The sequence below is a fragment of the Dromiciops gliroides genome, chromosome 3 (genome assembly GCF_019393635.1).
Source record: "Dromiciops gliroides isolate mDroGli1 chromosome 3, mDroGli1.pri, whole genome shotgun sequence".
NCBI lineage: Eukaryota > Metazoa > Chordata > Mammalia > Microbiotheria > Microbiotheriidae > Dromiciops > Dromiciops gliroides.
Window position 1 is genome coordinate 491,893,827 of NC_057863.1, and position 288,358 is coordinate 492,182,184.

The window sequence follows — 288,358 nt, forward strand, 5'->3', positions numbered from 1 at the left end:
AATTGATAGAGTTGCTCTCTGGTGACTTCTGTTAACTCCTTTGACATAGCTAGTTTTTCAGCTCCCTCTTCAAATCAGCTTTCTTATACTCTCCACCCCCACCCTTACTTCTTGCTGATTGGCCACTGGGCAGAAGCTGTCTGATGCATTTAGAAAAGGATATGTCTATGTTCTCCTCTCCCCTGCTCCCAGCAGAAACCAAGTCAGGGATAAGAGGAGCCTTTGAGACACTGCTCTGCTATCCCACAAGCTTCTGGACCAAACCTCCCAAAGAACTAAATAGGTTTCCTCTAACCCAAGAGCTTTTTTTTTTTTTTCAGGCAATGGGGGTTAAGTGACTTGCCCAGGGTCACACAGCTAGTAGGTGTCAAGTGTCTGAGGCCGGATTTGAACTCAGGTACTCCTGAATCCAGGGCCGGCGCTTTAACCACTGTGCTATCTAGCTGCCCCGAGCTTTTTTTTTTTTTTTTTACCAACATTTGAGGTCTTTTTCATACACATCTCTCAGAGGAAGATCAAATCCATTGGACAGACTAACAAGAGAAAGATGAGAGAATCCATAAGTTTTAGAGCTGAAAGAGTCTTTAGTGGTGATCTAGGCCAACCCTCTCATTTTACAAATGAGAAAAACTGAAGCCCAGAGAGAAGATGTGATTTTCCTAAGATTACACAGCCCCTCCCAATTCCAGATTCATTTCCACTGTCACTATACTACAGCTATTGCCTTCTGAAAGAGAAAAGGAATACCAAAAATGTGTTGTAGTTTCAATCCAAAATATTCCCAGTGTTACCTAGTACTAAGCTTAAATGTGAGGCCCTGCAGAGCAAGAGAATTCAGATTGTGTTTTTTGCCCTTCATATACTGACAGAGTATGACCCATGTATAACCTGTATCACATTGCTTACCTTCTTTATGGAGGGTGGGAGGGGAAGGAAAAAGGGAGAGAATTTGGAAATCAAAATTTAAAAAAATGTTTAAAATTGCTTTTACATGTAATGCGGAGGAGGAATAAAATATTAAACTATCAAAACCACAAAAAAAAAATCTATGTGATCCTGCTGTCTTCTGTTGTGCTAGCAAGCTTTAGGATCAAGTCACTGGTACCCCATCTGAATGTTAAAATTGTTTTTAGATGTAATTGGGGGAAAAATAAAATATTAAATCATCAACACCCCCCCCACAACACACACATACATACAACATTTCTGTGACTGCTGTTTTCTGGAAGACTAGCAAGCTCCAGAATCAAGTCACTGGTACCCCACCTCCTACAGATTGCTGGCTATCCCCATTTCCTTATAGTCTAAATATATCACATTTACCTTGGCTTATGGAAGAGGGCACAAGCCTTCTTCCGGGACAACTCCTTGATAATAGTAACTATTCTTTTTAGGGGGTTTAAATAGTTGCTTTTAAACCACTAAGCACTATAGGAAAATGTGGGAGGATATGGTGATAAACAAAGGGCAGTTACTGAAGTAACTTGTGGATGTGGATCATTCCAATCAATATTGCTCTTCAACAGGGGTGGACTCTGAGTCTTTGCCAGCTCTTCTTTCTACTCTGTGGCTGACCCCTGCTTCTTCTAAATCCAGGGTTCTTAACCTGGGCTCTGGGAATTTGGCATATATATGTGTGTGTGTGTGTGTGTGTGTGTGTGTGTGTGTGTGTGTGTGTGTGTGTGTGTGCGCGCGTGCATGTGTGTGTGTGTGTGTGTGTGTGTATGTATTTCAAATACAATTCAAAAATTGAAATTCAATATAATAGGTTTTGTTTTTAACCCAACATATTATATTCCATCCATTTCAAACATTATTCTGAGGAACCTGTAGGCTTCACCAAAATGCTAAAGGAGTCCATGACACATCTCTTCTAAATCTTGTCTCAGAGTCCGCCAGCTAGATGCTATCTTAGGTTTTAGTTTCCAGTCATTGGTCTCATTTGGCAGAAATGAGCATCTCAACTTTTCTAGAATGCATTTTTTCAAACTCTAGCCCTGGATATGCATATGGAAACTCCTCAACATACTTCCCTTTTTATTCCCAACCACCAAATTCATCCCCATCTAAATAAGGTCTTCTCCCTTGGCAGGGCTGAGCATTGGGGGATAGATAGAACCTCAAATGAAGGATATTCTTCTTTCTCTGGCATCCCCAAAATTATCCCCTTTGAGCTATCCACTTTAATTTGGCATATTCATAAGAGTAATCATAGCTAACATTGAAATCATATTTTAATATTTATAAAGTACTCCATACCCATATGTCATTTGATCCTCACAATAGCTTTATGAAGTAGATTCTATTATGATGCTCATCTTACAGATTAAGAAACTGAGACAGGAAGAGATGTTAAGTCAATTGCCTATGGTCACAAAGTAGTATATGAAACAGGAGTCAAACTCAGGTTTCCATGACTCTAAATCTATCCCTCCATCCATTATGCCACCTGGTTTTCTCCATCTATCCAGCTTAACGATTTTCCTGAAGATATTAAGGCCCTAGTTTTGGACCTACTTCTTACCTTTGGATGTGCACTCTGTAGCAGTCTAGACAGCTTCAGCTGGTATTATTCTTGGTGTCAAGTAGCTTCCCAAATTTGTGGTCCTAAGTTTTTATTTACATTTTCTTCTTTGGGGAGGACATGAGTACTCCATATCTCCCTTGGGACCATTTCCTCTAAGCCACCATCTTTCCCTCCAATAGAATATAAGCCTCTTGAGGGCAAGCGTAATTGTGCTTTTATCTTTTTTTTTTTTTTTTGGTGAGGCAATTGGGGTTAAGTGACTTGCCCAGGGCCACACAGCTAGTAAGTGATAAGTGTCTGAGGTCAGATTTGAACTCAGGTCCTCCTGAATCCAGGGCCAGTGCTCTATCCACTGTGCCACCTAGCTGCCCCTGTGCTTTTATCTTTATATTCTTTTACCCCTGGTACAGTTGCTGGCACATTGTGAGCACTTAATGAATGCCTATTGAAAGACCTGCATAGTACAATTGGTTTCTGAGGTTTCTAAGGTCCCTTCTTTCTGGCTCTTATTTCTGAAGGCAGGAAAAAAAAATGACTCAGAATGTGGCTTCCTTGAGCTAATCTGTAGGAAAATAAGTAGTTTTCCCTGCAATTCCAAGACCAGTGGACCCTACAGGAAAGTATATCTGGTAATGGAGTTATCTAAAACTGGGAGTAAGGAGCTGGTGACTCTCTAGTGAGTCAGACAAGCTCATAGCTGATTTCCACAAGACTTCTTATACTCTAGACTCCACCATGGAATGAGGAACCAGAAAATAAAGAAGAAAAAAATTCTCTAGCTCAAGGCACAGCCCTGGGAATCTTTCCAGCCAATTATTCCATTTTCTGTGGGAAACATTTCCTGAAGGTGTAAATTGAAAATAAACATTTGCCCTAAATGGCAGCAATCTACAAGCAATGAAGGAGAGCATTTATAACTTGGAACATCCAAAAATTTCCTTTAAACTCCTGTTGGCACCTTTTAAGCATTTTAACAAAGTACCATCAAGAGACTAAAAAGTACATTTTGCTTCCATCAAGTCTTGTTACAATTGGTATATTACATCAGAGATAAACCACTTAATAATCTGAGTGGAACATTGCTACAGGTTCCTGAGTGTGTCTCTTGGTTAGAAAAAAACCATGATTTTGAGGGGTACAATGTATTCAGATTGCAGAAGCATTACTTCTCTGCAGACATCTCAGTGCAGGTTTGGAGTTGTTGTCTGACATCCATGGGGCTATGGTGCCTACTTAGAAAGTGATTTACTCAGAGAGATATGGAAATACTAGCACAGTTGACAGTCAATGGAAGAGGAGAACATCCCAATGTCCTGTGGGAGAAAATGCTAAAGAAAGGCAAATCTGTGGCTTTGGAACTCCATCCTATATTTAGAGTGAGATTGTGGTTTGGGTTTTCTTTCTGGCAATTCTAAAGGGTTTCATAGTCATGGACCACACACTATTGTGCACATCTCAATGGGTTTTCTCTTTTTATTTCAATCAGAGATCAGATGCCTAAGAAAAAAGGCTCAGGATGAAAGTTGAGGATCAAATAAGCAGCTAAGGAGACAGAGAAAGAACCCAGGGGCTTGGAGCTCTCTTTTCTTCTGCTCTCAGTTCAGTACCAGACCCCCTGGCCTAGTGCTTCTCCAGAGATGGAGAATTCTTCAGATAAACTCATCTCCCTTTCAGGACACACACACACACACACACACACACACACACATATACACACATGTATACACACACATCATACTTCTCCACTAGAATTTTGGGTTAACCTCCTCCCAACTAAGACCCTATTATCCACAGTCATATCCTCCCTTAATTTCATTTGAATGCAATTTCATATATCAACCAATTGATTAGTTTGGGGATATTGGTTCCTTGAGCTTCCTCTCCCAGAATACCTACCAAATGCCTATTGGTAGTAAGAACTGGCTGAGGATGAGTTGTATCTGGGCACTGAAGGGGAGGGACTATATGCATGCCCAAGGATGTCCCGCTAGCTATATTCCTAAACATAATATGTCCATTTTAAGATTACCCATTGTTTCATATTAACTCTTATCTGCAAGTTTTCTAATCATTCATTGGCTTCTCAGAGAGGTGGTAATACTAGAGTGATCATCATAGGAATAATTCTATGATAAGAAGGCCTTCCATATCTTGTCATTGAACTTTTCCCACCCATGCAGATGGAAAAAATGAGTTACAATTTATCCTTCTCCAAAACATGGCAATCTCTTAGGCCAATCTGAAAAAAAGAAATGTTTGCACTAAATAGAAATCCAATGTCTAGCTCCTTCTGTCCTTAAGAGCCCCTTATTGCCTATTCCTGATGGAGACCTTGGTCTTTCTGTCACTTTATTCATTCAAGCAACATTATAAAGAACTTGAAGAGTATAGTGTAGAGTGCTGGAGGAAATATACAATGCTACATGACAATAAGTTCATGAGAAAGGTGTTCTGAGGTCTTAGTGGGGAGGTCTTTACTAACAATGGGGGGAATCAGGGAGGGTTTCCTGGCAGAGGTGGCATCTGAGCTGGGCTTTGAAGGATGGATTAAAATCTAAGCAATAAACTAAGAAAGGAAGATATTTCAAGCAAAGGGAAAGTGTTCAGGAATATGTTTAGCTGGCAGGTATTTGTGTAATTTGGTTTTGAGCAGAGATACTTGGAGGGGGATAATATAGCATTGCAAAAGTAGGGCAGCATCACATTGAGGAAGTCTTAGTATGCCAGGAAAAGGAACTTGCTTGACTTAGAAGGTATAGGGAACCAAAGAAGTTTTTTTGAGCAAAGGTGTTGTGTGACCAGATCTACAGATAAAGATTTTATTTTCCAAAATGAAGGCTATGGGGGCGGCTAGGTGGTGCAGTGGATAAAGCACCGGCCCTGGATTCAGGAGTATCTGAGTTCAAATCCAGCCTCAGACACTTGACACTTAGTAGCTGTGTGGCCTGGGCAAGTCACTTAACTCCCATTGCCCTGCAAAAAACCAAAACAAAACAAAACAAAATGAAGGCTAGATTGGAGGGAGATAGAGTACAGGCAGGAGGGAGGGTCTGTTATGAGGCTCTTTTCCTGACAAGTAATGGGGATCTGTACCCTGATGATGGGAGTGAGCTTAGAAAGGAGGGAACAGGTGCAAGAGATATTCTAGAGGTCAAAAACATTAGGACTTGGTAACTGATTGGACATGAAATGTGGGGCAGAGGGAAGAGGCCAAGATAAGCTCCAAACTTTGAATAGCATGATACAGAAACTGGCTTTGGAGTCAGAGTATCATGCATCCTATCCCACCTTTGCTGCCTAGCACTTGTATGACCTTGGGTGAATCATTTAACTTCCCTTATCCATTAAATGAAGTGGCTAAACCAAATGGCCTCTGAGGACTCTCCCAGCTCCAGATCTAGATCTAGAAACAAGTGACACTGAGAGGTATAACAGACAGAAACCATGAAGTCAGAAGAAGAAAGAGGCTTAGAGAGAAAAATAATAAACCCAGTTTTGGACATGAAGCTTCATGGGTGTCAATGAGACATCCAAGTAGTCAGGTCCTATAGGTATCTGGGGATGTGGAACTAGAACTCCAAAGAGAGGTTAGAACTCTAGAAATATACGTTCGGGAGGCATCTATTGGGAAGTGGCTATTGAAACCACGTTGGCAAATGACACTGACAACAGATAAAGTATAGAAAGAGAAGAAAAGAGGGTCAAAAATAGACTCAGAGAGAGCAGCATTAAGGGGGCACAAAGAGAGTAAGGAGACAGAGATGGAGCTGTTAAGTACCATTATAAAACACCTCCTTCCCCCTGATCACAGCACAGTATTCTTTATGATGAGGAATCGGCATAACAGGAGAGTCCAGATGCTCACATATACATGTGTGCTTATGATCCCAACTGTAAATTCCATAGAATTCATGGCACACTTTGCTGAAAATCAGAGCACATAGTGTGCCAATGAATACCTTTTGAGAACTGCTTATTTAGAGAGTCAGGGAAGGGAGCTAAGAAAATGGAGTGTGTCTAAAGCCAAGGGAGGAAAGAATCCAATGATAAGGAGTGGTCAATAATGTCAAAAGAGAGAGGCAGATGAGGATTGGGGGGAAAAGGACACTGAATACAGTGGTTGGGCGATGATTGCTGAACACTGAACAAAGTTTCAGTAGTAAGGGAGAAAGGAGGGTTATGAGAGTGGAATTGTGAATTCAGAAGGGTTTAGAAAAGATTGGTCATGAGAGTTATCAGATATAATCAACTTCTTTGAGAAGTTTAGTAGCAAAATGGAGGGAAGAAATGGAACAATGTTTAAATAGGGTTGAAGAGTTAAAATAAATATTTTAAGTATGCTTCTATTTATTTTTAAAATATATTTTAATTCATTAAAATATGTAAAATATGTTTTATTTCATATATAAAACATTTTAACATTCATTTAAAAATTATTTTATTGTCAACTTATGGAATAAAACAAGCATTTCAATAATAGTATAATAAAAAGATGATTATATATGAAACTATTATGTACAACTTGCTATTCCTGTTAAACATATAATAGTTATGTAAATTTCTTTTTTTTTCTTCCCTCCCCTCCCCCACAAGCCACCCTAGAGATGGCTCCCATTAGACACAAATAGGTGTATATATATATGTGTGTGTGTGTGTTGTGTATGTAAAATTATTCTGTACATGCTTCTCTTTATAAGTTTTTTATCTGGATACAGATAGTTTCTTTCTTCATTTATTATTTTTTTGGGGTTTTTTTTGGGGGGGGGGTTGGTGAGGCAACTGGGTTAAGTGACTTGCCCAGGGTCACACAGCCAGTAAGTGTCAAGTATCTGAAGCCAGATTTGAACTCAGGTACTCCTGACTCCAGGGCCGGTGCTCTATCCACTGCGCCATCTAGCTGCCCCTCTTCATTTATTCTTTATTTTTAATTTGTGCATTTATAATAGTCACAATGACTTAGTTGCTCAAAGTCCTTCTTAAAACAATATTACTGGACAGCTAGATAGCTCAGTATTACTGTTACTTCTTATGATGTTCTCTTGGTTCTGCTAATTTTGCTCTTTATCATTTCATACAAATCTTTCCATGACTTTTAAGATCATTGAGTATTAACATTACCATTCATTTTTTAAAAATTTTGAGTTCCAGTCATTAAAGCATGTTTCTAAACAGAATTTTAAGGAGCTAGGTGATTTCCCCATAATCACACATTCAGAATATGGCAGAAGTGGGATTTGAACTCAGGTCTTCCTGATGCAGACAGATGTGAGCTTTCTATTCACTAAATACCCTGTTGCCTCTCTAAGCATCTTTCTAAAACTTTCTCTCAAATTGAAGAGAAAGTGCTACATCAGTTAAATCACAGGTCCATTTTTTTGAAAGTTTGTCAACAAATGAGTGGGAACCAGTGGAGAAGAAGAGGCTGAAGAAGTAGAAGAAAGAGGAAACAATTGTTGGAATAAGGTCATGGTGGGGAAATGTGAGGTAATAGGATCAAAAACATAAGGAGAGATTATCCTTGGGGGCAGCTAGGTGGCACAGTGGATAAAGCACTGGCCCTTGATTCAGGAGGAATTGAGTTCAAATCCAGCCTTAGACACTTGGCTAGCTATGTGACCCTGGGGAAGTCACTTAACCTTCATTGCCCCACCCAAAAAAAATCAGGAGAGATTATCCTTACTTAAGAGTAGAAATATTGCTTCTTCTGTGGTTAGAGAGAATGAAGACTAGAAAGGCCTTGGGTCAGCTAGGTAGCACAGTGGATAAAGCACCGGCACTGAATTCAGGAGGACCTGAGTTCAAATCTGACCTCAGACACTTGACACTTAGTAGTTGTGTGACCCTGGGCAAGGCACTTAACCCTCATTGCCCCACAAAAAAAGATAGGGCTGCTGGGAAGCTTTGAGGAAAGGTGGAGGAAAGGAGCTGAGGAAGCTGTGGCCAGTGTTGATTTCTGTCCCAGAATGAATGATCTAGAGCAGAGCTTCTTAAACTTTCTACTCATGACCCTTTTTTGCCCAAGAAATTTTTTTGTGAACCAAGGTATATAGATATATATAACCTTTTACTGTTGACAATTTTTTTGCTATTCCCACATTCAGTTATGAGACCCCACATAGGGTCATGACCCACAGTTTAAGAAGCTAGGATCTAGAGAGCTCAATGTGATCATCACAGGCACCATGTGAGATGGAGTTATGTGAAAGATCACAAAGAGTCAGCTTCTCCAGGTACCAATTTGGTACTGACTCCAGAGACCTTTCTTTGTTCATTTACTTCTCATGATTCTAAACCTTCTCTTCACTAAAAGTAGTAAATTCTCTTGTACCCTTCTGGACCATGAACTCTCTTATCTCCTTGAGTTAAAAAATCTGTTTTACCTCAATCCCTGATAACATGCTCCTTTTTCAGATGTTAGCACTGTCCCTCAGTGACCCTTCAAATGCCCACTCTCTTCTTATTTTCCCTGCCACCTGGAGATCCAAGGGTACATTTTCTAGGGTTTCATCACAAGGGAAAAGGGAATGCACAAATTAAAAAATGGTACACAAGGGCAAAGTCATCAGACATGTATAAAAAATAAATCTACTTAGTCCAAGAAGAGGAAAACTTTAAATATCACAAATTTTTCTTGATTTCTTTAAGTCCAAGATTTAACTCTTACAGAAAAGAATCTGAGACTCTAAAAGATTAAAAAAACCCAACTTAACCACAATTACCTAGTAAGTGGGATTTGAACCCTGGTCTAGAATGAGATACTCAAGTCAAGAATGGGATCTGTCCACTATGTGGAAATTCTCAGAATACAGATGAGAATGCTGTATTACTTTCCAGAAGATCCACACCTGGCCACATTGACTGAAACTTATTGGTTCATTCTACAATTTCAGGGTTATCCTTAGCCAAAGAGGAAGACCCTTGTGTTATAGGGATAGGGGATTTTTTTACTCTCTCTCTCTCCCATATATATATATATATATATATATATATATATATATACAAATCTCCAAGCCCAGTGCTCTATCCACTGAGCCACCTAGCTGCCTCCCTTATGTGTATATATATATACATATATATGTATGTGAATGCATATATGAATACATGCACATGAGTATATATATGCATATACAACTACTTAATCACTTGCTATCTAACTTCCTCTCCCTTTTTATCCCCTACTAAGGTACAAGAAAGGAAATACAAATGACTAAATCTTACAGCCTATGATTAGAAGATGAGAGTTGGAGAGAGAATGTCTTGCCCCAAAATCTGCTCCCACTCTCTTTCTGAGGAACAGAGACCCAAGATCTACAAAAAGCTGACAGATCTTTCCTCATCTCCAATTAAGACCACTTTCTCTGGCTAACAGCCTCTCCTGTAGTAAATAAAGTCTGTGGCTGAGCAGCTAAGTGCAGTTGCCAATGTCTGGACTGGTCCCTTCTTGAGACAAACAGCACTGTCACAATCCAGGAAGCTTGTGTTCCTGTCTCTTATCCCTGCTAATGACAAAGTAGAGTCTGGACAGAGGCCTATGGCCCCATCTACTCTTTTCAGATTCTCAATCAGGTGTTTCTGGGGCTTTTTGGCTCAGAATGCACACATGCCTTCTCCTGAGCCTGCCCAGCAGACCATTAAATGTAGAGCAAGAGGAAGGACAGGTTTGCATGAATATTAACAAGGGGGTTGGAGCAGCAGCTGGTTTTCTAGATGCCGTGTTTTATATTCCCCTCACCCTGGAAAGACTTGAGCCCCAGGCCTTAATAACTGAAGAAGCAGGGAAGGAAAAAAGTGGAAGGGTTTATAGAACTCACTTGTGGAAAAGGAGACATCTAACCTTCCCAGATATTCCCAGGCCCTCCCCTTGGAAGGATGGGACAGTTTCCCTTAATGTTTTACTGAAGAAGACTTCATCCCAAGACAAAACTTATGAAAAGAGCAGAATGGGAAAAGAGTGAGAGAATTTTGGAAATCTGTTATTAAGCATGGTGCTGGCTGCTGTCCAAAGAGAAATGCTGAAACCTGGTACTTGTTTTCAGGGAGCAGCTAAGTGAAGACAGACAGGTAGGCAAATTTACAATACATAGAAACAAAAGAATCCAAACACTAAGCCATTATATTCCTGAACTGTAGGCACTCATAGCACAAACAGACCATAGATGAACACATTTATATGTGTAAAGGAGTGGGGAGTGGGGAGAATTAAGATGTATAATTGGAGATGGGGAAAGCATTCCCAGGATCTCTATGCTCAGTCATCTGAAATGGTCTAGAGTTAAGGGTTGGTGGGATACACGTAGCCACAAGAGAAAACATAATGTAGCAGAAAGAACGAGAGACCTGGAGTCCAGAGACTAAGTTTAGATCCTGACCTCATCAGTTGTATGGCCCTGGGAAAGTCACTTAACCTAGGCAGGTAGGCAATACAGGGGTTAGAGTTCTGGGCACTTAGTCAAGTGGATCAGAGCACATATCCCACCTCATATATTTAACTAGATGTGACCCTAGGAAGTCACCTTAACCTCTGTCTACTTTAGTTTCCTTTTCTGTAAAATGGGAATAATAATAACAATAGCCCCTGCCTCCCAGGATTGCTGTGAGGATAAAATGAGATAATATTTATAAAGCTTTGCAAACCTTAAAATCCCATATAAAAATGCTAGCTATTATTAACCTTTCTTGACCACAGGGTCCTCATCTATATAATAAGGAAAATACTACTTGTGCTGACCCTCTCACAGGGTTGTTGTGAGGAAAACTTGCCCTAAACTTTAAAGGAAAATAAAAGTGTGTTATTATTTTATTCCTGTGCAATGGAACTACAAGCCCTGCACTTGAAAGGATGTCACCACAGCTCAGATGGTCATTAATGCAATAAAATGTAAGGGGCACCCCAAGACCTCCCATGAACTCTAGTCACTGAGCTCTCAGAACAAGATAGCCATTTACAATCTTTAAAAGCAAAGAACTCACTTAGCTTTTATCCTAGAAGTCTGAGTTGGGTTCCATTATCACAGCTTGTTTTCTCCTTAACATCACTTATGTCTCATCATGTCTGGTCTCTGACTGTCCTAAGCTTCCTCCAATTAATATTAGAAAAATAAAAGTCCTGCAGGTAAGGTGACAGCTTGTGTCATCTAGTATTATTGGACTTTCTTTATCCTAGGGTTTGAAAACAAATTTTCCAATGGGCTGGGGGTGGGGGGGTGCTAGGTGGCACAGTGGATAAAACACCTGCCCTGGATTTGGGAGGAGCTGAGTTCAAATCTGGCCTCATACCCTTGACACTCACTAGCTGTGTGACCTTGGGTAAGTCACTTAACCCCCATTTCCCTGCCAAAACAAAACAAAACAAACAATGGGCTAGGGACAGAGCCAGGCTGATAGGGTAGAGATGGTGGGTAATAGTCTTCTTGGAATAACTCTATATTGTCCTCTTTTTTCAATGTTGAGCATGTCACTAAAATTCCCTGGGCCCATATTCCCCTATTGGTTTAATTGGGGATATGGGATAAAATCCTCTTCAAAGATATTCCAGAGGAGCTGGGAAGGAGACCTCCTCCCTTGCCCCACAAATCCCTATAAGCCCTTTCAATTTTTTGGAAGGGTTGCTATCACATGGAATCTCCCTTTTGGTTGGGGTGGGGTGGAGTATAGAGGACAGATAGTCATTTGTAGGAAAATAAAATGATAGGCTTTTAGAGTTAGAAGATCATTTCATCTAATTCAGTCATTTTACAGAAAAAGAGTCTAAGTTCCAAAAAGGCCTTGTCTAAAGTCTTTGTCAAGGTCAGGAAAAAAGTAGAACTGGAGCCTAGAACTCATGATTCCCAGTACAGGGCTCTTTCTACTAGGTCATCCTACCTTAATCAAAAGAATCTAGTAACCCAATCTAGAAATATTAAGTGAGCCTTTAGGAGAGAACATAGAGGGGACAAGGCCTCATGAATTGGCCTGGGTAGGTAAAGTCAGTGGGTATAGAAAAAAATTAAAATAAACAATATAATTACACACTTAAGTCCTTATATCAAAGATATCACAAGTCTAATCCTTACCCCATGACTACATATTCCTATAAATTATAGGTTATTATATCCCTATAGTTATAGGTTATAGGTAACTATATCACTAGTAAGGGAATATGATCAGTGAAATAATCATGGTATAGTAGAGCTAATGATTGTTGGATTGGATTGAGGTCAAAAGACTCAGAAGACCCTGCTCTGCCACTCCCTAGCTATGTAACCTTCAATAAGTCATTTTTTATCTGATGCCCTGTCTGGTTTTAAGTCCATGGAACAAGATGCCCCTCCTGGGATAAGTTCCTCATCTCTAACTTCACCACCACACTGCTGACTTGATTGGCATCATCTCCCTCAACCTCCTCCTCCCTCCCATTAGATGGCTGGATAGTAGAGTACAAAACTCCTCCCAATGCCTTCCTTTATGGAGGGCAGAAACAGTTCTGAGCTCACTCCATTTTGCATCTGCTGCTCTTCTTGGTTTCAACTCCATGGAACTAGAAGACCCAGAGCCAGATACCCCTTTGGGTCTCCTCTACTTTCCTGCCTCCTATTGTGTGCCATTTCCCCCTTTAGAATGTAAGTTCCTTGAGAGCAGGGACTATCTTTCTTTTTATTAATTTTATTCCCAGTGCCTCATACATAGTAGGTGCTTAATTAATGTTTATTGGATTGGATTGGCCTCAGTTTCCTCTCCTCTAGAAAGAGATGGTTAGACTAGAAGGCCTCTGGGATTCCTGCTACCTACAGATCAATGATCCTATCTATGAGGGTGTTGAAAGAGTTGTTCTTTAAGGTATCTTCTTTTTTTTTCGGGGCAATGGGGGTTAAGTGACTTGCCCAGGGTCACACAGCTGGTAAGTGTCAAGTGTCTGAGGCCAGATTTGAACCCAGGTACTCCTGAATCCAGGGCCAGTGCTTTATCCACTACGCCACCTAGCTGCCCCTTTAAGGTATTTTCTAACTCCAGAATTTAATGATTCTTAAATGCAGTAGACTTAGTATCTGAAAGTAACTAAGTACCCTGAAAAACAGTTGGCCAGGACTGTTGGGTAATGAACTTAGTTAAATTTAAAAATGTCAAAATAAGTTGGATTTGTAAGAGGAGAGCAAAGTTCTTTAAGGACAATAATTATTTTAGACTCATCCCCTTGGTAAAATGGGGAAGACTTCCTCAGCTTTATTGGGGAGAAGCAAAGAAAGAGGTGGAGAAAGTTGTTAGGGCCAAAGGGGTTAGGAAAAATGGAGTAGGAATAAAATCTAACCTTACAATTTATGAAAGAAATGTCCATATAGTCCAATTTATGAAGTCAAGCCTGAGAATAATTTGATGACATTGTTGTAGACTGGGGAAGCAATAGCTTGCACAGAAACTTGGCAACTCTAAGAGATATTTCACTCTATACTCAGGATGCCTAAGGAAGCTTCACCTGACTGCTGGATTTCAGCTGCCATTGGCTGCCCATGCTACCATTTATTTATCTGCCAATGGAGGTGTAGGGTTATAAATCTGACAGGGATGCCTGTGAGTACTCCATCTCCTGACTGGCCACCATTACCCACAGCAGAAGGCAAGGCACAGCTTGTTTATTTGTAAACAATTCCTGCTCTTACAACTTTGAAAAATGAATCTCTGGGGTCCACCATTATATTTCCACCCTCTCTCCAGGTGACATGCATGATTTATGTCTTCTTCCCACTGGGGATTGTTGGGGAAGAGGGGGAGAGGAATAGCTGGAGACAACCACAGATGCTAGCACATACAAATGACAATTTGTTAGATTATTAGGAAGAGGAGAGGGGATGAAGTCCTATGAACATAGCCCTCTCCCTTGCCCTGCCTCCTATGACCCATTCCTATTTATGAGAATCATGACTCAATACCTTTATCCAGTGATCCCAAGGCATATAGAAGATATTTCTATATTTAATTCCATATCCTCCTTGTTGACCTGTCCTACATATTAATTAACTTCTAACTTACATTATATTTTATAATATTGGACAACAAGCTCATTAAGGGAAGACTGTCTTGGTTTTCATAACTGTGTAAGGCATAGTGTAATAAATGTTTAATAGATGTTTACTGAATTGAATCAAATTATACCAAAAAGCAGACAATTATCACCAGTCATCAAAGTATTCATTCTACCGATGGGAAGTTAGAATTAAAATAGACTATGAGTGAACCATAATCACATTGTGTGACAGTGATAAAACCAGGTCTCCACTCTACTGAATGACATTATCTGACAAGGAAGCATTGGCTAAAATAGTTTCTTACAACTCACCACCTTCATTCTTGCAGGCATGGCTCCTTCTTCCTGTTTCCATTAATGACACATCTTTGGCAGAATTATATTGTTCATGTCAATAGACAGGGTAGGGGGCTAACCTCATTATTTATTCAATTCATCTAATCTGTTTACTTAATGAATTAATTTTTTATTAATTTATCACTTTTATTTATTTAATAAATCATTTATTTATTTGATTTGAAAGAGTACCAAGTCACTTCTTGCCAAAATTAAAACATCCACCCAACTGATTGACTGTGGTGTTTGAATTTTCCGTCATTTACTTCTTTGGGTGAGGGAATATCCATATAAGGACCCTATTAAAAAGCAAATAGGTATGAAGTATAATACAATGGGGACAGCATGGGTTTTAGAGTCAAAATATCATAGTTCAAAGCATAGTGCTTCCAATGACCACTCCTGTGACCTTGGACAAATTATAATTTCCCTCTGTCTCAGTGCCTTCATCTATAAAATGTGGGGGTTGGACTACGTGATCTATGAAGTCCCTGCTGGCTCTAAGTCTATGATCCTATGATCTATTGCTCAGGAAAAGTAAATGAAGAAATGTCTCTTCCCTGCTTACATGAGTATAATTCTTCTAGAGTGTGTGGACTAAAACACAAAGAGGCGGACTTAGCGACAGGAAAACCTGTGATCAAATCCCACTCTGATACTTACTGGTTCTGTGACCCAAGCCACTTAAACTTTCAGAGTTCTAGACAACTCTCTAAGACTGTAATTTTCAGAGAGGGTGCCAATTTGTTTTGGTAGAGGGAGTCTGATCATCTGGGAGTTCCCTCTAACAATGAAATTACAGGACTAGTCCCTTCCCCTATGATGCTATGTGGCTGAGTGTGGTTATAAACCTGTAAACATATCCCTGTGAAGGGAATATAATCTAAGAAGCAATCATGATAGAGTAGAAGGAGCTAATAAATGTTGGATTGGATTGAGGTCAAAAGACTCAGAAGACCTATCTCTGTCACTCCCTAGGGATGTATGTAACCTTCAGCAAATAACTTTTCTGGGCTTCAGTTTCCCCATCTGTAAAATGAGAAGGCTGAATTTGATGACATCTGAGGTTACTTCCAGCTGCAGATTTATGATGCTATAAGGGAATTAAAATAGTTTATCCATAAGATGTTTTCCAGCACAAGAATTTTGTGATCCTGAAATATGGTAGTTGCAAGTGAAATCCAACAAAGGTAAACTGAGTCATATTTTCTCTGAGCAAAATAACATTTTATTTACAGGGATGCTACCTTCCAATGACCTGCCTCACTTTTTAGCCAAAAACCCTGAGATGAATATTTAACTCATTATTCTAAGTTTAGAACAAAGAACAAAGCTGGGTAGGTGACATCATGGGTTTGAGGACAACAAGGTTGGTTACATAGCTTAAGCAAGGGGGACAATATGATCGGTTCGAAGTTGGAAGTATGATGCTAGCAACAGCCTCCCTCCTTCCCTCCTGTGACTAAGAAAAGGTCATTGTCAACTTGCAAGGCAAAAAGGTAGTGGGCCAGACTGCTTTGGAGAGCAAACCAGACATCCTCAAAGGATCCCCTGGTGGTGTAAAGATACTAGACCAGACTCCTTCTGTTCACCTGAGTCTCTCAAGGAGAGCAGATTTCATTGAGGCAAAAATAGAACAATTATTATCAGGATAATTAGATGTCTAAACTTAACTCATTAGAGACCAGCTGAATTTCTGCACCAAGTTCAAAGAAAAAGAACCCTGGGGAAGCTAGGTGGCGCAGTGGATAAAGCACCGGCCCTGGATTCAGGAGGACCTGAGTTCAAATCCGGCCTCAGACACTTGACACTTACTACCTGTGTGACCCTGGGCAAGTCACTTAACCCCCATGGCCCCGCAAAAAAAAAAGAACCCCGACTTAAGCAGATACAGGACAAAATCTATTAACTATAAATAGGATCAATAAAAATGATACAGAACCAATTTAATCTTCTCAGTAGACTGATGACATCTGAAAGGAACTGGCTTCCAGGTGTGGGAAAGAGGAATAGGGAAAGAAATTGCCTATAATGAGAACTGTTCACCTAGGTAAAGTTCATCTAGGTAGAGAATGTTTGGGGTGGGGGGCGGTTGGTGATTGTCATCACTGTCATTGTCATCATTGCTGTTGTTTTTACCCAAGTGAGGTAAAATATTGATGCTATATGGCAGACAGAACAGATGCTGAGCAACCGAGAGAGAAGGCTCCATCAAGCCATTTATTCATCCACTTTACATTTATGCTGGTATGTATTTACATCTGTACTCCTGTCTACTACCAGAATCTAAAATTCTTGCACATAGGGATTTTTTTGCCCTTTTGTACTGTATCCTAGTACCTAGCACAATGCCTAGCACATAGTAGGCTCTTAATATATGTTTGTTGATTGATAGACTAGCTCTACACACTAAGCATCCTTTAATCAGTCTAAGATTGGGTTAGCTTTTAAGGCTGCTGACTTATAATGAGATTTCAGTTCACTAAAATGTGGAGATCTTTTTCATGTTAATTGCTTTCTAGACACCTTCCCCAATCTCGTAGTCATACAAATGCTGATTCTTGTCAATTCTACCTACCCAATATCTCTCCTATCTATTCCCTTCTCTCCATTCACATGGCCACTAACATCTCTCACCTATAGCATTACAATGACCTTCTAATTGGTCTCCCTGCTTCCGTTTTCTTCTTTCTCCAATCTATTTGCCACACAGCTGCCAAATAATCTTCCTAAAATATAGGTCTGACTCTTCTGCCATAAAACACTGGTATTTCACTTCCACCTCTCAGATAAAATATAATAAACTCCCAAGCTTGTCATTTAGAGGCCTGCACTATCTGACTCTTGTTTACCTTTATTATCTATCTAATACCACTCCTGGTCATTTATCTTCCAGATCAAGTCACCTGCTTATTGTTTTCAGATCTCAGAATCCCATTTCCCACCTTTGTGCCTTTGTCTAGTCTGTCCCTCAACCTCAGAATAAAATCTCTCCTTATTGCACCTCTTAAAATTATTAGCTTCCTTCAATGTTCAGTTCAATGGTGACCTCCTATGAGAATGTGATCCCTCAGTTGTAAGTGCGCTTGCTCTCATGCTCTCTCTCTCTCTCTGTCTCTCTGTCTCTCTCTGTCTCTCTCTGTCTCTCTGTCTCTCTCTCTGTCTCTCTCTCTGTCTCTCTCTCTCTCTGTCTCTCTCTGTCTCTCTGTCTCTCTCTCTGTCTCTCTCTCTGTCTCTCTCTCTCTCTCTCTCTCTCTCTCTCTCTCTCTCTCTCTCTCTCTCTCTCTCTCTCTCTCCCCTCCTTCCTCTACTAGAAGTAGTTTCTCATATTCACTGTTAAGATTTCATGGCTACCAAAGTGAGAGGAGAGAGAAATTCCTTCCACTGATTGACTTCTAGCAGAAGTGCAGGAATCACATTCTACAAAGCCCTTCCCTGCCTCAACCACTTTTACATAACTAGCTAGAAACCTTGCTTTTTCAGAGCCATAGTTTATAACCAAACATCAAGGAACCAATCAATTGGTTGATTGATTCCTTAATGGAATTAAATTGTTTCCTTCATATTTCTCAATGAATAATAGCACCCCACCCCCCACAAGATTTTGTACTTAATTTAGCACATTATTGTTTCATTTCTCTATAATTTTTTCCCTTCTGTAATTTCAGCTGTGTTTGGGGGAATCAATTGGTCAGGCACTAACCCTTCACACACATACACACTTTCTATTTGCTTATATCCTCCAATATAATGGGAACTCTTTAAGGGCTGGGCACTCTGTTTAATGTTTGTTTTTATATCTTCAGTTCCTACCATAGGGCCATGCACATAGTAGTTGTTTAATATATGCAGTTGAATTGCATAGCATTAAATTAAAATGTAATTAATTTTTATATTATCCCAAGGGCAAGGCTTTACTTATATTCTTTTATAATTTTATCTCATTAGATTCCACCCATCTTTTCTTGTCAGGATTTCCTAGTATTTTAACTGAATCATTCAATGTATCCCTTCCAGCTTCATGTTCCCCACAGACTTCATGCACAGGTCATCTCAGCTCTCAGCCAAGTCATCAATAAAAATATATATATTTTTTAATTAATTTATTTATTTTTAATCAATGAAAATATTGAACTGACTTCGGCCAAGAATAAAGTCCTTCAACACTCCAATCTTCAGTCATCTTTCTTTGGTTCTATTTAATGTATTACTTCTAAATCCAATTTCCTATAACCAATCTATACCTCTTTATCTTATCTCCTAGGGTATCAAGAGTGACTGTCAAATGCCTCGTTGAAATTCAGGTATTCTGTGTTGATCCCATTTCCCTGGTCTGTGATCTCATCAATTCAAAAGTTCCCTCCAAAGATGCAGAGCAGATCCTGTCATCCATACTTGCTCATCCCATGGAACCTTGTCTACTGTCTTCCAAAAGGTCACTCACTATAAAGCATCCATTCTGATACATGTTGAAATCTGGGCAAAAGTTTCTGCCTCACTATGCTTTGTGAGACATTTTTTCTTCATTTGGTCTTTCTTGGTGCTTTATTTATTTATTTTTAATTTTTTTTTTTGGTGGGACAATTGGGGTTAAGTGACTTGTCCAGGGTCACTCGTGTTAAGTGTCTGAGGCCAGATTTGAACTCAGGTTCTCCTGAATCCAGGGCCAGTGCTCTATCCACTGAACCACCTAGCTGCCCCTTCCCTCTGCTTTATGAAACATTCTTCAAGTATTTAGACTTTCTTGTTTGAGGGATAGGCCAAAATCCTTTGAATCATTACAGGTCTCTTCCAGGAGGCTCTGTGATGTTTTGGAGTTTCAAGCAATCAACCAAATGTTATCTGCAAACTGGGGCATTTAGAGGAATTCACCTCTCCTGGTTCACCAATGATTAGGGGTTATCTCTTAAAAATAAAGAAATCTGTGCTTCAGTATTCAGTAAACCAATTCATTTCAATAAACAATTGCTCAGTAATCTCAGTCTTATCTGACTCTTCATGAGCCTATTTGGGGCTTTCTTGGCAAAGATACTGGAGTGGTTAGCCACGTCCTTCTCCAAGTAGGTGCTTAATAAATGTTTATTGACTATTGACTAGCAAGTGCCTGAGGCCAGATTTAAGTTCATTTCTTTCTGACTCTAGGTCCAGGACTCTTATCCACTGTGCCTGCTAGCAGCCTCCCTGTTAATTAGACTGCCCCAGGTGTTTATTATCAGAGGATTATTGAGCAGGGCTATTTCTATTGTTACATCTTCCAATCTTGAATGATATCAATATCTAACTGGGCAACACCTTGTTATAAAAGAGCCTGCCATACTGTTTTGTTCTACTCAAATGCTTTTTCATTATCACCAAACAACAAGCACTATTGGATGTCAGATACCCTACATCATTCATTCAGTAGTGAGAAGGTAATGATGTGGTCCATTGTTGAATACCAAACCGAAATTATTTTTGTGACTGACTTTTTTTTTTGCAAACCTTTATCATTAGTACTATAATACACAATGATCAAATGTCCTGTGAAATTATATTTCTTGTAGTTTGGGGGACATACAATAAGACCCACTCAGCCAACTTCCTTCTTTGCCTCTCTAAAGAGTATCTGTGAGCCAGCCTTCCATCTTACCATTACTTCCTTCTTCTGTTTTTTAGAGCAAAATTGTCAAGATTTATATCATTCAGCTCCTCTAGCTGTGTGCCCATTCATTGGTCATCAGACCATGGCTAAATGGTCAAGGTTGATGAGGCCCAGACAACATTTCCTTATTCCCCTCTATTCAGTCCCATAGCTATGACACAGCTGGAGTAAGAGGGGTAAGACTAGCATGTAAGAACTATAAAGTGTTGAATAAGGAAATTGCATGGGACAAACTACAGTTTAGGCATCACTTCTGCAATGTGTTCTTTTTGACTCCACACTGACTTCCCAATTTTAGACAGATGTTCAGAATTCCAATTCTACTTGCCATGCCATTCTTTGGATTTAGCAAGCCAATGAAACCTGGCCACCATTAACTCTGATTTGTTATCATTGCTTGGAAAAAATCAACACTTTGAACTTTGGCTTCTTTTCTCAAGAAGAGTCTTTCCTCAGTCCCTGATGACTCTTCTTAATTATTGGTATTCCATTCCCCTGTCAGGGATTCAACACAGTGAGTCAAGATGTCCTAGGGCTCCAGGGTACTTGGGACTATGCAGAAAAGGGAGAAAATAAGAAATCACCAGGAGCTGGCCTGTCAGCCTCCCCAGGCACCCACCCAGAACTCTTGTAGAGTCTAATCCTGAGGACAGATGGGATGCAGAATGAGTTTGGAGAAGGACAAAGGCCCCCAGATGCCTCTGTATGTCACTGTATATCAAGGTTCATTGGGCACTGGGTTATGGGGCCATTCATCTCCGTGGCTCGTTCTCTGACTCCCTCCCTCCGTCTCCAATAATACTTAATGGACTTGACAATCTCTCCCGCCCCTGAGGAAGTTAAAAAGAAGCTGCCAGTTAAAACAAGCATGAAAATTAGGGATCAATCTTACAGGCACCAAGGAGCAGGTGATTGGGGGAGGGGGGGACAAATCCAGAGTGGGCTGAAACCACAAGCACCATAATTCTTCATATCTCCCAGGAGCTAAGTTGAGGAGTATCATCTCCTCTGTCTAGGAGGGTCCAACACACAGTGTTGAGATTATTGTCCCAAGAAGCAACAGTATAATGGCAGTGGTGGCAAGAAGAGCAGGACAATGCCCCAAGCCTCAAGGACAGAATCTTCAGATCTCGGTCCACATTATCCTCCAGCTTCTCCTCTTGGGGGCAGGAAGGATTCTTACCCTGTGTGTAATTTAAGATTCTAAATGTGGGTTCTAATCAGTTCCCCCAGTTTGGGGGAAACTGACTAAAAATCACTGATAAAACGAGTTTAGGTTTTTAAGGGTTTATTGGAAAATAGAAAGAAAAAGATTGAGAACAGAATTCTAACAGCCTGGTATTCCTATCTTTCCTCAAATTTCCTGTGAAGTCCTCTGCCCCCACCACCATCAAGTCAGGAAGCCAAAAAGCCCAGCGCTCTCTGCGCAGGCTCCCTTTCCTCCTTCCTGTCTCCTCCCAGACCATAGGAGGCTCCTCAAGTTGATTGGCTGGTAGCCTTGATAGACAGCACCCATGAGCAAACGTCATTTCCTGACGCCAAGGAAAAGCCACAATGCCTCTGAGGCATTTTCCTCATGATGGAGCTTTCCCACAGCAAGTCTCCAGTAGGTGGCGTCATTCCAATCATTAAAGTGTCCACCTGAGAAGCAGGTTGCAGGGAAGAAGCACAACTTCATCTTCCTCTCCCAAGTTAAGTGCACCCAGGAGGAAGAGAAGGTAGCCCCATTCCCCTGCCCTAAGCCTAGAGTTAGAGCCGAACAGAATAGTGTTCTGCTGTGCTCTCTTCCCTGAGACATCTTCATTTAAAAGAAGAGTTCACTCAGGATATATCAGTGTCTACCAGTGTAGACTGTTACAGTTACAGCCTATAACAGAAGATACATCTTAGAGACTGGCTTGAGGCTCAGAGAGGTTGATTGATTTACCCATGGTTGCAGAGCTAGCTAAGTGTGAGAAATGGGATTTGAACCCAAGTCTTCTGACTCCAAGTTCAGTTTACTGTCACACCATACCACGACTCTACTCAGAATGTACTTGAATTAAAGGCAGAGATCCTGAAGGAAAACATATGTCATTAGGTTGGAACGTTGTGGAATGTTCTCACAGAACACTTTAGAAACAGGAAAGGTGGGCTATCCACTCAGGATACATTGTCTTACACAGAAGCAGGGAGAGGATCCAGATGACGTCTGGAGATCCTTTATGATAGAAATGCCTTGCAGTCTCATGAGGGGTTTCTAGAGTTGAGGTTCCTTTGCTACCCTCTCTTTTATGGTCTAGGGGCAGGAGAAGCATATCTTAAGCTTTCTTATATATGGAAAGATCAGCTCATGCTCTAAGGAGTAGAAACTTTTCCTTGGACCCTCCTGCTGGGGTGGATTTCTTGAGCAGTGTCACACTTCCCTATACCCTAGTTCCTATTAACATTTAAGGAATTGTAGTGTGAGCAGAGGAATCAGCTTTAATTGTCCCGTGTTGGATGAGGAGGAAACCTAGAGCCAGGTGAAACAGAGAAGGAAATAAAATAAATGAGTTTCACTGATCACTATAGTTCCCAGGGTTCTTAAGAAAGGGGGTATCAGAAATATCCCCTCCCCTTCCCTGAGGAGGTACCCTTAGCTTTAGTGTAAGAGAGAAGTGGTTTAAGACTGCTTACCAAACTGAAATTCTACAGAGCTATTGTGTTAACCTTATTGTGAAAGCCTGTGAAATCTGGATCGTCTACCAGCGCCAAGTCAAAACTGAATTGCTTCCATTTGAATTGTCTTAGGAAGATTCTGAAGATCACCTGGCAGGGTAAGGTACTAGACAATGAGGTTCATTCTCAAACTAGACTGCCAAGCATTCAAACTTTACTGCAGAGAGCATAACTGATAGGCTGACCACATTGTTCAAAAGCCAAACATATGTTTGCCTAAAAGACTGTTTTACAGATAACCCATGCAAGGCAAGTGCTCACATGGTAGTAAGAAGAAATAATACAAATACAATCTCAAATTCACTCTGAAGAACTTTGGAATAAATTGTGTGACATGGGAGACACTGGCACAGGAACACCCAGAATGGCATGTCTTATCAAAAAAGGTGCTGTGAATTTGGAACTATATTCAAAGGGCTATCAAACCATGCATACCCTTTGATTCAGCAATACCACTCTTAGGTTTATATCCCAAAGACATCCCCCAAAAGAGAAAAAAACCTATTTGTACAAAAATATTTTTAGCAGCTCTTTTTGTGGTGCCTAAGAATTGGAAATCAAAGGAATGCCCATCTATTGGGGAATGGCTAAACAAGCTGTGGTATGTAATGTTGATGGAATATTATTGTGCTATAAGAAATGACAAGCAGGATGATTTCAGAAAGGCCTGGAAAGACTTGTATGAACTGATATATAGTGAAGTGTGCAGAACCAAGGGAACATTGTGCACAGTGACAGCAATATTGTTCACTGAAGAACTGTGAATGACTTAACTATTCTCAGCAATACAATGATGCAAGAGAATCCCAAAAGACTAATGATGAAGCATAGTATCCACTTCCAAAAAAAGAATTGATATTGATTGAACACATACTGAAGGGTGCTATTTTTTCACTTTTCTTTTTTTTCTTTTTTTTCAAGTTTTCTTATACAAAATGACTAATATGGTAATGTTTTGCATAATTGCATATGTATATTCTATATGTGATTGCTCAGGGGTGGGAAGGAGGGACAAAATTTGGAATTCAAAACTTTAAATAAAGATGTTTATTATTTTTTTTAAGAAAAAAGGTGCTATGCTCTATGAACAAAACAGAATCACAGTAGCTCAAAAGAAATGTGAGATGAGCAAATTTAGAAATATATCCAACCAAAGTGTTTATATGGACTATTTGTTCTTGTCCCTGTGGTAGAGTCTTCCAACTCAATTGGGCTGATCAGCCACAGTGGGACACTCTGTACTTTGAATGTAACATAGTGATGTCATTTTAATCCTCTTCAATAATGAAGGACAATCAACCAACCCTTAGTCTTGAATGGTTTCTTTTTATGAAATAAAGCAATCAGAAAGCATTTGTTAAATGCCTACATATTATATGCCAGACACTATGCTAACCCTATAGCTACAAAAATGAAAATTAAATAGTCCCTTCATTCAAGTGACTGGGTCAGATATTTCCTTTTTCCAGGGGCAAGACTCCTCTGTTATAGACTAATTCATCATGTAGGAATTACTTTTTAAATTTAATTTTAGTATTTTTTCTCATTAAAATACATTTATTTTTCCTTCCTCCCAATCTCCCTTCCCACTCCCACTGAACAATTTAAAAGAAAAAGAAAATCCTATTTTTAAAAAAAATGTCTAGTCAAGCAAAACAAATTCCCAAATTGACCATCCAAAAATGTATGTCTCATTCTGCATATTAAGTTCATTGCCTCTTGAGCAGGATGTGGGTGGCTTGCTTCATCTTAGGCCTTCTGGAATTATGATTCACAATTGCATTGTTCTAAGGTCTTTTCAAGTTATTTTTCTACATTGCATAAATTATTTACCTAGTTCTGCTAGCTTCACTCTGTATTAGTTCATAGAGGTCTTCCCAGTTTCTTCTGAAACAGCCCATTCCATCATTTTTGATGATGTTCCCTTACATTCACAGACCATGCTTTGTTTATCGATATAAATAATTTTGTGATAATTAGAACGTAAACTTCTTGAGTTCTGGGTCTGTTGCTTTTTCTTTGAATCCCTAGCTTTGGCATCCCACCTAGCACATAGTCAGCCTTAATCAATGCTTACTGATTATTGGTACCATGATTCACAAGGTGCCTGTTTAGCTCAAGAATGAGAATTCACAGAGTAGGCAAATCCACTTAGAAGCTTATCAGTGATTCCCAATTTATAAGCCATTGAGGTAGGAAGGAGGGAGAACTGTTATTGCAAGAGGTCCTTGAAGCCATATGACACAAAGCCTTCTCATGGGGTCTTTATTTAATTCCAAAGGATATAAATATATATGTGTATAAACACACACACATATTTATACATGTGTATATATTTATTATTTTCTTTTAAGTTTATTGATAATTTGTTTTTACATGGATGAATGAATGAAAAAGCATGTATTAAGACTTTTTTATGCAGCAAGCACTATGGTAAGAATTGTGAGAAATAATTTATTTGGACCCCTACTCTACTTCAATCAGTATTAATCAACTTGATATGGTTCCATTGGGGTAGTGATGATAAGTTCTATGTGTTAGGCCCCAGAGAAGCTAACTAGAAGCCTTCCACCCTTGTTTTTTCTTGTCATGGTGATGGAGCCCAGTGTGGCAGAGGTGACTCCATTACATGGAAAGTCCTCCGACTTATTTTTGTACCTCCCGACCATTCTCTCTTGTCTAACATGAGCAAATGATCTTCTCATGACCATCTAGCCAGTGGAGATACTACCTACTTTGGTCAACCTGTGACCCTGCTGACATCCCATTTTTGCTTATTTTAGCTTATGCATCCTATGTCAATCAATGGAATTCTGTACTTTGTATAGCTGCTTTAGAATGCCCAGGTAATAGATCTGATATCAAACCTTATTCAAGAAACAAGGTCCTGGAAGAAAGAGGTGCCTTAGATCATGAGGAAGATCTGAGATCCACCTCATTAGAGGAGACCACAGACCCTTAATAAAATGCCATTAGCTCAGTCTCTTTTATTACAGGTTAGGCAATTTTGATTGCCACAGCATTGATGATATAAATATCAAAGCAAAGATAGCCCTTATATTCAAGAAATCTATATTATAAAGGGGAAGAGAACACATAAAGGGGACTTGTAGAAGGGTGGGATTCTTTGGTAGGAAAAGTTGAGACATGACTGGGGCCAAAGAGTAGAGAGAGAATGACACCCTTCATCTAGTAACAATAGCAGAGTTAATTTGATCAAGGTTCATGGTTCCAGTTGGAGGGAGGTTGCTTTCCAGGGGGAAGGATTTGGAGGAGTTGAAGGGCTCTGTGTGAGAAAAGGTGTTTTGAAATGGATTTGATGGATTCCAAGGATGAGGACAAAGACATATTAGCACAGTGACATATTAGCCCAAAGCAATGAAAATAAGCAAGCTTTATTGCCCAGAATATTCAGAATTGGGTAGGGCTTCAAAGCCTTTGCCACTACTGGATAGGGGCACAGGGTGGAGTTGAGCTACTCCAAGGGGTTCAGTACTCACATTTAAAGCATCCCTTAACTGGGTTGCCACCTGGCTTAACTAGGACTTGGGTGCCTGCTAACCCCTGGATGATAATCACAGCCACCTTAAACTTTAAAGGGTCCAGACATGGCATAACCTCTTCCAGCACTATGATCAGCCAGGGGTCTCCTCAAAAGAGTGTCCTGTGGATAGGAACTCTGTATTTGACAAAAACTGCTGGGAAAACTGGAAGATAGGGTGGCAGAAACTAGGCATAGATCAACATCTTACACTGTATACTAAAATAAGGTCAAAACGAGTACATGATTTCAACATAAAGGGTGATACCATATGTAATTAGGAGAGGAAGGAATAGTTTATTTCTTATATCTATGGAGAAGAGAACAATTTATGACCAAACAAGAGATTAATAATATTAGGAAATGCAAAATGGATCATTTTGATTACATTAAATTAAAAAGGTTTTGTACAAACAAAAGCAATGCAGCCAAAATTAGAAGGGAAGCAGAAATCTGGGAAACAATTTTTACATCCAGTGTTTCTGATAAAGACCTTATTTCTAAAATATATAGGGAACTAAATAAAATTTATAAAAATGCAAGTCATTCCCCAATTGAGAAATAGTCAAAGGATATGAACAGGCAGTTTTCAGATGAAGAAATCAAAGCTATCTATTGCCAAATGAAAAAATACTCTAAGTCACTATTGAGTAGAGAAATGTCAATTAAAACAACTCTGAGGTACCACCTCACACCTATCAGATTAGCTAATATGGCAAAAAAAGAAAATAATAAATGTTGGAGAAGCTGTGAGAAAATTGGAACACTAATGGATTGTTGGTGGAGTTGTGAACTGATCCAACCATTCTGGAGAGCAATTTGGAACTATTCCCAAAGGGCCATGGAGCGGTGTATACCCTTTGACCCAGTAATATTACTACTATGTCTGTATCCCAAAGAAATCATAAAAAAAGGGAAAGGACCCACATATGCAAAAATATTTTTAGCAGCTCTCTTTGTGGTGGTAAAGAATTGGAAATCAAGAGAATGCCCATTAATTGGGGAATGGCTGAACAAGTTCTGGTATATGAATGTAATGAAATACTATTGTATTGTAGTGTAAGAAATGATGAGCAGGCAGATTTCAGAAAAACCTGGAAAGACTTTAGTGGACTGATACCAAATGAAGTGAGCAGAACCAGAACATTGTACAGCAACATCGTGTGATGGTCAACTCTGATAGAGTTAGCTCTTCTCGGCAATACAATGATCCAAGACAATTCCAAAGGACTCATGTTGGAAAATGTTCTCCACATCCAGAAAAAAAGAACTGTGAATTCTACATGCAGATTGAACCATAATGTTTCTACTTTTGTTTTGGTTTTTTTCTGTTTTGAGGGTTTTCCCTTTTGTTCTGATTTTTCTTTTACAACATGACTAATGCAAAAATATGTTTGATGTGATTATACATATATAACTTATATCAGTTTGCATTCTGTCTTGGGGAGGGGGAGGGAAAGGAGGGAGAGAGGATAATTTGGAAGAAAAAATCTTATGAAAACAAATGTTGAAAACTATCTTTACATGTAACTGAAAAATAATAAAATATTTTTATGATAAAGTTTTAAAAAAAGAATGCCCTGTGGCAAGGCAGCTGGACATGAGGAGGTGACTAGAGAATAGGAAGTATGGACTGGGGTTTATTGAATTAGTGATCTTAGAGAGGTAGTAACTAATGAGGGTGGGAGATTATATCAGAGCAGAGGTTTCTCCAAGACAGCAAGGCTAGTACAAGATAGCCAGAGAGTAGAGAATGACTTTCATTTCCTAATATATCCCTACTCCCTCCACCTAGTCCCCAACTCGGGGAGCCATCCTTTATAAAAAACAAATGAAAAAAAAAAGGAAGAAAAAAGCATAGCAGAAATAACATCCATCAAGTAAGGCTGTATATGCAGTGTTCCACATCCATAGTACCCTATCTCTGCAAAAAAAGAGAGGGAAGGATGTATTATTGTTTTTCAAATGGACATAGATGCTGTTGTGATTAATAAAACATGAATTCATTTGAAAAGGTTACTGGATTCATAGTAGCTCTTTGTCATCATGTATTAGAAAGATGTTGTAGATAAAGATCTGTCCCCAGTTCAGGAAGACTTGAAATTTGTGCTGAATCAGTGCAAGTGACCCCATTGTTTCTAGTCTTTCTTGTCTTCCCAGTGTGAATCAACCACTCCACCGGGAGAGGCATCAAACAGAGGTGATATGTTCTTTGATCCTATCCCTCTGTCCTTTGTGCTATCTGCTAGTCAGCACATAAGCCCCATCCCCCTCATCTCTAATCTCATTTCCCTGGAGAAGAAACTGGCAAACCACTCCAGTATCTTTGCCAAGAAAAGCCCAAATGGGGTTATGAAGAGTTGGAAATGACTGAAAAACGACTGAAAATAACTAAGCAGGACAACCAGGGCTTTGCTCTTGGAGGTCTAAGCTTAACAAGTACTGACCAAAGGCTTGCATAGAATCTGGGACAGGTTTTCTGCACCCCACTAGTTCACACTCTATAGAACCCTATGGTATCACTAGCCCTTGCATTCTTTCAACATGATAGAAACAACTGTGCTTAGTACTTAGGTAGCAAAACTAATTAGTTTTCACAGGAAGCTAGCAGCTTCCAATTCTCCCCTTTCCACCTACCTTTGCAGCTGCACACCCTAAATCTATTCTCTTTGTCCCACCCTGCTCCCTTCCCCTTCTAGGCATTTCAGATTTTCTGCTTTCCCACCAATAAGGAATTCCTCTGGGTTTTCTTCTGAACTATAACCTTTCTCCCAGGATCATGGATTTAGAACTGGAAGGGGCTTAGAGGCTATCTAGTTCAAAATCCTCATTTTTTGAGAAAGAAATGGAGGAACAGAGAAATTAGTGATTTGCCTATGGTCCCATAGGTAGCAAGGGACAGAGGTGGGTTTTAAAACTAAGGCTTCTGACTATAAACCCAGTGGTTTTTCCATTGTATCACTCTGATTCAGTCATATTGGTTTTGAAGAGTTGATTTGAGGACTCACTTCATGTTGCTTTACCCAGGTGGGTTTTGTGTGTCCCAAGGCTTAAAACTCACTAGTTTGGGCTCTGGTATCATGAGGAGAAGGCTAAGAGATGATTGAACAAGTCTGGAATACAGAATAGAATATAATGCTTGCTGATGATGATATCCTGTGTTTCCCCATTATTTCCACCAAAAGCAAAATAAGAAGAAAAACTTTACCCCATGAGAGATGCAGGCTGATAATTCTACTCTGAAATGGAGGGAGGTTTTGAAATCTTTTTAGGGATGGGATTCAGGGAAGAAGATATAACATTATTTTGTCTACTCTAGTCACACAATAAACTTAGTCCACAGACATGCAAGATGCTCCTATTTTCAATGGGAATGAAACCAACTCAGGCAAAACAAGACTTTGTGTGTTGAATTGATTTTTCAGTTGTGTCCAATTCTTCATGACCCTATTTGGCATTTTCTTGGCAAAGATACTGGAGTGATTTGCCACTTCCTTCCCCAATGAGGAACTGAGGCAAACAGGGTTAAGTGACTTGTCCAGGGTCACATAGCTAGTAAGTATCTGAGGGCAGATTTTAACTCCAGTCCTCCAGAGTCCAGGACCAGCACTCTATCCCCTGAACCATCTAGCTGTCCACAAGATTTTACCTGATGTCTTATCATGATAGTTAGCATTTTATATAACTGATTTAAGGTTTGCAAAGCACTTTAGAAATACTTCATTTGATCCTCACAGCAACAAGGGGAGGTGGGTGTCATTATTATTAATTAGCTAACTTTTATATAGTGCCTATTATGCACATTTTACAGATGAGGAAACTGAGGCAGCAGAGATTAAGTACCTTGCCCAGAGTCACACAGCTAGTAAGTGACTAAGCTCAGATTTGAACTCATATCTTACTAACTCTAGGTCAAGTGCTCTTTCTATTTAGCTGCCTACTCTATGCCAGAATTCTCCAACTTAAGGAAAACTTGCTCTCTTCTCCTTCTCCCATCTTCTAACCTCCCCTTCATTACATGTCACTGGTTCATCAGCTTCTTCCTCCCATCAAGGTAAGTGGTGCAGAATCATACATTCAGGGCCAATGAGGATAGAAATTAAATAAATGCATATATCTAAGGTTGGCACTAGGTCTAGAGGGTCCCTTTCATCCAACTGTGATCCAGTATTCCTTCAACCACCAGCTACCCATAGTAACCCAGTCTAAGTCACAAGAAGACTCTCTCTGAGGCTAGGTCAGGGTCACTGCCTGGGTAATATATGAGTTCACTATTCTGTGAGGGAATAAAAGAAGCAGGGGTGGTGGGTGGAGAACCATCCTGATGTGGCACAAACAGGCTAATTATTTCAGATTGCCTAGGAGGACTGTGGTTCAATCTGCCTACTCTCAAGAATAACATAGCAGGAGAAAGGATTTAGTGTTTCAGTCACATAAGCTTTCACATCACCAGGCCTGATTTTTCTCTCCCTAACCCCATCTCACCTTCAACACTCAACACCACTTGGCAAAAACCATTTTATCTCCATGGCAATGACTGCCTTGAAAGGTAGTGAGTTCTCCATCACTGGAAGTCTTCAACATATTCAACTAAATGAATATTTGCAAGAAATGTTGTAGAGAGGATTGCTGATGCACAGATTGAATTTATCACCTCCAAATTCCCCTCTGACACTGAGATTTGGTGATTCTGTCACTCAGTTAATTCAGTCTCTCCTTAGAATGACAATACATGGGATGTTTCCTCCTTGAAGAGCACTAGGGATGGAAAAGAAAAGCTTGAGTGATCACAGGGGGTGCACATGACAATTGTATGAATTATCCACTTGAGGGTCTCTTTGGAAGCAGGGGTGCTTTCAGACTTTCTCTATGGGGCTGCTGTTTCAGCCCAGCATTGTGGGGTCCAATCTGTCAGGCAGTCTCTCTCTCTCTCTCTCTCTCTCTCTCTCTCTCTCTCTCTCTCTCTCTCTCTCTCTCTCTCTCTCTCTCCTTCCCTCCCTCCTCCCTCTCTCCCTTTGTCTCCCTCCCCTCTCTGTTCTCGGTTTCTGTCTTTCTTTGTTTCTTTATCTCCCTATCTTTTCTTCCTCCTTTCCCCTCCCTCCCTCCCTCCTGCCTCTCTCCCTCCCTCTCTCCATCCCTCCCTCTCTCTCTCTCTCTCTCTCTCTCCTCTCTCCCCCCTTCCCTCCCTCCTCCCTCTCTCTCCCTTTGTCTCCCAATCCCTCTCTGTTCTCTGTTTCTGTCTTTCTCTGTTTTTTCTCTCCCTGTCTTTTCTTCCCTCCTTTCCCCCCTCCATCCTTCTCTCCCTCCCTCCCTCCTCTCTCTCCCCCCTGTCTTTCTCTCTGTTTCTCTCCCTTTATCTCACCCCTTCTCTCTGTCTTCCTCTATCTCTCCCTTCCTCCCTCCTTTTCCCTCCCTTTCTCTCACTTCCTTTCCCTCTCCTCCCCTCTCCCTCTTCTCTGTCTGTTTGTCTCTGTCTTTTTCTCATTGCTTTTCTCTTTTCTGTCTCCTTGCTCTTTCTTTCTGTGTCTCTCTTTCCCTTTCTCTGTCTATCTCTGTCTTTGTCTCTCCCTTTCTCTCTCTCTCTGACTCACACACACACACACACACACACACACACACACACACACACACACTGGCAGCAGTAGGAGCTGCTCTAAAGAGCCCATGAATATAGAGGAGTGTTTCAGCCTGCCAGCTGGCTCCTTTCAGGAATGGAGAAGCATTAAGTGAAAAATTCTCTGCACACTGAGAGCAACCCCCACCCCCACCCCCCAGGCTGTGAAAACCCACATGTTCCCCTAAGGCAGCCAAAATGGAGCATTAGGCGGCTCCCAGGCAGTACCGCTGAATAAGTACCTTCTATATCTGGGACCATAGGGAAAAAATTGCTTTAATAGGCTTACTGAAGCTCCAGTACTGATGAAGGTTAGGGCCAAGAGGATGACTGTCAGTCAAACCTTGAAGAACCCCCAGCCATATGAGCCCCATGCAGAAAGAGAAAGTCAGCGTTCCTGGATCCAAGACAGAGCTTGGTGCACGGCTTGCTTTGGGATCTTGTGAGGGTTGTTTTGAACTTCCTTGTGACTCAGTTTCCTCATCTGCAAAATGAGAGGTTTAGACCAGATGGCTCTAAACTTGTGATTCTGTATTTCTGTGATCCTAATGACTCTCGGAAGGTTATTGTGAGATTCAAAAGAAAGAAAAGTATGAACTTTCTACTTGAAATAACTAAAATGAGCTATGCCAATAGAAGTTATGATTAAGGATAAGATACAGGCCCTGTCCTTAGGTCATTGCCAGTCTAAATAGGTGAGGCAAAATATTTACACAGGGAAATTCAATTTAATTGAATTAAGCAAACATTTATTCAGTTTGACTGTGTCCAGAGCACTGTGTCAGGGGTAGGAAAAGACACAAAGTTTAAATAAGGAAAAGTCCTAGACCTCAGATAACTTATAGTCTAGCAAACTATATAAATATAATTCTAGCACAGATAATTAATCCTTGGGTATACACAACTGACTAGGGCAGCTAGATGGTGCAGTGTATAGAGTGCTGGGCCTGAAGTTAGGAAGACCTGAGTTCAAATATGAATTCAGACAACTTACTAGCTGTGTGACTTTAGTCAAGTCACTTAACCCTGTTTACCTCACTTTTCTCACCTGTAAAATGAGCTGGAGATGGAAATGAGAAACCACTCTTTGCTAAGAAAACTCCTAAAGGGGTCACAAAGGCCAAAATTTAAATATATAACAATATAGAACCAATTCCTAGCCCTCAGAAAACGTATAGTATAGCTGACTATATAAATATAATTATAGTACAAATAATTAATTCTTGGGTATACACAACCAATTCATATCTGCCTGTATCATAGTCTTTAATGAACATGCAGTTTCTCAAGTGATCCTAGAGGGAAATTTTTACTCTGGTCTTTCCATTAACCCCTACATCATGCCTCATTATCTTCAATGCAGATATATAATTTTTCTGCTTTAAAACCTGGCCTATTGTTTACCTAGTAGTTCAGACTCCTCTTTTGGGATTCAAGGCCACAATGTGATGTCATCCTCTTTCTAGCTTTATCTCTCATTTCCCTCTTCCACACACTCTCTGTTCCAGAAAGACTGGATTAGTCCCTTCTTTCCTCCCCACTCCCAACACTCCCTGAGCGTTCCAGACTCTGGGCTTTTACTCAAGCTGTTACCACTGCTTAGAATACCTTTTCTCCTCTGCAACTGATGAATTGATTAAGGCCCAACTTCCTCTTTTTCTCCTAGGCAACTCTGTGAAATAGAGCTCTGGGACTGGAGTCAGAAAGTTCAAATTTAGCTTCAGACACTCAACTATTTGCCTCTGTTTCTTCAACTGTAAAAAAGGGATAATGATACCATCTACCTCACAGGTTTGTTGTGAGGATCAAATGAGATAATATTTGTAAAACACTTAGTATAGTGTCTGGCACATAGTAGGTGATTAAAATGTATGTTTCCTTCTCCTTTCCTCCTTCCTTATTCTCCCCATTCAATAAAAACCTATTTCTTCAGACCTCCCATAACATTTTCCTATGTAATTCTTTAATCCAGTTATTATTTAAAATTACATTGGGGGGCAGTTAGGTGGTGCAGTGGATAAAGCACCGGCCCTGGATTCAGGAGGACCTGAGTTCAAATCAAGCTTTAGACACTTGACACTTACTAGCTGTGTGACCTTGGGAAAGTCACTTAATCCTCATTGCCCCACACAAAAAAAAAAGAAAAAAGAAAGGTGATAGATAAAATTACATGCAATACTTTTGTATAAATACTTGTTAGCACAGTGCCTGGCACATAAGTACTATATAAATGTTTATCATCATCATCATTATTATTAGATAATAAATGTAATGGCAGCTAGGTAGTGCAGTGGGTAGACTACTGGGCTTAGAATCAGAAAGACTTATCTTTATGAGTTCAAATCAGGCATCAGACACTCATTAACTGTGTGTGACCTTGGTCAAGTCACTTAATCTTGTTTGCCTCTGTTCTTCATCTAGAAAATGATCTGGAGAAGGAAATGACAAACTACTTTAGTATATCTGCCAAGAAAATACCAAATGGGGTCATGGAGAGTCCAATACAACTGAAAAACAATTCAACAATAATAATTATAAAGTACTTATTTGCATAGTGTCTGGCATGTAGTAAATGCTATAGAAATGTTATTATTGTCATTGTTATTCATTGACACTTTAGTCTATTTATTCCTGACTGGTTCAGTCCCAATAATAATAACAGCCAAAATAATAATAATGATCTGAGGGGCAGCTAGGTGACACAGTGGATAGAGCACCAGCCCTGGATTCAGGAGGACCTGAGTTCAAATCCAGGCAAGTCACTTAACCCTCACTGCCCCACAAAAAAAATCATAATCATAATAATCTTCTTCCTTAGTGCTATAAGATCTGGATCTGAATCCTGGCTATATCATTTACTATCTGTGACCTTGGGAAATTAATTAATTAACCCATCTGAATTTCATTGTCCTCATTTGAAAAATTAAAATAATAATAGCACTAGAATAACCTACCTCCTAAAGTTGGAAGGAAAGCTCTTTACAAGCTCTAAAGCTCCACATAGATAGAATGTAAACTCCCTGAAGGCAGGGAATGTCTCATTTTTGTCATATCTCTGAGCTTAGCACAATACCTGGAACAAAGTAGGTGCTTAATAAATGCTTATTGATTGATATGTAAATTTTAAGTTATTATTATTGCAATAAAGGTTTGCCCAGAGGATGTGCAGAGAATCTGAACTTGCTTCCACCTGCTCACAGGTTAAAGACTCAGTTCTGTGGGAATCTGTACTCTGAGATGAGGAAGTCTGATATATCCCACCCTGTGTGATTTGAAGATAAAAGACTTGCACTTTGAGATGACCAAGCCAACTCCCTTCAATTGAGACTCCATTGAGTCTGATGACTCAATAGATCTTTGAAAATAAAGTCACTATCTTTGGCTCTCTCTTTTCCTCCAGTTCTCCCATGGTGGTAGCTTCTTTCACTAGACTTCCTATGAGGGATAGAAGGAAAGGTAATTCATCCCATCCACTACTCAGCTGCGATAGGGCCTTGAACACATGGCAGTTAAATTTCACGTGCTGCCTAGACAAGCCTGATCCTGGGTTTTGACTTGTCTTCTGTATTTGTTATTTCTAGGTAAATGCCTATAAAAGCCCAGATGACTGAATCTGGGCTTGAAGTTGATTTTGTGAGTGTTAGAGGTTTGTAGGTCATGGATCAACCAGGTGGATCTGATTGTTGGCAAAGGAAGTGCCTGCATGGAAAAGGATACCATTGGGGGCAGCTAGGTGGCGCAGTGGGTAGAGCACTGGCCCTGGATTCAGGAGTACCTGAGTTCAAATCCAGCTTCAGACACTTGACACTTACTAGCTGTGTGACCTTGGGCAAGTCACTTAACCCTCATTGCCCAACCAAACCCCCCCCCCCCAAAAAAAGGATACCATTGGTAGGGGGAGAAGCTCAGCCCCTCCTTTGATTTGCCGGAAAACATAGACTTTGAGGGAGATATTACAGCTCCAAGGTGAAACGTAAAATCCCTGATCAGTGGTCCTAGAAACAGCTTCATGATAGCTTTAAGTATCAACTTTCTGGCAAAGCATAACAGTAGTTAGTATTGTTAGTTTTTACCATTCACTTCTATTTAATGTACTTGTGAATATTTTGTGTTCAACATTTTTTTTTTGTGCATGGGAAATAAATACCAGTCCCATAACCGATTCATATTGCACATTAAGCACATTTCTACTCTGTTTTTTTGGGGGGTTTTTTGTGTTTTTTGGTGAGAGATTTGACATGAGCCAACACCTAAACTACAAATATTTTACCTATAGATAATATTATAATATTATGAGCTGTGAGTAAGTATTGGGCACCAGGGTTTCTGTTGTTCAGTCATTTTCAGTCATGCCTGACTGTGACCCCTTTGGGGATTTTCTTGGCAAAGATACTAGAGTGGCTTGCCATTTCCTTCTCTACCACACTTTACATGAGGAACTGAGGCAAATTGGGTTAAATGACTTGCTCACAGTCACACCAAACTACTAAGTATCTGAGGCCAGATTTGAATTTGGGAAGATGAGTCTTCCTGATTTTAGGCTTGGCTGTCTATCTACTGCACCACCTCACTGCCCCAGGCATAAGGGTAGAGGACATAATGTTAGTATGAGTAAAGGGGACCTAACCTTTCTCATTAGAGGCCAAGCTTCCCCAAGACTAAACCTGATCTGACCACATGTGTGATTTTAGTGAGAGGTCTTCCTTAGTGGTAAAAGGAGAGAGATCGATGCCCTAGCTGCCTGGCTTAGCAATAATTATTTAATGTTAGAATGTTATTCTGGCAAAGCTAGGCAAGAGGAAATTGACAAACATCGTAATAGTGGGGTAGAAGAGTACAAATTAGGTTAGGTATCAGAAACAAAAATACAGAGATTAGGTTACAAAATGCATAATAATATATCATAAGTGCATTAGAGAGATACAAAATAAAAGTACTAGGTAAGTATGAGGGGGAAGGTCATTATTCAGAATAGGGAAGCTCATATTCTCCATATAATACTTCCTATGTAGTTGAATTGGAGTCAATCCCAACAGGATGGATCAAGTTTGGCCAATTTCATGTTCTGTTGTTTGAAAGAAAGGACATTTTCCTGACATACTGAGACATGGGGATTTCCAAAATAAGAATGACTTTTAGAAACCCCAAGCAGCCCAAATACTTCTAGACAGATGGAGGTGGTGATTGCGCCTAGAAGATCATAGAGTCACTTAGTGTTAGAGCCAGAAGGAAGCTTGGGAGTCATCTGGCCCAAATTCCCCATTTGGTAGACTAAATACCTAAAGCTTAAAAAGAGGAAGTGAATTACACAGCCCTCCTGACTCCCCATCCAGCCCCCAACCTTTGCACAATACTGACTCTGGACTCTGCCCATCTCTTGGCTCAGCTGCCCCAGCATCCCTTTGTAAGTGCTTAAAAATAAAAAAGGAAACCATTTGCAAAAGCTCATTTTCCCTCACTGGCAGATCAGCAGGAAGCTGAATCTTGTAAAATAAAATAAAATAAATACGCTGGAGGGCAGAGATATTTCAATAAAAACATGTTTGCCTTGTAACACCTTGTGCAATCCAAATGTTGCAAACACACTGGCAGGCATCTGTGAGGCAAACTTGGTCTCCTTGGTGCAGGAGGGAGGCTTTCCCAGCATCTGGCACTGTTTATAGATTGGCATGAAGCTGATGGGCAGGGGTATGAAAAGGGCTACCAGGCGGGGCAACCTGAAGCGAAATAGGGTATGAATGGGAAGTCTGTGGTTGAACCTTTCTCAGGACATTTGTCTTCCTGTCTCTGCTTGGCTGACACTTTACTGTCAGTATCATACTACCCCAAGGCTCTGGGCATTAGTGGCACCTGTGATATTCTGTCCAGCTCAATCTATGGCCAGGGGGTCCCAAAACGTGCCTGCAAGTTTGCTATGATATTTTTGCTTCACTGATCTTTTTCTTTCAGTTACTTTCCACAAATAGAGACAGTAAGGCTTAGAGAATAGATCCCTGGCCTTGCGTTTCAGGAATACCTGGGCTCAAATCCTTCCTCTGACACATATTAATGTCTCTGTTAACCTGGCTAAGTCACTAAACTTCTCAGTACTCTAGGCCAGGGATCCTTAAACTTTTTTTCACTTCCAACCACCCCTTTTTTTTGGTGAGGCAGTTGGGGTTAAGTGACTTGTCCAGGGTCACACAGCTACTAAGTGTTAAGTGTCTGAGGCTGGATTTGAACTCAGGTCCTCCTGAATCCAGGGCCGCTGCTCTATCTACCGCACCACCTAGCTGCCCACTTCCAACCCCTTTTTAACAGAGAATTTTTTTAAATTTAGTATTATATTTTTCCTCAATTACATGTAAAAACAATTTTAACATCCATTTTTAAAGCTTTGAGTTCTAAATTTTTTTCCTTCTTTCCTTCTCACCCCACCATTGAAAAGACAAGCAATTCAATATGTTATACACGTGTGTAGTCATGTAAAACATTTCCATATTATTTATGTTGTGAAAGAAAACATAGACCAAAAAACCTCAAGAAAAATAAAATTTAAAAATATGCTTCAATCTGTATTCAGATACCATCATTTCTTTCTCTGGCATAAGATGGCATTTTTCTTTTCTTTTCTTTTTTTCAATCTTAATACTATTTTTTCCAATTACATGTAAAGATAGTTTTCAACATTTGTTTTTGTAAGATTTTGAGGTCCAAATTTGTCTCCCTCTCTCTTTTCCCTCACCCCTCCCCAAGATAGCAACCAATTTGATATAAGTTATATATGTACAATCATGTTAAACATATTTCCACATTAGTCATGTTGTGAAAGAAGAATCAGAACAAAGGTGGGGAACCACAGGAAAGGCAAAAAACCCTCAAAAGTGAAAATAATATGCTTTGATCTGCATTCAGATTCCACTGTTCTTTTTCTGGATGTGGAGAGCATTTTCCATCACGAATCTTTTGAAATTGTCTTGGATCATTGGATTGCTGAGGAGAGCTAAGTCCCACAGTTGATCATCGCACAATATTGCTGTTACTGTGTACAATTTTTTCCTAGTTCTACTCACTTCACTCAGCATCAGTTCATCTAAGTCTTTCCAGGTTTTTCTGAAATCCACCTATTCATCATTTCTTATAGCATAATAGTATTCCATTACATTCATCTATCACAACTTGTTCAGTCATTCCCCTCAAAGGGGATGGGCATCCCCTCAATTTCCAATTCTTTGCCACCACAAAAAAGCTGCTAGAAATATTTTTGTACACCTGGGTCCTTTCTCCTTTTTTATGATTTATTTGGTATATAGACCTAATAGTGGTATTTCTGGGTCAAAGGGTACATACATATAACCCTTTGAACATATTTCCAAATTGCTCTGCAGAATGGTTGGATCATTTCACAACTCTACTAACAATGCATTTGTGTTCCAATTTTCCAGCATCTCCAATATTTATTAATCATTTTCCTTTTTTTGTCATATTAGCCAATCTGATAGGTATGAGGTGGTACCTCAGAGTAGTTTTAATTTGCATTTCTGTAATCAATAGTGATTTAGAACATTTTTATATGACTATAGAGAGTTTTAATTTCTTTATCTGAAAACTGTCTGTTCATAACCTTTGACCATTTCTCAATTAGGGAATTGCTTGAATTCTTATAAATTTGATTCAGTTTTCTATATATTTTAGAAATGAAGCTTTTGTCAAACACTGATTGTAAAAAATGTTTCTCAGCCTTTTGCTTTCCTTCTAATCTTGGTTGCATTGGTTTTGTTTGTACAAAACCTTTTAAATTTAATGTAATCAAAATGATCTATTTTGCATTTCATAATATTTTTTATTATTTGTTTGGTCATATATTCTTCCCTTCTCCATAGATCTGCTAGGCAAATAATTCCTTCCTCTCCTAATTTGGCTATGGCATCATCCTTTATATCTAAATCATATACCCATTGTGGCCTTATTTTAGTATATGATGTAAGATGTTGGTCTATGCCTAGTTTCTGCCATATTATTTTCCAGTTTTTCCAGCAGTTTTTGTCAAAAAGTGAGTTATTATCCCCAAAACAGAAGTCTTTGGGTTTATCAAACAGTAGATTGCTATAGTCATTTACTACTGTGTCTCTTTTGCCTAACCTATTCCACTAATTTTATTCCACCCTATTTCTTAGCTAGTACCAAATAGTTTTGATGACTGCCATTTTATAATATAGTTTTAGATCTGGTTTGGCTCCAGGTCATCTTCCTGTGCATTTTTTCCATTAATTCCCTTGATATTCTTGACCGTTTGTTCTTCCAGGTGAATTTTGTTATTATCTTTCTAGGTCTACAAAAAAAAATTTAGGTAGTTTGATTGGTGTAGCACTGAATAAATAAATTTAGGTAGAATTGTCATTCTTATTATATTAGCTCTGCCTATTCATGAGCAATTCCTATCTTTTCAGTTGTTTAGATCTGTTTTTATTTGTGTGAAAAGTATTTTGTAATTGTGTTCATATAGTTCTTGGGTTTCTCTTGGCAAGTAGGCTCCCAAATATTTTACATTATCTACAATTATTTTAAATGGAATTTCTCTTTCTATCTCTTGCTGCTGGACTTTGTTGGTTATGTATAGAAATGCTTATGATTTATATGTGTGTTTATTATAAATCCTGAAACTTTGCTAACATTGTTAATTGTTTCAAGTAGTTTTTTAGTTGATTCTCTAAATATTTGATCATATCATCTGCAAAGAATAATAGTTTTGTTTCTTCCTTGCTTATTCTAATTACTTCAATTTATTTTTCTTCTCTTACTGCTAAAGCTAACATTTCTAATACAATATTGAATAATAGAGATGATTATGGGCACACCTATTTCACCCCTGATCTTATTGGGAAAGCCTCTAACTTATCCCCATTACATATAATTCATCCTGATGGTTTTAGATAGTTGGTTTATCATTTTAACGAAAGCTCCATTTATTCCTATGCTCTTTAGTGTTTTTAATAGGAATGACTTATGTATTTTGTCAGGAGCTTTTTCTACATCTATTGAGATAATCATATGATGGAGCTTTCAAACTCATGACACAATCACTCCAAAAAACATCGAAATAATGCCATAGGACAATGCCTGGAGCAGCAAAACCCACAGAAGAATGTGCTGAAATCATCTTCTAACCCAGAACGGCTTGAAATATCAGAAGGAGGGAGCTGTTGTGCTGATCCAGGAGTGGAGCCCAACCCCACAGTCACCCTGATACACATCCAGTCCCAGGAAGGCCTCACCAGAGAAGGAGACCCCCCAGAGCCTCTGAATCAGCTGAAGCACCAGTGTCATCTGGAACTAAGCTTACAGTCTGGTGAGAGGGCTGAGCCCTTGGCAGGGGAGAGACTACAGGGGTATATGCTGGTGCTGAGGTAGAACTTGGGTTTTTCACTCCTTCTGGGAACCAGGAGGTAGGCTTGAGTAGCAGTGGCCCAGGTGAGGGAGGGGCACAGGCTCATCAGAGCTGGCAACCACAACACACAAAGCTGGTTGATTAGCAAGTTGGTCTGAGGTCATCTATGGACCAGGGAACAGGCCAGGTGAGTGAAGAACCTAATCCTCCTTAAATCATACCACCTGGGACTTCTGAAGCTTGGGACACTGCAGCCTGGAAACAGTGTCCCACTTTAAGGAACTAAAAGTCAAGTAAAAGAAAGGCAAGATGAGCAGACAGAGAATGGTGAGGACCATAGAAAGTTTCTTCAGTGACAAGGAAGATCAAGGTGCACCCTCAGAGGAAGATGTCAACATCAGGGCCCCTATATCTAAAGCTTCCAAGAAAAATATGAATTGGTCTAAGGCCATAGAGGCCCTCAAAAAGGACTTTGACGATAATGTTAGAGAGGTAGAGGAAAAACTGGAAAGAGAAATGACATGAGAAAAAATCAACAGCTTGAAAAGTCAAACTGGCCAAATGGAAAAGGAGGTACAAAAGCTCTCTGATGAAAATAATTGCCTAAGAATTAGGAATGAACAAATGGAAGCTAGTGACTTTATGAGAAACCAAGACACAATAAAGCAAATCCAAATGAGTAAAGAAAATAGAGGGCAATATGAAATATCTTCTGGGGAAAACTGCTGACCTGGAAAATAGGTCCAGGAGAGATAATTTGAAAATTATTGGTCTACCTGAAAACCATGATCAAGGAAAGATCTTAGACATCATCTTCCAAGAAATTGTCAGGGAAAATTGCCCTGATATTCTAGAAGCAGAAAGTAAAATAGAAATTGAAAGAATCCACTGATCACCTCCAGAAAGAGATCCCAAAAGGAAAACTCATAGGAATATTATAGCCAAATTCCAGAGCTCTCAGGTCAAAGAGAAAATATTGAAAGCTGCAAAAAGAAACAATACAAGTACTGTGGAGTCCCAGTCAGGATAGTACAAGATCTAACAGCTTCTACATTAAAGGACCAGAGGGCATAGAATATGATATTCCAGAGGGCAAAGGAATTGGGATTACAAAGAAGTATCACCTACCTAATAAAACTGATCATAATCTTTCAGAAGAAAGATTGGGACATTAATGAAAAAAAGGACTTTCAGATATTCATAATGAAAAGACCTGAACTGAATGGCAAATTTGACTTTCAAATAAAAGACCCTAGAGAACCGAGATAATCATATGATTTCAGTTAGTTTTGTTATTGATGTAGTCAATTATGTTGAGTTTTCCTAATATTGAACCATTCCTGATATGAATCCTATGTGGTCACAGTGTATTATCCTTGTGATAAATCATTGTAATTTATTTGCTAATATTTTATTTAAAAATTTCTGCATCAATATTCATTAGGGAAATTGGTTTATAATTTTCTTTCTCTGTTTTGGCTCTTCCTGGTTTAGGTGTCAGCAACATATTTGTGTCATGAATGGAATTTGGTAGAACTCCTTCTTTGCCTATTTTTCCAAATAGTTTATATAGTATTGGGACTAATTATTCTTTAAAATTTGGTAGAATTCACTTGTAAACTCATCTGGCCCTGGAGATTTTTTCTTAGGCTGTTTGTTGATGGCTTATTTAATTTCTTTGTCTAAAATGGGGCTATTCAAGTATTTTAATTCCTCTTCTATTAATCTGGGCAATTTATATTTTTATAACTATTCATCTATTTCCTTTAGATTATCAAATGTATTGGCATATAGTTGGGAAAAATAGCTCCCAATTATTGCTTTAATTTCCTTATCATTGGTGATGAATTTACCCTTTTCATTTTTGTTACTATTAATTTGGTTTTCTTTATTTTTTAAGATCAAGTTAACCTCAGGGCAACTAGGTGGCACAGTAGATAGAGCACCACCCCTGAACTCAGGAGGACTTGAGTTCAAATCCGGTCTCAGACCCTTGACACTTACTAGCTGTGTGACCCTGGGCAAGTCACTTAACCCCAATTGCCTCACAAAAAAAAATCCAATTAACCATTATTTTTTTCATAAAACCAGCTCTTAGGTTTTTTTTATTAATTTTAGAATTTTCTTACTTTCAATTTTATTAATCTCTCCTTTGATTTTAAGAATTTCTAATTTGGTATTTAATTTGGAGTTTTTAATTTATTCTCTATTTTTCTAGCTTTTTTAGTTGCATGCCCTATTCACTGATCTCCTCTTTCTCTATTTTGCTCCTATAGGCATTTAGATATATAATATTTCTGCTAAGAATTGCTTTGGCTGCATCCCATAAATTTTGGCATGTTGTCTCATTGTTATTCTTTTTAATGAAGTTATTGATTGTCCCTATGATTTGTTGCTTGACCCACTAATTCTTTAGAATGAGATTAATTTCCAATTAATTTTAGACCATCTTTCCATGGGATTTTATACACATAATTTTTATTGCATCCTATTTGAAAAAAATGAATTTACTAATTTTGTCTTCTGAATTTGACTGTGATGTTTTTGTGCCCTGGTCAATATTGTGCAGCTGTAATTTACCACTGAGAAAAAGGTATATTCCTTTCTATCCTCATTCAGTTTTCTACAGAGGTCTATCATATCTAACATTTAAAAAAACTCTATTAACCTCCTTAACTTTTTTATTGTTTATTTTGTGGCTAGATTGATCTTATTCTGAGAGGGGGATTCTGCGGTTCCCCACTAGTACCATTTTGCTATCTATTTCCTCTTGTAACTCCCTTAACTTCTCTATGAATTTGGATGCTATTCCACTTGATGCATATATGTTTAGTATCGATATTACTTTATTGTCTATGGAACCTTTTAGCAAGATGTAGTTTCCTTCCTTATCTTTTTTAATAAGATCTATTTTTGCTTTTGCTTTGTTTCAGATTAGGATTACTACCATGTTTTTTAAACTCCAGATGAAGCATAATATATTCTGCTCCATACTATTACTTTTACTTTTGTATATCTCTCTGCTTCATATGTGTTTCTTATAAACAATATATTGTAGGATTCTGGTTTTTAATCCACTCTGCTATCTGATTCTCTTTTATGGGAGAGTTCATCCCATTCCCATTCATAATTATGATTACTAACTGTATATTTGTCTCCATCCTATTTTTTCACCTGATTTATACTTTTCTCTCTCCTTTCACAATGTTCCTCCTCACTAGTGTTTTGCTTCTGACTACCACCTCCCTCAATCTGTCCTCTCTTTTCTTTCCCCTAACCCTCCTACTTCTTATCTCCCTTCTTTCAGAATGCCTCCCCCTTTTCCCCTTGCCCTTCTACTTCCCTATAGGGTAAGATAAATTTCTTTATCCAGATGAGTGTATATGTTATTTTCTCTCTGAGCCAAATCTGATGAGAGTAAGGTTCAAACAGTGCTCACCCCCTTCCTCCTTTACTATAATAGGTCTTTTGAGTCTCTTCATGTGATATAATTTACCCCATTATGCCTCCCCTTTTCACTTCTCCCAGCTTTTTTCCACCCTTTAATTTTTTATATCATCATATCAAAGTCAACTTGTACCCACATCCTCAGGAGCCTGATCACTGGCTTTCTGGTATGAGGCCTCAGGGCCTCATGACTTCCTCACTGTTCTGGGCTTGCTCTCTACACTGGGGTGGCCCTGCTTAGTCACACCTGTCTGTGGTGGTTCTCCAGATGGCAGTTTGCCTTTTTGAATTGGAGCTGAGGGCCTCACAAAAGGCCTGCTGTACCATGAGACTGTTGAGCCAGGACTGAGGGGCCTCAGCTGCTGATTTGTGCTGTGGCTAAGAGCCTCCTGCTGACTTGCCCAGACACCTTCTGTGCTGTGCTGTACTCCCCTTTTACCCAAGTAAAATATAATTTTCCTGAAGTTCTTCTAAGTTATCTTAAGCTGGAAAACTCTTTCTCTCCATCTTTTTCTTAAACTGGAAGTTTCCTTCTCTCCATCCGTAGCTCCAGAATCCATTTAGAGGCTTGATTTAATGTTGTTCCTGAGGGAAACTTGAAAGAGTTGGTTTTTCTCTGCCACCTTGGCTCTACCTCCAATAGCATTTTTCATCATAATTCCTTCAGAGTTCTCTTGGATCAATGTATTGCTGAGAATAGCTAAGTCATTCACAGCTGATCATCTTATAATATTGCTGTTAATTTTTGCACATTTCACTTTGTATCAGCTCATGTTAAGTCTTTCTGGATTTTTCTGAGAGCATCCTGCTCATCATTTCTTATAGCACAATAGTATTCCATCATAATCAGATACAATAATTTGTTCAACCATTCCCCAATTGATGGGCATCCCCTCAATTTCCAATTCTTTGCCACTGGAAAAGAGGTGCTATAAATATTTTTGTATGTGTAGGTCCTTTTCATTTTTGTTTTTAATCTCCTTTTAGATGCAGACATAGTAGTGGTATTGCTAGGTCAAGGAGTATGCATGGTTTTATAGTCCTTTGGGCATGGTTCCAAATTGCTCTGCAGAATGATTGTATCAGTTTACAACTCCATTAATATCTCATTTTTCCTACATCCCCTCCAATATTTGTCATTTTCCTCTTCTGTCTTATTATCCAATCTAATAGGTATGAGATAGAACCCCAGAATTGTTTTGATTTGCATCTCTTTGATCAATACTGAGTTAGAGTGTTTTTTCCATATGCCTATAGATAGCTTTGATTACTTCATTTGAAAACTGTTCATATCTTTGAATCATTTATCAATTGGGGAATGACAATCAGAAACTTGATTCAAATTTTTTTCTGTTGTTTGCTCTTTTTTTAAAAAAAAATGAGTCTTCTTATACAAAATGACTATTACAGCAATGTTTTACATAATTGCACATGTATAGCCTATATCTGATTGCTTACCATTTCAGGGTAGAGGATATGGAGGAAAAGGAGGGAAGGATAGAATTTGGAACTCAAAACTGTGAATAACAACGTTTAAAAATAGGAAAAAAATACAAAACAATATGGCAACATGGAAGAGGGCACAGTATAATTCCTATGGAGGATAGAACAAACTTTGATTTTCAGGACAAGAGATTCAGGTTAGATACAAGGGAAAACTGCTTTAACAGCAGGGTTTAGGAGTTGCCCCTTGCTTGCAGAATGATAGACAGAAGACCTGAAAAGCAAATGGAAATGCCCAACAGTCCTACGTGTCTTGATTTAGGACAAAATCAATGGCGTTCTAATCCTTTTGCTTATTGGAATTAAGGAAGCCTGAATCTTATAGGAATGGACAGCACCCCCAGGGCAGTTACTATTAAGCAGCCTCTCTTTTGAGTACATTAAGGTAAAGAATCTTGAGGCTAGTAGTGAGAACCTACAGTGAGTATCTGAAAGCTAGGGCCTGGGTTCTGAGGTCTAGAGCTGAATAAGTGATCCTCACCCTGCTTATTGAAGAATCACAGAACCAGAAACATAGATGTAATTTGAGGGGCACTGCCAGGCCCTATCTGACCAGAGATTATTTCTTTCCATTTTCCTGCCATGATGTTTTCCTCCCTTTTAAACTAACCAAAAATTCTTGGAATCTTCACTGGAATCATGGGAATGATGGTTCTGTATGAGACAACAATGCGACTCTGTTCTCACTGTTAACATACATACATGTTTCCATGAAGAGGAGTTATAGAGTTGGTTTGGGGTGAGTGAAGGAAGGAAATCTCCTCATCTCCCCACAGAGCAAGGTAGCTTATTACATTAACTAGTTGTACACCAGGAAAGCTTTCAGTCACTGGGCAGGACTGAAACAACAATAATGATTAAGCACCTACTGTGTGGCAGATATTTTGTTAGTAATTAAGGATAAAATTACAAAAATGAAGTGTTCCCTGGCTTCCAGAAACTTATATACTATTGAACAGATAAAACTTGTACACAAAGACAAATGCAAAGTGCTTTAAGAAAGATAACATTAGCTACTAGGTGAAGAGAAGGCTTCAGAGTACAGTTGATATCTGAGCTGGACTTTGAAGTCAGAGTCAACTAGAATTTATTAAGCACCTGTAACTGTCTTAGTCACTGTGCTAAACTCTGAGAACGCAAAGACTAGCCAAAGGGAGAAAAATCCCTGCCTTCAAGTACTCCACAGTCTAATAGGAAAGACAACATGCAAATGATGTATAAGAATATAAAATAGGACAAATTGGAGATAATTTCAAGAGGGAAGGCACTAAGATTAAGGAAGACTAAGAAAGGTTTCCTATAGATAGTTCAATCAACACACCCTCAATCAACATTTATTAAGCACTTAGTATGTGCCAGGCACTGTGTTGTGTTGGGGTGACTAAAAGAGGCAAAATACAGTTGCTGCCCTCAAGAAGCTTAGAATCTAAGAGGGGAGTCAACATGCAAACAAATATATACAGGGCACCTTATCTAAAATTTGAAGGAAACAGGCAAGTCAGGAGACAGAGAAGAGGAGGAAGAATATTCCAGGAATGAGGGATGGCCAGGGAAAATACTTAGAGTCAAAGAGGATGGAGAGATCATGTGAGAGAAACAGGAAGGAGGGGCAGTGCCACTTGATATCAGGGTACCTAGAGGAGAGGAAAGTGTAAGAAGATTGGAAGGTAGAAAGAGGCCTGGTTATGAAGGCCTTTAAAAGCCAAAAAGAGGATTTTACATTTGAAGGAAAATTAGGGTTCTGAAATAACAGCTGACATTTACATAGAATTTTAAGGTTTTTAAACCACTTTACATACATTGTCTCATTTGAGCCTCACAACAACTCTGTGGGAGGGATAGAAAGGTTAGGAAATAATCTTTATTATTATACCAATTTTGCAAATGAAAAAAACTAAATTTTAGGTCAGCTAAATGACTTGCCCATGGTCGCACAGTAAATGCTAAACGTGGAAACCTCTTGACTCAAAGTTCAGCACTCTCACACACTATACCACTCCACAAGGGGGTGCTCCTGGGCCTTCTGGTATAAAATAGATTGACTTTCTCACTTAGGCATGGCATTCATTTCCACAGTTTCACCTATCATCTCTACATGGAAGCCTCCCAAGCTCTAGACCCATATCTGTAATTACCCTACACGACAATTCAACTCAGATGTCTTGTTGTCACCTCAAATTTAACATGTCCAAAGTCAAACTTATGATCTTTCTTCCTAAATTGCTTCTGACTCAATTATTTTCTCAGTGGCTCCACCATTTACCTGGGCACTTGCCCACTTTCAATTAGAGCCAGGATTCTTTTTTTTTTTTTTTTTTTTTTTTTTGGTGATGCAATTGGGGTTAAGTGATTTGCCTAGGTTCCTACAGATAGTAAGTGTCAAGTGTCTGAGGCTGGATTTGAACTCAGGTCCTCCTGAATCCAGGGCCAGTACAGAGCCAGGATTCTTAACCTATTTTATATCATGGACCCCTTTGGCAATCTGGTGAACCTTTAGGACTGACTACTTCTCAAAATAATGTTTTTAAACATATAAAATACTCAGGATTACAAATTAAACCAATTATATTGCAATACAGCATATGTATGTATGTATGTATGTGGACCCTAGGTTAAGAACCTCTGACTTGAAAGTAGACATTCCCTAGATGCTGGCTAATGGAGGAGCTGTCCAGCTATAATTAATTCAAGGAGAGGCTGGAAGGTGGGGCCAGCCACATGTGTACAGGTATAAAAGACATATAAGCCCATAGGAAACTGAGGCAAAACTGTATGGCCTCACACACTGCCACCCAAGCATTGAATTCTTCATCTTAGCTCTCAGACAATTTCTCTGTTTGGTCCTTAAACCCTGGCATAACCTTGGCATTTATTCCTATTCCCTCTCAAGACACTGGCATCTGCCTTTCAATCCTTGTCTCAGCTCTCCATATCTTGGGTAAACAACTCCATATGTGCACAACTGAACCAATGCTTGTAGTCCTTTCCTTAATGGGAGGAAGCTTCTAGCCATCACCTATCTAAGGGCCTGCTCTGAAGAGGAAACCATAGCAATGGTATCCCAGATTTTTAGGACCTTAATAGTCATCTAGTCCAAGCCAATCTATGCCCTCCCAAAGAATCCAATCTACAAGATAACCAAGAAACGGTCATCCAGTCTTTTGTGAAGACTTCCAGCAATGAGGAGACAACTACCTCCACTTTTTCAGGTTTTTTTGGTGGGGGGGGTGTTTTCTTTGGGTTTTTTTGCAGGGCAATGAGGGTTAAGTGACTTTCCCAGGGTCACACAGCTAGTGTCAAGTGTCTGAGGTCGGATTTGAACTCACGTCTTCCCGAATCCAGGGTGGCGCTTTATCCACTGTGCCACCTAGCTGCCCACACAGTTCTAATTATAAAAACCTTTTACATTTTATCAAGCCTAAATTTGCTTCTTTTCAAATTCCATCCACTGATCTTAGCTCTGCCCTCTGGGACAAAATAGAAAGTATATAATCTTTCTTGTAGGTGACAGGTCATGAAGTATATGAAGATGAATGTCATGCCCACCTCCTGAGACAAGACAAGTCTTCTCTTTTATAGGTTAAACATGTTCCTTCAACTAATTTTCATGTTAACTGTTAGTTCTTTCCTCATTCTAGATGCTTTCCTCTACACACCCTCAGCGAGTAAGTGAATAAACATTAAGTGAGTATTATGTGCACAGTGCCTACTAATCACTAGGATGCAAACATGCAAAAGAAAAACATCCTTTGCCTTCAAGGAACTCCCAGTCAAAGGAAGAAAATAACACACAAAAGGAAGATTAAAGATTGGATAAGAAAGGGGCACAATGGTGTCCAATCCATGTGAGAAATGAGTCATTACAGTCTATAGTCAGTCTATGACTTTGTTGATGTGAGAATTCCATCCATTGATGAAGGTTGCTACACAACTATAACTTATAGCCTTGCCTGGAGAATTTCCTAGAGCTCAGAGAGGCTAATTACTTGCTCAAAATTACAGAACCAGTAAATGTGTAGGACACAATTCAAATCCAGGTCTTCTGATTACAAGTCCAATATTCTCATCACTGTACCAAACTAATTTTAGAACCATGATCAAAAACTTGGTTTTTCCTTTGTCTCTTTTCTCTTCTTTAATTTTCTCAATTTGTTAAAACTCAAAGGAACTATTTTACATTACCAGCAAAACCCAGCAGGAAAAGAGAGAATAAGAAATTCTATTCAAAGTATCTATAGACAGTATAAAATACTTGGAAATCTGCCTGCCAGCACACACAGAGAAACTATATGAACACAATTACAAAACATTTTTCACAAAGTAAAGAGATTTAAATAATTGGAGAAATATCAATTGTTCATATGTAGGCTGAGCCAATATAATAAAAATAACAATTCTACTTAAATTAACTTATTGTTTCAGTATCATGCCAATCAAACTACCCAAGAATTGTTTTATAGAGCTAGAAAAAATAATAACAAAATTCATATAGAAGAACAAAAGGTTAAGAATGTCAAGAGAATCAATGAGGGGGAAAAGTGAAGCAAGTCTAGCAGTACCAGATTTAAAACTATATCACAAAATGGTACTCATCAAAAAATTTCATATGGACTAAGAAATAAAGAGCTTGATAAGTGGACTAGGGTTTTTGTTTTTTGTTTCATTTTTGTTTTTTTACAAAATATACATTAGTGAATGACCATAGTAATCAAGTGTTTGATAAGCCCAAAGAGTCAAGTTTCTGAGGCAAGAACTCGCTATTTAACAAAATCTTCAGGGAAAACTGGAAAACAGCCTGGCAGAAATGAGGCATAGACCTACATCTCACATTATATACCAAGATCAAGTCAAAATATAATTTAGAATCAAAAGATTGTATCATAAACAAATTAGGAAAATGTGGGGGAAATGCTTGTCAGATGCAGGGATAAAGGAAGAGTTTATGACCAAATGACAGCTAGAGAGAATCATGGAAGGCAAACTGGATAATTTTGATTACATGAAATTAAATAGAGTTTGCACAAAAAAACCCAATGCAGTCAAAATTAGAAGGAAGATTAAGAAACTGGAGAAAAAAATTGTAGTAAGTTTCTCTGATAAGTCTCATTTCTCAAATATATAGGTAACTGAGCCAAATGGATAAAAAGAAGAGCCATATACCAGTTGCTAAATGGTCAAAGGATATGAACAAGCATTTTCAGAAGAAGAAATAAAAGCTATCGTCATATGAAAAAATCCTCTACATCACTAATAGAGAAATGTTGATTAAAACAACTCTGATGTATCACCTTACACCTATCAGATTGGCTAATATGACACAAAAGGAAAATGACAGATGCTGAAGGGGATGTGGAAAAATAGGTACACTAATAGTAGTGAACTGATTCAACCATTTTGGAGAACAATTTGGAACTATGCCCAAAGGGCTATAAAATTGTACATCCCCTCTGACACAGCAATACCACTATTAGGTCTATATCCCAAAGAAATCAAAAGAAAAGCAAAAGGATAAATATGTACAAAATATTTATAGCAGCTTTTTTTGTGGTGGCAAAGAATTGGAAACTGAAGGGGTGCCTATCAATTAGGAATAAGTTATAGTATAGGATTGTGATATGGAAAACTATTGTACTATAAAAATGGTGAAGGGGATGTCTTCAGAAAAACATGGGCAGACATATAAACTGATACAGAATAAAATGAACAGAACCAAAACAACATTGTACACAGTAACAGCAATATTGTAATGATAATCAACTGTGAGACTTAGCTACTCTGATCAATACAATAATCCAAAATAATTCCAAAAGACTCGTGATGAGAAAGGCTGTCTATTTCCAGATAAAGAACTAATGTACTCTGAGTATAGATTGCAGGATATTTTTTTCTCGTTCCGTATTTTTCTTGCTTTTTTGCTTATTTTTTGCAACATGGCTAATATGGAAATATATTTTGCAAGACTTCACATGTTTAATGGGAATCATATTGCCTGCCTTCTCAATGGGGAGGGGAGAGGCTGGAGGGAGAGAGAAAATTTGGATCACAAAATGTTTTAAAATGACAGTTAAAATTTTTTAAAAACATTTTTGAAAGAACATCACTTCCACCATTTCTCCTCCATCTGTCCTCTCTGATATATTCCCATTTAAACTATCCAAGTAAATAACTCCATTGCTACCAACCTATATAATTACCTCCTAACCAATCATTTGCCCCCCCCACTCTTGCCTTTCCTATCTATCCTTCATGTTGCTGTCAGATTTATCTTTCTTATGCATATGCCATTTCTCTTCTCAAAACCCTTCAATACTTTTAAAGTAAACTCCAAAGCTTCCTTATTACCTAGCAAATTTCATTCAAACTCTTTGGTCCTGAAAAACAAAGTCATCCATAACCTGAAAGTGCCCTTTCCATCCGTATCTCACAATCTTCCCCTATGTATTCACTTTGGTCCAGCCAAATGGAACAACTCTCTGTCTCTTATTCACATCTTCCTCTTGTGCACCTTCATACCTTTGCTCACATCACTGTATGTGCCTGTAATGCTCCCCCCAAAAAAAAAAAAATTTTCCAGAAACTATTCATCCTTTAAGGCCCAGCTCAAAAGACACCTTTATAGGAACCCTTCCCTCCTTTCACTTTGGACCTCACATAGAATGTGCTTGATTATATCTTTACCTTTCTGAAGAAGACAGTATGTTTCATTTTACAACAATTTTGTAAGTGTGATCTTCCTCACCAGACTGTGAGCTCTGAGAAGGTAAGAACTACAGTTAGGTCTGCTATAACACTTGCTTAAAAAAATCAAATTTGTTTCAACAAAATTGACATTTTAGAGAACATTTTGAGCAGTACACAAATTTGGAATTTGTTTATTCTTGAGTTCTTCCTGAGAAACAGTGAAAATTCAAAAAGAAATACAACCCACAACTCTGCAACATTTCGTAATAACTCACAAGCTGTAACCCTCTGACTCAAACTTCAAGAAGGGAAATTTTTGTCTTTGTTAGGGTAAAGTACCATATTTATTGTTTAGTATAGTAAAAGTTGTGGGCAGAGGAGGGCTGGTCTGGACCACCCTCAGCCTCTTTTGTCACAGTTTCCAGACACCTAAGCCCAGAGTATTGGCCTGCCCAACTTTGGCTTTGTCAACTGTGCCCCATGGGAACCACCAAATAGCTGTTGGAGGCCTCACACATAGCAACTGTTTAGTATAATATTAATGTATTTCTGAACAATTTAAGATGTATAAAAATATGCTGCTGTTTTTAATTAGGTTTCTTTTTTTTAAAATGTGTCACTGATGAAGTTTTTCAGCTTTGTGTCCTTAATGTCATTTTCCTCATAAGCCCTGTGGTTTTTATTGCATGATTTTACATAGCACAATGCCTTTTGGGAATGTATATATCAAGTTACAGTAGAATTTTACAATAGCAGTTCTTACATAACTTGTTTTCTCCCCCAATGTCAGCTACAATGGTCTACTGGCCATGGAACAGGTGCTTAATAAATGTTTGTTGAACTTTTGAAGCAGGGATCAGATGCTCTGATAGTCATGGCAGTCAAATGACAGTGTAATGAGTACTGTACCCTGGAGAAGAGGGGAGGCCCAGGGGGCTATGGAGGCTTCAAAACCTCAATCCAGATTCATAATAGAGAAAAGGTTCAATCAGTTCAATTGGCAACTCAATGAAAAGAGACATAAGGCCACAGGGCCACTTGCTCAAGGAAAGGAATACTCAGTGGGACTCTAGTCTCACCTTCTTAGACATGCTTCTCAGATGATAAAACCCACGTATAAAATACAATTGCATATAATTCCTTTATGGCAGGCTCTATCTCACCTGACTAGATTTATCTCTTTGCCCAAAGCATAAAACACAAGGCAAATAGAGCATAAATAAGGGCAAATAGCCCTCGGATATAACTGGGAAAGAGCCAGGATCATAAACACACACGCACACACAAAATCATGTGCTTCTTGTCATAATGGAAAGAGCTTATCTCTCTCTGTCCAAGACTCCCCAAAATGGCAACCCTGAAGCTATGAATGATCGTGGGAGGAAAAGATAGACTGAGCTCCCCTTTGTACAAGTTTTTCTGTCTGTGAGGAACTAAAGTCTGTCTAAATATCAATCACAAACTACTTGTAGGTGCAGCCCTATCCCAGGTACTGATAGAATTATAGAAGAAATTATAATCACCTTTCCTCACCTTTTCCCCATTCTCCATCCCCCCTTGCCCTGGCCACACATTCTAAATTACAGAGACAGGATATATACATGAAGAGTCTTAAAAATGATTAGGAAGCTACCCACAAGCCAATGAAAATTAAGAGACTACAATTTAGTATTACTGAAAGGACCAAGAAAGGAGCTATTGGTAGCTGTACAAGATCAGAATATTCCCCTATCCAAGACACCTGCCCAGTGACTGGTACATAGTCAATAGCCAATAGCCAATAAGTATTTGCTAACAGAACTTTTGGTATCAATAAATGATCTCAGAGACTGTTGTTTTTTCTAGTTCACATAATTTATTTCAGCTAGTACAATTTTAAAATTCACCAACACACCAAAAGTACAAAAGTAAACAGCATTATTAAGTTATCCACCCTAAGAAAAAAACAAAAACAAAAACAAAAAACATGTGATTGTCAAAACTAGATGTCAGTCTAAGTTTTAGAACAAAGAAAGAATGAGAAACTACTAAGAGAAAAAGCAATCACTCAAAATGACCACACACACAAAAAAGTGCAAAAGAAAGTCCATTTTCTCACATTGTCTTCTCTAAATTAATAGAAACATATCTTAACATAAACCATATTTGTAAAAAAAAAACAACTAGTCACTTTTCAAGTAATAGAAGATAACATTCCAAAGACATTTTCACAGCTTTTTTTTTGCTTTAAATGACATTTCAGCCAAATTAACACATTTGACCAAATATTTCCAAAACAGCCCAACAACATACAATGGAGTTTTTCATTCAGTATCTTAAGCACAAAAATAGGCTATGTTTACAGTAGTTAAGGCAATCAAATTTTAAACAAAAAAAAAGTGGGGGAGGGAGAAAAAAACAGGGATCATTTTCCATGCTACTCTGAAACACCTTATTTATAAGTGCAAGACAGGAAAACAAACACTCTGCAAAATGTGTTTGCCCTGTGTGTTGGTCATGAAAACCACACATTGGGCTGCTGCTTCAACTACTTAGACACACACATTCAGGTCACACACACACCTCCCTTTGTTAATCAAGTCTTCCCAGTCCTTTCAGTCTGGGAATTTTTTAGTCCAAAGAATCTTCATGGGAGGTTGTGATTAGGGAGGTACAGAGGAGAGGAGGATCTCATAGACTTTTATGAGATAGAAGAGATCTTAGCATCTAATCCAACAATTTTCATTTTACAAATAAAAGTACTGAGGTCCAGGGAGGTGAAAGTCACCAGAGAGTTGGTGGCAGAGCTGGAATTATTCGCAGAACTGAAATTATGCACAGATAAAGTATATTCATTGATCCTATGCTTGGGAAGTCTTTAGTGGCTACTTAATGTGTCCCAAGCAGCTCAGATTTCTCTTCCTGGCATTCAAAAGATCCTAGCGTTTTTGAATCAGTTGTGACACTTTGCTTTTTCAACTTTTTAAAAATATTATTCCTACCTATCCAATCTATGCCATAGACAAATTGGACATTTACTGACAAAATTTCAGGTTTGGAAGGGATCAGACATCTTGTCCCACCCCTATGCAAAAAAGAATTATCACCACCAATGGAGTGGTAAATCAGCCTCCACTGAAGGGGAACCTCTGACTTCTGGAGGCAGACCATAACACTTTTTGATGGTGCTAATTTTTAGGAAAAAAATATCTCTTTGCAGCTTTGCAACCATTGTTCGTAATTCAACTTTCTGGGGCAAAACAGAATATGTCTAATAACTTGAAGATAGTTATGCTTCTCTCAAGTCTTCTCTTCTGTAGGCTCAATATCCCGAGGTTCCTCCATTAATCCTTCTACGGCACAGACTCAGGGTCCTTCACTAGTCTGGTTGCCTTCCTCTAGATAATTTCCAAATCATCAATGACCTTTCTAAAATGTGTAGAAGAATTTAACACTGTACCTCAGATATGGCCTGACTAGGAAATAGTACAATTATATTATCTGCTTCCTACTGCTAAAGATTTCCTTTCTCAATGAAACCCAACATCACATTGGTTTTGCTAGTACTGTCTCATTGTTGTTGTTCGGTCATTTTCAGTTATGTCTGACTCTTTGTAACCTCACTTGGGGGCTTCTTGGCAAAGATATGGGAATAATTTGCCATTCCCTTCTCCAGATCATTTTACAGATGAGGAAACTGAGACAAACAGGTTAAGTGACCTGCCCAGGGTCACAGAGCTAGTAAGTGTCTGAGGCTAGATTTGAACTCAGGAAGATGACTATTATTGACTCTAGACCTGGTACTCTATCCACTGTGCCACCTAAATGCCCCTGATACTTTTGATTAATTTTGAGCTTCTAGGTTCCTATACCTTTCCTCTTGATCTTTTGCAAATGAACTATTGTGTGACATGTATCCCCAATCTTGTACTCATGAAGTCAATTTCTTGAACTCAGCCTATACCTTTATGTTTATCACTATTAAATATCATCCTATTGAATTTAGTGCAATCTTCCAGCCTGTCAAGACCATTATGGCTCCAGCCCCACGTATTATATAAACAATCTCTCCCAAATTGATCTCTTTTGCAAAGGTGATAATGATAGCATCTATAGCTTTATCCAAATCATTTATTTATTTATTTTAATGGTAAATAGAATAGGTCCAAATACATATCTCTGGAGCACTCTCCTGAAGGCCTTCTTCCAAGACAAGATCAAACAATTACTGGCTGTTCTTTGAGTTGGGCCACTCCAAATCATTCAGTTCATACTATCATATAGCATACATCATTCCTTCTTTTCCACAAGAATAGTCTAAGATATTTTATCAAATGCTTTGATATATCCCAGGAAATTCTATCTATCTTGGTCTACACTTTAAATAACAGTCTATAAATGAAATAGGGATAATCTGTTATGATTTATTCTTGATGGAGCCATGTTATCTCTGTGATTTCTTTTCTAGTTGTGCACTGACCAAATCTTAAACAATGTTTTAGAATGTTCTCAGAAAACAGTCAAGTTCATACTTCTACAACTTACGAATTCTACTATCTTCCTTTTTAAAACAAATTGGGACAACATATACTCTTCTACAAATCTGTTGTATCTCTTACATTCTCCAGACTCTTTGAAATATCTCCAATGGTAGCATAGCAATCACTTTGGATAATTCTTGTAGCAGCCAAGAAAGTTGTTTAACTGGACCAGACAATTTCAAATCATCAAGGGAAGGAAAGGGCTCTCCTACTACCTCCTTATTTATATAGGGGTCAACTCCTTATCAGCAATTTTTTTTCTGTTCTTTCCAGTCCAAAGGTCATTCTCCCTGAAATGGAAAATTGGACTGAAATTAATATCTCCTGATTCCAGACTAGCATCCATTTCATTTTCTGTGTTGTCTTCACACTCTACTCCACATCTCAGCAGCAGCATGAACCATTCTCTTTGGTTTTGCTTCAGCCTCAGAGGAAATGGAGGTCTTTCTCTTTGATCTCACTACCCCCCTCCTTTCCTGTGGAAAAGTGCTTCCTTAATCATTCTGTCTGTCTGTCTCTCTCACTCATGAAGTCAGCATCTTGAACTTAGTCTATTAAATATCATCTTATTGGATTCAGCCCAGTTTGAAGCTTTTGACATTATAAACTAACCCTTCAACTTTGATTTTTCTCTTCTTCCTTGGTTTATGTAACATCGCTCTCTTCCAGTTCCCCTACCATGTGTCTGAACAATACATTTTTAGTCTTATTCCCTAGATATCAGTCATCCTTAATCAAGTGTGTATGTCCCCCAGGGCTCTGTCTTGAGTCTTCTGGTCCTCATTCTTTACACATTATTGGTGATCTCACCAGTTCCCATTGCTTCAATTAACTCTATATCATCTCTATCATCACCAATAACTTTCTCTTTGATGTTCCTACTTCTAATCTATCCTCTTGAATCTACTCTTCAAACTACTGCCAAAACAATCCAACACCACTGGATTAATAATGATTCCAAAATTATTGTCCATATTTACAAATAAGAAAACTGAGGTGAAAGTCAGTTAAGTGAATTTACCAAGGTCACACAACTAGTCTCTGAGGCAGAATTTGAACTCAGGACTTTCTTACTCTAAGCCCAGCACTCTTTCCATTATGATAAATAGGTATGGAGAAGGGAGAAGGCACCACAATATCAACAACTAGGAGAATAAGGAAGGGTTTCCTGTAGAAGGTGTAGAATTTAGCAATAATAACAAAATATTTCAAAAATTCAGGTCTGATCATGTCACTTCCCTGCCCCCAAATTTTCAGTTGCTCTCTATTCCTCTAGAATAAAATAGAAGCTCCCTGCCACTTCAGCCAGTCTATAAATATTTATTAAGTACCTACTATGTGCCAAGCATGGTGCTAAGTGCTGGCATTCAAATACAATAAAAATAATGACAATTGCTGACCTTAAGGAACTTACAATCTAATGGGGAAAGATAATTCAAAAAAGGAAACTGAAAAGTGGGGGAGAAAGAGGAGAGCACTTACAAAGAAATTGAAAATAAGAAAAACTAGGGAAATAGGAGGAAAACTGTGCTGAGCCTCCCCTTTAAATAGAGGCCCAGGATTCCATAAAAGGAGCCAATCAGAGGGGGAGAGGATACTGATGAAATATAAATACCAGGCAGATTCAATCTTACTGCATAATGAGATTTCCAAGTGATGACTTTCCTGGGGAAGGGAGCTATGATGAGAAGTTCTAAAAAAATCCCAAAGTAGTATAGCTGGTGCCATTTTACTACATAATTCTTTCTTACTTTTCCAGATTAATGTTATGTTATTCTCCTTTGAGCACTCCTACTTTTAGCCAAACTGACCTACCTTCCCAGATTTTGATATGAAATTTTCCATCTATCTTCCTTCTTATAGGCTGTCCTTTATATTTGGAGTGCACTCCAAGTACATTCTTCACTACTGGTCATCTTTTAAGGGTTTTAGGGACTTCTGGATACCAACAGAGGTAAACAGCTTCTACCATCTATCTCCCCCACTATTTAGCAGCAAATGCTTTCTAAATGGGTCGTGTGTGTGTGTGTGTGTGTGTGTGTGTGTGTGTGTGTGTGTGTGTGTATGGCAAATCAGTCAATGCAACAGAGAAATTCACTGCATCCCCAACATGAATTTATCTGGAGCTACATTTATTAATGGATATAGTATTTATATTTGTCTATGGATAAACCAGACCATAGATAGTATGGATCATAAACTGAGCACAACTCCCGCCATTTTAGTGAACTGAGCAAAACTCCCTCCATCTTGTGTTTAATTAGAGGCCATTCTTTCCACCCTCTCTATCCCATAACCCCTCCACAAAAACATCTTGTGACACTATCTGTTCTGAGATACTTCAAAGGTTCTCTGATTCCAGAAACCAGCTTGATTACTTAGGTCAATAAATATCTTATCAATCAGCTCTTGCAACATTCCCTCTTAATTCCATTTTGTCTGAAGCCTTCCCTCTCGTTTATAGTTTAATATATAAGCCCCAGGTAAACTCACTTTGGGGAGTCTCTGCCTATGTGGATAGGGCTCCCTTGTGGACAAACTCAATAAACTCCAAGATAAGTTTTATACTTTGGGGGGCCTTGTTATTCCTGTGTCACCCACAATAATGAGTTTAAGAACATGGCTTTTGGTTCTCTCAGTGTTCCCCTTCAGAAGTGTTCTTATCTGGCTTACAGAATTCTCAGGAGCTTTGCCAGTTGGTGATCCATCATCCACTAGTACAACATGTAGATCCAGTTTTTAGGATAACAAAACAAAATGGCTTTATAATTTCCCCCTCAAAAACAGAAGAAAGAGTGTTAAATTTGGTATTAGAAGACCTGGGTCTGAATTTTTAAGCAAAATTTTTTATAATATCTATATTATCAAGCTATATGTGAATATATGTATTTTCTACCTAATATACATATTCTTATTCCACCTTTGAATTTTGTTGTTGTTATTCAGTAGTTTCAGTTGTGTCCAACTCTCCATGCCCCAATTTGGGGTTTTCTTGGCAGAGATATTATACTGGTTTGCCATTTCCTTCTCCAGCTCATTTTACAGTTGAGAAACAGAGCCAAGCAGGGTAAAGTGACTTGCCCAGGGTCATACAGCTAGTAAGTGATGAGGTCAGATTTGAATTCAGGAAGATGAGTCTTCCTGACTCCAGGTCTTGTGCTCTACCCACAGCACCACTTAGCTGCCCTGCCTTCGAATAGCAAGAAAAAAATCTTATAAAACATTGCTTCTTTATTGAAGGCTAGGATTTATTTTTCCCAACTATTTAGGCAACTTCAAGAGAAACAGTATCTCAGAAGGAAAGAGAACTTCAAGAAATAAGTACTCTAACAAAGGGGGTTTAGAAATACTTATGCCCTCACAAATAAATCTAGGCTTACGATAAGGGGACAACTTGGCATGTTACAATGTATAGCTATATATTGACTTAAAATGATATCTCAGTTCTATTCTGAGAAATAACTGATAAAAGTAATCTGATAAAAGCATCTGCTGCCTCTCTCCTATCTGTGCTAGACCATAGCTAAAGAAACAAAGGTTTCTTTAAAGCAGGTCAGAGAACTGGAGATCTAGGAAACAAAAGGGTTTATATTGTTTATTAAGATACAGCATTTTTTTCTTATTCTGAAAAAGGATTTTCCCATAGGCAGAAGGGCATATAGTGTTTGCATTACTTAATGAGAGAGAGGAGCCCCAAGGTATATAGAGAGAAGATAGGCAGCTGCTGCTATGGTAAGATCTTAAGTAAAGGGAGCCTATTAAGCAGCAAGGTGAATTAGATTACTTTCTTGATAGGCATGTGTCCCTTTGGCCCCTGGTTCTTTTAAGTTAATATCCAACTTTTGAGGCCTGTAGAAATAGTTTTTGGAAGTGTCATTTTTTTTTCACTTTAAAGAATTCAGCATTTTTCAGGTGGGTTAAGCATAAATTTAAAGGAGATAATAGAGAAAGCTATAAAATATACCCCACCCAAAATACTCCACCCCATTTAACTTCCTCTTAGGCTTAGCTCAGTTGTCACTTTCTGCAAGAAACCCTTCCTGATTCTCCTACTTGTTGATGTGTTGGTATATCATCATCATCATCAATCATCCAGCAATCATCACAACATTTATATGGTGCTTTAAGGTGTGCAATGTACCTTACATATATTATCTCATTTGATCTTCAGAATGTTGGTGCTTTTATTATACCCATTTTATAGATCAGGAAACTGAAGCTAAGGGAATTGAAGTGACTTTCCCAAGATCACACAGCCACTAAGTCTCTGAGGCAGGATTTGAATTCAGGACCTCCAAATTCCAAGCTCAGCACTCTGTCTCCCATGTCCCAGTAGAATATGTAAGCTCCTTGGGGGAAGGGACTGGGGGTTTTTGTATTTGTTTTTGTATCTCCAGCACCTAGCACTGTACCTTGTACCTAGTAGGTGAGTGGCAAATTTTATTGAATTAAATTGAGATGATCCTTGGGAGACTTCATTTGGGTGAGGATCTGGCTGAAACTCTCTTCCTAGAGAACACCTTCCATATCATCTACACTGATCCCTACACTTAGGTGTTTTAATCAGAGAATGAGATTACTACTGTATGTGTGTCTGTGACTTGTAGGTTCTCGAAGAAAACATACTTTATTCCCACCATTTGTCAATTGGTAATTAGGATGCATGAGGCCAATGCCATTCATTTTAGAGATTCATGTGCTTTGAAAAGACTTTTTTTAATGAAGGAAGTTGACAAGCCAGAGACTACCAAGAGGATGGTGAAGCAACTCAAGTTTGTACCATATGAGGACCACTGGGAGGAACCAGAGATGTTTAGCCTGAAGAAACACTCTCATACTTGATTGGAGTATAAACACAATATGTCTTTGAGTATTCAACGGCTGTCACTTTGGAGTGTTAGATTTGTTCTGTTTGTTCCCAAAGGATCCCAGAAGCAAAGAACTTGAGAGTTGGAAGGACTGTATAGTCTAACTGATGCAAAATAGAATCCCTGCTATAAAATATCTGACAGGTGATAATCAAGTTTCAGCTTGAAGACTTCCAAGAACGATAAGTGCACCACCTAGCTTTTTTCACTTTCGCACAGCTCTAATTAAAAGAAGTCTTTCCAGAAATTTTGTCTAACTTTACTCCCTTACAGCATCCACCCATTGCCGCTGGTTCTGCACTCACAGCCACACAGAACAAGCCCATTTCTTCCTCCATGTAACATTCCTTCCAATACTTGAACTCAGCTATCACATCCCCCACCAGTTAAACAGACTGGTCTCTTGATCAGTCAGAAAGTCAACAAGCATCTTGTTTGTGCTTACTATGTGCCAAGCAGAATGCCAAGTTTGGGGGATACAAAGAAAGGGGGAGGGAATAAGTCCCTGAGCTCAAGTGACTCACAATCTAATGGGAGAAACAATATTAAAAGAAACAATATGCTGGTGTGTTCCTTTACTTATGATTTCCACTATAAACATCATGTTTCTAGTGGAAATCATAAGTAAAGGAAGACACCAGCATTTAAGGGAAATAGGAAAGGCTTCTGGTAAAAAGTGGGATTCGAGCTGAGATTTGAAAGAAGCCAGGAAAGCCCAATTAATATACACCATTCCTTCAAATGATCTTCATATTTCATGAAATCAACCCTTCTTGTTGACCTCCTGTGGACCCTCTCCAGCTTCTCAATATCCTTAAACCAACATGCCTCTAACTAAACACAATACTCTAGATTAGGTCAGACTAGGGTAGAATACAGTGGGACTGTGATCCCTCTATTCATGGAAGCAATAGCTCTGTTAATACAGTCTAAGGTTGCATCTGGTCTTTTGTCTGCCACATCGCACTGATGATTTATTGAACTTGCAGTGCACTAAAACTCCAAGATCCTTTTTTGAACAACTGCTGTCTATTCATGCCGATTCCATCTTATATTTATATTATTATTTGATTTTTCATACCTAAGTGCAAAACTATACCTATTTAATTTAGCTTATAAGATTCAGCCCAATTCTCTAGACTGTCAAGATCTTTCTGGATCCTGTCATATGGTGTATTAACTGTCTACCATCTTTGTGTTATTTGTACATTTGATGAGCATCTATGCCTTTATCCAAGGCATTTATAGAAATAACAAACAGTTCAGAGCCAAGTACAGACCCTTAGGATACTCCATTGGAGACCTTTTGCAAGTTTGCAGTGAACTAGTCCAGCTATTCAACCAGTTCAGAATCTGATTTTATTACAGCATAATTTATATCTCTCCATCTTCTCAACTACAAGAATAACAGAAGATACTTTATTAAAAGCTTTCCTAAAATCTAGATAAACTCTATCCAAAGCGTTTCCTTCATCTGTTAGTTTAATAATCCCGACAAAATAGGAAATGAAGTTAGTTTGGCATAACCTGTTCTGGATGAAGTCTTAATGACTATTTGTAATAACCACTTCTCTTCCTAGATTAGAAGGAATATATGGAAGCTACAAAGAGGCAAATATTGTCTCCCTAATGATTGAAGATATCAAAAAGGGGATATCTTGCCTTAGTGAGTGGAGCTAGTCCTCATTGGACATCTTCAGGCAAAAAGTAAGACATCCATTTGTCTGGTAGTTTCAGAGGGAATTCTTTATTATCTGTGAGACTAGATAGTCACTATGGTACCTTCCAATTCAGAAATTCTGTGATATTGAAGAGAAAAAAAAATAAAAGTGCTGAAAGGGGCACAGAGCAATTTTATTTTGATATTGTTAAAAATTAGTATGTATTTCTTTAGAAAAAAACTGGGTAAGAAAAATAGATAACAGAAACTCAGTTTCTTATATGATCTAATTTCCCTAACCTTCTTCATATCTTGAAATGGTTGTTGATGATTTTTAAGTCCAAAAAAATAATTTAATAAAAGATTCAGTTGAATCTAAGAAGGATGTTAGGGATGGTTTAATGCAATCCTCTCGTTTTCCTGAGGAGGAAGCTGAGGCCTAAAAATGTAATATACCTAATCTCCACAGCTAATTACTGGGAATAATAACAGCTGGCATTTGCCTTATTGGATCTCCACAATAACCCTGGGGGGTCGATGCTACCACTATCCACATTTTACAGATGAAGAAACAGAAGCTAAGAGGTTAAGAGACTTATCCAAAGTCACACAGCTAGTTCTGGCAGAAGTGGGAATAGAGTTTGTTTTCTGTCACTCCACCCAATGATACTTCCATTACTCTTGACTCCGTTGTATCCATTACTCAAGCTTGCCTCTTATCATGAAGAGCATCACCTTCTTTTAGAGTCAAGGTGGTGGAAGAGTGAGGAGAAATGGGGGAAGGGCTTGATTAAATAGGTATGGAGACTGGTAACCTTTCTCTGTTAAGGTACAAGACCCTTTCAAACAGCAGAGGAAGGCTCCTTGATTGCCTATTGTAAATTAGGAACTGCTTTTCCACCGGGCTACCCTGCCTGCTGGTATGAAGAATCCACAGGAGGCTTTCAGGCACTCTGGATAATACGCTCAGGGTGAGGGTTCCTTGCTCAGAATCCCCTCTACAAAAGCAACCTGAGGATGAGCAGCCTAGGAGGGAGGCATTACTCACTGGCTGAGCCCAGCAGCTCTTGCCTCCCTTTTTCCTAGCTCCCCTGGCTTAGCCCCAGGGAATATGTACTTGGGAGAAGGAAGTGGGTGGCAGCAGCTTGTGAATACCAGCAGGAAGGCTGAGACAGTGGGGGCCAGGAGTACCCATCTCTCTCTGTGACAGCCCGGCTTCCTGTGACAGAGCGGGGGTGTTGTTGGCAAGGAATCCACCGGCAGCCACGAGCGAGGCAAGAGCAAACCACGGAAAGGGGGAGAGTGAGAAAGAGCGAGAGGAGATGACAGGAGCTTGGATCAGGGCTCTGGTAAGGGAAAGATGACACTGTGTTTGTGTTAAGAAAGCACAATGTTATGAAAGGAGGGACAGGGGAACCTGGGAGAAATTATAGCAGGTATAATTCAGCTGCTTCCCTCAGTCAGAAGAGCCCGCAGCCCTTCGGGGCATTAAGCTTCTTTGGGGAGCTCCCTTAGTGTACTGTTGTCTGGGGGAGTCTTAGCACACAGCTTGTGATCCATCTGGGAGCCAGGGGAAGGCAAGGCTGAAGAAGGGGAATCCAAAAGTAGTCAGGAAAAAATGCTTAGATGCCAGCACCAAAGAGCCCAGCTCCCTCCCTTCCTTTGGTGAAATAACCTCTGACATGAGGTCACTATACTCCTAGACTCACAGGACAGCAGTAAGGAATTCCAGAGATCATCCAGTCCAACTTTCACCAAGAACGTTAAGGATAGTCGGTGGTGAGGATACACCACCACTCTCTGACATATGCACCAATTTTTCTCCCTCTCTTTTCACTTCTTCCTCTCTTTCTCTTCCCCCACTCACACACTCCCTTTCCGTTTCCTCTCTCCTCCTCCAGTTCACCTTCCTTTCTGCCTGTATCTCCCATATACCTTCGGTCTTTCCACAAGAATGGAGATGCTCAGAACCAGGAGCTGTTAAATCCCAAATTAAACAGTTAGTGGCCAGCAGGTCAGTGAAGGGTTGACTACAAATAGTAGGAAGGGGTGTTCTCCCAAATTTGTCTACTGATAGACATGTTAATGAGGCAGCTTGGGATAGAAGAAAGAGAACTGGTTCTGGAATCAGAAACTGGGTCCAAATGTAGTCTCTGACCATTATGACCTGTATGACTTTGAGGGAATTCACTTAACTCCTCAGAGGAGTAGTAGGTAGAACACTGGATCTAGAATAAGGAAGCCTGGGGTTCAAATCCTGCCTCAGATACTTCTCGGCTGTATGGCCTCGAACAATTTCTCTGCACCTTAGTTCAGATGACCTTCAAGGTTCCTTCTAGTTCTTACTCTATGATCCTGTAATACAGAATATGCTTTTCTATCTGTGCACATATAAGAGGATATGTATGTACCTGTAAACATATGTATGCCTTTACTACTTCCTCTCACATGTATTTACCAATTTCCTGTCATTTCTAGAGTGCTTTCAATTTTATGACTATACTCTATGGAAGTTTCACTCTAGGTATTAAGTCACTAATTATCTCCTAATTACCTTTTATTTAATTAATTAATTTTTTTCAGGGCAATGAGGGTTAAGTGACTTGCCCAGGGTCATACAGCTAGTAAGTGTCAAGTGTCTGAGGCCAGATTTGAACTCAGGTAGTCCTGAATTCAGGGTAGGTGTTTTATCCACTGTGCCACCTAGCTGCCCCCTAATTACCTTTTAAATGCCAAGTCCAGTGATTTCCTCATGAAAGGTAGTATGTTACAAAGAGAAAAGCTATGGACAATCAGAAGAGACCTGGGTTTGAATCTCACTTCTGACACTTACCCTGGGCAAGTCATTTAATCTTTCTAATGCCCAGTTTCCTCATTCATAAAATGAAAATCTTTTCTCCCCCTATTCAAACTTTGAGTCCCAGCTCAAGCTTTACTTCCTTCATAACTAACCCAGTACCGGAAGAAAACAATACTTTCAATGGTGATGATCATGATGAAGTCATAAAAGTAGAAAGCATTCTATTGTCCATTTTGCCTAGAGCAGGCCAGAGTTTGCCAACCCTTGGAATAGAGTATAGAGGGTATGAAGGAGACTTGTTTTAAAAATAATGTCCATTTATTGAGAATTCACCAGCTCTAATGTCTGGAAACTTTAGGCAGCTTCCTCTTTTGCAACTCAGTCCTTTTTGAGTGGTCCCATGAAAGCTTTCTTCTGAAGGGGACTTATTTTTGAACTGGTTGTACCAATCCTTTGGCACTCATTTACTGCCTTAGATAGTTTTCTGTTTTTTCATAGGTATTTGCCTTATTAGCCTCATGGATATTAATAGAGCCAGATGAAGGTTTCTAGTGCACCAGGGTGGATGGTCCATGGAGCATCTATGAGAAGTATTGACACAAGTGGCTTTGATCTTCCCCAGTAGAGGGAGCACCATCAAACTCCCTAACTTGGTCAATAATTCACTGAAGACTAGAATGTGCCATAGAATTCTTCCTATACCAAAGTCCACAAGGCCAGGCACAGAGTTGATATTCAGTAAATGATTGTTTTTATTGACTTTTGCCTTTTCTCTGTCAAAGACCAAAAAGCCTTTAATTCAATTCAATTCAATTCAACAAACCTTAAATTTCTAAGGCATACAAGGCAGCTGCTAAGTACTAGTGGAGGGGGGCAGGAGGTGAACTTTTGAAAAAAGACTAAAAGGAATAAGTCTCTGATTTTCAACAATTTTATGAATCACTTGGATGAAGACAGTGGACACATACTTATATAATTTGTGAATGATGCATTGCTGGGAGGAAGAGCTAATTCATTGGTTGACAGAAATAGGATTCTAAAGTATATTGATATCCCAGAAGGAGAGACCAAAACTAATAAGATAAAATTCAGTAAGGATGAATGTAAAACCCTTCTTTGTGGTCCCAAAAATCAGATTAACAATAATGATTTAACAACAGTTCATGTAAAAACTAAAGAATTTTTATTGATTGCAAACTCAATGTGAATCAACAATGATATGACAGCCAAAAAAGCAAATGCCATCTTGGACTCCATTAAAAGAATAGTAGTATCCAAAATGAGGATGATTGTCCCACCCTACTCTGGTCAGAAGTCCCTCAGAAGGTTATGGTCAATTCTGGGCACCACATTTTAAGAGGGAAATTGGCAAATTTCTCCAGATGATACTGACCAGAATTAAGTGTCTGGATACCATGTTATAAAGAACAGTTCATGGGGCAGGAGGACCCCTAAAGATCCTTGGTTTTCCATTTTTACCAGACCTGGAGACAGGAAGACCTGATTTACAAATCTAGCCTCAGGCACTTCTTGCTCAGTGACCCTGAGCAAGTCTCTTAGACTTTTCTGCCTCAGTTTCTTCATCTGTAAAATGAACTGGAGAAAGAAATGCCAAACCACTTCAATATATTTGCCAAGAACACCCCAAATAGAGTCAGGAAGAGTTGGACACAACTGAAACAACAAAACTACAAAACAGTAAGTCAGTAAGAGCAAAGTTCAAGTCCTACAGCTGATATATTACTAGCCAAATGACCAAAGTCAAGTAATTTAACTTCTCAGGGGCTCAGACTTAGGCTTCAAGATTATAAATTATAGATGAGTTGCTACTCTGCATTGGCTGAGTTTTACATCTTGAGAGTTCCCTATAGTGATGAAATCTGGATCCAGAAAATCCTGCAAAGCATTATGGTAGGCATTTCAAACTCAGACTAGCCCATGACTCCCAAAATGACCTTTCTACATCCATCTCATCAACATTCTAATGCTGCTAATACCTCTAAGCAGAAATTCCATGGAAGGTCCCATGCTTATTTCCAATTCAGATGAACCCACACTACTTCTTCAATTTTAGTTCCTCCTTGTTCCTGTTTTTTAGCCCCCTACAAAGTGTTGTCTTCTCCCTACTATGTGTTGTCTCATTAATGTAAGCTCCTTGAGGGCAGAAGCTTCTTTTTTTTGCTTATGCTTTTATTCTCACTTCTTAGTTCTTAGTTCAGTGCCTGACACATAGTAGGCAGTTAATAAATACTTTATTTACCTATTGTAGAGGAAGAGGGTGAACATGAACACTGTGATTTTGGAGAAAATATCTTCTCTCCAGATAAAGTAACCTCAGAGGCCAAAGAAATTGAGCTAGGAAATTTGTACTTTTCTTCCCTCCTTGTTGACAGTAACAACACTAATGAGAATGATTCTATTTTAAAAGGAATCACTACCACCTTAGAGATTTTTTGCAAACACCAGGTCTTCTGGTGAGATTAACAATGGAGAAAAACTTTTCACACAAGAATAAACCTGACCTTTAGCAACTTTGATGACCCCAAGACCTTCACTCTTTTCTCATTTCTTTTCTGTGTTGGAATGCTGCTCATTGACAGTGTACTCTAAGTGAGCCTTAAAAACTTTAAAAACTCAATCTGTACCCTAAAAAGTTGAAGATGCTTGCTAGTAGCAAGCAGTCTTCCTTAGTACACTAATAAATTGCTTTTCCTTTCATTTTGGCTATTCAATTCATTTGACTTCTGGTTATGTGGACCAATTTGATGGGTGGGATTTTCCCATGGCACTATTTATCCATCCATCCATCCATTTATCATGTAGCAAAAAAGACTACTCTTGAAGAGCTTACAAAGTGCCTAATGCCAGGGTGTGTATATACACACCCTGGCATTAGGCACTTTGTATATATATATATATATATATATTTATATTTATATTTGTATTTATATATATTTATATATATATATATATAGAGACACACACACATATATGTGTATGTGTATATGTATATATGTTATGTCAGAAGTCCTGAGAAAACTACCTATGTTCTACAATATAAGATAGGAAATTCCCATAATCCCAATGGACTAAGAAAAGTTTCTAAGAATTCTCTCTGTCTCTCTGTCTCTCCCTCTCTGTCTCTCTCTGTTTCTCTCTCTTTCTGTCTGGCTCTTTGTTTCTCTCTGTTTCTCCCTCTTCCCTCTCCCTCTCTGTCTCTCTGTTCTCTCTCTGTCTCTGTCTCTGTCTCTCTTTCTCTGTCTCTGTCTTGCTCTGTCTCTCTCTGTCTCCCTCTCCATACCTCTCTGTGTTCTTCTCTCTATCTCTGTGTCTCCCTCTCTCTTTGTCTCTGTTTCTATCGACTATCCTCACCTCCACTGGGAAAATTCCTGTAAACATCTAAGAGAGGCCACTGGGCACATGCTTGATTGCTTCCTGGAAGAGAGCCACTGTCCCCCAAAAGGGACACATAGTAAAAAACAGAGGGGCAAATCTTTGCTTATTGCTTTATTTCCTATGCTGGTTGACTAAATGTCTTTTGAATAAAAGTGAATTATGGCTGGTCATTAAAATAAGCACTTCCAAAAAACAAAAAACAAACAAAAAGTAAGCACTTCAATAAGGGCTATAGTTTTGAGTGGGTGCTTACTCACAAAGCGCCTTGAAGGGGTCACTTTTTAGGATAGTCCCCCAAGCACTTCACATCTTTCAAGAAATCTTGTGTATTATTAATATATGAAGGAGCACCTTGGTAACACTTTATTCTAACAAATCAGAGACCTTTTCACAATTAACAAAGAATAAGCACAACAGTGTTTTGAACTCTACATATCTCTGAGTCTATTGTGTGACTAAAAAGAGTCATCTGTCAAATGATATCTTTGAAAGCCTGCCTGTTCCTTACTCATACCTCCATCAACAATGCTACCAATATGTGTATAGATTATTTATTATTTATGTGAAATTATTATCTGTAGAAAGGGTATTCATATGAGTTTGTAGTTATTAATAGTTTTTGTCTCATTTTTTGGTAATAACAAAATTTGTTGGGTTTTTTTTGCAAACCTTTTGTATACTCTCTTATTTTAGTAACCAATCTTTCGATAGGTCCCAAATTGCTTAGCCTCTAGAACAAATGTCTTCTGTAGGTACTTGGCTTTTTCTAAGCTATTCTTTTCATCTATGTTTCCTTTAGTGACCATTTTACTTCTTTTTAAAAAATGTGACCTGGCTTTCGCTTGGCTTGGCTTTGTGTATGCCCAGATCACTTAACGGGGAAGGGGAACAATTTCTATGGGAAGACATTGTGCATTATTTTACACATGAGTGGGATTAGCCTCTTTACCTGGGCAGCTGGAAAAGCCTACCTTTAAAAATGTCCATACTGGGGACATTTTCTCTCTTTCCTGAGATGTCCAGAGAACGTAAAGATTGAAGTTCACCAATAGCATGGGCACCGTGAACTGAGCCGGTGAGGAAGAAAGGGCCCTTTATCCCCACTCTCTCCTTTTATCCTGTAGTCCCAAGAAATGAGCTTGGGCTTGGGTGTTATTTCATTCTATTTCATTTGTCTTTCTCAGTTCTCAGCATAGGTGATGGAATCCTCATTGGAAATGGAGAATCCCTATTGGATCCAGAGCTGAAGCCAAGGTGCCCATGGAAACATGATGCCATGCTAAATATGCAATCAGCCAGCCCAGCATGGAAGTTCTGAGGACCCAGGAGGCTTGGGACTCAAACACCAAGGAGAGCTTGACACCAAGGTGTCAGAGGGGTGGGGGGAGGACTTTGAACTTGGAATTTATGACTGTGCTATACAGGAATTGAGCTAAACTGTGAACCTAATTCCTTCCCTTTCCTCAGAGTATGAAGTGGTAAAGCAGGGTTATTAGGTGCCTCGTGCTGGGAGAAATGTTTGTATTTCTATTCATGATTGAAGTAAATATGCCTCCATAAAAACTAATCTGTTAGGGGGCAGCTAGGTGGCACAGTGGATAAAGCACCGGCCTTGGATTCAGGAGTACCTGAGTCCAAATCCAGCCTCAGACACTTGAAACTTACTAGCTGTGTGACCCTGGGCAAGTCACTTGACCCCCATTGCCCCGCAAAACCAAACAAACAAACAAACAAAACTAATCTATTAAGTGGTTAAATGGAACTGAAGTGCAGGGGATTTCCTATATTTGGAGAAATGCTATTGGTAGCATCTGCAGTCAATGGTAGAGAATCCCCATCAAGAAAAATCCTGGGAGAAAAGTGAAATGTAATAAATGTGGCCTTCAGGCAGGGTGGGTCAAAGTAATCTCCGATCTGCATGTGCCTGTGTGTGTGGGGGGGTGGTAATTGGGTTTAAGTGACTTGCCTAGGGTCACACAGCTAGTGTCAAGTGTCTGAGGTCAAATTTGAACTCAGATCCTCCTGACTCCAGGGCTGGTTCTCTATCCACCTAGCTGCCCCCAAAGTAATCTTTACAAAGAAATATTTTATTACATAGCATACTACATAGCATATGTTTTAACAATTTAAAAATACAAAAGGCCTTCAGTTTAAATCCTATGCACCTAATATGTTTTGTTGTTGTTGTTGTGTTTCCTAATAAATAGTCCCCATTTGGACCCAATAACAGCAATATCAATAGCAATACTACCCCCATTAAGACTGTGAATTGAAATACTTTTTTTTTCTAATAAGATGATGCAATGTATTTTCAACATTCCTCTTTGGTAGTGGGGTTCAGTTTCTGAGTTTTAAATCAGAACTCTTCACAGTAATACATTATATTGAAATAAATGTGGTTTCTCATAGCATAACTATCCTTTGCTATTGTTTTTCCTTTTTTAATTAATCTATCCCTCCTGCTTCCCTCTTCACCAAGCAAGTCTGAAAAATAAAAATAAAGCCTTCAATATATAGCTACATTACCCAGAGAGTAGAGATTGCCTCTTTGGCCATATCCAGAAATGTCATCTCCTTTTCCTACATTTTAGTTCATTGATCAAGAGATGTGTCACAATACCACTTTTGGTTCTTTTTCCCAAATAAATCATAACAAGGGAAAAGAACCCACATGTACAAAAATATTTATAGCTGCTCTTTTTGCGGTGACAAGGAATTGGAAATTGAGGGGTTGCCCATCAATTGGGGAATGGCTGAACAAGTTGTGGTATATGAATGTAATGGAATTCTATTGTGCTGTAAGAAACGATGAGCAAGAAGAGTTCAGAGAAACCTGGAAGGACTTGCATGAACTGATGATGAGTGAGATGAGCAGAACCAGAAGAACATTATACACAGTATCATCAACATTATGTGATGATCAACTGTGATAGATTAGATTCTTCTCACCAATACAATGGTACAAGAAAGTTCCAAAGGACTTATGATGGAAAAGGCTCTCCAAATCCAGGAAAAAAAGAAAGAAAGAAAGAAAGAAAGAAAGAAAGAAAGAAAGAAAGAAAGAAAGAAAGAAAGAAAGAAAGAAAGAAAGAAAGAAAGAAAGAAAGAAAGAAGTGTGGAATATGGATGCTGATTGAACCATATTATTTCTTTTGTTTTTAGTGCTGTTGTTTTTCTTTTTTGAGTTTTTTCCTTTTTTGCTCTGATTCTTCTCTTATAACATGACTAATGCAAAAATATATTTAATGTTGTAACGATTGGAATGATGCCACCTGCTGGAGACTTACTGTAGGAAAGCTCTGCCATGAGGAGAAGGTGTCTGAGGGCAAGCCACATGGCTTTTCTTTGGCATCAGAAAGTGGCGTTTGCTTGTGGGAGGAAGAGGGGGGAGTCTGGTTCTCTTGCTCTTTTTCGCCAGGACTCTCATGGAGAGCAGAGTCGAAGAACTGTAGCTCCCTAAGATACATAGATGAATCTAGGCCTTTCTCTCTCTCTTCACCAAATTCTTATTCTTCTTAATTCTTCTTAATAAGTGCTTAAAAGTCTAAACTCTTGCTAAAGCTTATAATTTATTGGTGACCACTCATTAGATATTTTAGACAGTATAGCTAGAATTTTACCCCCTTACAATGTCATTATATATATATATATATATATATAACCTATATCAGATTACCTGCTGTCTCAGGGAGGGGGGGAGGGAGGGGAGGCAGGGAGAAAAATTTGAAATTGGAAATCTTATATAAACAAATGTTGAAAACTATCTCTACATGTAACTGGAAAATAATAAAATACTTTTATCAGGAATAAAAAGAGATGAGTCATGTATTTCAACTTCATTCTTTTGGACTTGTGATGTATCATTGTGTTGAACAGAGCCCTAAAATCTTTCAGAGATTCCATTTTTACTTCCTCATGGAGCTCATCAGGGACAATGATGTTAGAATGCAAACATGTTGGCTCCACTGTCATTCATGTAGAAAAGAGTTTGGAATTGGAGAAGTGGAAAAGATCTATTCTGATTTCTGTTTGTTGTATGTCTAATTTTATCTTTAAATGCCTTCCAGATGATCTGATTTAATTGAGTCTTTTTGGCTAAGCTTTCTATAAATATGTTATCCCTTTCACTGCTTCTCACTGTTTCATGGGATAATACTATTGATAAACTTCCACTGTCCTCCTTTGTTAAGATTTTACAAATGAGTTCATTTTTTTTTTTTACTCTGCATTGCACTTAACTTCCATAACTCTTTGGCAAAGAGATCAAGTGTTTCTTCTCTGAGCTAGTTTGTAGACCTTCCCCCACCCCCAGTCTCTATTACTGATTGTCTAACATTAGTTGAACTTCCTTAGAAAATGGTCATATGTCTATGTATTGTTGAATATTAAAATATATAGTTTCGACTGCCTGTCTCCTACAAACAGAATCAATAAACAGATCAGAGAAACTATAATATCTTATAATATCTCCTACAATTTGTTCCCATACCTGTCTTTATACAAAATATAACAGGGAACATGGTTAAGAACCAGAACAGATAATTTAATATCTCCTATGAGACAAACCAAATCAGAGACAGACAGAAAATAAAACAGTATCAATTTAATATTTTGTCCCAAGAAGAAATAACACCTGATGATGTGGAAACTCCCCCTTCTAAGAGAGAAGTTCAAAGACCCCTTCTTTTTAAGGGTTTTTAAGGTTTCTTGGCTCACAGGTTACAGAATAACTTCATTGGCATGATACAGATCAATCCGTTACAAATGTAAATCAGTTAAACAATACAAATAAGTTTAACAGCTCAATTTATAGCAAATGCTTTGGATAGATAAGTGGAAACAGGAGGGTATTATCAGAGACAAGGAAGTCTCTATTTTCTGGGGAAAGAATATAGTGAATGGGAACTTGAAAGGGGCATTTGAGTTTGTTTATTCTCTTGGGAAAAGTAAATCAGGACTGTCTGGTTCACTTTGAAGTCTTTGAGCAAAGGGCGTTTTGCTCCTATTAATCCAGGGTTCCATAAAAATACTTTTGGATAATAAGGTACCTCCATCAAATCCAGGTAATCCATATATTCATATTAAGAGTATATTCTTTCATTTCTTTCTAATTGTTTAGTATCTATAGCTTACTTAAGGAGGTAGGGTCAGTGTTACCTCAATTACGTGTTTTTTTATTATCGTTATTATACTTAACCACTCTTTTACACTTTTAGGTCAGCTTTACAATTTTTGATATTGATATCTATTTGGATGGTGATATTTTTGGGGTGGCGGGGCAATGAGGGTTAAGTTATTTGCCGAAGGTTACACAGCTAGTAAGTGTCAAGTGTCTGAGGCTAGATTTCAACTCAGGTCCTTCTGAATCCAGGGTTGGTGCTTTACACAATATATCTCCTAATTTTTAGTATTTCTCCTTATTTGATATCTATTGCAATCTTTGCTTTAATAAGTCAGTGGTCTGCCTTGTATAGAGACAACTGATTTAGAAATGATTCCCACATTAGTATCAGGTTTTTTTCCTGTCTATTACTTATTAACATCAACAACAACAATAATAATGTTGTTAACAAGTTAATTTTCAGGGCTGTTATTCGGTACTCATTATGTCTAGCATCTCCCCATTATTTCTTTGAAGAAACTCTGACACATAGTCAAAAGACTTCTATGTAATCTGTAAGGCTTTTGTCTCTTGTTTCTTACTTCTGAGCAATGTTTTACAACATTTTTTTTATCATCTTCCCCTATTCCCATTTTTACAACGAAGTGACCAAATATTAAAATATTTATTTATTTAACCTGGGGGATCTTTTTGAGTTATTCATAAAAATTTTCTAGCTTCTCATCCTTTGCAATAAATGTTGGCACAGAAACGGTATTCATCTTTACAGTGTTCTTTTTGCAAAAATTTATCACAAGCATTGAAGTATGAGATGACCAAATGTCCCATGAAATGATGTTTCTAGTTGCCTTTGGATGCATGATAAAGACTAATTCTGCCAAGTCCTCTATTTTGTGTCCAAGAAAAACCTGTAAGCCATCCTTCTATTTACCTACAACCCCTTTTTGTCTCAAATTTCCTTTATTGTGGTAATGTCAAGACTGCTATAGCAGAGTTCTTCCAGTGGTACATCTACTTGGTCAGTAGCAAGAACCTTACAGTTAAGTAGCAATATTTAAGATGATATTCATGGAGCATCTAAAAACTATGATTTTTTTAAAAATCATGTCTTGGCCTCCTTTTCTGCCATTGTTCTATATCACTGCAGGAGCAGTGGTCATTTTGCATTTTTCTTTATTACATGAGTTGCCATGGCCAAAGAGTTCATTACCAAGCGTCCAACCTACTGGTAGCAATATTCTTCACACTCCTCAGAAAGTCCATATCATCCATTATAGGTAACATATTCAACCTATTCAACATGGTAGAACCTTCTAGATCTAGTGCTCTGGTGACATAGCTTTAGGAAAACTCGAGTCACTTTCACAGGTATCTAGATAGGATTTAAGACTATACCTCTTCATTGTAGGCGTCAGAATTCTCTGACCTTAAAAACCAAAATTAAAAACCAAAATTAAAAACCAAATTCACCCCCTTCTCCTAAGAAAGTATTCTATGGAACTAAAGGAGAATGATAAGTTTAGGAATGCAAAAGAAGCTTGATGAACTCTATGAAATTCAGGTTGACCCCAATTTGAGTATATTCACTGGAGTTTTCAGACTTTCAATCAATTAGATTGGTGATTCAATTTACATAAATAGAGGTCTTTATTTGAACTAAAACAAAGCTTCAAAGGAACTGCAGTGAGTAGCAGTATCTTCTGAGAACCCCAAGGGATCAATTAGTCCCCCAAAAATCATTTATCTAAGCAGTTACTTAATGGATACTTGACTAGTACATGCTTAAATTCTAATGAGAGTTGAAAATGGAGTTCCTTGAACAAGGTTGTTTTCTTTTTAAAGAGACAGCACCTTTAACAATAGGTAAATGAATACATTATGGTTGGTGGTAAATTGATGATTTCTAGCTTTAAAAAAGCAATTCTATGTAACTGTTCAATTCAATTCAGCAATTATTTATTTAGCACCCACAAGGCACTATGCCAGGGACTTGGGATATAAGAAAATGCAAATAGTTCCTGCCTTCAAAGAGTTTACAGAGAAGCTAGGTGTCATAGTGGATAGAGTGTGGGGCCTGGGAGTAAGGAAGACTCATTTTCCTGAGTTTAAATCTGGTCTTAGACTCTTACTAGCCATGTGACTTTGGGCAAGTCACTTAACCCTGTTTGCCTTAATTCCTCACCTATAAAATGAACTAGAGAAGGAAATGGCTAACCACTATAGTATCTTTTACAGAAAAACCCCAAATGGGATCATGGAGAGTCAGACACAACTGAAAAATGACCAAACAATAAGAGGGGAACACCTGGTTTGCATGTAAATATGAAATAAATTCAAGAAAGACAAGTAATAATACATTCAAATAAAATTTATTTAATTTTAACTAATAAATATAAGAAATTAAAGAAAACACTAACAAGTGAGAGGAACAGTAAAGGCCTCCATGCACAATATGGCCCCAAAATGTGTTTTTTGTTTGTTTGATTTTTGTTTTGTTTTGTTTTAGCAACAAACATTTCTTTTATTTTCCAGTTACATGTAAGGGTAGTTTTCAACATTCATTTTCATAAGATTTAGAGTTCCAAATTTTTCTCCCTCCCTTCCTCCCTCCCTTTCCTCCCCCCTCCACAAGATTGCAATCAGGTTATATATGTACAATCCAGAAGTGTTCTTTTTTATCAGTTCTTTCTATAGGGGTGCATAGTAAGCTTCCTCATTAGTTTCTTGGGATTGTCTTGGATCATCTCACTGCTGAGAGTAAAGTTATTCACAATTGCTCATTGAACAATACTGCTGTCACTATGCATAATATCCTCCCAGCTCTGCTCACTTCCCTATACATCAATGTTCATTAGTCTTTCCAGGTTTTTCAGGTATCATCCTGTTTGTCATTCCCTGTAGCACAAGACCATTCCCTTCATATAGCATGGCTTTTTCCATCATTCCGCAACTGATGGACATTCCCTTGATTCTCAATTCTTAGCCTCCACCAAGAGTTGCTATAAATATTTTTTGTACAATTTTCCCCCCTTTTCTCTTTTTCATGATTACTATTGTTAACTGTTTCCCTTCCATCCTATTCCCTTCCCCATGATATTTATTCTATTATCCATCTTCTTTCATCCTATCACTCTTCAAAAGGGATTTGCTTCTGTCTGTCCCCTCCCCCACTCTGCCCTTCCTTCTTTAGCCCCTTTCTCTTTATCCCCTTCCCCTCCTATTTTCCTGCAGGCTTAGAGAGATTACTCCACCCAATTGAGTGTGTACATTATTCCCTCCTTGTGCCAATTCTAATGAGATTGAGGTCTTTGAGCCAATTCTGATGAGTATTAGGCTCATTTACTGCCCAGATTAAACAGATTACTCGACACAGTTGAGTGTGTCTGTTAGTCCCTCCTTGAGGCAGCTCTGATGAATTTAAGGAATTCATTTACTGCCCTGCTCCTCTCCCATCTCTTCCCCAACTCCATAAACCTTTGCCTGTTACTTTCATGTAGGATTTCACTTCTGCCCTTCCCCTTCCCCCAGTGAATTCCCTTCACCCCTCAATTTAACCCTAAAGATGTCATCACCTAGCTAAGTGACACAGTGGACAAATCATCACCCCTGGACCCAGGGGGGTCCCAGCCAAAACCCGGCCTCAGACACCAGACAGTTGCCCACTGTACAACCCCAGGTATGTCCCTCAGCTCCAATTTTTTATGGTTCTCTAGGGTCTTGTATTTGAAAGTCAGATTTGCCATTCAGTTCAGGTCTTTTCATCACAAATATCTGAAAGTCTTCTTTTTCATGAAAGTCCCATTTTTTCCACTGAAAGATAATGCTGAGTTTTGCTGGGTAGGTGATTCTTGGTTGTAATCCCATTTCCTTTGCCCTCTGGAATATCATATTCCATGCCCTCTGGTCCTTTAATGTAGAAGCTGCTAGATCTTGTGCTATCCTGACTGGGGCTCCACAGTACTTGAATTCTTTCTTTTTGGCAGCTTGCAATATTTTCTCCTTCACCTGAGAGCTCTGGAATTTGGCTATAATATTCCTAGGAGTTTTCCTTTTGGGATCTCTTTCTGGAGGTGATCAGTGGATTCTTTCAATTTCTATTTTGGCTTCTTCTAGAATTTCAGGGCAATTTTTCCTGAGAATATCTTGGAAGATGGTGTCTAAGCTCTTTCCTTGATCATGGTTTTCAGATAGACCAATAATTTTCAAATTTTCTCTCCTGGACCTATTTTCCAGGTCAGCAGTTTTTCCCAGAAGATATTTCACATTGCCCTCTATTTTTTATTCATTTGGATTTGCTTTATTGTGTCTTGGTTTCTCATAAAGTCACTGGCTTCCATTTGCCTAATTCTTAGGCAATTATTTTCATCAGAGAGCTTTTGTACCTCCTTTTCCATTTGGCCAGTTTGACTTTTCAAGCTGTTGACTTTTTTCTCATGTCTTTCCTGCATCAACCTCATTTCTCTTTCCATTTTTTCCTCTACCTCTCTAATTGTATCTTCAAAGTCCTTTTTGAGCACCTCTATGGTCTGAGACCAATTCGTATTTTTCTTGGAAGCTTTAGATATAGGGGCCCTGATGTTGACATCTTCTTCTGAGGGTGCCCCTTTGTCTTCCTTGTTACTGAAGAAACTTTCTATGGTTCTCACCTTTCTCTGTCAGCTCATCTTGCCTTTTTTTACTTGACTTTGTGTGTTGTGGTTGTTATCTCTGAGGAGCCTGTGCCCCTCCCCTACTTGGGCCACTGCTACTCAAGCCTACCTCCTGGTTCTCAGCAGGGGTGTAAAATCCAAGTTCTGCCTTAGCACCAGCATAGACCCCTGTAGTCTCCCCGCTGCCCAGGGCTCAGCCCACTCACCAGACTGTGAGCTTAGTTCCAGACAACACTGGCACTTCAGCTGATTTAGAGGCTCTGGGGGTCTGCTTTTCTGGTGAGGCCTTCCTGGGACTGGATCTGTGTCAGGGTGACTGTGGGGTTGGGCTCAACTCCTGTATCAGCACAGCAGCTCCCTCCTTCCAACCTTCCAAGCCGTTCTTGGTTAGAAGATGATTTCAGCACATTCTTCTGTGAGTTTTGCTGCTCCGGGCATTTTCCTATGGCGTTATTTGGATGTTTTTTGGAGTGATCATGTCATGAGTTCGGGAGCTCACTGCCTTTCCTCTGCCATCTTTGCTCATTAAGTTCAGTAAAGGCCTCCATGCACAATATGGCCCCAAAATGTGTCTTGAAGGTATCTACAGATTCTAAGAAGCAGAAAAGAGGATGGGGGTTAATTCTCAAACAATAGTGTTATGTATGAGGACCAGTTAGTAGTACAGTTTGACTGGAATAGGCAGTGCATAAATAATATTAACTAATATTTATGTAGCATTTTTACAAATAATATTTCATTTTCTCCTTATTCCTGGGAGGTTGGTGATGTTATTATTCCCATTTTCAGATGAGGAAATTGAGACAGATTATATGATTTCTCCAGGATGACACAGTAAGTGTCTGATGCTAGATTTGAACTCAAGTCTTCCTGATTTCAGGTCTAATCTGTATCCAACTAACTGATTAAAAAAGCAAAGTAATAACAGATAAGACAAAAAAAGATAGATGAGACAGATTCAGTAAAAATGTAAATGCCAGGTTGAAGATTTTGCATTTTTTCCTAGAAGGAATACTCACTGAAAACTATTGAGTAAGGACTTATTCTTCTAATGGTTGAGTGTTGCTAAATACCTGGAACAATGGTGACCTATTTTATTGTGGATGGTTTTTTATCCACAGGGCAATAATCATGTGGACTGAATGTCTCTATGACCCATTTTTGTGGCAGGGATTGCAAATACATATTCAAGTCTGTTCAATACATTCAAGGAATACTATTCCTTGTAGTAAATATTAGGTTTCCTTGTGATTTTTACTATGTTATAGAAACAAAAATGTTTTTCTCTGGTGACATCTCTGAAATTAAAATGAAAGTCAGAAGAAAAATGTGATCCTAAATACAATTTTTTGTTTTACATTTATCATTTCAGGACACATTGAATGCACAGAGCTATATCAAAATGTAAAATGAAATTAAAAAGTAGAGGAGAATACCCTAGGCCATGCTACATAACCACAAGCATTGACAAATATTGAGCCTAAAGGGGATACTTCAAAACAAAATAATCAAGCTTGGAGGAAGCCATTGTGTTAATGTGCCTTTTTGAAGTGCTCTATTAGGCTCAAAATTTATTATCAATAGTTCAGGAAAGGAAAAAAAAACACTTCTTAAGGATAGTAGATCAATTAACCACAAGGGATATTTATCAAAAGCCTATTCTATACAGAACACACAGGTGCTGGAAGAAAAAACTTAAGTTAAAAACAAGTCCCTGCCCTCATGAAACTTAAGAGTAGAGTGGGGTGATCTAACACAGAAATGGATTCAGAATAATGTGTTAGAGAGACACAACTAGAGTACAATTTGTTTTGATAATTATTATTCAATTTAATTATCTTTGATGTTATTTAGCATTTATCATGGCTAGAACCTCCATCTTTCTCCTCAAGGAAAGTATTGTTGACAATGTAACATAATATCCGTCTGCTGCACCACCTTTGGATGAAACAGAAGTAACAGGCTAGCAATATCAAGAAGCCAGGATTAAGAACAGGTAAGCAGTGCCGTGGGATATAAAAGGAGGGTGATCATTACTAGTTAAGAGGAATAAGGAAGGGCTTCATGAGGAAGCTGGAAAGACTCAGTCAGACTTCAGTGAAGAAAGATGACTATTCCAAATTGAAGGGACAACCTAAGCAAAGGCATGAAGATGGGAAAGGATAGAACTTAGATGTTCGATGCACGGCTGGGCAGTGATCCAGGGAAGCATCCTAGGGAGAGAGAAGGAACCTCTATAAGAGTAGAGGTTCACAGAGGCTATAGCATAAACAGTGGACACAGCTCAGTTAAAACCATCTCTGCAGATGGGCTAACAGATTGAAGGTAACTTATAGGCCCTAAACCCATTGGTAAGTTAGGGGGATGCCTACCCCAAGCAGGTAAAGACTTCCCCTGGTGGAATGGGAGGATGAGAACAATTTGCTCCAACATCCATGAAGGCAGTAGAATCAGGAGGTATGGAGCACTCAGAACTTGGTCAAACATCAAAGACACCAAGGTCATCCACAGCATCTTGGGGCCATCAACTTTTGTCCTGCCCTTGGACTTTGATGAGTTTGGAAGAGAGTGTGAGGCTGATGACTTTGTGCAACTCTGCCTCGCTTAAATCCAATTCATGAGCAAGATGAGCCATCACCCTGTGATGTCACTGGCCCTCTGAAAACAAAGAATGAATAACAGAGGCTTACATATGCACACACAAACATACATGGGGCAGCTGGTGAAACCACGAATAGAACAATGGGTCTTGGGTCAGGAAGACCTAAGGTCAAATCTGGCCTAAAGGTGCTAACTGTGTAACCCTGTGTAATTCATATAAGCTCTATTTGCCTCAGTTTCTTCAGCTACATGATAGCGATAACAATACCACCTACCTCCCAGGGTTCTTGTAAGAATCAAATAAGATAATGATTATAAAACACTTAGCATAGTACCTGGCACATAATAAGTGTTATATGCAAATATTAGATTTTATTTATGTAAAGATATGTGTCGGGGCAGCTAGGTGGTATAGTGGATAAAGTACTGGCCCTGAATTCAGGAGGACCTGAGTTCAAATCCGGCCTCAGATACTTGACACTTACTAGCTATGTGACCCTGGGCAAGTCACTTAACCCTCATTGCCAGACCAAAAAAAAAAAGTGTGTGTGTGTATGTGTATGTGTGTGTGTGTATTCTGTGGGGTAAATATCACCTAAATCAGGTTGAACTGATGTTGGGTCCTCTCCACTTAGGATCCTTGGTCTGAAATCCCTATTTAGCTACACCCCTTCCCCCACCCTGAAAAGAAGGGGTAGTTTCCTTAGCTTTCTCAGCCTTTGTGGTGCAGACTACCAATACTATTGATCAAGTCTTTGGGATTCAAGACATCTCCAGGATAAAGAGAAGTATTCAGGGCAGCTGTTTGCTTCTGCTTAGTGCCATCTAGATACAACTAACTTTTTATGTCCCTGTATCTTTAAATAAATCCCATTCAAGCAAAGTCACTTTGAGGAAACTTCAGTTTGTCTGGCCATGGGAATCTCTCGAACCCAGTAGTTCATACTAAGACTGCCTTTGAAGTTCATTCTAACTGGATACATGGTGCAGATTAAGAGCAAGGGATAAGAGATTGGCAGCTCAAGTGTCACAATGGCACCCATGAAATGTTAAGAGACTAAGAGAAGCTATGTAGAATGTCCAGCAGATCCTCTGTGGAGAAGACAAGAAGATGTAGGCGAGAACCTTTGCAGGATAGATGGAGTGTGATTTGGAGAGAGTACTCACGTTAATGTGGTCTTGGATTCTTCAAAGTATTAAAAGAATCTACTTGGATTAGAAAGCTGGGGGGCAGTAGTATGTTCCCTAGGAGTCTCTGTAGCAGTTTTGGGTAAGAAAGGAGTTGATTCTAGGTTCAGTTCTCCTGGCCTATAATACCTAGTTTCCTTCACTGGAGGCATCTCTTTCAGTACCCGTATCTGCATCAAAAAGTCTTCATTCAGATGGCAGACATGCTCTGTCTCTCAGCTTTTTCCTAAGTGAGTGTCCATCAGTTCTCTCCACCTGCTCATTAGAAAGTCCAATTAACTCTCCCAGGGGCAATAGGTGGTTGTGGTAGTCTTGATGGAGCCCCTTCCTTTTTGCAAAGAAGCAGGTTGCCCAGTATCTCATTTACTTTGAATGGATAAACTTTCCATTGGTCAACTAACTTTCCATTATGTTGAATGCCAAGGTTTCTCAATAGAACTCTGTCTGCTTGTTGAAAGTTGTGACATCATATTCAGGTATCATAATATCCTTGACTACAGCTGTAACTCGTTTATGGGCATCTCTCAGTTTCTCCTTCAATTGATAGATGTACTGAGTGTGAATAGTTGTGTCACCTCCTTCATTTGAAGTGAAACACAAATCAATAGGCACATAAGGGCTGCCAGCCCAGATGTAGCCACACAAATCTATAGTGCTCCTGATGGTCATATCATAACAATTCCTAGCTCTGATCTAGTCTGATCTATTGGTGAAGAATGAACCAGGACTGTTGGACCAGTCACTATGTTAAGTTATGATGTTACAGGGTACCTGAAGACACAGTTACACATGTATTTAAGTGACAATACCAAAGACTATCCATGTGAAATGCACCATAAATTGTAATTTCATATGTTTATTGCTTTACATATAAATTACTGCATGTTTGAGTATGATTGTTTCTTATTTTGATATTAGGTTCATTTTTATTATGTTTTGCATTATGTTCATGCTGTAGGAATATCTATTTGTTAATAGATTTGCATATACACAAATGTTTATAGATAAGCTGCATTTTACATAGGCCTATGGATAGTGTTATTATTGCAGCTTTACTTTAATAGTTATTAGCCAGCTTTACTTTACTAGTCAGTCATGCTTATTGCTCTTGCTTGATTGATTACTGCATACTATGGATATACATGTATTTTTGAAATGTGCTTGTATTATGTCTTGAATGTAATAGCCATGTCATCTCTGTAGTATCTTTCCAGGAAATGCTCTGTGCACATGTTTTGTTAATGTCCATTTGTTTATTTCAATTTCAAAGGTACTGAAGGTTGGTTACCTGGGATTATAGGAAAAGCATCATTGTTGTTTTAAAGTGCTGATCCTTGTGTTTATACTATTTAGTTATAGGTTTTGAACTTGCCTCAGCTGATTTTTGCAAGGGACCACAAAGAGTTTGGCCAAGGAGAAGAACATCACCTGAGTCCCAAAGCCCAGTGGTGTGGGACTCTCTCCTCATTGATGGAGATCAATGCCTCACACCCTCAAAAGGGGCTGTACAGAGTTGTCAAGAGTGGAAGAAAGAGAGCTCCAACCTCTTCAGTTTGTTGGGTTTCCTCAGTTTTCTCAGGTTCTGCAGTTTCTTTGGGCACTATATATAAGATTATATGGGGATGATCTTAGACTTTGACTTCTTCCATTGAGAAGATAGATGACGAATCCTGGCTTCCAGGTTTGAAGGAGAAGATGGACAATGCCAAACTCTGCTTCAAGTTGTCAATAGGAGAATAAGACACTAGGAAGAAGCAGACATGTGAGGAACTGGCAATGTCAGTCATGTTCCTATCCCCAGCTTCCTACACCAGATACTAAAGGGAATTTTTCCTTGGATGAGATGTGAGACTCTCTCTTGGTTGTGCTGTTTTCTTGCTGCCAGTGGGAGAACTCCTTCTCTCTGTATTTTCTTATCTTTATTCTCTTATGTGTTCTTTCTATTTTGCCATTGACTTGGATAAATGGGATTCTTTGCATTAAAAAATGTTGGGAGCCAAGAAGAGATGAAATGAAAACTTCCTGACTAAGGGCAGGTCCTAGGCCCTGAATCCTAGTAGGAATGACCCTGTACTCTGCCTATAGTGTCATTATCCCTTCCCTGCTGTCACTTCTGAATCCCAACAGAAGTAATTCTCTAGCAATTTCTAGAAGTCAGGACTAAAGACAAAGTAAGTAGCAGGTCACAGGTTCCCTAATAGGCAACCTATTGAGATGTTACTAGATAACTTTATCCCTCACCATTACCCGCCTTGGTTATTTGGCCTTAGAAAATTGGTGCAGTTTTGCTAGATTATACAGGGATGTTCTTAGACCCTGACTCTGTACCACGTTTCTTTGACATTCTTCACTGCAGTGTGCAATAAATCTCCCGTGTGTTTTATGTTACCCAGTTGGTTGCAACGTTACAAACATAAAATGTATAAACAGCCAAATTTGGTCCTCTCTCCAGAACCACCAGGCTTAAAAATAGCTTCAGGCTGAAACAGACCACACCACTCCACCCACCAATGTCATAAACAAATAACAGAGTGGCAACAAACTCACTAGGGAGAGATCTGAAGAAAGATTTTCAATAGTTAGGGAATTGCTAAAAAGTGTTCTGTCCTTGAAAGAATCTCAAATTTTCAGTGAGCTCTGAGACTAGTTCAGAATAAGGTTATACCTGCCCAATACTGGTTCCTCTACTTTGTCTTGACCCTGTGGTCATTCATTTACTCTATCTCAGGTCCTTCTGACCTTCCTGCTCTGTTCACCTTCAACTCTCATTAAATTTTAGCCCTTGCTTGTTCTGCTTCAAACAATCCAATTGTCTCATGCTGCTAGAAAAAAAATACAAAACCATGCTCACTGGGTCTACTATAGACTTAGGCTATCTAATCTTGACTGACCCCTCACAGCAATACTTGTATTCATTTTTAATTGACTCTTTACTACATTACCCACAATTTCTATTCTAAACTTTCTCTTTTCTCCTCAACTTTACCATCCCCTTCACATTCTCTTTACAGAGAAGATTAAGCAATTAACTCAATCAACCACATATATGTTCTCTGTTGAAACCTAAGATAAGTAAAGAGTTAGAGAGCACCTACCTGGCCCTTGAAGAGTTCATGTCATTAGTCTCAATAGAATTTTATCTCAGCATACTGAAAAAAAATGTAAGAATTAATTACTGATCCAGTATTAGTGTTATAATGAAAGACTGAAGAAAAAATGTTTCTGGTCTGGAGAAAGCAAATATTGTCATGATTTTCAAAATAAGAAAGTTGTATTTTCAAACTACAGGCTAGGAAGCTTAATTTTGATTCCTGCAAAAAAAAGTAGATCATATTATTAAAGGGATGGCAAGTGAACAGCTAGAAAAGGTGAGATCCCTAATATAGCTCCATCAAAAAGAGTTTATGCCAGACTAACATAATTTCCTTTGGGGGGGGGGTCTGAAGGTGCGGGGAGCAATTCTAGACTAATAGATCAGAAAAATGCTATTGATGCAATAGACCTTGGTTTTCTCAAAGCTTTTGACAGTCCCTAATGCCAATCTTGCAAATAAGATGGAAAGATAAGGGCAAGGTATTATTATGGTTAGGTAAATTCAGAACTAGTTTACTGTCCATGTCCAAAGAACAGTCATTAGTAGTTTCATGTCTACCTAGTAGGGGGTCTCTAGAAGAATACCAAAGGGTTATATGCTCAACTATGTACTATTTAATATTTTTTGTTAATGACTTGGATAAAAGCATACATGATATGCTTGTCAAATTTATAAATAGGAAAGTGGGTGGGATAGTTCGATCACTGGGTAAGTCAAAATTCAAATTCAAAAAGATCTTGGGTGAATAGCTAGAGTAGAATAAGATGAAATTGAATAGGGAAAATTGTAGTTTTAAACTCAAGTCCAAAAAATAAATTTCACTGGGTCAAATGGGAAGGGAGGAATATGTTTAGATAACAGTTTTTCTAAAAAGACCATGGTAGGGAATGGTTAGTGTCCACATGCCTAATATAAGGCTTGAATTAAGAGATGCATAGTGTCTAGGACTAGAGATTATGTTTAATCAATCTATCCTCATATGCCATAGCCTAAGTTCCTTTACTTCCTCATAATTCTACACTTTCAATAATTGGCACTGAGAAATTAATAAATACCTACCAGAGGGAGAAGGAGAGGGAGAGGGAAAGGGAGAAGAGATCAGAGGAAGCCTTATAGAGGAAATGCCACTAAGCAGTCTTGAAGAAAGAGAAGGATTCTGAGAGGTAGAGATGAAGAAAGAATAGTTTGAAGACTAGGCCTATATTTGTGCAAATGCATGGAGGTGGAAGATGGAATGTTCTCAACTTTAGGAATAACTGAACAAATTATAGTATATGAATTTAATAGGATTAGTGATACAATGTAATGGATGATTTCATAGAAAAATGAAAAGGTTAAAATGAATTGTTGGAGAGTGGACAAAGCAGAATCAGAACACCTATCTAAAAACAACAACATTGTTAAAAGAGCTGAAAGATTTTGAACTCTGATAATTGCAAAGACCAACTACAATTCCAGAGAACCAATGATAAAGCTTACTATTCATCTCCTGATGAAGAGGTGATAGATTTTTAGACATTGCCAATGAAGGAAGTCATTCAGTTTGAAGATGCATATTTGCTATAAGGGTTTTGTTTTTCCTTCTTTTTTCCAGTGAGGAGAAGAGGGAGAAAATTACAGTTTTTGCTTGTTAAAAATAATTAAATTTAATTTTAACAATCAATATTATCATTTCTCCTAGAGAGTGTCAATCTATTCCCCTGTGACTCTACTTACCATCCCTCTAACTTTTAAAACCAAAACACAGAGGCCACCACTTCCCCGAATGTATTGTCTCCTCTTATTAAGATCCTTGAAGTCAAGAACTCTCTTTTGTATTTGTGTCCTTGGCACTTAGCACAGTGTTTCCATACATCATTCATTTCATTATTTGTTGCTTTATTAACTATTCCTACTGTCTTCCCTCTTTACTGGGCTTCCTCTGTCAAGTGCCAGTTAATCTCTGCCAAGTAGATCCTTAGCTTATCTAAAGTCTGTCTTATCAACTTTTCCCCATAGTTTGCCCTTTTGGTATCTTTTCTATTTCTGTTAATGATACCACCATCCTTCCAGACACAAAACCCAGGAGTCGAGGGTTCAAAAATTGTACATGTAAAGATGGAATATGATTTATAGCTGATCTAGTCTAATCCCTACATTTTACAGATGAGGAAATCAGTTCAGAGAGGGCAACTGTCTTGCCAAAATTCACATAGGTAAGAAGTGACAAAGAGGAGATGCAATCTGGGTCATTCAATACCCAAAACAGTGTTGTTGCATGATTTTTCTCTTTTTTTCCACGTTACTTCCGAGTTCACCATCATTGTAGGGGTCCAAGCAGAGGCTAGATATGCTAGAGGAAATTTAAGGTAATGAGTCTCACACTCCCTCATTCTAGAGATTTGCTAGGACAGGAGTGCTAAGTAAGTTTTTAAACTATCTAGATTCTGTGATCCTATGGGTATTTCCCACCAGTATTGGAATTTAAATCTGTATTGACATTTAAATAAGGGATGACTGAAGAATGCCACAGAGCTCTTCCCTTTTCTACCACTTGTTATCCTGGGATGGGTCTCTTAGTTTTCCACTAGTTAAAGCCTACTTTCCATAAAAATATATGTGTATGTATATATATATATACATATATGCACATAATTAGACATATACATATATAATACATGTCACAATGGTAACATCTACATGGTTATACATACATATACAGATATACACATAATATACTGGCACCTAGGTAACAGTAGATAAAGCACTGAATCTTGAGTTAGAAGACCTGAGTTCAAATCCAGTCTCCAGAACTTACTAACTGTGAGACCCAAAGCATGTCACTTAGACTGTCTGATTCGATTTCCCTACGTGCAAAATATTAGCATGTACCTCATGGGGTTGTTATGGGGATGAAATGCAGTGCTATTTGTAAAGCATTTTGAAAACTTTAAAGCACTATATAAATGAGAACTATCATTATTATAAGTGAAATTTATCATATCTTTTCCTAAAAGGTTTCTGATCTCTTGCCTAGAGTTTTCAGGAACAGCCCAACCTGGAGACAGATGGTCAGATTAAATGACTTCAGCATATCCAATCCAGACCCAGGATTTCAAAAGGCAGTAAAAAGTATGAGTTTGAAGCTCTGGTTTTGCAACCTTTAATTAGCATCTTGAATTTGCATATTGGGTCCTCTAGTTTTCCCTATTTGAAGAAACTGAATCCTCATTGGAGCCAGAATACCTCTAAGAGAAAAAGAGATGGTGCAGGTAATAAATTGTAGCTGTCTAACCTTCTGAGTGAGATAAATTCTGTCTCCCATACAGACCCATTCAATGCACAATTTATTATCCTTCAAACAATGGGATGTATTGTACCATAGATCAGAGCAGTGCTGCCCTTGGGTGGGGAAGGGAGGGAGGCCCACAGAAACAGGCCCTCATTTTTCCTACTGATCCCAACACTGCTCAGAGGCAGCAGGAGGACATCAATCCAAATTATAGGTGGGGAGATGGAAAGACAGGGTCAGAGAGAGGAGCTCTCAAGGGAAATAGAAGGGACCTCCATGAAGTATCTGCAGAGTAAAGAAGAGAGGGGTCTGAATTCAAGAGGAGAAGGGATGGGGAGAGAAGAGAAAGTTCTGCCGAGGGTGATGAGAGTCTCTTGATAAGGTGTTCTAAGTTTCAAAGTAGTGTCTAGACACTTTCTGCTCAGTACTTAGGAGGTGGTTTTGAGCTGAGCTGTTCCAAAAAACAGAGAAACAGCTCTGCTCTGCTCTGTTCTGTTTTGTTTTGGTTTGTTCTGTTCTGTGGAAAGTTCCATGGGAGTTAGGGAGTTGGAAGTGGGGGCATGATGTACTTGAAAGAGGATTGAGGTTCAAGCCAGAGGTTTGAGTTTAGTTATGCCAACTAGCTCTTGAGCCTTTGCTAGTTTATTTCAGGCTCTCATTACTGCTCATCTACACTACTGTGGTGTGGGACTTGTATATGTATCCCTAGTATTTAGCATAGTGCCTGGCACAAATTAAGTACTTAATGCTTGTTTCATTCCCTGTTTCCCTCCCCTCCCTTTCTTTTCTTCCTTCCTTCCTTTCTTCCCTCTTTCCTCCCTTCTGCCGGCTCTCCCTTCTCTCCTTCCCTCTTTCCTTCCTTTAGTCCCTCCCTCCCTCCCTCCCTCCCTCCCTCCCTCCCTTCCTTCCTTCCTTCCTTCCTTCCTTCCTTCCTTCCTTCCTTCCTTCCTTCCTTCCTTCCTTCCTTTCTTCCTTTCCTCCTTCTTTCTAATGGGATTCCCACCTTTTTATTTCTTTCCTCTCTAATCCATTATCCACAAAACTGGCAGAATAATCCCTCTATAAAGCCAAATCTGACCATGTCAATCTCTTGTTCAAGAAACCTCAATGATTCCCTATTGCTTCTTGGATAAAAAATTAACCCCATTGACATATTGTTTAATCAATTTGGTTCCAATCTGCCAGTTCCATATACCTAGAGTGTGCTCTGTCCTCGTCTCTGCTTCTTAGAATCCCCAGATTCCTTTAAGGCTCATACGCTGCCTCCTATGGGGACCCTTTCCTAATGGCCCTAATTTTTGTTTTTGTTTTTGTTTTTGTTTTTTTTTGCAGGGCAATGGGGGTTAAGTGACTTGCCCAGGGTCACACAGCTAGTAAGTGTCAAGTGTCTGAGGCCGGATTTGAACTCAGGTACTCCTGAATCCAGGGCTGGTGCTTTATCCACTGCGCCACCTAGCCGCCCCCATGGCCCTAATTTTTAAAGCTCTCTTCATCTTCAAATAATAATGTTTCTGGCCACTTGTTTATATGTCACATAATTATAGGATTTGCTATTAGAAGGGACTGCAGCTATCCTCTAGATCCACCAGTACCTGAAATATTATGTCCAATATAATATAGCAAAGTCATTATTCAGCTTCTGCTTAGGGTCTGAGGCATAGCTCAGTTGATCAAACAAGGAGCCTAGAATCAAGAAGACCTGAGTTCAAATCCCACTTCAGATATTTCCTAGCTATGTGACCCTAGTCAAGAGTTTTCTCAACTGTAAAAAGAGAATAAGAATAGCACCTACCTTTCAGGGTTTTATGAGAATCAATGGAATCATATTTTTTCACTTTCATTTTTTTTCCTTTTAATCAAGTTTTCTTGTACAAAATGACAAATATGGTAATGTTTTACATAATCATACATATATAACCCACATCTGATTGCTTGCTGCCTCGGGAATGAGGGAGGGGAGGGAAAGAGAGATAAAAATTGGAACCCAAAACTATAAATAAAAATGTTTATTACAAAAAATTAAAATTTAAAATAATAAATAAACAAATGGATGAATGGGTAGATAAATGCCTGTTGAACAGTAAATTGTCTTTGTATATAATAGCATGGTCATTCATTCTCATCTGCTGTTCAAGATGGATGTTGCAGGTCACTGATAATTTCAAGACAAATTTGCCATGTTGTGCTCCACCCAATTAATTACAGTTTTGGTCTTTCGTCCTGTATCCAAATCCTTTCATTCCATTCTGGACCTTTCTAAAATCTATCTGTATTGGATTCGGGCATTGGAATAATATTTTTAAAGAGCTAAGCATAGTGCCAGGCACATAGTAGGTGCTTAATAATTATTGTTCCTTAATGAGGGGAAACTCGTTACATCTTAAGAAAGACCATTCCACTTTTTTTTAGCTCCAAATGTCAAGTAGATTTGGGTTTTTTGTTTTGTTTTATTTTGTTTCCCCCTGTAATATCAAACCTAAAATTTTCTCTTTGGGACATTTGCCCTTTGCTCCTGGTTTTGTCTCCAGGGGCCAAACAAAACAAATTGAATGGTATGATGCAAAGAGGGTTGTCTGGCTCTCATGTCAGAAAAAGTAGATTCAAATACTCTGGCGCTTAGTATAAAGAAAAGCTTGGGCAAGTGACTAAACTTCTCTGGGCCTCAGTTTACCTTAAAAGTGATGGTGTTGGATTAGATGGCCTCTGAGTTCCCTTATAGCTCTAGACCCTTTTCCCACATGAGCCTACCTACCCCAGTCTTCTCTTCTCCAATATAAATCTCCCAAACTGCTCCAAAACCTCCTTATGTGGCATGGACTCAAGATCCTTCACTACCTTAACTTCTCTCCCATATACTCTACAACTTATCAATGTCCTTCTTAAATTATAAAACCCAGAACTGAAAACAGTACCCTAAATATGATCTGACCAGGGCACAGGTCAGAAGAACTATCACCTCTTTATCCCATCTGACCAGAAGTCAGGGCTGAAATAAGCCTAGCAGACAGTGAAGAAGCACCTGCTCCCTCCCCTTTCTTTGTACTCTTTTGATCTCTTTCAATGCTCCTCAGGCCTCAGATAGCATTTTCTGTCTGGGAGCAAAATTAAAATACAAAAAAATGAATGAAATTATAGATATCTTCAGTAGTAAGTAAGGAAAGGGTTCAGTTTTGACAATCCACATTAAGGTACTAGGGACCATATCATTCCTGCTCAGAGTATCTCCATTTAGAAAGAGAATGCCTACTGATGGCAATACTTGACCAAAAACAATCAATGTCTATTGGAGGAAGTTAAATGACATCAGATTAGGAGAAGAGGAATCACAGAATATTAGAGCTTAAAAGGATCTTATAAATTTAGTCCAGCCCCCTTATTTTATTTTATTTTTAAATTAAATTTTCCTTTTGATGAACAAAAATCAATTTCTCTCTCTCTCTCTCTCTCTCTCTCTCTCTCTCTCTCTCTCTCTCTCTCTCTCTCTCTCTCTCTCTCTCACATTTCCTACTTCCCTTGGTAAAAAAGAAGTGGTGAAAGGGATGCTTCTCTCAACGCAGCCTAATGTCATTTCCCCAAATTAGATCTAAACTCCAAGGGCAGGCACCATTTTTTTTCCTTTTGCCATACTATCCCTAGTGCCTTGTCTAGTGGTTTGTTCATAGTTTGCTTAATAAATGATTGTTAGAATGAATTGGATTGGCTAGGTGGTACAATGGATTGAGTGCTGGACAAGTCATTTAACCCTGTTTGCCTCAGTTCCTCATCTATAGAATGAGCTGGAGAAGAAAATGGCAAACTATTTCATTATCTTTGCCAGGAAAACCCCAAGTAGGGTCACAAAGAGTCAGACATGACTGAACAAGGACAACAAGCAGTAGATTGGTCACTAAGCCTAGTCATGAAGACCTGAATTCAAATCTGGCCTCAGATACTTCTTACTGGCTGTATGACCCTGGTGAAGCCACCTAAATTCTATTTGTCTCAGATATCCTCAACTATAAAATGGGTATTATAATAGCACCCACCTCCTTGTTATAAGGATCAAACTAGATAATGTTTGTAAAGTGCTTAGAACAGTGTCTGGCATGTAATAAGTGCTTTATAAAATGCCAGCTATTACTATTATTATTATATCTCCCTGAGAACTTCAATTTCATCATCTATGAGATAAAAGAGCTTGGCCTACATGACCTCTAAATTCTCTTCCAGATTTGAAATGACACGTTAGCAGAACTAAAATCTAAACAGATCCTGCCCTCAATGAACTTACATTCTACTGATAGAATTCCCTATATACAAAAATAAGTGCAACACAAGGTAAAATATGAAAGGATAAACCACTAACATCTGGAAAAATAAGGGATACTTCAAGAAGAGATGGCACCTGGACTAAGCCTTGAAGGCAGATAAGTATTCTAGTATGTGAGATAAAGAAGGATAATATTCTGGGAATTGAGAGACAGCCTGTGTGAAGGCACCAAGACATGAATTGAAGTACTGAGTTCTGGAAACAGCTTATAGGTCAGTTTGGCTCAAATGCAGGGTTCATAAAATAAGGTAAGATTGTGAAGGGCATGAAATATTGAACTAAGCTTGTACTTTATCCTAGAAGTTATGGGGAACTACAGAAGGTCTTTGAACATGTGAATGACATGAAGATAACTATGCCTTTTGGATGTTGCTTTTGGTGAGGGGCAGCATCTGATAGATGAACCAAAGAGGAGGGAGAATAAAAACAGGAGAACCAGTTGGATCTTGATTACAATAGATCAAGTAGAGCTAATGAAGACCTAAATTAGGATGCTAACTGTGTGATTGAAGAAGGACTAAAAGGGAGAAATTGTAGGGGTGGAATTGTCAAAACTTGGAAACCAGTTGCATATGGGGGATAAAGGAATGGGAAAGATATAACTCTAAATTTGCAAACCCAAGTGTCTGGGAAGAGAGTGGAATCCTCAGAACATTAAATACCTCAGGGCTACTAGGATTTTGCACCAGGGTGTCGATATGGAATAGGACAAGAATAGGGATTCATACTTTCATTCTCCAGAGAACCAAAATCCTAGGGTGAGAAGAGTACCAGGAAAGGACCCTGAAGTATGGGACATTACCATCGAGAAGAAACACTGCCCATACACCAGATATTGGTGCCTAGGGTACCCTACCTTCCCCTACTCCTAATTTGACAGAATTATATGTGACTTGGATAGATTGCTCATGTTGAGTACCATAGGAATCTGCATATAGGGATTACCCAGGATCTACATGTGATCAGCAGTGATGTAGGTGACAGTCAGTCTCATGGTATCCCAGAATCTCTTTCTCCCCCTGTAGCACTGAGATGCTATCCTGAATACACCAAACTTGAGTAGATCTTCTGCATGTCACCTGGCCTAGGCATCTAAATCTTGTCAGATACCTGGTATAACTGGGATATCATCATGTGTTGACCTTAGGGTATTCTGAGGTCTCTTTAACCACCATTATATTTCTTGGTTTTCCCAACAGAAATAAGGAAGTTTAGCAAAATGACAAGTTTAAGGATAGATAATATACTCAGTTTTAGACATTTGGAGTTTGAGATTCTATGGAATATTCAAATGAAAGTGTACAATAGGTGTTTGGTATTGTGGGCCTGGTATTTCAGAGACATATTAAGTTTCAATACTTAGAATTGGAAGTCAATTCAATTCAATAAACATTTTTTGTGGGGCAATGAGGGTTAAGTGACTTGCCCAGAGTCACACAGCTAGTAAGTGCCAAGTGTCTGAGGCCAGATTTGAACTCAGGTCCTCCTGAATCCAGGGCCTGGGCTTTATGAACTGCACCACCCAACTGCCCCTCAATAAACATTTATTAAGCACCTACTCTATACTATGCCCTGTGCTAAACATGAGGAAGACAAATAAGAAAAAGTGACAGTCCCTGCCCTTGAGAAGGTTACAATCTAATGGAGGAAGACAACACAGAGATGGAAGCTCAAAAGGGAGGGGAGGAGGAACAAAGGGTACCTGGTGGAGGGGCAGGAGAAAAGAATCATGTGATTTGTTGTTATTCAGCCATTTTTCAGTTGTGTCCAATTCTTCATGACTCTTTTTGGGGTTTTCTTGGCAAAGATACTGGAATGGTTTGCCTTTGTGTAGATAAGTGTGTATGTGGCATGAGCTACAGTGTGGCAACCACACTTTCTCTCCCACTCTCTCTCCTCACTTCCAACTTGCACTTAATCTAGAAGATCTGAGGGTTTTGTAGGGGGCAGAAGATCAGCCATGACCACATCCATATGACTACAACTCACTCTAAGGTCCTTGGGATATTTCTGGTGCATGGGCGGGGGGGAGAATGGAATATACACACATATGTATGTATGAATGTATGTTTGTATGTATGTATATTCAATTCACCATTGTGACTCCTTAAACTCCACTAATATATGTTTCCCATTTACACAATTCAGATACAATAACACCAATGACTACTTTAAACAGGAACCATCTACTGAATGAGAAGGCAAAAGCAATAATTATAACATTTATTTAATGGAAGACAAAAGCATAACTAATCAAAACATAATAGTCCATCAATAAGCCTAGGTCATACCCTCCCACTAATGCATATAGTTTAAAGGGAATATGGAGGAAATGGACACAAACTTATAAAAACCTACCAATAAAGCACACAAGTAGAGAAAGCCATTCACCTGGGACAGCTTGTGACTGAACCTCAGGCCAGGAATTTGGCAGTCTCTTTTCAGGAATAGTCTGCACCTCTGCTTCTGAACATCTCCACTCTCCTGTTGATAGAAGCTGCTTCTCTACTACGCTCATGCCACTAAAATAATATTAAGTCCTTTTAGCAAAGAACCAGCATTATACTATTTCAGTGAAATGGTAGTCCTAAGCTTGGATTCTTCAGTTTTTCAGGGCTGTGCTCTTGATTTGTTTCTGAAGCAGTGTTAAGCCATTCCAATGAAAAGAAGTTCTCTTAAGCCAGAGAACTGCAAAGCTCTTCAGATCTGCTCTCTGGACAATGCAGACAAAACCCACTGGCTCTTCACAAAGGTGAAGAGAAGGTGAAGGGAATAAGCATCTATATATAGTTTCTACCATGTGCCAGACACTATGCTGAGCACTCTATAAATTATTCTTCCATTTAATCCCATGACAATCTTCCAAGGTTGGTACTGTTATTACCCCCATTTTACAATTGAGGAAACTGAGACAAATAGGTTAAGTGGTTTGACCAGGGTCACACAGCTACTAAGTGTTGGAAGCTGAATTTGAATTCAGGTCTTCCATTTCAATACCTAGCTACTTCAAAAAGCAGTTTTCTGATTTTTCCAAAAAGCTCTGTGTAGCTATAGTACTCTCCTCCAATAAAAATACCTCCTAGATCAGTGGGAGGGTTTTCCAGTTCTCTATCATTTATCAAACTATAGATGGCATTAAAAGGAAATACCAACATATAGGCAGCTCTACTCCCTCCAACTAGCTTCAAGAAACTACAGCCTGTGTAATGTAGTTCTGTACTCTCCTCAAAATTCACAGGGTTCTCTGCCTCTTCAGGACAGCTGAATCATTTTTCTTTGTATTGTGGTATTTACTCATAGACTTTTGAACTCATTTATTAGATCCATAAGCCACCATATTTCCTTCTGCTTTTAATGTCTTCCCTATTCTTTTATCTGTTTATTCTCGAGATATCTACATTCTGTCCTTCCTGATATATTTGATAATTTCATTTTCCCCTTGTTTTCCCCTATTTCTTGCTTTCTGTCCTTCTCTCCTTTGTTGATGGTTTTCCTGGACACTGGATCGCAAAGCATCTCAGTTTCCTCCCACACTGGGCAATTCACAGATCACCAGCTCAAGTCTTTTCCCTAAGTGACTTTTGGGGAAATAGAACTGGTCCCAACTGGATGCTAAACTCTTTCACTAAGATTTAATGAAGTTCCATTTAGCCCTCATGCCCCCATATACAATGACTTGCCCCATTCCCTTGGTTCCTCAGCAATCTGACCCAGTAGTACAGTACTGCCATGCAGCTGTTATCACATCCTGAGCAAATTTCTGCTGTTTGGAGTTTGGGTGTACACTTTAAGGAGGTAGGGATCAGTGTATAGAGTTGAGTTCTATTACAAGCCTAGATACATCTGAACTATGTATGACCTGCTGGGCTATACCATTTGTCTTCTGAGACTCTCCACTCTCCTACTAGACAAAGGCATTTCTCTGCTATTTTCGGACTGCAGAAGCCGTGATAAGCTCTTTTAGTAAAATAGCTGCATTATACTCTTTCAGTGACAAGCATGTCCCTTCAGCCTGGAATTTTGCAGAGCTATGCAGGTCAGCTCTCTGGACTCTGTGGACTTTTTCCCTTTTAATTCAGAGAGGGCAGTAGAGGACAATAGAGTCATGCCCCTAAAGCATTTTTCCTTTCTCAAGCTAAAAAAAACCCATGGCAGACATGCCTAGCCAGCTCTTCAAACTATAGAAGACTGTTTTCTTCTAATCAACCCCCAGCACTAGAACTCTCTTCTGATTAAAAGGCCCCCAGAGCAGCTGCAGAGTCTGTCTGCAGTCAGATCTCAAGTTGTAGATGTCACTAAAGAGCAAAGTTGACTAGCCTGGCCATCTCTTCATCCACAAGAGAGGATGCTACTTTCTTCCAGTCAGCTCTCAATATCAGTACATTCATCCAATCAGCTCCCAGCAGCAAAATCAGCTACCCCTACCACTAGATCAAACCAGTCATTTTTATATCAGTCAGTCCTCTTGCCTCTCAGTTGCTTTCAAATAAGTGTTCTTAGTGCATTTATCTGAGTACATTCCTCTCAAGTCTTCAGGGTTTCTTCAAATTCTTCTCTATGCATTTCCTCACACAAATGTCCCTTCTGTGCCACTTCAACAAATAAGGTGTCAACATAGGAAAAGAAAACACCTTCTACTATGATCCTATGAAGTTGAGTACTGGGAAAATTGAAGGGATCAGACTTGGCTTCATGGAGAAAATAGTACCTGAGCTGAGCTTTGAAAGAATAAAAAGATTCTGAGAGGTAGAGGTGAGGAGAGAGTACATTCTAGGAATGTATAAAATGATAATCCTCACCAATTAATTTCCCAAGAACCAAAGAGAAAAACAAAAGGACTAGGTTGCTTGTCAGGAAATCAAACCTTGCCTCCCCATATCTCTTGCTTCTGCCACCTCTAAGGTCTTCCCCCTTCCCCTCCATTCTTAGTTGGGTTTACTATCTGTGGTCTCCAAGTTCCCTTCCAGGGAGGAACTGGTGGCATTTTTTTTTCAAAAGCAGCCAAAGGCTGCTGTTGGAAATTGTACTATTCCTACCCAGAGCCCTGGTTAAAAGTCTGTCACTGATGGACTTCAAAGTCAGGGACCTGAATACTGGCACTAATTAGCTGCCTATTCCTCAGCATTTTTACCTTTCCTGGTCCTACTAATGAATAGGAAACAGAGGACCTGGGCAGGGCTAGGCTAAGCTATCAGCAAAGGAGAAAGCCCACACACTTTAATCAATAAAGAGCCAGGGCCCTAGGAAAGAATGACAAAGAAAATAACTTTTATTCCCTTTCAGTTAAAAGTTTACTCTTTTCCCCAAAGGAGTCATGTTAATTAAGAGCTTTCTGCTTTGCAATTGGATTTGATTTTTATCGAAGCCTCACTAGCCTTCTATGTGGATATGACCTTCCACAAAATCTTTCCTCCTGCTGCTTTCTCTTCCTCCTCCATGCTTTCTCTCTGACTCTGTTCTGGGGATGGTTTCACTACAAAGGACTCCCATGATCCCTTTGACAGAAAAGTTCAATTCCTGAAAAATGCTCAGCCTCTCCCATTGACTTCCTAAGATGGGTGATTCTCTGGCTGGGGAAGGACTTAGAAACTATTCTTCAGGAAGATGGCAGAGGAAGAAAAGAAGAAGGAAAAGAAGAGGATGATTTTAAATGGGAATTTTCCTCTTTTGAATGTGTTTTCCATAATTCACTAAGGCATTCTTGGTATCCCTCTGGGCCAAAGGTTTTAAAGTTGGAAAGTTGGAAGAGAAATTAACCATCATCTATCTATTCAGTCCTCATTTTATGGAGGAGGAAATTGAAGCCCCCAGGAGTTAATAATAATAATAGGTCTCATTTATATCACACTTTAAGGTTTGCAAAGTGCTTTTCATCTGTCATGTAACTTAGTGTTCACAATTATTCTGTGAGGTACATGCTATGATGATTCACATTTTACAGATGAAGAAAGTGAAGCTAAGAGGCTAAAGAGTTGCCCAACACAAAGAAATAAGGGATTTCGGGCCCATATTTCTGTAATCTCTACTGCTGGGGGAAGATAAGACTGAGACACGCCATCTCCCAACTCTGGGCATTTGCATGGACTGTTTCCCATACCTGGAATGCTCTCTTCCCTCAACTCTGCTTCCTGGTTTCCCAGGTTTCCTTCAAGTCCGAAGTTAAATTCCACCTACTGAAAGTCTTTCCCAATTTTTCTTAATTTTAGTGCTTTTCTTCTGTTGATAAATTCCTATTTATTATATAGAAAACTTGTTTGTACATAACTGTATTTGTTTGTTCCACTAAATTGGGAACTCCTTGAGGCAGGGACTAGTTTTTGTCTTACTTTGAATCCCTAGAGCTTATCACAGTGCCTGGCACATAGTAGGTACTTAATAACTGTTTATTGACTAACTGGTAGAACACTTGAGCTTAGGAGTTTTGAGCTGTAATACAGCTCAAGTATTGTTGGCCCTACTAGTATGGTGTGCCCCATACCTGGAGGGCCATTAGCCTACTAAAGATAGGCTGAATAGGCCTGGGTCAGAAATGGAGCAGTCCAAAGCTCCCACGCTGATCAGCAGTGGAATTAGGCCTGGAATTCCAGTGAAGAAGGAGGAGGAGGAAGAGGAGGAGGGGGGAGGAGGAGGAGGAAGAGGAGAAGGAGAAAGGAGAAGGAGGAGGACAAGAAGGAGGAGGAGGAGAAAGAGGAAAAGGAGGGGGAGGAGGAAGAAAGGGAGGGGGGGAGGAGCAACTTGCCCAGGGTCATGTAGTTAGGGTCAGAGATGACTTTAGAATCTGGGTTTTCCCCTCCTATTCCAGCATCCCTTTTTCCTATATCTGGAGGTTAGAATAAACTTTTTTTAAGTTAGAAGCTGTTGAGGGTAAGGAAGTAGCAAGTAGAAAACACAAAGAGGTGTGAGATTCTGAAAACAAGATGTTCCAGCCTGCCTTGTGGTGCTTCATCTTCTAGATAATGAGAATGGTGTTAAGGGCTAAAATTCTAGCTAGTCTGTCTAAAATATCTAATGAGTTGTCGCCAATAAATTATAAGCTTTAGCAAGAGTTAGACTTTTAAGCATTTATTAAGGAGAATAAGAATTTGGTAAAGAGAGAGAAAGGCCTAGATTCCTATCTATTAAAGCGAGAGCACATTTCTAGCTCCGCTCTCCACCAGAGTCCAAAGGAAAAAGAGCCTGAGAGCGAGCGCCAGTCTCTTCCTTCCTCCTCCCACTAGCCCGCGTCACTTCCTGACGCCAAAGAAAAGACTCCTGGTCTTGCCCTCAAAGACCTTCGCTTCATGGGAGGAACTCTTCTACAGTAAGTCTCCAGCAGGTGGCGTTATTCCAATCGTTACAATGGGACTTGACTATTCAATGTTCTGACCTGTTCTGAGAAGGATTAGGATTCCATCTTGACTTCATTACTTCCTGCCTATGTGATTCTTCACAACTTTGGCCTTCCATTCCTACGTATTTAAAATGAGGGATGTGAACTTCCCATTTTAAATCCAATCCTAGGAAACTCCTTAAACTCAGTGGCCTGGGAGGGAAGAAGTCCTGAGATCCTGTTATATTTTTCTTTTTCTAAGCAAGGTTGTCTCAGCTGCCAAGGCTCTATATGTCTTAAGTTTTGGGATATGTGGTTGCTCCCTTGATTATTTTGCTTTTTGCTACTAGTTTTTTTTTTTGGGGGGGGGGGCAATGAGGGCTAAGTGACTTGCCCAAGGTCACACAGCTAGTAAGTGTCAAATGTCTGAGGTCAGATTTGAACACAGGTCTTCCTGAATCCAGGGCCAGTGCTTTATCCACTTCACCACCTAGCTGCCCCTTACTTCTTTTTAAGAGTCGGGGATATTTTATTAAATAACTCTACTATTATTGGTCAGTAATTTTTCAGTTGTGTATAACTCTTCCTGACCCTATGTGCCGTTTTCTTGTCAAAGATACTGGAGTGGTTTGCCATTTCCCTCTCCAGATCATTTTACAGATGAGGAAATTCAGGCAAACAGTGACTTGTCCAGGATGACACAGGTAGTAAGGTCTGAGGCTAGATTTGAACTCATGAAGACAAGTCTTCTGGACTCCAGACCCAGTGCTCTATCCACTGTGCCATCTAGCTGCCCCTCCCTTAATTACTTTGTGTGTAATCCCCACTTTTAAATTTGTATCCAAGTAAAATTAGATTAAAATGAAGGAGGGGGCAGCTAGGTGGTGCAGTGGATAGAGCACTGGCCCTGGAGTCAGGAGGACCTGAGTTCAAATCTGGCCTCACATACTTGATACTTACTAGCTGTGTGACCCTGGGCAAGTCACTTAACCCTCATTGCCCTGAAAAAAAAAGATTAAAATGAAGGGCAAGGGAACAGCTAGGTGGCACAGTGGATAAAGCACAGGCCCTGGATTCAGGAGTACCTGAGTTCAAATCCAGCCTCAGACACTTGATATTTACTAGCTGTGTGACCCTGGGCAAGTGATTTGACCCCCATGGCCCGGCAAAAAAAATAAAAAATAAAATGAAGGGCAAGTCTTCTGAGTAAACAACAAGATTATAGACTAGACATTTTCTCTGATTCCTACAATCTCTCAAACCTATCCAAAACAAAACTTATGCACCAAATATAACGCAACTTTAGCTGTTTCCATGGTCTAGGACACCAAGAATCCAAAAGAAGTTTAAAAAAATAAACTCAAGAATTGATGTTTACTCAATCTTTCTCCTCCTCCACCACACATACTATCAGCAGCAAAGCTGCACATGACATAAATTTACATTAAAATTTGCTTTTACACCCTAGTACTCCCTCCCTCTTTCTAGTGCCATGAAGACTCCAGCTCCAGGATGCAGACATTTCCTTAGGACTTTAACAAGCTAGCTTGGCCACAGCCCTTCAGGAGCAAAAGGACCAATGCTCCAAAGCTCTGAACTCTTAGTGCTGGACCAGAAAACTGAGTAATAGAGGAAGAATGATGCAGGTCACCATGACAGGACATATGAGGGGCTATGCCATACTATACCAAGCATAAGGGAAAGAGCCTGGCACCCAACTAGAGCCATTTCTGACTACTCAAAAGTGATTTAGCACAGAGATCTAGGCTGGTGAACCATGAATAGTCCAGTGTGGAAGAAAGCTGAGATGGTTTGAGATCTCGCCCCTAAGGAAATTGCAATCAGAGAAAAGGAAGTCAGGGAGTAAGTGCTAAGGGGCATTTGGGGAGAGACTTTACCAAAGATTTCAGGAAGAAGAAAACTTAAAGACCTTGAACATAAACAAAAAAATCAATAGGAAAAGCTAACAACAAAGGAAATGGTAAATGAATTCAGGCATTTATGAATAAATATTGCAAAATAAAGGAAAATGATTCAGCACTTGATGAGACAGAAGACCCTGTGGAATTTGAGGAAAACATGGAACCATAACACACTATTCCTGAGTGGTTTAAAGAGAAATTTTAATTATAAGAGTACAATTTGTGTCTTGCAGCCAAAATTATGAGCAGAATAGAAAAACTTGAATGTGAAATGGCAAGTCTCACCAAAGAAACAAAAGAGAGAACAAAAGATTGAGAATGCAAATACACAGAAGTGAAAGACAACCTAGAAAAGAAGTGAAATAAATAAATAAAATAAAATTTTTAAAAAATATGCTCACTATGCAAACAAAAAATACTGATGTCAAAGGCAGAATGAGTAGAGACAACCTAAGGATCATTGGTATCCCAGAAGGATACTACAGGAGAAAAAAAAATCTTAACACCATAATGAAAGAAATAATTAGAAAAAAACTCTCTAGAACTTCAGAACATAGAAGATGAAATTTCATTTGATGGAATTCAAAGGTCACTCTAAGAGAAGTTCAGCCCAAGGATGCAAATTTCAAAATACATAGTGGTTAAATTTTATAATCCAATTCAGAAACAACAAATTCTGCAGCCATTAACAGAAATACCTTTGAATACAAAGAAAAGGACAATTGAATAACACAAGACTATTCCACATCCACTAAAAAAAGGAGGAAGAAATAGAATAATGTGTTAGAAAGGGCACTAGTGCTCAGGATTATGGTAAGATTATTGGAATTTGGCAGACCAATTGGGATGAGCCACACCTGGGCTGCCGTGTGCTGCTGATGTCAGCAGGAGAAACCACTCTCCACAGGCAGTTTTGAAGGACCTCCCCTTTTGGGGGAGGAAGAGTAAACGCTTGCTGAGGGGAGCTCAGTCTCTTTCCAGAGTGACTTTCTTTCCCATGGCATGAGCTGCAGGAGCAGGCAGAAAGAGGTTTTTTCCTGGCAGTTTGTCCTGTGGGCCTTGACTGCAAAGCTGTTTTTCCATTGAAGCTATAGACCCCATGTGATGAGTTAACACATGAGCCCTGCTCTTTTGAATTAGCTGAACTGGAAGTGAGTTTGGGAATTGTATAGACTTAGGTTAGAGTTAGGAGGATTATCCATATTTCTTTTTCCCTATTCCCTTGTCTTTGATTTTATTAATTTCACCTTTGCTGTTTATTTCATTCCCATTAATAAAACCTGATTCATTTGTGGAAAAGAGGCTGTTAGGCTCCTTTCTTATTGGCCTGGGAGAAATATCTAAAAAGACAGGTCGGAAGGGAGGGAGCTTTGGACATAGAGGTCTCTCGTTATTTCCGGGATTTCCAGTATTATGGCGAACCACTCAATTAACTCTCCATATATTAAATTTGACCCTCACAGGATGTAACCTGGGATAATCAATTCCACAAATCTGAACTCAACTATATAGAACAAAAGATGGATTTTCAATAATAAAGAAGAGTTTGAAACATTTTTAGATATAAAATTAGAACTGAAGAGATTTAGTGTAAATGAAATGCAAGAGGACTGAATAAATACAGTAAGCAAAGACAGCAACAAACTGACATGAGAAAGAACCATTAGAGACTTCTTCTAAAAGTACACAAGGAGATGGGGTGAAGGTGGAAGTCTGGTAGAGATAATGATAAAGCAGTAGATGGTCATTATGGACAGAACCTGGTGACTTTCTGACTACAGGGGAATTAATTTTTCTTTTGTGGGACTACATTACAACATGGGAGAATACATAAAAGGCAGGGAGGGGAACAGGGGAATAGAAAGGGGTCTGTCATGCACAGAGGACAAGTCAAGGACTATCAATGAGGGGATCTCTGTGGTCTCAGAAAAATAAGAGCCCCCAGGGCAGTGTGTGAGAAGGAAGGGAGAAAGATTTTAAAAAAGGATAAAAGGAATGAGACCTGGCTTTAGAGGTGGGAGGGGTTCCGCTGAATGTTCCTATGGATGAATGGGAACGATGAGCTTACACTGGATGAGGCCTATGGGATTTGGTGAATGAAAAGCCTACTTGTCCTGTGAAGGGTAGAGCTGGAAGGGGGAGTGGGAGAACATGGACACAGGGAGAAGATTTCAGAGCAAATGTAGGGGGAAAAAGTTAACAAGAAAGGGTATAGAAGTGGGTGGGGGTAATTCTCCTATACCTATAACTATTTGCATTATTCTAAGAGGCACAATGGAAAAGGGAAATCAGTGGGTGAGTCCTACAAAGCAATTGCAGAAGACATCTAGAGGGGAGAGTCTAGAACCAATACCTTGGGAGTTTTGATTGTATGAAGGATATAAAGAAAGGCCAGATGATCATAAGGGTAATGAATCAGAGAATGAGAGCCTAGAGTAAAGTGAAAGAGAAGATGGATAATGAAAAAAGTGAGAGAAAGGTTTTTTTGAAAAGGGGTACAAAAAATTTTTTTTTGGTGAGGCAATTGGGGTTGTGACTTGCCCAGGGTCACATAGCTTGTAAGTGTCAAGTGTCTGAGGCTGGATTTGAACTCAGGTCCTCCTGAATCCAGGGCTGGTGCTTTATCCACTGCACCACCTAGCTGCCCCCAAAATTAAAATTTAAAACTAATGAACAGCACTACCTGAAGGAGAGGAGAGGAAAGAGAAGTCAACTGAGGCAGAAAGAAAAAGAGAAAGAAGGGCAACATTCAGAACATAGTGGTCAGAGTTTTGGAACTTGAGTTAGAAAGACATGAGTTCAGATTGCTCCTTTGAAGTTTTCTTGCTTTGGGACAATGGGCAAGTTCCTTAACCTCCATGTGCCTCAGTTTCTTCATCTGTAAAATAACATTAATAATACCTATAGCATCATTTACTAGTTGTGTGATTACAGGTAGGCTTCAACTTCTGTGAGTCCGGAATACCTGACCCTTATCTGCAAAACGAGAAGGTTGGAGTGAATGTCCTCTGAAGTCCCTTCCAGCCCAAAATCTCTGTTGCTGTGACCTCTACTACCTACCTCACAGGGTTTTTAGGAGGCTTAGAGAAAGATTACTGGGACCATCACTCTACCTTTCCACTAAGGGGCTCCTCTGTTCTTGTCCCATGCTCAAAGTTGGACCAAGTTCAATCTTAGGGGAGCAGAAAAATATTCAATATGCAAGATGAATCAGCCATGGGACAGATATTTATTTCCTACACATAAAAGACTAAACACAAAACACACAGATGTGTATTGATGGAGGGACTAAAACACGATTCAGTAATAGTCATAACTACAGTTATACTCTCCCAAGAGGCTGATACTTAAACTTCATCAAAACATAAAAGCAGTTTGCAGGACTGCCAAGAAGGCATTAGATTTCACTGTGTCTATTCCTTGTCTGAACCACTCCCTGCCCATATAATCTCATCCAGGCCAGGACTTGAATTCATTCTCCCGTCTTAAGAAGAACTCTGCTCACCAGCTCTGCTCAAAGGACCCAAGATCTCAAAACCTTTTAGACTCAGAAGATCACCTCCAAGCCTGGACAAATCTATCTTCAGGTCAATACTCAGTCACCTACTCAAGAAAGGAATTACAAAGAGGAGGAGGCAGCCAGGTGCCCAAGTATGAACTTGTCTAGTTGAGTTCTCCTGACCTAGCTTCCATATGGGTGAATTCACCATGATACAAGCTTGAGAGAGAATTCTGCTCCATCACTACTCCTTCACATGAAGTCTAATGAAGGAGAGAGCTACTTGTCATGACAGGAGAGTTGGAGATAAACAACTCGAGGGACAGTCACTCTCTAGAGCTGCCTGAGGGTCAGATAGATGTGGCAAAAGGCAAATGACAAAGTGCAGGACCTGAGGTCAAATCCAGCCTTAGAAATTCCTAGTTGTGTGATTCTGAGTTAGTCGCTTAACCTATCTGACTCAGTTTCCTCAACTGTAAAACAGGAATCATAGTAGCACCTACCACAAAGGGTTATTATAAGTACCAGAGAAGATAGAAGTTGCAAAAGTCTTAGTATAGTTCTGAGCATATAGTAGGTGCTTAATAAGTGCTTCTTCCTCTCTGCCCTTCCTTTTTAAAAGTTTCACTGAGTCATTAACTCTTCCTGTTCAATGACCAATGTCCTAATTCCAAGTCCAATGACAAATCTATTAGATCATATTCCTCTGAGCTTCAGATCCTTCTGCCTCCTTCCCTGTCCGCACACACACTGGAAGATAGATTTAGAGCTAGAAGTTCCTTGTCAGACCATTTAGTCTAAAACCCTCATTTTGCAGACAGGGAAACTAAGAACCACAAAGGTAAAGTAACTCCACGTGCCCTGCTTCCCAGCCCAGAGGGATGTCCACAAAAGCCCTGGAACTTCTTGGATTCACAGGTCTCAACCTGATAGGAAATGGAGCCATGAAGTTCCAGGGGAGATCCAAAGTTACCAACCACTAAGCTATAAGCAAACCCTTCTGAAGTTTCAAAAGGATGCTTTAGAAACATTAAGTTAAAGCCTAAAGCAGGCAGGAGGCTAGGTCAAGTATAGCATTGATATACCTGAGGAAGATCTTGATAGGTCTGTGAGACTGGATTAAGGAAGCACTAAAGAGAAAACTGGGGGACTAGGTCTCCTTGTACCTTGCTGATACATTTGTTTTCTTTGTCTTCTGATACATATAATGTATAGGGGCATCTAGGGGGCTCTGTGGATAAAGCACAGGACCTGAAGTGAGGAAGACTCCTCTTCTCAAGATCAAATCTGACCTCAGACGCTTACTAATGATGTAACCCTGGGTAAGTCACTTAACCCTGTTTGCCTTAGTTTCCTCATCTGTAAAATGAGCTGGAAGAGGAAATGACAAACCACTCCAGTATCTTTGCCAAGAAAACCCCAAATAGGGCCATGAAGTGTCAGACATGATTGCAATACATAATGTATCAGTTCTTGCATACCTATAACAATTATTACTCTTTCTCACATTTAGAAAACACTTCACAATTACAAAGTGCTTTATATGTTTTGATCCATACAAAACCAGTCAGGTGAGGTAGATAGAGTTCTTAAAACTGTAACTGAATAGATTGAAAAATGAAGACAGTTAAAGATTCCAGCAGACCAGAGCTTCAGGGCACCACTTTTGACCTCTCTAATGCATTTATCAGGTAGTATTAGTTATCACAGGGCAACTGGGTGGCACAGTGAATAGAGTCCAGGGCCTGGAGTCAATAAGACTCATCTTTGTGAGTTCAAATCTGGTCTTGGACAGTTTCTAGCTATGTCACCCTAGGCAAGTCACTTAACCCTATTTGCTTCAGTTTCTTCACCTGTAAAATGAGCTGGAGAAGGAACTGGCAAACCACTCTAATACCTTTGCCAGGAAAACCCCAAACAGAGTCACAAAGAGTCAGACATAACTCAAATTTCTGAACAACAACAGCAAAATTGATTATCATAGCTATCTGTATTAGTGTCTGCCTAGAGTATAAGCTCCTTGAAGGAAGCAACCAAGTCTTTTTCTTTCTTTTTTTTTTCTGTTTTTTTTTTTTGTGTGTGGGGCAAAAAGGGTTAAGTGATTTGCCCAGGGTCACACAGCTAATAAGTTTCAAGCTTCTGAGGTCACATTTGAACTCAGGTCCTCCTGAATCCAGGGCCAGTGTTTTTATCTACTGTGCCACCTAGCTGCCCCTGAAGCAACCAAGTCTTAAGCCAAACTTTGTATCTTTACTATAACACCTAGGATGGTTTATAACAGGATCATAGACTTAGAACTGGAGGGAACCTTAGAGAGGGGGAATAAGGAAGCAAGCTTTTCTGTGGTTCCTCTGATGTTCCAGGCACTCTGCTAAGCACTTTTTTTAGCCAAAATTACCTCATTTGATACTCATAATGTCTCTGCCACCAGCTGCCTCCAAGAGATACTATCTAGTCGAACTCCCTTATTTTAAAGATGAGGTCCTTAAAACTAAGGTCCAGAGTGACTTGCCTGAGGTCAGACACATAATAATTAATGGAAAGGAAATTTGAGATTTGAACTCACTTCCTTTGTCTCCTGATACAATATTCTTTTCTCTAGACCATGGTAATTATTTAGTATTAAATGCTTATTGGCTGAATTGTTAAATCCACCCCTTCCACTAATGAAAGTGCCAATGGTCCCATTGTTAAGTGGGCAAAGCCAAATGAAAGGTTAAAAACAAGATGTTCTAGGGACAGCTAGGTGGTACAGTGGATAAAGCACTGGCCCTGGATTCAGGATTACCTGTGTTCAGATCCAGCCTCAGACACTTGACACTTACTAGCTGTGTGACCCTGGGCCAGTCACTTAACCCCCATTGCCCTGCAAAAAAACAAACAAACAAAACAAAACAAAAAAACAAGATGTTCTGACTCCAAGCACAGGCATACATTGTACCAAGGAAAAAGCAAATAGCTGAAAGTGTTCCTAACTGGTTAATCCAGGCTCCAATTTCTATTTTGTATTTAGTTATCTGAGAAAGCCAGGTCAGATATGGAGATAATAGTAACTCCAGGGCTCTGGCCAGTTGGTGAGCAAAAAAAAAAAAAAGAAACCACGGAAGAACTTCATGGTAAAAATCAATGAAGGTTGCATTAAGAAAGGTTTAGCCATGGAAGGTTAATCAGTGGATTGCTCAGAGTCTCCTACCCACTTTGGAAGATCTGGAGCACAAAGAATAATGGGCCTGGAGCTAATTGGGATGTGAAGAGGGAAATATTTCCAAGTACCCAAACAGAAAGAAACCACTTATCTCTTCAATCCACAGAGAATTGCATAAAGGAAAATGGGTTACAATGATAGCAGAAAGAATTGTAGTTAGACCTGAAAATACTGCCTGATTCAAAGAGTTATTGAACATTAGAACAAGTGTAACTATGGGTTCTAATTCTTTTAATTCAATTAAACAAATTCAACAAACATCTATTGGTGTCAATAAATGGGTGGTTAAAGGATATAAACAAACAATTTTCAAAAGAACTACAAACTATTAGCAATCATGTGAAAGAATGTTTTTAATCTTTAGTAAGAGCAATACAAATCAAAACAATTTTGAAGCTTCACTTCACACCCAGAAAATTAATGAAAATAAGAAATGATAGAACTAGTCAGTGTTGGAAGGGTTGAGGGATGATAGGCACACAAATGCCTTGTTGGTGGATCTGCAAATCAGCACAATCTTTCTGGGAAGCAATTTGAAATTATGCAAATAAGAGGTTGACTATAATATCTCTACTCTACAACCTAGAGATTCCTCTGTTAGGCACATACCCAAATGAAGCCAGTGACAAAAAAGAAAGGGCCAATATGAAAAATGATATTTAAAGCAGAACTTTTTGTGATAACAAAGAACTAGAAACAAAACAGATGCCCATCTTTTGGGAAATTATGAGCCAAATTATAATACATAAATGTAATGGAATATTATTTTGTTATAAGAAAGGAAAAATACAAAGAAGAACTGACTTATAAGAACTGAGACAAAGTAAAATGAGAACCAGGAAAATTATATATCATGGCTACAAGAATGCAAATAGAAAGAAAAAGAAAAACCAAACAATTGAAACTGAAAACAGTGAAATTTTGTTATGGCCAAGTTTAGCTCCAATGGTGCTCCAAAGCATCTCCTTTTCCTCCCCCATGAACTCCTTTGTCGAGGTGGTGGGACTATAAATATGGAATATTGCATATAACACCAGACTTTTTCAATATGTTAGTTCTCCTGAGCTCTCCCCTTCTTTTATTCCTTATTTTAAGGGATAGTTATCTGGGATACATTGAAAAGTGAATTTGATGCAAAACCAAAAACTTTCAAGACAATTTTGTTTTTTAAAAAGTCTGTTGGAACAGAAGCAAATCCCTTTTGAAGAGGGATGGGATGAAAGAAGGTGGATAATAGAATAAATATCATGGGGAAGGGAATAGGATGGAAGGGAAACAGTTAACGATAGTAATCATGAAAAAGAGAAAGGGGGAGGGAATTGCACAAAAAATATTTATAGCAACTCTTTGTGGTGGCTAAGAATTGAGAATCAAGGGAATGTCCATCAATTGAAGAAGCTATGATATATGATTGTGGTGGAATGGTCTTGTGCTATAGGAAATGACCAGTATCTCTCACATGAGGAGATTGCATCAAGTGACCAAGCTAATGCACTTTGTGCATGTGCCTTACTATATTTAGATTGGAGAAGAGTAGACAGCTAGGTAACATAGCAATCAGAGTGCTGGGCCTGGAATCAGGAAGATTGATCTTCTTGAGTTCAAATCTGGTCTAAGATACTTACTAGCTGAGTGACCCTGTGAAAGTTGCCATGTAACCCTGTTTGATTCAGTTTCCTCATCTATAAAATGAGCTGGAGAAGGAAATGACAAGCCACTCCACTTATCTCTGCTAAGAAAACCCCAATGCTGGATAGGATTGTAAAACATCTGAACAACAACAATGGGAAGAGCTCATTATCAAATAAGAGATAGAGAACATCCCAGAAAATACAATGGAAACTTTTATTAAATTTTAAAAGTTTTTTTTAACAAACAAAATGTATGCAGGCAAATTAGAGGTCAAACACTTTATTGGGAAAACTTTTTTCGGCAAGTATATTTTATAAAATATTTAAATGCAAAATATATAATGTCATGATTAAAATTTATATAAACAAGAGTCACAGATATGATTAGGCACCTTTTTTTCTTTTTCTTTATCTTTTCTCTTTTTTTGCAGGGCAATTAGGGTTAGGTGACTTGCCCAGGGTCACACTGCTAGTGTGTGTCAAGTTTCTGAGGCCAGATTTGAACTCAGGTCCTTCTGAATCCAGGGCTGGTGCTCTATCCACTGCACCACCTAGCTGCCCCTAATTAGGCACTTTTCAAGGGAAGAAATCCATGCTTTCAAAATATGTGCAAAAACACCCTCTGAATCACTAATAATTAGAGGATAAAGATTAATGCAATGCCAAAATCCCCCTTCTCATATATCCAAGTAGCAAAAATGAAAAAAAAAAAGGAAAATGATTAATTTTAGAGGGATTAAGTGCAAATAGGCAAACTAATGTCCTACTGGTAAAGTTGTAAATTGGTCCAACTATTCTGGAAAATAATTTGGAATTCGGCACCAAAGTCATTAAATTCCTGATAGTTTTTTTTTAATTTAGTGAAAACACTACTAGATTTATGCCCCAAATCTATCAAAGAAAGTAAAAAACAAAGTATCTGTATATACAAAAATATTTATAATAGCCCTTTTCTGTCATGGCAAAGAATTGTGAACTAAGAGGGTGTCCAACTGGGGAATAGATGAACAAATTGTGGTATATAAATATAATTGAATGTTGTTTAACTATGAGAAATGATGAAATGGTTGGTCTTAGAGAAAAATGGGGAAATTATATGAACTAATGAATATGTAACTGAACAGAATTAAGAGAATAACTTATTAAATTATTACATGGTTTAAAACAACTCATTAATAATAAATTTATAAATAAATAAAACTTTAAAAGTCTGTTGAATGTCAACTATGCATAAGGCATTGTATGGGTTATAAAAAGACAAGAAGATGGCCTCTGTCCTCCAAGAGAAATCTCATAAAGGATCAGTATGACATAGGAGAACTGGCTGGTTTGGCTCTTGAAGATCTAGGTGTCTATCCCACCTGTACCACTTATCAGTTGCCAGACCCTGGCAAATTACTACCACTATGAGCCTTAGTCTGGGGATTGAATTTAATCAGATGGTGCATGTAAAGTAGAGGTGTCAAACATGAGGTTATGGGGCTGCAACACTCCCAAGTACAGTCCAAACAAGATTAAAATATAATTGGAAACTATTTAACAAAATAATACATAGATGATAGATAGATAGATAGATAGATAGATAGATAGATAGATAGATAGATAGATAGATAGATAGATAGATAGATGGATGGATGGATAGATGGATAGAGTAAAATATAGCTAGCATTACATTTTGTAAGTCAATCTGTAGCCTGTAAGGGACCCTTATGTACTATTTAGTTGCCCTATTTCTATTTATTTGACACCACTGATGTAAAGGATCTTCTATCTTTCTGTGATCATATGATACTACCAATGTTTTGTCTCTAAAAGTACTGCTTATAATCTGCCCCTATCTCTTAATATCACAAACTTAAAACTCATTTTACAGATGGGAACATGGAGGTACAGAGAGGCTAAATAATTTACCTTAGATCATATAGTTAATAAACAGCAGAATGAAGAATCAAATCCAGGTCCTCTGACTCCAAATTCAATGTTCTTTCCAGTAGACCATCATGTGAACTTGTGTCTGTGATTTCCTTTAAGTTTTATATAAAGCATCCACCCAACTTGACGGAGGCTTTGCTTTAAGTTAGGAGTTCTTAACTGATGGGTCATTAACTTGATTTTTTTTTAAAAATGTCTTGATAACTGTATTTTGATACAATTTAGTTCCCTTTGTAATCCTATATGTTTTATTTTATGCATTTAAAAACATTCCTCTGGGAAGGGATCCATAGGATTCACAAAGCTGCCAAAAGGGTCCATGACAAACAAAACGTTAAGAACTCCACTCTAAGTCTTTGACATTTTCATGGAATCAGGGCAGCCTTGGGGTTGTTTGTCTGTACTTCTTTCTTCTTGCTACATAAGTAGCCCAGATCTGTTTCCAGTGATAAATTTCTTGAATGAACACTACTTATTTGCAAGTCATTTTTGGTCAAAGGATAGGTGGATCGTGGGAGCTGTGATTTCATTACTATAAAAAACTCTCAGATAAGGAAACCCCCTCTACCACTGTAGGTTGGCACCTTCTCTTCATCTTATATTTTAAGAGAATTATTTAGAGCCTTGACATACCTGTGGTCACCTAGTCATTAAGTTTCTGAGGTAAGACTTGAACCCAGGTCTTCTTGATTCCAACACCAGCTCTATTCACTATACTAAACTGCCTCTCATTGTTGGTAATAGGCTATGTAAAAAATTAAACAGCTTATATGTTACAGAATCATAATAGAAGATATTCCATATATCTGGAGCATTGAGATAGGAGTTAGATTTGACAATTTGTAAGTTATTTACCTTTTCTATACATACTTGTCCCATCTATAAAACAGGAATTAAGACACTTATTCCAACTTCACAAGTACGTTGTGAGGCAAGCTTTTCACAGCGAAGAGAAGGAAACAATAATTTGTTAAACATCTACTATGGTGTCACATGCTGTGGTTTAAAAACATATTTTTAAACAATAATTTTAATTAAGTTAATTTTGAAAATATCCCATTTGATCCTCAAAATAACTCTATGAGGTAGGTGTTATCATTACCCCCATTTTATAATTAAGGAAACTGAAGAAAATAGGTTAAGAGGTTAAGTAACTTGTTTAGAGTCACATAGCTAGGATCTGAGACTGGATTTGAACTCAGATCTTTCTGACTCTAGTCTCAGTGCTCTCTCCACTACACCATCAACTGCCTCCTACAGTTTTAAAGAATCATGTAAAAATTAGCTATTATTAGGAACATTTCTTTTAGTCATTGCATCCTATAGAATCAGTGATAGTTTCATTTTTATTAATTATAAAAAATTCAGGTGGAAAAATATCTGGGGTTGGAAAAAATTGCAATGTAATTTTCCCCTTTGCGCTACCTGCAGAAATAAAGTTGCAAATCACGATTTGTCTGCAGCACCTCTGTCTTAAAAGCCACAGCTCCCCTGTTCTCCATTCCAACTTCACAGCATCCTCAGCACTAAATTATCTTTATAGATTATAAAACTGAGGCTCTGGACCAGTAGGATTTGGAAGGTGTGCAGACACCTGGGTGTGATGTTTCTCCTGAAGAAAGTGGAACAGACTATCTATTCTCACTTTGGCTGCAAACTATATTTTATTTTTCACTTAAATACCACTTTCCAATTTTATTCCAGATGGCGAAGACTTGTCCCTCCTGCTCAGAATAGATGGAAGACCATTACAACTCCTCATAGTGCCTTGATAATAAGAAATCCTTTTTCTAGCTAAAAAAAAATGAAGATAAGGAGGAAATATTAGAAGGAGAAAAAAGAGAATAGGTTACCTCACCTCAAGAGTATATTCTAAAGCTTCCAGCATCTAGCTCTCAATTAGCAGATCTACAATTCAATTCCCAAGCTCTGGTTGGTTGTTTTTTCTCTGATCAGGTCAAGCAGAATTATTAGAGGCATTTGAAGAAGGTTTTTTTGTTGCATTTTTTTTTCTTTAAGTCTTCCAACTCAGAAGCAACTTTTCTTGATCAAGCTACTAGCTCTGACAGGTCAGGATGAAATCAATAGCTCAACTTTTAAGGGGGTGGGAGGTGTTCCAGGGAGCTTCTGGGCCTCTCCAGGCAAGCACGCTGTCCCCTGAAAGATAATATTTCTTTAGTGAGGATTGCCTCTCCAGAGATGGAATGAGACAATAATCAAAGTGGGGTATATTTTGTGCACGTACTATCAGCAGCTGAGGATTCTGAAGCTTGGAGTCTAAAAACAGAGAAGGCTTTGGGGAAGATAATTTTTTGAAGAATGTAAAAAATGGCCCATTTTTCTTTTCTCCCTCAAATGTGTACACACACACACACACATACACACACACACACACACAACTAAGCCATCACAGACCTGCAACAACTGCTGAAAATCTAATACATTAAGGTCTCTTCTTTACACCAAATTTGTCCCAGTTCTTACTTACTCTGCCATTCTCCCAAGAGAGAGGCATTTTCTCCTGGGGAGGGGCGTTCTCAACTTTCCAAAATTCCTGCTTAGCTCCAAGTAGTGTTTCTCTGTCTATGTCTCTGTGCCTCTCTTTCTCTGTCTGTATCTATGTGTGTCTCTGTCTCCTTCTCTTTCTATCTCTCCTTTCTCTCTGTCTCTCTCTGTCTCTCTGTCTCTCTCTGTCTCTCTTGTCTCTCTCTGTCTCTCTGTCTCTGTCTTTCTTTCACTCTGTCTCTCTCTTGTACACTCACACACACACACACACACACACACACACACCAACTTGCATTGAATCTTCTCACCTGAAACTTTTGTACATTTCCATCCTCACTGTCTTCCATTCTGACTCACTGCCAATGTAGAGCCTATGCCATCTCTTAGAAAAGGGGTCCCTCTATAAAGCAGTCCCTGGAAAGATGCCTACCACCTACAGGGATAAAGCCCAGCTAAACTAGGGAATAAGAGGGCTGGTTCTGTTTTCTAGACTCATCCAGATCAGGAATGATGCTTGGAGAATAATAAGGTGGGAGGGAAGGGTTAGGGAGGAGGGGAGGAAGATTCATAGCCCAGAACTATATGTGTGATGATAAATTACCAACAATGGCTTGTACATTAGTGCCACTGAAATCTTTTGTGTAGTAGAAATAGAAAGAAGGATTTAGAAGCCAAAGACCTGGGTTCAAGTCCGGATTTTATTAAGGAGGACAGGAGAGTCTGTCTCACACTCTAACTCTTGAGTAAGTTACAACTTAGTATAGTAGTTTTGAATCTTGGAAGTCCGAAGAATTCCATTTGAATCCCAGCTCTGTCGTTTACTACCAGTGTGAGCCTGGACAAGTCACTGAAGGGGTAGTAAAAAGAACTTCCCAGGTCCCTTCCACCTACATATCGCTGAACCTGTGACCTCTTAGAGTCTCACTGTAAACTGGGAGTAATAATATGTGTACTACCTGCCTCACAGGGTTGTTGTGGGCAAAGCACTTTGTGAACTATGAAGCTTTACGTAAGCACCCCAGCTGTTAGAATAAAGGAGCCCCAGAGACCACTTATTCCAATCCTTTCATTTCACTGATGAGGAAACCAAGACCCAGAGAGGTGAACTCACTTCCTTGAGGTCACACAGCTAATAAGTAGCAGAGCCAGCCAGAATATGAATTCAGAGCTCTTCCCACTCCCCTGTGCTAGAATGAAGACTTAGCAATTGTGGTCATTATTGAGGGGTGAGCAAGAGGGCCTCTGTGACTCCTCAGGAGGTTCTAAACCCAGAGAGAACAATGGATCAAAAGGGAAGCAAGGCTTGAGGGCAGAAGTAGGGAGGACTAAGCTAAAAAGAAAAGGATTTTTAGCTTAGCAGAACCAAGGCAACAGAAGACATCATAATAAAAGCAATCTATTTCTATAGCTCCTTACTATTTTTTTTTCAAAATAAGTTTTCTTTCAATTTCCAGTGAGGAGAATAACCAGTCAAATATCTAAACAAGAACAAACAAGAAGATAATAAGAAAAAATGTAACCTCTCGCCCCAACCAAAGTGCTGGGCTCACGTAGATACTATTCAACATTGGGGGCTTCATATTATTTTTGTCTCAAACACAGCATTTCTTTGGATGCATCAGAATTTATCTTGTTTTGTCCCTGTCTAGGGTTTTCCCTGGGAATATGAGAATATACTCATATCTTCATCTCTACTAAAAAGGAAAATTATTTCTAGCTCTTGTGTAAGCATTCCAGTTAATGGGAAAAAATTAAGGGAGGGTTTTATTTAATCTGAGAGAGAGAGAGAGAGAGAGAGAGAGAGAGAGAAGAAAGGGCAGATTCATACCTGAGCCTGAAAATAGTTACAACAGCTTTTCTTCTCTTGTGTGTCTATTTCCCAAGGACCAATACAATCTTCTAACAATATAGTAACACCCCACGAAGGCCCCTTATCTTTTATGAAAAAAGAAAGGTTTTGGGGTTATGTTAAGCAATCATCCCATATGGTGAACCACAACTCCCTCAGAAATTAAATTTTAAGACATATTGTGCTACTTTTGTGGAGTAGAAAAAGAATGAAGGACTTATAAGTCAAAAATCTGAGTTCAAGTCCTGCTTTTATCATTTAGGAACTGGAGGAAGGGGAGAGTCTATCTCATACTTAACTCTTGGGTAGGTTACAGTTTGGTGCAGTAGTTTCAAATCTTGGAAGTCAGAGGAATTCAGTTTGATGACCAACACTGCCATTCCTTACCTGCATGAGCTTGGACAAGTCTCTTAACATTTAAGTGGGTTTGGGAAAGGAATGCCCAAAGAAAGTGCTTGAGGTTGATTGAGAATAAATCCTCCTTCCTGGGGCCTATAAGTTCCATATACCCCACAGTACTAGTGAAGGGCAAGGTCCAGGTTTGCTCTATTGTTCTTCCTCTCCCTAATTCCACCTGGATCCAGTACTGCTCCATTTGGGCCAAGAATTTCTCTGTTTGGATCAAGAACTCCAGGTGGTCCAGTCAATCAATAAATGCTTATTAAAGGCCTAATCTGTCCCAGACTCTGTGCTAAGTCATAGCAATATAAGGGGAAATGATGATCCCTGCTCTCAAGGAGTTTACAGTTTAACTAAGGAAGATGACATGAAAACAATATGTGCAAACAAGATTTTTTATAGGATAAATTGGAGGTAATCAGCAGGGGAAAGGGATTACTATTCAGAGGGATTAGAAAAGGTTTCACAAAAAAATAGGATTTGAAGGAAGCCAGGTGGTGGAGATGAGGAGGCAAGGAATTCCAGAAATAGGGAAGAGCCAGTGAGAAAGCTAGGAGACAGAGTGTCTTCTTGGAGGGACAGTAGGAAGGCCAGTGTCACCAGGAACTCAGCTGTTTACTCCTCTTCAAACTGGATCTGGTTGGTTCCTTCAAATAACCACTTCCATGGATCCTTGGAGACATGTTATAAATAGAGGCCTTCCTTCAAGGGGATGGATCTGTCTTTCCATCCTTTTGGGAATTTCAGTCTCCAGTTTTTCAGTCCCAAGAATCCAAGGCTCTTTTTAAAATCACCCAGGTATCACAGGTATATGAACTAGCCGTGAATCATCAATAATCAATTATTAAACCAGCCCCTGGCATAGTAGAAAGAACTGAAGATGGAGCCTGAAAATCTGATTCAAATCTTGGCTTGGCTACTGACCAATCTGTTCAAAGGTGGAAAAGTCCATTCATGGCTCTTGCTCCTGCTTTCTCATCTACAAAATGAAAGGATTAGACTTTTTGACCTTTAAGGACCTTTCAAACCGTAAATCAGTAATCCTGTGTTCCTTTACCCACCCCACACCCTTAAGCGAGCTCTTAAGAATTTACCACTTGAAATTTTTGAGTTGTAGGTCATTGATATGTCTAAAAGAAGCAGATGGGTTACCAGCAAACAAAGTGGAAAAAGTGGACCCTTAATGGATTTTCCCCCTTTGTTGTGAAGTGGCTGAAAGCATCTTCTTCCTCCTCTCCTCTTTCATCACTCCCTCATTCCCTAGAGATGGAGGCTTGTTGGTTTTGCTGAGCTTGATTTATTTAAAGAGTTTGCTCTCTAGTGTTTTGCTAAGTATAACCGGAAGTGCCATTAGAATGTGATAAGGAGATGGGGGTACACAATTCTGAAGAAGATATGCATGCATGCATTCATGTGTCATATAGGTTTATGCATGTGTTTGTGTGCATAGACACATGTATATAAACATACATATCATGCGCATGCATACATGTACACAAATACATATGTTAAGACCCCACTCCTGGCTTGATGGTCAAGAGGGCATATTTTCTTATTTACTTATTCTATATATTTTCATAGATTGATAAATCCCAAGACTTACTATTGAAACCAAACTTGGAGCTTTCATTCTGTCTACCCTTCAGACCACATGAATCTCTGCTTCATTTCTGTTTGTTGTAGTCACTGTGTGAATTCCTAAAAGAGCAAAACAAACCTCCAAAGTTAAGTGTTTACCTAAGTTTCAGAGAGATACTAGGGAAGAGAAAGAGGGAGGAGGGCAGAGGGAGAGGTGGGGGGAGAGGGGGGAGAGGGAGGAGAGGGAGAGCGAGAGGGAGAGCGAGAGGGAGAGTGAGAGTGAGCACCAGCCAGGAAGGAAGGAAGGTCTCAGCCCAAACCAAGTGGGCAAGTGGTGCCTGGATGAAGAGAAGAGAGTCTTTCCAGCTCTTTCCTGGTTAGGAGGGAAGTTGGGTCAGCCAACAACCCTTCTTGGGCTCCACAGTGACACCTAATAGGGACTGCCTTCTTATGTTCAATGTATCCAGAGCAAGAGGACTTCACACCAAATAATAAAACATACTTCCTTCTTCTAGGCAGAGAGAAAGGGGACTAAAAGATCAGAATATGTGTTGATATTGTTTAATCATTTGCCTTTCTTATAGAAGAGGATTCTAGAGACAGGGAGATGTCTAGAAATTAGCAAGATGTAAAAACTAAAGGCATTCATAAAACTTCTCTTTAAGAGCTAATATCAATAGGTATTCATAGTTAGGGAAATATAATCAATATCAGAACAAGAATGACATCAATTGATCTATAAAATCCAGGACAATGTCTTTATGAAAAATAAAATAAGATGAAGAAAAGTGATTGGAATTTATCCATAAACTTGTTTGCAGATGGTTCAAAAGGCAAAGAGTAAAAATAAACACAAAATAAAGGATGGACATATTAACTTTTTAAAAAGTAATAATAAAATCATCCTTTTTGTTTCTGGAACTGCTTGTTTTTATATAGTTGTCTTTATTTACTTGGCTGTATGTATGATTTTTTTGGACTTGTTTTCTTTACCCAGCATTAACTTCATATAAGTCTTCCTATATTTCTTTGAAGTCTTCATTTTCATCTTTTTATTATAACAATAATATTCCATTATATTCACAGACCATAATCTGTTCAGTTAGTTTCCAATCTGTTTCCAGTTTTGTTGCTGTTGTTATTGCAAATGGCTCTGCTAGGAATATTTTTGCACAAATAGACCTTTCTTCTTTCCCTATCTATAAATTCTTTAGGGTACAAAACTAGTAATGATCTTGGTGGCTAAAAAAGATATGCACGTTTTTCAGTTCATTGTATGATTCCAAATCTCTTTCCAAAAAGATTGAAACAATTCATAAGTTCTACCAATAGTGTAAGGTTGTGCCTGTTTTTCAACAGCCAAGCTAGCATTAAATTTTGCTGTATTTAATATCTTTGCCAATTTGATGTAAATCAGATAGCAAGTCAGTTACCCTAATTTGCTTTTATCTGTTTGTTAGGGTTTTTATTATTTTTCATGTGGTTATAAATAGTTTGTGTATTCTTTGTCAAGAATTGTTTGTTCACATACTTTGATCACCAAAAAAAATGCTAGTTGAATTGAATTGTACTGAATAGATTTACAAGGAAGATAGGTACATTCAATAAAGGAAAAGGTTCTGTTTCCAAGGCTATCATCCCCCAAAAGAGCTCTCAATTTTCAAGTAGTGAAGAAACGAAGCCTGTTGTGTCTCTGTATATATCTTGCAGGTGGAAGAACAACTTTGTATTGTACCATAATGAATCATTTACTTTCTTCCATTGGCCTCGATCTAGTTCTCCCAGGATGCTGGCAAGGCAAGTCTGTATTGGTCAAGGCTGGGTACAAAGAAAGGTATGATGTGCTTATCCACGTATCTATCTCTGGATACTTTCCATAGCCAAATTAAATCATTTAAATCCTTTTCCTTTCATTCATGTGAATAACTGAGCCTTGCTTTTACAAGTAAACCCTCATTAAACAGAATCCCTAACTAATGAAATGCATCAATTGTTGCCAATTAAATGAGGGTGTATCATATTTCTATCTTACAGAATTTTGGAAACCAGAGAAATCTCTATGGCCATCATCTTGTCCCAATTAAAGAACCCAGCATTTCATAACTCATGCATCACATAATGTAGCATGGCATTCAAACATCATCGTGATATAATGAAATAAAATGCTAGACCAGGAAAAAGGAAGACCTGAATTCAAATCATGCTTCATATTCTTTCTAGATATTAGATCCTAGCCAAACCATTTAACCTCATAAGCCTTGGTTTTCACATCTATAAATGGGTATAATAATAGCACCTACTTCTCAGGGCTTTTGTGAAATTACGTATGTAAAACATATTGCAAACCTATCTCTATAAATGTCATTATTATAGGATTGGATTAACTTTAAGGTCCCTCTCAACTCTAACCCATTAAAATCAATCTTTATTTTGGGTGTGATTGTCACCACTTGAGGAGAAGCAGATTCAAAGTGTTATTTGAATATCTGCATCATTGTAGGAAAATTGAGAAGATCACAAATCCATTTGAATTTTTGACTATGGGATTAGAAAAGATTTGTTTCATTCCTATGGTGTTTTTAAAAAATATATCCAGAGGTCAGTTGTGGGGCCATATCCCTTATTTTTAAATAGTCGAGGTAAAACGTGGATTCACTTTAACAGAAAATTGCTTTATAGCTACTTTTGTGTTGAACTATTGATTCTATTAAGCAAGAGAATGCCTGCAAATCAACTAAATTGTAGTCATAGTACCCTGGAAGAGTTAAATTTGTATGTTTGTTAAGTACCTCCTTTTCTCTTAGGAAGAAGTTTAATATGTCAGGGAGAATCTTACTCAATAAATATTAAAATAATATGAATTGAATACTAAGGAATAAGAAACTACTGGTCTATAAAAAGATCAAGATAAAACAAGGCAGAGTCAGGCTTCCTGATTTCTCAGGTTAACTAGCCTGCTCCCAGAGCCCCATCATAAAGGGTCTACTCCCATGCCACCGGCAGAAGCAGGAGAGACAGAGGTGATGCTAAAAGACCCAGAGGGTCCGGTTAAGAGGTTAAATGTTGAATAGCTGGGGAGGTGAGGCAGAAAAGAGTAGTGAGAGGTCATGGAAAAAATCCCTGGCACATGAGTAAAGTTCAGAAAACAGCAGGGCAGATTTGAACTCAAGTCTTTCAGACTGCAGGCTCAACACTCTTTCCACTGAATACCAGGAATGGGAGAAGGCCAGTGTAAAGGCCCAAGATGGGAGATGAAGTAGTGTATGTGAGGAATAGAAGGAAGGTCAGTTTGGCTAGATTACAGAATGCAGGAAAGGGAGCAAAATCCAAAGAGGCTAGAAAGACGTATTAGAGCCATGTTGCGTAGGGCTTTAAAAGCTAAACAGAGAAATCTATATTTGATCCTGGAGTCAATAGGAAGCCACTGGATTTGGCTGAGGAGGGGAGTCATGTGGTCTGATCTTCACTTAAGGAAAATTACTCTGGAAGCAATAAACTGTAATGATTAGGGACTTGAGACAGAGAGAACAATCAGGTGGCTATTTCAATAATCTAGGCGAGAGGTTAAAAGGGCCTGGATCAAGGTGATGGCTCTGTGAGTGATGAGAAGACGTCAGATTAGAGAGATGTTATAAAGATAGAAACAGTAAGAATTGGCAACTGATTGGATCTGTGAGGTGAGGGGGATTGAGGAGCCAAGATTAGGAACCCAAGACACCGAAAGGTTGGTGGTGTCTTTGACAGAAATAGGGAAGTTTTGAAGAAGGCCACCTACTATTTTATTTAGAGCTCATTTAGTTCAAAGCTACTTGATCAAGCATTCCCTATAGTTTGGTGTTTCTATCAACAGAATGTAAGCTCCTTAAGCATAGAGATTTTGGGGGCAGGTAGGTGGTGCAGTGGATAAAGCACCAGCCCTGGATTCAGGAAGACCTGAGTTCAAACTTGGCCTCAAACACTTGATACTTACTGGCTGTGTGACCCTGGGCAAGTCACTTAACCCCAATTGCCTCACAAAAAAGAGACTTTTAAAAAATTTATTGTATTCGTATCTTCAGAGCCTGACCCAGTGCCTAACACACAGTAGGTACTTATTGCTTGTTGATTGATTATTGATATTCAAGAAGTGATCATGGAGCCTTTTCTGGCAACTCCCCAATCAAGGATTATTCATAACCTCCCAATGCAACCCATTCAACTTTTGGACAGCTCCAGCATTCAGATATATCCATATATATATTCCCTATATCCAGTCTAAATCTGTCTTTCTGCAGCTTCTGCTCATTGGTCCTGATTCTATTTGCTGGGGTCAGTTAGAATAAGTAGAATCTCTCTTCCAGAAGACAGTCCTTTAAATACTTGAAGATGACATCATGTCCCAACTTTTTCTAAGTCTTCTTTTCTCCTGGCTCAATGTGTCCAGTTTCCTTTATCAATTGTCATATAGAATAACCTTGAGATCCTTCACTGTGCTGTTCACCCTCCTTTGGAGGGTAATATCAAAGGGTATGCTGTTGAGACCAAGGAATGTCCTCATCTGCCTGTTCCTCCTTAAACTTTGAAGGGACTTCATTGAGTGTGAGCTCTGAAGATTCATGGTATGGATGGAAGGGAGAGGTAGGGGAGAAGGGGAATATTGAGCAGGAACATCTATAAAATGAGAGATTTGAACGAGATAATCTCTAAGGTCCTTTCCAAGCTCAGCCACTGACCTTCACTAAGCCTAGGTGGTAAAACTTGGGCTTGGGTTTTGGCATTGACTAATGATTTATCACATATCCTTGGACAAGCTAAAATATCCTAATCTCTCTGGACCTGTTTCTTCACTTATAAAATTTAATAGCACAGGGGCAGCTAGGTGGTGCAGTGGATAGAGCATCGGCCCTGGACTCAGGAGTACCTGAGTTCAAATCCAGCCTCAGACACTTAACATTTATTGGCTGTGTGACCCTGGGCAAGTCACTTAACCCCAATTGCCTCACTAAAAAAAATTAATAGCACAGATCAGTTAGATAATCTCTATTAGGATGCTTAGAGCTCATTAGAGAAAAGTAGCATATGAGAATAAAAGACTCTATCCAAACTCAAAAAAGGAAATGGTCACAAAGTTACAGGAGCTTGGAGTTGGATGGGGACCAATCTGTTCTTTTTACAGGTGAGATAACTTTGGTTGATCTGCTTCCAAACCACAATGAACAAATGTTATCATGTAACTTATTTGATGATGAGCTCTAATGCCTCCTTCAGCTCTAACGTTGTATCGTTCATAATCTTCCTCCAAATTACCTACTAGGACTTCTTGTCTCTTCTTGGAGGCTCCCCACCTTCCAGCCACAACACAGGCTCCAAACTTCCCACTAGCTCAGCCTTTTCCTGCCATTCATTAATAGTAAGGAATCAGCCACAGAAACCTCTAGCTATATTTCCACACCTGACTAATTCACTCTATTCCTTCCAAGCTTTGGGGTGGGGGGAGAAAGATGTAATGAAGCTCTTTTCACTCAGCCCACCTTCTTTCCTTCCCCTCCCCCATGGAGCTCAGAGCCTGGAGAAAGGAAAAGCTATCCCAAGATATCCCAAGCTCATTAAAGGAGCCCAGAGAACAATTACAGGGGCTTATCCAACTGTTATCTCATAGTATTAATGACCTCACATTTAAATATTTTTAGGAATGAGGGAAGTGATAGAGATGCCACCATTTTGATTCTGGAGAGAGCCTTGCGAAGATGCCATTCTAATTTGCTACTGGTCAATTTTGACTAATATTGGTCACTTAGAAAGAAATGAAAGCTCAATTTTAGGGGGGAGTCTTTTTCTGATCCTTGCTCCACCCTACCCCTAACTGCTAGATTTCTCCCCACCCTTAATTTCTGTTTTTCCTTTTTATGTATTTAACATATCCTATATACATATATGTGTATATCATATATCTATATACATATATGTATATATGCACATTCTGTTTCCTCTGATAGAATATATTTTTCTTCGAGGAAGAGATTGTCTTATTTTTATCTTTGTATTGCTGGAATCTAAAACAATGCCTGGAACATGGTGATACTTAGTAAATGTTTAATGATTGATTGATTGATTAGAACTAGTAGTATAGAAATAAATTTCACAGCCCATAATGTTTGAATTAAACACTCTGTGAGGTAAGCCAAGCAGCTCAGAGCCGCAAAATAATTTTTGTGGCTGAAACCCAGAAATAAGTGATGTCCAAAATCAACAGCTCAATAGATATTTTGCTTCCCCTGGAGTTGGGAAGATCTGAGTTTGAATTTGACTTAAAATATTTAGTAACTAACTTGACCTTGGGCAAGTTATTTAGCCTCTATCAGACTTTGTTTTCTCATATGTCAAATGGAGATAATAACAACATCTACCTTACAGTGTGGGGAGTGGGGCAGTGGATAGAGTGCTAGGTCTGAAGTCAGGAGGACCTGAGTTCAAATGTGGCCTCAAATACTTATGAGCTGTGTGACCCTGGATGAGTCACTTTACCCCATTTACCTTAGTTTCCTCATCTGTAAAATGAGCTGGAGAAGTAAATGGCAAGCTACTCCAGTATCTTTGCCAAGAAAACCCCAAATGGGATCACAAAGAGTTGGACAGGACTGAAACAACACAACATTATTAGAAGCACATATTACTGGAACTCAAGCCCATAAAACAAAGTCTTTCATGTACCCCAGTGACTTAGGGTAAGTGCCTCACTCAACAAGCCCTTCTCTACTTTGGGACCCCCAAATCTTTCATACGTCATGGGGTTTGTTCCAGTTCACCTGTGAGCAGAATGGAAGAACTCCAATCATCTGAAAAAAAAATCCCTTCTCCGTCTAAGAAAGTGATCCTAGACATTAGAGCAGGCTTCACCTTCCAATCCCATCCAGCTAGCCAATCAGGCTATCTCACCACTCACCCCTTTCCTTCAGTGCCCTTTTTATTTTTTTTTTGTTGTTTTTGTTTTTATTTTTTGTTTTTTAATGAGGCAATTGGGGTTAAGTGACTTGCCCAGGGTCACACAGCTACTAAATGTTGAGTCTGAGGCCGGATTTGAACTCAGGTACTCCTGAATCCAGGGCCGGTGCTCTATCCACTGCACCACCTGGCTGCCCCTCAATGCCCTTTTTAGCTAAACAACTCAGTGGCACAGTGGATGAAGTGCTGAGCATGGAGTTAAAAAGACCTGAGTTCAAATCCAGCTTTAGACTCATACTAGCTGTGTATCTCTGGTCAAGACCCTTAACATATCTGCTTCAGTTTCCTCAACTACAAAATGTGGATGATATTAGCACCTACTTCCCAGGGTTGTTTTGAGAATCAAGTGAGATAATATTTTCTAGCACTTATTACAGTGCCTAGCACGCAGTATATGCTTCATAACTGCTCATTCCCTTCCTCTCTCTTCCTTTGGACACAGTAATCAATTCAATAGTACCATTACTTCTGGACAAGGTATGTCATATACATCAACCCACTAGCTCTATAATACCGCAGTGGGGAAAAAACAAATTCCTTCATTGCTTACTACTCCCCTTTTTGTATTATCCCATACTAGAATGTAAATTGCTTAAAGACAGTAACTTTATCTTTTTGTGTTTGTATTCCCAGTGTTTCACATGCTGTATACCATATAGTTAGTGCTTTTTCATTCATTCATTCTTCAGAACAAGAATCCCCAACACAAAATTCCAGGCAACTTTCCTACAAGCATTGCTTGAAAGGCTCCAGTGTTAAAAGAACAAACTACCCACCTAAGCACCACATTCGCATTTGGGCTTACTTTCATTCTATGGAAGTTTTCTCACATGACATGACAAAATCTACTTCTCTGAAACTGCCGGGTTTGAGTCTGATATCTGTTCATTGGTGTAATCCTTGTTCCAAAGTCTGTTACTATGAGACTCTCTCCTTATTGGTGGATTTGAAGGCCATGACCTGTATGAGACACAGAGTTGAGAGATGAGAGCTTCAGTTCTCAGCCAGGCCACTGGCCAGCTGGTTAACCTTGGGCAAGTTTATTGACTTCTCTAAGTCTTGGTTAGTTCATCCACAAAATGGATATACACTGCCTATTTCATGGGGTTGTTAGCAGGATCTGAAGATATCATCTGAGGCAAATCCAATTTAATGCAACAACTTTTTATTAAGCACCTCTTCTTTTTAAAGCATTGTGCCAAGTGTGATATAAAACTCATCTAAAGCAGAAGTCCAACTAAAATCACAGAGTTCAATAAAGGAGATATGATAGGTCTGGAAAAGTAGGTTGCAGTCAAATCATGAAGAGGGATGGATGGGAAGGAGAATAAACATCCGTTAAGTGCTTACAATCTAGCAAGTTGGGTCATGTGAACTATGTAAACCATAAAATGAAATAGAAATGAATTTGGGTTCATGCTTTATTCCCCTCCATTCACTTGGGTATATTTGGGGAGACATAGTTCCCCTAGAGCATTGTCTGGCTAAAGATAGCACACTCTCATTGTACACACCCTGGCTTTGGAGCTTTGAGTGAACTGCTTCTGTCTCAGTTTCCTTGTCAGTAAAGTAGGGATAACCACCCACTCCCAGATCCTCACTGAGCTCTCCTGAAGAGTGACTAACAACATTGATTGCAATTGGATTTGCAGCTACAAAACATTGCTGAAATAATTAATGATCACAAGGGTAAAAATGCTGAGGTTCCTGCTTCCTTAGTCGGGGAGTGGGCCAGAAATAGCTCTCCTCTGGTGTGGATTGTGGGATACAAAGAGAAATACAGAGGAACATTCTGTGCAGCAAAGAATGAAAAGGTAAAGAAAAATACCATCCTCTCCCCATCCTACTCCCTCATCATCCCAACCTCCCCACCAAAAAAAAAATTGATGGCCATTGAAAAAGAATTCTGGAGGCTTAGAAAAGAGAATCGTTTTGCTTAATGGGTGGACACAGAGAGGCACAATAGAGACATTGTTTGTGGGATATTGTCAAGCCTTTCTTGCCTTGCATTTAGTCTCTGTTAAGAGAAAAAGTGGGACTCATGAATGAAAACATTCTTAGAATATTAATTCATCTGCAGAGAGGGGCAGGGTGAGGGAAAGAGAGTAGGCAGAGGATTTTAAAGAGGAAGGAGCCCGGAATCCTTTTCTCACTGGGACCCTGCCTCCCACCAAGCTGAGGTCATTGAAGTCACTGGATCATGAGATAATAAATAAAGGAAAGACTTTGCCATGTGATATTGGTTTATCAGCATGATAGTATTCTTGGAGTCAGAATCTTTTTTTCTGGCCTCCCTATTTTTGGTCTACATAGATCATCAGATGTTTGATCTAGAAAGGGCCTTAGAGGTCATCTTATGGGATGGACTGATGTGAAGGAGGGATTGGACTTATTTCTGTTTGGCCCCAAATAGCAGAACCAGGAGCAATGGGCAGAAGAGGCAATAAGCAAATTTAGGCTTGATGTTGGGGATGGAGGGAGAGAGAAACTGCCTAACAATGAGAGCTGTTAAAAAGTGGAATAGGATGTCTCAGGAGGGGTGGTCGCTTGCCCCTCTGTGGAGGCCTTCGGGCAAGTATGCTTGACTTTTGGCTTTGCATAGCCCCAGAGCCTAAAATGGTGTCTGTTGGTATGTTGTTGAATATGTTTTGAAGGGGATTCCTTTGTTAAGGTATGGCCTAGACTATATGGCTATTAAGGTTCATTCCAAACCTAAAGGTTTATGAATCTGTGATGGTCCCACCTTATCCACCACCCCCATTTTTAGATGAGGAACTTAAGGCCCAGAAAGGAAAGGAAGTAACTTGACCAAAGTATGGTCGGGATTAGAACCTGGGGCTCCTCATGTCCATCTCAGTGAGAATTCTTAGCAACATAAAAGGGGGAAACATTTAAAGCCACAGAGTCTAGTCCTATCCTTAGATATTTGCAACTGGACTTGTAGCATCTAGCACATAGTAGGTTCTCATGTTTTGTTGCATCCAATATTGAATTGGAAAGAAGTAGGCAGATGCATTACAGATAGAAAGAATAAAGGATAGATGGTGATGTGTGTGTGTGTGTGCATGTGTGAGTGTGAGTGTATGTGTGTGGGGAGGGGGAGGAGGAGAGAGAAGCATCATAGTCGAAATGTCCAAAGCAGGCTGGGTGTCTCTGTATGAAGTTAGAGTCTCTAAGTCTGGTATTCTTAAACTGGGATCTGTGAACTTGTTTTTTCAACATTTTGATGACTATTTTTCAATATAATTGGTTTCCTTTGTAATCTTACATATTTTATTATATACACATAAAAACATTTTCTGAGAAGGGGGCCATAGGCTTCCTCAGACTGCTGAAGGAGTCCATGACATAAAAAAGGTTAAGAACCTCTGCTCCAGACTTCGTTTTCAGATGTTTAAGTCACTGATGCCCCCTTCCCAGCCCTCTCAGTCCCTACCCCACAAAGAGAAAGAATTCCAGTTAACTTCAGTCTCTATCATCCCCTGGGACAATACAGTCCTAGGGGGTGTTGTCCCTTGCACAATCCAGGTCACTAGAGTTAGGTCTCTCCGAATCCTCAAGAAACCTGCGGGCCTAAGGAACGCACCATGGACAAGCTGGGCCATCTCTGTGACAATGGATTTTCACAGGGAAATGTTTCTTCAGGGAGATAGCCACATCCTCTAGCCACTTGAGAGGTCAAAAAGACACAGAGCCTGACTGGATGGGAGATAAATGGGGAAGGTGCACTAAATGCCATTCATCTTCAAATAAATCCAGAGGAGCCTGACTCTAACCTAATCTAGGAACCTACTCATCAGCAATAACAAATATACAGTGAGCTCGTCTTCATTATTCCCAGCAACTGAGGGGAGCAGTGAGTCACAGAGCCAGAGCAGCATACAGTCACAGAATGTTTAAACTGAAAGGAAGCTAAAGAGAGCATCTAGTTCATCCCCCTTCATTTTATACGTGAGGAAAATGGGACGTGGCGACATTAAGTAAATGATTAATCCCAAAGAAGATATGGCCTTGTGATATAGTGGAAAGAGTGTGGAATTTGAAATCAAGGCCCTGGCTTTGATTCTTGATTCTGGCCCTTACTACCCTCTGGATCTTCATCATCACTTGATTTCACTGGGCCTCAGTTTTGCCATCTGTACAAAAGGGAATTTGGATTAAGTGATTACTAAGATCCTTTGATGCATTCCAGCTCCAGTGTTATGATATCTTAATGCTCAAATATGTTCTATTTGGTTTCTGTAAGAGTAATGTATTCTGTAATGTAATTACCATTCTGTGTTTCCTTAGGCCAGTGTTTAAAATCAAAGTTACTTTTCTGTGTTTCCTTAGGCTGATGTTAAAATCAGAGAGTAGAAGTGTCTCGTGAAAGATTGCAATGGATAAGCCACCCCTAGAAATTGGAAGATTAAGTATAGTCACTAAAGAAGTAGTGTCTCTTAGGAAATAAAAAAGGACTGGGTTTACTGGCAGAACAAGATTTAGGTCATAACTTTACCATTGCTTACTATTTCTCAGTCAACAAGGTATTACTAAGCTGCTTCTTTTTGCCAAGCACTGTGCTAATTGCTGTGTGACCTAGGGCATCCCATAACATCTCTGAATCTCAGTTTACTTATCTCTAACATGGTGGTTTCTCTCACAATGTTGTTGGAATGCTTAATCATAGTGCCTATTTATATAAAGTTTTGCAGTTTATATAGGATATTCCTCACAAAACCCATCGATTAATATATAAAACAGAGATTTTTATTTTGTTTTGATTTTCCCAGTGACCTTGGGGGCCCTCCAACTGTAAGGCCCTCTTCATCTATTGATTTGTTCCTTCCCACCCTCCATTTTGGGGACAGGTTCAGGCTAGCCATGTTTCATTAACTTCCCAGCTGTGTTGCTGACTTTCTCAACTTTTGTCAGCATGCCTTTGTGAGGGTACCTTCCCTCACCACCTCCTGATTTTCAGCTCTGCATTCCTGAGTTTTCTTTCCCCCATTAGAATGTAAGCTCTTTGAAGACAGGAGGTATCTTTCCTTTTGCTTATATCTGTATCTCTAGCACTTAGCACAATACCTGACACATAGTAAGTGCTTAATTAATGCTTATTGCCTACTTGCCTTGAAAGAGTGAATGAAAAGCAGTACAATGCTATGGATTAAACAAGTAAAAATCCTTATTAAGTGCTTGCTGTGTGCCAAGTACCCTCAGGAGATACAAAAAGGAAAAAATGAAACATTCCCTGCCTTCAAGGAGCTTATATTTAAAAGAGGAAGGAAACATCTACAGTTATAATTATATGCATAATTAGTATATTTAAAATGTGAGATAATTTAGCAAGGGAGGGGGAGGCAAGAAGAGAGATCAGGAAAATCCTCATGTAGGAAGTTGTGTTTGAACTGAGCTTTGGAAGAAATTAGAAATTCTAAGAGATTGAAGTAAGTAGAGGTATATTCAAGGTATGCAAGAAAGCATTCACAAAGGTGGGGAGACAGGAGATGTCATTCTGTATAAAAAGAAGATTAAGAAGGACAGCCTGGCTAGCTTAAAGACTGCATGTTTGGGAATGATGCATAATAATCCTGGGAAGATAAATTAAAGTTAGATTGTAATGGGTTTTAAATCTCAAACCTATGATTTTTGTATTGGATCTCAGAGCTAATAGGGAACCACAGCAGTGTATTATGCATGATAGTGATGTAAGCAGATCTGTGCTTTAGGAATTTCATTTTCCCAATTGTACATAAGATGAATTAGAGAGATAGGGAGAAGAATTAAGAGGATACTGCCATAGTCCAAGCTCTTTCCAGGACAATCAGGGGTAAAGCAAGGACATCTCTTTTTACCATTAATATTTGAGATAATTATAGAAATGCTAGGTATAGTAATAAGGTAAGAAAAAGAATTTGGGAGAATAAGCATAGGCATAAAAGGGGAGAAGAAACAAAATTAATATTTTATGCACATAACATGATGTTTTACTTAGAGAATCCTAGAAAGTTAACTAAAAATAGAAACAATTCACAACCTCACTAAAGTAACAGAATATAAAACAAATCATCCTTTCTCCATAACTCAAAGCACAAAAGAAATAAATTTAAAAAGAAATTCCATTCAAAATGATTGCAATATGCTTAAATATCTGGAAATAATTAAATGACTATAACTACAAAAAAGAATCCATATAGAAATAAAAGAAGATAAATAACTGAAGAGGAATTAATTGCTCTTTGTTGGGTCATAGTAACATAATAAAAAACAGCAAGGGTACCTAAATTAATTTAGTTATTCAATTCCATATCAATCACACTAACAAATTATTATTTTATAGAATTAGACAAAATTGTAACAAAAATCCAGTGTTTCAAGAGAAATCATGAAAAAAAGGGTAAGGAAGGGAATCTAGAAGACCAGATCTCAAAGTACACTGTAAAGCAATAATCCTCAAAATAATGTGGTACTGATTAAAAAATAGAAAAGTTGATCTTTAGAACAAGTTAGTCTGTCAGTTGACATTTATTAAGTGCTTACTACACATCAGTCATTGTGCTAAGCATTGGTGATATAAATAAAGGCAAAAACATAGTCCCTCAGGGAATTCAAATTCTACTGGAGGAAATGTTCTGTAAATAACTACACACGTATCACATATATATATGTGTGTGTGTGTGTGTGTATGGTATACATGTATGTCTCTCTCTCTCTCTATATATATATATAGTAAATGAAAAGTAATTGAGAAGGGAAGGTTGGAGGAGGGGTTGAGGAGGACTGAGAGAAGTCTCCTGCTGAAGGTGGGATTTGAGGCATTTTGAAGGAAACCAGGAGGAGTAAGTGAAGAGAGAGGGCAGTCTAGGCAAGGCTAACAGCCACAGAAAAGGCACAGAGAGTGTAAAGGGCAGCATAAAGGCCAGAAGAGCTGAACTGTAGAGTATGTGGAATGGAAGAAGGATGAAAAGTGCCAGGTGGTAAAGAGCTTTTAATGGCAAATAGAGCATTTTATATTTGATCCTGGAAATAATGGGAAACCACTGGAGTTAATTGAGTAGGCCAGTGACATGTGAAATCTTTGTCACAGAAAACCTAGAGAAAAGAGGCTCTCTCTCTCTCTCTCTCTCTCTCTCTCTCTCTCTCTCTCTCTCTCTCTCTCTCTCTCTCTCTCGTCAGCCTGCAGAGAAGTAAAGAAGAATGAAGATTGAGAAAAGGCCATTAGATCAGGCAATTAAGAGATTGTTGAATCACTGATAAATTGAGGAAGGCAGTTTCAATTGAGTGATGACATTAGAAGTCAGATGACAGAGGGTTTAGAAGCAAGCAAGAAGAGAGGAATGGAGGTACCTAATATCAATAACTTTCTCAAGTTTAGTCAAAAATGGGAGGAATAATTAAGGATGATAGCCTGGTGTAGTTAAGGGAGTGGGGGATTGGATGAATCAAGTGAGGGTTTTTGAAAGATGGAGGAGATATGGACATGTTTGTAAGCAGCAGGGAGATAGCCATTAGATAAAGACTCAAGACTAGAAGGGATCAGAATGAAGTCAATCTCCTAGCAAAGACAGAAGGAGATAGGATCAAAGGAGTATGATTACATAGACAAGATCCAGAAGCAATTGAACATAATAGTATAGTATTCAATAAACCCAAGGGTACCAACTACTGGGATAAGGATTCATTATTTGACCAAAACTGCTGGGGAAAGTGGAAAACAGCTTTTCAAAAATTAGACTTAAACAAACATCTCACACCATACACTACAATAACCTTCAAATGGATTTATGACCTAGATATAAATGTTTATATCACAAAAAAATGGAAGGAGCCAGGAAAGTAATACTTTTTATAACTATGGAGGAGGGAAAGGTTTTTGGACAGGCAAGTGATAGAAGATCACAGAAGATAAAATGATTCATTTGAATTAAAATTGAAAAGGTTTTGGACAAACATAATCAATGTAGTTAGCATTAAAAGGAGGATTATTAGTCAAGTTGACTAACGTGAAGATGTTTGACATAACTACACATGAATGACTTATATTGAATTGCTTGATTCTATAGGGAGGGTTGAGGAGGGAGGGAGGAAAAAAATTTAGAACACAAAGTTTAAAAAAAAATCAATGTGAAGAGAAGGAGAGTTATTAACTGGGTAAAATCTTTGTAGAAAATGTTCCTGATAAAGTCCTGATATACAAGATATACATGAAATTGATATAAACTTACAATAACAAAAGCTTTCCCCAAAAGAGAAATGGTCAAATAATTTGAACAGGCAATTCTTTTATTTTCTTAAATTTTCTTTATTTTTAAATTTTCAGTTCTAAGTTCTCTACCTCACCCCACTCCTTCCCTTCACCTATGGAGAAAGAATGAATGAGAGGGAGGATGGCAGGAGGGAGAGAGGGAGGAAGGAAGGAAAGAAGGAAGGAAGGAAGGAAGAAAAGAAGGGAGGGAGAAAGGGAGAAAGGAAATGAAGGAAGGTTGGGAGGGAGGAAGGAAGGAAGAAAAAAGAAAGAAAAAAAATTTTTCAATCTGCCTTCTGAGTCCATCAGCTCTATCTAGAGGTGGATAGCATGTTTCCTCATAAGTCTTTTGCATTGTAGCCGATCATTGGGTTGATTAGCATTACTAAGTCTTTCATAGTTTACAATATCTTAATTATATTGTTACCGCATAAATTGTTTTCCTGGTTCTTCTCACTTTACTTTGCATTGGTTTATATAAGTCTTCCCAGGTTTTTTCTCAAACCATCTCTTTGGTCATTTCTTATAGTATAATAGTATTCCATTACATTCATATACTATAATGTGTTCAGCCATTCCCCAACTGATGGGCATCTCCTCAGTTTCCAATTTTTTACAACCACAAAAAGGGCTGCTATAAATTTTTCCATACATTTGAGTCCTTTTCCTTTTTCTTTAATCTCTTTGGAGTACAGACCTAGTAGTAGTATTGTTTGGTCAAAGGATATGCCCAGTTTTATGGCTTTTGGAGCATATTGCTCTCCAGAATGTTTGGATTAGTTCATGGTTCCATAAACAGAGTACTAGTGCATATATTTTTCCACATCTCCTCCAACATTTCTCATTTTACTTTTCTATCATTTCAGCCCATCTAATGGATGTGCAGTTGTACTTCGAAGTTATTCTGGTTTACGTTATTTTTTCACATGACATAGTTTTTATTTGCTCCTCTGAAAATTATAAACAGGTAATTCTTTTTTTTAAGTATTTTATTATTTTCCAGTTACATATAAGGATAGTTTTCAACATTTGTTTTCACAGGATTTTTAGTTCCAAATTTTTTTCTCCCACTCTCCCTTCCCTCCCTTTCCCCCAAGATGGAAAGCAGTCTGATATAGGGTATATATGTACAATCACATTAAACATATTTCTACATTAGTCATCTTGTGAAAGAAGAATCAGAGCACAAGGGGAAAACATAGAAAAAAGAAGGAAAAAGGCAGCCCAAAAGTAGAAACAGTATGGTTCAGTCTCCATTCATAATTCACCGTTCTTTTTCCTGGATGTTGAGAACATTTTCTATCATGAGTTTTTGAAACTGTTTTGGATCGTCGCATTTCTGAGAAGACCCAAGTATATCCCCATTGTTCATCACACAAGTTGCTGTTATTGTGTATGTTGTTCTCCTGGTTCTGCTCCTCTCAGTCAGCATCAGTTCATGTAAGTCCTTCCAGGTTTCTCTGAACTCCTCCTGCTCATTATTTTTTACAGCACAATGGTATTCCATTACATTCATATACCACAACTTGATAAACAGGTAATTCTTGAAGGAAGAAATGCAAGCTATCAATAATTGCATTTAAATGAACCAAATAACTAATAATAACAGAAACACAAATGATAACAATTCTGAGGTTCCATCTCACACCCACCAGATTGGCAAAGATTACAAAAGTGGAAAAGGGTGATTGTTGGAGGAGCATTGGGGAGGATAAGCTCTTGGAACTCTTGGTGAAATTATCAATTAGTTCAGCCATCTAGGAAAACAATTTGCGGCAATATCTCAAGATATTGCTGCAGATTTTGCCTTTGTATGCCTTTTGAGCCAACAATACCACTGCTAGGCTTAAGCCCTCAAAGAAATTAAAGACAGAGAGAAGGAATCCATATGTGTAGAAAATACTTATTGTAATAATCCAGACTAGCAGTGGGGAGCTACCCTAAGGGTGGGTGACTATGTGATTTAGAAAAAGGGCATATATGAAAAAGGTTGTGGAGATAGAATTACAAGACTTGGTAACTGACTGGATACATGGGTTGAAGGAGAGTGATAGGTGTAAGATGGCTCAGAGGCCATGCACCAGGTGACAGTGACCTCTTGATAGAAATAAGGAAGTTCAAAAGAGAGGAGGGGTTTGGACATATTGAATTTGAGGTGCCTGTAGAACATCCATTAAAGAAATTCAAGATGTAAGACTAGCATTCGAGGAGACTGGATGACATATAGATCTGGAAGTCATCTGAACAGATGTGATAATTGAATCCAAGTAGAAGAATAAAGAGAGAGAGAATAGATGTCCCAGGACAGATCCTGGGATTAGACCCACTGTTAAGGGGTGGGATATGATATGTATGATTATCCATCAAGAAAGACTGAGAATGATCTGCAGATGGAGAAGAGGAGAACCAAGAGAAAGTGGTGTCACAAAAACCTGAGGAGAAGAAAATGATCCTAATAGGGTAATTAACAGTAGCAAATACTTCAGGAAGGCATAAAAGGATGAGGATTGAGAAAAGTTCTTCATATTTGGCTAGTAAGAGAACATTGTGGGGGCAGCTAGGTGGCGCAGTGAATAAGCACTGGCCCTGGAGTAAGAAGTACCTGAGTTCAAATCCGGCCTCAGACACTTAACACTTACTAGCTGTGTGACCCTGGGCAAGTCACTTAACCCCAATTGCCTGGCCTAAAAAAAAAAAAAAAGAGGACATTGGTAAGTTTGGAGAAAGCAGTTTCAATTGAGTGATGAGAGGAGAAGCCAGATGATATGCGGATGAGAAAAGAATCAGATGAGAGGAAGTAAAGGAAATTAATCTAATCAGCATTTTCTAGGAATTTGTCTATGAAACAGAAAAGACAATAGCTTTAGGGGATGGCAGAGACACAGGAAAGTTTTTTGTTGTGTTCTGTTTTAAGAATGGAAGAGACTGGGAAAGTTAGGTGGCACAGTGGATAGAGCACTGGCCCTGGATTCAGGAGGACCTGAGGTCAAATCCAGCCTCAGAAACTTAACAATTACTAGCCGTGTGACCCTTGTCAAGTCACTTAACCCCAATTGACTCACCAAAAAAAAAAGAATGGAAGCGACTTAGAGATGTTCGTAAGTATCGATGAATGAACCCAGTAAATAAAGAAATTATAAATAATTAGAAAGAGGACGGTGATTATTGTGAAGTAATCAAGTGTAGAGGTGGAGTGTTTGGCCTTGGTGATGAGAAAGGTGATCCCTTCATCAGAGACTGGAGAAAAAGAGGAGAGAATAGAGGTTTATGTTAGGAGGTTTTGAGATATAGCTTAAGGGAAAAGAGGCCACCTACCATTTTCTTAGAGTATGAAAAAAATAGTTATCCCTTCCACACTGCAACTTTCCTCATTGTGATTTTGAGATATCACAGGCCAGCATAAGAAATTAAAGGGGAATTTTGGGGGAGTTTTGCACAAGTAAAAGGCCAATAGATGATACAGAAAAAGTTTGGAAACTCAAAAATGATAAAATATATGTATAGTATTGTTTAATCTCAAAAAAAGAAAAGGAAATCCACAAAGTCAGAAGACTTTTTCTCTGTTATGAAGGGAAGGCCAAAAAATTTTACATGGATTTTCCAAAATACAGGGGCACTGTGTCCCTAACCTCTAGAATATGAAAGGGACAACCATATTCTACTTAGCATGACATTCTAAAGCAATGCTATTTCTAACTCCTGCCCGATAACGTTTTTCTTTTTGCTCAATCAAGGGAAGAGGTATAAATAATCAAGGGAAGAGATATAAACCTTCAAGACTATAACACCCCAAGGGCCCTGGGTAGGGAGTTCTCCACCCAGATGTGTATTGTGTACATCTTGTCCTGTGCTGCCAGAAGCAATTTATGTACTATAAAGTTTTAAGTCAAGAGTTATGTACTTCACTAAGTCTTTCTGTGTCAACCCTGGGGCTTAAGGGTGTGTCCAGATTTCTTGTTCCCAGTGGAAGGTAGGCATCAACAATCATTTTCATTCATGTTTGTTTCTGTCCAGCCCTTGCAGGATAAGGGTGAAGATGTGCCACATTGCAGAATGAATGAATACTCTCATCCTCACTACTTCCATCTTTACCTAAATGGTAGCCAAGTCATCGGGGCATTCACCCCACCAAATTTTTGGCCTTCCTCTTATCAATTTGTAATCCAACATTATCCAGGCTATGAAACCATCATTGCCTATGATTCTTGTGATGTGACCTGACCGGCATCCTTTCACATGATATAGTGGTAAGTGTGCTGGCCTTGGAATTAGTAAAGAACTGGGTTCAGGTCCTACATCTAACATCTTCTAGCTGCATGACCACAGGCAAACCACTTACCCCTCTGAATCTCACTTTCTTTTTTTTTTATTTAAATTTTATTTTTCTGAATCTCACTTTCACTAACATTCATAAAGTAGGGATGGTCAAGCTTGGAATACTTACCTTATGAGGTGGTTGTGAAGCTCAAATAAGAGAAAATACACAAAGTTCCCTGAAAATTTTAAAGCACTGTATGAGTGTTCATTATTTTTATTGTGATATGTTTACCTCAAGCTATTTGCAACCTACCAACCTTGTCCAGAGTTCATAGGGTCTAGAGGTGGGAGGAACTTTAAAAGGTCATCTGGTTCAATCCCTCCATTTTATTTCCTATAAAGTTCCACGTAGAAGATTTGGATGAACTTTCCCACTGCAAGTTGGTGAACAAAAGCTTCTTCTCTTCATGATTGGTTAAGGATCAGCATCCTGATGCAAAAAAATGCTCCCAGGATAAGAGAGATGCATTCTGTGGTTGCTGCACCCACTGCTATTGCTTGGGAGAATGAAGGTCAGAAAGCACATGTGTCCAGCAAGGGCAGAAGATGGGGAAAGATCTTAACAGACCCAAACACTCAGCAGACCTGAGCAGCAACTGGAGGGACATTGTCAGCATTGCCACACCTCAGCCCTACACAAAGGCTCTAATTTGATTTCTCCGTTCTGCTCCACTGCTCCCCTCAACTTGCTGCTTCTACAGCTCTGCACCAGGCAGGAGAAAATTACATCTGTTTGTGTGTGTGTCAGATGGGAGGAGGAGTGGAGACATGTCTGTATCTCTTCTGTATGTGATGTGTGTGTGTGTGTGTGTGTGTGTGTGTGTGTGTGTGCGCGCGTGTGCACTGGGTTCCAATCTAATTATTTATAATTATAAGGTAGTAGGATGTGAAATGCTAATTGAAAATTTTGGGTGCCTACATCCTAAAGTCTGGAGAGAATTTGTGCGCCCATCTGGTTAATAGGAAAGGGATTGTATTTTCTAGATCATTGATTTATCATCGTTAAGGCTCAAAATACAGAGTTCTGTGAGTCAGCATCAGGAATATGCTTTTTCCATTACGTTTACACTCCGTCTAAAATTGCCTCGAGCTCTGTGAATGTTAAAATTGACTGGATTCAATTTGGTGAGATCGCCTCCCCTACTCTGTCAAGGGTTATTTATCTCATTTAGTTTTCAGAATGGAAGATTTTAGTGAGACCCGCACAATTATCCCCTTTTATTATTAAAAATAAAAAACCCCATTGATTTGGAATAAGGATATTTTAATGGCATGGAAGGGGGGGGGTCAGTAGAAAGTAGGTAGGGAAGACCTCATCACAACCTACTCCTTTTGAAATAGGTAAAATCAGGCCAATTCAACAATCAATGCCCCAGTTTAGGGACCAACGAAGGTTGTCCAATACCAGTAGGAGTAAGGGACCAGCGAAAAACAGAGAGGAAGAGAAAAGTTGGAGGCATTAAGCAAGTGGGAAGAGAAAAGAAGAGCAAAGGGAAAGGCCTGGGACAGGGAATTAAAGTGAAGTGTCTGGTGGTACACACTCCAAAAAAGAAAGGCTAGGAGGGAAAATTAAGTTGTCTAAAAACTACCTAGTTGCTACAAAACTCAGGAACTTCAACATGTGGTTGCCCCAGTGTTTCGTAGCAGGAATGTTTCACACTGTAGTACTTTCCTTCTCCTTGGCTGTTCCTTGCCTCTTAGTTCTCTTCCCAGTTTTCTTTTATGCCTCCATCCACACCAGCAGCAACACAATCCTCCTTGACTCTCGTTGTAGGGAATCTGAGGACAAAGTCAATAGTTTCCAAAGTCTAAGTGAGTGTCTCCTATCTTCCTCCCAAGCCTTTGAACTCTAAAGTACAAACCCTGACCCCATGATAATGTGGTTCCCCTCAGGACAGAGCTCTCTCCTGCTTTATCAACAAGACACAAAGAAGCCATGTGGAGACAGGAATGAGGGGTTATAGGGCAACCAGATCTCTGACAGGTGCCTAGGTAGATGGACTTGGAGGCATGAATTCCAAGCCCAGGTCTGCCCACTCAATGCTACTTTAAAAATCATAAGATAATTGACTCCTGCATCTGGGATAATGTAGGTCAGGGCTTCAGCACAACAAAGAAGAGGCATAAACACTGGACAGAAGGGAAGTAATTGCAAAATATAGATTAAATAACCATCAGATAACAAGTAGCATAATAAATATCAACAGGGCCTAGATAAAGAAAAACAATTAGGTCAATGGATTGTAATAGGTTCCGAAAACCTGTCAGTCTTTCTTAGTATGGCCTCCTCCTTCCTTCCTTCTAATTTATGACAAATTTGCTGCTACTGCTTGGTCCCTGGGGAAATCCCCTCCCTTATCTAACTGCTGTTTGCTCAGAGGTTCCTTTGACAGAGTTAGCAATTTGCCCTGACTAGAGAGAGCTCCTTAGGGACTGCTGTCTATTCCTCCTCCCAAGTATCTAAATGTCCAATGATAAAAGGAATAGGAGAAGGGTAGAAAGTTGAAGAGAAGTGTCTTTGAGATGCTTTGGTGAAAGATGGTACATGACTTTGAATGCCACAAGTCACTCTCTTCAAAGGTAGACAGCATTAGACTCATTGCACAGTAGCAATAACCACTGTTCCCCCTTCCCTACACCAGCCAGCTTGGCTCCTGCTGTTTCCATCACATGTGGCTTCTTCAAAGAGAATTCAGCTCTTTCTCTCCTTTAGTCTTAAAACTTTCTGTCTAATTCTGATCTTCTAGAGGTGAGGGCAAGGTGATTCCCTCCTTAAAGGGTAATGACATTGAACTCGAATAAGATGTGGAATGTGGCATAAGAAGAAGAATACTAGGAATCAGGAGGCCTAGGTTACCTTCCAATTCCAACACTAACTGGCTATGTGAACTTTGGCAAGTTAGTTACTCTCTAGGTCTCATGTTCTTCATCAAATGGTGATAATAATACCTATCCTATTGACCTCACATGAATTCTGTGAGGTTCAAGTAGTAGAATAGATATAAATGTTCTTTGAAAACTATAAAACCACAATATATTAGCATTCTTAGAGATGTTACTAAGATAACTCCTTTAAGGAATGACTATCTGGACACCTGAGAATAGGATGTGTTGGGATCAACTCAAACCTGTCAAAATGTCAGTGTGAGCAACTAAACCTCAGAAGTCAGAAAATACTGCAAATCAGGACTTTATTGTTTTGCTGATTGTCTAGACTTAAGAAAGTGATGAAGAACATGTTTATAATGCACATTAAATTTAAAAGTGTGTCAAGGATACATTTGTTTTACCTGGAGAATCAATTGTTAAAACACTTGCTGAGGGGCGGGGGGGGGGGGGGACAGCTAGGTGGTACACTAGCCTTGGATTCAGGAGGACCTGAGTTCAAATCTGGACTCAGACCCTTGACAGTTACTAGCTGTGTGACCCTGAGAAAATCACTTAACCCCAATTGCCTCACCAAAAAACAAAACAAAAAGAAAAACAAACAAAAAACACTTACCAGCACACCCCTGCCTCGGTACCCTTCACAGTAAGGTCACTAATAAAAACTATCAGCGTCAGTTATGTACCCCAAACAGGATGGACAGATTCCCAGGGAGTCAGGATTTTCTAAGCATTCAAAACATAGCTATTCCTGCTCTCCCCAGGTCACCTCCAAACAGTACAAGCCATTTCCATAGAAAGGCTTTGGGAAAATACTCATTTGCCCCCTACAAACTGCTTTTGCTGGCATATAAGAGATAATATGGCATAATGTTGTTGGTTCTGGTTTCAACTAACTATGTGATATTAGAGAAATTATTTTTTCTTCCTCTGGACCTCAGTTTCCTCATATGTAAAATGAAGGGGTTGATCTAAGTCTCTTAGAACCTTTCTATAATTTTAATCATGGAGTTGAGGGATAGAGAGAAAGGAAGGAGACCCAAAGAGCAGGGAGTGAACTTGCCTAAGGTTACACTACAAAGTCTGATCAAGGGGAGGACACAGGGTCTGGACTCTCCCTCTGGGTGTTCTCCCCAAAGCTTTGCCTAATAGAATCCCATGCTGTGCTGTGAGCAGGCGCCTGACTGGTTTTGTTTGCCTGCAGAAACCCCTTCTGTTACAATTCCACTCCTCTAAGCAGCTTCCATACGTGTGAAAGGGCAACTTTGCATAATAAATTACCTTGGTGTAATCAAATATTTCCATAGATCAGATTAGTTTTAATTTGTTGTCCTCATGAATTTTTCCCCTCCTTTGCAACTGACACTGCCTCTGCCCCTCACTGCTGCATCCCACCCACTGGGCCAGGAGCTGGCCCCACTTCCAGAAAATACCCTCTAAGTCAGAATGCCTGGGTGAGCCTTAAAGAATTTAGGCCTCTAATTCAATTGATGGAGTCTTGTAGTCCTCCTCAAACCAGAAATCCTTTTTGATAGAGCACCCACCATATTATGGAGTTTAGGCATCAAGATGGTCCTGTGAGTAAAGAGATATACCACAAAGAATGGACAGCCTGGGTTCCCAGGGCACATAGGTACAACTAGTACTGTCCATGGTGCTGGGAGAAAAGACCTGGTCTTGGAGTCCAAAGATCTGGATTTCAGCTCCTCCTTGGATTTCTAGTGGCTTTGTGACCATAGGCATAGACCTTCAGAGCCTCCATTTTCTCATCTGTAAAATGGGGGGGGGTACTAATATTTGCCTTACCTGCCTCACAGGATTGTTGGGATGAAAGCACTTTGTAAACTTTAAAAGACTACACAAGGGTAAGTTATGATTGTTGCAGTGTGACTTCAAGGTTGTGACCACTCTGGGTTTCAGCTTCCCAATTTGTAACTTTGGCATCATCATTTCTGCCTCACTGGGGGCTTTAGAAGGTAAATGAGAGAACAGATGGGAAAACACTTTGGATATGAAGCTGCTACCAACCTCCAAATGATAATTATGATGTAGTTCAGATGCAGATGAAAGACCACTGGATCTGGAGTCAAGAAGCCCTGAGTTTGAATCCAGTATCAGGCACTTACTTACTTACTGAATGACCCTTGGCAGGACTGTTTGTCCCAATTTCCTCAACTGTAAAATGAGGATCATAAAAACACCTACCTCACATGGTTGTTGTGAGGAAAAAATGTTTGTAAAAAGCACTTAGCATAGTACTTAGCACATAGTAGGTGCATTATTCCCTTCTCTGATGGTGAGGGGAGAAAGGAAAACTAGAGAGGGCAGGGAAATACTCTTCTGTTAGGGTAATTTGTTAAGTAGAAAATAATTACTGTTGAAAGGGAAACTAGAGAGGTCTTGGTCCCTTTACCTGCTCATTATTTCTCCTTGAAGCAAGGGAGAAAAGGGAGAAGGGGAATAGGGAACAATTACCCTTGATATAGCCCCAAAGGCAGGGATCAGGGATAGAGTAGTGGCATGTTGATGATGATGATGATGATGATGATGGTGATGATGATGAAGATGATGACGACAACGATGGCGGTGGTGGTAGTGATGGTGGCAAGAAACATGAATATAGCACCTACTATGTGCCAAATACTATGCTAAGTACTTTACAAATATTATTTCATTTTATCCTCACAATAACTCTGGGAGGTAGGTACTGTTATTATTCCCATTTTATGACTGAGGAAACTGAGTTTGTGACTTGCCCAAGGTCCTACAGAGCTCCTTACAATACCCTTCTCCCAAACTCACAATTTAACATACCTATACAAAGTCTTTTCTGTGTCTGAGCACCCCTTCTTCCTTCTAAGAGCAAATGTAAGCTCCCTAGGGGCAGGCACTGTTTTATTTCTGTCTCTTTGTATTCATAGTGCCTAGCACAGGTGTACCTTTACAGTGTTTCATGAATACCTGTTGATTGATTGATTGAAATGATGATGGCATTGGTCCCATGAATGAATCCTTACAGGGAGCATTTCCTGGATATGAATTACCAGAGAATTTATGTCCACCCTGATTCATAGCATTCCTTCTCTCCCTCTTCTAGTCTCTATCCCTTGCCCTCTAGTCTTTCATTGCCCCAGAGGTAGTCTTTCAGCAATGCAGCCTCCAATCCATGGCCCTGTTCCCTTGGCAGGCTCCCTGATTATTCAGCTATACCAGCCTCACTGCTGGGGACATGGATAAGCACTGGCCAGAGGGAAAATTGCCCGGGTTTCCTTTCACTGTATTCCAACCCGGACCTGCAGAATAATCATTTCAAAAATAAATCAAACCCGGTACCCAGCTGAAAATGGTCACCTAAAAACTGCAGGGGGAAATTGGATGCGTTATTTCAGCTGCTAAAATGGCTCTTCTGCTGAATCACTGAAGGAAAAGGCTCAATTCGATAATTCCAATTCAGCTGCCAAAGCCACTGAGGCGCTAACTCTGTCATTAAATTTGAGTGCCATGTTCTCCCCAGCTGCCGGGCCCTGGAAACCTGTCTCCAAAGGTTCCTCCCTGAGGAGGGGTAAAGCAAGGTGTGGATCCCCTGCTTAGTGATAGATTCTACTATCCTAGAGAGAGGCATCAGTAGCTGAGACACACCCTGGGACAATCAAGTGAGGAAAACTGACCTGACATTTTTCCTAGAAGCCCTAGCTTTGTCTGCTCTGTTTGACTGAAGACTTCCAAGCATGGCCTATGAATGCTATTGAGATACAGGAGATTTTCAATGATTTTGATATTTTTTAAAGGAAGAATTTTGCAGAAGTGGGAGATTGTGGGTAGGGACTATTGCAAATGCTATCAAGACATGTTTGTTGGGTTGATTCATCTACTTTTTCCCCCTTTGTTTTTTAAACCCTTGTTTAGAGAGCACAAGGGATGTTTTGGATCTTTGTAAGTAAATGCGAAGTAATGTCAGGGAGGAGAAAGCACTAACCACTAGGATGGTCCAGGAAAGGCCTCCAGTAGGAGGCGACAGCTGAGCTGAACCTTGAAGGAAGCTGAGATGCTAAAAGACCAGGGTCAGAGAGGGAGCCAGTCTCAGGTGTGAGGTTCAACCTCTGCAAAGCTGAGGGTAAGAGATAGCATGGGTAGTTTGCAGAACAGCGATTAGATCAGTCTGGCTGGAATGCAGAATACAGGAAAAGGAGAAATATGAAGGAAGTCTGGAAAGGTAAAAAGGATTGAGAGTGGGGATGATTTCAAGTCAAAGGTAGGAGAGTTTGAGTTTTATCCTTTGTTTTTGTGTTATGTCCAACTCTCTGTGACCCCATTTGAGTTTTCCTTTTGCTTTTGTGTGGGGGTATCTTTTGTGTGTGTGAGATTTTTTTTTGGTAAAGGTACTGGAGTGGTTTGCTATTATCTTCTCCAGATCAATTTACAGATGAGAAAACTAAGGCAAACAGGGCTAAGTGACTTGCCCAGGGTCACACAGCTAACCAGTGTCTGAAGCTGGATTTGAACTCAGGTCCTCCTGATATTCCAGGGTCGTGCTCTATACCCAGCTTTATTTTATCCTCGATGTAGCTAAAAACCACCCTTTCTCTCCAATGGTGTTACTTCCACTCCTAGATCTATGCCAGCAGATACCATAGCTACTGATGAATCCTGAGTGTTAGCATAACCATACAAATCACCTGTGTTATCTTTGGTAACTAGTTAGCCCTGCCCTCTAGGGAAATACCCATGGAGTATTCTTCTTTTTTAAAATAATAATGAACATTTTTATTTAAAGTTTTGAGTTCCAATTTCTATCTTTCCTTCCCTCTCTTCCCCCAACCTAATGTGGGGACATGAGGCAGTAGGCAGATATAGGTTATACATGTGCAGTTATGTAACACATTAGCCCGTTAGTCATTTTGTATTGAAAAAACTTGAATAAAGGAAAAAAATGAAAGGAAGTAAAAAAATAGTATGCTTCAATCTGTGTTCAATCAATATTATTTTAGAGTATGCTTCATCAGTAGTCCTTTGGGATTGTCTTGAATCATTGTATTGCTGAGAATAGTTAAGTCATTCACAGTTCTTCATCAAACAATATTGCTGTCTCTGTACACAGCATTCTCCTGGTTCTGTTCACTTCACTATAAATCAGTTGATATGTCTTTCCAGGCCTTTTTGAAATCATCTTGTTTATAATTTCTTACAGCACAATAATATTCCATCACAATCACATACCACAGCTTGTTTAGCCATTCCCCAATTGATAGGCATGACTTTGATTTCCAATTTTTAGCCACTACAAAAAAGAGTTTCTATAATATTCTTGTACAAATAGGTCTTTTCCTCTTTTGAAGATATCTTTGGGATATTAACCTAGCAGTGGTAATTACTGGATCAAAGGATATGCAAAGTTTGATAGCCCTTTGGGCATAGTTCCTAATTGTTCTCCAGAATGACTGGATACATTCACAACTCCACCAACAATGAATTAGTGTCCCAGTTTTCCCACATTCTCTCCAACACCATGGAGTATTCTTTACCATGCACCTGGTACTCATTCACCTAGGCTGCAAGTAAGAAGTCATCTAGCCTCAGCTTGAATACCATCAGAGACAGGGAATGTACTATACACCAAAGACTCCTATTCCATGTATCAAGTAAAGTAGGAAATGGAAACAGTTTCAAGGTCAAGTGTGAATGTTGTGGGTGGAGCAAGGCAAGCAACGTGAGTGAATAAAAGACCAATAGGGAAGGTGCCAGGACTTCTGTGAGGGGCATTTCTGGTCAGAATTAGAGCAAGGGAGAGAACATCTCTAGGACATGTCCATAACTATGCTATGCTCCTTAAATCACTTGTTTACTATCACCTCTGGAAGGAGGAATCAACAGGGCTGAGGATCCTGGGGCTCCCCCAGCAGAGTATCTCTCCTCTCTCAGAGGTAAGAGACAAAAGACCTCCAACAGCACTCAAGAGCTAGAGGAGGCAAGGTCAAGCCTAACACTGCCATCTCTCTTGAGGGGCCCTGAGCCCACATCCATTGCTTCACATAAAATGCCATCCTACGATAACCAAAAAAAACTTCAACCTGCTTCTGTTCCCAGCTGCAGAACCAAGACAAAGAAGTAGTTGTATGCTACTGCACTTCTCATATTAGCAAATGACTGCAAAGAAAGTAGATGCCTATCAACAGGGGAATGATCAAGCAAGGGATGATGTATAATGGTAATGGAACATTAAGCTAAAAGAGATTTTATTAAGCATCTATTATGGTGCTGGGTATTGTGATAAGTGCTATGCAATTATTATCTTATTTGTTCCTCACCACATTCTGGGAGTTATGTGCTTTTATTATCCCCATTTTACAAATGAGGAAGCTGAGGCAAACAGGTTGCATGATTTACCCAGGTTCACAGAAAGTAAGTGTCTGAGGTAAAATTTCAAGTCAGGTCTTGCCAATTCCAGGCCCAGTGTTCTATCTACTGTGCCACCTCACTGGCTCAAAGTAAAAAAAAACAATGAATATGATGGATAAAGAGAAGCATGGAAGCTTTATAGGAATTCAAGCAAAGTGAGGTAAGCAGAAAGAAGATAACAGTATAAACAATAACTACAACAACATAAATGGAAAGAACAATAAAATAATCAATGCTGAATACAGAGAATCTATAATAAAACCAAACGTGGCCCCAAAGAAGAGGTGTATGAAGGTGTCTCTTCACCTTCCTTGCAGAGGGGGTGGACTACAGGTGTGAAACATTGAAAATGTTGTTGTACTTTTTTGATGTTGGTTAGTTTTCTAAATTGTCTTTTTTTTTTTCTCTTTTAAAAAATTTTTGTTATGAGATGCCTTTCTGGGAAGGGATAGGAGAAAGGATAGATTAGGAAATTATTTTATTAACAGAATGAAACTCCCAATGTAGGTCAACACCTTCTTTGCAACTTAAAGTCCTAGAGAGTTACCTAGGGCACTCGGAGGTTTAACGCCATACCTAGGGTCATACAACCAATATGTAAGAGAAAGAACTTGAACCCAGGTTTTCCTGATTCCAAGGCTGACTTTCTATTATGCCCCACTGCCTCTTGTGAAGAAATAGAGGTGGTATACAAACAAAGATATCAATGAGAATTTTTTAAAATGAAATAGCTACAGTATAGGAGTTTCAGACTTCCTGTCTTCCTCTTCTCTTCCCTCACATGTTCCCCAAAAAGATGATGAGTGAAGCCTTGAGACTTTTAGTATACAGCAAAGGAACCCTACCAACAGGCTTTCTGCTGTGTCAAACTGCATATTTATAATATTATAATATATAAAATATATTACATATTTATAATACAGAAATATTAAACATATGATATAAGTGTATATGTATAACACATAATATTTATATCATTGTTATAATATATAATTATATATGCTTTGTGATCCTTAATTAGAATTTTAACTCTATATGTTGACATTATGTATATAAACAATGAATAATTATCATATAATATGTCAATTATATATTGCTTATCCCTATATGATATATTGCCTACTATGCCCCATAATATAATATCTAATATGTTCTGTTACATATTTTATAACCCTATATATGATATCATATTATATATTATATATACAATCCAATATATAATATGATATATGGGGTAATATGTCATATAACACAGATGCAATTACATAGCATTTATTATTGTATGTGATATATGGGTCTGTGTATCATATATTATAGGGTTAGTATTAATTATAATTAATTATATACCATAATATTAAGATTCATTTTTATATTTGTATCACACATACATATACACACATGTTTATACATGCATACATATGTCATGTACATGAATGTATACATATGCATATGTGTATCTGTGCATGTTCACACATAATCTCCACAGTAGCTAGTACAAGACCACAGGCCTTACGTACTTGCCACATGCAGTCGGAGGAACAGTATGCTCTAGATGCTGTGTGTGAAGAAAATGTTATTTGGAGCTAAATGATCTAGGGACAGTAGGGAAAAAATTACCCCTCTCTGCCTTTATCTCTTCCACTTCTCAGCTTCTGTTCTGAAAGAGAAGCTCTCATTCCTTAGGTGTCCCCCCAACATTGCTCTTGGACCTACTTCTTCCAAACCTGAGAAGTCCTGCCCTCAGAGAAGTCTCCTTCATCTACTGATATCACTTGCCAACTCTATCCACTCCACCTTTGACCTTGGGCAGTATTTTCCCTATCGGTTCCCACTTCTCCCAAGTGTTGTGCCTTCACATCTGGTAAGAAAGAGTCTGAGTCAGCACATCACTGGGATGGCCTCTGCTGCCCCTCACCAAGTTTGCAATGTCCTCAAATAATGAACTGCAACACTGAACAGCACAGCTTCCCTAAGAGCAAGTGAGGGCAGCAGCGAGGGAGACAGTGATGGATGAATCCTCCTTTTCTTCTGCCCGGGCTCAGAATGCCCTTGGGAGACAAACGCAGGCCCCAATAGTGGGCAGATGAACAGACGACTGGCTTCTGGGCCTCACGATCTTGCCTGAGGTCTCTGACTTGTCCGGACCTGACTTGAAGTCTCTATGCCTTTTCTTTTCCTGCAGAAAGAGACATGGAACAAAAGCCAGCACATCCCTGGAGCTGAGTTTGAACAGCTGTTCAACCTGGAGCAAATCACTCTATCTTCTGGTGCCTCATTTCACCAGAGAGGAAACCATCTCAGTCCCCAAGTCCCCCTCCTGCAGGGGAGGCTTTAAGGGGGGATTCATGGGCACAGGGAACCATTTCACTAGAAAGGCAACAGGAGTATGAGGAAGAAAAGGAGAATTGTTCAAAGTGAGTTTGTCAATAAAAAGCACAATCACTGCTTTTCCAAAGGTTCTAAGATATACAAACAAAAGTAGCATCATTGGATCTTCCCCCAAACTCTGGGAGATGAGTATTATTCTACCCATTTTAGAGAAAGAGAAATGGAGTCATCTCAGGAAAGTTTGGTTGCCTGCCTAGCGTCCTTCAAACAACCATGCCACTTCTTCAGTTTCTGTGGATTAGTCATCTTAGGCACAGTGACAACTTCTTCCCCTTCCCTGGCTCTTTCTGACCTCTTCCCTAGCCACCATAGGTGTTCCAAAGGGCTCAAGATGCTTCAGTTGAAACTGAAAGTCTTAGCTCCTATGTCTGGTATAAACCGTGGATTGGGGATGGGTGGGGCTAATAATGATAACTAGCATTTATATAGCACCTACCATATACCAGGCATTTTGCTAGGCACTTGATAAATAGTATTTCATTTGACCCTCACTATAAGCCTCATTTTACAGTTGAGGGAACTGAGGCAGACAAAAGTTGTGTCACAGGGCTAGTAAGAGTCTGAGGCTGCATTTGATCTCAGGTCTTCCTGACTCCAGGCCCAGCACTTTGTGCATGATGGCACCACTTAACTGCCTCTAAGCAGGGAAGAAGGTGAGGAAGTACCATCTGGCTAGGAACCAGGGGGAAAATATGGTTGTGTTGTATGAGTACCTCATGATCTCTGTACAAATAGAGCACATTGGACTATGTTTCAGTGGGCATCTTGGGTTTTTGAGGGTCCCTGTAGTTTGTATTTTGAGTTAGCTTTCTCTCTGAACATGAGCTTGCGTCTTCTTCTCATCCTTGAACTAGGTCTTGAATTACATTGTCCCTATATAATCAAATGGCATTGTACCCTATTGTCCCTTCCATAAGCCATGATATCTCCACAACTTATGCACCTTGAAGAGTCCTAGGAAAACCCTACTTAAGGGACTTAAAGTTAATTTGGACAATATTTCTCTCTTTACTATTTGACGTGGGTAGGGAAAACCCATATCCCTAGACCTTCCCGTAGAATTCTCTCCATTGCTGGCCATGTTGTGATACTAGTGGTAAGAGGAGGAGAAACCATCAATTCTGACCAAAGAACCTGAATAAAGGGTTGAGGGGAGGGTGTGGTGTAGGAGATCTGGTCAGCCACTTTCCTGTCACTTAAAAAATTAGGGGAGCTGGACCAGGGTTGATGCTGGCTCTCTTCTTACTAGTCTGATTGTTCCTTCTCAGTCTCCTTTGCTGAATCATTCTGTTATTCTTCACTAACTGTGGCTATAGCCTAAGGCTCTGTCCTGGACCATATTCTCTTATTTCTCTACATTATCCCACTTTGTGACCCCATAAGCTCCTGTATGTTTAGTTATCATCTCTCTGCAAATGACTCTCATACCTCTAGATCTAGCCTCGGTCTTTTTCCTGAGCTCCAGTCCCACATCACTAACTGCCTATCATGAATTTTAAATGATCTATGCTGGAGTCATCTCAAATAATAAATCCAAAATAGAACTCATTTCCCCTCCAAACCCACCTCTCTTTGGAACTTCAAGATTATTGTTGAGTACACCACCATCCTTCCAGTCACCCAGTCAAGCAGAGCAATCATAGCAAGTGTAGCACTCATGTCTTCCACTAGGCTTTCTCTAGGCTAAACATCTTCTTCAATTCTTTCACTTATTCCTCTAGGGTATGTTATCAAGGTCCTTCACCATCCTAGCCATTGTTCTCTGGACATGATTCAGCTTATCAATATTTTTTCTTAAAATGGGATGCCCAGGTGTCCATACCCTTTGACTCAGAGATCCCACTGTTAGCCAAGTACTGTACGGAGGTTAGTGATAGAAAGATCTCATATGCATCAATGTATTTATAAGTATAGCAGGATTTTTTATGGTAGCAAAGAAATAAAAATCCTTTGTGGGTACCAACAAATTGGCTAAAAAATTGTGGTACATGAATATAATTGATGAATGCACTATAAAATTATAAATATGAAGAGTATTAATAATAAAAATAAAACCAGTTTTGAAACTTGGGTGTCATCCCCAACTCCTCATTCTCACTCACCCCACCTTTCCAATCATTTGCCAAATATTTATCACTTTGACAACTTTGTAGAAGATGGATTGGAGAGAGGAAAGGCTTGAGGGAAGAAAACTATTTAGGGGGCAATTGAAATAGTGTAGATAAGAGGTGATGAAGAAGTAATCTAGGATTGTACTAATAGAAATAGAGAGGAGGGAACATATTCAAGGGTTGTTATGCAAATAGAAATGACAACATTTAACAACTTATGGATATATGAGATGAATGAGAGTGAGGAATTGAGGATGACATCAGTGTCATGAGAACATGGGTAAATGGAAGAATAGAGGTCTTCTCAATAGTAATTAGGAATTTCCAAAAGGGGGTGAATTTAGGGGTAGGAGAGGGAGAGGGAGAGGGGGAGGGAGAGGGAGAGGGAGAGGCAGTGAGTTCCTTAGGTCATGAAGCTTGAGAAGACTCCAGGACATCCAATTTGAGATGTTTAATAGGTGACTGGAGTTCAGAAGAGAGATACAAGAGCCTGACACATGGATCTGGGAGTCATCTGCATTAGCATTAGAAATGCTAGTTGAACACATGCAAGCTGTTGAGGTGGGGGGGGGGTGGAGACAGAGAGAAAGAGAAAGACAGAAAGAGACATAAAGACAGAGAGACAGAGACAGAAGCAGAGACAGAGACACAGAAAGAAAATAGATAAAAAAGAAAAGTGCCGAGAACACAGTATTAGAGGACATCCACTGTGCTATCAGCATGGATATTGAATCAACATAGGAGACTGAGGAGCCTTTGGACAAGTAAACATAGAACCTGGAGAAAGCAGTGTCTGAAAAAACCAAAAAGATATGGAAGAATGAGCCTATCTTGGAGTAGAAGATGGTCAACAGTATTAAATGCCATGGATAGATCAAAAAGGATGAAGACTGAGAAGAGACAATTAGATTGCAGGGGTTTAGAAAAGAGAGGAAGTCAAAATAGCAAGAGGAGATGGCTTTTAAAAGGAGTTGGAGAAAGGATAGAGAGTTAGAAGATAATAGTTGTGATGATCGAATCTAGTGAGTGTTTCTTGATGATGATGATGATGATAAAGAAGAAGAAAGAAGAAGCAAAGAAAATGTATCAATGAAATCCAGAGAGAGAGACAGACAGACAGAGACAGAGAGAGACAGAGAAGAGACTAGAAGTTCAGAACAGGGCATTGACAAGCAAGTCAGTTTTGTTGTGATGTTAAATTTAATATTCACCTAAAAACTATTTGTAATTGAAGTACATAACTTCATATACAACCCTATTTTCTATTTCTCTTTAGATATTAAATGCTCATATTTGTTGGGTTTTTTCTTTCTTTTTTTTTTTAGTGAGGCAATTGGGGTTAAGTGACAAGTGTCTGAGGCCAAATTTGAACTCAGGTACTCCTGACTTCAGGGCCGATGCTCTATCCCATATTTGTTGTTTTTAAGGCCATAATTAAAATAAAAGAAATAACACCATACATTTAGAGAATCAGGGAGAGAAGAACCCAGAAAGCTGTAGAATAGTTGTTCAGTCATTATCAGTTGTGTCTGACTCTTGGTGACCTCATTTGGGGTTTTCATGACAGATATATTGGAGTGGTTTGCTATTTCCTTCTCCTCTCCAACTCATTTTGCAGATGAGGAACCTCCAGCAAACACTTAAGTGACTTGGCCAGGTTCACTCAGTTAGTAAGTATAGAGAGATTTCAAAGTGTAGTGATTTTTCTCCAGAACCCTATTTATCTACTCTCTGTTTCAATTGCTTACCTGCATGTAACCTATCTCCTTCTAAATTCTCAAGCCAGTAGTAAAGGTTTTTTTTTCGAGAGTATTACTGTCAATTGTTTACTACAAGGAGGTAAAGGTTAGATATGGCCCCCAACCCTCCAGACTGACAACTCATCAGAATGAGTTGGGAGAAGTGTCATGAGGATGGAGATGAAGCACTCAGGGGTTTTCAGTGAGGGACCTGCAGGAGAGTAGAGCAGATGAGGAGTTAACTTAGTTCTTTTCCCAAGTACCAGCTGGCCCTTAAGTCAATATGGGAGGACCTGGAGTGAGAGTCCAGGCTGGAAAGGAGTCCAGAGAGACACACCGCTCCCTCCAAGGCCTTCCCTGGGCCATGCCTCATTATCTCTGGCAGGCTGCTGCACTGCGGAGATATGGAAACCTCAAATGATTTTTTAAAAAGGGAAGAGGAGGAGGGTAGAAAAAATAGCACCGCACAATTAGGGAGCCGCTGAACTTCTGTACAAACTAATGAATAAACCAGCCCTTGACAACTTCCCCCAACTGCCACCGACAGGATAATTGTGCCTAATTTCTTAATTTTAATGCTGTTGTTGCATTTGGCTTCTGCTAATGAGATGTAAATATGTGTTGCGGGTTTGTGGGTTTGTTTAATTGCAGGGTAGCTAAACTGCGATTGGCCAGAAGGTTAGTCTTTATTTATTTTTATATTGTCATGCCCCCCTGTTCCTGGAGGGAAACAAGGTCTTGTCGCTCTTTCTCTCCCTTGGGACAGAGGAGATGTGATATCTCCTATAGGTTGACAGTCATGGGATTGGGGGTGGTTGAGTGGAGCCAGAGCCAACTATCACCTCCCCTAGCACCAGCTTAACATTCCAGCCATGTCCCTCATTTGCCAAATTGATTTGAATAATTTCTACTCCATCAACATGGAGGAGGGAGGGATCTGAGCAGTCCAGGGTGGCTGATTGAGATGGGAAAAGTAAAGTCAGACCAAAGACTGCTTGCAGGGGTTGGCTCTCTAGGCAGCTGAACTTATATATGTACATGTGGGTTTCTCTGTTAGAATGTAAGCACTTGAAGATGAGGGATTCTTTGGGGTTGTCTGTAACCCCCTAACACCTAACAGAGTGCTTAGTACATAGTAGACAGTGAATAAATGCTTGCTGATTTGAGAGAAGGGGTACGCTTGACTTTCTTGGCACTTTGCAGGATGCCTCCATACCTTAGGGTAAAGCCTGAATGTCTCAACCTCACCTTGTATTTCTGGAGAAACAAGAAGAGAATAAACACAGTATAGAGGAAAGAGCATTGGACTGGGAGTCAGGGGGCTGGGCTCTAGCTAGTTCATCATGTGCCCTTGAACCATTTATTCCCCTTTTCTGGGCTTCAAATTCCCTCAACTATAAAATTGAGGAGTTTAACCAGACAATCTCTATGGCTTCTTCTGGCTCCAAGGTTCTCTTCAAATTGATTTCAATTCAGCAATTTATGTTTAATATGGGGCAATGGCATGTCCACAATTTTTTTAGATACAAAGGGAAGGATAACATGCACATGAGAAAGGTCCTGTAAATTGCAATGAGAAGTAAGAGGGAGAAATTACTTTCAGGTGGTAGTGTGGTTGTCTATGGTTGAAGATGACGTGTCCTGAGTCAAGGGAATCAAGAGTCAATATAGGGGTTGGGCTGGGGAGTCATAGATAAGAAGGTCATAGATCTAGAACTGGAAAGAACTTCAAAGGTCCTTTATGTCAACAATTTCATTTTTCAGATGAGGAAACAGGTCCAAAAAGGATACTTGACTTGCCAGATGGGCAATAATCATCAGAGATGGGTTTTGAGACAGGGCTGGTGATTCTTTCTCCTCTACCAAACTGTCCATTTCAGGCATATGTTGCATGGAAGTTCAAAGATGGTAGAATATAGAACGAGAGCAGACCAATTTGCCTAGAACATGTAGTATTTGGATGGGGAATAATATGTAATAAGGTTTGAAAAGTGAGTTGGGGCAGATTGTGAAAGACATGAAGTAGAGAGGACAGGGTGGTACAGGGGAAAGAAATCTGGACTAGGAAACAGAGGACCTGGATTACTATACCAGCTCTGCCACTTACTACCTGTCTCACCTTTAGCAAGGCAACCCTCACAGGCCTCAGTTTCCTCATATTTTAATATATGAGAGGGTTGAACTCAAAGACTCTTAACATATCTGTAATCCTTTGACAGGCTTGGGAGTTTATCTTTTATTCATTAGTCTTTGGGCAAGCATGGAAGGCTCCTGAAGAGAGGAGCAATGTATATAGGAACAGAATATTAAAAAGATTTCTTGAATAGCAGCAGTATAAGGGAGAGATGGGAGAAGGGGATAGAATGGAAGTAGGAAGTCCAGTTAGGAAGTACAACTAGTTAGTTACTAGGTAAAGAAAGCCTTGAGCTAGGGTTGTAGTAATGGTAGTAGAAAGGACTGAGTGGGTGTGAGAGACATTGGCAAGGCAAAAATCATCATGACAGCAACTGATTTATCTCAGGAGTGAGAAGAAAGAGTCAAAGATGATTATGAGGTTATAAGCCTGGTTGACAGACAAGCTGGGAGTGCCATAAACATACACTGAGAAGTCTGGGGGAAGCAGAACTATGATTTAAATATTATTTTGACTTGGACTAAGTAAAGGGTATATGTAATGGCAGCTAAGGGGGTATAGTGGATAGAGTGCCAGGCCTGGAGTCAGAAAGACCTGAGTTCAAATCCAGCCTCAGATACTTACTAGTTGTCTGACCCTGAGCAATTTACTTAAACCTGCTTGCCTCAGTTTCTTCCTGTGTAAAATGTGCTGGAGAAGGAAATGGCAAACCACTCCATTATATTTGCCAAGAAGACCCCAAATGGAGTTATGAATAGTCTGAACTATTCAGTTTCAACTGAAACTGAACAACAAAACGAGAAAGTAGGGGGTGAGAGGGCCACTGAGAATGGGGAAGTTGACTCATTTGGTGGAAGAGGGGTAAGGAAGAAATATACCCACAGGACATTATGAGGTTACTTAGCTGGAAAGCACTTCTTGAGATGCTATCATCAGTAATATATATATATGTGTGTGTGTGTGTGTGTGTGTGTGTGTGTGTGTGTGTGTGTGTGTGTGTGTGTCTTCCTTGGGGCAAATATCCAATTACCTCACCCTAATTATAGCTCTCAGTAAAGGGGGTAAATTTTGTAAAGTAAAGAGTTCTGTATGGTACATGTTGAGTTTGAGTTTCAGGGGTCAACAGTGTATACAGATAAAGATATCTAACAGGCAGTTTTAAATGTGGGACCAAAATTCTAGGAGGAGAATGGAAGTAGAGATGGAGACTTGGAAGTCATTTGAAGAAGCATGATAATTGAAGCTATGGGATAGCTGAAGTGCATGTGTGAAGCAGTGAAGAAAATAGAAAGGGATAAGAGGTAGAAGAGTATGCAGCACTGATGACAGTATTTCAGTAGCCAAGGAAGAGAAGGTTACCCACAACCAGGAGAACATCATACACATTAACAACATTGTGTGATGATCAGTTGTGATAGTTAGCTCTTCTCAGCCAAACAATTATTCAAGACAATTCCAAAGGACTCAGGATGGAAAATGCTATCCATATCCAGGGAAATAATTAATGGAATCTGAATGCAGATCAAAGCACAGTATTTTTCCCTTTCTTTTTTGTCATTTTTTCCTTTTGATCTATTTTTTCTTTTAAAACATGACTAATATGGAAATATGTTTTACATGATTGCAAATGTATAACATATCAAACTGCTTGCAATTTTAGGGAGAGGGGAAGGAAGGGAGAGAGAAAAAATTGGAATTGAAAATTTTCAAAATGAATGTTAAAATTATCTTTATATATAATTGGAAAGAATAAAATACTATTAAAAATAAGATGGAAATGAAGGGAGAACAGATGAAAACATTAAGAGGTTTCAAGGAGTGGAAGAGGAGATTTTAAGATGTTCAATCTTTTCAGAAAAATAGAAAGCTGAGCCACAGAATCACAGAGTACCAGAGTAGAAAAAGACTTCAAAAAACATTTAATCCAATCAATACTTGAATAGCAATCCCTTTTACAACAGAGTCCACAAAGCTGTCAGTAAACAAATATTTATTAAGCACCTACTATGTTCTAGGCACTTGTACTTACTCTGTTCTAGGCACTGTGCTAAGTACAAAGCAGAAAGAAAGACGTTCTTGCCTTCAAGGAACTTATACACTAATGAAGGAAGACAATGCCTAAAAGGAAAGTGAAAGGCGAGGTTGGTGGGAGACTGAAAAAGATGCCTTGTTGAGGGAACATAAAAGTCCATAGAGAAGCTTGAAGAGTAATGAAAACATGGCTGACTTGAGTGATCTTTTTTTCAATAGAAATTCTGATAGCAGCCATGCAATCAGAGGGAGAGTCTGTAGGCTTAGAGCATACTTACAATAGATGGATTCCAGGGTTAGAGTGAGCTTCCAGAATGAAGAGGTTTCTGAAGCAGGGTAGAAAAGTTCTGGAGTGCATCCTAGAGAGGAATAAAAGACCAGAAAATGTTATTCAACTTTCCTTTGAAAGAGAGCCAGGACAAATGAACACCCTATATCCCAAGACAGTAAATTCTATTCTGAGATAGTTCTAATTGTTAAGAAGTTTTTCCTTCTCGTGAGTCAAAATCTTTAATCTTCCTTTCTACATCACTGACTCTTTCTTTGTTATGTCCACTGAGGTCAAATAGAATTAGCCTAATCTCTCTTCCACATGGCATCCTTTCAAGTACTTGCAGACAGCATTCACGTCCTCTCCTAAGCTCTCCCCAGGCTAAACAACCCCATTCCCTTCAATTAATAAGATGCCCAGGTGTTTATACCCTTTCACCCTGAAATCCTACTGATAGCCATATGACTCCAAAGAAGAAAGAAAGGCACCATTTGCACCGAAATATTCAGAGCAGCGCTGTCAGCAGAAGCAAAGAAATAGAAATTGTTTTTAGGTACCCATCCATTAGGGAAAGGCTAAACAAATTGTGGTACCTAAATGTAATGGAATACGAGTGAAATGTAAGAAATGATGAATATGAAACTTCAGAGAAGCATGGGAAGACATATGAACTAATTCAGAATGAAATAAGCAGAACCAGGGAAACATTATGCTTGATTACTACAACAATGTAAATGAAAAGAACCATAAAACAAAACTGGATGTAGTGAAATTATAATGGCCAAGCTTGGCCTCAGAGAGAAGTAAGAAAGTACACCTCTCTCCCTTATTTGCAGAGGGGGGAAGGGTGGGGAAACTGAGTAGAGAATACTGATTGTTTTGTCAGACACAGTCAAAGCATTGCTTGTTTGCTGAACTGAGACATGTATTCAGAAACAAATGTGATATAACAAAAGGCATAAATAAAAATAAGATAATCTTTTTAATACAGTGCCCCAAAATTGAAAACAATGCCCTCAAATGTGGTCTGATGAAGGCAGAGTACAGAGACATTTATTCTGGACATTATGCCTCAATTAATCTCACCCTTTTTGGTTGTTATAATAAACTGTTGACTCATATTGTTTGCAGTCAGGTAAAATACCTAAATCCTTTTCACTTGAATTCAAAACAAATTAACTAACAAGGTAGCTTGGTGGCACAGTGGATAGAGCACTGGTCCTGGCATGAGGGAAATGAGTTCAAATCTAGGCTCAGGAATTTACTAGCTGTGTGACCCTGGGTAAGTCACTTAACCTCTGTTTGTCTCAGTTTCTTCAGCTATAAAATTGAGATAATAACAGAACCTACCTCTAAAGATTGTTATGAGGTTCAAATGAGATAATATTTGTAAAGCACTTAGCACAGTGCCTGGCACATAGTAGGTAGTATGTAAATGCTTATTCCCTTCCCTAATCAAATAGCTTTGTTTGTGGAAAATTAATGAGGAAATATCAGAATGTACCCCTTTATTACTTTTGAAATCTGTGTTAGAGAATTAATAAGGTCACAAATCAAGTAGCAGACTGAGAATGAGAGTTTTGCTGCATTTGTCCTCAAAAGCACCTTAGGGTGTTACTTTCACCTTGCTCAACATGTTAACACCCTGAATCAGCAAGCACTACAATTTGTACAGGTGATCCCAGCAAAAATCCCTGTTATATGTGGGGTGTAGTGCAAAACCTAGATACATATATTCAGAGCAAACAGAGGGAGAGAGAAGAGGTTAATAGATGATAGCTGGGTGGGAAGAGAGAAAGGTTAATTAAAGGAGAAAATGATCCTAGAATAAAGATCAGAAAATTATCTAAATGGTTCAAAACTTGGGTAAGAAGGAACTGAGGCCAGAACAGGGTTAATAGTTGGGAGAATAGGGAGAAATTTAGGGACCAAAGGTGATGATAAAAGTGGAGAATGGGTATGAAAAGTGTAATGGACCAGAAAGGAGAGAAAAACAAGAATATGTTTTCAGAGCATGAGATTTCACAGTTAAAAGTCTTTTGAATGTGGAGTAGCTTTATGTGATGATAAGAATTAAGGTGTGATCACCCTTATGACTGATTTAAGTAGAGTAGAGATGGTAGTCATAAGATTTCAAGGAACCGTGATGACAGAGTGTTCAATTAACCATCACCATAGATATTGAAGTCTTTGAGAATCATGGTAGGGGAAAAAACCAGCATAAAATGGTATTAAGAGCCAAGGACCAAGAGTCTTAAGACCTGGGTTTGTATTCTAGTTCTAATCTTGAGAAACTGCTTACTTTTTCAAGACTTCGGTTTCCTTGTTTGTCCAGTGAAGGTATAGTACTAGATAGTCTGTAAGATCATTTCTGTCTCTAAAACTGATGATCCTATGTAGAATGTAAAACAGGATGAATTCAAGGTGGGAAAATCATTGTGAAAGATAGAAGCGTCCAATAAGTTCATTTATGATAGAGACAAGCCTTGGGACAATTTAAAATAACAGGTTAACATGAACTTCAAAGAAGAGAGGTTGTTGAAAGATAGTCTGAGGGGCAGCTAGGTGGCACAGTGGATAAAGCACTGGCCCTGGATTCAGGAGTACCTGAGTTCAAATCCGGCCTCAGACACTTGACACTTACTAGCTGTGTGACCCTGGGCAAGTCACTTAATCCCCATTGCCCCGCAAAAAAATTGAAAGATAGTCTGAAAATGACAGCATATGAAATGATGAATATGAAGAATTCAGAAAAACATGGGAAGATATATGAACGGATGAAAGTTAAGTAAGAGGATACAAGAAAATGATATGCACAATGAACAGTAATTTAAGTGAAAAGGAAAAAAGAAGAAGAAAAAACCCTGAATACTGCATAATTATAATGGTCAAGTTTGCACCTAAAGAAAAGGCAAAAAAAAAAAATGAAAGTTCCCCCCTTCTATGAAGAGATTGGATACTATACTATAACTGTGTGGAACATCGAATAAACTGGTATATTATTTAATTTTGCTAAACTGCTTTTCCCCTATCTTTTTGATTTTTTATTTCAAGAGATGGCTTCCTGGGTAGGAGAGTACAGCAAAATATATTTTTTTAAATGAAAGTTATATAAAATCAAAATGATATTATTTTTAAGTTGAAGGGTAAATCATTTATATTCTATTTTCTGAAATACCTTCCAACTCTGATTCAATTCCAAGTCTGATTCAATTCAGTTTCACAATGTCCTATGCTAGGCATTGAAGAGGATGTAAAGGTCAACAGGGTAGTCTCTGCCCTCCTGAAGCTTGCTATTTTGTAAAGGGGATAAAGCATATACTTGAACAACTATAAGACAAGGCATACTGTAATGAGTGTTTAAAATAGCAATTCTAATCTTTTATATAGGACCTTAAAACTCATAAAGTGCTCCCCCAATAACAAAGTTAGTGTGAAAATTTCTGCAATCTACAGGTAAGGAAATAGGCCCAGTCAAAGGTACAAAGTATTATTAAATTTAGGATAAGTAGGAATTAAATAGGTAGAGCCAGGCTCTTGGAGCAGGACATTGTAGGCAAAAATAACAGTCTGAACAAAAGCATCGGAGGTAGTAAAACTGTGGGGTTGATAATAAGGGTGTTGATGAAGAGGAACATGAAGATGAGGGAACATAGGGCTGCACCACTTCTTGGTGACCAGGAACATTTCACAAATAAAATTGCAATCCCCTATGTGAGATCAGGGGGTCAGGCTGGAGAATCAACAGAGCTAAAAAGGACCATCTAACTGGAGAAAAATATCCTCTTCATGAGTTGGCTGAAGTTTTTCTCTCTCTGGGCATCTTGCCTAGCCTGGGGTTGGGGGCAAAGGGTGTGATAAAAGGGAATATTCAGAGACAGGGGACATTGAGACTAATTTCTCTTTTTCTTCTCCATGTTCTTTCCACAAAACAGCTCATTCCCTGAGTAATTGTCATATCCCAGGGCCAGGGGCACCTGCCTCTCTTCCCCTCTCATGTCACTAACAGCCCATAATGCAGTCCAGCCAGGTAAAGAGAAGTGACAGAAGGGAAATCATTTAGTTCTTAACTGACATGTTATCCAGTTAGAGGCCATTTACCTTCAGCTGCTCTTGGTCCCATTGTTCATTTGATTTGTGATGTGACATCTCCCTGAGCAGGATTAACAGGGACCTCAATCCCTGAGCCCTCCTGCTAAGATCCAGCAGCCCACCCAGGGTGACATAAAAAGAAGCTTATTCCCATCTGAAAGGAAGCTCAGTGAATAGTCTCTCCTACATCTTCTATTCCTTGCAGTGGCATGGCTCTCACTGAGGGCAAAAGAACCACTTCAGGAAAAGCCATATGGAGATGGCAGCTGTAACACCAGAACCTTGGAGAGGGAGATGCTATCTTATCCTATTCTGAGGCACAACAACAACAACAACAACAACCCCTATTAGACAAGCCAAAATGTATGATTATACTGATTTTACAGGTGAGGAAATTGAGACTCACTGCCATAAAGTGACTAATTTTTTGACCTTGCTTATCCAAGGTCGCAGACAGTAAGCACCATATTCAGGACATAAACCCAGGTTTTCCGACTCCAAGGCTCATGTTGTTTACATTACATTAAGCAACTGTGATTTAAAAATATCACTGGTTCCACTGAACAATTCAACAAATAATTATTACATACACACTATGCACAAGACACTGTTCTATGTGTTGGTGATAGAAATATGAAAAAGGCCACAATATTTGTCTTCAACCTTATATATAAGATTATATGAGGAGCTATAAAAAATAGGAATGATACAAGGCAGATTGTGATAGGTACAAAGGACAGCTCCATACCACTATGGAATATTAGAAGCTGGATGACCACTTCTCAAAGTTGTTAGAGGGGATTCCTATCCAGGTACAGGTTAGACTAACCTAGATTATTGTTTGCAATTATGAGATTCAGTGGTTCTGTAGGGGAGGGAAAAAGATAAATGAAGACAAAACAAGGTTTTGAGGCACAGAGGAAAGAAGTAGAGGAACTCACAATGGATGGATCCAATTTTCTTGATAAAAGAGGTAGGAAATTCATCTGCCAATAGGGTGGGTATACGGTTGGGGGAAATGAGGAGACAAAAGAAGGTTTAGAACAACCACTGTAAAGAATAATATAGGAGTTAATCAGAGATGATAAAAATTGTTGTGCAGCAGTGAGAGCTCAATTGAAGTTAAATAGCATGAAATGACAGTGGGCGCAAGCAGCATGGCTTCCTGACATCCTCTGGCGGCACTCAATAACTTAGGAGTAGGAACAATGGAAGTAGATGGTAGGAGTTACCCACCAATGGAGGATAGGAATGGTGGGAGAACATGAGAGTCAGAGGTTCAAGAATAAAGCACAGTACTTTGATGAAATGACTTATTATGAGTTCAAGACTATGAAGAGAGGCAAGCAAAGCCAGAATAGAGGTGATGAATATTAGGTAGAGGTCTTATCTATAAACTATAGCATAATAGGAATTAATTTCAGGCCTCAGAGAACTTGGAGGGAGTTAGAAGTTCTCATTAGAAACAGAGAAGTGGAAGTATGGGTGAGCTGGGGACATTTATTGAGAGTATAGGACTGATTTTCAACTAATACTAGCTCACAATTGTATGAGATTTAAAGTTTTTCTCAACAAAGTTCTATTCCAATATTTTATCATGTCATAGAAGTGACCCAGAGTTCTCTAAGGCTATGCTGGTAGAACACAAACTCTGGCAGATTCTCATGCTGGAAAGACTTCAAGGACAGCCTTAGTAAGAGAGCAAAATTTGCTCTCCGATGACCAACCTAGCTTTAAAAAAAAAAAAATGGAGATGCATACCACCAGCAGGCTATTATTAGATAATGTTTTCTTTGGATATGGTAATTCATTATACAAATAATAAATGTCCCTTAGCCCTGGGGCTCCATCTCTGCTTCTATAGAAATGATTGTGGAGGGGCTTAATGAGAATCAAAGAATGTTAAGAATTACAGTTTTTAGAGCTCCCCTAATCTTTCAAGTGTGATACTCTAAATGGGAGATCTTTGACCGATGACCAGTGAATTGGCATACTATTATGAGAATTGAGCCTCATTAGTATCATTGTTCTCATCACAAATGATAGCCAGTATGGCATAGTGGATAGATAACTGACTTCAAAGTTCTATTCCTGTCTTTTACACGTACTAACTGTGTGATATTCAGCATATCCCTTGTATACTCCATGCTATAGGCAACTCTAGGAATACCCTAAGTTGGAGAGTTCTGTATTGAGAAAAGAGTTTCTCCTACTAGTGAAATCACAGATCTTGTACCTATCTCTATCCATAATAAATATAACCATAAACCAAAAGGAAGACTTCCTTTGTGGGAAGGGAAGGGAATAAGCACTTATATAATACCAATTATGTGTTGGGCAATGTACTAAGTATTTAAAATATTATCTCATTTGATCTTCACAACAACCCTGGAGAAAGATACTATCATTTCCCCCATTTTACAGTTGAGGAAACTGTGGCAAGAAGAAGTGAAATGATTTGTTCAGGGTCACACAGTAAGCATCTAAAGCTGGATTTGAATTCAGGTCTTCCTGACTGCAGTCCTATATCTCTATCCAATACACCACCAGTTGTTTTTGAGGGAGCAAAGGGGTTGACAAAACTGGTTTCATCACATATCCAAAGACAAGAAACATAATTTTATTGAGATTCAGTCATCTTGTCTTCAAGCGCTCCTTATAAGTATAAACCAAAAGACCACTGAAGAGACAATGGCTTCCTATTCCTTCTCTGTTGGAAATGATGAAGGCGTAGAAAATTTTGTGAAGAATTTAGATCCTCCAAAACAAGTGAGCATAAGCTTTGATATTTTATGACCTCAGTGGGAAGATGGGCATGGGTAGTGGGGGGGAATAAATATATATGCATGTGTGCGCACACACATGCCCGTGCGTGTGCACACACACACACACATGAAAGATGGCCCAGGTTTAAGAATTATAAGAGACTAAATGTTTTTTTTGTTACTCAAAATCTCCACATCTATTTATCTTTCTATCCATCCATCTATACTGAATAATTCCTTCCAAAAATTAGTCAGAAAATGCTGTGTATGGAAAACACTGTAATAACTTTAAAACATGAGAATTGGCTCTATCTAAATAAATAGTTAAAAACCAGTTACTGTTTGCAGAGAATACTGAGTAGTATGAATGGGTACAGAGTGAAGTGAGCATAATCATGAAAAATATTTCAACAAGGACAAAAACATTGTAAAGGAAAACAACTTTAAAAGACTTAAGAACTCTAATCAATGCAATGACCAACCATATCTCCAGCGGACTGATCATGAAGCATGTTATCTGCTTCTTAACAGAGAACTGATGTATTCAAAGTGCAGAAACATTTTTGGACATGACCACTGTGTGGGTTCCTTTTGCTTGATTATGCTTGTTTGTAACAAAGGTTTTTTTGTTTTTCTTTCTCTCATTTTTAAAAAAAAATTAATGTGGTGGGAAGTTGGAGAGAAGTAAAGAAACAACAATTCTAAGGCCAAAAAAGGGCGATTGAAACATTTTTTTAAATGCACAGAAGAGAACTGAAGGAAGCTCAGAAGGAAGCACAGACAAGCCAAACAGTGTTTAAAGTCATGTGTGGAATTTATTGTGTATTTTTTCAAAAGGAAGCAAGTAGTATAACGTGGATATTCATGCTTTCATATAAAATCCTCTTTTGTGTTGTGCTGTGTATATAAAAAAATTGGGGTGTTTAAATTCAAAATCCATTACTAATGTGGGAGTCATATGAGAAGCAGTTGTCTGGGTGAAATAAGGTTGTAAATTAACTAGACCAAAGGTCAAAATCAACATCAAATTAGAAGAAAGGTTAAAATGAGAGGACACTGATTTAAGCTGTCCTATTCAAATGAGCTATCAAAGAAACAAAAAAAAAAGATAAGGAAAATGCAAAGATATTGATCAAAAAGGCCTACCATTCCTACAGAATTTTAACTAATGCAAATGAGTCATCAGAAGGAGGTGGCCAAAAAAGCCCAGAAATCACCTGAGCTAGCAAACAACTTAAGTTCTCTTCCATATAGGGAAAGGAAGTAGCCAAAGACATCAATACAAACTTAGCCAAAAATCATACAAAAAAGAATGACAGAATATCGATGATTAGCAGTATCACCTTTTAAAAACACGAAAAGCAATGGAAGCAAGACCTAGACCACAGAAAGATTAACATGAGAACAAGTGAGCTTTACCACTCCCAGAGCACATTCATGAATGAACTTGGTAGTACAACAAAGAAATGTAAACTTGTATAAATCTGACATTTATATAAAAACCTATTTTCATCTTCTGTGATTCAGGAAACATCACTTATGGAACCTAACACCTACGTGAAGATCCTACCACCTCTATAGATCCAGTCCTATGTGAAGAAGTAGCATCGAAATTTAGGAAGATGAAGTTGTCAACAATGTTAGGACTAGATTCAGGGCACACACAAGGAAATCCATCCTGGGAATGACACATTCTTGAAAGCATTGATAAATATGTCAGTGGGAGAAAGAGACCAAAATATTGGAAGAAAAAAATCATGAATGGTATTCATTCCCCCAAAAGGCAACTAGAGAATACCAATAAACACCAACCCATAGGGCCTATGGGTTGCCTTTCTCATCTCTATAAAATCTTTATGAAAATAATCTGCATGCATTTTAAGTGTATTGTTGATGAAATGTAAAAAAAAACAGGTAACCTTTTGCAAATGATTCTCGATATCAGACCACATCTTTACATTCACATGATTTATTAGTAGATGCAGAAATACTGTGTTTATTGTTTGTGGAAAAATAACATTTGATTCAGTAGAGCAAAATTTAGCTTTGGGGGCTGTCCTCCAACCTCATATAAAATGTTAAGATTATGAAGGCTTCACTAATAATGCAACGAGAGACACCAGATTGTGGAAGACTTCAAATGCCAAACTGGGGAATTTGTATTTTATGCAAAACTTAACAGGAATAATTATAAGAAAGAATGGCATAGTGAGGGGGACAGACTTCAGAGTCAGGAAGACCTGGCTCAACTGTCATTTCAGCATGACCCTGCACAGAGGAATAATGAGGAGACAGACTAGTTTGGCTAGATAAGGGGGAGCCTGGTACAATGGAGAGGAGATGGACTATGAAGGGCTTTTAATATCCTAAATTAATTTAGTGGAAAAGATAATTAGTTCAGTTTTGAATACATTGAGTTTGAAAAGCTAATAGGATATCCAGGTAGAAATACCTAAATGGTAGCTAGAGATAACAATTCAGGAGTCATCTGGGTACAGTAGATAGAACACCATGCTTGGAGTCAGAAAGACTCATCTTCCTGAGTTCAAATCTGGTCTCAGACGCTTACCAGCTATGTGACCCTGGGCAAGTCACTTAACTATTTGCTTCAGTTTCCTCATCTATAAATTGAAGATAATAATAACACCTACCTGCCAGGGTTGCTGTGATGATGAAATGAGTTAATAACTATAAAGCACTTAGCCCAGTGCCTAGTACTATTTAAATGTTTGTTGTCATTCAGTTGTTTTCAGTCATGTCCAACTCTTCATGTTCTCATTGGGGTTTTCTTGGCAAAGACACTGGAGGGGGTTGCCATCTCCTTCTCTAGCTCATTTTACAGATGAGGAAACTGAGGCAGAGTTAAGTAATTTGCACAGGGTCATACAACGTTAAATGTCTGAAGCCAGGTTGAATTCATGAAGATGAGTCTTTTTGACTCCAGTCTCTGCACTCTAGCCACTGCATCACACAGCTGCCCATTTAACTGTTTAGATATTACTATTTTTATCTGCATAGTGCCCAGGGGATCTTATGAGATCATTTAGAGTACAAATAGAGAGGTGTAGGTAAAAAGTGTAAATAGTTTTTTTCTAGGAATTTGTCTATAAAAGGAGACATATAGGACAATAGCTTGAGGCAGGTTTTTATGTTTTTTAAGTATGGGAGAGATCTGGGCATGGATAAAGAAAGAATGAAAATTACCAAGAAGATAGGATGGAATGTTTAGAATGGCTTGCCTTCATGAGGAAAAGTCCACCTTTTTTATAAGGCATACTTTATTTAGGATTAGAAGAAGGGAAAGACTATTTTTTCTGAAGGAAAGATTGTAAAATAGGCCTAGGAAAAATGCTGAATTAGACTTAAGTCTATGGTTGTGGGAAAAGGCCAGGGAGTTGAAGTAGCGCACCCTCGAGCATGGGCTATTACATCTTGGAGTCCTTGCTTAGGATGTGAAGGGCTGATTCCAAACACAAGTGTTTGCTTCCTTTTGGGGGGCTCACAGGAGTTTGGGGTTCACATGAGGTTTTTTGTTATTTTCTTGGAACAAGTCTGTTTGTACCTCCCCTTTGGAATGACCTATTATTTTGCAGGCATCCAGGTGATAAAAACTGAGAACCCTATGTGTTGCAGGAGCCCCCAGAGAGATTTTGTTTGGACCTCCACCTAGATTGTTCTATACATTGGCAGGAACCCATTGAGAAATTTAAAAGTTATGAGTTGTGTGTGGGAGAGACAATGAGAAGAAACACTAAGTCCAGTGATGGTTGGAAAAAATGATATGGACCTTGAATGAGTTCTTCAGACTGTACAGATCTGAAGCAAAAGTGAAATGGCTGTTCAGTACTCCCAAGTGTTTCATGTTTTAATGTTTTAAGTATCAACCTGCCAGGAGAGCATAATAAGAGCAATGGGTTACTGTTTCACATTTAAGTATTTGTCAATGCATACTCATGAGTCTTTTGTGTTTTAAGCATTTCTTTTATGGTGGAGGAAATAAACAGCTCTCTCACATGCCTGGCTTCCTTTGAACATTAAATATCTTTCTAGAAGGGACCCTATAAAAACCCTTTAAAAGAAGCTCTAGACATACTCCAAACCTAGGCTTATTTTAGATATCTTCAATTCTGGGGTAAGGAAACAAGCAAGAGAGTGAAAGAAAAGCCTGATCAGCTAGCTTTGGGGGAGTCAAGCTCCCCCGGAACTGAACCCCACTTGTTTGAGTCTGTAGTACCCCTTAAATATTCCTCAGAGGAAGAGGGGAATCCCCTCACCATGGGCCACAGGTCCTATTTTCTACCTCTTATTACCCATCCCCTTTTTTGTTTCCCACTTTCTCAAACACCAACCCTCTATCAACTTACAAAAAAGCATTTCTCCCAAATAATGATCATGAAACTATGCTGATATTTGCATTTAATAGGAGTCCTTGCAGTGGTGTGATAGCACCAGATCCAATCAGTCCAATTGTTAAGTTTTCAGTGTGAGCTTTTACTCATAGGAAGCCACTAAACACTACAAATCATAATTTGATTGATTTTTGTTGATTTTTTAAAAAGAAAGTAATTGAGACAAATTTTAATAATTCAGATTAAACTTAAAAGTGTGTCTTATGTACATTTTTCTCCTAGGAGAAACAATTGTTCAAACATTTACCAGCTCACCTTTGCCTTTAGGGAATGAAAGATCTTGGGGACCCAGAATAATGTATCTTTAATGGTGGTACTCAAGGTGAAAGTGCAGTGGGAGAGATATTTTGGAATTAGGACCTTTTCTAGAACTTCTTAATGCATATCAAGTAGGCGAGTGAGTACCTTGCATCACACACATACCACACATTTATTTATTTATTTAGCAAATAGCTAGCTATTGATTATTTCCTAAGGAAAAGATGCTGTCAAACTCTTGTATTTATTTTCTTTCTCTACCATCATTTGCCTCACAGACTCCTCTTTTAGTTTGTTCTTTTAACTTTTCTTGCTCCTTTCTCTTCCCTATCAATCTCATCTCCTTTCTCTTCTCTTTCCCCCCTTTTCTCACATCTCCATCCCACACCTACTCCTTTCTTTATCTCTTTCCCTTCTCTCTCCTCTCTGGTTATCACAAAGTCACTCTGATACAACCTCCCCCAGCAGCTCTGGAGATGATGACTTGGAAGCTGGAAACTGGGGCAAATCGACCAACTTTTGATTGAATCCATTGCTGCTCTTTACTAAGACATATTTGGAACACAGATTTGCATTAGTTTAATGTGGATAATGGAAAACAATACTTATGCTAATGAGAGTCAGGCAAAAGCTTTGCAAACCACATGATCTTCATTAACTAGCCTAGACAGCTGATGAGACAGTTCCAGTGTAATTAATAGTTTCATACATCTCCTAGAGTTGTTGATACCTCTTCTGGTTTGTTATCTAGGGATCCCTTCTTCGCTGAGAGCAGAAATACTTGACTGGTCCTTCCCTGAAAGACTTTCCTGAGGAAATCCACTGGTAGAGAGCTAAAAGCATCTAGAAGAAGACCAAAAAGAGGTACTAATTCTTGTCTTGAAATCTAAGGGGGGGGGTGAATGTCCAAGTGTTAGTCACCTTTACTGTGGATCCAACAAGAAAGAAGAATCCTTAGCTACAGCAAGTCTGCACATATTCTCACATATTCCTCTTGCTTCAGAGTCCCATCCCCTTTCCTTTGGATGTTTTGGGGTGAGGGAAGGCTCTTATCTGTGATATCTTTAAGATAAAAACCCCCAGTGGGGAAATTCTTTCTAACAATACAGATTGGCTCCTATTCTGCAACTTTTAGTCTCATAAAGTTGCCTAGGACCCTGAGAGTTTAAGGGATTTGCAAGAGGCACAGAGCTAGTAGGAGTCACAATTAGGCTTCTTGACTCTCAGGCCAACCTCTACCATATTGTAATGGTCTAGATAGACAGAAAGCATTTAATAATTTCATGGAAACTAGGTGGCCTCGTGGATGGAAAGCTGAACTTGGAGTGAAGAATACTTGAGTTTGAATCCTGTCTAAGATACTTACTGGTTGTATGACCCTGGACAAGTCAGTTAACCTCTTAGATCTTCAACTCTCCCTAACCTGTAACATGGGTTAATAAAAGCACCTACCTCATAGGGTTGTTTGAGCATCAAGTGAAATAACTTGTAAAAGATTTTGCAAACCTTTAGTCACTATATAATAAATTATTGTTGGTTATTATTAATAGTCATATATTATCAATAAGATAATATAATGTTTTAATAATTATTAATCACTCATAATAATAGCATTATAGATTATGTAATTAAATGCTCTGGTTGGTTCCTTTCAAAAGTGATCTATGATTTCATTGGCATGGGTAATCTTTCTACCAATAGACTCCAATGATTAGATTTAGTAGATGGTCTTTGGAATTGCCTATCATCCTACAGCCAGCTGGGTAGGGAGTCTGTCCCAACATCACAGACAAGACATTTAATCACTGGATCCATACTTAAAGTCTTTCTAGCGTAGCAGAAACTCCCATACCAGGAAGGTGAATTGAAGGGCCACCTCCTAGCCACAATGAGGCAAGTCAGTTAACCTCTGCCAGTCTCAGTTCCCTCACCTGTAAAATGGGGATAATAACATCACCTATCACACATGACCTTCGTGAGGATCAAAGAAAAATACATTAAAGCACTTAGCAAACCTTAAACTGTTATATAGGTTAGTTATTACTCTTGCTTTTAAAAATACATACAAAAAGCAAGACAGAAAATACCAATTTTTGGAGACATTAGGGTACTGCCTGTATGCATGCCTCTATCTATGAACCCCTCTTTTAAGGATATAATTAACTCAACCTAGTAGCTTTAAAAATATATACATTATGTTATCCATAGGAGCAAGAGCTCATGCTGCTCCAGTGGCTCCCTATGACCCGCAGCATAAAATATAAAATCTTCTGTATGGAATTCAAAGCCCTTCACAATTTGCCCCCCTCCTACCTTTTCATTCTTTTGACATGATATTCTTCCCCCATCCCCATGTACTCTCGGATCCAGTGATACTAGCCTTCTTGCAATTTCTCCAATAAGATGATCCATCTCCCCACCCCAGGAATTTTCACTAGCTATTTACCATGCTAGGAATTCTCTCCCTCCTCATCTCTGCCTCCTAGCTCACCTTGACTCCCCTTCAAGTTCTAGTTATATTTCACCTTCTACAACAAGCCTTTCCCCAATTCCCCCTAATTCTAGTTCCTCCCTTCTGTGATTATCCCCCAATTTCTCCTGCACATAACTTGTTTGTACATAGATGTTTGTGTGTTGTTACCTCCCTTTAGACTGACCTCCTTGGGAGCAAAGACTGTATTTTGCCTTTCTTTGTATCCTCAGCACTTAGCACAGTGCCTGGAGCTGTGTTTAATAAATGCTTTTTTTTTTTTTTTGGACAAACTGATGAACTGATTGGTGCTGTATAATACGTATTTCTTAAATTAGAAAAAAATCCATAATCTCACTAGAAATAAGCCCCAAGATTTCATAACTCTTCTAGTCAAGAAGATTTTCTGATGCAAACCTCTTCTGTAGCAGTTTAAGCCCATTCTTTCTCTCTGTTTCTCTGTCTCTGTCTCTGTCTCTCTCTGTCTCTCTCTCCTCTCTCTCTCTCTCTCTCTCTCTCTCTCTCTTCCTCTCCCTCCCTCCATCTCTTTCTCTCCCTCCTTCTCTGTAATAAACAAGGTCAGGCTGACCCTAATGACTACTATTAGACTGAGATTGGAATAGAAAGGATAGCAACATGATACAGCGGAATGGGTCAGTACCATCCAATAGAATAGATGAGAACTCTCTCAAAAATCTTCCCTTTACACCAACATCTTTCCTTCCCCTGGTCTTACTATACCAATGGAGCTAATGGAGTTTATTAGTTCCTAAGAGAAAAAAATCCTATCCCCATATCCCCCTCCTCTTTCATCACCTCAAGTCCAGATTCCATGAATGGAGTACCTCACAACCCCAGCACCAGATACAAATATGCCATTATTCAACCATTCAACAAAAGTGCCAAGGAATCCAGTGCATTAAAGTGATTCATTAGACTTAAACATTCATCATTAGAACCATTAACTGCAGCCCATGGAAAACCTTGTCCCTGCCATTCAATCTAATAGTTGAGTTGTGAGTTCTTTTCAGAGCACATAGGAAGGGATTCTTTCCTCTGGGTCATTGCAATAAAGAACAAGCTAGAGCCAACCAAAACAGAAGAGTTGTTAGTACCCTTTGTTGATGGATGGTTCCAGGGGATACTGCCCACCCCACTCATCATTCATTAATACTATGAATAAGGATAGCATGGCATACTGGAGTGTTAGGTTTAGAGTCAGAAATACCTGAATTCAAATCCTGCCTATGATACTTAATAGCAATGAGATCATGAGCAAGTCATTAACTTATTTGAGCCTCAAGGAGCTCTTTAAGACTGGAAATTATAGAGAGGTTAAGATCTTCAATGGTGGAAGGAATTTTCACACCGTGGCAGTTCCCAGATGGAGTACTAGTTATTTGGATATAATTCTCTGAAAACTAATAATAATTTTAAATTTTCTTTCATAAGTAAGGGAAAAATGGTCAATAAGGATAGCATTCTGAAATCCAAATAAAGATGCTACCACCCTATTAAAATGATTAGCTCATTTTAAGCCCAGGGAGCAATATGGTGACACCTAATATCCATTTGGGCAGCAAGGTAGTACAGTGGATAGAGCACTGGGCTTAGAGTCACGAAAATCTGAGTTCTAATTCTGGCCTCAGACACTTAGTAGCCATGTGACCCCGGACAAGTTACTTAACCCCATTTGCCTCAGTTCCTCATCTGTAAAATAGGGGCACATTGGAGAAAGAAATGGCAAACCACTCTAGTATCTTTGTCAAGAAAACCTTATGAACAAAAGTTCATGTAGTCATATAGAATCAGACATGAATAACTGAACAACATCTATCCATTTGGTTCCCTCCTCTTTAGTTTTAAGCAGTTAATTTTATATGAAAAGTTATGAGTTTAGTCACAATTGCTCTGGGCCCCCAGTTAGGAAAATTCTTAAAATTTATACAGTAGTTAATCTTTCTGCATAACTTTATATATACACATATATGTGTACATACAAGTATGTGTATATGTATATATGCATGTGTATATAGACAGATTTTGTTGTTGTTTGTGCTTCATTCTTGAAGAGGACCAATGACATCAGTAAAGTGATGTCATGACTTGCATGTGAATTGTGCAATGTCACCAGCCTTACTCTCTCCTCCAGAGCCATCTAAGTCCAGTGGCAAGATATATATCATTTCAACTGGAGATGGGCCCAGGACTGGGGAAGCTAGGTGGTGAAGTGTATAGAGCACTGATAGAGTACCAGCTCTGGAGTCAGGAGGTCCTGAGTTCAAATCCAACCTCTGTGTGACTCTGCGTGACTCTGGGCAAGTCACTTAACCTCAATTGCCTATAAATAAATATTATATTGTCTGTAAATAGACATCATGGCATAGACTATGGAGGAGAGCTGATCCATTCTTTTTATTTGTTTCAACCTCAGCCTTATGTTTTGAGATGCCTATAAAGCCAGAGTATGCTGAAATGTCCTACTTGTTCCAACTTCTTCAATCTAGACATCAGAATATCTCCCTCTAGTTCTAAGATAGCTTCTTCCTTTTATGTAAACTTTGGTGTGATCTAGTCTCTCACACAATGGCTTTGATTGCTTCATGGAGGTGTACAGGCCCTGTTCATACTCTAATTGTTTGATTCACTCAAAAAGTATTCTCACCTAACAATGGTAATAACTATTAAGTAGATTGGATAACCAATGGTACCCAACCTTTACAAAGAGACTGTCTTTTCCAAAGCTATAGATTCAGCCTCTGTCTTTTCCAAAAGTCCTCATCAGTCAAATTTAGAATAACATAATTTCTCCCTGGTTCTACTAGATTATATCTGTTGTGATTTCTCCTTCCATCTATTGAAGTGCATAGGGCTTTGGGGGGATTCTCAAAACAAGAGCTTTTGCATCCATGCTGATTTTCTGCAGGAAAACTCCAGCTCCTTGTAGTATGAGCCAAGAAAGGAGGGGATCCCATGGGGAAGCTGATTTCTGGTGGTTTCTTTCACCATACTATTGATTAAAAAGTCTCTTTCCAAGAAGTCAGTGGGAATGATCTCAATAGTACCCAAGGATGTGTACTGGGAGGCTGGCTGTTATTGTCAACCAAAAGAAACAGGCTATACCACAGTCCTCATTAGTGATTTCCTAAAATTAACTCCATTACCATGTTTGTTTTCATTTCAAACCTTCCAATTAATTGCAATTACTACTGAACATTAACAAGGGAGAGGGCCTGGGCTACCTAAGATCTATTGTCAGCTGAAATTTCCCAAGATGCTTCCTTCTTCCTAGACATAGGTAGCACTAGCTTACACCCTCATCATTTATCTGAAGTCACCCTAAACTCAAGGATACACATATAGGGATTGGGGGAGGGGACAGGCAATGTGAATACAAAATGTAAGCCCCTTATGAAGAGGGATTGTTTTATTATTTATATTAGCAGAGTGCATGGCATATAGAAATTAATAAATAGGGGGGGTAAGAAAAAGAGGGGAAGAGATGGGGGGAGGGGAGAGATAAAGAGAGAGACACACAGAGAGAGAGCATTTATTAAATTCTTATTGTGTCAGGTGGCATGCTAAGCATGGACAAACAAACAAAACCATTCTTACCCTAAAGGAGTTTACACTCTAATGGTGGAAGATGAAACAATATAAATGGATGCTGGAAATACTGGGGGTGGAGCATGGAGAGGAAATTGCAAGAAGTGCCCTTGCACCTGGTTTTTTGCTAGAAAATGGAAAAAGTCTCATCCATAGGAAGGGTAACGGCAGAAATAGAATACCAAATTCCAATGGGGTAGAGATAATTCAAGATTACAGACAAACTTGTTGATTGATTGATTGATTGAAGGGAGAAGAATTGCAAGGGAGGATGAGTTCAGAAGACATGTCAATCCATCCATGAGTATACTCCTTGTCTATTGAGTTTCAGTGATTACATATGCTCACTGAGGTACATGACTCTGTCTTACCTATTTTATATAGTTCTCAGCATGTCCTGGTCCTTTGGGATAATTAATTTAAATACTACTATTTTAGTATATCAGTGAATATATAGTCTTATCCATATAAATACTCTCTCCAAAGGCACAAATCACAAGCTGTTCATGCCTTCTCCTCTTGCGTGTCTCTTATCTCTTTCATTCCTTTGTAATACATAAGATTTGTCTTGCCTGTCCTTCCTTACTAACTTTCTTTCCTTTCAATGTCCCACCCCCAAGCTCCCAGAGACCCCATACAGCCCTCTTATCTTCCTCTTGGCCTCCATGCTGGATTCTTGTTCAGGCAGTAACCACTTCTAGGACATTTCTTTACCAGTCAAACTTTTCTGACCTATCCCCTCAGAACAGCTCTTACAATCGTACATAAAAGTGTCATGGTACGGCAGAAAAAACACCAGGTTAAGAATCATAGGATCAGGATTCAAATTCTGGTTCTGTTACTTGCCACTTATATGATCTTGGGCAAGTCATTTAACCCATTTGAGCCTCGGTTTCCCCAAATGTAAAATGAGGTTTTTGGACGACATGGTTTACCTTCATGTTCTAAGCATATAATCCTACAAACCCTGATAGCTACCAGGAAGCTAATCTGATAAAAGTTTAACTCCTCCCTCAGGGAGGTTGCCAAGGAGACTTGATGGAATGGCTGCAAATCAGGCATTATTTAGAGCTCCCCAAGTTTTTAAAGTGTTTAATCCTTGAAGGAATTTCTGGGAGAGAAGCCATGCCAAGAAATAGAAGAAGAAAAGGACAATAAACTGCACTGGTTTTTTACCTCCTCTCCCTGACCCCCAACTTTACCCCACCAATGCTTCTCCTGACAAGCCAGAAAGGAATGAGTTTTGGCGGGGTTTTGTTTGTTTGTTTTTGTGAGGCAATTGGGGTTAAGTGACTTGCCCAGGGTCACACAGCTAGAAATTGTTAAGTGTCTGAGACCGTATTTGAACTCAGGTCCTCCTGAATCCAGGACTGGTGCTTTATCCACTGCACCATCTAGCTGCCCCAGGAAATGAGTTTTCAATGAAAAGCAAGAAAAACAAGAGAAACTGAGGCCTCATGGTATGGTAGAAAGTTCATGGAGGAAAGAAGAGGCTGCATGTCCTACCACAGCCTGAAATACCTTATGTTTAATGCTTAATTGCATTTCTGTGCTATTTGTAATTCCTGTTGAAGTATGGGGGCTTTATCATTATTTAGTACAAACCATTAAGTGTGTGATTCAAAACTGAGAGAGATGATGCTAACCCAAATGGGAGAGATGGGTTTTCCTCAGTTCTCACTCTGATATGGGTGAAAAGACAAAGGATTTCTTCATACCCTAGACTGTCCTATGAACCTAGAGAGAGACTTAAATAAGAAATAAGCCAGCAGCAGTGATAGGCTGGAATTGATTTTTTATCTCAAGTAATTATACCCAGGTAAATACCATCCAGCCAACCCTCAACTAGTTACCAAAGGAATTAATTGAATCAGGCTTCTTCATCCCTATTTGCATTTTAGCCCAAAAGAGTCAATAATTTGTGGATTTCAGGAAGCATAGTGCCCATCAGACTAGATAACATAGGGTCAGGGCAACCATATGTGGCCAGCAACACACATTCCATGTGGCAGTGGGACACTAAATGTAGAATAGGCAGACATGGTTTCAAATCTCACCCTACAAAAACAGGCATCGAGGAGGGGGGGACAGCTAGGTGGCGCAGTGGATAAAGCACCAGCCCTGGATTCAGGAGTTCCTGAGTTCAAATTCAGCCTCAGACACTTGACACGTACTGCCTGTGTGACCCTGGGCAAGTCACTTAACCCCCATTGCCCCGTTAAAAAACAAACAAACAAACAAACAAACAAAAAAACAGGCATCAGGCTGAGTTTGGCCCACTGGTCACAGTCTGTGTGCCCCTGATTTAGATGACAATATTAACAGCTTTCATTTCTATCAATTTCAAGGTATATGAACATTTTCTTTCCTAACAGCTCTCTGAGGTAGGTTTTGCAAATATCACCGTGCCCATCTTCCAGATGAGGAAAGTAAAGATCTGAAACTTGTCCAGAGTCACATAATAAGCTGGTGTCAGAATAAAATTCAAACCCAGTTCTCTCCTGAATTCAAGTGTAGCTCTCTTCATGTGACATTACAGTGCCTTGCATAGCATAACAGAAATGATGTTCTTTAAAATTCCTTTCAGCTCTAACACTATGATGTTATCACCTCCTTCTCACCTGGCTATTGTGGAGAAATCTAAATATACGTTATTATGACATGAGCTCCTTGACAGCACAGACTAGTTTTTCCTTTTTTTTCTTTTTTTTTGTGGGGCAATGAGGATTAAGTGACTTGCCCAGGGTCACACAGCTAGTAAGTGTCAAGTGTCTGAGGTTGGATTTGAACTCAGGTCCTCCTAAATCCAGGGCTGGTGCTTTATCCACGGTGCCACCTAGCTGCCCCTTGCCTTTCTTTATATCCCCAGAACATAGCACAGCACCTCACACATAGTAGGTGTTCAATTAATTTTAGTTCAATGAATATTAGTTAATTGAATGAAATAGTAGTAGGCTCCCGCCAGTTGTGGACAACCATGGATCAACACCTTGAAGAGCCACAGGCCACAGTGTGGCTCTGCAGTCCGATTCAGGAGCCGCAGCTCCTGCCACAATGAGGACATCAGAAAACTGCGCTATCTGTTGCCCATCCGTTCCTGCATCTCATTCATTTTTCTTCCTCCAGAGCTTGGAGGCCCATCAGGCAAGCTGTTCCTGAGTACTGAATTCCATCAAGCGCTGTCCTTGGCCATCTCCTCCCAGCTGCCGGTGTCTATTCCCTCAAGTCTTGCTTGCATACATCTCTGTAGTGAAGCTGGGGGCGTCCAGGAAGTCTTTGGCCTGAGGGTAACTCGCCATAGAGTAGGTCTTTAGGAATGTACCCATCTTAACATGCGGTGCACATGACCGAGCCATTGAATGAAATAATCCCATGAATACTTCTGATGATGGTGATGGAATATTATTCTACTATAAGAAATGAAAATCAGAATGATTTCAGAAAAGCCTGGAAAAACTTGTGTGAACTTATGTATAGTGAAGAGAGCAGGACCAAAAGAATATGGTGCACAGAGACAGTAATATTATTTGATGATGAACTGTGAAAGACGTAACTATTCTCAACAATACAATGATCCAAGACAATCCCAAAGGGCTATTGATGAAATATACTATCCACCTCCATGGGGGCTGCTAGGTGGCACAGTGGATAAAGCACCTATCCTGGATTCAGGAGGACCTGAGTTCAAATCCAACCTCAGAAACTTGACACTTACTAGCTGTGTGACTCTGGACAAGTCACTTAACCCTCACTACCTGGCCAAAAAAAAAAAAAATAGAAATATACTATCCACTTCCAAATAAAGAACTGATAATAATGGAACAAAGACTAAAGCATGGTATTTTTCATTATTTTCATTTTTCTTTTATTCAAGTTTTCTTAAACAAAATGACTAATAGGGTAATGATTTACATAATCATACATATATAACCCACATCTGATTGCATAACACCTCAGGGAGGGGGGAGGGAAGGGAGGGAAGGAGAGATTAAAATTGAAACCCAAAACTATAAATAAAAATGTTTATTACTTAAAAAAAGAATACTTCCTGTGTTGCCAATTTCATTGGCTTAAAGCATACAATTAGAGGTGAACAAAGAATGGGGTAGGAAAGTGAGACATCAGAGCAGAACTTGGGGACTTTTGAAGATCAATAGTAGAAATAATTGTTGTTTCTATTTTTTGTTGTTCTTTGTACTTTGTTCTGGAATGATGACATTACCATCAAGAGGGCCAAAGACATCACCATGATAAGTGTGATGTCTTGACTTGCACATGAATTGGATTTGAGTGAGGCAGAGTTATGCAAAGTCATTGCCCTCACTCTAGGAAAGATAAAAATGGTGATCAATTTTAATGGGATTAGAATTTAAGAATACCTTGAAGGACAAAGATTGTCAATTGATAATAGGAAAAATATTTCACAGTAAAATTATATCTACTTATTATTATTTATTTGCATTTGTTAGATTTCTTTGAGGAGTAGGACTGCCTTTTGCCTTTTTTTTTGTATCCCTAGCACTGTGAATGAGGCCTGGCACATGCTGTTGTTATTTAGTCATTTTTCAGTTGTATTTGGCTCCTTGTGACCCCATTTGGTGTTTTCTTGGCAAAGATACTGGAGTGGTTTGCCATTTCCTTCTCCAGCTCATTTTACAGATGAAGAAACTGAGGCAAACAGGGATAAGTGACTTTTCAAGGGTTATATAACTAGTAAGTGTTTGAGGCCAGAGTTGAACTCAGGAAAATGAGTATTCCTGATCCCATGCCCAGTGCTACATCTACTGTGCCACTTAGATGTCAAATAGTGGGCACTTAATAAATATTTATTGACTATACTTCAAGTGCATTTGCACAGATGGGAGAAAGAGAATATTCATTATCAAATATATTTCCTTGTCAGTTGATTTTCCTGGTCCTTCTACTTAATAGCAAGGCCATATGCCTTTTGCAGCATGAGCTAGATCTAGGTGCAAGCAGAAAATGCAAAGGAACAAGAAATGAGAGATGTATGGAGAGTAGAGAGGACCTCTGTTCATTAATGGAGCAGAGACCACAGCAGAATCAAAGATCAGAACTGGTGGGAGCAGAGTTGGTGGAAAGAGCACTGAACTGGAAATCAAAGCTTTGGGTTCTAATCTCATTATAGCTGTGTGACCTTGGGCAAGTCTCTTTGTCACCAGTTTTCTTCATATGCTGGATTAGGTTGAGCTATACATCATATTATAAAATCAGAATCACAGGATTTGGGGTTTGGAAAGAACCTCAATAATTATTTGGTCTAATCCTAATGAAAAAGAAATCCCCACCATATCATGTGGGACAATCAGGCATTCAACCAATGCTGGAAGGCCTCCAAAGAGAGGGAACCTAGCACCTTACAGGACAGCCTGTTTCACCCTCTGATTCTTAATTTTCTCATCTTTAAAATTAGGTGGTTGGCTTAGATGACCCTTCCAAAGTGAGCCACCCAGGCTTAAGTCAGACATGGAAGGAGAGATAGGATTTTGATGTGATTAATAAAAATAATAGTAACCAGCATTTAGCCCTTTAAGGATTACAAAGCACTTTTACATGCATTTTCTTGTTTGAGAAGAGGAGGAGGGCATTTCAGAGTGGTGAAAGATTCTGATGAAATATACAAGCTGGAAATAAGCACATCAGACAATGAAGGGAGAAGCCTGCCTGGAATGAAAGGTCTCTAGCAAGGAAAAATGGGTGGTGAGGCACCACCTGCCTGGCGGAACCAGGTCAATGAAGGGCCAGATGGCTTGTCACCCCAATAGCTGGGCCCAAGGGACCACACACCAGCAGATGCTTGTTCCAAAAGTCCTTTCTCCATTTGCTGGCTTTACATTTGCTCTCCACAAAACACTTACTTAAGTTCAAATGGCAGCCCAAGTGCCAAGCACCAAAGGTAAAATGAAGTTGGCTCTTCCCTCTGTGTAGTTCAGCCACTGGAAAACTTTAGTCTTTTTTTCTCTCTGTGTGTGTCTCTGTGTCTCTGTGTCTCTGTCTGTCTCTCTCTCTCCCTCTCTCCCTCCCTCTCTCTCTCTGTCTCTGTCTGTCTGTCTCTCTCTGTCTGTCTCCCTCTGTCTCTATCTCTCTCTGTCTCTCTGTCTCCCTCTGTCTCTGTCTCCCTCTGTCTCTGTCTCTCTCTGTCTCTCTCTCCCTCTGTCTCTATCTCTCTGTCTCTCTGTCCACCTCTGTCTCTATCTCTCTGTCTCTCTCTGTCTCTCTGTCTCCCCCTGTCTCTCTGTTTCTCTGTCTCTCTGCATCCCTGCACCCCCCCCCCAAACACACACACCTTCCCTCCTCCCCTTCCCTCATTCCCCAAGGTAGCTCTCCTTTTTTCAGCCCTAGAACCAGGTCAGCTCAGGAGGTACAGAAATAGCCACCCACAGGTGGGATTATTACATTGACCAAACCCTTAAGGTCCCTGGCTGGTAGCTAACAGCATCCCACTAGCATCTGCATGCCTTTCCCCATACATTTTGCCTTGAAAACTACAGCTTTATAGAGTTCTAAGGAGGTCCAAACAGCAAGTTCAGAAATGGAAACACTGACCTACTTCCCTCAAAACAATATTCTCTCCATTTTTCCCTTGGCCCATCTCTTACAGGTAACTTCAGGCTTATTCAATGTCTAGACTAACAGGCCTTATAACTACTGAACCTGCTCCCCCATGCCTGTCTCATTACATTCATTTTAGAGATGGGGAAACTGAGGCCCCATTTTTAAACTAAGAGGTAGGATGATTCACCAGAACAAAGACAGTCAAATCCCAAGGAAAATAAGCAGTGTGTATAGGGGTCAAAATCAAAGAAACAGATCATAAACACCTTATAACCAGAGACATTGTTTGTAAAAAAGAAAAATGGGTACACACCTATAATTTTTTCTTCATGTGGTAGAGTTCCCAACAAGAAAGTGCCATCCTGCAGGGGAGATCTGAGACCTGCCTGTGACTTAGAGTCTCAGAAAACCACTTGAGAGCACTGAGAAGTGCCCATAGCCACATGTAGGTGTCAGAGCAGGATTTGAACTCAGGTTTTCTGACTCCAAGATGAATTCTCTATTTACTAAGCCATGTTACTTTTTAACATCTTTATAGTAATTAACATTTATGTAGTGCTTTATGTACAAAGCATTTTTATATGTAAGTATATCATTTGTTCCCCATGTCAATCTTGTGGCTACAGGTAAAAATTATTTCCATTTTATGGATCAGAAAACTGAGACTCAGAAAGGCATAGAAAAGTATTGGGCATAAGATTTGCATGGAACACAGAACTTATGATAGTACTTTGGCATATAAAATATGTCATACATATAAACTCAATAAATATTCATTAAATGAGTAAATGCTCTATAAAATGCTTTAGTCCCAGAGCTCCAGCACAGGATATAAATTAGCCAAAGTTCACAAATAAATCTTTGGAAGACAAGGGATTAGAACTCACTACCAACTGGACCCCACCCTCCATCAGTCAGACTAAGCCACTTCTCAGGCTAAAACTAAGCCCTTGATTTGTTTTCCCGAATTACTTCCAACTTGAGTAACAAGGCCTGAATGGAGTGGAAACAGGATCTTTAACTTCATTTTGAAGGACAATCACAAGGTTCAAAATTGATTTGGCATTGGGAGGTAAAGTGAAGAGAAAGAAAGGGACAGAGCATTTTCCATCTCACAGCTTTCTGTATCTCTCGCATGCATTAATGTCACAGACTTTCTTTGTGTTTTAGTTAGTTAACTGTGTATTTGTCTGCAAGAAATCTTGCCAAAACAGTAGAGTAAAACACATCACTAGAAAGATAGCAAGGGATCAGTAGATAGTAGCAAATAGGGCAGCCCATGGTGGTCCTTTGGTATCAATGCAATGTCAAGATATCTCTCTAGGGAAAAGATGATTGGCTATACCTTGTGGGGGAGAGTCACACAAGATGAACTGTGACTAGGTTACAATCTGTACCATTGATGGAAGTATTTATATTGATCAGATCATAGATCCGTCAAATATTGTCTTTACTCTTCCCAATTCCTGTCTCTCCTCCCTCCAACACACACACACACACACACACACACACACACACACGCGCGCGCGCGCGCGCGCACGCACACGACTGTAATCAGCATAAGGGTATCTCTTTGCATCTGTTATAGCTCCAGCACAGGACAGGCATTTGTGAAGTTGGGGGTGGAAGATCAAATCATGCTTAGGTTAAAGCAATGCAACAAGAGGAATTCTAATTGTGGCCAGTAGGGGCAGCTGGGTCTAGTGACCAACCCTGGTCCATAGTAAGGACCAGGTGCTGTCAATCAAAAGTTCATTCTCTCACCTATTATGGGTAACATATCATTTTACAACACAGTCAGAGGGTAACTGCCAAGCTTTCTTTGGCTGCCTCTCTCCCCTTAGCTTCATTACCTTGTGGGTAGTACTGCTTTTGGACTTGGTCTAGGGTTGGTATTTGTACATTTAAGCAGTTTATGAGTTGTTATAACCCTATCCCGCTCTAGGAAAACTCCTTCCTTCATCATGTTTCTCCTTCCACGCCCATTTTTTCTAATTCTTGGGACCTCTGTATATAGTTAGAATAAATATTTAATTAAATTAATTGAGGTATAATAAAACAGAGGGTCAGCAGTAACGATCATTCAGCTATTCACAAAATCATGAGCTTAAATCTTCCAACACAAATAGGAATTTTGGGATTGTATGTATGGATGGAGTGGCCATAATCAGAGGAGCTTAGGTGGCAGACTAACTTATCCACTCATCACAGCATCCAAGCAGTCTTTGAATCACCTTCACCCAATCCCAGGAACTCAGACTATTTCAACAACCATGGCAAATGGCTGCTTGAAACACATGGCAGTGTGAATATGAGCTTACCTAGGCAATCATAAGTATCTAGCTACCTTCTTCTGCCTTTATGTTTCCTATTGAATGCAGAACAGCAACTAGAAATCATGAAAAATGGATTTTTCCATCCTTATAGATTACCTCGATTAGAGAATTCTGAGTTTGGGATTCAGGCATCATTCAACCAGAGGAAAGAGGATGACCTTAACAGAGAAGAAGATCACCACCACCAGGGTCATCCCATAACTGAAGAACTAAAGAAAGTCATGTGCCCCATGGCCAGGTGGTCTGGACTTTGTGTGTTGGTCAGACAATGCCTGACCCATCTCTGAGTTTCTGCACCAATTGTCCTCAATGTCTGGGAATTCACTCCACTCTGCCTTGTGGAATTCTCGGTTTCCTTCAAAACTCAAGCATCACTTTCTACAAGAAAGCTTTCCTGCTTCTATCCCTCCCCCTCCCCCTCCTCCTCAGGTGCTAGTACTTTCCCTCCCAAAACATCCTCTTAACATTTTGTATATGTTGTATTTTGTGTGTGTGTGTGTGTGTGTGTGTGCGCGCGCGCACACACGCACGCGTGCACATGTGTATATATGTACATTTCATTTTCATCATAATATAAACTTCGGGAGGACAGTGATGGCTTCACTAACGGATTTCTATCCCTAGAGCTTAGCACAATTGCTGGCATAGAGTAGGTGCTTAATAAATGCTTGTTGATTGGTTTATTCAACTCAAAATACCTGTTCAATAGTGTAAAAAATGGTGTTTACCTTCCAGGAGAATGTACTAGGTTATTTGAGATGTTTTATGATTTCTGTATTTATTCATGAGTTTTTTGTATATAGTATAATTTCTGTAATGGAGGGAATAAGCAGCTTGCCCTATTATTAACACCTTTATTATAAATTGAGTGCCTTTTCCATAAGGAAACTGTTACAATTTGGAGAAATCTTAGACATGAGCCATACTTAAGCTTTGTTTTAGAGACATCCTTGAAGTTATTCAAGTGTGGGGGTAGAACTAGAGAGAGAAAATAAAAACCTGACCATACCACCATTAGAGTCAAATTCTCCAGTATTAAACCTGGACCTCTGAAAGCAGAGAGTACACTTTGGGAGGCACATTGGATCATGAGACAGATGCAGTAGAGTCAGCTTGAATTGTCTTTCAGGAGTCAATTTTTAAATTTTCAGGGTGAGCATTTACACTTTAGAAATCAGCAAATGCTACAAACCGGGTCTTGATTTATTGTTTCATTGATTTCCAAACTTAAGAAAATCATTGAGAAAATGTTAATACTGCATATTAAACTTAAAAGTATGTCATGTGCATTCTTTTGTGGCAAGCCACTTGTTAAACTGCATATTCCTGTATATGTGTTCAAGACTGAGAAACAGCATGGCATATAGTGAAAAGAATTCTGGATTTGGAGTCAAAAAACCTGAATTCCCATCTAGGCTCTGTTACTTACTTCCTGAGCACTTTGGGAAAGCTATTCGACCTCTCTTGGCCTCATTTTCTTTATCTCTTTAAATAACCTCTTTAGGCATCAGTTTTCTCTTTTATAATTAATCACTAAGCATTTATTTAGTTACCTACTATATCCAAACCACTGTGTTAACTTCTGAGGATGCAAAGATGAAAATGAAATAGCCCCTGACTTCAAGGATATTATGGTCTATTAGAAAAATAGCATGTACATACTTATACATATAATTAAATGTTGGACCAGCTCTCCAAGGCTTCTTCTATCTTTAAATCCCATGACCCTATTTTAGTATAATTTTCTCTTAAACATATCCCTTTTTCTCAATTTCCTCTTTTTGTTGAGGGTGACATAATCCTCCTAGTCACCCATATTCAAAACCTTAGTCATTTATTCCCTCAATTACTTCCTCTCCATCACCTCCCCTATCCAATCAGCTATTAAATTTTGTGCTTTCTACCACAAGAATATCTCCCTCATCGGTCCCTTCCTTTCCATTCATACTTCCATTACCTCTTATCACTTCTATTGTAATAACTTCCTATCTGGTCTCCCTGTCTCTAGTCCCTCTTTTATTCATTTCATCCTTCCCACATGTAGAATTTAACAAGAACAAAAGGAAAGATTCAGAAAAAAATTGTTCTCAGAAAAATGAGGAGGAAGAGATCACTTTCAGCAGGGGAAAGCTGCCAAAAGAGTCTGCCTTACACACAGATCTGACCGTGTCACTCTCCTGTTCTAATACCTTCAGTGAGAGCTAGCAGAATAAATACACATTCCTCCAGATGTGTTTCCAACCTACTCTCTCAACCTGATTTTTATACTATTTCAATTCATATCCTCTATGCTCTAATCAAACTGGACCACTAGTTGTTCTGGGATTTTGTCCTGCCCTTTACTTCCCTCTAGTATTTATGCAAGCAAGCTGTCATGCTTGGAAGATACACTCTTCACTTCTGTAATTGACAAAAAATCCTTTTTTCCATCAATTCCCAGAGTAGGTGCTACCTCCTCCCCAAACCTTTACCGAGCAATTCCATCATACTCTGCCCTAGTCAGAACAGATCTTGATGAAGGTGTCCAATTCTAGGTAAGCAACTATGATGATGAGGAGACTGGAGACCAGATCATGAAAGCTGAAGGAACTAGATACATTTAACATGGAAATGAGAAGGCTTAGGGTGAATTCAGTAATAGTCCTCAAGTATTTAAAGAGTGATCAAGTAAAAGAGAAAATGATGGAGAAAAATGTTAACAACATGGATGACACTTAAAAGTGTCTTTTCTTCTTTTTCCTTTTTTTTGGTGAAGCAATGAAGATTAAATGACTTGCCCAGGATCACACAGCTAGTAAGCGTCAAGGGTCTGAGGCTGGATTTGAACTCAGGTTCTCCTGAATCCAGGGCCGGTGATCTATCCACTGTGCCATCTAGCTGCCCCACACAGATTTCTTTTGTGGGTTTGTATTCATGTATGTATGTGTTTGTGATCTTTCTTTGTATCCCCAACACTTAACACAGTACTTTGCATGGAGTAGATGCTTAATAAATGTTTGTTGACTGACTGAACTAGATAGCCCCTTGAAGTCCTTTATAATGCTGAGATTCCATGATTCTGTGATTCTGTTATCCTCCCAGCTAAAAATGATCTCTAAGAATTTTGTCTGAATCTCTTCATTATCCTTGTCATTTTCTATCTTGGTGTGTCAACATCATCTATAGGCCTACCAAACTGACCTTCCTACTGTTCTCCACACATAACACTCCATTTCATATCTCCAGACTTTTACACTGGCTAGGATGCACTACCCGCCTCCCCTCCACCTCTTAAAATCCCTAGTTTCCTTCAAAGCTCAGCTTGTGTGTCTTCTACATGAAGACTTTCTTAATCCATCCCATCCAACTATCATGCCTTTTCTTAAAAAAAACATTTCCCAGTATTTGTTCATTTTTAATTTTTTTACTATTTGTTATTATATTACCTTCATTTTCCAATATATTCCTCCCCTTCCTCATCCAGATAACTATCCCTTATGACAAAGAACAAAAGGAAGGCAAATATATATATATATACATATATACACATACATACATACATATATATACACACACACACATATATATCTATACATATATGTGTGTATGTACGTATTAAAGAATAGGAACATCTACTTTTCTTACTTAATTCTAAATTGATAAACAGAAAGACAACCAATTCCAATTCTAACAACAGAGTATTCACATGCCTATATTCTCCTTGTCCTTCAAGCATTGACTATACCTGTTTTTTTTCATCTTTGCCCATTTTTTAGATGTGAGGTGAAATATCATGAATAACTTGATCTGCCAGTGCAAGTAGGTTTGGAAGAGTAAATCCCGATCATTTGCTATACCACAAATATGAGTCCTCCTACCACCAACGGAGATGGTGATTCTTCTACACCTTAGCAGATATTCTTCAATCATTCATGTATGAAAAGTTTCATCACTTGGTGACCAATTTTCCACCAATGAGCCTCCCTTTTCTAGTTATGCTGACCCTCAGACAGACATAGCATCTTTCATGGGACCTGTGCTCAAAGACTTTCTAGTTTATTGGGACCTACAAGACTTTTCCATCCACTGGAATAATCTTTGAGAATTCAGGTTATTTCCATACCATGATGAGGCATCAAAGCAAGTTGTCAGTGGACAGTTGTACAACCCATACAATATGTATAGAGCACACAGAAAGAGGAGTTAACTTACTTTGGGCAAAGGAACTGGAGAACTGGCCTCATCCTTCTCCTCCTCACAACTACATTACAATGTATAATAGGGATCTAGCTTCTTAACATGGCTGGAGCTGATACAGGGGCCAGAACCAGGGCCTCTAAAAACCACAATTATTTCCTCAAAGAGAAATCTCAACAAAGATTTCTTACTTCTTCCACTCTAAGCTGTCAGGTCCCTTTCCTTCTTCATCACCCCTGATCCCTCCTCTCTGATGCAGCAAATATTAATTATATATGAAGATTCCTTGCAACAGAAGGGGTCATAATTAATTTATGTTCAATCCATAAAATATTTCGATACACATTCCATTTTGTTGCATCCAAGCAACAAAAATGATGGTTGCTCTCCAACACATGTCAAAGACTTTGGAATCCTGCAATGTGTTTTCCAGATAGAGAATCAAGATGCCATGGGATTGTAGAATGAAAGAATTATAGCTGGAAAGGAACTTTGAATCCAAACCTACTATTTTATAGATATTGACTAACAATATCTATGGAATTGACAGAAAATCTCTCTCACTTTCTGACTAATAATTAGTAAGTCAAGAAAAGTGGTAAAATGTCCACTGTGTCCAGATACTTCTACTGGGTGCTATGAGAAGATAGGAAAGGAGACAAGGAGAAACTGCCCTAATTGGACAATGTTTCTCATGATAGTCTGGTAGAAACAAAGGGAGAGGTATGGACTAAATAATAGTATGATTAGGAGTAAAAGGAGGACAGTAGACTTTATTGATGGCAGATATTCATGCATACACAAGGTATGATTGCATGCATGCACACACATGTATACACATATGTGCACTGTGCATGGCACATATAGATTGGTGCATATACACATAGTGCACATGCATAAACACATAGACATGCACATACACATACATATACACATATACATACATAGAGATGGAAGGCAGATAGGGTGCACAATGGAGAGAGCACTGGCCCTAAAGTTGGGAAGTTGGGAGGACCTGAGTTCAAATCTTCAGTACTTACTATCTGTGTGACCCTGAGCAAGTCACTTAACCCTAATTGCCTTAAACATCTGTGGCAATCTGAAGTGATTCTGATAGATATCTTGCTACTGGACCCAGATGACTCTGGAGGAGAGAGTGATGTTGGGACTTTTCACAACCCTCACTCACTTAAATCCAATTCAGTGCAAGACAAGATATCACCCTGATGTCCTGGTCTTATTCCAAAACAAAGGACAAACAAGAACTACTACCTCTACCTCTACTTCTACCTCTACCTATACATACATACACACATACATACATATATGTGTATGTATGCATGTATATATGTATATATACCTGATTTTTGTTGACTATCTCCATGGGCATGGTGCCTCATAACCTCACTTGTACCCTAAGAGAACATAAAGCTGCTCTTCTCAAGGAGTTCTATAGCCCCTGCATCTCAATAGTTGAGAGAATGACTGGAGAGCAATTTGGAACTATGCCCAAAGGGCTATAAAGCTGTGCATATCCTTTGACCCAGCAATACCACTATTAGGTCTTTTTTCCCAAAGAGATCATACGAAAGGGAAAAGGACCCACCTGTACAAAAATATTTATAGCTCCTCTTTTTGTGGGGAATGGGTGAACAAGTTGTGGTGTATGAATATAATAGAATACTATTGTGCTGTAAGAAATGATGAGCAGGATACTATTGTGCTGTAAGAAATGATGAGCAGGCAGATTTCAGAGAAACCTGGAAGTACTTACATGAACTGATGATGAGTGAGATGAGCAGAACCAGGAAAACATTGTACACAGTATCAACAACATTGTGTGTTGATCAACTGTGATAGACTTGACTCTTCTCAGCAATACAATGGTCCAAGATAGTTCCAAAGGACTCATGAGGGAAAATGCTCTCCAAATCCAGAAAAAGAAGAACTATGGAATCTAGATGCAGATTGAACCATACTATTTCTATTTTTTGTTTTCCTTTTTTGAGGTTTTTCCTTTTTGCTCTGATTCTTCTTTCACAGCATGACTAATGCAGAAATATGTTTAATATGATTGTACACTTATAACATATCAGATTGCTTGCTGTCTTGGGGAGGAGGAAAGGAGGGGAGGGAGGAAGAAAAATTTGAAACTAGAAATCTTATAAAAACAAATATTGAGGTGGCAGTAGGAGGCAGAGCCTAACTCTCATCAGAATTGGCTCAAAGACCTCAATCTCATCAGAATTGGCTCAAGGGGGCAGCTAGGTGGCGCAGTGGATAGAACACCGGCCCTGGAGTCAGGAGTACCTGAGTTCAAATCCGGCCTCAGACACTTAACACTTACTAGCTGTGTGACCCTGGGCAAGTCATTTAACCCCAATTGCCTGACTAAAAAAAAAAAAAGAATTGGCTCAAGGAAGGAATAACATACTACACACTCAATTGGGTGGAGTAATCTATCTAACCCTGCAGGAAAATAGGAGGGGAAGGGGATAAAAAGAGAGGGGCAAAAGAAGGGAGGGCAGATTGGGGGAGGGAACAGACAGAAGCAAATCCCTTTTGAAGAGGGATAGGAGGAAAGAAGACAGATAATAGTGTAAATATCATGGGGAAGGTAATAGGATGGAGAGAAACAGTTAACAATAGTAATCATGAAAAAGAGAAAAGGGGAAAAACAAATGTCAAAAACTATCTTTACATTTAACTGAAAAATAATAAAATACTTTTATTACAAAAAGAAGAGAGTACAGTATCATCACCATAGGACATCAACAATTCTACAATGAAAAAGATAAAGGTAGCCTTCTGTATTCCTGTCACTTGGCCACATGGCTTATTACAGTATGCCCCATTGACTCATGTTTTCTGGCTAAACATGTTCTCTTCTGCTGTGTCTTTCCCCACTAGTTATATGGTAACTTTTGACAGAATGTGTTCCATGTGTGCATTTGATTAAGTGATTTTTATCTGAAACTAATGTGTCCTCTAGCTGACTGGTAAAAGTAAACCACAAAGTGCCTCAAATTGGAGGTAGCGCAGGCAAACAGTTTAAAGGATTAGACTCAAAAAGGAGTTATGATATCAAATTAGAGAATCACCAGTGGAATATCCTGGAGATCTGTGATTGGCTCTGGGCTGAACAACATTTTTATCAATGACTGTGTAAAGGAATAGAAGACATGCTTATAAGATTTGCTAATGATATAGAGCTAGGAATAATAATTAGCACACTGGAGAATATTGATTAGTACTGACTGAAGTCAGTTTTCTAAAAGATCCTGATGGGCTGATAGACTGAATTCAATCAAATATGATGAAATGTGATAGAAATCAATGGAAATGTTTTACACTTGGTTCAAAAAATCAACACCAAAAGTCCATAACTGGGAATTCATGGCTAAACATCAGGTTATCTGAAATGGCTTTAGGATTTCAATGTACTGTAAGCTCAGCACTAGTCAACAGTGTGGTATAGTAGCCAAGAAAGTGACTGTTTTCTCAGGTAACTTTAAGAGAAGATTGTTGACATGATAAAACATCATAGTCTACCCTGGTAAGACAAAACCTGGAATAGTGTTTTCAGTTCTGGACACTACACTTGAAGGAGGACATTGATAAGCTTGAAGGTATCCAAATAAGGGCAAACAGGCTCATAGGGTTCTCCAAGATCATCTTATATGAGGCCCAGTAGAAAGAACTAGGGTTTAGAGAAAACACTACTTAAGGAGTATTACAGTATCTCTCATTACATATTTTATGAGAAATAGAAGCTGCATTAGACTTATTCTACTTTTTCCCAGAGAGTAGTTAGAGATGCAAATTGTGGAAGGTGAAAAGGGACTGATTTAAGCTTATTATAATAAATCCATGAATACACATATATTAAGCACCTGCTATGGGACAAGCACTATGTTAGATGCTGAGGATAAAAAGGCAAAAATGAAACAGTATCTGTCTTATAGAAGCCTAGTCTATAAGGAGGAAATCTTTCCAACAGTTAGAATTATCCCAAAGTATAATGAGCTGCTTTGGAAAGTAGAAGCAACAACAAAATTGTTGGGTTTTTTTTTTTTTTGGTTTGGTTTGGGTTGGTTTTTTTTTTGGGGGGGGGCAGGGTAGTGAGGGTTAAGTGACTTGCCCAGGGTCACACAGCTAGTTAGTAAGTGTCAAGTGTCTGAGGCCAGATTTGAACTCAGATTCTCCTGAATCCAGGGCCAGTGCTTTATTCACTGTACCACCTAGCTGCCCCCAGCCACATCAAAATTGAGCTCATATTGTCCCCTTTTAGGATGTCCCCAAAGAATATCATAATTTGGTTAATTTCTAGGTCTTCATTAAAGAGGAAAAAGACCCTCAGCTCTAGGAAAGTGCTCAGATGAATAAGGACAGGTTTAATTTAACCCAACAGAAAAAATCCCAATACTGAAGGCCTGAGCCTATGAAAAGTTAATAAAATAACTACAACCAGCTCTAAGGTGGATCTTTGCCCTCCCTGGTGATATCCACATTTATTTTATTTATTTTTTATTTTTTTAGCGCTAACTGAGCTTTAATCACCAAATATTAGTTGTTTTATACTAATTTGAAATAAGGAAATAGAATTCAAACAGAAAAGAATAGACTATTCACAGTGAATTGAATTATATTCTAGTTTGTGATCCCTCTCCAGTGCAATATTTGCTGCTGGAGAACAATGGATGAAGTTGAACATCTTTGCCCTTTTCTTTTTTCTTTTTTTCATATAAATATTTTATTATTTTCAGTTACATTTAGAGATAGTTTTCAACATTTATTTTTATAAGATTTCTAGTTTCAAATTTTTCTCCCTTCCTCCCCTCTCTCCCCCCCTCCCCAAGACAGCAAGTAATCTGATATAGGTTATTTATTTACAATCACATTAAACATATTTCTGCATTAGTCATGTTATGAAAGAAGAATCAGAGCAAAAAGGAAAAACCTCAAAAAAGAAAAACAACAACAACAAAAACAATAGAAATAGTATGAGTATTGAGCTGCATCAAAATTCAACAGGTTTTTTTTTTCTGGATTTGCAGAGCATTTTCCATCATGAGTCCTTTGGAACCATTGTATTGCTGAGAAGAATCAAGTCTATCACAGTTGATCAACACATAATGTTGTTGATACTGTATACAATGTTCTCCTGGTTCTGCTCATCTCACTCATTATCAGTTCATGTAAGTCCTTCCAGGTTTCTCTGACATCTGCCAGCTCATCATTTCTTACAGCACAATAGTATTCCTTTACATTTATATAGCACAACTTGTTCAGCCATTCCCCAATTGATGGGAAACCCTTCAATTTCCAATTCCTTGCCACCACAAAAAGAGCAGCTATAAATATTTTGTACATGTGGGTCCTTTTCCCTTTTTTATGATCTCTTTGGGAAAAAGAGCTAAAAGTGGTATTGCTGATATCCAGATCTATTATGCTGCCATGAGCAGGGTCTTCCTGAAAGGAGAAAGGACCTAAAGTTGCTAGAAAGGTAAGAAGCCCCATTGCCTTTGGTGGGCCTCCATTTCCCAGGAAATTATATAGTCCTCCTAATATATAATACTACCCTTGGATAGGACATCCTCATAAGTAGGAAGCACTTGAGTTAATAGAATCAAGTAATCTACTCCTGTGTTGAGTTCCACCTTCCTTCAGAGTTTATATATGCACTCCTGAATTTTAGCAATATCCTGTCATTAAGTTCCTTGCACCACAAAGCAAAGTTAAATAACTGGACTTCTAGAAAGTCAACCTTTTTTCCACTGGTTGATTCCATATAGTCCCTATAATTCAAACTACAAGTCAAAGTCAAGGTCTGGGTTGTTGTTGTTCTTCATTTTCTTTTTACTCTTCTTCTTCTTCCTCCTCCTCCTGCTCCTCTTCCTCTTTTTCTTTCTTCCTTTACTTCCTTCTTATCTAATGCTTCTTCTTCTTTGATGGCTCTATGCTTTATCGTTCTTCTTTCTGGGTCCTGAAGTTCCTAACTTGAACAAGATCCTTTGCTCAGTCTCGGAACTCCTCTATCACTCTAATGCTACCACTCCACTGCTGCCAGCTGATGCTCCCCACTTTACCACTGCTTCCATCTTCATGGTACTGCAGACCTTTCTTCAGGCAACCATCTATTTTGTTTTCTTTTCTTTTCTAATAGGTTTCTCTTCCTCTTTTTCACTCCAGATCTCCCACCTCATGTGCATAGCTTCCATTTAAAGGTCAAGGGTATAGATCATGCACAAATCATGAACTTCATGACCAATTTCATATTTATTATTAATACCATTTAGTATTAATGTGTTAGTATTAATATTTAGTATTAATGTATTAGTATACAATTTAGTATTTATGGGCAACAAGATCTCAGGACAGAACAAATTCAACAAAATTTGGTGCTTTCTATAGAATTCCATACCTTTTCAGGACACAATAGACAAGGGTTATTAACTGGAGTCCATAAACTGCCAAGGCGTCTATGAGTACATATCAGTGGGTCCATGAACTTGGATGAGAAATAACTATATACTTACTTTCACTAACCTCTAACTGTAATTTAGCATTTCCCTCAGTTATTTAAAAATATGATCCTTAGAATAGGGTCCATAGGCTTCACCAAACTGCCCCCCAAATGGTCAAGAACCACTGCACTCAAAGGGAAGGGCACCTCCTGGAATATACCCAGCCATTGTTTGTGACAATTAAAAGGCCAGTTATTTCATTCAATTTCCTCAGTCCCTGCAGAAGCAAGCAGGTCCTTTCTCTATGTTTCCTAGGTCTAGTCCTCAGTTGCCTATCAAAACTTCCCCTCACAGTCATACAAACCTCAATTTAATAGTTTTCCAGTATTTTCCACAGGATATGTCAAACATCTTTCATTCAGCACACCACCACCACTACCCATATGCCTGGATAAATTGTCTTAGCAGCTGTTACCCACTTCTGTGCCCTTTCTAGATGTCTCACCTCTGCTCAGTTAATGTAATCATTGTCTGGCTGCCCCTTGTAGCTTGAGGACCTACATCAATCATACTGTCTCCTCTCTGGTCTCCTTCTGTTTACTAAACCCCTGTTGCCCAATAAATTCCTCCTTTTTGCTTTACCTTCTCCACCCAAATTCCCACCCACTCTACTGCCATCATTTGTTTTCACTTCTCTTAAACTTCTATTTATCTTTTAATCCTTGGTATCTTGCTAGGTTAGCTCAATGTAGTAGAAACAGTAATAGATTTGGAGTCCAAAGACCTGAGTTTGAATCCTCCATATTCTACCTACAAACTTTATGGCCTTAAACAAGATGTTTAAATTCTGTAGATTTCAAGTTCTTTATATGTAAGATGAGGAGATTTGGTTAGACGATCTCTAAAGTCCCTTCCAGTTCTAAATTCTGTGACTCCTTCTTTGCTTCCATCCCCTCCCCTACTTCTTTTCAAAGTCACTTCTAATAAGCCCACATTTCTGAGCTTCATTTTCTTCTCAGTACCAACAGTTACACATTAAAACACCACCATCTTAGAACTTTGTAAGTTATAAACACTTGTTAGCAAATAATTCAATTCAAAACAAGTCTTCCATATTTGAGGGGGCGGGGGGGGGGCAGGGAACAATTTCTTTTCAAGGGAAACAGAGTCCTTACCATTGCATTCACAGTTTAGTGGGAAATACTAATCATACTAGATAAAATACATTAGAATAGGCAGAAGTAAGTAGGAAGTACATTCCAGGCATGAGTGATAGCCAGTACAAAGGCAAAGAGATGGAAGATGGAATGCTGTGTGTGAGCAGGAAAGAAAAGTCAGTATGAGTGGATAATAATAGCTGGCATTTACATAGCACTTTAACATTTGCATATATTAACCCATTTGAACTTCACATCAACCCTGAAAGGTAAGTGCTATTATTATGCCCATTTTACAGATGAGGAAACTGAGGTTGAGGGAGGGTTGTTGGTGGAATTTTTTTTAGAGACTTGCCTGGGGCCATAGAGGGAGTACCTAAGACAGAATTTTAACTGAGGTCTTCCTGTCTTCAAGTCACTCCCTCTATCTACTTAACTGCTACCTACTTAACATGGTGTGGAGAATTGAAAGTGATGTCCAATGAGGCTGAAAAGATAGGTTGGGATCAGGTTGTATAGGACTTTAAAAGGTAACAGATGAAGTTATATTTTATCCCAGAGGTAATAGGAAGCCACTAAAGTGGTTGAGTAGGGGTATTACATGGTCAAATGTGCAGTCAAAGGGGATGATTTTGGCAGCAGTACACAGGATGGATTAAATTGTTCAAATAATTCATCAATTGGGAATGGCTGAACAAGTTGTGATGTATGATCATGATGGCATACTACTGTGCTATAAGAAATGATGAGATCAATGATCTTAAAAAAACATGAATAGACTTGCACAAAATAATGAAGAATGAAATGAACAGAGCCAAGAGAATGTTGTTTTTGAGTGACTAAGTTATTTTGATTATTATAAATACCCAAAGTAACTACAAAGGACATATGTCATAATATCATGTCATATCATATCACCTCCCGATGTCATGGTCCTCTTTGAGAACAAAGGATCAACAACATCAACAACAAAGGACATATGAAGAAATAAGCTCTCTATATCCAGAGAAAGCACTGACAAATAGAAGTATGTATAGAATGATTTTATGTGTGTATATATATATATATATATGTGCACACACATATATACATACATATACATACATATACACACATTTTTGTGTCTAATGGTAGTCATCTCAAGGTGGGGGAGAGAAAAAAAGAAATGTTCATGATAATTTTGTTATGTATTTGAAAGGAAGGGCAAGTTATAAATAATGGATTTGCAGCTTCATGCGCAATCATCTTTTTTTATTCTACTGTGCTATGGACATATTTATTTCATAAATTAAAATATAATAAATAAAATTTAAAGTAAAAATAATCTAGTCAAGTGGTGAAGAGGACCTGAACTAGCTACAGAGAAGTGGTCATATGTGAGATATTTTAGAAATAGAAATAGCTAGATTTGGCAACTGATTGGATATGTGAGTTGATGGAGAATGAGAAGTCCAAGATAATGCCAAGGTCACAAACCTGAGAGACTGGAACAAAAATATAAAAGTCTGGGAGAGGAGAGAAGAGGATTTAGGGGAAAAAGATAATGAATGTAGTTTTGGATGTGTTTCCTTTGATGATGATGTCTTTGAGACATCCAGTTTGAAATGCCCATTAAGCAACTGGTGATGTAAGATCAAAGCTTAGACTTAGTCTAGATCTATATCTATGAAATCACAAGTTCAAGGGGCAGCTAGGTGGCACAGTAGATAAAGCACTGGCCTTGTATTCAAGAGGACCTGAGTTCAAGTCCCGCCTCAGAAACTTGACACGTACTAGCTGTGTGACCCTGGGCAAGTCTCTTAACTCTCATTGTCCTGCCCCCAAAAAAATTAATAAAAAGGAAATTTAAAAAAAAGAAATCACAGGTTCATTCCCTACCCCTTGTCTTGAGACAATAATCTTTTCATAGGTAGGGAAAATAGAGAGTCCCCCAATATTTCCAGGCAGAATTGAGACAAGAATCCAGGATCCTGGCCTTCAGATATACTGGCATGTCACATATGGTGTTTCACTTGCATCCTATGTGGATGGCATCAGTCAGGGATTGACAAAATAAGCAAAGAATGCAATGTATTCACATGTAAGATCCTTCAAGACAGAGACTTGTGGCCAAGTAGGTAGAGAAATGGCTCTAGACTCAAAGAACACCCAATTTCAAATTTAGTCTCAGATACTTACTAGCTATGTGACCCTGTACAGATTACTTAACTTCTATCTGTCTCAGTTTCCTTATCTGTAAAATAGAGTTAACAAAACACTTATCTCATATTTGACCCTATGAGGATCAATGGAGATAATATGTATAAAGCACTTTGCAAAATTTAAAGCACTCTATAAATTCTTGCTCTTATTATAGGTGGAGGAATATGAGCATGGAACAGTCTTAGTTAACATATTAGTTACACTGAACTGGTTTTTTTTCTCTTAATTTTCTCTTAATTCTTTGTTACAAGAGTTGGGGGTTGGGAATGCCACCTGAATTTAGGGCATCCTTGATGACCATATTAGTAAGGCACAATAAATTAATAAATAAACATTTATTAGGTGCCTACTATGTTTCTGGCACTATAATGGGTATACAAAGATAAAAACAAACACTCCATTCTCTCAAAGAGTGTATATTGAGCTGGGAGAGAAAACATAGGCATAATAATAGAGGGGGGAGGGAGAGAGAGAGAGAGAGAATACACACAAAATGAATATGGAGGGGAAGGGTGGGGGGGGAGGGCATCAGAAGAGGCTTCATTTAGAAGATGTCCATTGAGTGGGGTTTTGAAGAAAACAGAATATTCTAAGAGGTTGGGGTGAAATGGGCACACAATCCAGGCATGGGAATCAGCAAACACAAAGCCCCTGAAATAGGAGATGAAATGTCATGTGTGAAAAACTTCAAGAAAGTCAGTTTGGATTATAAAGTATAAAAAGGGGAGTAAGAAAGGAAGGAAAAAAACCTTATTAAGTGCCTACTATGTGCCAGGCACTGCACTAAAAGCTTTACAAATATCTCATTTGATCCTCACAACATCCTTGCAAGGTGGGTTATCATCACCATTTTACAGTTGAAAAAACTGAGACATAAATTAAGTAACTTGGCATAGAGCTAAGTAACAGACATAGAGCTAGCAAATATATGAGATCATATCTGAACTCAAGTCTTCCTGACTCCAGGCTCAGCATTCTCTCTGTGAGAATTGGAATGACACCCCCTGCTGGGAAAGACATTGCAGGGAAGCTCCGCCATGAGGAGAAAGCATGTTATTTAGAAACCATGTGACTTTAGCATCCAGAAGTTGCCAGGTGTCCAGAAGTTACATCTATAGAACCACCTGTGGGACCTGTCAATCAGAGCTTGGAGCTATGTGTGTGGACAGCCCTGTTTCCAGTTTCTCAGCAGGCTTCTGGGAGTGGGCTCTTTTGGGTTGGAGATTTTGGCAGGAGAGCAAGAGGCAGGCAGGATAGGGAGAGCAAGCAAATTTCATACTTGATCCATGTGTTTCTCTTTACTTATCCCTAATACACTTCAATAAATACTTAATGCCCAAAGATTGGCGCTATAGTTTTTCATTAGATTTTAGACATCATAACTAGAATTTTAGCCCCTTACATCTCCACTGCTCCTCTATTATATAGGGAGGTGCCTTTATATAGGGAGACTTTGGAGTTTACTAAGGAAATATGGTCAGACTTGCATTTTAGGAAAATCACTTTGGTGGCTGTGTAAAGAATGGATCAGAGAGTGTAGAGGAAGGAGACTAATTAGTAGGCCATTTCAGTTTTCCAGGTTAGAGGTGATGAGGACTTGAAATATGCTGGTAGTCATGTGAGAAGAGATAAGGGTGTGGATGGGAGATATATTGTGCAGGTATAAATTACAAGATTTGGCCACTGATTGTCTCTATAAGATGAGGGAGGGTATGAAGTCAAAGACAACTTTACTATTGTACACACTGTTGATTGGAAGGATGGTGGTGCCTTCAACAGAACTAAGGAAGTTTGGAAGAGGGATGAGTTTGGAAGAAAAGATAATGAATTTCATTTCAACCTGTGAAGATTGAGAAGACTAAGGGACAAAATGTCCAGTTGGCAGTGCAACTTGAGATCAGGAGAATGGGAAATGCAATAAAAAATCGAATACGGATATTAGGGCTCAGTAAAGATTAGATAGGAGGCAGCTAAGTGGTTAAATGTATAGTAGAGTACTTGACCTGGAGTCAGAAAGACCTGAGTTCAAATCTAACCTCAGGCATTCACTGACTGTGTCACAGTAGGCAAGTAAGTCACTTAACCTCTTTTTGCCTTAATCTGTTGAAGAAGGAAATAACAAACCTCTACAGTATCTTTGCCAAGAAAACTCTATACCGGGTCACCAGGACTCAGTCACAACTTAACAACAAGAGATTAGATAACATAAATTTTTAGCAAACAGCTCCATTTTGTGACTTCTTCCAACTCATCAGCATCTGAATAGCAACAGTGGAGGTAAATGATGATTGTAATCCATGGTTAGGATTTGGCAAGGCATAGGCATTGAGAGGATAGGGGAGGAGATGGAGAAAGTGATTTCAGAGTAGTTGCTACACAATCTGTAATATGACACCCACTTGCATTCCTTTGGACTGGACTCCATCATGCCCCTATACCCAGGTATCTTCCCTCTACACCCCTTTTCAGTGCTTCCTTTTTTATGTTGTCTTCCCTTATTATATTGTAAGTTCCTCGAGGCTAGTGACTATTTTTTTCATATTTGTATTGCCTACACTTAGTATAGTGCCTGGTACATAGTAGATACTTAATAAATGATTGACTGACTAGAAATTACATGTGTCCCCCAAATTTGGTGAACCATTACTAATGTTGTGAGCATGACTCAAATTTGGTAAACAACTACTGATAACATATGTGTTTGAAATCTGCTAAACAACTTAAACATTTGCTAATGATAGTAGGAAATTAAAGCTTTGATTGATCCTTTCAGCATAAGCTTAGATTAATTAATCAACAATCAAAACCTAGGTATAATTTGTAAATGTTCTTAAACAAAACCCTAAAAATCCACAGGAGGCCCCAACATCACATCAGTCTGCTCCTGAGTTGAGACTAGGACAGACTCTTGCCTTCCCATACATGGAAATCCAAGAATACCAGGTTCAGTTGCGAGCAGAGCTGATTGATGGAGTCTTGTCAAAATGCCACTTGGAAAGGAGACATACAGCCTCCAGCTGGGCAGAGAGGGCACTTTGTTGTGAATACCGATAGGAGATACATTTACTAGGAGCTTTAGGAATCAGGTAGGTGGTTTCTTCCTAGAGGGGTTGATGTTTTTATTGTTGAATAGTCAATCAATTTTGATTGCATGCATTGATGAATGTAAGTCTTCTAAATGTATCATCGGTGCTCATTAGCATACATAACAGTAAATTGGTTTTATGCATGAACAAAATGGGTAAAGCATAGGGAGAGATGGGATGAAAGGAGGTTATGACAGGATAAAACATTTTAAAGATTTTATCATTGAATTGGAATACTTATGATTAATGATAAGATCAAGGTCTTTCAATGTGTAATGGAAGAGGAGATGATGAATAGATGGTTGAAGCTGAGGAGATCAAAGAATTGGGAGGAGAAGGTATTCAAGATTAAATTATTATAATGTTAGATGTTGCTTATATGCATATATACATGTATTATGCTAGTTGAAAGGTAAGAATTGGAATGTAAAGGGAGACTGTAAGCTAGATACTAAATTTCTTGAGAAAAGGGCAAGAATATCCTGAGGGCCGGTAGAAAAATGTGTTCACTACTATAATGAAAGAGCTAGTGCAGAGTCCAAATGAAAGAGAGATTGCCTTTGGAAAATTATAAAGCTCCATCTCTTTAAATGGTAAAGTATTCCAGATACTTCTGTTTGTTGATGATGCTATGCTGTTTACATCAAGCCTCAGAACATTGCATAGCCTCTTTCCTAGAAGATATCTGTAACCACTCAAAATAATTTTGCCAAACTATCCACACAGGAAAGAACAAATGGATAAAGAGGGCCTGTTGCCCAGATTATAAAATGCTTTGTAATAGATATCCTATAGAGCTTATCCATCAGATATCTGGGACCAACAGAATGGAGGGACGAGTTGGGTTCCAGAAGTTGACCAGAGGAGGAGAATAAACTGGATTGCTTGTGGAAATTTTTTTAAAAGCTTCTTTAATGGCCCTAGGGTTTCCATGTGTGAATTCCTTCCCAAATTTTTTCTCGAAATTGATGTTTTTCTAAATCCCAAGGAAAAATCAGCTGAGAAATGAGGGGAAAGTATGAGAATTCTTTTGAGAATTAAAAGTTAACAATCAACAAAGAGACATTACTAATCTGAAGAAATCCACTGATATCAAGTCAAAAGTAAGAGCAGGAAATGCTGACATGCAGAGTTGAAAGGTTAAGGTCAACATTTCTAGGAATGAGGACGGGAGTGAAGTGGTCATGATTTAATTAGTCTTGCTTCCAACTGTTGCCATGCTATCATTGTGTTTTCATGGTCTTGTCTTCTGCTAACAGTGAGTCATTCTTGCAAATAAAAATAAGTATTAATAAACTTATGCAAATAATATACTTTGCAGAAACCCCATCAGTGGTGTTCCAAGAAATAACAAATTTTGGAAATCAAATAAGTTTGTAAATTGGCAATCTTAACACATAGTTCTGTGTAGTGCTACTAACTATGCTAGGAGATCTGAATTTTATGGCATGTAAATACTTCCCAATCATGTTCACTGGTGTTCCCCAGTGTTTGAATGTATTAGAGGCTACAGTTCATTGTAAATAATATTATTAAATATTTCTTATTTCTTTAACAGATTGTTTTTAGATATTCAGGATAATTATTAGTGAATATGAAAAATGTAGGGAGTGTTTTAAGAAACATCATGGAAATCAGTCAGTTTGTTGCCAGATACGATTTAAATCACTGTCACAATATATTTGTTCATAACAACAGCAAACTGCATTTATTATGATTTCTTTTTAGTAAAAAAAACCTCTGGAATTATTAGTATAACTCTACCACAAAAATGATTGGCTGTTATTAATTTTTTAAATTTTAAGATATAAAAATAAAATAAATATAAATTTAAAAATTTTAAATATAAATAAAATGTTATGAAAATAGAGAACATCTTATGATTTCAAAAATACAAAAAATTCCCAGGAATCATACTTTCTTATTCACAAATTCTGAGGATAACTATGCCACAAATTTGGAAACATTGACTGCCCCCAAAGTCTTTATGGATTATTTCCTATTTATCCTGTATATAGCTTGTTTGTAAATAGTTATCTACATGTTTCCTTCCCTGTTAGATTGTGAGTTCCTCCAGGACAGAGACTGTCTTTTGCCATTTTTTTGTCCCCCGAGTTTAACACAGTGTCTGGCACACAGTAGCTGTTTAATGAATGTTTATTAACTGACAAAGCCTCATCTTTTTATACCAGCATTCTACCAGTGCTGCTGTATGGCAAGGAGATATGGAATATAACATTCTTAGAAGGAAAATCGAGTATTAGACAGAGGGTATTAGAGAAGCACATGAGGCTTGTGAAAAGGCAGCAAAATGAAAAACTTGAAAGAAGAACAGAAGTAAAAGATGCCATCCTAGATTTGTATGCTAGGAAGAAAAGTTGGGCTGGTCATCTAGCAAGTGTAAGGAATGATAAGAGGACTGCAAGAGTGCCCTATTAGTACTCTCACAGTATCAGGAGAAATAAAAGACCTCCAGGACATTGGACAGATCCCCACCATGGCAATTTTTTGAAAAGACACAGACAAGAGTTACACAGGTTGCAATATGCATTGCTGAAGGGAACTCCCAAATAGATCCTATCTTATATCCAATCAATAAATATTCATTAAATGTCTACTGTGTGCTAGGTAGTGTTCCAAGATCTGCCAGTACAAAAAGAGGCAAAGGACATTTCCTATCCTCAAAGACTCATTTGAGCATTTGAGTTGAAAGGGTTGTTGTCTCTCTGGGTAAGTGATAGGACAGGGATATAGTCAGAAATGAAGATAATGCAAAACAAAATGTCAATACAAATTTAAAATTAAAATAAATAAACTCTTATTGATTCATTGAGAGTATTCACAAGGTTTAGTAAGTGTACTTTAGGCTGAAGTTCCAAGATCTAGTCTTTAATAACCCAATACCTATTCACAAAAATGACTTTTTCAATGGCTAGCTGGGTTACACAAAGAGTGGCATGAGAGCTATGGTCCAGCCCATCAAAAGAGAAACCAACTGAGAGTATCTCCAGGCTGGGCCAGCCCTAAACTAGCACAGAGAAGCACTGGGAGAAAAAGGAGCTGAAGCAATTAGGGTTGTTTTGCAAACTGGCACACCTATAACCTCCCATGATCTCACTACCAGCAATAAGGAATTGTACTTCTAATTAACCACTGGGTGCTTTTGGTTATAGTTCTGCAATTTCAAATCAAAACTAAGCTGCTTTTGCTTATAATTCTCATTGAATTTTTGCTTTAATGCCTCTATAATCTCATCAGCATAGAAACTCCCTCCACCAGTGCAGATCATATTTTTATACCTCTTCACCCTCTGCAATTTGTTTCCACATTTTGCCATAGAACTTCTTCCTGATGTCCTGGAGACCTTCCTCAAAATGAGGGTGAAATGTAGTTATATTGTATAAGTGCTACATTTGAGTTGTCCATCTGCTATTGCTTTCTATCATTATACAACTGACCCACTTTGTCGTCTGGTCACGTGTCCTAGTTAATGGTTGTTGTTTTTTCCCTGCTACTTTTTTTCATGCAAGTCATCATTAGTAACATATTTCAGTCACCCAACTCATGACTTCCCATTACAATGTTGAGTCTTCAGAGACCATGGTGTTCACATCCTGTCAGAAAAACCTCAGTGGTAATCTACTCCAATGTATACGTCACGAAAATTTCTAAGTCCGACAAAGAAACAGAAAGCAAGTTCTCCAAGCCATAGAATATAGGTTTAGGTTAAATGAGAAAGGGTACCAGTCTCACAATAAAGCCAGTCACTCAGGGGTTGACCCTGAAAGACCTCCAGTTAAAGAATCAATGGGTTTTTATAACCCTACAGAGCTTAAATGCTTATACAACATATTAATTTTAGAGAATCTAATTTTAAATCATCTTCTTAGGAAATATTGAAACTGCCTACATGACAAAGTCATCATCCTTCTCCAATAATCAGTCTTCTTGCAGCAACAAGGTCATAACACTGATGCATGATCCCTTCATTGAACATATGGTCATATCTTTAACGCCTAACCCTTCAGTCAAGCATATCACTCATGATTTCTAAAATATCATATTGATGACTATAATATCCTATTGATGACTTGACTATAATATCATCTGATATTACTCATTGTTTAATATTGGAAAATATCATCTGACATTGTTAAATGAGATAGAGACTTAATTTACTAATACAATAAAATAAGATATCTAAATATAATAAATCACAATTTTTAGTTAATATGCTGATTATTATCATAATTAAATCACTTTAAATTTCTTATAACTAAGGGGTAGGGAAAAATCTCACTCACAACATAAAGCATGAGTCCTCTTCACATCACTACTAGCAAGTGGTCATCCAGAATCTACATGAAAACCTTCAATGACCATACATTTACTACTACTTCCGGAGAGGAAGTGTAATGTAGAAACAGCATACCTGAATTTGTCCTGGGTTCAAATCCTCGCTCTGCTCTTGTGCTTGCTACTTGTGTCATCTTGGACAGGACACTTAAAGTTTCTGGGTCTCAGTTGCCTTATTTGTAAAATAAGAAAGTAGGACTGAGCTCTAAGGCCCCTTCCTGCTCTAAATTCTATTATCATTTGACACTAGCCCATTCTTCTTTTGGACAGTTCTAATTGCTTCAAAGGTTTTTCCTACTATTGAGTTGAAATCTGCCTCCTTGCAATGTCCACCCATTAATCCTAGCTCTACTTTCCAGGGCTGAACAGAACAATTCTTATCTTTATTCTGCATAATAACCCTTGAGGTTTAAAGGCAGCTACCATGTTCCCTAGAAGTTTCTCTCCTCTTCAGCCTAAACAGTCTTACTTCCTCCAACCAATTCTTTTATGGCATGGCATATAGCCTCTCCTCACTATCCAATTGATTTCCTTTTGAAAGCACTCCAACTTGTTAATTTCTCTATTCAAGTGTGATATCCAGAATGGGACACAACATTAGTCCCACAACAGTAGGACTGTCTAAGATTGTACTAGTTTGGGGTTTGTTTGGTTTTTGTTTGTTTGTTTGGTTGGTTGGTTGGGGTTTTTTTTGCTTTCTCATCCCACTATTGACATATTAAGATTATAGTTGACAAAAAGTCTAGTTCCATAGACTTTTTTCACATGAACTCCTCTTTAGACATATCTCCCATTCCTGTACTTGTAGATTTTATTTTTTACTGTATGTAGAGCTACACATTTATCCCTAGTCAATTCCATCTTATTTGCTTCAGTCTACTGTTTGGACTGTCAAGATTTTTTTCATATCCCAATTCTGTCATTCACCTATTAGCTATCATTCCCAGCTTGTTGTTATCTGCAAACTTGATAAGCATGACATCTAAGAAATTCATTTAAAATGTTGGTTATAATCAAGACAAGGACAGAGCATTCTAGTCAGCATATCACTAGAGACTTCCCTTCATACATTAAACAGCCTTCTTTGAATTCTTTTTGTCATCCAGTTTAGCCAGTCATCTCTCCATATTTTCCACCAGGACATTATGAGAAATTTTGTCAAAATGTTTTGCTGAAATATGGATATACTCTGTGTATGGAATTTCCCTAATCTTTAAGTTGAGTAATTTTTAAAAATTCATCCATCATCACTCACTTCTTTTTTTTTAATTCTTAAAGTTATTTATTTTTGGTGAGGCAATTGGGGTTAAGTGACTTGCCCAGAGTCACACAGCTAGTAAGTGTTAAGTGTCTGAGGCCGGATTTGAACTCAGGTCCTCCTGAATCCAGGTTCCGTGCTCTATCCACTGCGCCACCTAGCTGCCCCACTCACTTCTAATGAATCTGGACTGGTCTATAATAACCACCACTTTCCAAGTATTCATAAATTACCCCTTTAGTAACCCATTCTAAAATTTTACCAGGAATTGGTAATCTATACTTTGATGTATTCACCTCTTCCCTTTTTTTTTTTTTTTTTTTTTGAAATTGACTATCTCCAGTCTTAACAGAGCTCTTCTGTTTGCTACAGTTTTTCAGGGTGCTATTATCTAGTGATCTCCATGACACTCTCCTTTCCTCAATGAGTTCAATGTCTAGATCACAGTCTTTGTCTCCTTTGCAATTCCAACCCTTGTATTAGGGGATTTTAACATACAAATTGATTTAACATACAAATTATAAAAATGATGGCATTCTACTGGATGAACTCAAATGTCTAGTTCTAAATCCAGTTATCAGCACTTTTGTTAACTCAATATCCCCTTCTACACATACTCAAACACCCTTACCTCATAATTCCTCAACCTGCTCCTTCAAACTACCACAAATACATACAGAAATACTCAGACTCTTTTTAAAACATATCTGCATTTATATATATATATGTATATATATATATATATATTTAATTTCTGCATTAATCATGTTGTGAAAGAAGAATCAGAACAAAAGGGGAAAACCTCAAAAAAGGAGAAAAAAAAGAAAAAACAGTAGAAATAGTATGGTTCTATATGCATTCAGATTCCACAGTTCTTTTTTCTGGATGTAGAGAGCATTGTCCATCATGAGTCCTTTGGAATTGTCTTAGATCATAGTATTACTGAGAAGAGCTAAGTCTATCACAGTAGATCACCACACAATGTTGCTGTTACTATGTACAATGTTCTCTTGGTTCTGCTCACCTCATTCAGCATCAGTTCATGTAAGTTTAGGTTTTTTCTGAGATCTACCTACTCTTCATTTCTTACAGCACAATAGTATCCCATTACATTCATGTACCACTTGTTCACCCATTTCCCAATTTATAGGTATCCAATCATTTTACAATTATTTGCTATCACAAAGAGATCTGCTACAAATATTTTTGTATATGTGGGTTATTTTCCTTTTTTTATGGTCTTTTCGGGATACATACCTAGTAGTGGTAATTGCTGAGTCAAAGGGTATGCACAGCCCCATGGCCCTTTGGGCATAGTTCCAAATTGCTTTCCAGAATGGCTGGATTGGTTCACAACTCCACCAAAAATTAATTAGTCTTCCAATTTTCCCACAACTTCTACAACATTTATTATTTTCCCTTTTGTATCATATTCGCTAATCTGGTAGATGTGAGGTGGTACCTCAGAGTTGTTTTAATTTTAATTTCTCTAATCAATAGTGATTTAGAGCCTTTTTTAATATGGCAATACATAGCTTTCATTTCTTCATCTGAAAACTGCTTGTTCATATCCTTTGACCATTTCTCAATTGGAAAATGAGCTGTCTTCTTATAAATTTGATTTAGTTCCCTATATATTTTAGAAATGAGGCCTTTGGGGCAGCTAGGTGGCACAGTGGATAAAGCACCAGCCTTGGATTCAGAGCCTGAGTTCAAATTTGGCCTCAGACACTTGACACTAGCTGTGTGACCCTGGGCAAGCCACTTAACCCCCATTGCCCCACAAAAAAAAGGAAAGGAAAAGAAAGGAAAGGAAAGAAAAGAAAAGAAGAGAAAAGAAAAGAAAAGAAAAGAAAAGAAAAGAAAAGAAAAGAAAAGAAAAGAAAAGAAAAGAAAAGAAAAGAAAAGAAAAGAAAAGAAAGGAAAGGAAAAGAAAAGAGAAAAGAAAAGGAAAGGAAAGAAAAGAAAAGAAAAGAAAAGAAAAGAAAAGAAAAGAAAAGAAAAGAAAAGAAAAGAAAAGAAAAGGAAAGGAAAGGAAAGAAAAGGAAAGAAAAGAAATGAGGCCTTTATCAGAAACACTGGCTTTAAAAATTGTTTCCCAGCTTTCTGCTTTCCTCCTACTTTTGGTTGCATTGTTTCTGTTTGTACAAAACCTTTTTAATTTAATGTAATTAAAATGATCCATTTTGTATTTAATAATATTCTCTATCTCTTGTTTGGTCATAAATTCTTCTCCTCTCCATAGATTTGAGAAGTAAACTATTCTTTCCTCTCCTAATTTCCCTATGGTATCACCTTTTTATGTCTAAATCATGTACCCATTTTGACCTTATTTTGGTATACGGTGTAAGATGCTGGTCCAAGCCTAGTTTCTGCCATACTATCTTCCAGTTTTCCCAGCAGTTTTTGTCAAATATTGAGAGTTCTTATCCCAGAAGCTGGAGTCTTTGGGTTTATCAAACAGTAGATTATTAAAGTCATTTACTATTGTGTCTCCTGTGCCTAACATATACCACTGATCCACCACTTTACTTCTTAGCCAGTACCAAATAGTTTTGATGACTTTAGCTTTAGATTTGGTATGGCTAGCCCACCTTCCTGTGCATTTTTTATTAGTTCCCTTGATATTCTTGACCTTTTGTTCTTCCAAATGAATTTTGTTATTTTTTTTCTATCTCTATAAAATAATTTTTAGGTAGTCTGATTGGTATGACACTGAATAAGTAAATTAATTTAGGTAGAATTGTCATTTTTATTATACTAGCTTTACCTATCCATGAGCAACTGATATTTTTCCAATGATTTAGATCTGATTTTATTTGTGTGAAAAATGTTTTGTAGTTGTGTTCATATTGTTCCTGGGTCTGTCTTGGGAGGTAGACTCTCAAATATTTTATATTGTCTACAGTTATTTTAAATGGAATTTCTCTCTTTTGCTGCTGAGCTTTGTTGGTCATGTATAGAAATGCTAAAGATTTATGTGGATTCATTTTATATCCTGCAACATTGCTAAAGTTGTTAATTGTTTCAAGTAGTTCTTTTTTAGTTGATTCTCTACGATTCTCTAAGTATACCATCATATCATCTGCAAAGAGTGATAGTTTTATTTCCTTATTGCCTATTCTAATTGCTTTGATTCTGTTTTCTTCTCTTATTGCTAAAGCTAACAAGAAATGCTCATACTCTTGATGGTGCCATCACCCACAAGTATTCCAAATTCATGTTTGTGAATTCTGAAATTCCTTTATCTTTTCATAATCTGTTATCACTGTGCCTCTTTTTCTGCCTTATAATTCCAAATTCTTTTCTTCATCTATGCATCAAGTTCAAATCCCTCCAGCCCTCATTTCTTTCAGCTCTGCACTAGCCACACTCTCTTCCCTTTCCCATATTGACTCCTTGGTGAAGAAGGGCAATTCTACACTGTCTTCCTCTCTCAAAATCCTGGCATCTTATACTGTCTTGATCCCTCTCTGCCTAGCTTCAGCCTTGGATTATTTCTGCTATCTACTGCCTTCCTTGGTATTCATATGCTGTTGAATGAAACTGAAAAAAGTCATTAAATTATGCTGACTGGGTCTACAAGTTTGTTATATAATTCTAATTGTGCCCTCACTGAAGCAAGGCAAGTCTTTTATACCTCCTTTTTCATTTTCTCATTCACCATAGTGACTTGAAAAAGCTAAGTAAAACAGTGGATAAAGCATTAGGCTTGAAATCAGGCAGATCTGAATTCAAATCTGACTTCAGACACTTACTTTCTATGTGACCCATGTCAAGTCACTTAACCTGTGTCTGCCTCAGTTTACTCAACTGTAAAATGAAGTACCTACATCCCAAGGCTGTTGTGAGGATCAAATGAAATAACATTTGTAAAACACTTAGTATAGTGTCTGGCACATAGTAGGTGTCTAACAAATGCTTGCTTTCTTCCTTCCAAACCTTTTCATCCTTCCTCAAACTTTCTGTATTTCCCCCTATCCCTACTTTTTCAGCTGAAAATTTTACCACATATTTCACTAAAAATACTGAGGCAATTTGCAGAGAGCTCTTTCTTCTCCCCTGTTCTTCATATTACATAACTGATGCCTTCTGCCACTATCTCCTCCTTCACCAGTTTCAAATGAAGAGATTACCCTTCTCCTTGCCAAAGTAAACATCTCTACATGCAGAATGATTCCATCCCATTCTGTCTTCTCCAGCAGATTACCCCCTCTATCAGCCCTACTCTCTTATTTCAAACTGTTCTTATCTACTGCCTGTTTCCCTACTACCTACAATCATGCTCATATCTCCCCTATTCTCAAAAATTTCTCACTTGATCCATCCAATCTTGGTAGGTATTTTCTCATATCTTTCCTCCCCTTTGTGACTAAACTCTTTGAAAAGGCTATCTACAATAAATACCTCTACTTCCTCTCCTCTCACTCTTCTCTAAACTCTCTCAATCTAGTTTCAGACTCCATCATTCACTTTGAACTGCTCTCACTAGTTGTCAATAGTTCCTTAATCACCAAATCTAATGGTCTTTTTTCATTCCTTATTCTTGCTGACCTCTCTGCAGTCTTTAATACTGTCATCACCCTCTTCTCCTTGATACATTCTTCTCTCTAGGTTTTAACAACATTGTTCTCTCCTGATTATCGTATTACTTCTCTGACCACTCCTTTGTTTTTTTTTTAAACTGGATCTTCATCTATGTCATGCCCACTAACTGCAGGTGTCCCCCCACTGTCCTGTCCTAGGTGCTCTTTTCTTTTCCCTCTATAATATTCCATTTGAGGACCTTATTAGCTCCCCAGTTTCAAAAATCATCTCTATATAAATGATTCTCAGGTCTATTTCTCCAGCCCTTAACCTCTCTTGTAACCTTCAGATTTGCATCTTCAGCTGTCTAATGAACATCTTAAACTGGGTGTCCTATTGATACCTTAAATTCAACATGTCTAAAACTGAATTTATTGTCTTTGACCCCAAACCCTCTCCTTTTCTAAACTTCCTTTTAGCTGTTGAGGGTACAACTAGCCTCCCAGTCACCCAGGCTCACAACCTAGGTGTCAATTCCTCACTCTCTCACCTCACATATCCAACCAATTGTCAAGTATTATTGAATTTACCTTCATGACACCTCTTGTATATGCCTACTTTTTCCCTCTAGATACTTGTCACCACTCTGATACAGGCTTTCATCATCTTGTGCCTGGACCATTGCAATAGCCTGGTTGGCCATAAATCTCTTCCCACTCTAATTGCTCCTTCACTCAGTTCTAAAATTGATCTTCCTAAACTACAGGTGACCATATCACCTCTATATTCAGTAAACTCCAGTGGCTCCCCATCATCTCCAGGATCAAAAATAAGATTCTGTTTGGCTTTTAAAGCCTTTTATAACCTGACTCTTTCCTACCTTTTCAGTCTTCTTACACCTCATATCCACTATCTACTTTTTGATCTGGTAACGGACCTCCTTGGTGTTCCTTGAACAAGGCATTCCATCTCCTGAATGAAAGCATTTTCATTGGCTGCCCCCATATCTGAATTCTCTCTCTCTCCTTATCTCTGCCTCCTACCTTCCTTCAATTCTCAGCTTAAGTCATACCATCTACAAGAAACCAGTTCTCTTTATATGTTAGTGCTTTCCCCTGAGACTACCCCCAGTTTAGTCTGTATATGTGTGTATCTTGTTTGTACATAGTTGTTTGCATGTTGTCTCCTTCATTTGATTGTGAGCTCCTTGTAAAGAAAAAACTATTCTTTTGCCTTCCTTTGTATCCCCTGTTATACAGCAGGTGCTTAATAAATACTAGTTAATTGGGTTACTGACTCAGATCGTATGTGACACTATTGTAATATAATACTACAGTGGGGCAGCTAGGTGGTGCAGTGGATAAAGCACCAGCCCTGGATTCAGGAGAACCTGAGTTCAAATCTAGGCTCAGACACTTGACATTTACTAGCTATGTGACCCTGGGTAAATCACTTAACCCTCATTGCCCCAATATATGTGTGTGTATACATATATACATATATATACATACACACATATATATACATACACACACACACACACACACACACACACATATATATATATATATGTATATATATACTACAGTATTTCCAGCAGCAGGTGACTTGATTTCATTGAGGGCAAACTAGGTAACCTCTTGTTTTAATTTATCTTGAGTTTAATTTCCTTGCTAACCGTTTTTGTTCTAGCTTTCCTCAAGTTATTCATTTTTCATTTTACAGATTAAACACACCTGAAGTCCTGAAAGTTTCAGGGAATTCCCAAAGACTATATAGCTTTTTAGAGGCAAAATCAAGATAAAGCATCAGAAAACTGAGCATCCATCTTCTGGGTTCAGAACTGTATTCCTATGGCTATGAGCAAATTAGGCATTGCCCACCACCCCCCTCACCTTGATGAAGGCAGGGGGGATCTAGACCTGTGACTTCATGGATGTAGGGAATTCCTAGTGTGGAAACTTCATCCACCATTGCAAATAAACAACTCATCTATAATTTATAATCTGAAAGTTGCCTCAAGCACCAAGTAGGTTTAAGTGACTTACCCCTATTTACATGGCTTAATATGTCAGAGGCAGCATTTGAACCAGATCTTCCTGACTTCAGAATCTATATTCTTTCCACTACCCCACATCTACCTTCCAGATCATAAGTCCAGGAAAAGTATATCATTCCCTACTCCACCTCAGTTAGACTGTACTCCTAATTTCTACTCCATAACTCATTCCACCTTACTCCCCATTTGTAGCATCTTTACCACCCTCATACCCATTCTGTGGAAAATCCAAAGCAAAGAGAGGAGGTGATGGCTCAAGGGAAAGGAGCTCACTGCATAAAGTTGCTCTTTGGAAGAGAAAGAAATCTCATCCATCAATCCTGATGAAGGGAGGCTCTTGTGAAAAAACAGTCACAGCTTCCAGATGGGCTAGCTGCCCATTTTTCAAGAAGAGGAAGAGGGAACCCTTGCCAGAGTGAGATAAGGGAGCAATTCACACAATGGCCCTGGCCGTTCATTACCTGTGAGGCCAATATCAGAGACCCATCCATCCTTCGAAAGCCACAAATAGAGCCTGCGAGCGTCATTCACTCTCAGCCAGGCCCTTTGGCTTCTTACAAATCGCTCAGCTCCTGGTTCTTAAAGCTCAGCACCAAGGAGGGCAGGTGACTATTGGGGGTAGGAGAAGGAGACTAGGGAAAGAGACTGAACCAGGGCCTAAACATGATGAATCTGAGGAAGGGAGAAAATGGATAAAGGACTCAAATACTTAGATACTCTGATCCCAAGGATACTAAGGTTCAGAGTGTAGAAAAGAAAGATCATGTTGCCTAGTGGATAAATGGTCAACCTTAAAAGTCAGAAAAACTAGGCTTCAAGTCCTGGTGCTAACATATTTGAGCTATGTGACCACTGGCAAATCATTTAACTTCTCAGCCCCCCAGTTTTTCCACCTTCCATCTCCAGCAACATGATAAGACTCTAAGGGATTTCTAGATCTGTCTTGGTGGAAGAAGTTTCTACATTCAGTTCTAAATATCAAAATCATAAGTCCAGAAGGATCTGGGGTGGGAGTGACGAAGAAAGAGAGAGGGGGGGGGGGAGAGAGGGGGAGAGACAGATAGAGAGACACACAGAGACAAAGAAAGACAGAGGGAGACAGAGAGAGGGAAGGAAGGGTGGAGGAGGAGGGAGGGAGAGACGAGAGAGAGATGAAAAGGAGAGATGAGAGAGAGAACTAATTATAATGGAAACAGCACTAGATTGGGAGGTTTAAGCTCAAGCTCCCTCTTTTACTTGCTATGTGACCTTGGACAAATCATTTCACTTATAATCACTACATAGCGTTGCTGTGAGGATCCAATGATCTAATAAATATGAAATAACTTATAAATGTCTATATAAATTCCAGTTGTTAATAATAAATTGTTGTTCATTTATGATGATACAATTTTATTAATATTATTAACTATAAAATAGGGCAGAGGCTCATTGAATCAATGAACAAGAACAATTCTTAGGTATTTTGCAGCCTATGGCAGAGCAGGATTCTATAACCCCTTCCCATAGTTGCAGGCCCCATAGAATATCAAGTAATGGGGCAATTAGATTATTCTCAGAGGGTAGAACAAAGAGGTTCCCAAAAGGGATCTTGGTGTAGGCATACCTAGATCGCCTAATATGGAGACTCCCAACATCTCCTACCACATGGGTAGGGGTAATCTCCTTAGATTGACTGCAGAACTCAAAAAGGCTTTAAAACTGGTTTTTAAAACTAATGAGACTGAGATGCTTACTTTTTTCTGCTGTTCCTTTCCACTCTCTCACTGTCCTGCTCTGAGGGTGAAGATCAAAGGTGCCGAGAAGTGTTGGGGGGGGGGATAAGGGAAATACTTCTGCTCCCCATCCCCCACTCCTTTTAAATACCTGTGGCTGGGGGGAGTGTTTGTCTTGTTCTGTTTCATTCTTTAGTTTTGGGTATCAATGGGTGTCCCCACTGGATCCCTAGAATTGGGAGTCCAAAGCCATGGGTACCTTGACCTCAGGATTACAGGTGGGTTGTTAAAGCCAGCCAGCCCGGCACATAAGACCTGAGAAGCCAGGGTGCTTAGGACTTGAGTCCAAGGTAGGGGTTTTAGACTTGGAACTGAAACTGTGTGTGCTATGGGAACTGAGCTGTTTATATACCTGTTTTCTATCTTCAAAGCAGATATTTCTTTGGAAAAGCAAATCTGACTGCTGGTGGTTAAATGGAACTGGGGTACAAGGGAGCCCCTCCACTCTTGAGAGAATACCATAGGTGGAGGCTACAGCCATTTGAAGAGATCCTAGACATGCCCAAGTCCCTTAAAGGTACAGAAGAATCCTTGGGGGAGGTGAAATTTAACTCACCTGACCTTCCAGGCACTAACAGCCTTGGTAGCCAGTGTTACAACCATATAAAATACCAGCAGTTAGACCAGAAAATTTAGGCTGCCAACTTTTCCCTCACTTCCATTTTTTTCTGTACAGCCCTGCACAAGGGATTGAGCAAACTTCTCGCCAAGGGTCCCTCTCTGGAGATGAGGAAAACCTGTAGAAAGCACCGCCCCCCGCCAAAACATTAAATGGTCACATATAGGAAAAGTCAACCACAGGGGAGCCTGGAGGTGATTGTTCCATGCCCTCATCTTGACCTGACAGCCCCATTTGGACATCATTCACCCCTGCACTCTGTCTCTGGCATTTGGAGACCAGGTGCAGAGCTCCTAGCCTGGAGCTCACTTCCAGAATCAGCTCTAGACTACACTTGAAAACAGGTAATATTTCTTTTGGAGGTTGCAATTTATTCTTTCTCTGCTCTTTCCCACAGGTTCAGTGCTGTTCTAGCTGCCCCTGGTCCCTCTGGTCACAAAGCAAAAGTATCTGAATGACTCGTTTAAAGTATCAATGTGGCATCTCTCTCAGGGATGTTTTCATTTGAAGAGGACCTCAGAGAGAAAGTGAAGCTTAACCCAAAGGAAAGAATCTCTTATTGTAGAATTTAGGCTATTAGGGCATCTGGGTGTGGTGAACATTTTGGAGCACAGCACACCTTCCAAGTGCCCCTCAAATCATAGTCACCCATCTACTTCTCTGACCCATAAAACCTGTCCTATCTTCTTGCTCTAAGGTCTGTCAGTTCAATTCAACAAATACTTACTAAGCACAGGTAATGTGCTAGGCCCTGGTGAGGAAAAAAACAAAACAGTCCCCATCTTCACCAAATGAATGAATAAATAGATGGATGGCTAAAATAACATGTTTAAGAGCTTGCTTTATGCCAGATATTGTACTAAGTTCTAGAGATACAAAGACAAAAGCCATGACAGTCCTTGTCTTCAAGCAGTTGACATTCTACTAGGGAGTAACAATGAGTAAATTTAAAATGTGTGTGTGTGTGTGTGTGTGTGTGTGTGTGAAGCTGTTGTTATTCAGTTGTTTTTCCAGTCATTTCTAATTCTTTGTGAACCCATCTTGGGTTTTCTTAGCAAAAATACTGGAGTAGTTTGCCCCTTCATTCTCCAGCTCATTTTACCAATGAGGACCTGAGGCAAACAGGGTTAAGTGACTTGCCCAGGGTCACATAGCTAGTAAGTATTTGAGGCCAGATTTGAACTTGGGAAAATGAATCTTCCTGACTTCAGGTTTGGTACTCTATCCACTGCACTGCCTAGCTACCCTGTATATATATAGATATACAAAATAATTTCAAAAGATAAAGAGCTGAAGCCTCATAACCACAGGATTTCCTCTCTCAGGACAAATGAATGCTGGGCCTCCAGTTCCATCATCACCTTTTGCACCAGCCTTCACTGCAGAATTAATCTACTTATTTCATTCCAAATTCCTAGTACTGAGAAAAAAAGATGGCAGAAGACCACACAAGTGATCACAGGATGTGTAAGGCCAGAATGGAATGAATATCCTCATGGTCTCTTGGGATTTGGGCAAATGACACCTCCAAGATAGAGACCTGCCTGGCATAGTGCTTCTGAGCCTAGAATGGTGCTGTGCCCCCAGTACTCATCCTGCCAACAACAACCCATACCTCTGCTGGCCAATATTACTCACATCAGCCTGCGATATACTCTCAAGCACTTCTGCTTGCCACTAATTACATTCCCAAGCAGACTCTGGGACCATTGGCTTCTCATCAACAATGTCTTTTTCTCTGAAGAGACCACTGGGGATTCAGAACTGAGTTAATCAGATATCTACATCTGCCAGGGACCTGTTACTACATACAGTCCACAAAATGCTGATATTAATCAGAAAAGGTAGCTAGACCCTGGGCCAGAGTGGCACAGAGACAGAACTCCAGGCTAGCCTCTTGTAGCCTCAGGATCTCCCACAAAAGGCAGGTAAAATCCTCCTCCTTAAGGGGTTACCAAAGTGGTGGGGTTCACATTGGCCACACCCTTACCTACTCACCATCCAATCACTCTTCCTCACACAGTGAAATTGAGCTATACTTCCTTGGCTCTCATCAACTCAGAACTTCTCAAGCTGGTGGTAGAAAAGGATGAATTGCCAAGGACCTCGAGGTCTTTGGGGGAGGAACATCAAGTCATCTCTCAATAAATCAAGCAATAAACATTTATTATGTGACTACTATGTTCCAGGCACTGTGCTAAGTGCTGTGGATACAAAAAGAGACAAAAGATAGTCCCTGCCCTCAAGGAGCTTAATATCTAATGGGGGGGAGGGAAACAGCATGCAAACTAATATACAAAAAGCAAGGTATATACAGGATAAATAGGAAATAATTAAAGGAGGGAAAGCACTGAAATTAAGAGGGCAAAAGAAGACTTCCTGCAGAAGCCAGGATTTTAGTTTGGACTTAATGGAAGTCAGGGAGGTCAGTAGTCAGAGTGGAAGAAGAAGAGCATGAAGTCAAGACCTTATGGCCCCATTGTTCCTTTTGTTATTATTGTATCTTTTCTTTCTTGCTTTTAAGTGGAGATTACAATAACCTTGTAAGCTATGAAAGGTCAGAAGAGTAAGCCAGCAGAAGTCCAGGAGAAGAATCCATGTTAGAAGCTGCTTTTCAGAATGGAAAGAACTACCTTCCATCTATTCTGATGAAGGAAGGCTCTTGTGAAAAAGCTAGATGGTGACTAGCAAAGTCCTAAGTGACCTAAGGAGACCAGCCATGTAGTAACAGAAGACTGATCTCACCATCCATCAACTATGCCACATATAGAAGTGAATTTGATGGAGAAAAAACTCTATAGATACTATGTCAATTCTGAGCCCACTCTCCCCAGGAAAGGAGGCAATATAGGGAAGAGTGTGCCCCCAGTTGAAGGGGGGGGGAATCCTTGTACTTCTGTTCTTGCAATCTTTACAGTAAATATCTCTTTGTAAATTCTTTTTAAATTTTTTATCACTTTCTTTGCACAAATTGATTTAAATTCCCACACTAGGGGAGGGAAGAAAAGGGAATAGGCATTTATACAGCACCTACTCCATGCCAAGCATTGGGCTAAGTGCTTTACAAATATTTTCTCATTCAATTAGTTGTCAAACAATAGTTCAACCCAACAAGCACTTATTATGTGCGTAATATCAGCTCAGCACTGTGATAATGCTCTGAGGCTACAAAGACAAAAATAAAACATTTCTTACTTTCTTTGTTTTTTTTGTTTGTTTGTTTGTTTTTTGTTTTTCTTTTTTAGTGAGGCAATTGGGGTTAACCCAATTGTGACTTGCCTAGGGTCACACAGCTAGCAAGTGTTAAGTGTCTGAGGCCAGATTTGAACTCAGGTACTCCTGACTCCAGGGCCGGTGCTCTATCCACTGCGCCATCTAGCTGCCCCCATTTCTTACTTTCAAAGAGCTTACCTTCTATCAGAACTAACACTCCACCTTGAGAGGGGGCAGGGGAGAGAAGGAGGGAATGAGAGAGTGATAGAATTTGGAACTCAAAACTTTAAATAAATAGAACTAACACTCCATCTGCTTTCTATTCTCCGTACTCTATAACAAACACCTAAATGTGGGAGGTCCCTTAGGGTAATGTGATATAATATAATATTTTCTTAATATATTTGTTGGTGGGTGGAGCCAAGATGGCAGAGGAAAGACATTAAACACACAGAGCTCCTGATACAATCACCCCAAAAGTAGCAATAAAAGTACCCTTGGAGCAGAAAAACACACAAAAATACAGGCTTAGAGTTTTCACCAGCTATAGATAGATTTCAGGGGGCTGTGCTGGGCCATGAATAAAGTCTAACCCTGCAATGAGGCCAACACACCAGACACCTGCCCAAGGAATTTGTCCCAGTGCCTCTGAAACAGCTGCAGCACCAGCGTCTTCTGGAACCAAGCATGCAGTAGGGTTGAACAGCTGGCGGGGTGGGGGGGAGGAGTGCAGGGGTACCAGTGGACTGGGAGAAGGATTCGACTGTCCCACCCCATAGGGAAACCAGGAAGAAATCCTGAGCGGCGGGAGGTCCAGGTGGGGGAGGGGAGCAGGCAGGCTCATCAAAGCTAAAAACCACACCACAGAAAGCTTTGCTGGTTAGTTGCTTAGTAAATAGGCTTAAAGTTATCTCTGGACCAGAGAACAGGCCAGGTGAGATTAAAACCTGCCCCCCCAAAACCAAAACACCTGGGACCCTCTGAAGCTGGGAACAGGAGCAGAGCCAGAGCCAAGAAGCTCCACTCCACCCACCCCCACCCCCCAGTGGAGAGTTTAAAATCAAATAAATGTGAGGCCAAGCAGGCTAAGAAGCCCAATCATCCCCTAGGCCACGCTGTAGCTCAAACATTGTGTCCCGGAAGCAGCACCACAATTTAAGAAGGAATTAAAAACCAAGAAATAGTAAGCCAGGATGAGTAGACAGAGAAAGCAGAAGACCATCGAAAACATCTTTGGGGGAAAGGTAGACCACAATACATCCTCAGAAGAAGAAGATAATAACAGGATCAAAGCTCCAACATTCAAAGCTTCCAAGAAAAATATGAACTGGTCTCAGGCCATGGAAGCTCTTAAAAGGGACTTTGAAGAGAAAGTAGGAGAAATAGAAAGAATATGTAGAGAAAGGGAGGAAATATTGGAAAGAGAAATGAGAGCGATGCAGGAGACTCATGAGAAAAAAAAGTCAATAGTTTGAAAAGCCAAATGGAAAAGGAAATTTAAAAACTGTCTGATGAAAATGACTGCCTAAGAATTAGGATTGAACAAATGGAAGCTAGTGACCTTATGAGAAACCAAGACACAGTAAAGCAAATCCAATTGAATGAAAAAATAGTGGGCAATGTGAAATATCTCCTTGGAAAAACAGCTGACCTGGAAAATAAATCTAGGAGAGAGAATTTGAAAATCATTGGACTACCTGAAAACCATGACCAAAACAAAAGCTTAGACACCATCCTCCAAGAGATTGTGAGGGAAAATTGCCCTAATATTCTAGAAACAGAAGCTAAAATAGAAATTGAAAGAATCCATCGATCACCTCCTGAAAGAGATCCCAAAAGGAAAACCTCCAGGAATATTATAGCCAAATTCCAGAACTCCCAGGTCAAGGAGAAAATATTGCAAGCAGCTAGAAAAAAAGGAATTCAAATACTGTGGAGCTCCAATAAGGATAAAGCAAGATCTAGCAGCTTCTACATTAAAGGACCGGAGGGCATGGAATATGATATTCCAGAGGGCAAAGGAACTGGGATTACAGCCAAAAATAACATACCCAGCAAAACTGAGTATAATCTTTCAGAGGCAAAAATGGGATTTCAATGAGAAAGAGGTCTTTCAGCCATTTGTGATGAAAAGACCTGAACTGAATAGAAAATTTTACTTTCAAATTCAAGACCCTGGAGAAGCATATAAAGGTAAACAGGAAAAAGACTTCATGAGGGATATTAAAAGATCAAAACATTTACGTTCCTACATGGGAAGATAATACTTCGACCTCATAAGAACTATATCAGTAAGGAATTCACAGAAGACACAGGTCTGAACTGAATATGAAGAGATGATATCTGTAAAGCATTTATGTTTTGTTCTTGGTAGGGCAGACAGGGTGGGGTGTCTTATGTCTGGGGCCGGATTTGGGCTTGGGGCCTCCTGGGTCCAGGGCTGGTGCTTTTTCCACTGTTCCACCTAGCTAATCCATGATGACATCATTAAAATAGGCTTGAGGTGTAGGAGGAATAGCCTGGGGTAGGGGAAAGGGGAGAGATGGTCTGGGAGAGGTAGTTCACATGAAGGAAACAAGAAAAAAGCTTATGGAGGGGAAGAGAAGAGGGGGAAGGAGTTGGGGAGTGAGTGAACCTTAATATCATCAGAATTAGCTCAAAGAAGGACTAACATACATACTGAAGTAGGTATAGTAATATATTTTTGCCCTGAGGGAGGGGAGGGAAAAAAGGGGAGGGGGAAGAAGGGAAGGAGGGAAGGGAAGATTAGGGGAGAAAGCAGTAAAAAGCAAAACACTTTCAAGGAAGATGAAGATGTCCTGCATTACTGCACAAGTATAACATATTGAATTGCTTGATTTTATAGGGAGGGTTGAGGAGGGAGGGAGGGAAGAAGAAAAATTTAGAACACAGAATTAGCTCAGGGACCTTGATCTCATTGACATGGGCTCATGGAGGGAATAGCATTCATCCCCAATTGAGAGGAGTAATCTATTTAATCCTGCAGGAAAGTAGGAGGGGAGGAGGAAAAGGAAAGAAGGGTGAAAAAAGGGAGTGCACAGCAGGGGAGAGGATAGTCAGAAGTAAAACACTTTTGAGGAGGAATAGGTAAAAAGAAAGAGTAAATGTCATGGGAAGGGAGTGGGATGGAGGGAAATAGTTATGATGATTGATTATAATGGCAAAATGTATGGCACCTACTTTGCTGGGCTTTTATGAAGAAAATTCTCTGTCAAGCTTAAGGTACTATATACAGGTTATGATGAACTATCAGAAAAACCTGGAAAGACCTACATGAACTGAAGCAGAGTGAAATGTACTGTATACAAAATAACAGCAATAGTGGGGGATGATCTGCTGGGAAGCATGTGGTTATTTTCAGCAAGGCAATGATCCAATATAACCCTGAAGGACTTATGAAGATTGCCACCCATCTGCAGAGAAAGAATAGATAGTATCTGAAAACAGATGGAAACACACTTTTAATTTTTTTTCTTTTCCTCTTTGACAATTCCTTAATCTGAAGTTTGGGGGTTTTTGACTGTTTCCTCTCACAACTAGCTAATATGGGAGTTTTTCCATGACTACTCATGTATAACTTATTTTGAATTGCTTGAGTTCTTGCGGGTGGGGGTGGGAATGGAGAGAGGAAGAGAAGTTGGAACACAAAGTTTTTAAAAATTGATGTTAAAATTTGTTTTTACATATATTTTGGAAAATAAAATTCTATTCAAAGCAAATATATATATATATATATATATATATATATATGTTGGTTAGTTTGCTGAGCTGTTTTTCCCCTTCTTTTTTATTCTTTGTTGTAAAGGATGGCTGTGGGGAGGAGGTGGAGAATACACTGGGAAATGCAGTTGATGCAAAAACAAAAGATAGCAATAAAAAATTTATTTAAAAAAAACACAACCAGAGGCCAGCTCCCAACCACACCTATTATACTAATTACCAGCATCACATATTCTCTTATATAGCCCATGGGATAATTCATATCAATAAATAGCTCCCTGCTGCTGTTCTCTTAGTGCACAGCTGCTTCCACCCATTCAGAGCCTATCAGCTGCTCCCCACTTTCCCTGTACTTGGGAATTCTCCCTGGTCACTCCCTAAACCCTGTTGGAGTTAGCTTTGGTGGACTAGGTCATCCTACAATTTGTATCTTCCCTTGGGCTCCTACTGTCCCTCTGGCAAAAAAACAAAAATAGAAAAAGAAAAAGAAAAAAAGAATTAGAATTATATAACCTTGGAAAGAAAGGAGAAATAAGTTCCTAGTGTTGCTAATGATTCTGAAGAAATGAGGATGTTCCTTAAAAAAATGGGGAGAAGTTAGTTCTGAACACACATACACATATTAGGAAGGAAGGGAACAGCATCATGAGTTCAAGATGGCAGCCATAATTAGTGTGTGTGTGTGTGTGTGTGTGTTTCCTATCCAAGTTCATAGACTCCTGAAATCTATTCATGGACCCACTGGGTCTACAGTAATGTTGGAACTGGAGGGAACCTTTGAGATCATCTAATTGAGTGGTGCCCAAACTCTGTTTTTGCTCATGCTCCAGTTTTCTTCACCATGAGCAATCACATAACCCTATATGTCTAAGCTGGCAACACTATTTGGGAGACTTGCACATGTGCAGTCTCCCTTAAATGACAGCAGTCATGTTTTTTAAGTTCTTTGCTAATTCAAGGCCCAATTATTGTCAGTTTAGTTTCTTCATGTGTAGCCAGAAAATTGGATTGACACACTTACCACTGATCCAGAAAGAACTGGCTCCATCAGGGAGGCCAAGGGACCAAGCAGGCACCTCTAGGCACACATGTCCTTTAGCAAGGAGCCAGAACACATCTTACTGAAAGGAGCTGAGCTTTATGGGAACTGTTCCAATCCACCTCCCTGCTCCATATGTAAAAGGCACATCTTTTTAATTTGGTAATTATACTTACCATAACATGTATTATGGGTAAGAAAATGATATTTAAGCAAAATTATTTCTCAGTTTTCTTTTTATTTATAATAACATAACATTGAATCTGTGATATAGACTTTGGGAATGCTAATCTAGTACAACACCATCATTTTACTCATTTGGAAACTGAGGCCCAGAAAGGTGACAATTTGCCCAAGGTCCCACAGTGGACAAGTTGTTATTGTTGTTGATCCTTTGGTTTTGGAGAGGATGACATCATGGGATGATATCTTGACTTGTGAGTGAATTGAACTTTTGTGAAGCAGAGTTTCCCAAAGTCATCTGCCTCTCTCTTCCAGTGTCATCAAAGTCCAGTGGCAGGACAAAAGTCAGGATGACTTGTGATGGCCCAGGATTCAATGGATGATCTTGGCATCTTCAATGTCTGACCAAGTTCTAAGTATTCCATACCACACGAGTGTATGGGGTGTTCATGGAGGACTAATGCCCCTGATGTGAGGGCTTGCCAAGTCCTTTTCAGGGCTTCTCATCCACCTTTTGTGTCCATCTGTCACTCAACTCTCACCTGTGGCTCCTAGAAACTGTAGCATGTGCAGTGGCCACACCCAGGTAAAACCATTTTGGAAGATGGCCGAAACCAGGCTGAAGATAACCCACAGGCCTCAAACCCAACAGTGTGTTAGGGGAATGTCTACCCCAACCATGTGAAGACTTCCCCCAGTAGAATGTGCAGATGAGAACAGTAAGTACCACAGCAATGACTAGAACCCAGGCTTCTAGATTATTGGTCCCATAGTATTTCCACTATTTCATGCTGCCTCTTCTATATTTAGTTTAAGAAGTATTACATGTTTTTCTTAGCTAAGCCATCTTGGAAGTCTTTTTAAGTCATTTCATGAGTGTGGGTCTGCTCTTTCTTCCCTGTGGATCTCCTTCCTTTGGGTCTCCTTACAACCTCTAGCACAGAGCTGTAAATATGATAGGTTACAGGATATATTTTTGACTAACTGACAAAAAGTTATGAATACAGAACCTGATTCTCACAGCCGAATGTGAGCCAACACCTAGAGTAGACCTACCTCAGAGGACATGCCAGTAGACCCTTGGTACAATCTGCACTTTGAGCCCCTTTCTGTCAAAGACGAAGAGAAGAAATGTGGCCCAAGCTCCCTAGTAGGCATTTAATAAATGCATGTTGACTTGGCCTATAAACTCTACTTCCTGGGTTAGCATCACTGTGAACTGACAAAACACCTCTGGGGAAGTTATACTACCTGAGAGACACAGGCAGTGCATATTGATGTGATGCTGAAAAGAAAAGAAAAGGAGGATAGAGTAAAAGAAGAAGAGAAGGGGAAAGAGGAGAGAAAGGAGGAGGCAGAAATGGTGTAAGAAATGAGTAAAGGAAAAGGGAGAGAAGGAAGAAGGTGATCACTCCCTGAACTGGGCATAGAGCTCTGTAAAGGAGAGGGAGGCAGATACATGGTGATTCCCCTCACCTGCTGCGCATTAAAACAAGATCAGATTCAGTATCACAGAGAGGAAACAGAGCCAAGGAAAGAAACACTCTCTATCCCTTGTCTGTCCTACATAGACAGTTCAAGTAAGGATCCTCCTACTTAGTGATCAACTTTGGCATCTCAGCCCTAATCTCTGGTACCTCTGAGAGGGATGATCTGAATCAGCTGTGCTTATGATGACAGAGGCTACCCATATGTTCATAGGATTATATAGTTCTAGAATAAAAAGAACATCAGAGGTCAACTAGTTCAACTATTTTCTAGAAGTCACATGCCCATGATCACACAGGTAGGATTTGAACCCAGGTCCAAAGAATCCAAAGCCAATGTCTATTCCACTCTACTACCTTGCCTATAGGTCACTAATATGGTTTCCTTGTCAGCACCACACTCCCATCGACTTTCCCATTGACATTATCAGCCCCAGCCAGTCTTCAATCAGCTGAGCACAAAACTTTAGATGTGGAGTAGAGTAATTCTTTGCTGTAAAGAATTTTGGGTTCCCAAGAGTGGGAACTCCATACAGGTTCATGCTCTCTCCTCTCCTTGCCCCTCTTCTGAGCTCATTACCCCTCCCTGCTGCCCTAAGCTCCTCTCATAAAATTCCCGATGTAGAGAAAAGTAATATGCACCCCAAGTGTTCCATCTGAAGGACACTATCTCCCTCAAGTGCTCCTCAATTAACCCAATTAACCAGCAGCTTCAATCCCTCTGGGTCTCCTCCCTTACAGCAGCACTTGGAATTTATGGGTTGCTTCTCTGTCACCAGGCCCAAAGAGCATGTCCCAGGAGTCCTGCCTGAGCTCAGAGGAAAATTCACTAAGCCCTAAGTTCTAAACTCCCCTTTCCAATTCTTCTCCAATGGGGCAAGATGCTTTGCTCTCCTATTTTCCAAGAGAAGAGCAGGCAGGGGGAGTCAGCTTTGAGCACTCTCTGAGATAAGAGGTTTAACAGCCTTGGCTACAGCCTCCCAAAGCCTATCCTGCAACATCCATCCCAGACAGATTTTATTCTGACTAGAGTCTCAGTGACAGTGGCCTGGAGCCTCTATGACCTATAGGATTATGGGTCCAGGCCTAGGGAACATGATGTCCTTGCCATTCACTTCAGAATGTGCAGAACACTGCATATGATAGAGTTATATAGGACATAGTGCTTGCCCTCTGGGGGTTCACATTCCCTAGAAGAGGCAAGATACGTGTCTGTTCCTTTTGCTCATGGTCCACTTTGTTTTAGACCTCTGGCTTAAAAGTGCATGATGAAGTGAATGCCTGATTAGAGGTAAGTTCAATGGACACTGGTTGTGACACGATGCCTCTATTCTATGAGACCATGATAACCTCACCTTAGTCTCTCTACCGGCTGCTCCTCACACCCCTTCCTTTACCTCAGTCCTCATCAGCCACAGCCCTATCTTCCTCCCTAGGGATACCCTTTTCACTATGTTTGTCCCCTCCAAATATGCTGATCCCAATGCCAGACAGGCTTTCTCTCTCAGCAGAACAAGTTCCCTGCAGTTTCTGAGATGGGAGGAGGGGATAAGGGAGAGATGGCCTCATCTATTATTAATTCCCCCTAGAGACTCCAACGCCTCCAATGCCAACTGCATTATTTAAAACTTGCTTAAATTTGGCCCAGAATAAAGAGATTTATCGTTGTTGATCTTTATCCCTTTCTCTCCAATGTTATCTTTCCCTTGTTTCTTTAGGGGAAAGGTAGACTTCCCTGGAATCAACCTCCTCTAATCTAGACTTTACTCTACTGGAGACTTGCTGGGTGTCCCAGGAAAGTGACAAAATTGTTTTATGACTCATTTTCATCAAATGTAAAATAGGGGTTGCAATCCCTTTTCCCACACCCCTTATCCCCTTCTCACCTCCCAAAATGAGATTTTGAGAAATGGAAGGTTTTTACTATTGCTATTATGGAGGGAGAATAAGCTTGTGAAGCACTGAGTTGGGTAGCCATGCAGGGTCACATCAAAGGTAGTTGAAGTGGGAGGGGCAGCCATTCTGGTGACCTGATTTGTATATGGAAGGAGAGAGACAAACACACACACACACACACACACACACACCCTTCTCACCACTAGCTCTGAATACAGTAATTAATTAATTAATTAATTGCCTTCTGAACCCAATTATCCACCAAAACATTCTTCCCTGCCTCCCACCTCCACTGTCTTCCCATATTAACATGTAAGCTCCCTGAAAGTAAGGACTATCTTGCTTCTTTGTATTTGTAAGCACAGTGCAACTGGAGCATACTACATGCTTTTTTTAGGGTTTATTAAATGTGTTTATTTTAAATTTTATCAGTCTTATTTTTCATATATCATAATCATCTCTGAATATTCTCCTTTGTAACAAAAACAAAACAGATGTATGTCTGACAGTGTGTACAATGCTCTAAACCTTTAGTCCCCCAACTCTCCAATGAAAGGCAAGTGGTATGTTTTTCTTTCTCTTTTCTAGGCCCAAATTGGTGTTGATAATCACCCAGAATTCAAATTTGGTTTATTGTTCTCCTTGTCTTATATTGCTGAAGGCCTTGGGTATATTGTTTTCCTGGTTCTGCTTACTTATGAGTTCATTCAAGTCTTTCCATGAGTCTCTGAATTCCTCATATCCATTATTTCTTAGAGTACAATAATATTCCATTAGTCTGGATTCTTAATGAACTTATTCTGGCTAATAGTGATTACTTCTTCCTTTCCCAAATGCTCAGAAACTACTCTTCAATAATGCAATAGAGAATTGTGCCAGGAACCAACATCAAGGTCACCATCCTGGGGTTTGAAGAATCTTCTTGCTTCCCCTTTCTGTGGAAATGAGGACTTTTATCCATCTCTAATCCTGGGGAACTTTTCCCATTTTTCAAATGTCATGTTCCCATTTATCTCAAATATCACCAAGAGATGTTCAAAAATCACACTTGCCTGTTCTTTCATTCATTCTCCTTCCTTCATTCCTCTCTAAACTCTACTTCTTTCTTTTCTTTCTTTCTTTTTTTTTTTGGTGTGGCAATGAGGGTTAAGTGACTTGCCCAGGGTAACACAGCTAGTGTCAAGTGTCTGAGGCCGGATTTGAACTCAGGTCCTCCTGAATCCAGGGCTGGTGTTCTATCTACTGCACCACCTAGCTTCCCCTTAGCTCTACTTCTTTCAATCAATCAATCAATAGACATTTATTAAGCACCTACTCTGTTCCAGACACTATGCTAAATGCTAGAGATGGAAAAAGAAGCAAAAGACTGTCCCTGGCCCCAAGGAGCTTACACTCTAATTAGGTAGACAATATGCAAACAACTAAATACAAAACAATCTATGGACAAGATAAATAGGAAATAATTAATAGAGGGAAGGCATTAAAATTTAGATGGGTTGGAGAAGGTGGGATTTTAGTTGGGACTTTGTAACCATGCTCCAGCTGCCCTCTCACCCTGGAATTTCCCTCAGCAGTAGCTTTGACCTTTTTACTCTGGAACATCTCTCCATCATGCTGAACCTCTTCTCCCATTGGTGAGTTCATTCTAGGACTTCTATTGTGATGAGGGGCTCAGGATGACTAACCTTCATTCCCATCCTGTCTGTGCTTCTGACTCTAGTGATTTTGCTACCATGCCCTTCATGGGTACCTTCTCTCCATTGCCCCCCTACTTGATCCTCATCATCCCTACCCCTAATTTTCAGCTCCCATTGGTTTGTTATTCCCCCCCACCCCAATCAAACATAAATTCCTTGAGGGCAGAGACTATTTTTCTTTTTGCTTCTATTTGTATCCTCAGCACTCAGCACAGTGACTATCATACAATAAGTACTTAAATAATGCTTGTTACTTGCCCGTCTTTCACTACCTTAGGATGCAATTTATTTAGGCCTGATTGAAAGGAGAACATGAATGGAAAAAAAATTACTTCTGAAATCAGTCAGAATTATAAGGACAGACACAATAATAAACAGCAATCAGCATCATCTTCCAAAAGATACATCTTTTGGGATAAAATGGGGATGGTTGGAGACCCAAAAGGGCCCAGGTAGAAGTTTCCATTATTGTTTTGTGCATGTCACACAATCAAAAGCATGGAATCTTATCACTAGAAGGGACCATGGAGAGAGACTATCTGGTCTGACTGGAACCAGTACAAAAACATCCTTAGAGACCTCCAATGAGGGGGAAACCACTAGCTCCGCAGGCAGCCCATTGCACTTTGGGACAACTTTAATTGCTAGGAAATTTTTCCTGCCACTGAGCTCATCTATATGACTTCTAGCTCTTCTTCTGAGCTCTGCCCTTTGTGACCAAGCAGAACAAATCTTACCTCTTTCATATGACAACTTTTCAAATACATTTCAAATATATACACATAATTTGTTTGCATGGTGTCTTCACCAGTAGATTGTAAATTCCTTGAGGGCAAAGACTGTCTTTGCCTCTCTTTTTTAGACCTCAGCACTTAGCACAGTGCCTGGCATATAGTAGATGCCTAATTGGTGCTTATTAACAGACTGAAATACTTAAAGAGAGCTAGGATTTCTCTTGCCATCTTCTCTAAGCTAAATGTTTTTAGTTTCTAGAACAAATCCTCATATTGGGTAGCCTCCAGTCTCTTCACCTCCTCCTCTGAACAAGTACTCACTTAGCAATGTTCTTCTTAAAATGTGGCACCTAGAACAGAGCTACATTGACTCAGTAACCCTACAAAGGTCCTTTATGTAAAGCAGCTTAATGTTGGACTACAATGTATCACTAAAAACCCACAGATATTTCCTCTGCAAACTACTCCAATACCATCTTGTACTTGTGGAACTGATGTTTCTTGTTTGTTTGTTTGTTTTTGTGGGGCAATGAGGGTTAAGTGATTTGCCCAGGGTCACAACAGCTAGTAAGTGTCAAGTGTCTGAGGTTGCATCTGAACTCAGGTCCTCTTGAATCCAGGGCCAGTGGTGCTTTATCCGCTGTGCTACCTAGCAGCTGATGTTTCTAACCCAAAGTATAGAACTTTGCATTTGTCCCTATTAGATTTTAATCTTCTTAGATTCAATACATCAGTCTAGCCTGGAAATATCTTTCTGTTATCCAAAATGCTAACTTTGTTCTGCATGATATCTATGCTTTAATTCAAGTCAACAAGAAAAAAAACTCAAATAGCCAAGGGCAAAAGAAAAATCGAGTCTGATACTCTCCTAGACAGAACAACAAATAAGAGCTGAGTAGTTCTGTTTTATCTCAGTCATTCATTATTAGTGCCCCACTTATCCAAGCAGTGATCCTATCCCTTATTTGATCTTTCTATTACCTCCCCCAACATAGATTTTCTTAATGCCATTTTTGTTGTTTTGAAAATTTATCAATCGTCTCAGTTCATTTTGAGCTTTACAAGAGTGTATAATTATTTTGTACATAGCTGTCATCTTCAATGTGCTGTACTTTTTTCCTTTATCCAAAGTAGTTGATGAGCCCTCGATCCATCAACATCACCCTCTTTAGACAGATTCCTCTCTTTTTCCTCATTAAAATTATTTGTATGTCCAGAATGTCATTCTTGAGAGTTCCCTGTACCTCCTGGATCCATTAATTTTGTCCTGTAGAATTTTGGCTGTGGGATCCTTTATCTGAACCCTTTGCAATCTGCTCTCCCCGAACCTAGGGTGTGCATCAGACAAAACTCAGTTTGCTTCCTCTTCATCACAAATGTTAAGATGAAGTTCTCCGAGGTTTCTATCATTTCTTCTTTAGCAGCAGTTTCTCCTTGTTAATTAGAATCAGATCAAAAAATAGTAGTACCTCTCTACCCAAAACTGAAATTATCATCAAGGTATTTCAAGTGTGGCAAGCAAAATTATATGTGGTTGCCTTATTTCTGTCCCAAGTTTAGGAAAATCTAGCTCGAGTTTCTAATATATTTGTTACTTATAAATTAGAAGCTTTATCACCAGTTTGGGGCATTAAGCATTTATTAAAGCATACCAAATTTAGTAAATAGAGAACACTTGGCTCAGAAAGTTAAGAAGCTGAGGTACCCTAGAGGAGAGATAAGAGCTCAGCCTGGCCTGCTTCTTCCTCCAAGTCCTCCACCATGAGCCCGTCTGAGAGCCAAAACTGAGAGTGGAAAGCTTCCTCCAGGTCTAGAGGAGAGGTGACCCTTCCACACTGCTCAAAGCTAATTGGCTAGGATCACTCAAATCCATTGTCCCACTGGACCTGAGGGTGTTCCATGAACAGAATGGATCAGGGTTCAGAGAACACACCCCTCTGAGGGCTAGGCCTTCAGGTAGGTGTGGTTCCAATCAAGTTAAGTCCAAGTGAGTCAATCAGCAAAGTCAATCCAATAAATCTTAATATAATCCCCTCTGGGTGTCCCAAAACCCATTATTTTCTCACACAAGAATTTGTCAAGTGCAATGATCGCACTATGCTCCCTACTACAAAAGCCCATCTTTTGTAACACCAATATTCTTTTTTTTCTGTTTTTAGACTTTTATTTTCCAAATTACATGTAAAAGCAAATTTGGCTTTTTTTTTTTTTGGCAGGGCAATGAGGGTTAAGTGACTTGCCCAGGGTCACACAACTCAACTAGTGTAATGATTGGAATGATGCCACCTGCTGGAGACTTACTGTAGGAAAGCTCTGCCATGAGGAGAAGGTGCCTCAGGGCAAGACATGTGGCTTTTCTTTGGTGTCAGGAAGTGACATTTGCTTGTGTGAGGAAAAGGAGTTGAGGCTGGTGCTCTCGCTGTCTTTCATCAGAACTCTGGTGGAGAGCGGAGCTAAAAATGCACTCTCCCTTTGATAGATAGATGAATCTAGGCCTTTCTTTCTTCACCAAATTCGTATTCTCCTTAATAAATGTTTAAAAGTCTAAACTCTTGCTAAAGCTTATAATTTATTGGCGACCACTCGGATATTTTAGACAGACTAGCTAGAATTTTAGCCCTTACGCTAGTAAGTGTTAAGTGTCTGAGGCAGGATTTGAACTTAGGTCCTCCTGAATCCAGGGCCAGTGCTTTATCCACTGGGCCACCTAGCTGCCCCCAACATCAATTTTTTTTTTAAACTTTGTGTTCCAACTTCTCTTCCTTCCTCCCCTCCCACCCCCACCCTCACCTCAAGAACTCGAACAATTCAACATAAATTATACATGAGTAGTCATGGGAAACAATTCTACATTATTTAGGTTGTGAGAGAAAACAGATAAAAACAAAACTTCAGATTAAGGAATTGTCAAAAAAAATGTGTTTCAGTCTGTTTTCAGATACCATCAGTTCTTTCTCTGTAGATGGATTGCAATTTTCATAAGTTCTTCAGAGTTATATTGGATCATTGCCTTTCCAAAATAACTTTTTAACACCAATATTCCTCTCAGTGCTGTTATATAGTTTTAAATAAGAGAATTCAAGGATCACCGAGAAACAAATTTATAGGTAAATCAAACTAAAATGGAGAGATATAGGTATGGTAGGTATAAATTAACTATATATATGTATATATATATGTATATATATATATATATATACACACAAATATATATACCCATACATAGGTACATACATACATACCATGACAAAGAGCATCAAAGGAATGTGTGACAAAAAGAAAGAGGAGACAGTCATAGAGGGAGAGCAATGGATTCTTAGTCAGTCTAATAACTGTTCTACTATTCATGCAATATAAAAAGTACCAGAGAGGGGCAGCTAGGTGGTACAATAGATAGAGCACCGGCCCTGGATTCAGGAGGACCTGAGTTCAAATCCTACCTCAGACACTTGACACTTACTAACTGTGTGACCCTGGGCAAGTCACTTAACCCCAATTGCCTCCAAAAAAAAGTTCCAGACAAAGGTCTTCAAAATACTAAATATCTATTCTAGTCTAGGGAGAATTAATGAAAAAATATGGATAAAAATTATGTGTGGTAGGTAGCACATTGCATAGAGTACTGGACTTCGAGCAAGTAAGATGAGTTCAAATCTAACCTCAGAAAATTAGCTATGGGACCCTGGGCAAGTAACCTAATATTTCCTTGCCTCAGTTTCTTGATTTGTAAAACAGGATAAGAATCCCATTAAAAAGCACCTACCTCACAGGATTTTTGTAAGGCTCAAATGAGATAACATGTGTAAAGCACTTCGCAAACTTTAAAATTCTATAGAAATGCTAGCAATTTTTGTTATTGTTGTTCCTTTCCTTCTCTGTGTAAAACATTTTTGATGTTTTATTGATTTTTTAAAAATTTTACATGACTGTTGAAATCACTACAGAATGTAAACTTCTTAAAGGCATGGGCTATTACATTGTCTTCTTTGTAGCTCCATCTTTTCACAGTGTATGGCTCATAATGGACATTTAATTAGTGCTTGTTGGTTGGTTGACATTGCAGGGAGATACTGACAAGATCACAAATCTTTCTAAGCAAATAAGTAAAGTAGAAGACATTGAAACTCTACCGAATCTGGAAAGAGGATGTAGGTAAGTATACAGTCTAGTGGGCCACATATCACTTGCTACATTTGCAGCATATAATCAAGGTAACAAGGACAGAATTTTATATATGTGTTTGTAGCTCTCTGTGTGTATATGTGCATGTGTCTTTAGGTTTTCTCAGTGCTTTACAAATATCATCTCATTGTATCCTCACAACCCTGGGAAGTAGGTGTTTTATCTCCATTTTCAGATGAGAAAACTGAGACAGACAGATTAAGTGACTTCCCTAGGGTCCCATAGCTAGTATGTATCTAAGACTAGATTTTCACCCTGGTTTTCTTCATTCCAAGTCCAGTATTCTATCTACTATGCCAACTGTCAAAGCTTGAATGAGCTAGAATGTCACCAGTAAGCAACTATGGTATGTGTTTATTCCCAATTACAGTTCTGCAAGGACTGAAGGTACTTTGATCAATCTATGATTCAATCAGTGTGAGTACTAGCTCTATATATGCAAATGAGGTCATGTATTTAAAGTGATTTGTAAACTATAAAGAGCTATATAAATGCCAACTATTATTATTAATTATTATCATTCAAATCATACCTATTTAGAAAGGTAATTTTAAAAATGGAAAGGAAGGAGAACAAGTTTGGTGGGGAGCCTCTCTCTTTGTTGAAGGACAATAGACAAGGGTGGTTAAATATCACCTACATATTCAGAGTATAGGAATGTTGATATTCAGTCATGTCCAACTCTTCATGACCGCATCTGGGGCTTTCTTGGCAAAGATATTGGAATGTTTTCCCATTTCCAGCTCATTTTACAGAAGAGGAAACTGAGGTAAACTGGGTTAAGTGAAACCCAGGATCACACAGTTAATAAGTGTCTGAGGACAGATTTGAACTTAGGTCTTTCTGATTCTAAACCCAGTGCTCTATCCACTGAGCCACCTAGCTGCCCATGAGGAACAGCAACTCCCCGGAGAAGAAGAATTTTCCACTAATCACAGGATACAGATAGTTTATTGCAGCCTGGTCCCTAAGGGCCAGGTATCCCCCTATATAAAAGGAAATCATGTGCTCCTCTAAAAGTGAAGAATCCCCAGAGGAAAAAGAATTGTTAATATCCAAGAAACAACTACAAAAGGAACTATGAGCCTCTCGATCATGGATTCTTCACTTGTTTTGAATTAGAGAATCCTTTTGAATCATTTTTTTTTGATTGGGCAATCCTGTGAAGCCCATAGACCCCTTCTCAGAATAATGTTTTTAAATAATAAAAGGAAATGTTAAATTTTAGAGATTAGTAAAATATACAACTATGTTTTCCCCATTTCAAAATTCCAGTCCCCTCCCCCAAAACCTATCCACAGACATGAAAACAGAGTTAAGAACCCCTGTTCTACAGTTACAGCAACCATGTAGTAGACCTTATGGTTTACATGGCCTCCAAAGAGTACAGTGGAAAACCATGGATCTTCATCCCCAGCCAAAAGAGGAGAGCCCACATCCCTAACCTATGTTCCTGTACTGGGGGTCCCATGCCCCATCCACATTGTGGTCCCAAAGCACCCCTGTGTGGGGGGACAAGCCTAGAGTCCTATATTGAGTACATACCATCAATAAAGTCACCATATTCAGCACAAAAAAAAGAACCCCTGTTCCAGATAGCAGTTTTTCTCAAATATTAATTTCATAGTCTCCTGGCTATTACAGCACACAGTAGATGCTTCATTGATACTGGTTTATTGATTGATCAGTGGCCTTTTACCTTATTGGAAGTTCTCTCCCCTAGAATACCACTCCTTATTGACCTGCTGGTTCTCCAACTAGGTATCCTGCTCTTAGTCTTCTCCTAACTTGGGGACCTGGAGATCATCCTTTTCAAGTCCCTCCTCAGACAAATAAACCAATAAAAGAGTATTTGCTATGTGTCAGGTTCTAGTACTAAGTGTTGGGGATGCAAAGACAAAATGTAAACTGTCCCTGCCCCCAAAGAAGCTTACATTTAAATGGGAGAGACAACATAGAAATTCCACCTTGGAATGTGACCCCTTGATTTCAGGCTCATGTTAAAACATTTCTTAGCGACATTCTAGAAAGCGCACTGGAGTAGGAATCAGAAAACCTAGTTCCAGAGCTATCTCTGACCTTCTCTTTGTGGTGCTGACCTTGAGCAAATCATTTCATCTCTCTGGCTTTTTCATGTTGAGCTTTAAGGTGATAATGAAGTCCAATTAAAAATGAAGTCCAGTCTGAGGTTCATTAGCTATAAAATTAGTAGACTGGTCAAGATGACTCCTGTTGCTCCTTATAGTTCTTAATCATTTGATTGTATGATTCAAGCAACTAATACCAGCCATTTTAGATACCATATGAATGAACCAAATCCTTCAACATTCCTTAATTCAACCAAGATTTTCTTTCTATTCTAGCATCTCCTCTGAGACTACCTCCCCAACTCCCACTGGCACTGACAGGTTGGGTCGCCGGGGATTGGCTGGCTGCTCCACCTTTCAGAGTTCTAGTGGTTACCCTGAGGGGCTTGAGTTTTCTAGCACTATCATTCATTACCTCCCACCAGTGTGCCTCTCACTGATTATTGGTTAGTAGCCATTAGTTTTTCAAAAAGGGTATTTACTAAAGTGGTATAATAAAAACAGTTGGCATACAATGTCCCCTACCCCAAATCAGGGTATACTGTCTCCCTGAACATGCAAGGTCTATTGGGAAAATACATGCAAAATGTAAAGTACAAATGTTAGGATGCTTATGTGTAGGGAGTACATACAGCATGGAGTACTTCACAAATGAAGGGAATGGGAATTCTTTCTTGATTTCACAGCCGGTATAATCTTATGCAGCTGGTATTATTTTCTTATGCAAGCTGCCTGAAGCTGCTTCCTCCCTAAGGTGGCTATATTTAAGATGTATTTGTGTTTGTCCTCAGAATATAACTGAGAAGTCTCTCTCTACTCTAAATATGATGTATTGTTTATTACTGGTCCAGTTTCTGATGACATAGTTAAAAGAGTTGTGGAAGAGAAGGAGGGAGAAACTCTCCCTTTCCTTTTAATTAGGATATGCTCTCAGGGGCTTAATTCCTCAACCCCAAGACTGCCATCTTCCATCACTGGCCTGGACCCCTGTAGGCCAAACTCAGCAATGAACTGACTGGTTTGGGTTTTGATTTTTATACAGAGGCCAATGGATGACTAATCATTCAGTCAATCACATTGCTTTTTTTCTTTGCCTCATCAAAGAGGTTCACCTTGCAAAGAGATTACATGGTAAAAAAAAAAAAATCTTAATTACATATTTAAAATTTCTTCATGTCCACTCTATTGCGATATCTCCAGTAGCTCAGCTTTAACAAAGATTATTGGCTGTCATGATTAAGTGCCAAGATCAAGATTTAAGCCAGAGGATAGGGTCTGCAAATGGTGATGATGATAGCAACTAGTGCTTGTATGGCATTTTAAGTTTTACTAAGAGTTTTGCAAACATCTCTTTTGATCCTCATAGCAACTCTAAGAGGCAGGTGCCATTATTATCCCCAATTTACAGAGGAGGCAAACAGAATAAATGCTACTAACAATAGCTAATGTTCATACAGTGTTTACTATGGGCCAGGCACTATTCTAAGATCTTTATAATTATTATCTCATTTGATCCTCAGAACAACACTTGGAGTTATGTGCTATTATTATCCCCATTTTACAACTAAGGAAATTGATACAAACAAAGGTTAAGTGACTTACTCAGAGTCACAAAGTTAGTAAGTGTCTGAGGCCAGATTTTAACTCAAATATTCTTGACTCCAAGTCCAGTGCTCCATCTCATTGACTGCCTAGATTTCACCATCCATGAAGCATGAACTGACTCCCCTGTCAATCATGACCCACTCACCCCTTCAGACTTGCTGTAGTTCTTTGGATTTTTTATTTCCAATGTATTTATCCAAATAACAATAATTCACATTTGAACAGCACTTGATGGTTTACAAAGCAATAAAGTATTAAAACTATGACTAGTGAACATGGAAGCTGTGATCATGATGAACATAATGGCATCATTCAGAACATGTCATGCTATGCTAACCTTATTTCCTATTTTGACTAGGCCACTAAACTAGTTGAGCAGGGGATCTTAGAGATCAGAGGTTCTTTTTTGGATCATGGACCCTTTGGACAATCTGGTGAAATCCATGATCTCCCTTCTAAGAATGGTGTTTTTAAATGAATAAAAATAGATGCATAGAATTACAAAGCAAATGAATTATATTACAATAGTCATCAAAATATTTTAAAATCCTATCTTGACAACAATTAGTCACAATATGACTAATGCAGAAATATGTTTAATGTGATTGCACATATATAACCTATATTAGATTGATTTCCATCTTGGGGAGGAGTGAGGGAAAGGAGGGTGGGAGAAAATTTTGGAACTAAAAATCCTATGAAAATAAATGTTGAAAACTATCCTTATATGTAAATGGAAAATAATAAAATACTGAACTACCAAAAAAATCAAACATGATTGCACAAGTTTAAAAAAAAATGCCCAAATTAACTACACAGAACATATGAAGGAAAATGCTATCTGTATGAAGAGAAAAAACTGATAAATAGATGTATAGAATTATTTTACACATCATATATATGTGTGTATGTGTATATATATATGTATATGTATATGTATATACACACATTTGTGTCTAATGGTAACCATCTCTGGAGGGGAGATGGGAGGGAAGAAAAAAGGCAAAAAAGAAATTTGCATGATAACTTTATTATATATTTAAAAGGAGTAGCAAATTGTACATAATAGATTTGCAATTTCATATGCAGTCATCTTTTTATTATATCATGTTATATAAATGTTTGTTTTATTCCATAAATTTAAATTTTAAATAAATTAAAAAATTAAAAATAATAAGTTTATGGACCTTAGGTTAAATACCCTTTGTATAAACACATTTTAGCTAAATTTTAGCAAAGTATTTGATAATGTCTCTTGTGCTATTCTTACGGAAAACGTGGAGAAATATCAACTAGACAATAGTGCAGTGACATGGATACTGAGCTAGTTTAAAGGTGGGACCCAAAGAATAGTCATCAATGGTATGATGTCAGTTTTGAAGGAGGCCCCCAGTAGAATGCCTCAGGAATATGTACTGTTTGGCATTTTTATCAATGATTTTGATAAAGGCATAAATAGCAAGCTTTCAAGTTTCCAGATGGCAAAAACCTGGGAACTATAGCTAGCATGTTCAATGACAGAGTCAGAATCCAAAATGATCTTGACAGGCTAGCCACTGGGACAAAGCTAATAAGATTAAATTTAATAGAGGGAAATGTAAAGTCTTATGCTTAGGGTCAAAAAAATCAACTTCACAAGTACAAGATGGGGGAGGTATGGCTGCCTTGAGGTATTTGGAGAATTATCATTTGGAAGATAGATCTGATGCGTTCTCTTTGCCCCAGATGGCAAAACTAGAAACAATGAGTGGAAATCACAGAGAGGCAATTTTAGGCTTTGTATAGGAAAAAAAACCTTACTAATAATGACAGGTATCACAAAGTGGAATGGGCCACCTCTAGAGAGAACAAGGTGCCCCTCCCTTCAGGTCTTTAAACAAAAGCTAGATGATGTCTCTCAGGAATATTGTTGAGGGGATGCTTTTTCAGGTACAGGTTGGAATAAATGGTCTTTGAGGTCATTTCCAATTCTGAAATTGTGATTCTGTCATTTTGTGAATGTTGTAGTTTAGATAGTGAAGTTAGTCCTGAGCCTCTGAGAGATTGTTCATGCTAAACCAGCTAGCAAGTGATTAAGGTGTGAATAAAATTCAGGTTTCTTGAATCCAAGTCTCACACTCTAAACTAAGCTACATTTTGTGGTAAAAATTATTTGTGATATAGGCAGCTTTTGAAGGACCTCCCCTCTCAGATCTATGTATCCAACCCCATTCTTTCACTTGGGTTCCAGGCCAAAATGACTGACTGCCTATTCCAAACTGGATACCCTTTGGCTATCTCAAACTTAAGATATCTGAAACAAAACAATTTTCTTTCCCCTCAAACCCATCTCCATTCCAAAGTGCCCTTTTATTGTCAAGAATTCTACCCCATCCCTGTCACACAGGTTCCCAACAGAGGTTCACATCATCCTCAACTCTTCATTCTCATTCACCCCATATCTGCAATCAGCTGTCATAATTTGCCTTGTCTACCTTACATCTCCCATGCACATGCCCTTCTCTCCACCCACACAGTTATGACATTATTTCAAATTCTCACCTTCTCTCATTTAGATGATTACAATAACTGATTTGGTCTCTCTCTTCTCTCCCAGTTCTTATCAATTCTCCACCATGCTATAAGAGTGATTTTCCCAAAGTGTAGGAATGACCCCTCTACATAATAATCTCTAGCTTCTCCCTAATACCTCCAGAATCAAATTTAAATTCCTTTATTTGGCATTTAAAGCTCTTCATAACCTGGCCCTTTCTTATCTTTCCAATATTCTTAAAATTACTCCCCTCTACTAACTCTACAAATTTACTCGCTGTTCCTTAAACAGATTGCATCTCCTACCTTTGCACTGACTATCCCATATGCCTGGAATGATCTCCCTCCTCCACTCTACCTCCTAGAATCCCTGGATTCTTTCAAGGCATAGCTCAAATGCTACCTTCTGTAGCCAATATTTCCTGATCTCAGTCTCAAGTGCCTTTCTTTCTAAGAATTCTTTGCATCTATTCTGAAATTTGGGTGTACCAATTTCCATACATATTGTCTTCCCATTAGAATGCAAGTAAGTTTCTTGAGGTCAGGGACTGGTTTTGCCTTTTCTTTTCTATCCCCAGAGCAAAGGGCATGGAACTTTATAAGTACCTAATGCATAAATCCTTGTTCATAGAAATGTTGATATGTAAGTAGTTCAAGACCAATCCTAAGAAGGTGTATCAATTTCTCCAGGGTGTTATGCTTGTACTTCAGATAACTGACACTAAGAGAATGGTGATATCTCTAGAATAGCCCAAGGTCTAAGCTAAAGGGGATGATGGGGTCCAGTCCCAGTGACTCTTTGATCTTCATTAGTTTTCCTCCATTCATTTAGTAGTTTTTTCCAGTTAAAGGCTACTGTGAGAGATTAGTCGGGGATACTACTAAGACATTTTTAAATTCAGAGGGATATATTAATTAGAGAGGGTCTTCATAAAGCAGACCTGAGCTGATCTGGCTTAAAGGGCAAAGCAAAAGACCTCTAGCAGCTATCGGAGCAATTACACTGCAGACCTCCTTTTATTTTAGAAAACCATGCTGCACTATTCCTTTGGCCCTGGCTCCTGATATTGACCTATAAATTCTTTGAACATGACCCAAGACCCACAACTATGCAAAAGCTCTTGTTCTGGCTTCATGACAACTGAGTTGGTCTGCCTTGATAATTAACTTCTTGTTATCTGTCATGAAGACCTTCAGAATGCTATGTAACCCCAGGCACAGATGCAATACAAATGGCTTTAAGATAACAAAAACACAGACTTATAAGATATGAACCATTCCATTATGGGTTTTTGTTTGTTTCAAAAACACTTAAGAAAGCAACATATTAATTGCTTTCTTCTTGAAAGCGAATTTCCTACTAAAGCAAAGTTTAAGATAAGTACAAACTTCTAAGTACAAATTAAGTATCCTTGTTACTACCTAACTGTTACAGGATCCCCTTCATTTGCTTTTTTTTTTTTGTACTCTATAAGAAGACCTTATCTTTTCTGCCTCAGAAACTGTCCCAGAATCTTTTCAGGTTGTTGGCCCCATCTATTGCAGGCTGTTTTGGCTTCCCTTCAGAGGAAAGGTGTTAATTATCTACTTAACACCACCCTATAACTCTGTGAGGACCAGATGCTCTTAATTTCTCTCTGCCAAGGCCATGCTTGGCCTGCCAACCTAATGATCTACACTTCTCTATATTCTCTCTTAGGTCTTGACTTCCTTTATCAAAATGCAATCATTTTCTCTCCTAATTCAGTGACTCTGAGATCCTCCTTCTTGATAGAGTTCCTCCATTTTATGATATGGATTCTTTTTCTTATAAAGAGTTTAAATCCAACAAATAGAGCAGGCAGGGTTTTAAATAAAATCACACATATTTATGTTGAACTTAACTCAAAGGTTCTCTGCTTTTAAACAGGGCTCTTCTAATTCTCCCTGCAGATACATGTCCCTCTCCTTCAAAGTCTAGCTCTAAATAAAACTTTCTGCAGCTGATCCGACTTTTGCTCCATATGCCCTTAAGTGTTTACATCATGTTGACACTATATTTTTCTTGTGGTTTGTGCTTTTATGTTTTTCTGAAGCTTTACTATGTTTCCAATGCCTTCAATTCTCTGTGTGTATTCGTGTTTGTGTGTTCAATTTAGGTTTCATCATTTGGGCAGGACCAGTGTCTCCCTTTTCTTTGGTCTCACCACAAATCCTAGGATGGACACACAATGAGCATTCAGGTGAATAATGACTGTGGAGACCCCACTTTTATTCCTCTCCAACCTGGAAAGCAATAATCAGTCAACAAGTAAATATTGAGTACTATTTTATGTTAGGCATTGAGGGGGAGTGGGATTAGTACAGAATATATTACGGGTTATTCCCCTCAAGGAGTTTGTCATCTAGCTAAGGAGGTAGCTGGCACCACAAGGGCGCCTTAATCATGGTTGGCCTTCAATAAATATGTATTCATTCGATGTAGCACACTCAAAATTTAGAAACAATCTAATGCTAAATGTTGTGTAATGGTTTGAAGAGAGGAATCAGTGTGGGAAAGCAGTCACTGAATCAATCAATCAACAAGCATTTATCAGGCAGGCTTTTAAGAAGAAGATAAGACTTGAGCTACGTCCTAAAGAATAAGTAGGATTTCTATATGTAGAGAGGAGAAGGAAGGGCATTCTTGATGTGGGACTATTATGAGCAAAAGCATAGAGATAGTAACTATCATGATGGTAACTAGCTGAAATAGGGCAGTAAGAAAAGCATAGACTCTTCAACTCTCAAAATTGGAAGGGACCTCAAAGGTCATACAGTTTAATACATATCTAAGAAAGAGTCTGCTCTGCCATTCTCCTAACAAGTGGTCATCCAACTCCAATTGAAGATGTTCAGTGCTAGGAGATCCAGGACAACTCCCTCATTGAAGCAAAAAACAGTTTTCTTTTCAACAAGACTAGAGCCCTGACTCTACTGTAACAATGTATGATTGTTATTCATCCTTCATTATTTGAATTTTTTGGTGAGGCAATTGGGGTTAAATGACTTGCCCAGGGTCACACAGCTAGTAAGTGTCAAGTGTCTGAGGCCAGATTTGAACTCAGGTCCTCCTGAGTCCAGAGCCAGTGCTCTATCCACTGTGCCACCTAGCTGCCCCATTCATCCTTCGTTCTTGAAGAGGACCAATAACATTACAATGGTGATGAATATGAGTGGGACAGCTGTGCAAAGTTATCAGTCTCACTCTCTCCTCCAGGGTTAATGAAGTCCAGTAATAAGACAAAGGTCAAGACTGGAGATGGCCCAGGATGCCTAATGTATGATAACAGAGAGGAATACAAGTCAGTCAGTTAACAAATACTTATTAAACACCTACTATGTGTCAGGTTCTGCACTAAGTACTGAGAAGAAAGGCAAAAGATAGTCTCACTCTCAAAGAACTCATTGTCTAATATCCTTGAAGAGGTAAGGTCATTGAATCCCAACAGGTAGTAGCAGAGAACAAATCAGTGATACTAAAAACCACAGAAATGTCCAGAAGAGATGATGAAACAAAGGCAGACAACATCTAGAAGAAAGTGAAAATATGACATTATTAAATAACATATGAACAGCATAATACAGGTAACTAGGTGCCACAATGAATAGAGCATTCTGTCTGGCATCAGGAAGACCTGAGTTCAAATCCAGCCTCAGACACTTATTAACTGTGTGACCCATGGCAAGTCACTTAACCATATTCCTCAGTTTCCTCATCTGTAAAATGAGCCAGAGAAGGAAATAGCAAACCACTCCAGTATCTTTGCCAAGAAAACCCCAAATGGGGTCACAAAGAGTCAGATACAACTGAAACAACTGAACAATAGCATCATAGGAATAAGGTGCCCAGCCATATATTCTCTATGTCTATACCCGCATGCATGTTTCCTGGTCACACATATTTCCTACATGAGTACCTTCCCATATTGTTAAGCTATGGGAGTGTATACTCCATGTGTGCATAAAGAGATCTTATTACTTTTAGATACTATTTTATTGAATATCGTTTGCTTTGAACTAGTGGGTGAACCAGCTGGTTGGTGAAAGGTATGCTGTGGCTGTGGTGGGTGTTGACCCACAGGATATTTGAACCTGAGATAGCTCTTCTAGGGGCACATGTGTATGGGGAAGGCATACTTCTAGAGGAGGGATAAGGGCTACATATGAGTCCTTATTATGAATATCTTTGAAAGCCAGGAAGAGGAGTCAAGTCATGACAAGTACACTAAATCCTCTGTAGATTCCTGACTCCTGACACCCCCAAGAATCTCACACATGTGCACTCAAAAGCATCTAATAGTCTTGAGGGGTTCAGGAAAGGGAATCCTAGAAATCCTAAAAAAAAATGTGTCTTTTATTCATTGGCAAATAAATAAGACATGTACCAGGCTATCCCTGCTCCAAATAAAATCCCATGATTGAAAAAATCTTGCAGCTCTTGGCAATATTTTTTCTCTTTCTTTCTAGCTATTTCAAGTGGCATGAGAGACTTTATCCATCAGACCTGGAAACCAATCTCATTTCCTACCCAACTTCATCCATCACTCACATGGATGGGGTGGAAATTCTAGCCACCTTCTCAGAGCTCCCAGCTCAGTAGGCCCAAGGTCACAAGGGAGGAAAAACCTACACAAAGGGAAAGAAACATAGAAGACAGATAGATGAACTGTCTCATCCTTCACAACTCACCTGTTACTTTGAGAATAAGCAAGTTGTGCTTAGTGTCATGGATGGGGGGGTCGGGGGGAGGTAGAAGGAGCATTCTCAATTTTCCATGCCAGTGGAGATGGAAGCTTTGGTATTGATTATCTGAACCGGCAAGTAAGCCCCAAAGCATCTGGAGTTGTTTTGTTGTTGTTGTTTCAGATTCATTCTAGTTGTGTTCAGTAGAGAAAGAAAGAAAAATTAGCTTACATTTCTTGAGCATTGTCATACATGGGGCAGGAGATGGGGGTGGGGAGGGCAGGATAGTCTAAAAGTAGGTATTTGGCTGAAGACAAGAACTAGCCTTTATGGGAGCAAATAAATTATCCAAGGTAGTTGCCAATTGTATGACCATAGACAAATAATTCAACTTCTCTAAGCCTCAGTTTCCTTACCCGTAAAATGGGAATCATGTTGATAAGGATTTTTTAATCCTCAAAGGGCTGTTGTATCAAATAATGTAGTAGTGTAGAGGGGGTGATGAGAAAAGAGAAGGGAGGATTGATTTTTCTGATCAACACCAATTTTGTGGATCAAACCTTCTATAGAGAAGGCAGAAAAGGCCATGGAAGTAGAGGAGCAATAAGATAATAAGCCACAATGTGGAGGAGCAAACCTAAATCTTACCCTCCATTATTAATTACTAAGAGTGAAATGGACTACCATGACCAAAGGGAAGGGGGGAAGGGAGGTTTTCTTTCCAACAATCCCAAATACAAAATTCCTTTGGGAAAGCCCCAAATCATATTGTAGTGCTATAAATCTAGGGGACTATAGTTATATAGGTTGCTGGAGAAGTAGGATGCACCAAAGAATAAGGTCTATATTGTTCAAAAGTATGTTCCCCTTCTGGGAGAATTTCAATCACAGGTTCTTGATGCAAGTTTGGAAGAATAGATAGGTCCCCATATAGTGGGTAGAAGGGACTCATTAGGATGGAAAACAAAGTTGTTTTGACTGTCAATAGGCACCTGTGAGCTGTGCTTTTTGTATTCTATGGAATTAAATAAAGGTTATCCTGCAGCCAATAGATATTTGTTTGCATGGGAGCTGAAAGTTCTTTTCATCTACATCTGTTGATATAGAGATAGGTGGATAGAGATGGAGATATGGATATGGGTGTGGGTGTGAAGTGGCAGCTAGGTGGCACAATGAATAGAGTGCCAGGTCTGGAGTCAGGAAGACTTGACTTCAAATCTGGCCTCAAACCTTTACTATCTGTATGATCCTAGGAAAGTCACTTAACCCTGTTAGCTTCAGTTTCCTCATCTGTAACATAAGCTGGAGAAGAAACTGTCAAACTACTCCAGTATCTCTGCCACAAAACTCCAAATAGGGTCATAAAGAGTCAAACACAACTTAAATAATTGAACAGCAACAAATGAAGAGAGGGAAAAAGAGAGAGGGAGGGAGGGAGAGGGAGAGGGAGAGGGAAAGAGGGGGAGAGAGAGAGAGAGAGAGAGAGAGAGAGAGAGAGAGAGAGAGAGAGAGAGAGAGAGAGAGAGAGAGAGAGGAGCCTTGATCTAATATTCTTAGGAAATATCCTGGAGGAGGCCAAATTTTGAGGTTCCCAATCACAACTCTGGGTAGGAGAATGATCCAAAGAGTGACTTAAGTATAGGATTCAGTACTAAACCCTGTCCAAACAAATGCAGAGTTTGAGGGTCCAGGATCACAGGTTTTATATGTAAAGAGCTTTGCAAATTTTAAAGAGCTATGTGAATAGTAGTTATTATTCTCAAAAGTCTCCTTTCCCTCTGAAGAGCCAACAGAAGTAACATAAAGAGGTAAAAACTAAGGTTGGGTTTTTCTATCCTTCCGTGGCTGTGGATGAATCTATCAGTCTTCCAACATATGAAATGGAGAGAACTGTGCCCACCCAATACATACATAAAAGTGCCCCCCAAAGAGAGTGCTTCATTGAAAGAGATAATAAATAAAACAGTAAAAGTCAAAGCCTAGAACAGAATAAAACTGTATCTTTCAATAAGGTCGGTAGCTCTAAGGTTGGCTGAAAAAAAAAAGGGGGAACAGTAGGCTTAGATGAAGGCTCGACTTACCGTGCTTTGGTCTGGAAAGGAAAGAAGAGAGAACCCTTCCCTCACTAAAGAGCATAGGTTTCCCTCCATTCCTCTTTTACCTGGACCCTTATTGAAAGTTTTGGACTCGTGGCTCCATGTTGTAGGTACTCCCCTGCCACCGATAATAATGGAGTTTGAATGCTAGATTTCAGTAGAATGATGAAGCCTTCCTCTAGGTAAGAAGTCCTGCCCCACAGAGCTTCCAAAAGAGTTTTCCTTCAGTGAGAGGTGATGGTCCTTTTGATTGTGATTATCACCTGGAATAGAAGAACCTTGAGTAATTAAGTCACCTTGAGAGATCATTGAACATTTACCCTGGCCTCAGACACTGGACACTTACTAGCTGTATGACCCTGATCAAGTCACCTAAACCTCATTGCCCCCCCCCAAATAAAAGATGAAGTGTTGGGGCACAACTGAACAAAAACAACTAGATTCCTGTAGAAGATGGGATTTTTGTTGGTACTTAAAGGAAGCCAGGGAGGTCAGGCATCAAAGCAAAAGAAAGAGAGCAGGCATGGGGGACAGTGAGAGAAAATACCTTGGGAGATAGAACAGTAATATTGAGGGAACAGTCAGGAGGCCAGAGTCACTTGTTCAAAGAATAGGTATCATGGAGAAGGTATAAGAAGACTGGAAAGTAGGAGGGAGCTGAGTTATGAAGAGCTTTGAATGCCAAACAGAGCATTTTTGTTCCTAGAGGCAGTAGGGAGCCACTAGAGGTTAATGAGTAAGATCTCTAATCAACTAATAAAGAATGAAAAGAGCAAAACCATGAGAACAATTGACACCATAACAGCAGCACTAAAAAACAAACATCTTTCAAAACTGTAAGAACTATTATAAATACAATGACCACTTATGATTCTAGGAGACCGATGATGAAACATGCTATCCATACAGAGATGATGGATTTATAGTATAGAATCACACATATTGTTGTATACTGCTACTGCTGTTCAATTATTTGTTTTTCTTGACTCTGCATATTTGTTGCAAGAAATTACCCAGGCCTCCTGGGTAATCTGTATTTTCTGTAATTAATATACTTTATAAGCTGTATGACCCTGGGCAAGTCACTTAACCTCTGCTTGCCTCAGTTTCCATTGTACAATAGGGATAATAATAGTAACTGCTCCCAGGGTTGTTATTAGGACAAAATGAGATAATATTTGTAAAGCACTTAGCATACCTTAAAATACTATATAAATTATTATTCAACTGAACCGACTTGGGACAAATCACTTTCTTTCTCTGGGTCTCAGTTTCCTCATTTGTTAAATGAGAGAACTAGAATAGATGGTCCCTCAGGGTCCTTCCAGTTTTGACAGCCTGTCATTTAAGAATTATTGATAATAATCTTTGTAATTGGACAAACGTCACCTAACAATTGGGGTTTGGGAAGGAAGATACTGGAAATGGTTGGTTGGAAGCAGATAGGGAGAGCACGACACAGGTGCCTAGACCTGGCTGGGGAGGGACTCATTTTGACAGTGGCTGCCAGGAGAGATAGCACCCTATGGGGCCCTGCAAAGTCCCCTCTTATGCTGCTAAATAAAATGCTGGTGTTGTTCTCTAAATCCCAGAATCCTGAACCAAAGTCCCAATCGCCTTATCACAATTACAGCTCTGCTGAAGTCAGGGAGTTGTCCAGCCTAGGAACAGCTGAGATTGTTATTCCTATAATATATTGCTGAACAGTGGTTGGGATATGGAAATGAAGAAAGGCCTATTGTAAATTTTTCATTTTTTTTAGGTCAGGACAAGCACAAAAAAAAACCTCATTCATTTGGTAAGTGTTTCACCCAAGGAAAACAAGCAAAATAAAATGGTCTCAGAACCTAATTTTTTTTTTTTTTTAGTGAGGCAATTGGGGTTAAGTGACTTGCCCAGGGTCACACAGCTAGTTAAATATTAAGTGTCTGAGGCCGGATTTGAACTCAGGTACTCCTGACTCCAGGGCCCGTGCTCTATCCACTGCGCCATCTAGCTGCCCCCAGAACCTAAAATTTTGCACCTTCTTTCAGGAGTGCTTCTTATAGCATAGTAAATGGGAAGATCATTGAATATGGAGTAAAAAAAACTGAGTCCAAATCTTGATAATGGCCTTTACTTATCTATGTGACCTGAGGCAAGTCTCTTCATGTCTCTGGCCTCAGTTCTTTCATCTATCAATCATTAGTTAATTTTTATTAAACATTATGCTAAGCACTGTGGATACAAAATGAGGCAAAAGGTAGTCCTTGCCCTTAAGGAGTTTATAATCTAATGGGAGAGACAACATGCAAACAAAAACATACATTTTATAAGAGTAAATAGGAAATAATTAAAAGATGGGAAACACTGGAATTAAGAAGGGTTAGGAAAGGTTTCCTGTAGAAAAGGGGCATCCAGGACCCAGTGGATAGAGTACTAGGCCTGGAGTCAGGAAGACTCATCTATCTCAGTTCAAATCTGGCCTCAGACACTGACTAGCTGTGTGACCCTGGGCAAGTCACTTAACCACATTGGCCTTAGTTCCTCATTTGTAAAATAAGCTAGGGGTAGTATCTCTGCCAAGAAAACCCCAAATGGGGTCATGAAGAGTTGGGGCATAGGGGCAGCTAGGTGGCACAGTGGATAAAGCACCAGCCCTGGATTCGGGAGGGCCTGAGTTCCAATATGGCCTCAGACACTTAACACACACTTACTAGCTGTGTGACCCTGGGCAAGTCACTTAACCCCCATTGCCCCCAAAATGAATGAATAAATGAATGATTGAATGGATAGATAAGTGAATGAATAAATGAATACAAAGAAAAATAAATAAATAAACAAATAAATAAGTGAAGATTTTAAAAAATACAAATAAGAGCAATTAGCAGGGGCAACTTGGTGGTGCGGTGGATAAAGCATTGGCCCTGGATTGAGGAAGATCTGAGTTTAAATCTGGCCTCAGACACTTGACACTTCCTAGCTGTATGACCCTGATCAAGTCACCTAAACCTCATTGCCGCCCCCCCCCCCCGCCAAAAAAGATGAAGTGTTGGGGCACAACTGAACAAAAACAACTAGATTCCTGTAGAAGATGGGATTTTTGTTGGTACTTAAAGGAGGTCAGGGATCAAAGCAAAAGAAGGAGAGCAGGCATGGGGGACAGTGAGAGAAAATACCTTGGGAGATAGAACAGTCATATTCAGGGAACAGTCAGGAGGCCAGAGTCACTTGTTCAAAGAATAGGTATCATGGAGAAGGCATAAGAAGACTGGAAAGTAGGAGGGAGCTGAGTTATGAAGGGCTTTGAATGCCAAACAGAGCATTTTTGTTCCTAGAGGCAGTAGGGAGCCACTAGAGGTTAATGAGTAAGGCCTCTAATCAACTAATAAAGAATGAAAAGAGCAAAACCATGAGAACAATTTACACCATAACAGCAGCACTAAAAAACAAATGTCTTTGAAAACTCTAAGAACTATTATAAATACAATGACCACTTATGATTCTAGGAGACCGATGATGAAACATGCTATCCATACAGAGATGATGGATTTATAGTATAGAATCACACATATTGTTGTATACTGCCACTAAGGGAATTTGTTTTTCTTGACTCTGCATATTTGTTGCAAGAAATTTGTTGTTTTTCCTCACAATGGGCTGTGGGAGGGAGAGAAAATAGATTTCTGTTAATTTTTTTAAAGTAGAGAAGTGGGGGTGGGATGCTACAGATGTGAAATATTGCATGTACCAGCAGATGAAGTCTCTGTAGTATTAGTTTTACTTAACTTTTACTTTGACATAAGAGGCCTCCCATGATGTGAGAATAATCTGTAAATGTTTGTAATAAAAATCTCAATACCCTACCAATAAAGTTTAAAAAAAACCTTCCAGGATACTTAAAGATGGATTAAATCTAAATGCACATTAATAACATTTTTAGAAAATGAAATGTAGGTGATATAAAAATAAATCAATAAAAATTTTTCATTAAAAATAAATCAAATGAGGCTGTTGGACCACATAACTTCTAAGGATACTCCCAGATCTGTCTGTGCTTTTCTATTCCTCAGTGACTTGCAAAAAGGTAAGAGTCATGACTTCCCTCATCAGCCACTGGTTCTGGCTTAGTTACCACTTATGAAGGCTCCCTGGGTAAGAGGCTGACAGAACTTAACTCTCTGTCTCCCCAAATGTTTTCTTCTCTATTGATAACAACATCCTATGTTCATTATTCAGCTCCTCTAAGGGAAGAGATTGAAGTACCTCTCAAAAAGAACCTACCCAACCTTACGTTCCAAAAGATCATAATGAGGATCTATTCTCTCCCCTTTCCTTCATCCCCCAGGGGCTCCAAGAGGGAAAGTTCGCTGACATTTACTATTTCAATATTTATTTCACCAGATAAGTGATATCCATGTAGGTGCTCCCCTCACTGGAATGGATCACAACCTATCTGTGCCTTTTCCTCCCATGCAATTCTTTTTTTTTTTTTTTTTTTTTTTTTTGGTGAGGCAATTGGGGTTAAGTGACTTGCCCAAGGTCACACAGCTAGTAAGTGTTAAGTGTCTGAGGCCAGATTTGAACTCAGGTACTCCTGACTCCAGGGCTGGTGCTCTATCCACTGCGCCACCTAGCTGCCCCCTCCCATGCAATTCTTAACCACATTCTTCTACAGACCCTCCACAAAGGATCCATCGCACCCAACAGGCTGTATCTCTTACTCTAAATCTTTTTACATTCCATGGGTACTAGTGGAGTACACTAATTGTCCATTCTTCCCATGTAATTGGCCCACCATGTGTTAATTAGTTGCCCCTCAGATCACCAAATCAATCAGCAAGCATTTATTAAGTACTCACTATATGCCAAGCACTGTACAAGGCACCCATATCTTGGTTATCTCAGAAACTTTGATATTCAAAGATTCACAAGAAAATAGCATTGAAAATAAAGTATTTATATTAAAAATATGGGGGTTTGTGCTATGTACATTGTACAAAGTACTATAACATTTCCCAATGCAATCCACCCAATCTCTTGTCCTATTCCAGCTATATTTTGTGTATATATACATAAACATATTGTATATATCAATATATACAAATATGCACATATGTTTATGTAGATAGACATTGTCTTGTTGCTGTATCCAGCAATGATACATATACATATACAAATATTGACTGACTAATTATTTAATTCTGGACCCAAGCCAGGCCACCAGGGAGGCCAAAGCTGGTAGATCCCTCAAGATCAGAAGTTCTGAACTTCAGTAGGCTAAGCCAGTCAGATGTCTGAACTAGGGATGACACCAATATTGGAAGCCCTTGGGATTAGGAAGCCACACCAAGCTACCTAAAGAGGGATGAACCACCCCAGGTCAGAAATAGAAGAGCTCAAAGCTTCCATTCCATCTGATAAATAGTGGCATCTGGCCCATGAGTGGCTACTGATATTTCCAGCTTGCAGGGTGTGAGAAAATAATGGGATTTGGCAGACGCCCAGGGGCCCCACCTGAAGATTGATTTGGAATTGATTGAATTAGGTGAGACTGACTGAGAGACTGACTGAGAACCTACTTAGGGTTGATCAAATTGAGACCACACCTGGCCGGCCCTGAGTGGGGTGTTGTTCTCAGAGGCTGTGGGCTACGACATCAACACAAGACCACCCTCAACCAATCAGCTTGAAGGATGGTCACTTCTGGGGAGGGAGACAGGAAGTAGAAAGGGAGGCTGGCTCCCTAGCTCTGGCCTTTTTCATTCAGGAACCTCGGGCTGGTGACTGAGAGAGAAGGAATCCAGTCTGAATGCTAGGGAAGATAGGCTTCTTTTTCTGAACTCCATGTGTTCTATCTTTACTAACCTATAATATATTTTAATAAGTGCTTAATGCCAAAAACTGGTGCTGATGTTTCTAGTTTATCAATAAACCTTAGCTAGTTGTCGCCCCACACTGGAGGTAGAAACAAGGTGACTACACATTAGATTTTAAACGTCACAAGGGGTAGGTACAGCACCTACCATTTCATTGGTATAGGGGAACTCCCAGAAGAGGAAACTCCCTCTACCAATAAAGGAAAGCATCTTCTCTGGAACTTATAATCTTAAAAAGTTGGCCGAGAGGTCAAATAGCTTACTCAGCATCAAATAGACAGTATGTGTCAGAGGTAGAATTTGACCCCTAGTCTTCCTGACTCCAAGACCACGTGACTGTAGTATTGTCCCAAATACATGTACTGATTTACTAACTCAGTGGATGGGACATCCATCATATTTGGACAATAGTGATATTTCATTCATTTAGGGTTTTTTTTCCCCTTTAAGTATTAGCAGTCAATGTGACACAATGGCACCATGAGTGTAATTCTGGACTTGGGGGTCAGAAAGATCTGAGTTCAAATCCTGACTCAAATACTTACTAACTATGCGACCTTTACCAAGTCACTTAACCTCTCTTTGCTTCAGTTTTTTCTTCTGAAAAATAGGATAATGAAAACTCTTATCTCTTAATGCTGGGTTTTTGTTGTTGTTGTTTTTGTTTTTTGGTGAGGCAATTGGGGTTAAGTGACTTGCCCAGGGTCACACAGCTAGTAATTGTTAAGTGTCTGAGGCTGGATTTGAACTCAGGTCCTCCTGAATCCAGGCCCGGTGCTCTATCCACTGTGCCACCTAGCTGCCCCTCAATGCTGTTTTGAAGACCAAATGATGTTACAAATGTAAAGCACTTTGCAAACACTAAATCACTATAGAAATGGAAGTTATCATTGTTATCATTAGGTTGATTTTTTAAACCAATGCTGAATCTCTGAGAAAAGACCCTATAATGTTCTGAGGCTTGATGTAATAGCACAATATCATCAAAGGTATCCCTCATGAAAATGTGGGATAGGAAGACGTACAATTTCACCAACATTTTTCTATAGCAGACCACATCTTTGATCTGCTAAGCAGTTGACTGAAACAAAGAATATAAGATCCTGCTGTTGATTGCTGATTATAAAAAAGCATTTGACTCAGTAGAGCAAAGCATAGGCTTGAAGATTTTTCATGAAAAACTCCCAGTTTTTTTAAGCTGAGTTTTTCATGTGTATGCAAAGAATCATTGCTAAAAGTAACCATAAATATGACTTTGTTCAATGATGCCAATAAAATACTTAATGATTGATGAGAAAGTAGATATATGTTAAGCAGCTCTTTTCGTAAGGGCAAAGAAGTAGAGACAGAGGGTTTGACTAAACAAATTTTAGTTTTGAATATGATAGCATACTGTAGTAAGTGATTAATGGGACAATTCCAGAGAAACTTAGGAAAACCTGCATGAAAAAAAGGCAAAGTGAGGTGAGCAAAACCAGAAGAACAATGTGGAAACCAACAATAATATGGTAAAGGCAAAATAACTTTAAAATACTTTTTTTTTTTTTTTTAGTGAGACAAATGGGGTTAAGTGACTTGCCCAGGGTCACACAGCTAGTAAGTGTTAAGTGTCTGAGGCCAGGTTTGAACTCAGGTACTCCTGACTCCAGGGCGGGTGCTCTATCCACTGCGCCACCTAGCTGCCCCTAAAATACTCTTAAACAACTCACTGCAACAACCAATTCCAGATAACCCATAAAGAAACATGCTATCCACCTTCTGACAGAAAGGTTATGAAATCAGGATAAGGATTGAGACCTAGATTTCAAGGACATGACGAATGCTCTGTCATTGGGATTTCCATTTGTTTTGCTTCACTATACAGATTACAAGGGTTTCTATTTTCTCTTTTTTAATGGGGTAGGGGGTGAAGAGAAGAGAAAATAGATTTTGTTCATTTTAAAAATTAATTATTTAACAAAGATGCATGCTATCCACTGTCATGGAGCATATTTTTCACAGAGTAGATATAGAAAAGAGGATTACTTATAGATGGTAAAGCCCTCTAGCCCAGAGCTGCCAAATTCTCTGCCAGCCCCAGTGGGACTGAACCAAATTAAAATGTAATTGGAAAATAATTAACAGAATAAAAAAACTATAAATCAGCATAGATGATGTTAATTTGTGGTTTTCTAAGTCAATATGCTGGCCTTTCCTATTTGAATTTGGCACCACCACAGTCTAGCCTTCTCCAAAGATAGGAAAAGTGTGCCAGCTAGATGGTGCTGTGCATAGAGCACCAGCCCCAGAGTCAGGAGGACATGAGTTCAAATCCAGCCTCAAAAACTTAATAGCTGTGTGACTTTGGGCAAGTCAGTTAACCTCAATTGCCTCCAAAAGAGAGACAGAGAGAAACAGACAGAGAGACAGAGAGATGGAAAAAGTGAACTACTGCTCAGAGGGGCACTCTGAGTCATTAAAGAAGAAAGAAAGAAGGTAGAAACCCAGGGTTTTTCATCTTAGTCCATTTTCCTCCCACCCTGACATGTTCAGAGACTTAAAGAATTTCTATTCTCTATGAAAGTCTATTTGTATATATTAGTGGGGGGAGGTAGGTATGTGTGTGTAGGCAAGCACTCAATTTATATGGCCATAAAGTGGAACCCTAAAGATAGCTAGAAGGGAATCAAGGCATTCTAGAATCATTTCACTACCTAAAACATTTCTAGGGATCCTCTGTCAGCAGCATACATACGTGCCAGAACTAATATGATATACTTACAGACCTAAAGGCCTGATCATACATGTATGTACAAATATGTTCACATACTTATATGAACATCCATTTACATACATGTTGGTGCATATGTATGTGCATGCATAAACATACGCAACATGTGTGTTTGTTGGAGAAGCCACACCAGTGTTGCAGAATTGCAGCCCTTCCTGCAGTGACTTATCCCTTGCTCCCACACCCATGTCCTGTCCCATTAATCCAAATCTCCTTCATCAGTGTCTGTTCTCCTAAGATTGATGCCTCCTTCTCTTTTATGTATCAGTAAATGCTGTAATGTCTATAACAGAAGAACATAAACCTATTTACTGTGGTCAGGTAGTGAGTGTCTTTGCAGATCTCTGGAGGTATCATGAGTGAAGTTCCAAGAGAAAGGATTCCTAAGACAAATACCACCTGTCTTTTTCACCAACTCCATAACAACCTAGGATTTCCACTATGAAAATCAACTAAAACCTTTATTTAGAAGAGATAAGTTGAAGGCTCCATGACAGTGAAAAGAATTGAAATCAGAAAGACCTGGGTTCAAATACTTTCTCTGACAACTTACTAGCTGTGTGATACTGGGTAAGTTACTTAACTTCACTGTGCCTCAGTTTCCTCATCTGTAAAATGAGGGGGATGCACTTAAAGGCCTTCAAGGATCCTTAAACTCCATATCTATGATCTCTCCCACCCTCTCTCTCCCCCTCTCCTTCACTTTCCTTTTCCTTTTCCTTCCTTTTCCCATTCTTTCTCTCTTTCCCTTTTCCTTTCTCTTCCCTCTGTTCTTCTTGTCTTGTGGCAGACTTTCCAGCTGAACCTCTCCCTGCCTCACTCTGTGACTCACAGAGGGCAGGTAGGGAGAAGACAGTAGATGTAAATGCTCAATGGGGTGGATAAGAGCTGAACCAAGTCAACATCTCGGACAGATGGGGAAAAGATAGCACAGGGGCTTCTGGGAATAAACATCAATGTAAAAGTAAATTAAATAGAAAGATTGAAGGTAGCACAATGGGATGGGGTCCAGACTGGATTGATCAACAGAGAAGAAAGAAGGAATTAGAGATATAGGTAGAGATGAGGGTGGGAATGTTGTGAGGGAGGGGGTTAAAACCCCTGCTCATTGTATTTCCTTCTCCAGAAAGGTGAGACCATAGAAACAAAAAGCAAAGCACATCCTGCTACCCAGAAAAGAGGATTATCACCAGGTGAACAAATCTGGGAAGGGCAGGACCATAAATCAGGACTGGGGAAAAAGGTGAATGGAAATCTTTTTTAAAAAGAGAGAGAAAAAGGCAAGTGCGAAATGAGAAAGCACCACGATAAAAATGATACAGCGCCCTGCAGGCAGCACAAGCGCAACCTTGAGGAACCAACGACGAGAACATTACTTGTCAAAGGAAAAAACCATTAGTTATGTGTGTTCACAGCTCTGTACTTCCCAGTCAGAAAATAACCACACGCTCAGTGTTTATGGTTCTCAATTGGGCTCCCACAAAAATAGAGCAGTTAGAATTAAAGAGATAGGGAAATATATGTGAGAGCCCATATGCAGAAATGGGACCCATTTACCAATTGGCAGATTCACACCCAAATAGAGAAAGGTTCAGAGGCCAAAGACAAGCATTAGGACTATTACCTCTGACTTTGGATCAAAAGATGACAGACCTGGCAAGGATTTTAGAAACCACCTAAAACAATCCCTTTTATTTTCCAGAGGCAGAAACTGAAGGTTAGAGAGGGAAGGGTACTTGTCAAAAGTCTCCTACCTAATTAGCAGTAGATCTTTGACAGAACTCAGGTCTTGTATTCCACTGGAGAAGCAACAGTGGACCTCCTTGTCCAGTGGTGAAACATTGCTGGACCAGGTGTCAGAAGACCTGGGTTCAGGTCTTGCCCTGATACTTAATAGCCATGTGACCTTGTATATTTCTAAAACAGGGCAAAACTTTCAAGAAAATCCCACAATTTCTGCTACCATATGGCAACTCTGGGGACCCATGCCATACCTTGGAGGGGGAGAAGCGAATCTCTGGAGTACTTACCCTCTCACAACCTGTTTCCTTATCTGACAGATTAGGACTTTGGATTTAATGATCTGTAAAGTCCCTTTCAGTTCTGAAGTTCTATGACTGGCTTGTCTTTCTTACTCATTAAAGGTGAATATATGAGCATCTGTTGAAGGAACTTGGGATTTTTAGCCTGGAGAAGAAGAAGAGACATGATAGCTATCTTCATGCATCTGAAAGTCTGTCATGCAGAAGAGTGCTTATACCTATTTTGCTTAGCCTCTGAGGTCATAACTAGAGCAAATGGGTAGAAGTTTCAGGGAGCTAGATTTTAACTTACTAGAAGAATTTCCTAAACAATTATAATTACATATATATTTACATTTTATAAAAATCAAACCTATGATTTCATTGCTGAGGGGGTACTTGATGATAAACTCCTACAAACAAAGGTAGCGAGAGGGTAGGGTAGGAGAGTATAGCACATAACCAGCTATGTAATGTATAATCAGAGAGAATTGGCTGGGGCACTAATACTAATACATTCCCAGAGTCACGCAGCTAGTATATGTCAATGGTATATACTTAAAAGGAATAACAAGTTGTACACCTAATAGATTTGTGGTTTCATATGCAACCATCTTTTTATTATATGGTGTTATGGAAATGCTTGTTTTATTCAATAAATTTTAAAAGTTAAAATGTAAAAAGGGGGTCTTGAACCCAAGTCTACCTTTAGAGAAAGATTGAGAGATCAGTTCTCTATTAATTATGCCACACTGACAATTATATGAGTCCCAAAACAGAATGGGCTTCAATGAGAGGCAGTCAAGTCCCCATACTAGATGTATTCAAGCAGAGACAATATGATCTCTTATTGGGGAGATAACAGAGGGGATCCATCCATAGAACAGGTCTTGCTTGTTGAAATGTCCCTCTAAAGTCCTTTCTAATTCTAGTCTGATATATGATTCAAGTTTTCAATACTAGATACTAAGTGGCTTTCATTGTTTGTTTATTGTGCTTATTAACATCTGTATGAGTAATAGATCATTAAAAATGTACTGGCATTGAAGTGGATTTGAAATGGACTATTCCTTTTATACCATTTGTGTATGGCTGTTGAGTCCGTCTAAAAATAACAACACTCAGGGAAATCTGCAAATGGACAATGGTAGACTGATAGATAATAGAGAGAGGGAGAGCGATACCTCATAGAATCTTAGGGTTGGAAATTATCTAGTCCAACTCTTTTCATTTTATATATAGAGGAAAATAAATCATGAATTGGATCAGAAACAGATGCATAGGTAAAATATAGGTAGAATAGGGATATAGAGACGGGTAAAGAGAGAGATGATTGATGAAAACTATATAAAGATGGTCGACAGGCATAGATTACAAATTTATCCATCTGTCAAGTGAAGGGATTGACTCATACTGAGTCTTCAACACATTCCATATTTGTTTTGAGTGTATATAACTAATTTATTTGAGGTACTATTGCCCAAATCTTTGTTTCTTTTTACAAAGACTTGTTTATCAAGTTACATATTCATGTGAACAAAGAAGCAAAGAGTTGTACAGTGTCACTCGGGGTGGGATTTGAGCAAACTGTCCAGTAGCCGGTGAGTTAGGGGTTTGAGATCCCTAAACCAAATGATCTCTAAGGTCTCTTCCAACTTTAATGTTCCAGAGATAGATGGTTAGAGAGATAGATAGATCCCACAAAAAGTTCAAAAAGCCCTAGAAATAATAGCTAGAGAAAATGCATGACATTGTACTGTCTTCTACCTTTTATCACCAACTTTAAAAGAAAGCCATGATAATAGCTCACATATATAAGGTGGTTTAAGGTTTAAAAGGCCCTTTCCTCATAGTGAGCCTTCTACAGATTAGGAACCTAAGGCTTGGAGAAAATAAGCAACCACCACCTCACTCATACATAGTAGAGGAAGTAGTAGAGGAAGAGTTCCAACCCAAGTCTTCCAATTTCCAAATTCACCGTTCTGTTAGAGTGCACTCTTTCTTCTAAAAAATAAGCCCACATTGTCCAATACAAAGCACTGGGGAGGGACCTGGACCCTGGGAAGAGCAGAGTTTGGTGTGTTTGGTCCCTTTATATTGGAACCCTTACCCTTGATCACAGAATGATAGCAATAGGAAGAGCCTTAGTGTTGCTTAGGAATCATTTGGGCCAGTCCTTTCATTTTACAGATGAAAAAAATGAGGCCCATAGACATAAAGTGACCTGAGCAGAGTTACACAGATAGTAAAACAGTGTGTTGTAGCCCTCGCCCTGGATACGGAAAGGTGGGATTTCAAATACCATTTCTAACAATTGCTAGCTCTGTATATTTGAGCAACTCATTTAATCCCCTGAACCTTGCTTTCTTCATCTTTCAAATGGGGACAATATAACCTATAGCACCCACTTGAGAGTGTGGTTGTGAGCTCAAATGAGGAAATAGATGAAAAACACTCTGCAAATTAATTATTGGCAGAACTGGCACTGATACCCAGGCCTCCAGAATGCACTTTCAGCTCTTGGGGATTTCCATGTGCGTTAACCATTTTGTAGGTCACTCTTGACAAATTTTAAATCCTTTCCTAGTTTCTCTTCAAGGTGTGGCTTGCATCTCTATACCACCCAAAATTGTATGTCCAGGGAAACATAACTTATGATAATGTAAGCTTAAGAAAGACCTAATTAGAAAGGTAAATCTTCTGCAAACGTTCAAACATAATGCATTCCAAAGCTGCACTGCAGTGAGTCTCTCTTGATCTGCTGCCTCCAATTATCCACATCTCTGTTCCTCTCTCCTGAATGACTGCATAAAATGGAGAGTGGACCATATTTCCTGTAGCCCTTACCCCTTTCCTCCTCCTCCAAGAAGTGCCCATGTTACAGAAGCAAATAAGTTTTCAAACACCCACAGACTCATCTTGGGAGCAAGAAACACATCTAGGCGACAACTGGTGCTCAGTAAACACTGTTGCCTTGGCTGTTATGATCATCAGTGCCATTGCTAATAATGGAATAATAAATCTTGGTTCAAAACTGCTGAGGTTTCCGGTTCTAAATCCAGTCTCCCAGGCCCAGAAACCAGAATGAATCTTAAGAACAATTTACTTGACAACAGTTACTGAATGGGACACGAGGATAATAATTGCTATTCTTTACTGCAATGGGCATGACATGAAGCAGAGAGGCAGATGCAGGCCTTGCCTGATGGGACTTACAGGGTAAATCAAGCAGAGCTATTCAGGACACCCAAAGCCCAAGTCCAGGGAGAAGTCATACCATCAACTTCTACTTTCACTTCTCCTTGCCGCACACTGACTACTGAATCTAGCATTTAGATAATCAGAGAACTTAAATGTCAAAACTGGAAGAGACCTCAGAAATCAACTGAATCAACAATTTGTCATGACAGTCCAAAAAGCTAATAGTACTTACTATTCCAGACTCAGTGAAGAGAGAGGATATTCAGAACAAGAGTGGGGGTAGGAAGAGTAATCAAATGAGATAATATTTGTAAAGTACTTAACATACAGTAGGTATTTAATAAATGCTTATTTCCCTCCCTTTCCCAACATCCATTCCATTCTGGCCATCTATAGAACACTGTGTTCATGAGGGAGGTGGAGCCAAGATGGCGGAGGAGAGGCTGTGACTCCCACAAGCTCCAGATAAACCCATCCACTCACTCCCAAATAATGCAGTAAAGAAACAAACAAACAAACAAAAAAACCCAGAGCAGCCTAATGCACATAAGAACAGAGTGAGACTATTTTTTCAGCAAAAGAGGATAATTGCCATCACCTACTGACCAGGCTGAACAGCTCAGTGTGCAGTCTGGACCCAGCCAGGAATAGACAGTGCTTCCAGCGCCCATCAGAGTCTTTAGAGCCAGCAGCTTTTGAGGCTCTGATCGAGGACTAGTGAGGGGGTTCGGCTATAGGCTGGGGTGAAGTGGAGGCAGTCTCTGCTGGAGTTGGGGTAAAGTGCGCTGATTCTGAACCAGTGGGCTGAATCTAGTGGTGGTAGCCCAGTGGGGGAGGCACACAGGCACACCAAGCTTCCAACCATAGAGAATCAGAGTTCAATCAGACTTCTGTTTCCGGGTCAAAGAGAAAGTGGCTGTGGTTACACACAGGCCAGGCTGGCTAAAAAGAAGCCCAATCACCCTCTGGGCCAGGTGCAGCTCAAAGTGTGTCCTGGAAGCAGTGTTACACTTTAAGAAGGAGTTAAAAGACAAGAAATAGCTGGCCAGGATGAGTAATCAGAGAAAGCAACAGACTATCAAAAACTTCTTTGGGGAAAGGTAGACCACAATACAACCTCAGAAGAAGAAGATAATAACAGGGTCAAAGCTCCAACATTCAAAGCTTCAAAGAAAAATATGAATTGGTCTCAGGCCATGGAAGCACTCAAAAGGGACTTTGAAGAGAAAGTAGGAGAGAGAGAAGGAAGATTTAGAGATGAAGGAAAAAATGGAAAGAAAAATAAGAGCAATGAAGGAAAGTCATAAGAAAAAGGTCAACATTTTGAAAATCCAAATGGGAAAAGAAATAGCAAAGCTCTCTCAAGAAAATAATTGCCTAAGAATTAGTATTGAACAAATGGAAGCTACTGACCTTATGAGAAACCAAGCCACAGTAAAGTAAATTCAACTGAATAAAAAAAAAAAATAGAGGGCAATATGAAATATCTCCTTGGGAAAACAGTTGACCTGGAAAACAGATCCAGGAGACATAATTTGAAAATCATTGGACTACCTAAAAACCATGACTAAAATAAGAGCTAAGAAACCATCCTCCAAAAGATTGTTAGGGGAAATTGCCCTGATATTCTAGAAGCAGAAGACAAAATAGAAATTGAAAGAATCCACCAATCACCTCCTAAAAGAGATCTCAAAAGGAAAACCTCCAGGAATATCATAGCCAAATTGCAGAGTTCCCAGGTCAAGGAGAAAATACTGCAGGCAGCTAGAAAAAAGGAATTCAAATACTGTGGAGCTGCAATAAGGCTAAAACAGGATCTAGCAGCATCTACATTAAAGGATCAGAGGGCATGGAATATGATATTCCAGAGGGCAAAGGAACTGGGACTACAGCCAAAAATCATGTACCCAGCAAAACTGTGTATAATCTTTCAAAGGAAAAAGTGAGACTTCAATGAAAAAGAAGACTTTCAGGCATTTGTGATGAAAAGACCTGAACTGAATAGAAAATTTGCCTTTCAAATACAAGAACCTGGAGAAGCATACAAAGGTAAACAGGAAAAATACTTCATGAGGGATATTAGAAGATCAAACTGTTTACATTCCTACATGGGAAGATAATACTTCAAACTCATAAGAACTTTCTCAGTAAGGAAATCACAGAAGACACAGGTCTGAATTGAATATGAAGGGAATATATCTGTAAAGCATTTATGTTTTGTTCTTGGTAGGGCAGACAGGGTGGGGTGTCTTGTGTCTGGGACCAGATTTGGGCTTGGGGCCTCTGGGTCCAGAGATGGTGTTTTGTCTACTGTGCCACCTAGGTAATCCATGATGACATCTTTAAAATAGGGTTAAGGTGTAGTAGGAATAGACAGGGGGAAGAGGAAGGGGAGAGATAGTCTGGGGGGAGGCAGTTCACATGAAGGAAAGAAGAAAAAAAGCTTATAGAGGGGAGGAGAAGAGGGGGAAGGAGTGGGGGAATGAGTGAACCTTAATATCATCAGAATTGGCTCAAAGAGGGAAAAACATACATACTCAAGTAATATATATTTTGCCCTGAGGGATGGGAGGGAAATAAGGGGGGAGAGAGAAGAGGGGAAGGATTGAAGGGCAGATTGGGGGAGAGAGCAGTAAAAAGTAAAACACTTTCAATCAAGGTGAAGATGTTCTGCATTACTACACAAATATGACATATTGAATTGCTTTATTTCATAGAGAGGGTTGAGGAAGGAGGGAGGGAAGAAAAATTTAGAACACAGAATTAGCTCAAAGACCTTAATCTTATCAGAGTAGTCTTAAGGAGGGAATAACATTCACACCCAGTTCAGAGGAGTAATCTATTTAATCCTACAGGAAAGGAGGAGGGGAAGAGGATAAGGAGGGAAGGGTGAAAAAAGGGAGTGCAGAGCAGGGAAGGGGACAGTCAGAAGTAAAACACTTTTGAGGAGGAATAGGGTAAAAGAAGATAGAAAATAGAGTAAATATCATGGGAAGGGAATAGGATGGAGGGAAATAGCTATGATGATTGATTATAATGGCAAAATGTATGGTAGGTACTTTGCTGGGTTAATATGAAGAAAATTCTTTGTAAAGTTTAAGGTACTATATACAGGTTATGATGAATAGGATACTATCAAAAAAAAACCTGGAAAGACCTACATGAACTGAAGCAGAGTGAGATGTACTATATACAAAATAACAGCAATAGTGTAAGATGATCTGCTGGGAAGTATGTGGTTATTTTCAGCAAGGCAGTGATCCAATACAATCCTGAAGGACTTATGAAAATTACAATCCATCTACAGAGAAAGAATGGATAGTATCTGAAAACAGATGGAAACAAATTTTTTTGTTTTTCACAATTCCTTAATCTGAAGTTTTGTTTTTTGACTGTTTCCTCTCACAATCTAGCTAATGTGGGAATGTTTTCCATGTATAACTTATTTTGAATAGCTTGAGTTCTTGTGGGTGGGGGGTGGGAATGGAGGGAGGAAGAGAAGTTAGAACACGAAGTTTTAAAAAATTGATGTCAAAATTTGTTTTTATATATAATTTGGAAAATAAAATTCTATTCAGAGAAAAAAATGAATACTCTGTTCACATCGAGCACCTCATTTTAGAAAGGATATCTCCAAGTTCAAATGTCTTCAGAGAAAGATGATCAAAATGGTAGGAAAACCAAAGACCCTGTAATACAAGGTTCAGTCTAAAAGATGTCATTAAAATCAGAGAATTTAAGAGTTAGAGGGGGCATCTGTTGTGATTGAGTTGAACTCACATATGTCAAAGGAATCCAACTTCTACTGGAAGACCTCCAACAAGGAGAAACTTGCCAGCTCTGGAACTGTTTTTGCTTTTCTTTGTATCTCTGGCACTTAACACAGTGCCCCCTGCATGTAGGAGACACTTAATAAATGCTTGTTGACCACTTATTGAGCTCTCTAAGTGGTCCATTCCACTTTTGGACAACTCTAATTGTTAGAAAGTTCTTCCTGACATGGAACCAAAATCAACCTCTGCAATTTTTATGGATTTGAGAGGAATTAAATTTATTCCATTTGATCCCCAAGGGCAGAATTCAGAACAATGTGTGGGTATTTGAGAGCTGTAGATTTAACTTGACTTTAGGAAAATGTTCTTAACAATTACTGATGTTCAAAAGTAGGAGCTAGCTTGGGAAGTAACAGGTGGAGACCTCATGGTTCCACCACCCTACCCCAGAGATCTTCAAACAAAGACTGGATGACCACTTGTTGGGGATATTGGAATATTATAAAGTGGATACTTAGATCTCTATAGGCAAAACAAGTTAGCAGCTTTTGGTGCCTCTTCCAAATTCTGAATGACTGTGATTTGATCCAACTCCTTTATTTGACAGATAAAGGAAAATGAACTCCAGAATGATTAGACATGGTATGGTGCCATGGAGAAAGCACTGGATTTAACACCAGAAGACCTGGGTTTAATATTAGTTCTGACACTTATCCTCTGTATGACCTTAGTTCAGTCACTATACTTCTCTGTGTTTCAGTTTCCTTACCTGTAAATAAAGGACTAAATGTCTGTTGAATAACAAAAATTTTTTGAAAGACTAAAATCTAGTCACCAGACAATCTCTACTAGTGCTCTGAAAAATAAAATTATAAGAGCATTCTCTGTTGTTTGTTAATGGATAGCAAACTGCACTTAGGTGGTACAATGTCTGGAGCACAAGACCTGGAGTCAGGAAGACCTGAGTTCAAATCCATCCTCAAACATTTACTAGCTGTATGTGACCCTGGGCAAGTCACTTAGCCTCTATTTGCCTCAATTCCCTCATCTGTAAAATGGGGGTAATAATAGCACCTACCTCCCAATTTTATTATGAGGCTCCAATGAGATAATATGTGAAAGCATTTTGCAAAATTTAAATTGCTATATAAATGCTAGCATTATTGTCTTGAGGCAGCTAGGTGGCCCAGTGGATAGAGTGCTAATCTTGGAGTCAGGAAGATGAGTCTTCCGGAGTTCAAATCTGGCCTCAGACACTTACTAGCTGGGTGACCCTGGGCAAGTCACTTAACCCCATTTGCCTCAGTTTCCTCATATGTAAAATAAACTGGAGAATGAAATGGCAGACCACTCCAGTATCTTTGCTAAGAAAACCCCATAGGGATCATGAAGAGTCAGACACAACTGAATAACGACATTATTGTTCTTGCATTGCACATAGTAGGCCTTCAGTGAAAAAATAAAACGAAATATAACAAAGGCAGGACACAGTCAAAATATTGACTCATAGAATCTCATAGCTGGAAGAAACCTTAACCATGATTTACTTCTGTGCTCTCACCTGATACACCTCCAGCCCTACTGGCAAGGAGAACTTGGATCCCCACCAGTGGGTAACTAAGCTGCTGGGACCATATCTACTATTAATCAGCTGTCCTGGGAGAAAGGGGAGGGGCTACTACTCACTAAAAGGAGAGGTGTGCTGGATGAAAGCTGCCTGGGAGGAGACAGCCAAGCACACACCAGCAGGCAGGGAATCCCCCAGAATTAATTGTTCACCGCCCTGTTACGGTTGGTGAGAAATTGGCAATTACTGCCTTTCTATACAGATAAACGTGCCATTTCTTTAGCAGCCCCAATCCTGACGATCCTTGGCCTGATTAAACAGGTCTGGGAGTCAGTTCTTGCCACTTTTAAAAACTGTAATGACCCCACCTGAGAAGAGAAAATTTGGAGCTTATCAGATGCAGGTGGGAACAGCTGTATTCCCTGAGCAAGTGACTTATCTTCCCTCCCTCGGATCTGAGCAAGAAACTAGTCACGTGACAAGATCCTATTAATGAGGTCTATGATTTGAATTCTGGCTGGGAGGCTGCAACGTGGGAGGGGGGAAGTCTGCAGGCTGAAATAGCACCTTGTTCTGTTAGTCAAATCTCAAGATAGTCTTTGCAAGCAAACCTTGCATTTTCTCCTGGGGAATCAGATCATTCCTTTCAGAGCCTCCCAGGTTCTTGAGATCAGGAGGAAAGAAAAACCCTTGGCACAGCTGCCTAAATAAGATTCATAAGGCACGGGTCTGATTATACCATTCTCTTTCTCAAAAACCTTCAGTTGTTCCCTCTTGCTCATAAAATGAAATTCAAATTCATTAGTCTGGAATTTAAGATTCTCCACTATCTAGTTCTGTCCTACTACCCTTTCCAGTCTTATTTTATGCTTTTTCTTTTTGTACACTCTATATGTTAGCCAAGTTGGACTATGAGCTGTCCCCTGACACCATCTTGCATTCTCTTTCTCTATGAGTTCATGTAGGCTCTTCTCATGCTTGGGACATACCCTCTAGTTATCCTTTCCTAATCTCCAGTCCTCTTCCATCCCATCCTACCTCTGGCCTCAACTCTTCCTATATCACCTGGAATTTTCCATTTCCCCTGTCACATTTAATCTCATGCTTCAGTTATTTTGTACATACAAGGTGTCCCGAAAGTTTTAGTTCAGGTTTTTGGGGAGTTTTTGGGTTGTTTGGGTTTTTTTGTGTTTTTTTTTTTTTGGTGAGGCAACTGGGGTTAAGTGACTTGCCCAGGGTCACACAGCTAGTAATTATTAAGTGTATGAGGCCAGATTTGAACTCAGGTCCTCCTGAATCCAGGGCCGATGCTCTATCTACTACATCACCTAGCTGCCCCTTTTAGTTCAGTTTTAGGCACTAATAACTTCAGATTTCACTAAGACTAAAGACTCCCTGCATTACAGCCCTTATTATCGTTATAAGTTCTTAAGGACCAGGAACTGTTTTACTGTTTTCCTCTAGTGCCCAGATTTCTCCCTCCTCTCTCCTCCCCTTTACAAGCCACTGCCTCCATCATTCTCCTCCAGCTCCCTCCAATATTTTGAACTCTGCCCCTGAGACTCAGGGATCGCATAGGGGAATCTTTTTTTTTTCAATCTTATTTTGCCTAGAATTAGACTTCCCCAGCCATGTACACAACATGCTCCCAAATGAGCCCCCCTCTTCCCTGACATACTTTGGAGCCCCCCCGCTTTCATGTGCTACCTTACCTTATTAAAATGCAAAAGCTTCCTAGGTGTAAAACTATCTTGCTTGGTTTTGTACTTGTACCCTCAGAACAGAGTGAAGGCTTATTAAATGTTTTATCTATCTATGTATCTAAAAGCTCACTGAATCAGATTTGCAAAATATATACTTACCATCTCTTATTAGGGCCACCCTAGCCCTGGCTAAGAGCTTATTATTCCTATATTCTAAACCATGATCCATAAATTCAAATCCTATTCTCATACATACTTTTAAAAATATTTCTGCCCAATTACATGTAAAAACAATTTTTAACATTTAACATTTTAAAAATTAACATTCACTGTTGTTGTTTTTTTTTTATTTGAGTTCCAAATTCTATCCCTAACTCTCCTCTCTCCCCACTCCCTGAGATGGTAAGCAATATGATCATATACCCTTTTAAAAATGAGTTATTCACTCCCCAAACAGCTAGATGGTACAGTGGATAGAGTGCTAATCCTGGAGTCAGGAAGATTTATCTTCCTGACTTCAAATCCAACCTCAGACACTTACTAGCTGTGTCACCCTGGGCAAGTCACTTTGCCCTGTTTGCCTTGGTTTCCTCATCTGTAAAATGACCTGGAGAAGAAAATGGCAAACCCCTCCAGTATCTCTGCCAAGGGAACCCCAAATGGGGTCAGGAAGACTCGGACATGATTGAAATAACTGAACAACAACAACTATTCACTCCCCATAATCTCTCTATTATGAATCCCCCCCTTCAATAGATCCGGTAAGGAAAACACCATTTATGACCCTAAGGTCATACACTTTTTGCCCATGTAATGATTGGAATAACGCCACCTGCTGGAGACTTACTGTAGAAGAGTTCCGCCCATGAAGCAAAGGTCTTTGAGAGCAAGACCAAGAGTCTTTTCTTTGGCGTCAGGAAGTGACTTTGGCTAGTGGGAGGAAGAAGGAAGAGACTGGCGATCTGTCTCTCTTTTTTCCTTTGGACTCTGGTGGAGAGCGGAGCTAGAAATGTGTTCTCCCTTTAATAGATAGGAATCTAGGCCTTTTCTTCTCTCTTTACCAAATTCTTATTCTCCTTAATAAATGCTTAAAAGTCTAACTCTTGCTAAAGCTTATAATTTATTGGCGACCACTCATTAGATATTTTAGGCAGTTTAGCTAGAATTTTAGCCCTTAACACCCAGAACTTCATATTCCTATTTTCTGTCCTTCTGACAACTTCATTTGCCTGCCCAAGAATCATCAGGAGTAGTTACCAGGTATAACAAGTATGGGCAAGCTCTCTCTTCTTTCCCATATACACTTCTCAGGAAGACAACAAACCTCCTGATTGTTTATCAGGCCAACAAATATCTCACTCTGTAACTCTCTGTGGGGGAGTCACCAGTCACTGCTTGTGCTTTTCCCCTCTGGCCATTAATTATGGAACCTTGTGGGATGACAAGAATCTATTGTACCTAACTGAGGTGAAGAGGCCTTAAGCTCTACTTTCCTCAAGGTAGGTTGGGAAATCAGTTCCCCCTACATCTGAGATCTATACCAGAGTGGAATATTATACTGTCCCCAATGTGGAAATAACACCATGCACACACTCTCATTTTAGTGGTTCTACAGTAATGATGAGGCAGAGTGATAAGAATGGGTGATGATGATGGTGGTGGTAGCAGCAATAATAATAATAAACCTATAAATAGGTAATAATAATAAACTTATAAATACTAAGAAAATGGGGCTAAATATTGTAAGTGATATTGGAACTGGAGTTAAGGACTCAGGAATTTGAAAGATCTCAGAAATACACATATATAGCATTGTCTCATTGAATAGTCTCCCTCTCTGTACTATAGTTATTATGCTTCAAGGATGCACAATTTCTTCAGTGTGGACGTAGTAGAGGGAGTGATCTCTCCACTAACACTAATCACTACCTCTCACACCTTGGTACAACGTCTTCTTGAGTTGCTTGGGCCAAAGATATTCATTACCTGTGGGAAACCAACAAGATTCTTCAGGCTTTGCTAAGGTTTGCGTTTTGTTTTGTTTTGTTTTTGAACAACACATATGCTGTCTTTCATTGGGCCTATACTTGAAGACTTTCTAGCTCAGTGGGATCTGCCAGAATAAGTTCTTTTGTCATGGACTTCAAAAACTCAGGTTCACCTCCACACCATGGTGAGACATAGGACTTTAATGGTGGTGCTATTAATCATTGGGACATATTATCTGTTTAATATGTTTTCTCCCCTTCACCCCTTCCTTACCATCCTTTCAAGAATAGTTTAGGTCCCTACTTCCTCCATAAAGTCTTCCCTGATTACTCTAGCCCACTATGATCTCTTCCTTCTCTGAAATGAGCTCCTATTATCTCCTAGTCTGATAGAGTCCCTTGTCACCTGGAAGGTACAACTAAGGTGCTACCTCATGAGTGAGCATGTACCCCAAATCTCCAGTTTGATCTCTCTCTCTTTCTCTCTCTCTCTTTCTCTCTCTCCCCCTCTCTCCCTCCCTCCCTCCCTTCTCTTCTCTTTTCTTTCTCCTCTCTCTTGATTATTTTGTATCACTGTATATCTATTGTCTTGCCTCTTCTGTGGCAACCACAGTAGAATATATTCTCTTTGAGAGCGGAGATCGTTTCGTTTTTGTCTCCATAACCTCAGTGCCTTGCCCATGTAATAACATTTTCAATTGAGTTTATCTATAACAGGGGCTCCTCAGTTTGTTTTATGTCACAAACCCCTTTGTCAATCTGATGGAGACTTTGACCCCTTTCATAGAATGTTTTTTTAATTCACAAAATAAAATACATAAGATTATAAAGGAAACCAATTATATAGAAAAATTTTCAAAATATTTTTCAAAACAAGTTAATCAACCCTAGGTTAAGAACCCCTGGACTATTTAGCGAGTTAGAATGGTATAAAGCAGGGCATCTTAAACATTTTCCACTCATGACCCCTTTTTGCCCAAGAAATTTTTACACAGCCCTGAGTATAGAAATATATAAAATAGGTATACATAACCTTTTACTGTTGACTAATTTTCAAGACCCCCACATTCAGTTACAAGACCATATATGGGGTTGCAACTCATAGTTAAGAAGCATTGATATAAAGGAAAGTATGCTGGATACTCTGGGAAATGTCAAAGAACGAGAATGCATGATCTCTGATCAAGGAGCTTAATGGTATTGCTAAGCAAGACAAAACATAAACAGAAAATCCATAGGGCATAGAGGAAAGAGCACAGGACCTGAGGCCAGGAAGACCTGAGTTCGAATTCTGACTCTGCTATTTGCTATCTTTTCGAGCTTGAGTAAATCACTTCTAAAATGTAACACTTATGTTTTTACCCCCAGCAATCATGTGTATTGTGGTAGGGAGTCAAGAGACCAGAGTTCAAGTTATTTCTCTATCATTAACCTTGGGTAAATCACTACACTTCTTGGGCTTCACTTTTCTTACGTGTCAAGTATGAAAATTGGACTACAGAAGGGGTTCCTAGCCTTTTTGGCATCATGTCAATCTGGTGAAGCTTTTTTTTTTCCAGGACAGCTGGGGTTAAGTGACTTGCCCTGGGTCACACAGCTAGTAAGCTATAAGTGTCTGAGGTCAGATTTGAACTCAGGTCCTCCTGAATCCAGGGCCTGTGCTCTATCCACTGTGTCACCTAGCTGCCCCTGGTGAAGCCTTTAGACCCCTTTCTCAGAATGTTTTTAAATACACAAAATAAAATAAACGGGATGAGAAAGGAAACCAGTCACATTGAAAAGCAATTATTAATTTTTTTTAATTCACAAACATTATTTTAAGAGCCATTGGTCACCAGATGGGCTCCAAGGTTCTTTTCAGCTCTTACATTCTATAATCCTCTGAAATGAGCTTAAAAGATGTGAAAGTGTTCTAGAAAGTAAAAACTGCTATGCAAATACAAGGACTCCTCATTCAAGAGCCAGGAGGCTCCGGGAGACACTGCTCCCTAGCCAGTTCCGGACTCCCTCCTCCCTACTTTCACTCCCCTAAGTAAAACCTACATGCTGAGTCAGGGCTGGGCATCTTGTTTCTGAGCCTCTGCTGACGTGGGAAGTCCACGAGATAATTATCAGCCAAGTGCCAGGTTATTTCTGTCTCCCCCAAGCAGGACAGATCAGGAGGAGGCACAAGCCAGAAATAGTGAATGCAATTAGCAGGAAAGCTCCTGAGGGTACAATTACCATGTACTTATTAGTTCTGACCAGGTAAACCTCAGCACAGTTAGCATCTAAGAGGAGGTCCCACCTGGGCAGTCTGGGACAAGCCCAATGACTCCTGTTGTTTGGTATTCAGGCTACACTGGAAAGATCACAGAAACCTATGAGTCTGGGTTCCAGTATCAGCTAGGATAATTCTTAACTATGTGACCATGGACAAATCCTTTTAACTTTGAAGAGGCTCAATTTACTCATCTGAAAAGGGGTTATTGTGGGCATAGCACTTTATAAACTTTAAAGCTTTATATAAATGGGAAGTATGATTTATTATCTGTAGAGGCCAAGTGGGGCTGAATGAGCAAATGAATATGGGATCAGATAGTGTTAGGGTACGAAAGGACCTAAGAAATCATAATATTCAACCCCTTTGGGAGTGAGATGAGGACACAGGCTCTAAGAGATGAAGTCACTTGCTGAAGACCACTATAGCAACCCAGTGGCAGAGTCAGAATTTGACCCCAGACCACACAGTGCAGACCCCACATAGGACAGGACTAACATCTTTCTTCCCAGGGGCTCCCTCTTTGAATTTAGCATCATAGATTATGTAGATTTGGTGGCTGCATGTTAAAGAATAGCTGTTGGGGGCGGCTAGGTGGCCCAGTGGATAGAGCACCGGCCCTGGCGTCAGGAGTACCTGAGTTCAAATCCGGCCTCAGACACTTAACACTTACTAGCTGTGTGACCCTGGGCAAGTCACTTAACCCCAACTGCCTCACTTAAAAAAAAAAAAAAGAATAGCTGTTGGATAGTTAATCAACTAGTAAATACTCACGTACTATGTGCCTGGCAGCACAAATGCAAAGGAATGAGACAATATAATCCCTGCTTTCCGAGTCTGAGTGGTCCTGACTGGTCGTTGAGGGAGTGAACATTTACCTCCACTCACCATCTCTACTCAGCCTCTTACTATGTTTCACATTCCATCTAGCCATCCAGCAAGATATTCAACCAAGTAGTCAAATCAATATTTCCAAGACAAACAGTTCAAATACAGCTTCAGACACTAGCTGTGTGACCCTGGGGCAAGTCACTTAACCTGTTTGCCTCAGTTTCCTCAACTGCAAAATGGGAAAAATAACAACATCTACTTTTCAGTGCTATTGTAAGAAATTACATGAGATAATATTTGTAAAGCACTTAGCATAGTACTTGGCACATAGTAGGCTCTATAAGGTGCTTGGTCCATAGTAGGTGCCATGCAAATGTTTATCACCTTTCCCTTCCCATTGTTACTGTACTGGGCACAACAATGCTTTCCATCACACTACCAGTGGCATCCTCCTAGCCCAAATTCCTTTCTCTGGCCACATGTGTGGAATTCCCTTGTCAGAATGTAAGATGCCAGAGGGCAAGAACTGGCTCACTTTTGTATGTTTTCCCCAGCACCTAGCACAGTATCTGGCACAAAGTGGGGGGCTTAAAAATACTGAGTAAATGATTCAGAGAAACAAGAAATATACAGAAAACATTAAAAGAAGTACAAAATCGTATACCTATGCACCCAAGAAAGTGTATGGAATAACCAGGTGAGTAGCATTAATCAGCATCAGTATCCTGTTTCATCTGGCGGTTGTGATGGTACCTGTTACAGAGTCAGACACACAAAAGAGCTCATCTCTCTTTTTTTGTTTTTGTTTTTTTGGTGAGGCAATTGGGATTAAGTGACTTGCCCAGGGTCACACAGCTAGTAAGTGTCAAGTGTCTGAAGCCAAATTTTAACTCAGGTCATCCTGAATCCAGGGCTGTGCTTTATCTACTGTACCACCTAGTTGCTCCTAGGGTTCATACCTCTTAAGGGAAGAGGACAGAATGGATAGTAAGATCATGAATATTCAGGGCTGAAATAGCAGTACTGTATAGTGGGAAGAGTCAGAAGCCATGCCTTCTATTCTGTAGCTATTGTGACCTTGGATAAGTCGACCTCTCTGAGCTTCCATTTCTTCATTTGTAAAATGAGGATCCTTCACTTTATTCAACAAGCATCTATTACTCACCACATACCAGACACTGTGCTAGGTACTTACTTGGGCATACAATGTCAAATGCAAAACAATCCCTGCATTCAAAGAGCTTACATTCTACTGGGGGGTGGGGGGAACAATAAATGACCTACCTACCTCGTAGAGATGTTGTGAGGGATAAATAAGTGCATATGAATATGTTTTGTAAACTATAGAATGTTCTACAAACACTGTATAGCTGTTTAGGGTGCTAGCCAACTAGAGGGGTGGGAATAGTGTGTGTGTGTGTGTGTGTGTGTGTGTGTGTGTGTGTGTGTGTGTGTGTGAGAAACAGTCTCCCTATCTCACTCAGCCTAGAAGTACATCAGCATTTCATGGACTTGATCCCACTACTGGTCAGCATGGAAGCTTCAACCTGCTTTGTTTTTCTGATCTCGGCTAGTTCATCCCTCTCTAGATAGCTTATATGCACCCTATGGTCCACTCCCCAGTCTACCCTCCCCCTTGTCCCTCCGGTGCTGACTTACTCAGACATCCAATTGGCTTTAACTACTGTATCTCAGACCTCCCAAGCTTTGGACTCCTTAGCATCAGGGACTAGAGAGGGATGGGCCACCACATCTGGAGGTTAGGGTTTTTTCCCCAAAGCTTGCTTCCTCTGTGGGAGGCTAGACTGGAAACTTCCAGCTCAGGGAGCCATGATTTTTTCCTACAGCCAACGTACACTACCTGTCAGCGCCTTCTCCTCCCACTGGCGCTTCATCCTGTTTGTCTACTAGGAAGATAAAGCATGACAGCCCAGAGACAGAGCTTCCCTCTCCCTTGTCCCCAGTCATTCCAACCAGAGCTTCCACAGCCCCCCCATCCTTGGCTGTTGTAGACACAGTGAATAATGGAGTGTCATGTTTGTCTAATGGATTTATCACTACTTACGCATGCAGCTTCATCAACAAAAGCAGGTGAAAATCAATGGCAAGCAGGCTAAGTGAGCTGCACTTTCCCTTACAACTTGGCATTTATTGATAGTCTTTTGTCCACTTGGTGTTTGGGGCCCAAAGTAAAATTGAAAGCAGAAATAAAAATACCCTCGGTTGCTCCTTGCAGACAGATCTTTGGCTCTGACTCAGCATGGGGTATGAACCTGGAACCTCTTCCCTAGGAGTAAGGCTACAGTAAGGCTCCCTCTCCCCAGGAAAGATGGTGAAGGGACTATATGAGAACTAAATGGTAGTGATCCTGCCAGGATGGGAGAACGCCCTCTTTGCCAAAGCCCGACACATACAGAAAGAGTGATTTTACTCACAGTGTACTTCCAGTGATGCCTTAGCTGGCAGGGCTGGGAAGGAAGTGGATGAAACTTAGAAGCATTCAACACTTCTGGGCAAATCTTTATTAGTGTGTGGAACTGAGAGCACCTAGCAGACTCTAAGGCCCATCTCTAAGACAGCGAGATCTCTCATCGATTAATGAATTTAATGGAGTAAAAGCATACCTTAACTCAAGTTGTTGATTCTTGCTTATTAATACCCACACTAGGTGAAATATTACAGGGGGAAGTTGGGTCCCCAACATCAATGTAGGAAGTGAACAAACAAGTCACAGAAGACTTTCCTGGGAGTACAGTTTGGTTTTAAAGCACACACACATATGTGTATATATATATATATATATATATATGTATGTATATATATATATATATATATATATATATAGCCTTATTCCAGGTGCATTTGTATTTGGTCAATCAAGCATGGCTTCCTTTAGTTAAGTCACACCTGACTCTTTGTGATCCCATTTAGGGTTTTCTTGGCAAAGAGACTCATCTTACAGATGAAGAAACTGAGGCAAATGAGATTAAGTGACTTGCCCAAGATCACACAGCTAGTAAGAGTCTGAGACCAGATTTTAACTCAGGAAGATGAGTCTTCTTGACTCCAAGACCAGTGCAGTATCTACTGTGCCACCTAGCTGCCCTGTGACTTCCTTTAATTCTTTTTTTTTTTTTTAGTGAGACAATTGGGGTTAAGTGACTTGCCCAGGGTCACACAGCTAGTAAGTGTTAACTATCTGAGGCCAGATTTGAACTCAGGTACTCCTGACTCCAGGCCCGGTGCTCTATCCACTGCGCCACCTAGCTGCCCCGACTTCCTTTAATTCTTAACCAAAGTAACCTTCTGGAAAAAGCCTTCCTTAGAATTTACCTTCTAAGATTATCTAAAGTTTGTCCTGTCAGCATTGTGTTTGTACAAAGTCATCTGCATGCTGTCTTCCCCATAAGACTGTTAAAACGGGGACTGGTTTTGTTTTTTAATTATTTTTTATATATCCCCAAACTAGCACAGAGTAGGGGCTTAGTAAATGTTCATTAGCTGGACTTAAGGGCAGCTAGGTGGTACAGTAGATAAAGCCCTGGCCCTGGAGTGAGAAGGACCTGAGTTCAAATCTCACCTCAGACACTTACTAGCTGTGTGACCCTCGATAAGTCATTTAATTCCCATTGCCTTAAGCATTCAGGGCCATCTCCAGTAGTCCTGAAGTATATCTTGCCACTGGACCCAGATGGCTCTGGAGGAGAGAGTGAGATTGGTGACCTTGCACATCCCTCCCTCACTTAAATCCAATTCAGTGCAAGTCATGACATCACCTTGATGTCACAGTCCTTGAAAACGGAAGGACAAACAACAACTAGAGTGTTAGACTTGGTGTCAGGAAGACCCGGATTAGAATCCTACCTTAAATATACCCTAGCTATGTAAATCCAGGCAAGTCATGTCACCTCTGTGAGCTTCATTTTCTTCATCTCTAAAATGGGGCTAAGAATAACCATTACTTCAACCTTGTGGAATTATCAAGAATATCAATGAGGTAATATACAGACCACACACAGCACCTTGAAAATACAAAAATGCAATCTATACATAAGAGCAATTGTTATCATCACTTGCTTGATCTCCAGTGAAATCTACCTCCAGTGCCTTATCATGGGATAAAGGTGACCCTGAATTCTTAAAGATTCTAATTCTGGCGGGTTCTATCAATAGCAGCAGCATTTTCTATAGGGTTTTAACGTTGGCAAAATGTATTACGTTCATTAGCTCATTTTATCCTCACAACAACCTTGTGAGGCAGGTACTATTATTATCCCCGTTTTCCAGATTAAAAAAGCCTGAGGCTCAGAGAGAGGAAGAGATTGGCCCAGATTACACAGAAAGCAAGTATTTGAGGTAAGATTCTAACCTGAGTCTTCCTGACTTCCAGGCTAGCATCCTATTCGCTACATCAAACTGCCTCTTACACTGAGCTACAAAAGCTGAGTCTGGGTCCCCCATATGTCATTAGAGGAACAACCCAGCTAAATTCAGGAAGATTCATCAGCATAAAGCTGATAAATTTCAGGAGCTTTGATGACTTATGAAATAACTTACTCAGGCCCAGAGTACTTGCAATCTGCATGGGTTTGGGACTTTACCCACACAATAGAAATATTGGTTCTCTGGAATATTAACTTGGGATAAAAAAAAAGAGTCCTTGTCTATGAATTTATGGTCTGGGTAGGGAGACAAGATAAAACAATTATAAAACAACAGGAATCAATATATGCTAAATGACAAATAATACAGAAAATAATACAAATAATACAGAAAAGAAATGCTTTGGGAGTTTCCCGAAGGGAGAAATCACTGTGGGACAGAACCCACTGGGGAAGGGCTGGTGCAGAGGGGCTGGAATTTGAGCTGGGCAAATATCCCTCTAAGAACCATCCCATTGTTGGCTGGACAAAGGCACTTCCCAATTACATGGGAAGAATCTTGCCACTAGGGCACTCTATTCTCCCTACCCCCACATCCTGGTGGTGTGTTTTTTTCCCACACATAGAAACATGGATCACCTATCAGTTGTTCCTTTCTTGCTCTTAATTAACATTTTATTCCTTCCAGATGGTGAAGGGCTCTTAGCAAGACGAGAACTATCTCGCTCCCATCTTCTTTGTGCTCCTCTGATAGAGGCAGAGTGGAGTTTGAGTCTCATTAAAATGGCATATTAGACAGAATGAGACAATGTCTGAGACAGAGAGGGGCTGTGCCATGTGATGAAGAGCTGTGCTGGTTGTTGGTGATTCCAGAGTCAGGCTGCTTATTAATGATAATACGGCACACCTTGGATTGCTATAGTTCCTTTTCCCATTAGGCATTTGCAGAGTTTTACCTCATCTATCTTCACAATGTCCCCCTGAAATAATGTGGGTGCAAGGAATATTATTTCCCCTATTCCAGGTGAGTAAACAGTCCCAGAGAGGTTAATTAACTTTTCTGGAGTCATACAGTAAGGCAATAATGGAGCTAGAAACAAAACTTTGGGTTTCTGACACACAGTCCAGAACTTTATCCCCTAGACAATACTGCTCAGCAATTATCATTTTAAAATTTCAAAGCACTTTAAAACTATGGATCCTTTAGTCCTTACAATGTCTTTAAAAGGAACTTAAAGTCAGTCAACAAGCATTCATTAGATTCCTACTATGTACCAGGCACTGTGCTAAGTTCTAGGGATACACAGAAAGGCAAAAGTAGCCCCATACTCTTAAGGAATTCACAGTCTATAGGGGAGAAATATGCATATATTTATGCATATGTATGTATATATTTATATATCAACTAGGTGGTACAGTAGATAAAATGCTAGACCTGGAGTTAGGAAGACTCATTTTTGTGGGTTCGAAACTGACCCCAGATTCTTATTAGCTGTTTGATCCTGGACAAGTCACTTAACCCTGTTTGCCTCAATTTCCTTCTCTGTAAAATGAGCTGGAGAAGAAAATGGCAAACCTCTCCAGTATCCCTGCCAAGAAAACCCCAAAATGGGGTTTCAAAGAGTCAGACAAGGCTGACAAGACATACAAAGATAAATTGAGGATAATCAACAGAGAGAAGACACTGACATTAAGGAGGAGCATTGTATTATAAATTTAGGAATGAATACACACCATGATCCATGCTTCACCCAAGGGACAAAGAAAACAAATTGGGAGAATATGCCTTCTCCATATACTCCTTTGCCATCCTTTGCTCGTAGAGACAAAGGAAGCTTTAGAATCTCAATCCTAGACAGAAGCCTAATTAGACCAGTGTGGAACCTGTTCTCATCAATGGTTTTTACTCAGTTATCTTATGAGCTCAGGCAATTTCCCTTTATTTTTCTACTAAGACAGAAAGAAACTAGCAAGATCCTAATCTAGGGGTACCCACTCTTCTCAGGAACAACAGGATAGCACATGTCTCACTATGCCATCCACAGATGGGTTGGCCCACAGGGAAACAAAGTAATCCACACAACTGGCCAGTAGCAAGAGGAAGATCAAGCAATACGGAAGTTGACACATTCCTGTAGAGCCATATAGGCTAAGAAATTTTTAAAAACCCACTACAAGGAGTGGAAAGGCAGAAGGCAAGGCATCTATGGGTCATCAGCATCATTGTCATTCTTCATGCTGATACTTACTGGCCCTGGCTTACTTACTCCAATGAAAGGTGTCAGCTTCAATGAGGAGAATTCAGTGCTACCTGGTTTACCCATATAAGACATGTCCCCCCTCCCCGCCTCCTATCCATACCCTTACCCCCTTCTTTTCTCAGCAGTGACAACTATCTCTAATGCTTGTGATTTCATTGTAGGTGTGGTGTCTCCCAAATTCCCTCTTCCCTCTGAGCAGTCATGTGTTGACATTCCAGGGAATGTTGTCAGCTGCAGCAGATTCATGCTTCTGATAGAAATTTCCCAAAATCATATAAGAAATCCGTAAGATAGCTAGAATTGAGAACTGTCCAAATCCAAGCTGTTTTCATAGCTCTATGGTGGTCAGGTGTTAGTCTCTATTTCATTTCTGCCCACCATCACTATTGCCTCCCTACCCCTAGTCACACTGCCCCACTTTCCCTAAAATCCACGAGAGACAGAGATTGGTGCAGAAAATCACCCCCAACATGGCCCACCTCTGTTCCCTGACTCAGGGCTCACCATTAGGCCAACTTTGTTCCAGCTGCTTCCTCACACTCCCATGGGGTGTGGATGCTTCATACAACGTCTGGGAGGTTACTATTTTTGTTGAGACTTGGGTTGCTATAGAGTCATCTCAATATGAATATGCATCCAACCCTGCAACATTATTTCTGTCTTAGTTTATTTGTGCAGGAGGAGGAGGAGGGAGAAAGGAGTGGGCAGGTAGTTCATAGGGTTAGAAGGTGGAAAGAGTGGAAAGGTAACGATTATTCCTGATGAGATCTGCTATTTCTGGAGCTTCCTCCCTGCCAAAGGTCTCCAAGCACTTTGCCAAAATCCAACATTCTTCCTTTCTACCTCCTAATAATACTTCTGAAGAAAAATCAGTCAGCCTCTACCACATCTTTGAATGTATAAGAAAAGTGAAGAAAAGTCATCTCATATCTCTGGCTGTACTCCAATCATTAACCAGCATCAATAAGGTAATGTGGTATGATAGGATGAGCCCTAGTCTGATTCAGAAATCCTAACTGAGCTCAAGACCCAGTTCTGATTTCTACTTACTCTGTGACCTTGGGCAAAGTGTGTCCCTGTTTCTTCACCCATAAAATGGGGGTTTTAACACTTGGGCTACCTACTTTGCAAGGTTGGGATTATAAAAGCACTTTTTGAACTTTACAACATTATAGAAATGTGAGCAATTATTACTAAACCCCAGACAAATCAGAAGTTGAGTTTTTCAAAATACCTGGCACATAGTAGGTACTTCTAAGTGCCTGTCAACTTCATATCATTGAGCTAATGAAACCTTCCCAACCATCCCATCCTATATCTTCTTACCTTTGTGGGAACTGGCATAATTTGAAGGAAAATATGGCTGAGACAAAAGATAGATGATTCACAGGATGATTTTCCTTTTATCCATGAGACTAGGATTGTAGCAGGAAGACAAGTGCCCAAAGGAAGGAAGGAAAGAAGGAAGAAGGGAGGAGGGAAGGAAATGAGCATTTAACAAGCAACAACTATGTGCCAAGCACTGTGCTAAGCACTTTACAAATATTATGCCATTTGATCCTCACAACAACTACAATGCATAGGCGCTATCGTGATCCTCATTTTACAATTGAGGAAACTGTGACTGACAGAAGTTGAGCGACTTGCTCAGGGGTCTTGCCCAGATACTTTCTGAGGCCAGATTTAAAGTCAGGTCTTCCTAATTCTAGGCTCAGTGCTCTATCCACTGTACCACCTAGAAAAGAGAGTTATGCCATGTACTTGACACTGACTCTGGCTTTCCACTTTTTTCTTTCTCAGTAATCTGCTTCCTTGGGAAAAGCTTGTTAGGGAGAGGTCCCTTGCATAGTACGATTTGTATCAGTTCATTAGGCATAGGCTGGAATTATCATAAATTCTTCCTAAATAAGTACAAAAGACTAGAGGAATATGAAGACTTTCACCAATTTGCATCCTCTGCCTGAGTATTCTCCATGACTCCTGCTCCACCTATCTCTGCCTATTATTCAACCACTTTCTGAATTTGGAACAAAGGAAAGTGACTGAATGCCATCAGGAAAGATGGGGTATTATTGACCATTTGGAAGATAGTACAGGAGTAAGCTGAAGGATATAATATGATGAACTGAATCAACTATGCTTATTTTATTTTTAATTCTAAGAAGTCAGTAGACATCCATCAACCAGGCAAAGTTACAAAAAAAGAGAGAGACAAGATGGAATTCCTGGTCCCTAGAAATTATGGCAACCTTCCAAGAAGGTGAGATCACTTTTTTTCAGGGCAATGAGAGTTAAGTGATTTTCCCAGGGTCACAAAGCTAGTAAATGTCAAGTATCTGAGGCTGGATTTGAATTCAGGTCCTCCTGAATCCAGGGCCAGTGCTTTATTCACTGTACCACCTAGCTGCCCCTGAGATCACTTTTAACTAGGGGAATCAGGAAATCAATCAATCAATTAAGAAGCATTTATGTTGTTTCATATATATATATATACACATATATGATTCATATGTATGTATATATAAAACACATATATGAAGTATATATATTATTTCAGGTATTATCCTAAGCCCTGGAGATACAAAGACAAAAAAGAAACAAGACCTGCCTTCAAGGAGCTTATATTCAATGAAGGGAAATAACATACACACAAATGAGTAAACACTTCTTTTATCTTGCCTAATTTTTATATATCCATTTGTCTCCTAGCTCTCTATACCTCCATAATCTTGTTTGAGACCTTCCTTTGATTTTTCTTTTGTTCAAAGAGCATAAAAATATTTAGCCTTGCTCTGTTGGATGAAAACTTCTTCCATAGTATTCCTTTCTGTGATGTAAAGCTCTCTTCCTTGTCGCCATAAGTAATAAATCTGCTTTGTTTAAGCAGGAAATTATATTCATTAATCTTTGGGTTAATTCTTTGAGAAACATTTCTATAGATTCAAGGCTTTTGCTTTTCCCCACCCAACCCTAACCCCTAAATGTAAAAATGACCAAGTTTCCACATAGACTCCTGGGAAAATGTCCAGTTGTCCCAACTCCACTTGCTACAGGGTTTGGCCATCTTTCTTCATCTCATCCTCACAGAAATGGAGAACCCATGGTCCATAAATGTTCCTTATGCCCAGTAGCTTATATTTATATGCTTTATAGCTTATGAGGCATATTCCTCACAACAACCCTATGAAGGGTAAGTAGCAAAAATATGATTACCTTCTTTTTACTCCAATACTTGCATGAACCTGTTACCCCTACAGATGTAGATATTCCCTGATTCAAATCACAACAATCCATGCTTGCACATCCTGTGCAGCTCTCCTCCCAAATTTCATCACAGAGGCTCTGTCCAAAGTGCTGTGGATTACGACTCATAGAGGTTAAGGAATATGACTATAGTACAATAGCTTGTGAATTTTGGGATCAAGATTCAAACCCAGGTCTTTTGATTCCAAGTCCAAAGCTCTTCTAGTATTCTCTATAGCCTCTCACCATAATATCACTTGCTAAAACGTTATTATCCTTCCTGCATTTATTCTTCTGATTGCCTGTTTCCTTGTCTGTAAAATGAGGACATTAGACTTGATGACCTCATAACTCTCTTCTATTTATGGTCCCACAATTCTTCATTAGGGAGGAGGAAAGGAAGGAAGGAAGGAAAGAAGGAAGGAAGGAAGGAAGGAAGGAAGGAAGGAAGGAAGGAAGGAAGGAAGGAAGGAAGGAAGGAAGGAAGGAAGGGCAGACTTTGTTTCCCATTTCTCACTTAGATACACTAAATAGTCCTAAGTCTTCTCTCCAGTCTATTGCTGGCTTCTCTCTCTTCCTTTCCACCAGACATTTGTATTGGCAGTGGTCCATTATCCCTCCTCCCCTCACCATTCTTTCCACTGTGCCAACTACAGTAGTCCAGTCATAAAAATCCAGCATGCACCCATCGATTTTGGAACCATCTAGTGAATTAACCAGAACCTTTTCTGCAAGAGTCTTCAAGCTGTTCTGATAGCTGCTCTTCACTCCTCCTCCTCCTCCTGTCCTCTCCACAATGCTATTTATCGATCTGCTTTTGTGCCCCCTGAGTGATGGATCACCAGGTATCAAACCTCGAAGTGTTCATTTAACGGCACTGAATAAAACATTACTCACAGATTAACTGAGCAGTTTTAAGTGAACAACCATTTTCATCTGTTTTAAATTTTCATGGGTACTTTTCTGAAGAACAAGTACATTGTTAATAATTGAGGGGAATGAGACCTTGTTAATCTCTTTGTATTTTAATAAGGTCCTACTGTGCCTGGGTCATTTATATTTAAAATGGTGGCATTTTTCTCCCTGAAGTTGTTTCATTGGGGGTGCTGGGGGGGAGAATTAATATTCTGGACCAAATTTTAAAGAAATTGGAGATGGATGGGGATTATGGAAAGAACAGTAAGGTTCCAGGGCTTGGGGGAACATGGGAACTGAACCAAGAGATCAGAGGGGGCTGGAAAAAGTAGAGTAAGTGGATTCATTCCAAATAAAGGGACAGAACTAGAGCAGAAGGATGATCGGGGAAGCAGTTGGGCGCCACACTTGGCAAAAAGATGTAAAATGATAGACAAGTAGGGAGATAAGGAAGAAAAGCAAGAGAAGAAAAGGCTACACATTTTGAATAACAAGAAGAAATACCAGACTGAGAACAAAGGGGAAGGAATTTGAACTCATGACCTCCATTTAATGAGCATAAATCCTTCTCTATTGGATGTCTTCCTCTACAAAGCTATGGATGTATCCCCCATATTTCCTCACACCTAAAGATAAAGGTATGAACTAGATGACCTTTCAAAAGACCTCCAAGATTATACCATAAATAAATATAGGTTTGATACTTTCTCCCATTCCATATCCCATTTTTCCCTCTAGCTGGTTCAGAATTGGTAGTGCTCTGTACTATAGGAGAAGGAACCATTCCCTCAGCTCAACAATGTAAGTGTCTAAAACACCTTCTCACCCACCCTTCTGACCACCCACCATCAGGGGATCCAAGACTTCACCCACACCTATCAAAGACTTGGCTAAGCACTTCTACTTTACTTCACTAGGTAATAAAGTAGCTGCCTAGATTGCAAGATGGGAAAATAAATTAATGCCACTGGGTTGGGGGAAAGAGAAAGAAGGAAAGAGAGATTGGTTTGGACGGCACAGCTTGGGCTTGGATTGAAAGCCATTCAAGTGAATGATTTCATGCAACAAGCTGTTAAAACACGCTGTGAGGGGAGCTTAAAACAGCTCCATGTGAAAGCCTTACTCCACTAGAAAAATCAACTTTTCATATTTATAGCCAGGAGAGCTACAGCCCAACCTCAGAGACATGGTTTGGCTGACACTTTTCTGGCCTGGGAATGGCAAGAAGATGGGCTAGGTGATGAAAGAGATTAAATATGCCAATATGCCATATGAGATCAGATTATCCTGGGGCAGGAGCAATGTTATAGGAGTGGATCATGATAGAAGGGGAATCCTTAGACCCTACTGTAAAACTGTGAGCTCAAACTTCTTTTGGTATTACCATTGTGCTTACTAAATACTTTGTGACAATGTCTGCTTTATGAGTAGGTACTTACTTTTATAGAGTTATTGATAGCTGCAGGGGGGAGGATTAAAGAGAAAAATAGTGGGAGATAGATGTCAGAAAGATATATTATTGGGCAGAACCATCCTGGACTTAAGCAAAACAATTCTGTCACCATCAACCACAAATTGGCCTCCAAGATATCTGGTATACCCTCATTAGAAAGTCTTGCCTTTTTCTAACATGATTGTCACCAGACAAAAGATAAATACTCCTGAGGATGAATAAATTAAAAAGCACTTACCAAGTCCTCACCATGTGCCAAACACCATGCTTGCATTGGTCCTAGGAGGGCTAATACATGAAAGCACTTGTGAATTATTCACCTTAAAATGAGTTAGTTTGCAAGCCTCTTTACTTCTAGGAAACCTTCATTTCCTTCCCTGTATATAGGGAATAATTATATTTATACTCCCTAACTCCCAGGATGGTTGTGAAGAAAGGACTTTATAAAGTTAAGTGTTATATAATTGTGAGTTACCAGATTCTTTGCAGAGTGACCACTAGCTATGAGCAGAGCCCTGAAGAATGAAACTGAAATAGAGAATCTTTGAAAGAAGGAAGGGTAAAGTGATATTGGTCCAGATAAAGGGCACTATCCCCAA